The sequence below is a fragment of the Fundulus heteroclitus genome, chromosome 21 (genome assembly GCF_011125445.2).
Source record: "Fundulus heteroclitus isolate FHET01 chromosome 21, MU-UCD_Fhet_4.1, whole genome shotgun sequence".
Classification (NCBI taxonomy): domain Eukaryota; kingdom Metazoa; phylum Chordata; class Actinopteri; order Cyprinodontiformes; family Fundulidae; genus Fundulus; species Fundulus heteroclitus.
The window spans coordinates 36,764,615-36,989,925 of NC_046381.1; the positions used below are offsets into that span (position 1 = coordinate 36,764,615).

General features: G+C 43.4%; 13 protein-coding genes and 1 pseudogene across 19 annotated transcripts; 6 read left to right on the plus strand and 8 right to left on the minus strand.

The window, feature by feature from the left end:
• The first annotated feature begins 15,781 nt into the window (after positions 1 to 15,781).
• LOC118556835 (myelin-associated glycoprotein-like) lies at positions 15,782 to 23,682 on the plus strand. Its single transcript, XM_036125254.1, has 9 exons — positions 15,782 to 16,546; positions 16,699 to 17,064; positions 17,704 to 18,003; positions 18,080 to 18,337; positions 18,586 to 18,885; positions 18,962 to 19,219; positions 19,455 to 19,530; positions 19,631 to 19,661; positions 22,565 to 23,682. Exons 1-9 carry the CDS (start codon positions 16,438 to 16,440, stop codon positions 22,565 to 22,567), a joined length of 1,701 nt encoding a protein of 566 aa, XP_035981147.1. The 5' UTR covers positions 15,782 to 16,437; the 3' UTR covers positions 22,568 to 23,682.
• A 13,285-nt stretch (positions 23,683 to 36,967) lies between these two features.
• On the minus strand, positions 36,968 to 49,253 carry LOC105918325 (myosin-6). Its single transcript, XM_036125247.1, has 38 exons — positions 49,107 to 49,253; positions 48,078 to 48,289; positions 47,823 to 47,966; positions 47,578 to 47,734; positions 47,461 to 47,488; positions 47,245 to 47,350; positions 47,079 to 47,171; positions 46,442 to 46,505; positions 46,110 to 46,208; positions 45,921 to 46,024; positions 45,698 to 45,836; positions 45,465 to 45,583; positions 45,218 to 45,367; positions 44,968 to 45,138; positions 44,494 to 44,803; positions 44,322 to 44,401; positions 44,029 to 44,234; positions 43,638 to 43,761; positions 43,417 to 43,553; positions 43,061 to 43,316; positions 42,734 to 42,976; positions 42,469 to 42,645; positions 42,237 to 42,382; positions 42,057 to 42,147; positions 41,584 to 41,973; positions 40,792 to 40,918; positions 40,562 to 40,680; positions 40,277 to 40,473; positions 39,990 to 40,173; positions 39,737 to 39,902; positions 39,521 to 39,645; positions 39,121 to 39,429; positions 38,817 to 39,020; positions 37,806 to 38,102; positions 37,596 to 37,700; positions 37,416 to 37,511; positions 37,193 to 37,327; positions 36,968 to 37,104 (listed from the first exon to the last, which is right to left on the minus strand). Exons 2-38 carry the CDS (start codon positions 48,279 to 48,281, stop codon positions 37,084 to 37,086), a joined length of 5,823 nt encoding a protein of 1,940 aa, XP_035981140.1. The 5' UTR covers positions 48,282 to 48,289; positions 49,107 to 49,253; the 3' UTR covers positions 36,968 to 37,083.
• A 7,427-nt stretch (positions 49,254 to 56,680) lies between these two features.
• On the minus strand, positions 56,681 to 74,574 carry slc22a17 (solute carrier family 22 member 17). The gene is made up of 10 exons (XM_036125253.1): positions 74,049 to 74,574; positions 71,819 to 72,353; positions 65,499 to 65,602; positions 64,251 to 64,405; positions 62,024 to 62,189; positions 61,494 to 61,618; positions 60,083 to 60,188; positions 59,734 to 59,957; positions 59,007 to 59,118; positions 56,681 to 57,208 (listed from the first exon to the last, which is right to left on the minus strand). Exons 2-10 carry the CDS (start codon positions 72,290 to 72,292, stop codon positions 56,932 to 56,934), a joined length of 1,743 nt encoding a protein of 580 aa, XP_035981146.1. The 5' UTR covers positions 72,293 to 72,353; positions 74,049 to 74,574; the 3' UTR covers positions 56,681 to 56,931.
• Positions 74,575 to 83,211: 8,637 nt separating this feature from the next.
• cebp1 (CCAAT/enhancer binding protein (C/EBP) 1) lies at positions 83,212 to 85,778 on the minus strand. Its single transcript, XM_012853376.3, has 3 exons — positions 85,387 to 85,778; positions 83,827 to 84,123; positions 83,212 to 83,710 (listed from the first exon to the last, which is right to left on the minus strand). Exons 1-3 carry the CDS (start codon positions 85,387 to 85,389, stop codon positions 83,405 to 83,407), a joined length of 606 nt encoding a protein of 201 aa, XP_012708830.2. The 5' UTR covers positions 85,390 to 85,778; the 3' UTR covers positions 83,212 to 83,404.
• Positions 85,779 to 88,013: 2,235 nt separating this feature from the next.
• Positions 88,014 to 105,357, plus strand: ngdn (neuroguidin, EIF4E binding protein). Of its 2 annotated transcripts, none has more exons than XM_012853386.3 (11): positions 88,014 to 88,089; positions 88,364 to 88,423; positions 89,202 to 89,273; positions 103,722 to 103,859; positions 103,953 to 104,037; positions 104,153 to 104,205; positions 104,335 to 104,449; positions 104,541 to 104,715; positions 104,801 to 104,954; positions 105,071 to 105,134; positions 105,231 to 105,357. In XM_012853386.3, exons 1-11 carry the CDS (start codon positions 88,069 to 88,071, stop codon positions 105,248 to 105,250), a joined length of 957 nt encoding a protein of 318 aa, XP_012708840.2. In that variant the 5' UTR covers positions 88,014 to 88,068; the 3' UTR covers positions 105,251 to 105,357. The 2 variants fall into 2 exon arrangements, with proteins under 2 accessions (XP_012708840.2, XP_035981150.1); XM_036125257.1 differs by lacking the exons at positions 103,722 to 103,859; positions 103,953 to 104,037; positions 104,153 to 104,205; ... (3 more) ...; positions 105,071 to 105,134; positions 105,231 to 105,357 and adding exons at positions 90,626 to 90,763; positions 90,849 to 90,933; positions 91,050 to 91,102; ... (3 more) ...; positions 91,972 to 92,035; positions 92,126 to 92,167 and having other exon boundaries at positions 88,069 to 88,089.
• On the minus strand, positions 94,418 to 102,226 carry LOC118556846 (polyadenylate-binding protein 2-like). The gene is made up of 6 exons (XM_036125304.1): positions 102,212 to 102,226; positions 100,439 to 100,558; positions 99,947 to 100,053; positions 99,568 to 99,655; positions 99,253 to 99,401; positions 94,418 to 94,750 (listed from the first exon to the last, which is right to left on the minus strand). The coding sequence occupies exons 1-6, from the start codon at positions 102,224 to 102,226 to the stop codon at positions 94,555 to 94,557; spliced, it is 675 nt and encodes a 224-aa protein (XP_035981197.1). The 3' UTR covers positions 94,418 to 94,554.
• Positions 105,358 to 107,599: 2,242 nt separating the features above from the next.
• Positions 107,600 to 120,144, minus strand: pabpn1 (poly(A) binding protein, nuclear 1). 4 transcript variants are annotated; one of them, XM_012853383.3, is made up of 7 exons: positions 119,658 to 120,144; positions 116,542 to 116,650; positions 113,519 to 113,586; positions 113,031 to 113,137; positions 112,653 to 112,740; positions 112,338 to 112,486; positions 107,600 to 107,875 (listed from the first exon to the last, which is right to left on the minus strand). In XM_012853383.3, the coding sequence occupies exons 1-7, from the start codon at positions 119,790 to 119,792 to the stop codon at positions 107,680 to 107,682; spliced, it is 852 nt and encodes a 283-aa protein (XP_012708837.1). In that variant the 5' UTR covers positions 119,793 to 120,144; the 3' UTR covers positions 107,600 to 107,679. The 4 variants fall into 4 exon arrangements, with proteins under 4 accessions (XP_012708837.1, XP_012708839.1, XP_035981151.1 ...); XM_012853385.3 differs by lacking the exon at positions 119,658 to 120,144 and adding an exon at positions 119,208 to 119,341; XM_036125258.1 differs by lacking the exon at positions 119,658 to 120,144 and adding an exon at positions 118,728 to 118,837.
• A 5,300-nt stretch (positions 120,145 to 125,444) lies between these two features.
• Positions 125,445 to 143,579, minus strand: zfhx2 (zinc finger homeobox 2). 2 transcript variants are annotated; one of them, XM_012853380.3, is made up of 5 exons: positions 143,442 to 143,579; positions 139,633 to 139,791; positions 137,405 to 137,465; positions 129,722 to 133,848; positions 125,445 to 128,518 (listed from the first exon to the last, which is right to left on the minus strand). In XM_012853380.3, exons 1-5 carry the CDS (start codon positions 143,445 to 143,447, stop codon positions 128,117 to 128,119), a joined length of 4,755 nt encoding a protein of 1,584 aa, XP_012708834.2. In that variant the 5' UTR covers positions 143,448 to 143,579; the 3' UTR covers positions 125,445 to 128,116. The 2 variants fall into 2 exon arrangements, with proteins under 2 accessions (XP_012708834.2, XP_012708833.2); XM_012853379.3 differs by having other exon boundaries at positions 139,624 to 139,791.
• Positions 143,580 to 145,477: 1,898 nt separating this feature from the next.
• On the plus strand, positions 145,478 to 152,022 carry thtpa (thiamine triphosphatase). The gene is made up of 4 exons (XM_012853375.3): positions 145,478 to 145,618; positions 148,937 to 149,006; positions 149,130 to 149,618; positions 149,723 to 152,022. Exons 2-4 carry the CDS (start codon positions 148,937 to 148,939, stop codon positions 149,821 to 149,823), a joined length of 660 nt encoding a protein of 219 aa, XP_012708829.2. The 5' UTR covers positions 145,478 to 145,618; the 3' UTR covers positions 149,824 to 152,022.
• Positions 152,023 to 158,453: 6,431 nt separating this feature from the next.
• On the plus strand, positions 158,454 to 171,513 carry dcaf11 (ddb1 and cul4 associated factor 11). Its single transcript, XM_012853378.3, has 15 exons — positions 158,454 to 158,671; positions 158,972 to 159,229; positions 160,937 to 161,064; positions 161,294 to 161,412; positions 161,522 to 161,586; positions 161,742 to 161,842; positions 162,664 to 162,810; positions 163,264 to 163,318; positions 163,665 to 163,733; positions 163,924 to 163,981; positions 166,753 to 166,938; positions 167,089 to 167,242; positions 168,369 to 168,521; positions 168,624 to 168,730; positions 170,416 to 171,513. Exons 2-15 carry the CDS (start codon positions 158,985 to 158,987, stop codon positions 170,596 to 170,598), a joined length of 1,770 nt encoding a protein of 589 aa, XP_012708832.2. The 5' UTR covers positions 158,454 to 158,671; positions 158,972 to 158,984; the 3' UTR covers positions 170,599 to 171,513.
• Positions 171,514 to 174,596: 3,083 nt separating this feature from the next.
• Positions 174,597 to 177,538, plus strand: LOC118556838 (fat storage-inducing transmembrane protein 1-like). Its single transcript, XM_036125256.1, has 2 exons — positions 174,597 to 174,964; positions 176,683 to 177,538. Exons 1-2 carry the CDS (start codon positions 174,678 to 174,680, stop codon positions 177,353 to 177,355), a joined length of 960 nt encoding a protein of 319 aa, XP_035981149.1. The 5' UTR covers positions 174,597 to 174,677; the 3' UTR covers positions 177,356 to 177,538.
• Positions 177,393 to 184,421, minus strand: LOC105918318 (proteasome activator complex subunit 1). The gene is made up of 11 exons (XM_012853377.3): positions 184,128 to 184,421; positions 183,826 to 183,858; positions 183,669 to 183,731; positions 183,419 to 183,520; positions 182,836 to 182,902; positions 179,963 to 180,060; positions 179,800 to 179,868; positions 179,647 to 179,714; positions 178,551 to 178,605; positions 178,073 to 178,159; positions 177,393 to 177,649 (listed from the first exon to the last, which is right to left on the minus strand). Exons 1-11 carry the CDS (start codon positions 184,164 to 184,166, stop codon positions 177,569 to 177,571), a joined length of 762 nt encoding a protein of 253 aa, XP_012708831.1. The 5' UTR covers positions 184,167 to 184,421; the 3' UTR covers positions 177,393 to 177,568.
• Positions 184,422 to 193,342: 8,921 nt separating this feature from the next.
• LOC105918313 (phosphoenolpyruvate carboxykinase 2 (mitochondrial)) lies at positions 193,343 to 204,305 on the plus strand. Of its 2 annotated transcripts, none has more exons than XM_036125251.1 (11): positions 193,343 to 193,712; positions 197,967 to 198,179; positions 198,266 to 198,450; positions 200,288 to 200,358; positions 200,557 to 200,692; positions 200,779 to 200,966; positions 201,051 to 201,213; positions 201,300 to 201,515; positions 201,807 to 201,944; positions 202,849 to 202,944; positions 203,045 to 204,305. In XM_036125251.1, exons 1-11 carry the CDS (start codon positions 193,681 to 193,683, stop codon positions 203,512 to 203,514), a joined length of 1,908 nt encoding a protein of 635 aa, XP_035981144.1. In that variant the 5' UTR covers positions 193,343 to 193,680; the 3' UTR covers positions 203,515 to 204,305. The 2 variants fall into 2 exon arrangements, with proteins under 2 accessions (XP_035981144.1, XP_035981143.1); XM_036125250.1 differs by lacking the exon at positions 193,343 to 193,712 and adding an exon at positions 194,044 to 194,086.
• A 13,104-nt stretch (positions 204,306 to 217,409) lies between these two features.
• Positions 217,410 to 219,526, minus strand: LOC118556837 (annotated as a pseudogene).
• Positions 219,527 to 225,311: the final 5,785 nt, after the last annotated feature.

Consider the following 225,311-nt stretch of genomic DNA (forward strand, 5'->3'; position numbering starts at 1 on the left):
TTGGTGCTTCATGCCACCATTAGTTTTGGCAGCCAGTCCTCTGCTGTGGGGATGGTTGGAGAAAACGTCCTTTGACCTGCACGGTTATAAACACTCCACATTTGCTGGTAGCAAACCTTGTGCCTTGACTTTCCAAGACACTTTGACACCTAGGCAACACATTCTGCTTCATATTATCAAGCCATGACATCATCTGGGAAGGGCACTGCTGCCTTTTAGGGTATGTCATCATCCTGAATGCACGGCCTTCACATCTGCTTTTCCATTGTGGAAAACATTCTTCTCTTTAGATAGCTCCTAATAGGCCGGATTATCTTTTGTACCAGTCAAGATCAGATTTTCAAAAGACTGTAAAGCTTTTCCTTTGGACATTGGAAGCTTAATTTAGTAAGTCCTTTCTCAAGATCACTTTCACAGAGGCTTATTTTGTTGCTCAAAACACTTTGTAATGCATTTCAAAGCATGGAAACATACAGAAACTAAAGGAATAAATCAGCGTCATTTCTCCTTTTTTCTTTGTTTAGCAGCCTCCAACAAAGATTTTCCATTGAAAGGCCAGAAAAAGGAAATTAATGTGGAGGGTGATTTTAGGGAGGATGAATCTCTGAAGTCCTTTTGTCGGATCCCTGCTGACTTTTCTAAATGGTTATTTTTTGTACAAGTGCTGCCACATCCTTTATGATCCTTTGGGGAATCATCATTAGGCTATACTTTGTTTTTCATTTTCCACTTCTGTAGTGTCTAACTGTGCTATCGCTGACATTTTAATGTTGATCAAAAGACGCTCATGCTGCATGAGATTTGCGGTGTCAACCATTCTCTCCGTCATAATGATGTCCCCTCTGCTCTCGCTGAGTTTAGGATCTTGATCACAAAGACCTAGATCCTCTGTGGGGTGAACTACAGCAAAAGTCTGTCCAAGTGGTATGATCTTAGTAAACACATATTTGTGGTATTGACATACGTTTAGATGCCTTTTCTTATGCTTACCTATTTTTTCCCCAGAAAAAAACTTCTAAAGCAAATATTCAAAATAAAAACGCTTGTAAGCAGATTGTGTGTGTGATTCTGGACTTTAGCGCAGCTCGTTATGTTTAAAAAAAAAAAAAAACTGGTTATACACAGAGCGGTTCCAGTCATTAGCCCTCTCTACAGCTTTTTCTAACACAGTGAGGGAACTGCTCATGTTAAAAAGCAAGGCTGGCTCAGAAAAAGGCTGACAGAGGCCTGTCTTTCATTATGTAACGTGATTAAAGGTTGAAGGTGTTAAACACACTGACACTGTTTATTTTATTGGGAATGTTCCTATAGCGTCAGAGGCAAGCTTGGACTTTGAAATGTCACCCTGACTGAACCGTAAGATCTCTGTTGCCACAATAAATGAACGCCCTAAACATGCACCATTGTTTGTACTTAACAAAATAAAATACAAGGAGATTGCTTTTCTGTAAAGTAGGAACTTTGGCTTAGAATAGATAATGTAAAGATCTGCTTGGAGCAATTCACAACATTGCTCCAAGCAATTCACAACTCGATCAAATGGAAACAGAACAGCTTAACTAACAAAATGGACTAGAAAATCATTTAATCCTTCTCAATGTATTATCATTACTGTTTGACATGATACATTACTGACCAAGTGAACATTTATTTTGAGAGGAAAAACATTAACCGTTGTCATGGAGGCATAGAAACACATGAGGGAAGCTGTGTTTTATTTCATGTTTCAGGATTAGTGCCTCTATGCTGCCCTCTAAGGGACTCATATGTTACATTCAGCCTCAGTTCAGAATCTATTGTGTTCTGCACTGTTTTGTCATCGTGATATTCAAGCAGCAGCTGCGTTGTTCATACATTCACTGCAGTTGCAGTTAAAGTCAAAGGTTTGCATACATTCTTCCTGTGTTATTTAAATGGGTTGATCTGGCTCTTAGACAGAAGACCCAAATTTTCAGCCGGAGACACAGAAGTAGAATTTAAACAGTTTATTCCGATTTTCAGGAGCACATCTGCCGAGGACCAGGGATCACTATCAATGGAGATGTAGGTTAGTGGCTTGAAGGAGTTCAGTAATGAAATGCACGAAACCAACAAAAGCCACTAACCTTTTCAGAGTCATTCCTTTGGCAGGAACTGGCAGCTTAAACAGAGCGTACTGCTCCTTTAACAGATGGGTTATCGACAGCAGAGGCAGGATCGAGGTCCGGGAAGCCAGACTCAGGCTAATGATCAGGGGGCTTGGCTGGAGCCAGAAGTCAAGGGGCAGAAACAGGGTCGTGCCAAATCACTACGGTTCGTTTAAACATAAGATTTCTTTTTGTTTCACTCTGCTATCATTCGATAGTGCTATGAGCATATTGCCATATTAATATAGGAGATTAATATCGATTTAATGTTGTTTTGCATAACTTTAGGATTAACCAATTTAGCCACCAATTGTTACAGCCTCAACATGCTGCTGCTGTAAATAGATCGTCCACTGAAACATCTGGGTCATTCAGAAACATCTGCACTTTGTCCATCAGTCAGAGCAGGAGCAGCATCAACATCTCAGCCTCTGAATGGATGGAGACAAATCTTGTTAGAGGCTCCAGTTGTGTTTATAGAGTTTGAATGATGCTTCATGTTTTCCATGTTTACAGCAGATTAGAGGAAAGATCAACGTGATGAAATCAGGATCAAAGCAGCTGCTGTTTAAAGTTGTAAACGTATCTTTCAAAGGATTGATTCAGAAGAAATCCAGTCAGACTAAAACAGAAACTCAATAATTTATTAGGGAGCTCAATAGTCAGAAACGTGGCACTAGAGACACCAGAGACCATAGTCAAATGCCTGTTTTGGGTGACATCAAATCCAACCTGAAAGTGCTGTCTATGGATAAGCGTAAATACAGTAAGATTGTTATTCACGCTGGCGGTAATGACACCCGGTTACGGCAATCGGAGGTCTCTAAAGTTAGTTCCTTGGGTGTGTAAGTTTGCTAAAACAATGTAAGACTTCGTAATTTTCACTGGTCCACTGCCTGAATGTTATTATTCAACCGCTGGTTGTCTAGGTGGTGTCCTGAAAACGATTTGGGCTACATTGATAACTACCTAACTTTGTGGGGAGAACCTGGTCTGATCCGGAGAGACGGCATCCATCCCACTTTGGATGGTGAAGCTCTTCTGCTAGGAATCTGGCCAGATTTATTAGTTCTCCTAAATGCTGACAACCCAGGGTCCAGACCAGGAAGCAGAGCCGTAGTTTAACACACCTCTCTGCAGCTTCTATTACCCACCCATTACCCTATTGAGACAGTGTCTTTCCCACACCCAAAACTAAATAGATCAAAAACGGATCTAAAAGGACCAAATCATAAAAATCTAATAAAAATCAATACGGCTCACCTTGAACCAAAGAATAAAACAATTAAATGTGGTCTATTAAATATAAGGTCTCTCCCTCCAAAGACTCTTAGTGAATAATTGATTTCTGATAATCAGATTGATTTATTATGTCTCACAGAAACCTGGCTACAAGAGGACTATGTTAGTATAAGTGAGTCAACTCCCTCCAATTATTTTAATTTCCACATTAATTAAAATAATTGGAAATTATTTTTCCACATTAATTATAATTGGAAATTATTTTAATCAATATGGAAGGAGGAGGATTAGCAACCATGTTTCAGTCTGATTTATTAATTAAGCCCCAGGTCAATTAATAACTACAATTCTTTTGAATATTTAACCCTCAGTTTCCCTCATCCAAACTGCAAAGCAATAAAACCTCTTCTCTTAGTTGTTTTGTACAGTCTACCAGGCCCTTACTCTCAGTTTTTGGATCAGTTGTCACACTTCTTATCTGATTTGATGTTAAATACTGACAAGGTTATTATAGTGAGGGATTTTAACATTCATGTTGACACAGAATGTGATAAGCTTAGTGTAGCCTTTAGAACTATCCTATATTCAATTGGTTTTGCTCGAAATGTGCATAAACCGACACACTCTTGGCTTCATACTTTAGACCTTGAGCTGACATATGGCATTGATTGTGAAGAATTAACAGTATTTCCTCACAACCCTGTCCTATCTGACCATTTTAAAGAATATTTGAGTTTAATTTAACTGCGTTCTCTACCCCAAAAAGAGGGTTTCACTATAGTAGATCTTCATCAGATAATGCTGTATCAAACTTTAAAGAATCTGTCCCCCTTTTAATATCCTCAGTATTGCAGAAATGCCCTGCAGATGGCAGTAATGTTGTTTCTTCCCATTCACAAATGGATGCCTTGGTTAACGTTGTGACTTCCTCATTGAGTTCTGCATTAGACAATGTAGCTCCCTTGAAAACGAAGGTGATTATTCACAGGAAGCTGGCTCCCTGGTTTAGTTTAGAGCTGCATTCTTTGAAGAACAATGTTGTTGATTTAATATATTTTTCATCATTGAGGAGAATAAAAATAATCCTAGATTTCTCTTTATTACAGTTGCCAAACTTACCCAGAGTCACAGCTTCATTGATCTATCCATTCCCTTAGCTCTTAGCAGTAATGACTTTATTTATTTATTTATTTTTTTTTTTTCTTTTTAAAGTGTGCCCCCCTAAAAAAATGGAATGCCCCCCCTGTAATTTGTTTCTGCAGCCGGGTCTGGTTGCAGATAGCCTGTGTTGGCCCCTCCTGGGCACCCTGCTTTAGGGACCCCTTTGGGAGTCCGGGATTATGGGTCCCCTGACTCCTGCCTCTGTGCTCGGGGAAGGCGGGCCTTTGGTTCTCCACAATCACTATCAAGCTATTTCCTTCTGGATAATTTTCACCTAAACTAATGCACTCTCACAAACTCCCACAGGTGCTGGGTCCCAGGTATTAAATGTTCACTTATATACAGTAAGCTTATAATTTATTTATTTATGTTCTTTCACTTTCTTTTTTCAGGTATCACATTACACATGTCAGCTTACATAATACTGTATGTGATTTAGCAATGGCATCTAGGTGTTATTCGATTGTATCTGTTGCTTTATGTCTGTTGGTTGTGCTGTTCTTTTTGCATCTCTCTTTCCAGGTGATGGAGCAGACAGAGAAGGTTTTATCATTCTCTCCCTTTTATCTCTTCTTTCTTTCACCTCTACTATTTTTTTTCTCTCTCACTTCTTGTTCTTCCTTTACTCTCCCATTGTAATGTCCATATAATTTGAAATTCTCCCTGCAGGAATCACAATAAAGCTATTTACAAGCATAAATCAAGTGGAGCACTATGGCGAAAGCTGTTCGCTCCACTTGTAAAAGCAAAATCTGTCGAGCTCTATCTGGCATTGAGACATCAATTCCTATTGCCACATTGCTAGACAGTACACTGGGAAGGAAAAAAAAAAGAAATCTTGTTTAGTACAATTAGAAGGTTTTTTTTCAGTTACTCCTAATTTGTGGTCATTTTACCTGAGGTTTAATATTCAAGACATGATTTTAAAGGATTTTGTTGACCTAGATAAAAATAAAATTATATATAAAACATTCCCCTAAAACATTGAATTAAACTGGAAGAACTTGGAGTTATGAAAATTAAAACACTTTTGATGTAGAAATGGGCAACACCATTTATCTATTTATTGCTACATGAAACCAAATTTAACACCAGCTCCAAGTTATTCCAGCTGTAGTCCATGTTCCTGTGGTGTTCCTCGGGGTAAAGCTCCTGAATGTTAAGAGCTCCAGTCTTCATCAGGTCAACATGGTGCCTTAAATCACGTTTTTCACATTTTAAACAAAGTTTACTGAAATAAAGCTTACAGAGAGACACCTTTCCTGTTTATCAGCCTTGGCCTATTTTAATGTTGACTTAGCTTCTGTTGTCACATCATGACTCTGTCCTATCAGGTATTGCTCCTGTTTCTGAAACTCATTTCCTTTTTCTCCTGTCTCTCTCCTGTTGTTGCCTGAAATGTTTCAGTCTCTGTATGCAAATTAAACCTCTAGAGCATTCAGACTCTAGAGATCCTGCCATGTTTGCTTAAGATCTGTCCGTCTGTCCATCCGTCCGTCGTCTTCGGCTTATCCGGGGTCGGGTCGCGGGGGCAGCAGCTTCAGTAGGGAGGCCCAGACGTCCCTCTCCTCAGCCACTTGGGCCAGCTCCTCCAGGGGAATCCCAAGGCGTTCCCAGACCCGTCGAGAGACATAGTCCCTCCAGTCCCTCCAATCGTCTTTCTCAAAGAAAAAAGAAAGAAAGATTGTTAAATGTCTGTTTATTTTGATGTTGGACAAAACCTTTTTAAATGGGAAAAATATTTTTAAAAGAAGAGTACAAACTTAATTCACCAGTGAATGAAAATGATACAAGATTATGACAGAAGTTCATCTGCAGGTGCATGAGTGCATCTTAAAGTATGCTACTGTTATGTTCAAGGAGCTGGACCCCAAATGCAGATAACCAGGAGTGAGGGGATGGAGCAATCAACAGTTTATTTAGTTCTTAGGGGAGCAGGGAGAGGTGGCGTCTCCGGTATCAGGGGCAGGTTGAGGAGGAAAGCAAGCTCATGAGAGTAGGGAGGTGGGTGGTGTGGCTCGGTTGCAGGAGACTGGTGTGAAGCAGGGTCCTAGGAAGACAGAGCACAGGTTAGGTCGTTGAAGAAAATTGCTAAAGTCTGATAAGATTGCTTTCTCTAGAGAAGAGTGCTGGCCAATCTACCAACTAAGTTTGATTACTTTGTCTCTGCTCTGGTTCTTATTAAAGTGCTGGAACTCAATAAGTAACTAAGGAATCAGTTATTTATTTCCCACAACAGCAATCTGGACCAGAACAGGAATCCCTGAACCTAGCGTAGCAGTAACCAGTTGTATGGGTCGGAGTTCTGTCAGCCTGGTTCATTATAACCCATCTGTGCAGCTGAATAGACCAACATTACAGCTCTATGTGAAGCAATAGTCAGTTGTTCTGGTAAAAATGGAGCTTTCAGCTGCTAAAATATGTAGATTGAACATCTCAGGATGCTTTTGTTGACAGAAAGCATTTTTATTCACGCTACGACCATGACTGTATGTGATACTCAAATGATCTTAACTAATAGTACGGTGAGGTAAACAGGCACGATTCATTCAAATGAACAACTCCATTGGTCAAAGACCGTCCTAATATTAATGCGACTGAAAAGAGGAGTATTGGGACCTCACATGCTCAAAGCCCATCAACCGGTGCCGTGAAGATGTCATCTCATCTTTGTTTGTATCCTTTATTTAACCAGGGGGGAAAAAAACTCAATGAGATTTAAACTTCTTTTCCAAGAGTGTCCTGGCCAAGGCAGCAGCATAAGACATAGAACTGTCACGATTTGTTCTGATGAACCCGAACACAACCACACACACAGAGCTTCGTTTAAAAAGTTTATTGAGGACTATGAGTTGTGGAGGAGGTGGCCAGAAGCTGTACAGGACTTGAGCAGACGACTGATGGTGAAGATGGGCTAAGGCTGTAGTTGTGGCGGAGCTGGAGCAGGCAGACGTAGGAAACTCTGTCAGGCAGACGTGGGAATCATTGGTAGGACGAGGTTTGAGTGAAGAAGATCCGGCGGGGAAGGGCAGACTGGGGGAGGTTTAAGTAGGAGTGTTGACAGGTGAACCGAGTCCGGGCTTGATTAGGAACGGCAGGTGGAACTGATCAGAAGGTGGGGTGGAGAATGAAGTAACTGAGCTGGGTGAGAGGTGGAAAGTGCTGGAAAGTGCTAAAGAGAGGCAGGCCAAAAACTGCACCATGACAAGAACAAGGCCAAAAAACAAGAGCAAACAAACAGACACATAAACATCAGCTTCACATTTCAAGAGAAAAACAATAACCTGGAATTATCACATGGCACTAAACATTTGGACACTTTAAAGAACCAAATGAGCTAATGTCTCTGTCCTTTGAAATGGACTTAGATCCCCTCAAAGATATAAAAAAAAAATAAGTTTTAATTCCTTTTGATTTTTATTCCAGGCAGCAGGAGCAAAAAAACGTAAAAGCCCTTTTGCAGCAATAGTCAGTTTTCAGATGCAAATGAGGCTTTCGGGAGGATTTTGTGAACAGAAAGTATTTTTACTCAATCTACGTCCATGACTACATGTGATGCCCAAATGGTTCTACCCAAAATATGGAAAGGTAGCTTGCATGAATAATTCAGTTAAACAACACGGTTGGGTAGGATCGTCCTGATAATAATAATCCAACCGATGTGAGCACATTTGGGAGCTCACCGACTCAAAGCGCATCAAGGGGTGCCTTCAACATGTTATTCTGTCTTTGTGAACTGATTGCTAAACAAAGTGCTTGAGGAAAATTAAGAAGTTGCAGTAAAATAAAAAGCGGGTTTATCAGTTCTGCATTAAACTCACAGCAACAAGTTTTTAAAATAAAACACAACCACATACGATAAATGACAGCTGTGTGTATTTTCAATTGTTTGTTTGGTATGTTCCTCTTTTGTGATGAAGCTGAATAACTATCAAAGCTAAATGTAACTGAGAAATAAGAAAAAATCTGTGATAATTATATTCAGTAAATGGCTCTGAGCTATATGTTACCATACCTCATATGATAACGTGTTAAAATTAAGATAAGGAGCTGACTTCCTCTTTCACAGAGCAGGAAGGGTGGAGACTTCTGTAATTAACACGTCTGTTCACAGAGAAGGTGGCTGTTTATTCTGCTGCTGATCAACTCATCTTAACACATCAACTGGTTTTAAGACTAAAGTGTTTTAGTTTCAGTTGCAGAAATCCTGGCACGTTTACATTGTTGATCAATAAACCAAATATTTCAGCATGCTTATTCATCTGTACAATTTGTCAAAAAGATTCAATATAATTTAAATGTTTTTGATTTCTATTATTAACAAATATTCATCAGGACGTTTTGAAGTTTCTCATGATTTCAGTGCAGGGAAAACTTTTGAAGAGCAACCTTGGAGTTATTCCTTATTTCTCCTTCTTAAACTTATCAATTCTTGCTCTGCATGTTAAGCTTATGGGTGAAATGTGTAGACTGCATTTAAAGCTGCTTTGCAATGAGCTAAACCTCTAATTTCAGACCTACTTTAATAAATCACTGAAATGTTTGGTTTCCAGTCTGAGATGAATAAGGACCGCCTGGATCTGATGGCAGCTCTGTCTGAGAGCGTGTTGGCAGTCAACATGTTACTGAGTGTCTTCTTTCTTCCAGGTGAGCTGTATGTTCACTTCCTTTCATTTAGAGACGTCCCATGAATCATTTCTAGTCTGAAACATTAGATCCTGATATTGTTTAAAGACTCCATGTGTAACATGCTGCAGCTGATTTTGCTGCAAATTATGTTCATTGGTCTGTTTTTACAGGTGCTTTGGCTGATTGTCCCAATCCAGTCCTCTTTGCTGACACACCTGGGCAGATTGAAGCACTGAGTGGAACTTGTTTGCTACTGCCATGCAGCTTTATTTCAGCGGATTCCACATATGACAAGACCAGAAATATTTATGGAATTTGGTTCAGAAGCAGCACACATATAGATTCTGTCATTTTTAACAGCAGTGGCTCAGTTAACACCTACTCACTGAAAATGATCGGAAACCTGACAGAGGAAAACTGCACCACTCTGTTTCCTAACTTAAAAACAAGTCATACAGGCAAATTCCTCCTCCGAATTCAGAACTGGCCATTTAGGGCAACAGCTGTTTGTGAGCCTGTTCAGATAAAAGTAAGAGGTAAGAAAGTTTTAGCTCCCTCCACAGATTCTCTGTTAGATTAAAGTCAGGACTCTGGCTAAACCACGCTAAATCTGTAATACTACTTCCAGTCAGAAAAAGCCTTTTGGCAAAATGAAAAGATTACTAAAAGTACCAAAGGTCATGGAAGAACTTTAGGTTTGGGGTTGATTTTTTTATGATTTTTTTAAAAATATAAACTAAATGTTGGCTCATATTTTCAAACATTACAGTAATTCACAAATGCAGTCTCTTAGCACTTAGTGCTTTTTTATCTACAGCAAAACATGATGTCTATAATTTAAAAATGATACATGATTTGGTATTGTGAAATCAACACGGATTCATAAGAATGAGACATTTATTTCGGGATTATCACAATACTGGGGATAAAATCCCTTTCTGAATTTTTTTTCAGATGTTCTTTTTTTATCTTCATGGCCTAAAAAACACATCAGAAAACAACTACAAAGATTGTTTGAAAAAAAAAAATTTTAACCAAATGGACAACAATTGAGCCTTTATTGTAAATATTTTGCACATGTTTAACTTTGTAAACTGTCTGTATAATGTGAAACTCCCAGATTCTCCTTGGAGTCCCAGCATTAACATCCCTGCTGATCTGAAGGAGGATCAGTCTGTCACTATCAGCTGCTCAGCTTTGACTCCCTGTCCACACTCACCTCCTGAACTCACCTGGAATCTCCAACAAGACTCTCACAGACAAACAGAGAAAAACACAGAGGGAACCTTTACAACTAAAATCCAGGAGACCATCACTCTGTCAGACACACATGATGGATACAACATCAGCTGTTCTGCCACATATCCTGTGAATGGAGGAAGCAAGACAGCAGAGACAGAAGTGACTCTCAGTGTTTCATGTAAGTGATCCTGTCAGCACGTCATGGTTCAGCTGTTTCTGATCAGTAAACTTAATGTGTGTCCCATTTTCCTCAGATGCTCCTAAAGACACCTCAGCATCCATCAGTCCATCAGGTTTGGTGTCAGCAGGTAGCTGGGTGGAGCTGAGCTGCTCCAGCAGAGCCAAGCCTCCTGCCAGCTTCACCTGGTTCAGGAACAGCAAACATGGAGCCATTAAAGTATCTGTGGGGCAGGTTTACAGCTTCAATGCTACTGAGGGAGGAGAGTAATGGAGAGGAACGGAAATTCAGACTGAAGAAACTCATTGCTTACCTCCATCAATCAGGGACTCATTCGCCTCCGACGCAAGCCAATCAGCTTTGAACTGCTCCTCCTCGAAGCCAATCAGCGTCCTGGATCCGTCTTAAAAGAACTTTAAATCCAGCTCAGCTTCTACCCAGCAGGCAAGCAGTCGCTGTGCGATGTCTGATCTGGACTCTCATGACTGGATTCAAGACAATAACAACTTATCCTCAAATCCTCCTGCTCCTAGGAACGCATCTAGCTGCGCATCCATCATCTCCGACCTCTGTATTCGCTCCAGCATATCTTAACCAGCGCTGACCTGGACTCGCTCTCTTAGCTGGCCTTCTTCCGCCTGTGGCATCTCATTCTGTCACCCAACCTCTGTTTTCCATCATCTCCGATTCCTGGCGCAAACGCCGTCTCAACTCTGCCTAAGGTCGGTCCCGCTCCGCTTCGTAGTGCGCTGGGGTCTTTCTCCAGCTGATTCATGGCGCTGGCTCTCAGTCAAGGGCTCCGCGTCACCGTGGGACCTTCTCTGGTTTCGATCGGCTTTGCGAGGCCCACCTTCCTGTATCGTCCCTGCCGCAACTTTCAGCCAGATCTCCTCTCTCATCCCCGCTCCGAACAGCTCAGGGTAACATGTATCCACTCATGTTTTCATTCATATTGCACGCGTTTTGCTCATCACGCTTCTGAATGTCCGTCTGTTAAGGCAGAACGTATCCCATCCATTCTAATGTTTGTTGTCGGTTTTTCTTCTTCTTCTGGTTTTGCCGGTTGGCAACAGGCTTGTAGTAGCATTACTGCCACCTACTGGTTGGAGTATGGTTCGTGATGGACTCCATATATCTTCTCTTATTTCATAATGATATCATTCTAATTTAACTCATTGTTCATATTTTCTACAGTAATTACTTGCCCATAGTATGCTTTGATTTTAAGTGTAAATTAAGTTTTGTAAGCTTAAATCTTAACCTTGTTATCACTCTTCCTCTTTTCTATTTTATTTCCCATTCTGTGTTCTCTTACTACCTTTGATATGGTAACATTCTTCACGTCTCCCCTTTATCATCAACCTGCAGGCTGTATTAGCAAATGTCTCAAACCTCTGATTTGTCATTTAAAGACTAATTATTGGCAATCCTTCCGCAAGCACCTTCAATGTCATTTATGTTCTGTTTAACCGGACAGTAGGGTTGAGTTGATACTTACCCCATTTATTTCATAAGTGCATTTTAAATCAAGCAATTAATACCAATTGTTAAAACCGCTACAACTCTGGTGCAATTTGGCGTCTGTTTGGACCGGCCGGTACTGGATTCAAACCTTTTATTTATGCTGACCAGCCTACTTTTGTCACTCTTGTTATTTCAGTGGTCATTTCAATGTTTCGCCAATCAATTACTTCAGGTGTTGTGAAATTATACATGCGAGAAACAGACTTCTAGTCTGGTCTGCTTCTCGCCTGGATCAGAAATATATTTCTATAATGTGTTCTATCGTAGATATGTTTAAAGATTTTACGGATGCTGCGATCCGTAGGTTTTGGGGGAGTTCTTTATAATTGTTGGTTCTCAGATTCCTGATCACTCCAACAAATGGGCCATGGTCAACATCATGCCTCGCATATCGTTCTGAGCATCCATTTATTTTAGCTGCTCAATGCCCTCTAATTTTAAGTAATTCAACTACAAATACTGATGATGGTTCAAAACTCATTCATATTATTTGTAGACCTGTGTTTTTCCTATCATGCATTCTGTCACATACCCTGTCATGCATTCTTTTCGTATTTGTAATGCATTCTGTCATGGATTTCTTGTGCGTCTGGTCGTTTCTGGTCTTGCGTCATGTCATGCGTCCTTTCATGCATTCTGTCATGCATCCTGTCATGCATCCCGTCACCTGTCTTGCATCTCGTCATGATCACTCATCTTGTCGCGTCTGGTCCTGCGTCATGTCATGCGTCCCTTCATGCATTCGTCATGCATTCTCTCATGCATCCTATCATGCATCTTGTCATGTGTCCTGTCACCTGTCTTGCATCTCGTCATGATAACTCGTTTATCTATGTGCATCATCTGCAAGAAAGCATCCGCAAGAAAGCATCCTCATCCTCAAGAATCATTTGCATCCGCAAGAAAGCATCTGCATCCGCAAGAATCATTTGCATCAGCAAGAAATCATCATAAACATTCCATTCACGTTGGTGTCAAACGTTTGTGCTACATTTGTGCTGGTTTGTGCAGCAAAAATTTTCGTTTGTGCCACTATCATTTTAAAGATATAAACAAATGTTTCTAGAGGTCATCAAAGGTCAACCAGCCCCCCACCTTCAAATCAGACGAAATGGGTGTCAATTAACTCGACTCCGTTTGTGCAGCAAAAATTTTTGTTTGTGCTGCTTTGGTTTTGAATATATTAATGAAAAGGTAAAGGTCAAAAGGTCAACAAACCCCCCCACCTTCATCAAATCAAACAAAATTGGTGTCAAACGTTTGTGCTACATTTGTGCTGGTTTGTGCAGCAAAAATTTTCGTCTGTGCCGCTATCCCTTTAAAGATATAAACAAATGTTTCTAGAGGTCAAAAGGTCAACCAGCCCCCCCACTTTCTTCAAATCAGACGAAATAGGTGTCAAACATTTGTGCTATGTTTGTGCTGGTTTGTGCAGCAAAAATTTTCATTTGTGCTGCTTTGGCTTAGAAAATATTTGTCACAGTTTATCATGATGAACCCAAACACAGCCACATACTGAGCTTTGTTTTTAGAGCTTTATTGTCAAAGGTGAGTTGTAGAGAAGGAGACCAGAGAGGCTGTACTGAACTGGAGCAGGAGGATGATGATGGCAGGAGCTGGAGAGCTGCGGGTGCTGTGCTGTGGAGTCAGAAGTACGCTGGGAGCCAGGAATAGCCAGCAACACGGCAGAGAGAGAATTTTTAGAGTCCTGGGGTAGCAGGAAATCCAGCAGCACAGGAGAGAGATTACTTGGAGTGCTGGGGTAACAGGCGTCGACAAAAGGAGCCCTGTTTCAGGCAGGCGTGGGAAGCTCTGACTGGCAGATGTGAGAAGCACGAGGCAGGACGAGGTTTGGATGAAGAATGATGAAGACAATCCGGCGGGGAAAAGCAGACTGAGGGAGGTTTAAGTAGAGGTGTTGGCAGGTGTACTGAGTCCGGGATAATTAGGAACGGCAGGTGGAACTAACGAAGAGGTGGAGTGAGAGCTGGGCTGCATAAGAGATGAAAGTGCTGAAAACTTCATGGGGAGACAGGGAGGTCAAAAACTGCCTCATGTCAAGTACTCAGTACAGCTATCATTTAATGATATTAACAATCGTTTGTAGGTCATCAAAGGTCAGTGAACATCTGTTCATGCTGAAACTGTGAATTTCATACAAATTATAAGTTGCTAACCTGAGAATATGAATAATTTAATTTTAACCTGGAAAAAAAATGATAGTGGCACAAACAAAAAATTTTGCTGCACAAACGTTTGACACCAATTTTGTTTGATTTGAAGAAAGTGGAGGGGGCTGGTTGACCTTTTGACCTTTACCTTTTCATTAATATCTTCAAAACCAAAGCAGCACAAACGAAAATTTTTGCTGCACAAACCAGCACAAACTGAGTCGAGTTAATTGACAACCATTTCGTCTGATTTGAAGAAGGCGGGGGGGGGGGGCTGGTTGACCTTTGATGACCTCGAGAAACATTTGTTTATATCTTTAAAATGATAGCGGCACAAACAAAAAATTTTTGCTGCACAAACCAGCACAAATGTAGCACAAACGTTTGACACCAATTTTGTCTGATTTGAAGAGGGTGGGGGGGGGGCAACTTTACTCAGGTGGCCAGAAGCTGTACCGGATTGGAGCAGACGATTGATGGTGAAGATGGGCTGAGGCTGTAGACGTGGCGGAGCTGGAGCAGGCAGACTGAGGTAGGGATCTCAGGCAGACGTAGGAAACTCTGTCAGGCAGACATGGGACTCTCTGACTGGCAGACGTAGGTATCATTGGTAGGACGAGGTTTGAGTGAAGAAGATCCGGCGGGGAAGAGCAGACTGAGGGAGGCTTAAGTAGGAGTGTTGACAGGTGAACCGAGTCCGGGCTTGATTAGGAACGGCAGGTGGAACTGATCAGAAGGTGGGGTGGAGAATGAAGTAACTGGGCTGGGTGAGAGGTGGAAAGTGCTGGAAAGTTCACGGGGAGACAGGCAGGCCAAAAACTGCACCATGACAAGAACAAGACCAAAAAACAAGAGCAAACACACAGACACATAAACATCAGCTTCACATTTCAAGAGAAAAACAATAACCTGGAATTATCACATGGCACTAAACATTTGGACAGTTTAAAGAACCAAATGAGCTAATGTCTCTGTCCTTTGAAATGGACTTAGATTCACTCAAAGATATAAAAAAATTAAGTTTTAATTCCTTTTGATTTTTATTCCAGGCAGCAGGAGCAAAAAATGTAAAAGCCCTTTTGCAGCAATAGTCAATTTTCAGATGCAAATGGGGCTTTCAGGAGGACTTTGTGAACAGAAAGTATTTTTACTCAATCTACGTCCATGACTACACGTGATGCCCAAATGGTTCTACCCAAAACTATGGAAAGGTAGCTTGCATGAATAATTCAATTAAACAACACGGTTGGGTAGGATCGTCCTGATAATAATAATCCAACCGATGTGAGCACATTTGGGAGCTCACCGACTCAAAGCGCATCAAGGGGTGCCTTCAACATGTTATTCTGTCTTTGTGAACTGATTGCTAAACAAAGTGCTTGAGGAAAATTAAGAAGTTGCAGTAAAATAAAAAGCGGGTTTATCAGTTCTATATTAAACTCACAGCAACAAGTTTTTAAAATAAAACACGACCACATACGATAAATGACAGCTGTGTGTATTTTCAATTGTTTGTTTGGTATGTTCCTCTTTTGTGATGAAGCTGAATAACTATCAAAGCTAAATTTAACTGAGAAATTCGAAAAAATCTGTGATAATTATATTCAGTAAATGGCCCTGAGCTGTATGTTTCCATACCTCATATGATAACGTGTTAAAATTAAGATAAGTAGCGGACCTCCTCTATCACAGAGCAGGAAGGGTGGAGACATCTGTAATTAACACGTCTGTTCACAGAGAAAGTGGCTGTTAATTCTGCTGCTGATCAACTCATCTTAACACATCAACTGGTTTTAAGACTAAAGTGTTTTAGTTTCAGTTGCAGAAATCCTGGTAAGTTTACATTGTTGATCAATTAACCAAATATTTCAGCATGCTTCTTTATTTGTACAATTTGTCAAAAAGATTCAATATAATTTAAGTGTTTTTGCTTTCTATTATTAACAAATATTCATGAGGAGTTTATGAAGTTTCTCATGATTTCAGTGCAGGGAAAACTTTTGAAGAGCAACCTTGGAGTTATTCCTCATTTCTCCTTCTTAAACTTATCAATTGAAACTTATCTGTGAGTTAAGCTTATGGGTGAAATGTGTAGAGTGCATTTAAAGCTGCTTTGCTATGAGCTAAACCTCTAATTTCAGACCTACTTTAATAAATCACTGAAATGTTTGGTTTCCAGTCTGAGATGAATAAGGACCGCCTGAATCTGATGGCAGCTCTGTGCGAGAGAGTGTTGGTAGTCAACATGTTACTGAGTGTCTTCTTTCTTCCAGGTGAGCTGTTTGTTCACTTCCTTTTATTCAGAGACGTCCCATGAATAATTTCTAGTCTGAAACATTAGATCCTGATATTTTTTAAAGACTCCATGTGTAACTTGCTGCAGCTGATTTTGCTACAAATTATGTTCATTGGTCTGTTTTTACAGGCGCTTTGGCTGATTGTACTGATCCAGTCCTCATTGCTGACACACCTGGGCAGATTGAAGCACTGAGTGGATCTTGTTTGCTACTACCATGCAGCTTTAATTCAACGGATTCCACATATGACAAGACCAGAGATATTTATGGAATTTGGTTGAGAAACAGCACACGTATAGATTCTGCTATTTTTAACAGCAGTGGCTCAGTTAACATCTACTCACTGAAAATGATCGGAAACCTGACAGAAGAAAACTGCACCACTCTGTTTCCTGACTTAAAAACAAGTCATACAGGCAAATACTTCCTCCGAATTCAGAACTGGCCATTTAGGGCAACAGCTGTTTGTGAGCCTGTTCAGATAAAAGTAAGAGGTAAGAAAGTTTTAGCTCCCTCCACAGATTCTCTGTTAGATTAAAGTCAGGACTCTGGCTAAACCACGCTAAATCTGTAATACTACTTCCAGTCAGAAAAAGCCTTTTGGCAAAATGAAAAGATTACTAAAAGTACCACAGATATGAAAACATTTGGACTAAACTGACTTGCCATGGAAGAACTTTAGGTTTGGGCTTGATTTGTGTTTTTCTGATTTTTTAAATATAAACTAAAAGTTGGCTCATATTTTCAAACATTACAGTAATTCACAAATGCAGTCTCTTAGCACTTAGTGCTTTTTTATCTACAGCAAAACATGATAATTCTATAATTTAAAAATGATACACGATTTAGTATTGTGAAATCAACACGGATTCAAAAGTATTAGACATTTATTCCGGGGTTATCACAATACTGGTAATAAAATCCCTGTCTGAAACTTTTTTTCAGATGTTCTTTTTTTATCTTCATGGCCTAAAAAACACATCAGAAAACAACTACAAAGATTGTTTGCATATTTCTCATGTTTGGAACAAGTAAATGATATTTTAACCAAATGGACAACAATTGAGCCTTTATTGTAAATATTTTGCACATGTTTAACTTTGTAAACTGTCTGTATAATGTGAAACTCCCAGATTCTCCTTGGAGTCCCAGCATTAACATCCCTGCTGATCTGAAGGAGCATCAGTCTGTCACTATCAGCTGCTCAGCTTTGACTCCCTGTCCACACTCACCTCCTGAACTCACCTGGAGTCTCCAACAAGACTCTCACAGACAAACAGAGAAAAACACAGAGGGAACCTTTACAACTAAAATCCAGGAGACCATCACTCTGTCAGACACACATGATGGATACAACATCAGCTGTTCTGCCACATATCCTGTGAATGGAGGAAACAAGATAGCAGAGACAGAAGTGACTCTCAGTGTTTCATGTAAGTGATCCTGTCAGCACGTCATGGTTCAGCTGTTTCTGATCAGTAAAGTTAATGTGTGTCCCATTTTCCTCAGATGCTCCTAGAAACACCTCAGCATCCATCAGTCCATCAGGTTTGGTGTCAGCAGGTAGCTGGGTGGAGCTGAGCTGCTCCAGCAGAGCCAAGCCTCCTGCCAGCTTCACCTGGTTCAGGAACAGCAAACATGGAGCCATTGATGTCTCTGTGGGGCAGGTTTACAGCTTCTATGCTACTGAGGGAGGAGAATATTACTGTGTGGCTACAAATGATCTGGGTGATGATGCATCATCAACAGTCTGTATCAGTATCAAAGGTACTTTTCTGCCCGTTTCTTGCCTTCAGTTCCTCAATTCATGTTCTTCGAGACTTGTGAGGTTCTTAGGATCACATGATCCTCTTTACAGGATAAAATGTAGAATAGTAGTTTAAGAATTTTATCCATTCAATATCAATATTGAAATTGTCTCAAACGCGCCTCATGCTTTTTTGTAAATGCACAAAATGTTACCTACGCAAGCCTTATAATTCCCTTTGTGAAATATCTTTCATGTGAACTCCCAGATTCTCCTTGGAGTCCCAGCATTAACATCCCTGCTGATCTGAAGGAGCATCAGTCTGTCACTATCAGCTGCTCAGCTTTGACTCCCTGTCCACACTCACCTCCTGGACTCACCTGGAATCTCCAACAAGACTCTCACAGACAAACAGAGAAAAACACAGAGGGAACCTTTACAACTAAAATCCAGGAGACCATCACTCTGTCAGACACACATGATGGATACAACATCAGCTGTTCTGCCACATATCCTGTGAATGGAGGAAGCAAGACAGCAGAGACAGAAGTGACTCTCAGTGTTTCATGTAAGTGATCCTGTCAGCACGTCATGGTTCAGCTGTTTCTGATCAGTAAAGTTAATGTGTGTCCCATTTTCCTCAGATGCTCCTAAAGACACCTCAGCATCCATCAGTCCATCAGGTTTGGTGTCAGCAGGTAGCTGGGTGGAGCTGAGCTGCTCCAGCAGAGCCAAGCCTCCTGCCAGCTTCACCTGGTTCAGGAACAGCAAACATGGAGCCATTAATGTATCTGTGGGGCAGGTTTACAGCTTCAATGCTACTGAGGGAGGAGAGTATTACTGTGAGGCTACAAATGATCTGGGTGATCAGAGATCACCAGTGATCCTTCTTAGTAGTGGAGGTAATTTTATACAGTTGTTTCTTAATGTATCCTTCAAACTTCTATATCGGAAATAAAAAAAATGTGATTTAAGGTGTTTTTTTGCTAACAAACTATGAAAACATTTCAAATATTGAACAATGGTGCCATAAGATTATTGCTGTTTAGACCCAAATTGAGCCTCAATTGGACTCTAAATATTTCTTTGTTTTCTGAAAACTCCTTCATCTGACAAACATTTATCTTCATCAATTAGCAGGACTCAGTGTCTATGTTACACTGAAGATCCTGGGAATAATAATGCTCTGCAGTGCAGTCTGCCTCTTTGAGTGGTGAGATGAGCTTTTCTATGAGTTGATGCTTTCAGATGTAAACCTGCTGCTCTCTGTTACCTGTTGGGGTTTGTTAATATTCTGTTTCTTTTTCTTTCAGCTGGTTTAGGTTCTACAACATACTGGGGAAGGTAAGAAAAATAATTATGAATTTAGTTAACAGAAATTATAGACTTTTGAGAAGCAATTTATAGACACTAGACTTACACACAATATTAATTAACAGGAAAAAAATACATTTAAAGTTAAGCTGTACAGCAAAACATAACTATTTATCGGAAGGGGAACAATGCCCACTAAAATATATATTAATAATTGCATTATGACAGATAAAATACACCTACAATTACTTCCAGCAGCTATCTTAAGTTGTGGTAGTGACACTTGATATTTGACCTGAAGACAACCCCAACATGCTGCTGCTGAAAATAGACCGTCCACTGAAACATCTGGGTCATTCAGAAACATCTGCACTTTGTCCATCAGTCAGAGCAGGAGCAGCATCCAGTGGCGGATACAGGCGGGGGCGCGGGGGGCGCGCGCACCCCCTTTTGGAGACCAAAATAATTTTTTTAGAGCGGGCGGGCATTGGGCGAAAGCTGTACTTTTGAAGTCAACACTGGAGTAAACATTCACGCTGGGAGGGTTAGCTAGACAGCTAGGAGCACAAGGAGCTAAACTAAGCAGTAAAACTCTGCCAAACTGAAGAAACTTGGGTTACTTGCAGGCAGAAGGGAACTCTGCTTTGTTCTGATCCGTGTGCTCCTAGCTGCTGTAATTACAGAACCTCTTCTAGTATGAATTTTTACTTCAGTGTCCAGCCTGACACCAGTGTTAATGTTTATGAATGCTAATGCTAGACTTTTGAGTCAAGACACAGCTCTACAGGTTGTTGTATCTCACTGTTAGTTTCCATCTCAAACCCAGCATAAAACCTGCCCAACTAAAAAGAAAAAAAACAAGCCCAAATCTCAAGCTCTCTTATGTTAAAAGCGCAGAAGTATGAAACACATGAGAACATGCCACAATGTACACAAAATGTACAATCAGTCAACCAAATAACACACAAGATCACTTTAACAATCATGATATATCAACCTGAAAAAAAAATTATCAATAGCTTCCCAACATGAGTAATAAATCTACCTTAATATAAATGTAATTTCTCTTACAGAATATAGCTCAATCAAACATTTCTCTTTCAAACAGCCATAAAATACTTTTAAGTTGATCAGTAGAACTCAACGCCTCTTGGGGCGTTTACATTGACCAATACAATTTCATAGTGACACTTGATTAACCATTATTTTTTTCTTGTTTTATTATAACAATCAATATTATTCATTATAACTATTATTCATTGATTATGTCAGATTTGATTCATTTAAAAAAATAAATTGACCAGTAAAATTAGTTCAATGAGATGGCATTTTATTAAAAGGGTTTTAGTTTTCTTCCAGCTCATTGTGTTCAAAAGAAGCCTAATTAGGTGGAAACCTGCCTAATTTGGTAACACTGAATACACTGTTTGTTTTTGTTAGATTTTTTTAGATTTTGGGATTTTATTGAGAGTTTGTTTCTTAGCATTGTAAGAATAGTCACAGAGCCACTGTTCAGCCTGAAGCATGTAAAATGCCTTTTTTTTAAGTGTGCCCCCCTGAAAAATGTAATGCCCCCCTGTAATTTGTTTCTGCAGCCAGGTCTGTCCAAGCATGAATTTGAATTGCTCACAGCTCAGATCTTGCGTTATTACAACGCGATTAAAACTATTTCCAAGCAACTTGGATATGATGAATGATGAGAGTGAGAAAGAGATCTTTACATCATATAAAGATGATCTACCATCAGGATCAACATTCAAGCAGGAAATGAAGTTGTGGCACACAAAGTGGTGCCACAACCACTCCCTGAAATTCTAAGGATAACAAATCTGAAGTGCTACCCAAACATTTATATGATTCTTCACCTTCTGTCAGGTCTACCTGTTATGAGTGCTTCTGTGGAACGTAACTCGGGCCTTAAAGCAGTGAAAACTTTGCTAAGGTTGACTATGGGACAAGAAAGGTTTGTGGCTTTGCTACCTATGTATGTCCACAAGGACATTCATTTAGACAACAACAAAATTATCGACATATTTGCCCAGAAGCATCCTAGAGGGTTGACATTTGTAAACCCATTATCATCGTCATCATAAAGTTGAAGGTGTTGTAGAAGAGAACAATATTCTTTGTCAAGTCTTACTGTTCTATTATAGGCTTATGGCTTAACTTCACCATACATGTTCATTGGTTTAACTTTACTTATTTCTCTCAACATAGTTTATCTCGTTAAAATATATTCAAAACTCCTTTATCACTTGAACCATAACAAACTGTTCTAAGTCCTTGGATCTTTTTAAGTAATTTTTTCTTAATATAGTTTATCTGGATGAAATATATTATTAAAATACATGTATATTAAAAAATCCTTTATCACTTGAACCATACCAAACTATTCTTAAGTCATTAGGTCTTTTTATTTCATTTTACTAAATAGATATAATTTCTGGAAATAAAGAAAATCTTTGTTTGATTAATTGTTGATAAGGATAAGTCTTTTTCAATTACAATAATGTAATCATGCTAATTCCACTTATGTTCATCCATTAAAATGATTATCAATTAAAAAACCCTTAGATGAATATTTACGGTAGTGTGAAAGAGTAAAGATGGCATTCTTAGGTCATTTAGCCTCACATTGTCTTGACATGACTCTTAGGTGCGCACCCCCTTTTGAAAAATCCTGGATCCGCCCCTGGCATCAACATCTCAGCCTCTGAATGGTGGGAGACAAATCTTCTGTTAGAGGCTCCAGTTGTGTTTATAGAGTTTGAAAGATGCTTCATGTTTTCCACGTTTACAGCAGATTAGAGGAAAGATCGACGTGATGAAATCAGCAGCAAAGCAGCAATCGGACTAAAACAGAAACTATTTCACTATATTCTTTTTAATGTTTTTTTAAACCTTATTTCCACTCAAAACTGTTTTATTTGCAGTAAAATCCCTGAAGAGGAGTCCAGCCTGGACAGCTCACCGGTCCATCACAGGCCCAACCAACGTGTCATGGAAGGGATTTCTGATGTCTTCACTGTCACCTTTGACTGTACATGTGTTTGATTTTGATCATTTGGTTTATCATGCAAAGGAGGATTCCTCTAAGTAAGAAAAGGAAATCCTGTTTAGTACAACTAGAATGTTTTTTTTTCAAGTGTTACTTTTAATTTATGGTCATTTTACCTGATGTTTAATATTCAAGACAAGATTTTAAAGGATTTTGTTGACCTAGATAAAATTAAATTTGTTATATATTTTTTTCCTAAAACAAGAACTTGGAGTCATTATATTAAAAATAGTTTTTGATGTATAAAAGGGCAACATCATTTATATATTTATTGCTACATGAAACCAAATTTAACACCAGCTCCAAGTTTCTCCAGCTGTGGTCCGTGTTCCTCTGGTGTTCCTCAGGGTAAAGCTCCTGAATGTTCAGAGCTCCAGTCTTCATCAGGTCAACATGATGCCTTAAATCACGTTTTTCACATTTTAAACAAAGTTTACTGAAACAAAGCTTACAGAGAGTCACTATTCCTGTTTATCAGCCTTGGTCTATTTTAAAGTTTCCTTTGCTTCAGTCACATCGTGACTCTGTCCTATCAGGTATTGCTCCTGTTTATGAAACTCGTTTCCTTTTCTCCTGTCTCTCTCCTCTTGTTGCCTGAAATGTTTCAGTCTCTGCCTGCAAACTAAACTCCATCAGCTGCATTCAGACTCTAGAGGTCCTGCCATGTTTGCTTACGGTCTGATTAAAAGCTTTGAAATAAATGGAGTAAGTTGGTTTGTTGTGTCATTCAGGTTTCTTATAGAGACTGAAACCAGCCCGTTTACTGGATGTGAAGTTTCTTAGTTATGCAGACTAGAAACATGTTTATTATTCATGCTTTTCTGATTTTCTGTTTATATGAAAGACTTCTGTTTATTAGTCAAAGGTAACTAAGAAAAGAGAAATTATCACTGAGGTGCAAAAAGTTCTTTTCTTTTCCCAATAATATCCATCAGAAATATCACATAGAGTTAACTAATATTGTTGGTAAAACAATTTCTACACAAAGAGAAGCCTGATAGTTTAGGTGCAATTTTTCCTTCTGCTCTTTATAGTTGGTAGTTGCTGATCCTGGAACAATGTTTTTGACGTTTGATAAAACTTCATTTAGACTTAGACACTTAGACTTAGACAACTTTATTTGTCATTTTGTATGCACAGGGTGTGTACAGAACGAAATTTTGTTGCATACGGCTAATAAATTTCAGTAAATTACAGTATAAAGTGCAGCAGTGATTAAAAGTAAACAATTGAAATGTAAACAATTGCAACGTAAACAATGCAGGAGAAAGAGACAGTGTGCGATCACAGTGTACATGTGTAGTTTAAAACCATTTGTATGTGCAGAATGATTGTGCAAAGGGCATTTGTGCAAGAGTGCATTTAGAAACTAAGTTCGGCAGCATTTGTAATGCTAGATAGAGATGCAATGATGCAAATGTGGTGCAGAGTCCCGTTTATAGTTCAGCAGTTTAACAGTCTGATGGCGACAGGGAAAAAGGTTTTGCAGAACCTGGTGGACCTGCAGCGAATGCTGCGGAACCTCTTCCCAGAAGGCAGCAGGGAGAACAGTCCATGGTGGGGGTGTGAGGGGTCAATGATGATGTTATGGGCTCGGGACACACAGCGCTGTGATGAGATGTCCTTAATGGATGGAAGAGGAGCCCCGATGATCCCTTCTGCTGTCCTCACCACTCTCCTCACGGTCTTCCAGTCTGAGGCCACCACACCACACAGAGAGGCAGCTGGTCAGAATTCTCTCTATGGTGCTTCTGTAGAAGTTCGTGAGGATGGGCGGGAGCAGGTGGGCTCTCCTCATCCTCTGCAGGAAGTACAAGCGCTTCTGTGCCCTTTTTTACCAGTGACGTGGTGTTCACAGACCAGGTGAGGTTGTCCGTGATGTGCACCCCCAGGAATATGGTGCTGCTGACCACCTCTACAGCTGAGCTGTTGATGAGCAGTGGAGCGTGGCAAGGCCGGTTCTTCCTGAAGTCGACGATGATCTCCTTCGTCTTCTCCACGTTCAGGATCAGGCTGTTGTCTCTGCACTAGCCCACCAGCTGCTCCACCTTCTCTCTGTAGTCCTGGTCGTTGTCGTCTCTGATCAGGCCCACCACCGTTGTGTCTTCTGCAAACTTCACGATGTGATTTTGTGGCCTATGTGGTTCTGGTGGCTTCTTTTGGTGTTGTAAAAATGACAGGGAGCTCAAGCTGGCATCAGCTGGTTTTCTTTAATTCTCCATTTTGTCAATGATCCTCATGACTCTGCATTACACATCAACAGCATCAAGGTAAGGTCAATCTCTAGCATGAAACAAGTTCCTTGTCGGTGATCACCATGGCTCTGAGGATTACCCATAATACAGTAACCACAATAAAATTATTGAAATTTTATGATCATATAGAGGATTTTTGTTTACAGTACAGGAACACCCAGTGAGTGTCCTTTCCAAAGAAAGTAAAATAATTAATTGGAATGCTCTTAAAAATAAAATAAAATGCTGACATTTTATTTACTGGATGCCATTTTTATATTTTAGTGCATATAAACCTGCACCTTCGAACAACAATGCAAAAACATAAAAGGACCATATCTTTATATAAAACCATTCATATAAAACTCATCATTTTGTTAACCATCTGCTACAAGAGAGTTGGTAAAACATACCTGCATTACACATAAACAGCATCAAGGTAAGGTCAATCTCTAGCATGAAAGAAGTTCCTGCAAAGAGGAGCCATAATGTTACTTTGAGAAACCCCCGCCACACTTTCCCACAAACTAAACGTTTCTAAAACACAACAAAAACGATATAATAGCAAATGTAGCCTAACCTGGATTAAACAGATTTCCATAGTAAGCAAAAAGAAGACCCATGAACATATTTTATAAAGTGCATAAATAATATTTCTTCACCACATAGCAGAGACACGTTACCTTGTCGGTGATCCTCCTCTCTGCTCTGAGGATTACCCATAATACCCCGCTCTTCCTAGGGTGAATGCAGTACCCTGTTTTACCAGCAGATGGTACATTTTAGCAGGATTTAACCTGAACCAATTTAACTATGTTACAATTGGTGGTGAACCTGGGGACGCAGTCATGAGTCATCAGGGTGAACAGCAGGGGGCTCAGGACGCAGCCCTGAGGGGAGCCTGTGCTGAGGGTGATGACATCAGAGGTGTTCTGCCTGACCCGGACTGACTGAGGTCTGTTGGTGAGGAAGTCTAGCAGCCAGTTGCGAAGGGGTGTGCTGAAGCCCAGTTGTTCTAGTTTTCCCACCAGATGCTGAGGGATGATGGTGTTGAACGCTGAACTGAAGTCTAGGAACAGCATCCGCACGTGCGTGTTCTTCTCCTCCAGGATGTGTCAGGCTAAGGTGAAGAGCGGAGGAGATGGCGTCCTCAGTGGAGTGGTTCTGTCGGTAGGCAAACTGGAACGGGTCGAGTGTTGGGGGGAGACTGGAGATGATGTGTTCCTTTACCAGCCTTTCAAAGCACTTCATCATGATGGGAGTCAGTGCAACAGGCCGGTAGTCGTTGAAACAGGTGACTTGAGGTTTCTTCGGCACCGGAATGATGGAGGCAGACCTAAAGCATGCCGGCACTGTGGCTTGGTCCAGTGAGGTGTTAAAAATGTCTGTGTGGACACCAGCCAGCTGACCTGCACACTCCTTGAGGACCCGCCCAGGTATGTTGTCGGGACCTGGGGCCTTCCGCGAGTTGACTCTCCTCAGAGTCTTCCACACGTCGGCTGTGTCAAGGCAGAGGACCTCCTTTTCCTGATGGGGAGCAGCTTTCACTGCTGGAGTGTTGTTCAGTGCTTCAAACCTCCCAAAGAAGTTATTTAGTCCGTTAAGGAAGTCCGCATCAACTTCACCCACCGGGGGGAGGGCGTGTTGTAGTCAGTGATCGCCTGTATGCCTTTCCACATGTTCCTGGTGTTGCTGGCGTCGTGGAAAAGATCCTGCATTTTCTTAGTGTGGTTCCGCTTCGCTAGCCTGATGGCACGGTTTAAGTTGGCTCTCGTTGTCCTCAGTGCCTCCTTGTCACCAGACCTGAAGGCTGCCGGCCTGCTCCCGTCAGGGCCTCTGCGGGACTTGACGGTGGTCGTGGGGGGCTGCTCTGAATGCGCCTTTTATGTTTGTGTAAACTAAGTCTAGAGTGTTCTCTCCCCGAGTTGCAAAATCCATGTGTTGGTAGAAATGAGGGAGAACAGTTTTCATATTTGCTTGGTTAAAATCCCCAGCAATGATGAAAACACCCTCTGTGTGTGCAGATTGCAGCTCAGAGATAGTCCGGTATAGAACACTCATAGCCTCTTTTGTGTTTGCGCTGGGAGGCACGTAAACCGCAGTGATAATAACAACAGTGAACTCTCTAGGCAGATAAAAAGGTCCGCAGCTAATAATCATAAGCTCGATGTCCGGAGAGCAAAAGCTTGTGACTATTCTAGCATTTTTACACCAGGTGTTATTGATGTAAATGCAGAGTCCTCCTCCCCAGGTTTTACAGCTGAGTTGTTTACTTCTGTCGGCGCGGAAAGTAGCTACCCCCTCAAGGCTCTCCTCCGGCGTGAGCTGCTTGTCGAGTCCTCCGGCGTGAGCTGCTTGTCGAGTCCGCCGCCTCGCAGGCCCCCGGGACTGGCACCTGGAGTACTCTGAAGCCGCGTAAACAATCGAGCGTAGTAGTGGTTACAAGTCCAAAAACACTACACGACCGTAACTCCAGCAGGCGCCGGTGGTCATGTACTGGTTGGCTGGGTAGATGAGTAGTTTCTAGCGAGTTTGGCGGCATTTTTTATGAAAATGTCCGTGAGCTGGTCGTAGCTGTATGCCCAAGCCGCTGCCAGGAGGCGCCGCCGGAAATTATAAATTTAATTGTATTCTTTAATTTAAATATATTCTTAGATAAAAATGTTAAAACAGGAAACTCACCTTGTTTGCTGTGATTTACCAATGAATGAAAATGTTACTAGATGATTGCAGAAGTTCACCTGTAGAAGTAATGGACTGACAGCCCCGAGGAATCTCTAATACTGGCGGATGAATGTTTCTACACTTATTAAAATCTTTGGCGCCATCTAGAGGACACGCTGTGAAACTTTTCATGTAAAATCATTGTATAAATCAGAGACACGTGATGAACAATTAATGCATCTGCAGGTACATGAGTGCATCTTAAAATATGCTGCAATGATGTAAAACCCACCTTTAACAGTTATAAGAACAACAATAATAATACATACAATATAATAACAATAATAACAATAACGCACACACCGATGTGATAAACTCACTTCTGCCACACTGATCGTCAACACATTGGGAAGATGGCACAACGTGCTCACTTCTGCTCCTTACAATATTACCCAGATTTTTAAAATAAAAAAATGATGGTTATTCATCCTTTAATAGTAATCCACCAACTCTGACCTTTTTTAATTAATCTTCAGAATAGAGTCGTAACACACATAGACTATAAGTGTCAGAAGTCGTCTAAATGTCATTTCCACCTTCAACTCCTGTTTGATACTGGGGATAAAGCCTCAATGTCTTCACCGGGATAGAGATTGAAGACAATCTGCTGCGTCGGCTGCTATGTTACTATCATCGTCGTTAGTGATCTTGACACACTGATCAAATAATGACACAAAGATGTTGAATTTTATTTGATAAATTACACAAAAACATACATGTAAGATAGTTTACAAAATTAAACAATAGCTCTCTGAGACTGAGTAGAGATGTCTCAGACGATACACTTCCCTGTTGTTTGATGCATGAATTTTATCTCAATAACTTGGTTTATACAAGAGCGTCTCTGTTATTGTCTTGACACGATGATCCTGAGCCTGTAGGTTGCGTTGGGTCAGCAGACTCTGACTAGAGGGGATGAGTTGTGGCGCATGGAGTCGACACATGAAGGGCTTAAAGTGTTGCTGATAATAATCCTCGTTCACAAGATCCAGGCATTGATGTTGCTGTCTACTCAGATGCTTTACGTCACACCCATAGCAGGTGTCTTTGAGGAATTTAAGACAGGTAATGTTGAGCAGATGAAGTAATGCCATTTTCACCGTAACAATGAGCATGGAGGACATCCATCCATCGACTTCATCCTACTATGCCATCCTTCTGGGGGTTGCGAGTTGTTGGAGGCCTCCGCACCAACCCTAAATTATAGGATTCGGTTGAATCCGGATAGAAGAGATTAATTCAATTCAATTCAATTCAATTTTATTTATATAGCGCCAAATCATGAAACATGTCATCTCAAGGCACTTTACAAAGTCAAGTTCAATCATATTATACAGATTGGGTCAGATTATACAGATTGGTCAAAAATTTCCTATATAAGGAAACCAGTTGATTGCATCAAAGTCCCGACAAGCAGCATTCACTCCTGGGGAACCGTAGAGCCACAGGAAGAGTCATCTGCATTGTACATGGCTTTGCTGCAATCCCTCATACTGAGCAAGCATGAAGCGACAGTGGGAAGAAAAACCACCCATTAACGGGAAAAAAAACCTCCGGCAGAACCGGGCTCAGTATGAACGGTCATCTGCCTCGACCGACTGGGGTTACAGAAGACAGAACAGAGACACAACAAGAGAAACAAAAAAAGCACAGAAGCACACATTGATCTAGTAATCTGTTCTACATTAGATGGTAGTAGCAGGTGAGTCGTCTTCTCTGGATGATGTCAAAGTTAACAGAACGCCAGACCAGGTGTACCTACTATGAAGAGAAAAGAGAGAGAACAGAAAGTTAAAGCAGAAATGACAACACATAATGCATAATTGAAGAACAGTAGAACTCAATATAGTGAGAAAATTAGATCCTGATATACTCCAGTAACCTAAGCCTATAGCAGTAAAACTATAAAGGTAGCTGAGAGTAACATGAGTCACTAGTTATAATTTTTGTCAAAAAGAAAAGTTTTAAGCCTAGTCTTAAAAGTAGACAGGGTGTCTGCCTCACGGACCAAAACTGGGAGTTGGTTCCACAGGAGAGGAGCCTGATAGCTAAAGGATCTGCCTCCCATTCTACTTTTAGAGACTCTAGGAACCACCAGCAGACCTGCAGTCTGAGAGCGAAGTGCTCTGTTAGGAACATACGGGGTAATCAGAGCTCTGATATATGATGGAGCTTGATTATTAAGGGCTTTATACGTTAGAAGAAGAATTTTAAATTCTATTCTTGATTTAACAGGAAGCCAATGAAGGGAAGCTAAAATTGGAGAAATATGATCCCTCTTGTTGATTTTCATCAGAACTCTTGCTGCAGCATTTTGGATCAGCTGAAGGCTTTGAACTGCATTTTGTGGACTTCCTGATAGTAAAGAATTACAATAGTCCAGCCTTGAAGTAACAAATGCATGGACCAGTTTTTCAGCATCACTCCTGGACAGAATGTTTCTAATTTTGGCGATATTCCGGAGGTGAAAAAAAGAAACTCTGGAAACCTGTTTAATATGGGATTTAAATGACATGTCTTGGTCAAAAATAACACCAAGATTTTTTACTTTATTACCAGAGGCCAGGTTAATGCCACCCAGATTAAGTGATTGGTTAAGAAGTTTATTTTTTGAGGACTCTGGCCCAAAGATTAAAACTTCGGTCTTGTCAGAATTTAGATGCAGGAAATTTAAAGTCATCCAGCTTTTGATGTCATCAAGACATGACTGCAGTCGAAGTAATTGATTGGATTCATCAGGATTTATGGATAAATATAGCTGAGTATCATCAGCATAACAGTGGAAATTAATCCCATGCTGTCTGATAATTTTGCCAATCGGAAGCATATATATAGTAAAGAGAATTGGTCCAAGGACTGAACCCTGTGGTACTCCACAGGTGACCCTAGAGTTTGAGGAAGATTTATTATTAACATGAACAAATTGGAATCTGTCTGACAGATAAGATTTAAACCAGCCTAATGCTTTCCCCTTAATCCCTACAGTATGTTCAAGTCTTTGTAGGAGAATATTGTGATCAACTGTATCAAACGCAGCACTGAGATCTAACAGGACAAGTATAGACACAAGTCCATTATCTGAGGCCATGAGAATATCATTAGTGACCTTCACCAGAGCTGTTTCAGTGCTATGATGAGCTCTGAAGCCTGACTGAAACTCCTCAAGTAGGTCATTACTTTGTAAATGTTCACAAAGTTGATTAGCAACTACTTTCTCAAGAATTTTAGATAAGAAAAGAAGATTAGATATAGGTCTGTAATTTACTAACTCATCTTGATCAAGAGAAGGTTTCTTAAGTAAAGGTTTAATAACAGCTACTTTCAAAACCTGTGGTACATATCCATTTACTAAGGATAGATTAATCATGTCTAAAATAGTGCCACTGATCAAAGGGAATATCTCCTTAAACAACTTGGTTGGGATTGGGTCTAACATACAGGTAGAAGGTTTAGATGAAGCTAAAATTTTAGATAGCTCAGAAAGCTCTACTGCTTCTAAACAGTTCAAACACTGCGCAGATTCTAAAGATTCCTCCAATGCTGCCTCACTTACTGAGGACGAGGTAATCATGTTTGGGAGGATGCCAATTATTTTATTTTTAATGGCATCAATTTTATTTATGAAGAATCCCATAAAATCATTACTACTAAGAGCTAAGGGAATGGATGGATCAACAGAGCTGTGGCTCTGGGTAAGTTTGGCAACTGTACTAAAGAGAAATCTAGGATTATTTTTATTCTCTTCAATTAATGATGAAAAATATGCTACTCTAACTCTGCGGAGGGTCTTGTTATACAACAATAGTCTGTCCCTCCAGATTAAGTAGGATTCCTCTTGGTGTGTAGAGCGCCATTTTCTCTCCAATTTCCTAACATTGTGCTTCAAGGAACGCAGCTCTGAATTAAACCAAGGAGCCAGCTTCCTGTGAATAATCACCTTCTTTTTCAAGGGAGCTACATTGTCTAATGCAGAACGCAATGAGGAAGTCACATTGTTAGCAAAGGTATCGATTTGTGAATGGGAAGAAACAGCAATGCTGCCATCTACAGGGCATTTCTGCAATACTGAGGATATTAAGAAGGGGACAGACTCTTTAAGTTTTGATACAGCATTATCCGATAAAGATCTACTATAATGGAACCCTCTTTTGGGGGTGGAGAATTCAGTTAGATTAAACTCAAATGTTATTAAAAAATGATCAGACAGGACAGGGTTGTGAGAGAATACTGTTAATTCTTCACAATCAATGCCATATGTCAGAACAAGGTCTAAAGTATGGAGCCGAGAGTGCGTCGGTTTATGCACATTTTGAACAAAACCAATTGAATCTAGGATAGTTTTAAAGGCTACACTAAGGTTATCACATTCAGTGTCAACATGGATGTTAAAATCACCCACTATAATAACCTTATCAGTATTTAACACCAAATCAGATAAGAAATCTGACAACTCATCCAAAAACTGAGTGTAAGGGCCTGGTGGACGATACAAAACAACAAACAGAAGAGGTTTTATTGCTTTGCAGTTTGGATGAGGGAAACTGAGGGTTAAATGTTCAAAAGAACTGTAATTATTAGTTGGCCTGGGACTAATTAATAAATCAGACTGAAAGATAGTTGCCACTCCTCCTCCTCTTCCCACAGATCTGGGAATGTGGAAATTTGAATAACTGGAGGGGGTTGACTCATTTATACTAACGTAGTCCTCTTGTAGCCAGGTTTCTGTGAGACAAAACAAATCAATCTGATTATCAGAAATCAATTCATTAACTAACAAAGTCTTTGGAGGGAGAGACCTTATATTTAATAGACCACATTTTATTATTTTATTTTTAGGTTCAAGGTGAACCATATTGATTTTTATTAGGTTTTTATGATTTGTTCCTTTTAGATCAGTTTTTGATCTGTTAAGTTTTGGCCGTGGGAAAGACACCGTCTCAATAGGATAATGGGTGGGTAACAGTACAGAAGCTGCAGAGAGGTGTGTTAAACTACGGCTCTGCTTCCTGGTCTGGACCCTGGGTTGTCAGCATTTAGGAGAACTAATAAATCCGGCCAGATTCCTAGAAAGAAGAGCTGCACCATCCAAAGTAGGATGGATGCCGTCTCTCCGGATCAGACCAGGTTTTCCCCAGAAAGTTCTCCAGTTATCAATGTAGCCCACGTCGTTTTCAGGACACCACCTAGACAACCAGCGGTTGAATGATGACATGCGGCTAAACATGTCATCACTGGTCAGATCAGGCAGGGGACCAGAGAAAATTACAGAGTCCGACATAGTTTTAGCAAACTCACAAACCGAAGCAACACCAACTTTGGTGACCTCTGATCGGCGTGACCGGGTGTCATTACCGCCAGCGTGAATAACAATTTTGCAGTATTTACGCTTATCCTTAGCCAGTAGTTTTAGGTAGGATTCTATGTCGCCTGTTCTGGCCCCTGGTAGGCATTTAACTATGGTCCCTGGTTTCTTTAGTGCCACATTCCTCATTATGGAGCTGCCAATGATTAAGGTCGGCTCCTCGGCGAGATTGTCGCTCAGAGGGGAAAATTTATTAGAAACGCAGATGGGTTGGTGGTGATCTGGGGTCTGTAATCTAGAGCTATGCTTCCTACGAACTGTCACCCAGCCAGCTTGGTTACCAGGCTGCTCGGGTGCTACTGCTTTAGGTTCGCTACGTGAAGTTACTCTATGCGGCTCCGCGCTAGCAAAAGAGCGGCTATCAGCTGGTTTTTCAACAGCACGGAGCCGGGTCTCCAATTCTGACACCCTCGCCTCCAAAGCTACAAAAACACTACATTTATTACATGTACCATCATCACTAAAGGAGGCAGAGGAATAACTGAACATCTGACACAGAGAGCAGCAGATAGGAGACTTAGTCAGAGCCGGAGAAGCCATTATGAGGCTAAGGCTTGGCTAGCGCTAGGCTAACGCTAGGCTAAAGCTAGGCTAACGCCCTATTACCACGCCAAAGAACAAACCGTGTGAAACACGAGGAGTTCCCAAACGTGATGAGCAGCCACAGACAATGTTTTAAAAGTGCTTATGTTTGGAAACAGATGTTACAGCAAAGAGGTTTAAAGATAAAAAGCGAGAGAGCCTGGAGCAAAGCTCCGTCGTTCACACAGCAACAACAGGAAGTGACGCAATACGCCTTACCGCAAACAGGAAGTCCGCCAACTCTAAACAAATGACATGTCTTGGTCAAAAATAAGATTATATAGATAAGATTAACTTTATTGTCCTAAAGGAAATTTGTCTTGGGTACAGACGAGGGGCGATTCTAGGATCTGACCTTTGGGGTGCTCCGCCCCCAGTGTTGACTGTGACTCCTGGCAGGAACAACAGGCTTTCCATTTTTAGTCCAGATGTAAGATTGTTAGAGTTGACTCATTTTTAGCTAAAGCTCGTCAAACAAACTACAATATAGGCCCATCCAAAAGCAGTGACAAACAGATTGAAATGTTTTCACGCGATAAAACCTTGTGCATTTGTAGTTTGTATATATACCCAGTTGTGGAGAAGCATTTATTTTTATATCCGCTTAATCCCTCATGGGGTCGCGGGGGTTGCTGGTGCCTATCTCCAGCGTTCATTGGGCGAGAGGCGGGGTTAAAAAAGCAAATTGCTAATAAGGTAATAAATCCCTACACATATCTTTATGAATCTACATACTGAACTTTGATTTTTTTAAAACTCAGATTAAGAAAAACAGTTTCCTTATTAGGAAAAAAAAACATAGTTCAGATTTAACTTTTCAGACAGGCATTCTGAATCCACGACTGCATCTACTGAGCTCATGTTTAAGAAATAATTCATTAGAACAGCTTAAAGGGCTTTGGACAAGGATGCCACATGTGCAGAAAATAATATATCTTAAATTAATTTTGAGACCACATCAACAGATTAAATCATTTCTTACTTTAAGGTGTACCAGATTACCCTTGTAATGATATAATATTTTATGGGTTAAGACCCTGATGATGAGAATGTCTCGCTTCGCCTCTGGTTTGTACTAATTTACTAATGGACAGTGTGGAAATCTATGTACAATAAAACTAATGTTAATAGTGTTCCTCTGTTATATTTGTCTTTATCCTAATTCCAGAAGTACAAATAGTCAAATAAATTGTCACAATTCGGTTCTGGTAGATGTTGTTATTTTGGTTTTGTTGGCTTTCCTGCCTTAGGGTTTATTTCTGTTTCTTGTTTTGTATTGTGTTGGATTCATGTTTAGCCTGTTTACTGTTTTAGTTATCTGGTTTCCTTTATTAGTTTTTATTATAGCTTGTGTTCTGTTCAGTCTTAGCTTTGTTTTCTATCTTGGGTTTGATCTTTATGGTTATTTTGGCTCTGTAGTTGTCCATCTTAGTTTCTGGCCCATCAGCCTCTCAGTCACTACTCTGTCACTTCCCTTTCCCTGATTAGCTCCACCCATTCCAGTAATTAGTTTCACTCCATTCACCTGATCACTCCCTTACTTATACCTGCCTCTGCCCCCTGCAATCTGCCACATCATTGTTTGTTTTTTCTGTGCCCAGTTGGTGAGTCAAAATCAGCTTTCAATGCTCTCTGTTTCCCCTGTTTTTGCTTATAGTTTTGTCTGTGACTGCCTTTTTGTTATTTTTGGTTATTGGATGCAGTCTTCCCATTTTTGTCTTGATCCCCATTGGCTTTGCTTTTTGTAAATAAATGTTCTTTCACCTAACCTCTGCTTGTCTGGTTGAATACTGGGTCCACCTGTCTCTGGTTCCTGGCATTATTTTGTGGAACCCTAATCATACTATTATAACTAAGCAAAAGTCTAAACAAAAAATAGTTGTTTAGGCGGCATCTAGTGTTCTTATATTGCATATTATGTAAAATAAATAACACCTGCTATTTATGCCTGAACTGCCTCAAATGGTCGACAAAAAATTAAAGGAATAATAACAACGAAATATTGGTAAAAGTGACACACCTTTTTTGTGGCTGTGGCTAAGAATCTGACTTTTTATTGGTCTACAGTCTTTGTTTTTCCATCTTTCCAGCAGTCTTCAGAACTTCTGCCTGGCACAGAATGTTTAGTTTAATAAAGGAGCTTAGGTTTTTGTTGATAAAGTGTATTATACTTCAGAGTTAAATGCTATTTTGAGATGCTAATCTTGAGATGCAAATCAAAACTCTCTCCTGCTTCTGTTCAGAACTGCACTCAGCAGCTTTCACCTATTTTAGTGCAGATAATATTTAGTTTCTTAACTGGGACAAGTTTCGTAGTCTAGTATTAATTGTGGTAATGGCAGTATCCCAGTATGAATCAAAACTTAAATCTCGCGCTCCAAGCACGCACGAACAAACACGCACACACACGCAATAGAAAACAGCCAATCAGGAAGAGGGAATGTGGAATTTCAAACGGAGGCACTCCGGGCAAACCTGTGCATGTACGCATGTCTGGCAGAGCCGAACCGACACGCAGGAATACTCTGAATCAGTAATTTTTCAGGGGTGCTTGAGCACCCCTAAAAATGGCCTAAATACGCCACTGCTCGTAAGCATTATCCCTACGTTTTAGGGTTGTTAAAGTTGGGACAGAGTCCTGCTGAAACAGCCAGCTGTGTCCAAGTTTCAAACATCTAGTGAAGCAGGAGAAATTTAAGGGGTCCTCCACACCTTGATCATCCTGCCTACTTTGTGTAATTTATCAGTTCCTATATGGAAGCAAACCGGCCCCATAGCATGATGCCACCACCGCCACCCTTTACAGTTGATACAGCGTCCCTAGCCTCACCAAACCACCTCTAAACATTCTTCTTGTCAATGTTGTCAAACAGCTCAATTTCTGCTCCATCTTATTATCTGTTATCTCCAGAAGTCATTTGGTTTGTCCATGAGGCAAGCATCAAGTTTAGGTCCTAGTTTCAGAGATGATGCTTCTATCTTTGTCGGCACCCCCAGGCTGATGTTAAACTTTCCTCGCTGTGGACAGTGACACTGGTGTCTCAGCAATTTCCAGTTTCTGGAAGTTTTGAGACAACGACCCCAAACACACATCAACACTGGTTTTGGAGCGGATAAAGAAGATTCTGATTCATTTGTTCTCCCGTCTTAATCAAGCCGCCGGCAGTCCTCTTACAGCTCATCTCCAGCTGCTCGGTCAGCTGCTTTTGTCAGCAGCTCATCAGTAGTAGTAGCCACATTCTCCAAACCGATGCCAAGACTGTTTTTCTCCATCTAGAAACATTATACAGCGGTTCTGTAGTGCTATAAAAGACATGTTGATCCTTTTAATGGCTGCTGTGATCAGCTGATGAACAAAAACCACACAACAGAGATCGGCGGTGCATGCATGATTCCTTTATTCTTTATTCTGCTCATGTTGCATGGAGAATGGAGAACAGCTACGACGCTACAACTAAAGTACATGTAGGCCTGGGGACCCAGTCAGCGGCCTCACTCCTCATCGTGTGATTTCTGGGAAATAGAAAGAAGACATGACTTTTTGCAATATGACTCAAAGCAGCGAATCATTTGCGCGTGTAACTCCGACACGCTTCCACACCTTGGCTCCTGTGTCTCGGCTCCTCATTCTCAGCTTGTTGACCTGAGACTCCGAGATGTCGGCCCTCTCCTCCGCCTCCTCCAGCTCGTGCTGTAACTTGCGCAGCTTGCTCAGGTTTGCGTTGGACTGTTCCTCCTGAAAAAAAATCCACATCCGTACGGTTTCAATCGGCACCATTAACATATGAAAACAAAAAGGACGAGGCTGAGGGGCTTTAGCTTACAGCCTCCTCCGCCACCCTCTTGTAGGATTTCACTTTCATCTGCAGTTTATCCACCAGATCCTGCAGACGGCTCAGATTCTTTTTGTCCTCCTCGCCCTGTTTCATATAAAGATCGTGTTACGAATCGGGCATGAACGTTACCGTTTAATGATGCAGAGATGGTGTGACGGCAGAGTTGACCTGGTAGGTGAGCTCCTTGATGCGTCTCTCATACTTGCGGAGACCTTTGGTGGAGTCGCTGCTTTTTCTTTGTTCCATGTCTACCTCACTTTCAAGCTCTCTGACCTTAAAAAAAAGATAGGAAAAGGATTTCACAATTGTAAAAATGTAAAAAAATCAAATTCAACATCCTGTATTTTGCTGCAGCAATGTGAAGGTTTGTGTATTCACCCTGGCCTCCAGCTTCTGGATCTGCTTCTTGCCGCCCTTCATTGCTATTTGCTCCGCCTCATCCAGGCGATGCTGCAGGTCTTTGATGGTTTGCTCCATGTTTTTCTTCATGCGCTCCAAGTGGGCACACGTGTCCTGCTCCTTCTTCAGCTCCTCCGCCATCATGGCTGCATCAGTGATGGCCTTCTTGGCCTTCTCTTCGGCGTTTCTGCACTCCTGCAAGGCGTCCTCCACTTCATGCTGAAGCTGGGGGATGTCTCCCTCCAGCTTCTTCTTCTGGTTCAGCAGGCTGGTGTTCTGGGAGATCAGGGCAGAACGTTAGCATGAGTAACCGGTGAGTGGTGCCTCTCGGATGAATGCCACTCTGGGCAAACAAGTTCTTCTACACCGCTTAAACCCTAGCTTAGCGTTGGTGCGCGGCTACAGAACTACACAAACCGCACACTACAGGAAGGGGACCAGCTCCCTGTTGACTGGACATGCAAGTAAGCAACAGGAAAGTTGTTCGCTGTCCAACCGACCAAAAAAAAGTGTTTCCTGATCCCTCCTGACCCCTCATATGCTGTGCCCAATCATCCGCTATAAACATATAACATAGAAAGGATTCCTGGCTTTTTTGTGTCTCTGCTCTGTCTTCTCTAACCCCCAGTGGGTCGAGGCAGATGACCGTTCACACTGAGCCTGGTTCAGCTGGAGGTTTTTCCTTCCTGTTAAAGGGAAGTTTTCCTTTCCACTGTCGCTTCATGCTTGCTCAGTATGAAAGATTGCTGCAAATCCATCAACAATGCAGATCACTGTCCACTGTGGCTCTTCTCTCTTTCAGGAGGCGTGAATGCTGCTTTTCAAGACTTGATGCAATCTGCTGGGTTTCCTTAGATAGGAAACTTTTTGACCAATCTGTATCATTTGATTAAATTTGACTTTGTAAAGTGCCTTGAGATGACATGTATCATGAATCGGTGCTATATGAATAAAACTGAATTGAATCGTAAACTGTCCCTGATGCTATACCTGTGAGTGCAGCAGCTGAACTCTCTCGCTGACATCCAGCAGTTCCTGCTCTGCCAGCTTGCGGCCTCTCTCGCTTTGCTCCACCAGAGACCTCAGCTCGTCAAGCTCCGCCTGCATCAAATTGTTGCGTCTCTCCACGATAGCGATGTTCTCCTTCAGGTCGTCGTTGGAACGGAGAGCATCATCCAGCTGCAGCTGGGAGTCCTGTCATGACAAAAATCATAATAATAGATTCTCTTTCGTTTTCACGGACAAGTAATGAGCCCAAAGTGAAAATGGAAGTCTTTGTGCTCTTAGGATTCACCTTTAGGTGGCTCTGAACTCCTTTGAGCTGCTTCTGAGCCTCTGTCGCCTGCCTGTTGGCCTGGCTCAGTTGGATCTCCATCTCGTTGAGATCTCCTTCCATCTTCTTCTTCAGCCTGAGAGCCTCGTTCCTGCTGCGAGTCTCCGCCTCCAGGGAGCTCTGCAGGGTGTCCACCACCCTCAGCTGGTTCCTCTTGGCCTGCTCCATCTCCTCGTCTTTCTCGGCCAGCTTGCGCTCAATTTCCGCTTTCACCTGGTTGAACTCCAACTGGGTTCGAAGGATCTTGCCCTCCTCGTGCTCAAGGGAAGCCTGCCCCGAAACAGAAAATGAGTGAGTCGCCGTCACAGCATCAAAGCCGTGTCAAGCTAAATACATGTAACATCGGACTTTTTTTTCTCACCTCTGCTTCCTCCAGAGCAGTCTGTATCTCGGTTTTCTCCTGCTCCAGCTGTTTGCGCATCTTCTCCAACTCATGGATGCTTTTTCCTCCCTCGCCAATTTGCTCGGTGAGGTCCGAAATTTCCTCTGTTTTAGGCAAAGTCATTCAGTTTCCTATCCTCCGACCACGGTGGCCGTGTCATAAAAGCTCGATCATGATAGCAAGAGGCATCCTTACCTTGAAGATTCTTGTTCTCACGTTTCATGGTCTCCAGGTGATCCAGAGATTCTTCGTAGGAGTTCTTTAGCTTGAACAGCTCGGTGCTGAGAGAGCGGGCCTCTTTCTGAGCACTTTCCAGCTCCGTCTGGGACTCCTCATACTTCTGCTTCCACTCGGCAAGGACCTGCAGGCATCCCATGCAACAATATTTTTACCGTGTGTCCTTTTTTTCCAACAGGACACGTCCAGCGTTCCTGTGACGTGTCGTCACCTTGTCGAAGTTCCTTTGCTTCTTGTCCAAAGCCGCAGCAGCCGCATTGGACCTTTCCACATCCACCATGAGATCCTCAATTTCCCCCTGAAGCCTGTGTTTGGTTTTCTCCAGGGAGGAGCATTTAGCGTTCACAGCTTCAACAGCCTCCTCGGCGTCCTGCAAGCGTTGCGCCAGCTTTTTCCTAAAAGCAAAGACACAGCGAAAGCAATCAAATCATTCACACCGATAAAAAGAAAGGAAAACTGTTTGCAAAGATGAAAAGGATCATTTTGTGAAGTCCTTACTTGGCTTCTTCCAGCTCCTCGGTCCTCTGGATGGCATCAGTTTCGTACTTGGTTCTCCACTGAGCCACCTCGGAGTTGGCCTTGGATAAGCTGCGCTGGAACTCCGCTTTAGCCTCCTGCTCCTCCTCATACTGCTCCCTCAACAGGTCGCAGTCATGGCGAGCAGACTGCACCGCATGGGCAAGGGCATTCTTGGCCTTTAAGAAAGCAACATAAAATATTTGTTGTTTTTGTTTTTTGGCTGTTGGATATTTTTGCTGTATAAGCAGCACTCATTGTACTTACCTTGACCTCCTCCTCCAGCTGCCTCTTGAGGTCTTCCACCTGCTGGGTGTAGGACAGCTTCCCTCGGGTTAGCTGGGACACCAACGAGTCCTTTTCCTCCATCTGCCGGATGAGCTCCCCTGTTCAGACAAAGGTTCAGTCTGCAGATTGTCCTAGCTGTAGATGCGCTGTGGATTTAAAATGTAAATAAAAGCTAAGGATCTTCTTCCAGCATGAGTATGTCTCGTTACCATTTTCAGTTTGTAGCTTTGCTTTTTGCATGCTGAGGTCACTGATGGTACGTTGGCCCTCCTCTGATTTCGTCCTGTATTCAGACACCTGATCCTCCAGGGTACGGCACATTTTCTCCAGGTTGGTCTGGAGGGGAAACACATTTATAAGGTGTCAAATACACCACATGTGAGGTCAAAAGTGCCCAGGCAACACGTTAAATGTTAAGTTTACAGTTTTATGTTTTGGTTTTTTGTTGTTGCCATAAATACCTAACATAAAGTGGTGTTAATGGCTAATGACTTATCATAAAACTGCTAGACTAGACATTATTTACACTAGTAATGCAAAAAAAATGCTAACTGTTTTATATCTAATTTTCAGCGCTTGACTCGGTCAGTTTTGCATGACAGGACAGTTTTCAAATGCAAATTAGCACAACCATGCAAAACAGTGCAGCTACGGTGTTGTGCAGGTAGAAGCCACAGCATGTGGACGTGGGCCCAGTGCAGTTCAGGCAGCATGGGAGCTAGGCGGGTCTGGGCTCTCAACAGCCTTCCTGCATGGAGCCCCGTTGGGTTGACTTAATGCAACATATGTGGGAAGCCACCGGGGTACAAAGACAAGGTCCATTTCCTCTACATGTAGGCCCCACAGTGTTACATGGAACAATGTCTCACTGAGTTCTTAAAGCACCACGTCAGAAATTGCTAAGCTATCCAAGCACTGTCACACACATTTATTTGGTTTTCCATTTCTCAAACTAAACCACTGAATTCAACTTCCATCCTATCTCTGTTAGGACAACTTACCTTAACTTTGGCGATTTGCTCCATGTTGGAGATCACGTCGTCCAGCTCCAGCCTGAGCTCGCTCTTCTCCTTCTCCAGCTTCTGCTTGACCCTCTGCAGGTTGTCGATCTGCTCTCCCAGGTCGGCCACAGTGTCTGCGTTCTTCTTCCTCAGCGTCGCGGTGGTGGCTTCGTGCTGCAGGGTGGCCTCTTCGAGCTCCCTGCGCATCTTCTGAAACTCAGCCTCCCTCTTCTTGTTCATCTCGATCTGGGCTGTGGTGGCTCCTCCGGCCTCCTCCAGCCTCTCGCTGATTTCCTCCAGCTCCCTGGCCAGGTCGGCTCTTTGTTTCTCCACCTTGGCCCGGGAAGCTCGTTCAGCCTCCAGCTCCTCCTCAAGCTCTTCGATTCGGGCCTTGATGAAGATCACCAGATTTTTAGGAGTATAGTTCATAGAGAGAGAGCTAAACTACAGATGAGACCTGCTGAGGAACTCACCTGTAACTCCTTCAGCTTTTTCTGAAGCTGGGCGCCCATAGCCTGCTCATCTTCAATTTTACTGATCTGCTGGCTAATTTCAAAATCTTTCCTGCATTCAAAGACAAAATGAAAGCTTTACTTTGGAGACCTGCCATGAAATCAAATCTGCTGCTCTGTGAGTATGGAAGTAATTTTCACTTTTTAAGCTTCTCCTCCAGCTGCTGTTTGTCGTTCTCCAGGTCCATCACATTTTCATGGGTCAACTTTAAGTCCCCCTCCAACTTTCTCTTGGCTCTTTCCAGATCCATTCTTATCTTCTTCTCTTGCTCCAGTGATCCTTCAAGCTAAAAAACAAAAAAACATTAACAATTACTTCGCCAACTTGTTTCCAGCCCACTGTTTGAACCCAGTGATCCCTGCGAGCGCTCACGTCATCGACTTGCTGTTCCAGCTTGACTTTGGCCTTGGTCAGAGTGTTGACTTTGTCCTCCTCGCTCTGCAGGTCGTCCAGCGTTTGCTGATGAGCCTCCTGAAGAGCTTTCTTCTCTTTGGTCAGCTTGGCAATGATTTCATCCAGCGCTGCCATCTCCTCTGTCATGTTTTTCACCTTAGGAAACAGAAAACAGAGCGGTGTGTTGAAAGGAAGGACCCGTTCCTGAGGCAGTCACTGATCAGCGGGTTAAAATGAGCGATACCTTGTTCTCAGTGGCGTGCTTTTCCTTTTCCACTTTAGCCAGAGTTAGCTCCAGATCGTCAATGTCTTTCTTGAGCTCCGAACATTCGTCCTCAAGCTTCCTCTTCTTGGCTGTCAGCTCAGCATTCATTTCCTCCTCATCCTCCAGTCTCTCCGTCAGCTCCTTCGTTTTGGCCTCCAGCTGGATCTTGCTCTTGATCAGACCTTCACAACGCTCCTCAGCATCGGAGAGATTGTCTTGCTCCTACAGACAGGACAGGAAACCAGCGCTGGATTCGTTAGTACCTCTGTGCGCCGGCTAGAAATGAAGACAAGAGATTGATCTTACGGATTGGAATTGGAGCTGTAAGTCATTCTTCTCTTGGAGAAGGGTGACCATCTTTTCCTCCAGCTCTTTCTTGCGGGCTTCGGATTTGGCGTAGGCCTCCTTGAGCTTGGTGAACTCCTCTTTCATGTTCGCCATCTCCTTTTCAGTCTCAGCTGATTTCAGCAGAGGCTTGATCTTGAAGAACATCTTCATCCAGGGCCAGTTCTTGACACCCATGAAGGCCCGGATGTTCCACTGGATCACCAGCAAGGAGTCCCTGTGGAGACCACCAGGTCGTTTTCAGTTTACTTTGCCATGATTACCTTTTGAGGTAAAAACATTATAATAATTTTGAAAAATAAGCAGTGAACTCCAACCTGCGTTCGACAATTTTCTGGAACTCAATCCTGGCAATCAGTCCTCTGGACCTCGCCTGAATTCCTGTAATGATGAGAGCTAGACGGTCGTCTCTCATCTCTTCCAGCCCGCCCAGCAGGCCAGCTTTGAAGAACACCTGAGTGCAACGCATTTTATGTCAAAGCACAGAAAACGTGTTTCTCAAGCTGATAGTAAGGCCTTTCTGTTCAACAGAACCAACCTTTGTGTGTCCCAATCTGTACTGCTCATGATCGATATCCAAAGACCCCAAAAGTTTCTCCGCTGCTTTTTTATTGTCGATGAACTGCCCTTCAGGTATGGCACTCGGGTTCAAAATGCGATATCTGATACAATGAGATGACCGTCATAATCATTGCAAGTAAAGATGATGGAAAGCAGATCATTTCTAAATACTAAATTTAAGCTGTTTCTTAGGGTTAGGCCCACCAAATTGTTTTTGTCTTCTTTTCTCAAAGTAAGCATCAGCTGGAGGTTCAATCCTATATACACAATTTCTGAGTGTCCCCTATCGGTCAACTAATTACTGCTGTAGAGAAAATGTCTACAATACCCAGTCAAAGGATTTTCCGAAAGACCAAGTATTTTCTTGCCTTTGCTTGAAATCTCCATACTGAATCCTGTTGGGGAATCCCTTTCTGCAGATCCTGATCCCTTCCAGCACGCCATTACAGCGCAGCTGGTGCATGACCAGCGGGTTCTCCATGGCCCCGGGAGTCTTGGTCTCGTTGGGGATGATGCAGCGAACGAAGTGAGGGTGAGTTGACCGGAGGTTGGTCATTAGTTTGTTCAGATTTTCCTGTTGGTGTAAGTAGTGCACAGCTATAATATTGGATACAGTGAACCCAAGCTTGAAAATGCCTGAAACTTGATATGTGTGACCTACCCTGTGCAAAGCAGACACAGTCTGGAAGGAAGAACCTTTCTTCTTTCCTCCCTTCCCTCCTTTGCCTCCTGCATCCTGAGCTGTATGGGGATTGAAGATGTCCAAGTGTGTTAATAAACTGAATACTTTAATTCAGTGAAAGTAATAATCAGCCTGGTGATATAGACCTCACCTGAATCAGCACTAGAATACCCAGCAAATAACAAAGCCAGTAGCTTCAGGTTGGATTTCTGATAGAGTCCGACCACCGTCTCATTCAGTGGATCTTTGTTCTTCACCAGCCAGTTGCCTATGTTGTAATCAACAGTACCGGCGTAGTGAACCAAAGAGAAATGGGCTTCTGGTTTCCCTTTGATGACTCTGGGCTTTTGGAAGTTGGGGCTTTTACCCAGATGGTTGTCATACAGCTTGGCCTTAAATGTTGCATCACTTGCTTTGGGGAACATGCACTCCTCTTCAAGGATAGACATGATGCCCATAGGCTGCCGGGGTAGAAGCAAGAAAGATTAAACATTAAACACTCAACGCAAGTTTAATTCACGGCATGTCTGTGCACAGAAAAGAGACGGAGGGGTGAGCAGAAGATCAGAGGCTTTTCACAATAGCAGAAGGCTACATCTGAAAACCCCATTCACCATATACCGACCTTTTCAATGAGTTCAATGCAGGCTGCCAAGTCCATGCCGAAGTCAATGAACTCCCACACGATGCCTTCTTTCTTGTACTCCTCTTGCTCCAGCACAAACATGTGGTGGTTGAAAAACTGCTGCAGCTTCTCATTGGTGTAGTTAATGCACAGCTGCTCAAAGGTGTTGTACTAAAAAGCCAAAAGCAAATGCAGAGTGAGATCTCTTGCTATGCAGCTTTCATCAGAATATATTGCCCATGAAGCTCACATCAAAGATCTCAAATCCAGCTATGTCCAAAACACCGATGAAGTACTGCCGAGGTTGTTTGGTCTCCAGGGATTGGTTGATTCTTATTACCATCCACAGGAACATTTTCTCGTACACTGACTTTGCCAGAGCACCGATGGAGTAGTACACCTAAAGATGACGTGGACACAAATGGGTTTAAATTTGATTGTCAGTAATGTTGTTGAAATACGCAACATTCAAGATACTTGGTGCTACTTTTGCTCACCTGCTGCACACTTTGGCCTTTGGTGACCCACTCGTTGCCTACTTTAACCCTTGGGTGACACAGCCCCTTGATGAGGTCCGCAGAGTTCAGGCCCGTAAGATATGCCACTTTGTCCGTATCTACAGGTGGTTATTGCACGGTGCTACTTTTATTATTACAGTCTTTTGAATCAAAAAGTGTTTCTGTAGTTACTGTAACAGCAGGGTGCTTAAACAGACGGTTTCATTTCTTACCCTCTGTGCCATCGGGCTCTGCTTGCTCTTCCCTCTGCTTATTCTTGAACTTCATGTTTCCAAAATGCATGATGGCTCCTGTCAGCTTGTAAATGCCATTCTTTTCCTCTTGGGTGAAGCCCAGGACATCAAAAGCTTCCTTTAAACAGCCAAAAGTTCACACAAGTTAGTTTGCAAACAATGTGCATGGACGGTTTCCGGCAACAGTCTGCGTCCTCCTTACATCAGTGGCAATTAGCTCGTCTCTGTCGTCGATGGAAGCTACGGTTGTTTCTCCTTGAGAGATGTACGCGTAGTCATAGGGGTTGTTGGTGATCAACAGCATCTCTGTGAAAGGGAAAGAAGAGGCTCGGTTAAAAGGATCGAGGTCTTTTTTTGGGATTTGTGAACTCTTTGATTGCTGCACTCTCACCCAACAGCTCTGGCTTCCTTTGGGACAGAATCTGATAGAAGATGTGATAGTCTCTCTCAGCCTTGAGCTGGTAAGTGACACGAGATTTTTCCAACAGATCTAAAAAAAAAATGGAATGAAAATATTTAAGGTGAACACAAGACTTTAAAATAGAATAAAGAAATAATAGCTTTGTGTTAACGCCGTAGATAGACTGAAAAGTCATGAAAAACACTGCAGGTCATAGGAAGTAATTACTGCTGGATCTCTTACAGAAGTAACATGTCGTTTTAGTACAAACTCATTCAGGAAATGATGGACAAATTGTTCAGCTTTAATCAAAGCAAACTCACATGTCTCAATGTCTGCTGAGGCCAGTTTCCCACTGACTCCAAAGTGAATTCGAATGAATTTACCCTGTAAAATGCAGGTCAATGAATCATATCAGTGCAGACACAACACATAATGCCCTTTGTCCTTTCTTCAACTCAGTGTTGGCCTTCTAAAACTTAAAGCAGCACTAAGTAATTTTCGAGTGGTGCTCCCCCTACAGGACCTTTGGAAAATGGCATTAACATAGCAGTGAGAGTGGGTCTATTTATAGCTCTTGTTCATAACTGCTTATTTTGTAGCCCAAATAAGCAAATTCACAGTTAAATACAGGCCCAATAAAATACAACCCGCGACTCATGAAATTTAGACTCATGTAAAGCTGTTTGTTTTACCACGACAACCAGAACAGAGACACGAGACTGCCACCGGGTCGGCGCACAGAAAGTTGCAAGTTTTGTTTTTCAGCCAGAGAACGTAGGGGGAGATAACAGACTCCTCCCATCGTCTCATAAACACTTAGATTACCATCACAGGGACTTAGAAGAGGATGTATTAAGGTAAACATTTTACTTAGTGCTGCTTCAATTCTCTACACTCTTCAGATACCAAAAAAAAGCTTTTCTAGTTAGAATAATGAGATGTGGTAATAATCCGTACAAATCTGGAGGAGTTGTCATTTCGGATGGTCTTGGCATTTCCAAAAGCCTCCAGAGCAGGATTGGCCTGGATGATTTGATCTTCCAGGGTTCCCTGTGTGGAAGCAAAACTTTTCATCACTCAAGCTGCAGATTATTGCATCTAACATTTATGGATTAAGATGAACCTTTTTCTCCTGGCTTGGATCTTTCTTGCCGGAGACAGCCGCAATGCTGGCAAAGTACTGGATGACCCTCTTGGTGTTCACAGTTTTTCCTGCACCAGATTCTCCACTGGAAGAAAAAAAAACATTTATAATTGATGTCATGTATAAGACCTGAACATATAAGAGATCAGTTTCAAAGCATAATCAAAGCAGTAGTGAGGATCGTGTCTGACTTACGTGATGAGGATGGACTGATTTTCTCTGTCTACAACATGAAACATGAAGCTCCATGTTAGGTCCACTAACCCCATTACTGACTTTAGTCACAAGCTGCTTCTGCAGACGGGAACTCACCAGACAACATGTACTGATAGGCATTGTCAGAGATGGAGTAGATGTGAGGAGGAGCTTCACTCCTCTTCTTTCCCCTGTAGGCGTTGACCACCGACTTATCGTACACCGGGAGCCACTTGTAGGGGTTGACGGTCACACAGAAAAGCCCCGAGTAGGTCTGAGGCCAGAGACAAGACCAAAATCAAAGCTATTACCTAGGTAAAGTGGGGGAGTGGTCCCTTCTGGACATTGTGGTCATCACTCACATAGATCATCCATGCTGCATAACGCTCTTTGAGGTTAAACAGCACGGCGGGCTCATGGAGGTAGGTGAACATGGCCATGTCCTCGATTTTATCGAACTTTGGCGGATTCTGGGGGTGGACATCCACCTCCTTGACTGTAACAGTCTGTGAAGAAATCATCATAGAGAACATCTCTAAAATAAGCTGCTAAAAGGTGAAGTGTTATTTCTACGTCCACTTCTTCAGCGCTTAAATGTACATTTGTGGCCTACTTGCCTTCCCTTTTTCAGTTTCAGCGGTGACTTTGTCCCCATCTCTGGTGGTAACTGTAGCTTTAACGTACTCCTCTTCGGCGTCGGGCACAAAGCAGTTCCTCTTCATGTCAAAGGGTCGCGTTTGGGCCTCCAGGCGCTCCATGTCGGATTTTCTCAGGAAGGGCGCCGCGGGGCCAAACTCCGCCATTAGGGCGTCACAAGACATCTTGAGAGCTGTGAGGTTAGGTTTAGGCAGTAGATTACTTAGAATCGCTAAACAGTCCAAACAAACTCTAAACTTCAACGAGAAATTAGTTAAATTAGTTAAAATAGATTTAATTTTTTTTCTCATTTCAAACAATTAGGACACAAAGGCATGAAGCCCATTTACCAGGACAGTTACTGCAACACAAAACAGCAAAGATATAACTAGCATGAATACATGTTTACATTTAAACAAATACGTATATTTATTTCAAAGGGGAACAGTTAAAGGTGTGGTGAGAAATTATGAATAATGACAATCAGCATGCTTGAAGAACTGTCTGAAAAAGCTGCATTTCTTTTAAACCCATTTTAGGAGCTGGAGGAAAAAAGGGGTTTGTTTGAAAAGGTTTAGCAAAAAACATACCAAGAAATCAATAAATATATACTGCAGTGTGAAATAAGTACAAGTTTAGAATACAATCCTTCCCTACAGTGTCAATTACTTGGTAGACTGATGTATTGATAATTTAACTGGTTGGTTAATTAATTGGTTATATTACAAATAGTGTTGGTGTCTGTTAGTATCAATAACATTGTTATTACTTTTATCGGCTGCTTCATGTTATATTATATTATATATATATTATATATTATATATTATAAAACATCGTATTGTGTGAAAACAAGTGGGATCTTTTTTTAATACAGTCTATAAGCCTTCATATCCATAGTTACACCAAAATCTAGAAGAGTAGCAGAGGGTAAATTACTCTAAATCCATTTATTTTCTTTGTAATCTTTGAGGGACCTTTATTCTATTTTGTAACACCATCAAACTCTTTACCTGTTTGTTCCTCCTCTTCTCCTTAGCTGACTTGTTCTGATGGGTCTTAAAAGATGATAAGTTAGATGCTGCTACTGCTGCTGCTGATGATGATGATGATGATGGAGGGATGGTTCACTGACCTGCAGGTGTGCTGTTCCTGTCCCTGCTGCTGCCTCGGATCGCCTCTTTTTATACATCCTGTGGGTAGAGCTTTGGTGAAGCAGCCCCCCTAAAAGGACTGAGCAAGAACACAATGGATCACATCTGCATTTAGAAATAAAGGTGTGGACAATGGTAGATGTCATGTAACTATTGGCTGTTGCACAGAAAGCCTATTAGACGCTCCTGAATCAGGCTCTATTTTAGTCCTGACCTTCTTGCGACGGATGACAAAGAAACAATAAAAACACAGGAAAGATTCTAGCTGATAACTAGAGGCCGATCGGAGCTTTTAGCAAGAACTGATGTTTCTGCACGTGTGTCTGATATGTGAAAGAGTTATTTTTATAACCGCTTCATTTGGTAAAATGAACTTGATAAACGTTTGTTTGTATGAGGAGACAGGATCAGGAAAAAGGTCCTGAGGAGATTCCCCAGCAAGTTTCTTCAGAGGTTTTTCTGAGCTAAAAAAAGGAACCTTTCACCCACATTGATGCAATCATGCTGTCCATCACCCTGTCAGAGTCCCTATTGTCTGGATTGAACTGTCCCTGAGGACAAAGATAACCTTGTGAATATTTGGGCTTGGGTTCTCTCTCTGAGACCTTCCTTGCCTCCCGCTGGAGCTCTCTTTCCCCTCCTCTGTCTGCGGTAAAAGGCTGGATGAGACAGCTGCCCGCTGACAAAGCTCTCGCTGGAAATAGGCTCGATGCGTTCACCTCAGAGGGAAGATTTCCCCCATCCCCGCTGACCTCCTTCTTATTTACAATAGGATCGACCCCGATAACAAGCGACACGTTAACAGCAGACCTCTCTAAGTCATGTGTTCATCAAAGCGACCACCTGAAGGAGCACACGCTGAGGGGTTCCCTCCTTCAGCAACCCCGTGGGTCTCCACAACTGGCTGCCTGCTCCTGCTGTCGCACGTCTAAAGCACTTTGAGGCTTTCCTCCTCAGCTGTCTTTTGTCACTTTCACAAATTACGACAACTAGGCCCAAGCCTCCTCAGCCTTCCCATCAGCCGGAGTCAGCGCTCAGGCTTAACAACTACAGGCCAGTTAGCGTTGTTTTGGTCTATACCTGTACTGTCTCTCTCAACCAGCTAGGTCCGTTCTGAGTTTGGCATTTTTAAAGCGTACATCTTAGACGGGCTTCTGTTTGAAGGTAAGAATCAATAAGGACTTAAAAGTGGAGCAGAGAGATTCTAAGGGCAAAGCACGGTTGCTCCGGTACACAATTAAATATTTAGCTGACCATGTGACTGAGCATCTCTCGATGCTGATGCCGCAGACTAGAAAGAGGAAAGAAAGCATCGCTGCAGCAGAAGCTTAGAAAGAAATTTGTCGTTGTATTTTATTGGGATGTTATGCCTAAGACCAACACTGAGTGGAGCATTATCGTAAAATGGAAAGAAATATGTGATTTTCAGTGTTTCGCAAAGATCGAAAAAGTGTTGCATTCATTAGTTTGTGGTCATTGTAAGTCAGAAGTTAGCTGTCCAGATCGGATCTGTAAGCCCCGTTCATGCATCTGGGTGCAAGGATTAAAGAATTTCTACCTCATCAAAGTCTATAAAAGTAAATTATTTCATTTTGGGGGGTGGGAAAGCCTCTTAGAACATCCTATTACGTTTTCGGATTTAATGGGCCGGATGTGTCTGCCAAAGGTTATCCTCATTACTACTTCAAGAATCCTACTTCAAACTACATTCTGGGATGTTTAACGAGGACTTCTGTCTTTCCTGTGCCGGCGTTGGTTGTTATTGTTCACTCTCTCCAACCAGAGCCGCCATCGCCGGCGCAGCTGTCACCGGGTCAGCACCGTGCGCCCCGGCTCTGTCCGCTACTTCACACTGTAACTCCACACTGCCACACACATCTTGTTGGACCCGCATTGTTTACTTGCATTTAGCTTTGAGGACAAAGATAACCCTGTGAAATAGTTTCAGGATTCCTTCTGCCCGGCTTGAGGGAAAGGAGGCTCCCTGTAGGGACATTTGTCCTCCTCAGCTGTGACCTCTGCGGCCGTGGGTGCGTGCGCGCGCTTTCAAATAAAAATAACACCTCATTGTTTGTGGGTCGCATGGTGGACCCCTGACTTTGGAGGCATAATTTGTCATTTAATATGTTTGATTGAGTTAACTAGGTCGTCTCAGTCCGGGTTCTGTTGGCCCCCTGTACAGAGGAGACGGTGTGATTGTTCTCAAGGAAAATCTTTAAAATCCAGAACTGTTGACAGTCATCTCAAGGATCAAGAGAGTTATTTCTTCACCATGCAGAGTGTCAGCCTGCCTGCAGGGCGATAACTTGTCTCAGACGTGTCTGGAGAATGAATCTCCTAACTCCAAGACCTCTGCACTGTGTAACTAGACTCTTTCAACACTTGACAGCTCTGAGCTCGGACTGGTCTTCAGGTCACTTTTTGTCTGTCTGTCACCTCTGCTGTAGAAAGCGTCACTCTTTTAAACACGTGGTTCCTGAAGTGTCCCTCATAGCAGCAGAGATGAGGCGTTCATCAGCAGAACAGTTTCTAATTTCATGAAAAACAGATCAAATAGGATATTTAACATGATTCGGTAAAGTGTGGTGATTAAACATATTAAACTTTGTAGCAATTCACCCAGTGCTTCCTACAATACCTCAGTTTGGACTAAAGGGGTTCATGGGGTTTTTATTTATTTTATTTTTTACGTCTTATGTGATAGGCTAGCATAAAGATGTGTGCAAATGTAAAACAGAAGGAATGTGATGCATTGGTTTCAGGGTTTTTTTATGTGTGTAACATTAAAAAAAACATCTAAAATCTCTGGTGTTTGCTTAGATCCAGCCCCATGATTCAACATTTAAAAAAACCGCCTTTCCCTGCCATCACAGCTGCAGATATTCTGGGGGTGGGCTTCCAGCTTCATACATAAACTGTAATTATTGCCCATCCTTCACCACAAAAAGAGCTAAAGTTAATTCAGACTGGATGGAGAACATCAGTTTCAAGCCTTGTCACAGATTAATTAATGTCATTTAGGTCTGGTTTTTAACTAGGTCAATCTAATGCATATGTTGAGTAAACCAGTTCACTGCAGCTCTGGGTTTATGTATAGTGTTGTACTGCAGGGAGGTGAACCTCCACCCCAGTCTCAGCCTGTCACAGTGTCTAACAGGTGTTTGGCTTTCATCATCTGCACAGCTTCCCTGTCCCTGTTAATAAAAAGCATTCCCACAGCATGATGCTGCCACTGCCACCATCTTTAATGTGGAGGATGCTGTGTTCAGGGTGATCTACAGTCTTCTCTGACCTGAACCACTTCTTTCACACGTCTGTGTTTCCTACATGGCCTGTAGAACAGTTCGCTTTGGACTTGTACGCCTCGTTTGTCTTTGTGGGCCTTATTCATGCATCTCCTCCATAAACCCCTGCTTTTTGGACTGCAGGCCTCACAGTTGTCCCGTCAATGGATTCTCCCACCCGAGCCGTGGATCCTTGCAGCTCCTCCAGAGTTACGCCCCTGGTTAATGCTGTCCTCGTCCGACCTGCCATGTCTGGGTAGGTTTGCAATGATCACACTGTTTCTGTATGTAATATTTTATTTTATTTGCAAAATATCTTCAAACCTATGTATCATTTTCAGCGTTATGCATCATTTTCTACCACTCTATTACATGAAATACACTGAAGTTAGTGGCTGCAATGGGAGAAATGGTGTAAAATGGTGGGACTACTTTCCCAGGGCACTGAAGCCATAGTACTAAGTACTGCCCCAGCCCATAATACTTAAGATAAAGAGTGCGGTCTGTCCGAGGGGCGATAATGTGGTTGTTTACAGCAGACGACAGCATGGCCACCCGTGTCAACCACCTTGACCTTGTCCAGCTCTTCGGCACGTCTCAGATTTCAGGCCCCCTGTTCGGAGGGGCCGCGCTAACCTTCAGGGTGCTGTTGTGCTGCCAGGGTGGAACATACCAGCGTGCGCTCACTGATTCTCAGCTGTCGTCATGCCGTCTCCAGGGCTGATGTCCTTTGTCTTCACAGACAGGCTGAGTCAGAGGACATGAACGGTGTCTGGCCACCTGTTGCTGCCTTAAGGGGGGCAGGATCCCAGAAGGCAAAGCCGCCGCCGAGAGGAAGGAGACTTGTAGAGAAGTGGTCGAAAAAAATCTCTGCTGGTTTTCTTTGTTTGTGTGTAAAATAAATAAATAAATAAATAAAATAAAAATAATTGGCTTTTTTAGTTTCTATTTCTGCTACGTATGATGACTTTCCACTCACAGCTAATGAAAACACCACAATGCATTTCTTAGATGAGAAAAATACATCTGACCGATAATTAAAACCATTTTGAATCCAGAAACATGGAATTAATTAATTAATTAAACAGAATGTTTAATACCTTCTTAAAAGTTGAAAAGGGACTTTAAGTCTGACAAATGAGCTCCGTTGTTCTTTTACTGACAATGGCTGTACATATAAAATAGTTTTATTCGAAAATTAATAACCATCCGTCATATGGGCTTAATTAAGCCAAATGAAATCAAATTACTTTAAAGGTCTGTAACATCTCCATCTGGTGGCGCTAACAGGTACGGTCCAGGCCTAATGTTTAAGAACCGCCCAATGAGCCGCACCTAAAAACGTTGCTCTGGTCGACAAATACGACAAGGAGCAATAAAATGTAACGATTTATTGAGAATGGCTGCATCGGCCGTGTGAGAGGCGAACATATCTGTCAGCCTGGTGCTGCTCAAGGAGGAGAGGTGCAAAGTGGCATCTATGTAGGAGGATTCCTGCGGAGGGTCTTCACATGCCTCTTGAGGAGCTTCTTGAAAGTCAGACATTCACACCTCGGGTGTAGCTCTGACCTCACTAAACGCCTTGGCCTCAGAAATGTCTGCAGTCCAGGCCTTCATGGCCACAGCTCCTAACAGCGGGGTTAAGGGAAGCTGTGTTGATTGACTGAGAGACAACATCAAAATTAACTGATGGATGATGGTTTCTTTTTTTTTATCCAGCTTGTATTGGTCAAATTAATGTTTCTGTGATTTAAAACTTGGTGAGGAGAGAATTTATTATTTGCTTTGAAGTTGAATGATTTGTTGTGAATTTGGCCAGCTGCTACGAGCAAGGGGAAAAACGCTGAATTAGCAGAACTAAGCGTGACAAAAAGTGATGTTTTGGGTGGAAGCAGGTTTTTGACTGAGACTGAATGGGAAATAGTAGAATATGGGTGTGTTTTGTGAAGGTTGGTTAGGGAAATGTCCGCTCAATGTTCCAGGAAAGGCAACTGGAAGCTATAGCTAGTGCTCCCTGAATATTGGCTAATGTTCATTAAAGGTTTCTTCTAGCATTCCAGTAACTTTCAGTCGCTTAAAAGACTTTAGTAAACTAAAGTAAACTATGTTGAATGTTTGTTAGTAGGATGTTGCCCAGCTAATACCTCATGAATGCTCATTTTCCCCTAAAGTGAGCGTTGGAGAAACGTTAATTACTCTCAATAAAGACGGTTAGAAAGCATTCGTTCAACAAACCTTTGTCCTCCAAGTTGTCGCTGGAACAGACTAAAAAACGAGCGAGCTCAGCTATGTCCTGACACGGTCTGCTGAAACCCCCTCCCACAATCCCCTGCGCTGATTATTTATTCCCAAAGGAAAGTCTGAAGCAGCCTTTGGTGAATGCTCTTCAGAAAATCTTTTTACAATATATTTGCTCAAGATCACTGGCTCATCTACAACTCTCTGAGCGTTGCCTAGTGTGCTAGAACTACAGGAAGCTCCCCCAATGTCTGAATTTACAAATAATAATCCCAGAAGTTTGAATGGTAATTATTTGCTTATCTGGAGTCTCTTCACTACTGCCTTGTGTAATAGTTTTAAGATTGAGTTCTATATGAGTCCATGTCCATGTGATGAGGGAAGGTCAGCTTTGTTTAGTGGCTTCTTCTAATGATTCAGTCAAAATCCACCTTGTTTTTTTTAAACCAGTTTTATTTTACATGAAATCAGGATTAACTGCATCACACTCATCATTGAACCGTTCGCCAGCGCTGTCAGACATAATTATATTCAAGCCAGATTAGTGGTAGGAACTAGAGCATAAAGGTTAGACTCGTTGAGTGCAAAAAAAAACATCCACCAAAAGGTGAAGAAGCCATTGACAAAGGTAGCTTTCTTCATCTTCAGAGTCCAAATTAGAGCCCCCGCTTCCTTCCCTCTGCTACACACCGCAGATTTCACCGAGCCCTTAAACACTGGCATGTCTGTTAAACAGCTGGAGTAACATCTGTCCCTATGATCGATTCAGCAAAGCTGGAGTCAAGAGTTCCTGCACATTTTTCTCATGGAAACAGTCAAATGATGGATGGATGGATGAAGAAAATCTGAGGGGGAAATGTTTTCATGATCTTTTTTTCTTTTTCCATGTTCTAAAATCAAACTCCAGGCCTTTCCTGACTTTGCTGCGGTGTGTAGCTGAGAATGAAAGAGGGGTGGTCTTGGAGCTCGGGGGCCCTCTTCAGCTCCCCATCACGGAGCTCGCTCATTGGACCCGTCTCTCCAGCATCAACAGACATTCAGGCAAAGACGAAACAGCTTCTCCGTCTTTTTTCTACTTCCATTAAAGACCCACTCCCTATAAACACGAGTTACACCTCTACGGCTGTATGCTGGTGTCCGTCGAGCGCCTTCCAGCTGACGCTACGAATCTGCAGACGTATTAAGAGTGAGAGTCGGAGGACATACAGAGAAAACGAGCCCTTCAGCGCCTTCCAGCGTGCAGACAGGAGGGATGTGACAGAATATTGAACCGCTGAAGATGGTTGAGATCTGAGGTCTCAGGATAAATGACTGATTCAACTTGATGACAACATAAATAGTATAAATATTTCTGGCTCCAGGCCAGAGGCTGTAGCTGCTTCATCGAGCTGGAGCGTGGCGCTTTAGATCAGAATAAGTGATTTGTGTTCACAGGACTGTCCCCCCCTTACCGCGAGGACTTTGGTCAAATGAACGCTTCTATTAAAAAATATTCAAAGTGCTCTTCTTCCCCACGCTGCATAGCACACTGGAAGCTTCCAGCCACAGGGTCCACGTTATGAACACAACTCAGACGCCCCATAAAGTCAAAGAAACTAAAATCTAGAGTATTCACGAGGCGTGTTGGCTCCCGCTGCTGGTCTCCCCTGGCTCCGGTGGCGGATCGGAGAGTTGGCCGACAAGTTATAAAACAAACGTAACCTGGATTCTCTGCACCTCTGAGGCGTTATCACCCCCAGGAAACGCATAAAAACAAAAAAAAAAATGCTGTGTGTGGGTGAGGACCAACAGCAGGAACAGCTAGAAATGCCGGCCGTCGTCCCTGAAACAGACACGCTGAGGGAGGAGAGAGGCGTGTCTGGATGCTGGTAGCTCACGGCAGAAGAAGGTGAAGAGCTTCCTGGGTACTGGTAATGTTCAGAAGCCCCCCCCCCCCAGACTTAAATCTAATGGTTAGGAAACAAACACAGACGAGTGGAGAACGGGGCGCCCCGACCAGTCCGTCTGCGTTGGGAACGACAGGAGTGTGATATGTTAGGAAGCATAAGGTCTGCTGCAGCCCTTTTCTCTCCGTTCATCCCTCTGTTCGTCTCTCCTGCTCTGCGTGAACAAACGGATGGAGGCGAGCCAGCGGTCCGTCCCGCCGCCGCAGCCGCCCGGCTTTAGGTCTCTGGGTTGGGCGTGGCCAGCAGCGGCACGTTGTCCCTCCTCCTCCTGCCCAGCGGGGGCCGCCTGTACTGCTCGCCGTCGGCCAGCGTCTGGGGCAGCGGCTTCCTCTTGCTCTCGGGCAGCAGCAGGATGGAGAGCACGGCCAGGAGCGCCAGAGACGAGTAGATGACGTGGTGCAGGAAGTAGCCGTAGTGGTTGCGCAGGTCCATGATGGGCGAGCTGAGGCGGCCCACGCAGCCCAGGGCGAGCACGGCGCCGACGCTGCAGCCCCTGGAAACACACATCGTCCTGTTCAGCTCACATCAGCAACACCGTTAACGTCCTGTTCACGTTAGGCTTAGCTGTGGAGCTATAGAGATTTGATCAGCTGTCCTATCACTGGTGGTAGAGTTAACTCAATCTGGATGCTTTCCTGGTAAAACTTTACGTTTTTAACAGTAGGTCATACATTTCTATAAGTAAAGATCAGAGACGTCCAGAAACTTTAATGTGTGTTTGGGATCAGTCCTGCTGGAACCCCCAATGATTCCTCTCGCTGTAGATTTGAGGCGACGTTAAATATTTATCTTGTTCGCTGCTCCATCTACTTTGTGAAAATGCAAAGTCAACCATGGGAAGCCAAACACCCCCCACCGTGTTTGTCAGCTGCTACATCGACTTCTCCTAGACGGCTACAGAAACCTCCGTCTCCTTCTAGACATCGTAGGCCTAGTTTTGTCTGACCGTTACATTTTCTCAGACTTTTACTGGATTTTTTTCATATGGGCAGCTTCAAATCTGTCAAATATTAATTCTGAAACTGGGCCTTAATTTTTCATCGGCACTTTACAGGTTCATGGCAATGTTAGATGTTTTTAGGAGAGGCCAGCCGTTGGTGGTTTCTGGGCTGCTTGTACTTGTTCTAAATATTTAGTTTGAATGATCAGAAGCTGTATTTACTGCCGTTTAGGTCAGGTGGTTGACAAGACAAGAAATGAATCCTAAATACACATTAAAAGTGGTTTATGAACGGAAAAACTGTCAATTTTGGCCTTAACGAAAACCTAAAATGTGTGGATCTAAAATCCACTCTTTCTCATCCTTCCTGTTTTATCAGACATTAACCCAGTTATAAGTGAGGAGTCTATCTTTATGTTTGAGCCTGTACGTCTAATTTTTTGAGCCCCTTTGCAGATCAATGTAAATCCATAATAGGTTCAAAGTGGTGCATTTAGTTCTTTTTGTCTAAAATCTGTTGTATGAATGTCCCTCCCAGAGAAAAATGGCTCAAATAAATCATTTAACGGCCAAAAGCAACATGAAATAGCAACCCAGATTAAACATTCAGTTCTGTTGTAATTGACATTCAGTTCAAATTGTAATTGAATTTAATCAAATTAGTTAACCAACTGGAAACTGATAAAGGGATCTAAAGTGAAGGACACAGATGCATTTAGAAAGAAATGTCTTTAAATCTTCTAAAAGCTCTTTGTTAACACGTGTTTTACAGGAACTTCCCATGAATTATTCTGGCCGTGTTAAAACAAGAAATATGGAGCAGATTCTAAAACTAAACGCACAATGGAGCACAGGTTCTCAGGTTTCAGTCTAACCAGTTTCTAAACGATTAAAAGAAAGAAAACGTGATCAGCCAACAAACTACTTTTGATTTTCAAGTAATTATTTCTTGAGATAAGGATCAACAAAGAGAGCAGCCGACCTTATCAGAGTCCAGCGTAGGTTATCCACACAGTTCACTGTGTTTTTGTATTTTCAGACTCATTCCTACATGAATGACGGACACAATTCCCTAAATGTTGTGTAGACACAGTAGTGTGTTATGAACACAAGCTGCAGTCTGGGCTCCATGAACCACAGCGTCATTATTTTTAACAGCGTTTTAACCCTTAATGGCTGAAAACCCATCTAGACTCACACACACAGTGGTACGTCCTGACGAGACGTGTCCTCTCCTGCCTCATGATGCATTTCATTGCAACGTTTTGATCCATTTCTGGGGTCTTTAGAGAGATAATCTGTACCTGTCAGAGCTCATGTTTCCTCTGTTAGGAGCTGCTGTGTTTATTACCTGATGACGGTGGGCATGATCTCTGCGGTGAAAAGGATGCAGAGGGAAGCGGTGGCTTGGGAGGAGAAGAGACCCAGCACAGAGAAAACCGTGATGGCCGTCTCACTCAGATCTGTCGGGGGGGACAAGAGAGACATCAGTGCTGATGGGCTCCGTTGACAACACGGAGGTGATGTGTTTCATATTAATAAGTACACTGCTGGAGCTCAACTTCCTGCTGCTTTAGGAGAAACAAGACCCCCCCCCCAGCAGTCCTATCAGTACCTAGTTAGTTGTTGACGTGAGATTAAAGCACGGCACCTGACACAGCTTTGACTTTGCTCTCACTGCAGTGTCCTACATAACCCGAGAGTCGTGTTTCTGGTCAGCCACAAGGGGGCGACAGAGACTCCAGAACGTGGAGACACACAGAGCGATGGAAAAGCAAAGAGCGCAGGTCGAACTTTTCCATGAGGCAAGCGAGACCCGCGCTCTTTTAATCCATTTCATAACGTATGAAGCTCAGTGTGACCCGGCGGGTAAATGAGTGACCAGATCTGGAGTTGGGACTTTAATCCCGACAAAAGCCTCCTTTAATCAGTCCACAAACAGCAGGAGGAGACGTGCAGGGAGATGAAAAGATGCTGTGTCCACCTAGTGGGACTATTAATAGCGTCCCCTGTTGGGGTGGGGGTTTATGCAGAAAAGCGAAGGCGAGGCTCCGCGCCGCCCTCTGAAGCCAGCTTACACTCCACGAGTCCAAGGAGGATCAAAGAGGCCAGGCCCGTCATCGTCATGAACAGCAGCAGGATGCCACGGCGACCGCACCTGTCCGCTGTGGCCCAGAGCAGCAGCCAGGCGCCGCCTCCCGCGCTCACGGACAGCAGGTAGGTCCAGTAGAAGCTGGGGGCGGTGCCTCTGACGTCGCCGCGGAACGAGCTGTAGCAGTGACTGATGCCGTGGGAGATGAATCTGAGGGGGAGAGAGCGTCAGCGTGAGCAGGTTTGGAGTCGGTCAGAGCGCCGGAGGGATGAAATATGAGACTGTGACAGGCACAAAGGACTGCGTCGGGGCTAAATGAATGCGGGATGACTTACGAGGTGAAGCCGAGGACGAACATGTTCTTCCAGATGTTCTTGCTGTGGAACAGCTCGGGGAAGGACAGCCGGGGACGGGAGGAGGGGGCCGGCTCTGACTCCAGCTCTGCAGGAGGCAAACAACACCGCTTCCATCGTTAACAGTGGAAAGGCCTTATTTTAACCACCGTAGTTTGTCTCCAAATACGAAGTCTGAAGAAAAGGAAATCATATTTTGAACCCAACAAACTGCCGTTTTAACTTAACTGTAGTTAAGAGATGCAAAATAAAGAGATTGATCTTTTTTCATTTTAAACCAGGGCTCCCACACATTACTTCTCTGAGATGCCGGTTCATCATGAAAAACACTTCCCACATAATCACTGTCACACATTCTGGGGTTGAATGAGGCACAAAGACAAGAAAAATAAAGTTTGTTTCCATAACTAATAAGGCAATGCAGCAGAGAGGTTTGTGCAAGATAAGAACGATGAAGTCGAAGCAAAGTTGACAAAACAGAGGCGACAGTGGAGAGAGCTGCAGCGGCAGTAAACTTATTTCCATGTAAATAAAGCCTGACCTAAGTTGTCTCCCACAGCAGCAGCAGCCTGTCATTACGTCTCATTATAGCTGCGTTACAATGCAGTTATAATGCTTTAAAAACAGTAAAACTTACCACAGCATCTCAGTTTCAGCATGTGTTTAACAAACAACGATTAAAATGGTTTGTGTCACACAGGAAATGAACAACTACTGTAATCCTGTTGCTGCTAATGTAATATAACATGATTGCTAAAGTTATGTCATGCGTAACATGTATTTATTAACAGGATTTTATTGCTTAAGTGGATACATACAATACATATCTATACATTTAAAAGTGTTTTCCGAGGGATTTTGGTGCAGAATATTAAAAACAATTAACAAAAATATTATAAACTAGATTTATTCCTGACAGTCGGCTCTTTACACAACAGCATGCTGACATTAGTCGGACCGTCTGCTCGGACAGCTCGCCTGCAGCCCGCTGCTTAACGCTCCCAAACATCGCTTTTTGTCTAAATGAGGGAAACGTGCAGAAGCTTTCCCTCCGCCAGCTAAAAGCTAGTTCACAGAAACAAGCAACACTGCACATCTCTGGAGAAAACCCCCGTTAATCTGACGCTAACCTGGCATCTCATAAACACTTCAAACCGTACGAACAGCAGCATTTACAGTCAGAGCTTCTTAAACCAGAGGAAAAACCAGACCACTGTAATGGATGTATGTCCCTGTAAAGGTGGGCAACATAACTGGAACATAGGCATGTGACACGTTACACCACCTTGGTGAACATACTGGGAAACAGTGCAGGCTTCATAAACCGGACGTCTGCTCGTGTCACCGGGTGTTGCGGAGCTAAACGAGCGGTAATGGACGTGTGTAAACCGACCTGTGAAGCTCTCGTCGTCCCTCAGCTCTCTGCTGGAGTTCCTCCTCTCGCCGAACGCGTTCATGTCGGCGGAGCGCTCCGACAGGAGGAGCCAGCGAGGGGACTCGGGGAACACGCCAGGAACGCTGCGGCAGAGGAGACCCAGATGAAAAAAAACAAACTTTAGCCGCCGCTGTAATCATCTGAACGCGGCCTCCATTCATTCCATCAAGCGTAAGAAATAAACAATGCGGCTCAGCGAGTGGTGCAATCCTTTAATCCTGTCTTATTAAAACTTGCAGATTAATTACCACAAATCTGCTGATAATCATTTTTAATTTGGCTGGAAGGAGCGGTGAAGGCGTGCCGTTCAGACGGGATCTGGCAGCAGCCGTTGAGTAACGCGGCCCTGATGTGTCCTGACATGAGCAAAGACTAGATCGGCACCACCTGACAAAGCCTTCTGAGAGCCAGCTGGCTGGCTGGAGGACACGCGCTCTTTTAATATCGAGGCCACGGTTCTGAGCAATAAAACAGATGGATGGTCGTACCCATAGCTGAGGAAGAGCGTCAGAGGGGCCGCTCCGGCTCCCAGCAGGCCCCTCCAGGACTGGCAGCCGAGGGCCACAGCCAGCAGCAGCAGCTCCCCTGCCACGGTCACGAGGCCGGCCAGCATGGTGGCCACCAGCCGCAGAGACGGCTCACAGAGCTCCAGACCTGCCGTGTGAGAAGACGTCATTATCCACGACTGACTAACAAACACATCCTCCTCTTTTTGCTGGAGCAGCTGAGTAATTACACGCGGATGTTTATAAGTTGACTCTTTAGACTCTGCTTCAAAGGGCCAATTAAAAGCTAATTGGGGATCTTTAACTAGGCGAGGCTGAACGGATGCGTCAGTCGGAGCTGCGTGAAAACACTTACTTCCACAAACAAGCAGACCTCAGGACGTGTGTGCGCCAACCAGATGGCCTGTTCATTGTGGAAATAAATTAGAATAAAGTACCTGGTCAAGGTATTTTGAAGCCTGGAACTTTATCCTGTTGTCACTTTGCAACCCTAAACTTTAACCCTTAAACGTTAACACAAAGCAGCAGATATAGTTGGGAAATCTAAGGAAAGCGATCCATTGCTTTTAAAAAATCGCAAAAATAGAAATCTGAAAAGTGTGCAGTGCATTTACATCTATCCTCGCTGAATCAATACCTTGTAGACGCTCCTTTTTGCTGCAGCAGCAAGTCATTTAAGGTGGAGTATGTTTCTACCGGCTTTACACATCTAGACACAGATTTTTCCCTCCCATCGTTTTCCACAATACCTCAAGCTCAATCAGACTGGATCAGTTTTAAAGTTTTGCCACATTTCTCTATTGCATTTAGACCTGGACTTTGACTAGGCCATTCTAATTCCCAAGTACACGTTAATCTAAGCAACATCTTGGTAGACCTGACTATTGAAGTGTTACCCTCCACCTCAGTCTAGGCCTGGACAATTAATGACATTTGCAATATAATCCCAACTTTAAAAAACTCAATTTCCAAAGCGCAGAGGTGTGCAATTTTCGGCTACGTAACAAAATAAATGGATCAGACGCGTCCTTCAGGTGTCAGTAATATGTTTAAAGTAGGTTTGCCTCCACATGGAAGGGAAGAGAGCTGCAGCAGTGAGATAATGTAATTTTATTACTTGTTTTAGAGTTTATATGATCAAACTTTATTACCTGAAACTTTCAGGAATCTCACTGTAGCATTAAGTACCTGTCAAACTCCTTAATACATAGACTTTGTACTGTATGTTGAACAAGCTATTCTCTTGAATAACAATATTTAGATTAATATTTAGACAGTTAAATTGTTTTAAATAGTTCTTGTTTATCTACAGGCCATTTTTTGATTCTTGTGGTTAATGCAGAGAATAGACAAAATTGTATCGCAATTATGGTGGAAATTTATGCAAATTTTCATTTTTGGCTAAATTGTACAGGCCTAGCTCAGTCTCAGTCTTTTTGCAGCCTTTAACAGGTTGTTGTTTTTTTTAAGAATCATTCTATATTTGTTTCCATCCATCTTCCTATCATCTCTGACCAGCTTCTCTGTCCTTACTGAAGAAGCATCCCCACAGCATGATGCTGCCACCACCATGATCCGTAGTTAGAACAGTGTGTAGACTGCCGTGTCTTGCTACGTTTCTAGTTGTGTCATTTGATGTAGGGCTATGAAATCAAAAGAGGCTTAGTAGAAATGCATGCCGCACTTTTCAGATTTTATTCGTTTCAAATGATGTCTGTGGTTTACAATCTCAATCATGTTGGCCTATCACCTGAAATCCTAATCAAATTCCAGGTTTAGGTTGTCATGTAACAAAATGTGTTAAAGTCTCTGTGGTCTGAATAGGTTTAAAAAGCACTGCATCAATTGTTGGTGTCAGGAAACGCTGTAAAGCAGCACAAATCCTAAATGAAACCCCAAACTTTCTAAAGCCATCCCATCACTTTAGTCATCACTTTAGTTCCCTTTTAATTACGCTCTAGTTAGTAATTCCTTGCATGTCCTGGGCCTCCGGAGCTTATTAGGCCTCATAAATATGTGACAGAGAAATTGTTACGGCCAGTTCTCACCAGCACTGCCTAAAACATTACAGCTAGTCCCTGAATTACAGAAAAAGACCAACGTGTTGCTGCAGCTACGGTCAACAAATAAAAAATAAATAAACAGTGAGACCAACTGGAATATTTTTCTTAAGGGCGTCTTATCGGGCTCATTAAGAAGGAATACTTACGGGTGATATACAGAGTCAGATAGACGCCTGCACTGGCAGCGGCCAGGCAGAAACGCATGACGATGAAGATGGACGGGTACGGAGAGACGCACACCAGCACCCCAAACACCACCGACAGGGTCAGAGAGATCAGCAGGGTCCTGGACCTGCCCAGCCTGCAGGGACACGGACATACAGAGGTGCAGCTCAGACACATTTCAGCTAAAACCAGGATAAAACAAGAGATGGAAGACACAGATATAGCAAGGAGCCATCCTGTGGCATGTACACGTGTATATACCATGAGTTAATACTGCTTAATTGTGTCCTTCAGCTTTAAAAGAGCTGATTTCAGAAAAAAAAAAAGTTCAAATTTCACTTATCGCTTCTTCAAACCAAGGAAGCTCAACTAATCAATAATAACCGTAAGTCAAGGTGATAATTTGCCAATATTTATCTGAATTACGGTTTGGGAGTCAGCTGTTTCCTGCAGCGGGCTCGTCTTTGGGTACCCCGAGGAGGCGGCATTAAATTACTGCCTTAGCAAACACACGCCGTGCTCAGCTGGTCAGGAAATGAATGAGAGCTATTAGCTGATTGAAACCTGCACCTCTCTCTCTCTCTCTCTCTCTCTCTCTCTCTCTCCCAGCTAGCTGGAAGCTGCAGGGCGTGGAGACGGGGACTAAGCCACGGCCGGCGACTTGTTGACGTAGGTAAAGAGCCAAGCTTCAGAAAAACAGCCTCACCCCACAGTCCTTTCTGCTCTAAGCTCTATACTTGATACACTGCAGCAAAGAAAGCGCTTTTCTCCAGAAAACTGTCAAACATAGACTTATTCGTTGGACTTCCGGTCAGAGAGGCATGATTTGAGGCCTCTGCTGCTCTACAGTCCACCGACTCTATGACTCCCTGTTGGTGAAGCAAGGCTGGGATGCAGCTGCTCAGGCGCTAAAGCCCGCTCTTTGAGGTGCTTCGTTCTCTTCCTCAGCTAATCTCAAGGCCACGCCACGTTTGGAAGCGTGAAGCTACTGACTCTGCAGAAAGGCGCCGACCTCAGCATAGAAACGGAGGATCAGCGGTTTATGGCTGTCCATCTCAGTCACTACGACTTTACCGTACCGCTAACAGCTGCCCCTGACATACTTAGCAGACATTAAATTTAAAGTTTCATACATTTCCGCATTTTCAACGGGATTGTTTTCAGTCCGTCTAGGAACTTGTGTTAGTTTCTCTTCGTTCCGCGGTCTCTGTCCGCTGCGACGTAATTACCTGTCGGCCGCGTACCCCAGGCCGAGGCAGCCAGTCAGGACGCCCAGGATGAAACACACCTCCTCCACGGGAACCAGCCAGTACTGGCCGCACACCAGATCCCACTGCACAGACACAGAGAGACTGTCAGAGATGGCCATTTCCGTTTATTACTGTCTTTTGGTTTTTCACAAAGGTCACAGTCAATGAGCCTGGGGAGCATCAGGAGATTGTTAGAGCGAACAGAAAGCTGTAGTGAAACCACTGAACGGCCCCTGATATCAGACTAATACAGGGCCTAGGAGAGAAGAGAAGAAGGATTAGAACAGGAAAGCTGCCTTTAACTCTCGTTCATCAGACCCAGGAAGCTGCGTTACGGACGGCGTGCTACTATAACCGTGGATGACTGTGAGGAAAACGCCGCATCGTCACACACGTCCGTTTGCTGCATCACTGTGAGACGAACGCCGGCGGCGACAAAAGGTCGACGCGCTTTTGTTTGAACACAACAGATTTCTGCTCCCAGTTCAGAGTTTCAATCTGTTTGTATTGATCCACTGATTTGCATTTTCAGCCGAGCTCTGCTGAGGCAGAAAAAAAAAAAGGGAAAACGGTTTTAATGGTCCGGGCTAAGGGGAGTCAGCGCAGAGGCCTGAACATTAAGAGGCCTCGCACGATTGGAGACAGAACACACACAGAGGGGCCCCGCCGCCACGTAACATCGGCCGCCCTGTTGCCGGGGCGACGGGATCACAACAAGCGCACGGCGGGCTGGAATGCCCCGCGCGACAGGAGCGGAGCGGGAATGAGAGCAGACGGGTTCCTAGAGTCCCCCGACCGGTCCGGTGAGAGCAGAGAAAACAAAGCGTCGCGCTACAAGGCTTCCTTTGTTTTCTGCTCTGATCTCTTGGTAAATACAAGCCTGGTCACTTTTAGAGCCGCTCAAAAGTCTTTATGCTGGTCCGCGCTGAGTCGCAGTACAAGCACGGTGTCTGCAGTACTCTGCTGGGATTACATGTGACGAAGCAGTGCATGATGGGGAGGTAGAAGATGCTGTTCTACATGATCTTTACCAATAAGCTATTCAGCCACCGTCTATCCACGTAAATAAAACCCAGAGCAACCAGCCGCCTTCAGGGCTCCCCTTGTTAGTGAATGGGTTCGTCTTTGTGTCATTTCAGTTTTCAGGACGAGTCCAGCTGTTCTGAGGAGGCCTGAGACGTTTGTATGAGAGAACATTTAGAGAACAGGCAGCGGCGTGAAGACCCAGGAACCCAGCAGGCAGGTCAGGGAGAGAAGCTGTGGAGGAGATTTAAGCAGGGTTAGGTCTTACAACAACAACAAAAACCATGAGATCTGGACATTTAGCGGTGAACCGGTTAATCCGTCGTCTGAAAACATGGCAGGCTAGGGAATGGAGAGAATGAATTCATTAGAGTGACTGGAGGAGCTGCAGAGATCGGCAGCTCAGGTGGGAGAGCATGTTGAGGTACAGAACAAACTGGCTGGTTGTAGACTCTTCAAAATTTAGCTTAAAAAAAAAAACTTTGTTGCCAAAAAAAAACAACCAAACAAACCATGAGTGGATCAGTTTGCCACAAGCCTCCATGCAAACCACTGTGTGTGGAGGAAAACACTGCCAATCACCCTGAACACACCATCTTCCCTGCCATGAAACACGGTGGTGGCAGCAGCATCCTGCGGGGATGCTTGCCTTTAAGCAGGGAGAGAGGAGTGGATGGGAAGATGAAAAATCGGTCAGAGGCTGGCAAAAACAAACAACTCAAAGCATATCCACCTGCTAAAAATCACCCAACGCTCTAAATGGAGGTGGAAACCTGTGGCAAAACCTGAAAAACTGCAGGTCAGACGCTCTTCCTGCTAATCTGACTGACATTAACATTTTCCTGCAGCTGTTCTGTAACAATGTAGTGCTGTCAGCCTCTATCACTACTAACGGTAACAGACTTAAAAGGTGGTTCTGCAAAAGGTGGGGCTCAGAGGAGACGGATACCGACGCAAAGCCCACTTTTCCGTAGCTCCATCTGCGCCACCAGCCTATTAGGAGGGGTTACACTGCGTGGAGGTGGCCGATACTCATGGAGCAGTGTTGGGGATAAAGAGGACCAGGAGCCTGTCCCCTCTCTCTCTCTCTCTCTTGTTAACCACACTGCCGCCTCGGGCCAGTGAAGCTGCACAAGGAGGAAAAGATCGCACACAGACAGCAGAGCGTCCTGTCTGTAACCCCGCTGCTCAACGCTTTTACAACACGGACGCTTTTGCATCCAAGTGCCTCCCTTGGCAGCGTTTGAGCGTCCTCCGTTTGCTGCAGTGGTGTGGGTGGATTACCGGCACGCTGCCCTAACACCGTGGACTGGAGCACTGGGTGTGGTTCTTACAGCAGCGCGGTCAGAAATGGCAGAGGACACTGAGAGTTTTCAGGGTATTATTCACGCTGCAGAGGCAGAAGCATGTAGAGAGGAAGGCGGAGCACAGATATTAGCAGCTTCTGCTTTAATTACAGGAGAGAAGTCGGCTGAATGGCTGCACAGGCAGAGTTGCGCCCTTGAGCCTGAGGTGCCCAAGGCTGTGGAAGCAAATGATTAATGCTGCCCCGAACCAGTCATGTAAACACGAACGGAGAGCAACGAGGGGAAAGAGGAACCCTTTTTACTGCGTGCCACATCGCGCCTAATAAAGATTTCATGGATTTCTCACAGAAGGCCTTAGCGGCCCGCGCAGCGATCCTAAAAAATGTGTTCTGAGTCCGCCGCTTCCTCGACTTGAGCTGACACGTCAGATCGGGTTTGCAGAGGTCATGACCTGAGCGCGCACCCCCTCAGCGTTAGCAGGCGCTCGGTAGCATGAAGAGCATGAAGCTCCTCAGAGGGAAGCTCTCTGATGACCTCACCTGGCCAGAAAGCACTGCTAGGGTCGAGAAGCCGGCCCAGCAGAGAGCCAGCCGGCAGCATCACAGCATCCAGCAGAGCCCTGAAGGGGAGCGTGTCAATGGACCGCCCTGCAGAGGAGAGCGAGGGGAGCTCTAAGGGTCACTGGAGCATCCTTGTCCTTTCCATTAGATCTGCTTCACGTTTGCTGCAGAAACACGGCTTTGGGCGTGGCCAGACCCCTCAGACCCGATCGGGACCAAAAGGTCAGAGCAGAACCGCCAGAGTCCTGCATGGTTTCTGCCTTAAGCTGCTAAAAGGCTGAACTGCTGTTAGGACTGGGCTCATTATGTCTTCCCCAGTTTGTTTGTTGTAAAAATACAAAGAAAAGCAGAAGCACCACTACTGACTTGCACTGTGTGCTTTGGTGAAGTGTGTGGTTTAGTACGAAAATAAGCAGAATAGCCCCTGAAGTCTGACTCCAAAGATGCAAAGTTGGAGGTTCCTCACCAATCCGGACCTCAAAATCCAATATGGCTGCCAGGTGTCTGAAACATAGTGGAAGCTGAAGCATTACCCTGTTAGTTTGTGCTTCTGCTGTTTGATCCAGAGCGCTGTTCAACTTCTGGAGGTGACCATGGTTAAAACAGTGTTTCAAGTATAAAAGGTAAAGAAAAAGATTGATAATGACATATTAGCAGCTAGCAGCATTTAGCAGCTAGCAGCATTTAGCAGCTAGCAGCATTTAGCAGCTAGCCAGGTCGAGGAGCACAAGTACTAGCCAAGATGTCAAGTCAGATTCAAGTTCTGCCACCAGCACTTGTTCCTGGTTAATCGTCCTCCACTTGAGTCTTGATTCTGAGTTCTTCTAATATAAGGCGACCAGATTTATCAAATGACAACCTGGGACACATCCAGCTACATGGGGTTGTTGATGGTGTGCCTGGCTCACTGGGCAGGCACCCAGCTCCTTACACTTCAGTGATCTGGTTGACCGCAGCCAGGTCACTTAAAGGTATAGTCCGTGATTTTTCCGGAATTGTAAGTAAGAAGCACAAGTCCCTTTCTGAAAAACTGTACACGCACAAAACATCGCTAAAACTTTTCCAAATCCCCTTTGGTCTTATTTCTTTCTACTGAGACCTTCCTCTTCTTCTCATGAACTTGTATGCGGTTTGCTTCTTGTGACTCTCAGCCATTTTCAAAGTATACAGTGAAAGTAGCAGAGCTACAATGAACTGCTAACGCCCAAGCTAAGCAGATACATAAACACTAGAAGTGCGCATGAGCAGCCAGTAAGCAGAAACTGGCGTTACATGAGCACCTCAGAATGACTGGCATGTGGGACAACCAATAGATAACGCGATAGGAACTCAAGGGACAGAGGGGGCGTGGCCAGGACCAGACATGAAGGCATCTGATTGGTCCCTTCTGTTCAGAGAGATGTAATTTTTTAACCTCCTTTTCCTGAATTCATAATGTCTTGACTACCCAGGATGGAAGGACGAGTTTACCCAGAATAACAAAAAGTGTTTCTGGACAGGATTACTAACACGCAACATTTTTTTTCATTCATAAGACGTAACCGGGGACTTTTCTGGCCTCTCTTGAGCAGTTTATTGTCTTGCAGCAGAGGGCAATAAGCCTGAACAATTCATCCTTTTGGCTGGTTAACGCTACACTTGAGCTACCGTTGGTGAATTTGCTTCATATTTACTTCAGAAGTCCCTGAGGGTGAGGCGAGGAAACAGAAGCTCGCCCCGATGGTTTCACACTAATCTGCTTTGCAGCCAAGAGAAAAGCCCCTCTGTTTGGTTGTATGCTTTTACAAGCGTACAATGAAATGCCAAAAATTAGATTTGCTTCTCATGAAACCTCTGAACTGAGCCAGGCAGCACTTCTAATCTTGAGAGTGAAAGGAGGAACAGTTTCCCCGACTATTACATTACTGCCCCCCCCCCCCCCCCCTCACCACCACCACCACCCTTATGGTGCCATAACAGAATGGTTAAAGGCTACATGTCTTTTACAACATGTCTAAACTTCTTCTTTTATTAAATAAACTCAGCAGCCCAGTGGGGCTTATCCTGTTTACACAATGATATGACATACAGTCCTTTTCAGCCTATATGGTAAATCTTTTTAACATTTAATAGCCAAAAATGTTTGCATACTAAAAATCCAGTATTTAGAGCTTTTCAGAAATATGTACCCATGATTTTGAGATATTGTGCACTTATTTATAACAAGCAATATTTAATTCAAAAGTCAAATTACATTTTTGTTCTAATAATGCCATTGTTATCTTTATTTTTAATTTCATTTCTAAAGATGCTATTTCCAGCTGAACGCCGGGGTTGTTACTTCCTGTGTTGCTTTCCAATCTTCTTAAAACAGACCCTGACTCTAAGTTTAACTCAATAAGTGAGTCTGAATTAGATTCTTAATCCTTGATTTTTCTTAATTTGGCATTTTTTAGCTGAAGGAAACTGAGCTGCGTAGAACCGGCGGCTTTAAAGATGGTGACTGTCTACGCAGTCATCCGTGTTCCCTCGGCCAATCTGAACCGAAACAACGCCAAATGTCATCGATAACATTATTTTAGCTTCTGCGACTTAATAGTCGTTGTTTTCAACTTTTTCATCTCTATCGTTGTATTCTTGGTTTTGTTTATACCAACCACCATGGCTCAATTTACCTGGTGGTTGTTAGAAACTCCTGTCGAAGCACCAGAAACCAGTAATACCCGACAGAACCAGTAACACCGTCCTCTGAATGGCTGAGAAAATGCCCGGTTAGCATTAGTACATTATTTATCTTTTACATGGTCAATGAGATCAGAAACAGAGCTGTGAGGACTACAGTCTCCAGCATCCTCTAATTAACACGTTACTATGGTACTCTAACCCACCTGGCCGCCCAGCCTTTCACAGACCAGCCAAAAGAGGGGGTTTGGAAAATTGTGTAAAAAACAAACAAAAAAACATTTACTACAAACCATAGAGGGAGAGAAAGGATAGAATCTCCCTGATTGGTGACGCCTAATCAACGCAGACACGGAGCAAGGCGGCACATTTTCACAGCAACTCCTGATCCAGCGAATCTTGAGTTAAACAAAGTGCAGGAAGCGGCACGTCGCCAATTAGGAGGAGCCGGGGCTCGGCATATTTTCCCTCATCATATTTAAAACCAACGAAAGCCAAGGCCCGCATGGAGCGTTCTGCGTGTGATCCTGTTTAACGCTCACGTTCCTAAGGCGGGACTCTCTCGGTCGTCCCTTGAGTCCAAACACAACTTTGTGAGGCTGAACCCACGTTTAGCACAACGCTGCAGAAACGGAAGCTGCGCGCTCAGCAAGACTCTGCTGTGGAGGCAAGGTGGGGGGGGAGAAGGTTTTCTGCATTTAAAGCTGCATTTAAAGGCAGATTGGGCCCGCCGAGGCTGACGCTTTACCTCAGTCACGATGTTGCTCTTCAGCCCCTCGGTGACGTTGTAGTCCCACCCGGCCTCGCAGTCCACCGTGGCCGACTGGCTGCTGTTGACGTACTGCTTGCACTGGGACGGGCTGCCGGTCTCCCCGGGCCTCGCCCCCTTCTCCCAGGGCAGGGAGGCGTTCAGCGCCTCCGGCGACGGCGTCGGGCCCGGCAGGCGGCAGCGGTGGGGGGGGGAGAGGGTGAGCAGGGGGTCGGAGGAGAGCAGGAAGGCCAGGAAGAGGTTGGGCAGGATGGAGAGCGCGATCAGCACGCGCTGCTTCTTCCGGCCCAGGGCCAGCACCATCACCTCACCTGTGGGAGGCAGCGAGGGCGGGGCCGGCATGGAGGAGGAGGACGGGGCCGGGGACGACGGAACCGGGGACGAGGGCAGGGAAGGGGGAGGCGGCGGGCATGGGGAAGGGGAGACGAGGGGAGGGGAGTCTGGGGAGGTCATTGTTTGTGGGGCGGACGTTGGAGAAGGCTGGAGGTCCAGAGGCGGAATGGGAGGCAGAGGCCTGTGAGCAAACAGATCACACAGCAATGTTTACAAAGCAAAGCTGAAAAAGAGACGCCGTGTCGTCGGCTCTCAGGGTCAGCAAGAGTATATTGTTAGATTCAAACACTTAACAGCAACATTTATAGCCCCTATAGGTACATCACTCCTACTCCTACGTCTCCTCACGGTAACACGCAGGAAACTCACTTTGGTTAAATGGGCTTTCCACATAAAATCCCAATAAAATAAGGTAGCTACTGTAAAACGGAGGAAAAAAAGGTTTCCCAAGGCCATGCATGTTACTCAACAGAGCATTGATTAAACACAGACAGCGGTGGATCCTACGTTTCCCATAATGCAACCTATTCCAGAGGCAATCAGACCCCCTTAACTGAGTTACTATTCCCCACCCAAAAAAAGAGAGAGATTCACATCTAAACCATGACCTTCAAACTCACCTGCTTACCCGTTGGAGCAATTTGCAGGTGAAACCGGCGCTAATCTGTTGGAAAGACTTTTACGTGACGCGGCTCACGTGTCAGACCTGGACGCCGTGCTTTAGGCCTTATGGGAAGCTAAGAGGGACACGTTGGATGAGGTTTAACTATTCTAACAGCCTGTAACAAATAACTACAACAGTTTTTATAAGAACCTTTCTTATTACTGTTCTAATACAGTCTATACCATGGTCTGGGCGAATACTCGATTCTGATTGGCTGCAGGGTGTCCGTTAGAAAGTGCACCTGTAAAAAAGTTCCGGTCAAACAGCCTGATTGCTCTAAATTATTGCGCTAGCTCAAGCGTAAGCGTCCGGGGCCAGAGCTGCTGGTTCTGGTCACAACCAGAGACGTCAAATCTCTTCTTGTGAAAAATTTACAATGTTAACAGTGGAAAAACAACTTTCAAGTAATAATAATTGATTTAATATTTACTGCTTTCGTAAGCGACCGTGGCGTAAGCGGGATGATGCCCTGCGAGGCGTCAATTTATCAGAAATGTAATGGACTTGGCGTCGGACGGTTCAGGCCTCCGCGTCGCCCATTAATCTCTGATAATGGACGCCTCGTCGGGCATTATCCCGTTTATGCCGATGTGCCTGAAACTGCAGGGAGTCACGCCTCAGGCGGGACATGGTAGCGGCAGCATCATGGTGTGGGGGGGTGGGGGTGGGGGGGGAGCTGGTGAGACATGCGTGGTATGAAGTCTGATGCTGCTTGGTGCCAAAAGTGCATCACCGGCTGAACCGCACAATCCCGTCCTGCTGCATAGCATGCTGGCAGCGGGACATACCGCTGCAGAGCCACCGCTGAGACCTGACACAGGAGAGGCCATTACGGCTCTAAAGGAGACAGAGAGCATGGCAGGGGGCCCCTGACCTGGCACCGGGACAGCGTGTCTGTCCACACGGGGCTCCTTCAGGAGTTACCGTGTTTTCCTTCCACAGGAAGTCTAACAGAGCAGGAATCCCACGGGGTTACATAAGAGCTCCCTTTTCTGTTTTTTTTTTTTTTTTTTTTTTTTTTACAGGGGTTGGAGGGGGAAGGACGTGGAAGGAATGTAAGACACGGGGCCAAGCTGGCTGGCCCCTGGGAAGAGGGAGCAGCGCTGTGGAGACACCTGCCCCGCGACGCCAAACAGCTGCAAACAGATGTTTGCCTCACAACCTCTGCGTGGATAAACACAGACCCCCCCCCCCCCCCTTACCCCCACTCACCGTTCACTAAAAGGCTGTTAAATGAGAGCCAGCGAGAGCCCGTTGTTTCCTCCAGACGTCCATAACATCGCGGTGTCACACGGGACTTTCAGCACATCCGCCGTTTCTCGGCTGCGCCTCGGTGCCAGCCTGCGTCCTCCGACATCCGAGCGGACATGTCTGTCCTGGAGCCGCGCCGCTTCGGCTTCTGATGTCACTGGACGGCTGTCAGTCCGGAGCTCCGCCGCTCGGACATGTGACGTTCCCCGCCACCGAGGGATGCTGCACTCCCCGCTCCTTGTTCCAGCCGTCACCGCTCTCTCTCTCTCTCTCTCTCTCTCCCTCTCCCTCCCCGGTGTAAGCGTTGCTGTGTTAGTCCAAGTTTCCGAGCGACGACATTACGGCGTGAGACGAGATGAATGGCTCCGGAAGTGCGCGCGACATCACGTTAGAGCGGAACGCGTCGACAGGCGGACAAAGAGCGGGTGGGAAACTGCGGAGAGCCGCCTGTTTAGAGGGAGCAGCTCCACCGGCGGCGCGGAGCTCTTCGTGTAGAATCGGCTAAAACCGTGAAGACACGCGTCTCCTAGCAACCCTGCTGCCGAAGATCGTGTTGAAGGACTGATGATTTACTCGGTGACAAAAAGGGACTAGTGGGAGGCTACCCTCAAATAAATGGGGGGGAAAAAGAATAAACGCTCAATATCCCAAAAAGACAAAAGGCTAAACGTAATAATCGTAACAATACACGTGACTTTTTAGATTTCAGCGGGGTTTATTCATTCAAAAATATGTTTTTGGAGACCAGTTTCTGCTGTTTTCCTTTCCATTGTCCAGTGATGTTATTTCGAATATTCAAATATTCATTTGCAGACAAAGTGTATCTTAATGAAACATACCTATTTAATTTATATTTGCCTAAACTCTATCCAGTTCCTTGTAAAAGCCTTCCCGTATGTTTACCATTTAGGCATTTTGTCACCTCACAATCATCATACAATAATTACTTGGATGTTAAACTGTGGATGTGACTATGAAATTATTGTACAGTTTTCAACTTTTCACAAATAAAAATCTGAATTAGGTGGTGTGCAGGCATTTGTAATCAGCCCCGTTGAATATTCAATACTTTGTAGAACCACCTTGATCTGCAACTACAGCTACTACGTGGAAAATCTTAAAACTCAAGAGTCCACTGTTTCTGTTTGTTCAACTTAATAATAATTTGGACTGTCATGGTTATGCCACGAGACATGCAGCTGAAGGGCGATTTGTAATTACTAGGGCAAAAACAAATTTTCTCAAATGCACCTTTACTTACAGAGCAATGAAAGAATGGAACTCATTGCCATTAATTCTCATAAAAATTGTACATAAGTCTGCTTTCAAAATGTAACTTAAGGAGTTTTTAGGAGCAACTTATCTATAAATGAAATTGTTTCACATTCCAATTTATTGTAACTTATTCATAAAATGTACAATTTTAAAATTGTAACTCGCCCCTTTTCTATGAATGTTCAGTTTTATTGATATGTATATGATATTTGTCATCTGTCAAACATGTTCATGAATTTACATTGTATACTGTATTTTTAATTATGTGAACCCCAGGAAGAGTAGCTGGGTGTAAAGCACAGCTAATGGGGATCCTAATAATAAATAAACAAATAAACAGCTCAAATTATTTAGGGGTATGAATCAATGTAGCAGCGTTGCACATCTAGAGAAGAGAAAGAAGAGGACAAATCAGCAAAATAGCTCAAACTCAGATCAGATTGGCTGGAGAACAGTGAACAGCAACTAACAAGTCTTGCCACAGATTTGCGATTTAGTCCTAATTTAGGTCTCGATTTTCAATGAACCACCGTAATATAAAACCATCCTTTGATCTAAGCCATCGTATTCTATCTGTATGTTTTATTGTTAATGTTAGTCTTCTTCCACATGTTCCTCGTGTTTAATACAGCCCGAAAAGTTTAGTATTGACCAGAGCGTTATTGCTGTAGCCTATTCCTTATATGGCTCGTGAAAACTTCAAACCAGACTTCTTATGGCTTGCTTTCAGCATTCACTTTCGTTTTGTCACTCTCCCATGAAGGCCAGACCTGACCAGTCACTCTGTTAATTAGTGAGCAGATTCTGCGGGCTCTCTCCTGATTACCTCCACCAGTTATCCTTTCTACAAAGAGCCGCCTCTCACGGCCAGGAACCGCCAGATAGTCGTCAACCCTTAGTGTGAGTTGCTGTCCAGCGTTTAGCGTTCATCGCTGTTTCTGACCAGTTTTTCGTGTGTTTGGATTCCCTGTTTACCTTGCCCTCACTGGACACGTCATTTTGCCAAAACTAATGGACAAAAATGAACGTTTACAGGTGTTTGAATAGGGCAGAGACCTACCAGAGAGACCTGCGGCTGCGATCGCAGCAAAAGGTGTTCCTTCACATTATTCACTCAGAGGGGCTAAATACTAATGCATGCTACACTTTTACAATGTTTTTATTTCGCTACAAAATTGTGCAGTGGTTTGGGTTTATCTGTCACATAAGTCAAAATAAAAGGTTCAAGGCCTAAAAACATTTATGCAAAGGACTGTGACCACAGATAAAGACTCCTGGATTGTAGTATCTCGTTTCTGTGAGGACAAAAGCAAAAAAATTAAATATCTTCAAACAGCTTCACATGTTGACTTAATATCCAAAGTTTCAGTAACTTAAGTTCATCGATGATAAAGGTCTTCTTGTGTCGTTATTCCACCTTTTTCTAAGCCTATGTCAGTAAATGGAGGAGAACAGAAAACCCCATAATGGCTTTCTAATGGTACAGTGTACTACTTTGGAACATTTGGGTTTCCAGAGTTATCAAATGCGCCACTTTAAAAAAAACAAAAAAAAACGTTGCAAACTTGTGTCAGATTGAAACAGTTGTGACAAAACTTAGCACTCCCTAACAGGGGCGCATTTACCATTAGGCGAAACTAGGCAGTTGCCTAGGGCCCCCAGGCAGATCCAGCCAGACTTTGAGAATGATGTTGTTCCACCAGACTGAGAGAGTCCAGCATCATCCAGTCTTCTGGTAAGCAGTCAGCACAGTTTACTTCCTAAACATGACCCAGCTCTGGCCAATCAGCTGTCTGATCGTCCACGCTGCTCAATAGTACTGAGAGGACCGCTCCGGGTGAAGGACAGGATCTTTCTAAGAAATGGAGTAGGGCGCAGATTTACTTCCAGCTATTATTTCATTCAAATAAAAAAATGGAGAACAGATAAGTAGATCATGGCTTGTCTTCTAGAAAAAAGGACAAAAGGGAACATAGAGGAAAACAACAAGAAAAGGGATAAGAGAGGGACAAAAGGATAAAAAATAATATAAATCTATTCTATTAAAATTTCTGTATCTGTATAATGGGTCTGTTTTATGTGTTGTCTTTACAATTCAGAGGGCCCCATCCCTTTCTTTACCTATAGGGCCCCAAATTTCATAAATCCGCCCCTGCTCCCTAAGCATGTCGACTCAATGAGAACGTGTTCATTTGTTTCATGGCGAAAAGCAGCAGAATGTCGTTCTTGTGTCAGAGTGAGACGTCCTTTCTGTCTGTGATCTTTGCCGTTTCTCTTGTTCGCCGCGGGGTGGCGCCATAAAGGCCCAACAAAACGAGACGTCAAAACGCACCACGCCTCCTCCATACTTTGACCCCTGTCAGGGTGTGTGGAGGGAATGGAGGTCCTTTCTTTTAGCTTGTGCCTGATCCCCAGGTCCGATAACAACTAGTGTCTCCGCCATTCCTGCGGTGCGTCACCTCCGCTTTGGCCCTAAACGTGGCACCTGCTCTTCAGTCTCCCTATAAGACTCCTTCAGCTGGTTGTTCCACCAGTGGACACGCACCACATGACCATCAGAGCAGGATGCTGCTGCTTCTGCTGCTGCTGCGAAGGAAGTTCTAAGAAAATTAAATATTCATAGCAGTGGAAGCATGCACAACGAATGCACGTTCCTCATTCGAGCTTCGTATTTCACATTAAGTGTATGACATGGTTGCATTTGCTTTAGGGCACTTTTCCCTTTTTACAATCTAAGATAATGCATGCATAATATAGTTAGCTGTCTTTTTTTTTTTACTATTTGAATCTAGAGCCACCACACAGGCCAGTACGTTACTTGTAAACCTGCTTCTCGTTTCCTTCTACAATCAAATTAAAACAGACCTGTTTTATTTTTTTTTATGTATTTTAGATCTAGGAGTGCAGCTCCGTCGGTGGGGTTGTGGTGGGGTCCACATGGTGTGCTGCAGTTGGGTAACTTGGTAGGGATTAGGTGAAATACAGGCTTTCTTCACTCTGTGGAGATGTTGCAGTCCTGGGACCACAGATTGCCCCACATGACGCTGCGGGACATTTCGACAGACACGGTCACACAGAAGTTTTTATTTGCCTGAGGACTTTGTCAGAGTGAAAAAGAGAGAGAGAAAGAAAAAAAAAGGGTTCTTTGTTGCACTTTCACTCTGCTTTGTAAATTTTCACAAGCAAGTGTTTGTATTTCATTTAGTCGTTGTAAAATCTCTGGAAATGGTCCACGTTTTAGTTTGTTCTCTGGCGGCGCATGCAGGAAGTGTCAGAGCATTTCTTACTATCTGTGTGCCGGTGGCGTTCTTTTAGCTTTGATGCTCTGTAATCCTGAGCATTGAAAGGAACTGTCCAAAAGCCTACTTGGGCATAAAAATGAAATAGATGGATAATGTCCATGCTAATTTTTATCGTTTTGTTTTTGTTTGCTACTTCATGTTTTTTTTTAAATTGCAAATTAAAATCTCTCTTCAACTTTAACATGCGTGAAAATGTGAGCTGTCATCCATGTTACCCTTCTCCTCTCAGGGCAGACCTGTTGTCAAAAGCTTTCACTGGAAATTGATACAAAAAGTAACACAGCTAGACTGTGGTCCCATGCAGCAACAGGCAATCACACGAAACCGATGCATTTCATATTTGCAAACCCGTGAAAAAGCCCCCTTTACAGACCTGTTCTGTTTTTTTTTTTGTTCGTTTGTTTCTGTTTTTTGTTTTCCTTGTCAGTTAAATGTTTTAGACAATGAAACACGTTTTCACATGAAACGATGACAACCTGTGTTAGCACAAAAGTTTCTGTTATAACACCTTTCATCCACAGTATATCTTTACAAAATTCTTGACTATTCAAGATGGGGTTTTTTTGGGGGTTTTTTTCTACTTATTTGGAAATATGAGATGGGTCTTTGTGTTCTTTTTGTCTTTGTGTTCAGTGGTATTTACGGCCTTAAAACTCTCCCATAGATGCTGTTTTAGCCCAGTCTCTTTCTCATATTTGAGGCCTAAATGCTCACTCTAGGAAGAGGTTCTCCACTTTTCCATGTTTGTTGTAATGACTCTCATCATGTTTCTCTGGAGTCCCAAAACCTTGGAAACGGCCAGACTAATAGATGTTGATGCAAGTGACTGTTTTTTTTTATTATTATTTGTTGCTGCATTTATTTTGATCAGGGTATGCTGTTTTTTCAGCCTACTTCATGTTGTGAGACAGGTTCCATTAAAGTGATTTTCTGATTGTCTAATAGACCTAGCAGCTGTTGCTTATGAAATGTAACTCTTTAAATGTTCTAGTAAATGTGGCTAATTACAGTTAATTCTTGATTTACACACAGGGCTGGTTTTGACTGTTTTTTTTCGTAAACAAATTGCATCATTGTTTGCTAAGTGACTTTAACATTTGCTCTGGTTATCTTTGTCCGCTTTTAAAATGAGTTTGATGATCTGAGACCTTTAAGTGTGACATACATATGCAACAAACTGAAGAAATCTGTAAGGGGCCTACTTCTTTTTCAGAGCCCTCTACTTACTATTAAAACTGAACTTGAAATTACTATACTTTAATCAGAAATCGAAGAGATTACAATAAATAGATAATAAGTCAAATATCTGGGTTGACGCCCCAGACCCCCTCCGCTCGGTCTCCTATCTCTGTGTCCCTTCATTACCATCATAGCCACAGGAAGACCCTGGCAGCCCGAAACACTGATATTATCTCTGTGCTCCTCATCTCTGTCCTCCACTGTGTCGAAATCTCGCCCATCCCACAAAGGGAAACCGCTGGGGCACAACGGTCCACGGCATGACGTCCGTTTCTGTGGGTAGAAGAGTTACGGGAAATAGCGTGGCTGGTGTGCACCGTGTACCTTGATGAAAGATGCTGTGGACAGCGACAACACAAAGTTGTTGATTCTATCCTATGTTTCTGCCGTTGTTTAGGCTATAAATCCTAAAGCTCTCCATTAAATAAGTGTCAACTAACCATACCTCCATGTGTCTCAAGAAAACAACACAAAAACCTCATATAGAGAGAAAAAGTTCTCCCCATATGAGAATTACTATCATTTACAAAGAACTACTAGAAAATTGTAAACCAGACTTCACAAGAATATTCTGAAATAATTATTTCAAATAAGAACCCATCACTATAAAATCACAAATCAAATATGTTTGGTCGGAGGCTCTTAGATTTTCTGATTTCATTGCCTCCACTACAAACCACAGGTTGTTGTGTAACTCTTGGGCAACAACACTTCACAATCAGGCTGACAAAGACAACAAATGGCAGGTAAAAATGATTAGGCAATGGTTATAAAGTAGAAATCGTATAACAAATCAGCCTGGGAAAAAGCGTGGACAACTTTTCGACGGCTCTGATAATGTATCGTCTTCTTGTTTGCATCCACACAGTTACTTCCTAAATATACATTCTATAAGCATTTGTCAATTAAAGTTGCTGTCTTCAATGCAGTCCTGGTTCTGAACAGCTGGACTTCTCCACGCCTGATTTTAACCCTTTAAAACACTTACCAAACATATTTGTTATGTATCAGAAGAAATACATAACATATCTTCATTGGAGATTTTTTTTCCCATCTGTTTTGCATCTTCTTTATTTTATTTAATCAACATAACACTGCTAGGTTTTCAACAAAAAAAGGCAGTCTTCGTTTACTGAACTTGAACCATGAGTTTTGAATAGTCACTGTGAGAAACTTGTAAATTTAAAGGTTAGCAATTCTCCTTAGCGAACATGTGTCTAAAAGAGACAGTATGCTGTTAGATATTTTCCAGGTAAGATGTTTACACGGTTGGTAATAACTTCAAATTAAATGCAAAAGTGTAAGCAATTAAACAAAAGCAGTGTGTTTAATTTTGAGTACGAACAATACAAACTATAACGTATACAGCACAGGACGGCATGTCTCTGTGAATGGGCTGTAATTTATCAGTTTCCTTGTTAAATATAGGACATAGAGTTGTTTATGACTGGGATATCTCATATTGCTCTAAAAACAAAACTATATTTTAATCATCAGCCTTGTTGACCATCAGTTTAGCCATGGTTAGTTTCCCATTAACTTGTTGGCAAAAGCAGATTAAATTGCCATTTCAGTTGATAATTTAAATTATTTGGGTACAATTTGTTACAGCTTGGCCATGATTTATCCTGGCTTATCAGTATACTTCTTAAACACACTAGCAAGCACAATCTAGTAAAATTGTTATTTACAGGATAAATGTTCTCCACTGGGCACTAACATACCATCGTTTGTCAAATAAATTCTTAAATTCAACTTACAGAAAGATTCATATTAGTGAATTAGTGAATATTCACTCGTTCAAGAAGCTTTTAACTCAACAAACCTAAAATCAGTAGCCTTGGTTAGCTAGTTAGCTACGTGGGAAGAAAACTACAAAATTATTTTATTTTATTTTATTTGCATAGTTAAAACACAGATCAGTAATCTCCAAGAAAAATAAAACAATAACACTTATGGAAGAGGAAAAAAAACAGAAAAAAAAACCCACTGGGCTAACAAAAAGTCTCCAGTCCACCCAGTTATAAGATGGAAGCAATAAAATACTAAAACAATACTAAAACAATTCATTCATATGAACAAAATTAAAATTCATATTTTTTATTACCAGACTTATCAAGTTACCTCTTAAACGCAATTTTCAAAAAAGCTAAAAATTCAAGTTGTCTGTGTTTACCTTTATTTCAAATAATATGCTTAATTGCCACTTGCAGGTAAGTGAAAGCTCAGGAATTGTCATTTCAATCGACAAACTGACACAAAATGCTATAATTAGTTTCAATTTGGGCAATAATTTATCCGTTTACTTTTTAAATTAGATTTAAATAACTCTTAGGGGCAGGAATGTTCACATGTTCAACAAGCAAAAAAAAAAAAAAACTCCAACAAAAGTCAACAAACCTTTACATTCATCGAGAGCTAAAGCTAAGGTAAAGCTTTTAGAAGAGTATAGAAATACTCTTCATCGTCCCACAGCGAGGAGGTTCAGGTGTACCAGCAGCAAAGTGAAAGGCAAATGAAGCATACAGGTACACACAAAGGTAAAGAAAAAAAATACATATATAAAAGCAAAACAAAAACAACCAAAATACAATGTAAACTGCAATTCCATGATTTGTTAGAGCTAAAAGATTCTCTTGTAGTCTGTGTTTACCCATTTTACAATTATTAACCTTGAGTTGAAGTAAGCTGGTTAACAAAAGAAAAAAAAAACAACGTAATTTCAGCTGTTAAAGTTCATTGAGGTGAGATCGGAGGGCAGGCCTACCTGCTTGCAAATGTAAAAAACTTCTATTTGATCATTTGTTTCAATGAAACCTTTATTTCAGTCAACAGTCCTAGCTGACTATTAGCTAGTGAGAGAACGCTGATAAAGTTTGCAAACTAAACCAATCAGTCATAAGGGGCATTAAGGCATCAACACTTAAGTGTTAAGCGTAACTTCTTATCAGTTTTGGACCACTTACAAAAGAACTAAAGTCTGTTTTCAAAAAGCCTCTCCGTAAAACACTAACCTCTTCTTTAGTTATCCAAGGATGATCCAATCTATGGGTATTTAATTTAGTCGATAAAGTATATGGTTTCCAGTAATTAAAGCTTTTGTTCTCGTTTGTCTGCGAGACATGTTACAGCACATTAAAGCAGTTTGTTTTTTCTTCATTCGTCGAACACAGATAGAAAACCTGACAGATATGGACAGAATTTCAAGAGAACCCGAGCCGGCTGTACTGTTTAAGATGCATTAAAATGAAAAGGGTGGTGGACAGAAGCTCTCTGTGGTTGCCAGGACACTTTTGAGTTAGTTCTGCTTTTTGTTTTTTTTTTTGCGTTATGCAACTTCGAGAAGCACACATTTTAAACCTATGCTAAAGTCAATCTTTCCACTTCCCAAATCACCAACGTTAGTGTAAATGAGACTTTTTTAGTCCTCCGATGCTCATGCCTATCCTAACAGTAACTCGGACGCATGCGAGGCCCACTGCAGAGTTCGTCCTGAGCCGCTCAGATGCTGGACTCGTGCGCCGCTCCCTCCTCGGCTCCCTGCAGGTGCCGCTGTGACAGGATGTGTTTCAGAGTGTCCAGCTCCTGGGTGAGCTGTCCTATCTTCATCTGCAGCTTCTGGTTTTCCTCCTGCAGCTGCAGGGCCCTCTGCTGGGTCAGCAGGATCCTCCGGCGGGCCTTGTCCCGGCTCTTCCTCACTGCGATGTTGTTCCTCTCGCGCCTCATGCGGTACTCGGCACTATCCTTGCTGATGCTTCTCTTGGTCACCGGGGCCCGCACGGTGGGCAGCAGGAACGGGGAGAAATCCTGGATGGAGAGGCATGAACGGGTTTGAGGAGAACGGAAACAAGATGACAGCAGGAACGTCTATAGTAAACGTTTTTTTTTTTTTTTTTCCTCTACTAGTGCATCACTAGACTCACCTGCTGGGTGCTGGCGTGGCTCTGGTGGTGGTTTGCGCTCCCCGAGTTAGAATTGTTGAGACAAGATGTGTTGTAGGACAGGTACGGCAGTCCCATCATCTGTTCGGCCACTCTGTCATCAGCGCCGCCCCTTATGATCCCCTGAGACTGGTTGTAAATGATCATGTCCATCTGAGACATCTGACCGGAGGGGGCAGCTGGGTTGGAGGAGACGGGATTCAGGCTTTGGCTGTGAGGCTGGCCTGGATAGGAGCTCACCCACTCCTGGATGACAGAGGACACTCTGGAATCTGACATCTGCAAGAGGCCGTTCCAATAGGATTAGGTCCATGCTTTTGTTTTTTAAATTAAATTAAATTAAAACAGTGGAGACACAGACATGTTTCAGACATATTTATCATTTCTTTATTTCTTTTTTATATATATATATATATATATATATATATATATATATATATATATATATATATATATATATATATATATATATATATATATATATATATATATATATATATATATATATATATATTAACGTACACAGGCTATGTTGATGTAACAGTAACCTGTGTGTGTATGACCTTCAGTCGTTCGGGTTATTTGTGTGTCTGAGTGACGGGTTTATTTCCTTGACCGTTACATTTTTTTCCCCGACTCTAACTATCAAGCCACAAATGCAACGATTTTTAAGTAAGCTGTAAAAATACAATCGATGGGTGAAAATGCAGTTAATCAGCTCAGAAATAAATGTACTGCTTTCATGTGCACAAAAAAAGCAGTGATAGAAATGCGTCTTCGCCGTGCGGAAGAAACCAGAAACGAAAAATTATTTAGGCTTTTTTTTTTTTTTTTTTTTGTCCGTGTTGATACACTTTTACATCATATTTCTTTTGCAGGGGGGAAAAAACATCTGGAAATTCTAACTTTTTAAAAAAAGAGAAAAAACAATAAAGCAATAAAACTGGCCACATGGGGAATGGATTTAGTTCATATAAATGTGTTTATTAAGGTATTAATAAAGTTACCATTGAGATATGAACTTTTGCGTGTTGGGTTGCACTTTAAATTAATATCTGATAAACAACATAAAAGGGAACCGTAAGTGATCTCTTAAAGCTCATCTGGGAGCACCTTTAATTCTTCTTCACATAAAATCTCATTAAAAAGATTGTATTTTTTTCAAATATAAAAGTGCTTTTCACTAGTAATCAAATTTGAAATTCAATGCTCAATATATTTAATATGCAAAACATTTACCCGTTTTTCCACTACTTTGACATTGTGGCGCAAAAGAACAAAAGTGATCAACAAAAGTTAAGTAATTTTTTTTCTCAGCATCAAATGAGCCTCGTAACAGAAATCCATAGATGTCACATTCAAACAGCAACTTTCTGAGTGAGTTTTGTTGAATTCACCATCAACTCTAATGACGATTCCACCAAAAGACCCTGAGCGCTTTTAAAGTTTGGATTCATTTGCGTCCACTCGCTCCCGTTTGTCTAATCCCTGAAATTCCACCTCGATCCTGTGACTCTTTAAAGAAGTTAGGTTGGGACTCACCATGACTCTCCGCAAAGCTCCGCGGCTCTCCTCAGGCTGTGTGAGTGGTAATGACTTTAAGACAGGACACTGAGCGGCAGGTACCCCTCTGATGATCACATCAGCACTTCCTCTCTCTCACACACAGACACTAACTGTTGCACATTTATCCTTTTTAGGAAGACGCATCGACTTCCATCCACAGCTTCCTGTGTCATCCCAAAAACTTAACACTGAGTCATCCCTAAACCCCAAACCGCAAGCAGGACCCCACAATTACCATTCTGCCTCATTAACATCCCTGAAGGACAGGTGGTTATCAAGTTCAGCAGTTATCCCAGAGGCCTGAACTGTTGGGCAACACATCCAGGATGTCTTTATCTGATCAGCCCCAATTAACCATGACAATGGAGACACTGAAACTAACTTGGTAAGTCGCCCCCAGGGTGTCTGACTTCAGATATGAGCTCCTTTATGATTAACAACTTACACATAAAGACTCTATGGTATGTGCATAGCTCTATTTTGTAATCCAATATAACCCCAAAAATCAATTTTAGCATGCAAAAAAGATTTTTGAAGGAGTTTGTGTCTTTGCAGGTCAGAGAGGCCCCTTCTCTGTCCACTTTTAAAGCTCGTCTTAAAACCCATCTATTTAACTTGGCTTTCAACACCAGCGAGATCTAGTTTAAAGTGTATGTCTTTGTTTTTAAACTACTTTTAATTATAATTATTTTTATTTTGTTGTGTTTTTGGATTGTACAGCACTTTGTATCAACTGTGGTTGTTTTAAAGTGCTTTATAAATAAAGCTGGTATGGTATGGTATGGTATGTGAACAGGTTAGAAAAAGCATAGTTTGCCAATCGCAGAGCTTTGACCGAGGAAACAGCAGCACATGCTTTAAAAATATGAGATCATTTTGAAGGGCACGTCTGCTAATGTTACAGAACTGATATTTGATAACCGTGGATAAGAGTAGGGTAGATCAAACCCCAGTAAAAAAAAGTTTCTTTCAAATAAAAATCCTTTACAGCACACCAGCCACAGTTCTGGAGTGGTTCAGTGACCATTTAGACCACAACTAGAGATGAGGTCATGTAAGAAGAGAAACACAACACCATGCTGTTCTGTGTGGATGGGTTCATATGAAGCTGCTGTTTTATTGGCAAACATTTTTAGACATTTGGTAGATTTTCGTGTCCAGTACATTTGAATATTATTGAAAACCCATTAGCTTCAGTGAGAGAAAGAAGTTATATAGATTAGTTACACACTGATGTTCTCAAGCCTTTTTTTTCTGTTAATTATGATGACCTTAGACTTACGGCTTATGGAAATATGACATTTAAGATAAGGAAATTCCATCAGGGCAATAATAACAACTTTATTTAAAACACAAACATGAGCTTAATGTTTGATACCTTCTGAATGTTTGTTGTTTTCAAAAGGCACTTTTAATCTGATAGTCGAACCTCCATGGACTGCATGTTCTAACTCACTACCTCTGGTAGACCTTACATCACATGACCATTATAAAATTAAATGAAATAAAATAGAGCAAGATCCGGTTTTTAAGGGTTCACTCTCAGCTTGGCCTCCCGCTAATTTTACTGCAAGAGTAATATTTGGACAATAAGAAATATCGCAGAGTGTAAACTAGTTTCCTGACTTCCTGAGTCCTTTAGTTCTCCTGAAAGGGTGATGACGTGTTTGCAGACCGTCCCACTCAGTGCATGCACAAGTTCCTACGTTGAGGAACAAGTTCGGTGTGAGCGCCTTACCAGTGAATATTGCACTAATTTAACTCAAACTGACCTTCAGAGGAAGCCGCAGGCAGAAACTCACTGCAGCATTTAACGAATCAATAAAGCTGCTGCTTAACTTGCCAAGATGGAGAAATGCAAATTAAATGTTCGTCAGTAAAGTAGCTGCACATACTTGCTCTAGTATACAATCTGACCTATAGAACTAAACCTATAGAACTGACAGACCACGCATCAAGCACAGCCAGTCCTAGTAAAATATGGGCACTCAGCCTGGCTGTAAACAGGGGACATTATGGATATTCTTCCTCTCTTGTTTTATTCTTTTGGACACAGATGTGAAGGAGGAAATACAATAAAACAGCGAATAGGCAAATGAACACACAGGCATGTCATCATAGAACAAGTGGCTCCGACATACTGTACATATTGGGCAAAATTGCCTGTTATTGAGACACAGAAAGAAAAGAGAGTTTCACCATCATTTTTCTGGATACGGTCCAGCTGTCTTAAAGAGCCTCTCGTCAATGGATTTTGAAAAAAAAATTCAGTTTAACAGGATGTGGGCGCGCTGGAAGTGAATACGTTATTTACCTTGATGCAGCCTTTGAAATGTTTGAGAGGAAAAACAAAAATACACTTCTTTTTCTTTTCTTAGAGAATGGATGGTTGGGAAGTTGTGTTGTAGTTAATATACTATTATGGGGGTGGGGGGGGGGGGTGGGATACCCCTTAAAATGCATCATGGTGATATACGGCCGAAAACCCCCAAATAAGTAAACTAAAGTGACCTAAAATGACACAGACCTGCTTTATTTTACAGCCAAAACATTTTTAAGTGAGAACTTTCCAACATTTCATTTGCTCCCCTCATTACAGCGAACGCGGCTCCAGTTCTTCTGTCTCCCCGCGGCTTCCGTAGATCGAGCGAAGTTAAAATGGCTGCTCCTGTTGACAACGTGAGTAAAAACAGCTCTGCTGCTTATCTAGTTATTTTTCTTTCCTTACAACGCGTCGAATTACATCATTGAACGCTGTTTATACCGACGGTGTCTGTAATGTTGGAGACTTGATTTGATTTGAAAAGATCTGACTACGCAGTTTACGGAGAAGAACCCTGTTGGTCTCCTGCTACCATTCAGCGTTACCATGTTTTTTTTTTCTTTTTTTCTAGTTGTTTTCTCTGACATGTATAGGATGTATTTATTTATTTATTTATTTATTGTCTTACAGGATCTGATCGAGAGCGATTTGCCTAAAGCTGTGCAGCTGCTGAATAATCTCACAGAGCAGGTGAGGCACCGGGTTGGTTTAATGATGCAGACCCACATGAATGGAGATTATTCTGCGGCCTCAGCTTTAGTGGTCCCTTCAGCAGAACCACATAATGCATCACATGCGGCTCTATTCTGTGATCTAATAATACTACATTTACTGTAAGGGTGGGCCTGAATGCACATTAATACTGTGCGTTTGTGAAAGCTGCAATCCAACAAAACCCGCCCAGAGTCCTTTTTCTGAAGACCACACAACACAGCAACAAATCCAATGCACACATGAACACGGCAAAGCTTACACAACATTTAAAAGAATAATGTAATTTACTATGGTCGGTCTGATTTCTTACTTTTATTACAAAATCCACTGTTGGCTGCAGGGCTGAACATCTGAACGCTGAACTTACTCCTCTGAACTATAATACAGTCCACTGTGATTTGTGGTTGAGTCAAATTTCCCCAATAGTTGCTATGAACCAATGAGTAATGATAAAAATTATGGCGTTAATAAGTTGACTCTAAATCCACCCAAATTTTGTCCTCCCGCCCCAAGCAAATTATACCCTCAAAATAAAAATGAAAACCGGCCAGTTAGGGTGGAAACCGCCCAATCTGGCAACACTGTTCTCAGGATGCCCTCTAAAATAGCATTTATAGTGTGTGAGCAAATAGAAGTGGCCGCTTTCCAGTGGATCAGAGCTCTTAGCTGTTGCTGCTCCTGTTGCTATGGTGATTTGTCACAGATGATGAATTGTCCTTTCTTTTTTTCTTTTTTCTTTTTTTTTTTACTTTAGGTAGCATCGGTAACCAGCCATGTCCGTGAGCTGTTGACTAAAGTCAAGGATGGAGCGTTCAAGACTTCAAAGGTAATAAAACATTAGTGGGGTCCTCAAAAAAAGCATGCATTACTGTAGGACCGACGTCTGTCAGCATGAATAACATATTTCAGTTAAACATCTCTTGAACTTTTTTATTTTTACATTTTGTCACATTACAACCAAAACATTTGGAAGGAAAAGGGAAACATCTTTGTCATAAACTAAAATCTTAAGGTTGATGCACAGATGTCTTCAGTCCCTTTCGGGATAACCATGGTAGATGGCCTCACGCTGCAGGGATGCTTTTCTACAGGCTGCTTAGTGTGGGGTGTGGGGTGGGGTGGGGGGGCTGATGGAGCTTAATACAGAGTAGCACTGCAAGAAAACCTGTCGGAGGCCGCTAAGGACATGAGACTGAGGCGGAGGTTCGCCTTCCAGCAGCACATCAACCCGAAACACCTGGTCGGCACTACAGTGGAAGGGTTTAGATCAGTGGTGTCCAAATATTTTGTCACGTGGACCAAAATCCTCCAGTCAAAGATTTCTCCAAGTGTGCCTCATAAAATGAAGGCTTTGAGTTTGCAAATTTGCAAAAATGAGAGAACATTCAGTCTGCTCTCTGCAGTAGGAGTCAAAGTTTCTGGATAGATGTGGTCCTATCAACTATTGGACTAAGGAGAATGCTAAAAGCCTGGTTATTAATAGACAAATACTTTGCTTTAAACATAGCATTTTACATTGTAAGAAGATTTTAATGTCAGAAATAATTTTTCATGAATTAAAACTATGTAAAGGAGGGGAAAAAAGAAAGTCTCCATCTGCACCAACCGCCCGTGCTGTGGGGCAAAGTTTGTTTCATTTCAGAACTTCTGTTAGGGGCCACACTTTGGACACGCCCGGTTTAGATCAATTAAAGTCCAGACCTAAAGCCAGTTAAGTATGTTTGGAAATACAATTCCTAGTGGGACCAGTACTGCAAAGAAGAATGGATAAGGTCTGAGTCTCCTGGTGTGACCGAAGGCTGTAGAGGCAGGACCAGGTCTGACTACAACGTTCTGGATACAAATGCACAACACATGTTTAAATACCATTTCTGAATAACAAACACCCACAGCATGATGCTGCCACCACCGGTGCCAGGATCTGAACACCAACACCTTACTGTTTGGATTTTTATGTTAAAGAAGAAAACGGTGGATTGTTTTTCTCCCATAAGGAAGTTACACTCAGCCTTGTGTTGGGCTTTGGAGGAGAATCCAATAAAGATTGTGGTTTCAGTGTGGCAAAATGTGGAAGAAGTAACAAGACCTACGCATAAATGCTTCTGCGAGGCGCTGTAAATACTTGGTGTGTTTTTCTTTCAAAATGCTGTGATTCTTAAAACAAATCGTCCCTTGCAGGGTCTGTCCTTCTTGGACCTTCGCTACAACCTCCTGCTCTTCTACCTTCAGGACCTCACCCATCTGATCACCATCAAAACTGAAGGAGGCAAGATAAAAGACAGCGACGCCTTGAGCCGAGTGGTCGCGATCAGAACCGTAAGAACATCCTCGAAGGGGCACCGGTCCGCACTTCCTGTGTCTGCCTGGAGTAGACTTTTTATTTATTATTGTTTTTATGAAGGTACTGGAGAAAATGCGACCGCTAGACCACAAGCTGAAGTACCAGATTGATAAACTGGTCCGCACAGCTGTTACTGGAAGCTTAAGTAAAAACATATGTTTTTTTTGTTCCTTCCCCTTTAATGAAAGTTCGCATGTTAAGGCTTATTACTGCTTCAGCTGCGTGGTTTTAATAGTTTTCTCCTTTTTTTGATGAGCTCAGCTGAAAATGACCCGCTGCAGCTGCGTCCCAATCCTGAAAATCTCATCAGCAAGGTAGGTTGTTCAACTTTTGACTCATTAAATAGTTTAATTTATGAAGAAATATGCGCATTTCTCTATTTATTGGAGTGTAACTGATTTAGTTTTTGTTTTTTTAAACTGCTACCTGTGTGTTTTATCGTCTAGCTGAGTGAATCGGAGGACTCTGGAGACGAAGCGAACGAGGCAGCCTCCGACAAGAGGGCAGCTCACTCTAGTGGCAAGAAATATGTACCGCCAAAGATTGCGCCGGTGCACTACGGTAACGTCCTTCGTCTCGCTTAGCAGAGAGGGCCAGCTTCAGGATCATTTCCCACACTCAGACGCTGAACTGGCCCTTTTTTCCCTCTCAGACGGTGACATGACAGAAGCAGACAGGAAGAAGGCTCAGGCGGAGCGGCAGCGGCGAGCCGCCCTCCGAAGCTCCGTGATCCAGGAGCTGAGGCAGCAGTACAGCGACGCTCCCGAGGAGATCCGGGACAGGCGGGACTTCCAGAGCGAGAGGGAGAGCCGAGAGGAGCTCCACAGGTTGACACTTGCTGCCTTTATCCCCTTATCGTTAACACTGAGATCCGTGTTAAGTTCGTTAGGCCTGACAAACCCTTCCTCGCAGGAAAAACTACGAGGAGTCCATGATGGTGCGTCTGAATATGCCGAAGCATGAGAGGACCGCCAGGAAGAGGAGCACGATGGCCATGTCCGGCCAGCTGAGCGGCATCACGCACTTCAGTGACATCACAGCCCTGACCGGCGGTGAAGGAGGACAGGTGCGTTCTCACGGTAGCAGATGAACAGCGCGGACAGAGTGGCTCATGGCGTACAGGTTTGCTCTCTTTTATTTAGCCGCCAGCTCTAACGCGTTCCTGTTTTCTTTATTGCCCCAGGACGGGGAAACCGCTCGACCGAAGAAAAAGAAGAAAATCATGAAAAAGAAAACCAAAAGGAGAGGTGAGTGTATTGAAAATGTAGGCTCCAATGGTTTGGTTTCTGGGCTAAGATTACTCACTTTAATTTTTTTTTTTTTTTGTTTTTTTTCAGCCTTCAAGAAGCACAAATAAGCCAAGCTGTGGTGTTCAATATAAGAATATGAAAAAAAAATCTTCCTTTTTTATGCAATTTCTTACATCTGCTGTTGTGTTGAAGTAATAAACTCTAAATCACTGCTTTTCCGTGTGTTTTTCTACTTGGTTGGGAAATTATTGCTGTCCAATCGCATTGCCACTAGAGGGCAGCCATGTTTCCTTTATCCACCAAACAAGAGGCAAGCACATTAGCGTTAATTTTATTTCAGGCACAATCTAAGTTATCATTTCTATGAGGTGCGTGAACTAAAGCTTTCACCAGAGAAGCCTTTTCTATTGTGACCGCGTGCAGACCTCTATGAACAGCTGCTGGACACCCATCCAGATGTTGGCGAGGATTAATGACGGCCTCCGCTGCCTGCTCCACTTAACAGTGCCAACAGCAGCGATTTGGCCCACATCGCTGGGTTACAGCCAGTGTGGGGAGGCTTACTGGCATTTTAGATGCAATGCACTTCATATTTGTGGCATTATCATATCAAACTTAAAGTATGCTTTCTAGAAGTAAAACAATACTGCTTCCTGAGATTAAAGGAACAAAACACGTTTAAATGCAATTATTGAATTAACATTAGAAACAGGCGAAGGTGAAATGGTAGCCAGATGTGGTGTCTGACAAAGTGAATCTTTGCTAAAAAATCTTTATAGCTTTAAATTACATTGAAATTGAATCTGAAAAGGTGTTAGGATTTCCTATAACTCACTTTTAGTATTTTAACCAGTTTCTGCTTCACATCTGCGTTGCAAGCTAGCTGACCAACATCTGACCCCTGTGAGGTGCTCATTGCACATTATGGGATGCCTGGGGTCGTTGCCGTCTCAATATCAGTTTCACTTCAGCAAAATGCATCATTATCTTTTATTAGTATTAAAATGAAACCTAAAACCGATCCATGATCACTGGTATGCTATAAGGCCATTAGTACTGCACATAAGTGTGAGCCACCCTGCTTCTCTGTACCCAGGCTAGAATTCAGCGTTTAAGGGCTGCCCCACCAACTGCCTGACTCAAAATTAACTTTTTGCTCACATCTATTTCCGGAGGGGGGAAAGATCGTATTTTTCTTTAAGACAGTTAATTCTTTGGCAAGAATTGATCCTATGAATCATTATTTAATACTACCGGACCTTGGGGGAGCGGTAAATCGTCGGCTTATATATTGGTTTTGCTCAGGCATCTTCTAGTAGTCGCAGTACTCACAGGCTAATTACTCTCTGGCTGAAGCTCATTAGCTTCTTTCTGGTGTGTGTATTAATTTTTAAACATGATTGTCTCATCTATAGCCCCCTAATCAAAGTAACTTAAAGGCGGTTCTTTAAAATGTCTGGAACATCTGACTTGTTTTGCTTGCTGGTTCTGGTAAATTTCTTTAAAGATCTATTGCCTTTGTCCTTAGATAACAGCCACCAGGTTGTTGTTTTGCAGAATGAGGACTACCGACTCAACAAAACCCCCACAAAACACATTTCTGGTAACAGATTCAGCCACATTCATGCCATGAATTCTCTTGGCCATTACTCTAAATTACTTGCATGAAGAAATAATTCTTGGAAGTGATTGACCGAACCTTGGGAGTTAAAATGTTAATACAAATGTAATTAAAGAATCTAAAATACATGGGTAAATGCAGTTAAAACTTGCTCTTTATAACACTGAGCCTATGATAAATAATGAATTGTCTGATTATGTAGAAAATGTTTTGGCTTCATCAGGTCTGAGCTGATCAACAGAGTCACGCCAAGTCATTTCTTCCCTCAAGTTTCCAACGAGGAACTACAGGAAGGCATAAAATCCATGACTAAACATCTCAAAACATAACAGAAAAACCAAGGCAGTTTCATTTTTACACAATGTCTTTATTTTTTTTTTCCTCCTAATTACAGACTCATGGGTTAAAAATAAAAATAAAAAAAGCAAAACATTTGTTCAAACCCCATTCCCCCCTCTTTTTTTTTTTTCTCTTCGGAAGAATTAAAAAGGAAAAGAAACAAAAAAGGTCTCCAGACAAACCCCACCCCCTGACTTTCCCCACCCTAAAACAGCTCCAGCCCACTCTTCAATTGAAATCAATGCTGTTAGCTCAGCAGCCTCTCTCTCAAACAAGCCGTGACTGCACTGCGCCGAGTCAGAGAAAGGGGGCGCCCTCCAGACACACGCCCTGATAATGAACCATCCCTCATCTCTCCCCTCTGGCACAGACTAGCCTGTCTGCCACTCTGCTATCGTTGGCTTCAGCTCTGTGTAGAAATCATGTGTTGGCTTGGCTGGCCGTCAGTACTGCCGTGTGTTTGGTTAGGTGTGTATGTCTGTTTGTGGACGATGTGTGACGGGGTATTTTTTTTTTTACGTTTTTTTCTCTCGAAAGTGTTAGTTAAAAAGCATCGTCAGCGTTTGCTGTTGTAGTAAATGCCCCCCGCGGTGGGCCTGTGGTCGCCCTGCCCCCCTCCCCCGCCCCCCCACACCGACAGGATGGGGTGAGTGTGCATAGCGGGAGCGGAGAGAGACAGAGATGCTGCGGAGACGGTGGGGGGGGCCGGCGCCACCTGGGGAGGGGATGTCAGCCTCCACTGGTCTTGAAACCTGAAACGACAAGAAGTGGTCTAATATACAGAGAGAGGAGGGGGGGGGGGACAGGAGGAGGTGGGGGTGTGGAGCGATGGACAAGGTGCTCAGAGGGAGGAGGGGGGAGGAAACTGAAGGAGGGTGGGTTTAAAAATAAAAATACACGGGGAAGACTGTAGCAAAACAAAATTACCTCATCTACAAAAAAGTAGGATGGGGGAAAAAAAAGTCAACCCATCACTATCCAGGGATTAGGAATTAAACCATAAATAAAAACTAAAATGCAGGAAACGTGCATTATATATATAAAAAACAAAAACAAAGAGGGAGGGGAGCAGGTGTGAGAGGCAGAAAACGGACACAAAAGGGGTTCAGAGGGTAAAGGGGGGGGGGGGGGGGGGGGGGGGGTGACAAACTCCAAACGACAGAATTGCAACAACAAACACGTTTTACGCTGATGCGCTACCAACACATTGAACAGTAACTTTTCTTCTTCTTTCCCTCCCTCCCTTTTTTTCCCCTCTGTTTTCCCCTCCCATTATTTTGGATGGCGGTGGAAGGTGAGTGGGTGGGCTGTACTGGTGATGGTGTGAAAGCAGTAGGTCACAGCCAGACCAAAGGAGACACATCTGCAGCCTGAGATTCCATCTTTTTAACCCCCCCTCTTCAAAAACAAACAAAAACCAACAGGCGACTGCCCCTGTACCCCCCCCCCCCCACCCCACCAATGGCCAACCAAGCTTTACCTTACCAGGTGTGACCGCATCAAGCTCTGCACACGCACGCTCTCACACAATCTCACACTGCGGCCAGCCAGTCTCTCTGTCCAGGAGAGGGTTTGTTTTTTTTTTGTTTTTTTTCTCCATTTTTTGTCTTTTTTTATCCTCTCCTCTGTGGTTTCTTCTTTTTTTGTGGGGAGGGAAGGGGAGGACTTTTGTTGTGTGTGCATGTGTGCGTGCATGTTTTAAAAATGGTACAGAGATGGGAGGGGAGGACTGATAATAAGGGAGTACTGGGGGGGAGGGGGGGGTGTTTAGTAAGGGGAATACCACGATGATGTTCGCCCTCGGGCCCTGGAAAAGAGAGAGAAAAAGAGGGTGAGATTTTTTTCTGTTTGGACACCAATTTCCTGGTGTGATAATATAGAAATGTGAGAGTGTGTGAGGGCAGGAAAAAAGATCTGAATTCAGTCCTAGACGTAAACTGTAAATGACTAAAAATCGACAGGCTTCGCTTTAAATCAGTGTGGAAGGATAGGCTAGTGTTGAAATCAGCTGGAAGCAGCTTTTACAAAAAAAACAAAAAGAAAAAAAAGGGAGGAAAATTGTTTTTGCAGATATGGAGTGAGAACGTTAAGTGTTGGGCTGTGAGGGGAAAGCAATGGCACTCTCCCTCTTTCTCTCTCTCTGTGTCTCTCTGTGCGAGAGTCTCCTCTGGGGGGGGGGTCACTGTGGGGAAAGACCGTGAGGACAAACAGCACCACACATAAACCCCCTGACATCCACTTCCACAGACAACTGGTGGGCAGGACTCACAACTGCAGCAGCATCCCACACTCACAAACACACAACGTGACACACACACACACACACACACTGATGCCAGGCAGAGCGCTGCACACATCAGCTCTGCTCTCTCAGTCACACAGACGGCACAAACGGGTCACACTGGGACTGCAGGTCCACTGGTTGACAGGCCAGATGCTGCGGTCAGGCTGCAGTAATGAACCCTGGTTTCTGGGAGTGAGCGCTGTGCAGCTGAGACTGAACTGATGAGTGTGTGTGGTGTGAGTGGAGGAGGGAGGAGGGAGGGAGGGGGGGGGTCATGTTCATGCAGAAAAACCAGACAAGAAGAGACAACAAGCACGCAAACTACATCATCAATACTGTTGGGCATCAAAATCTTGGCTTTTCACTGCAGATACTCGGGAAGACAATCATGAGAATGTGGAAGTGATCCTCGCTCTGCTCTGGTTCTGGTATCAAGGTGTGCCAAAGTTTTAAATCCTTTTTATAAAGACGGCAGAAAGAAACATGCTGGAACGACTATTCTAACTGTACAAAGCATGGAGTAATGCAACGCTGCCCCGCCCCCACCTGTTGCTGCTACACCATTTCCCCACAAGAGCGATCTCTGCCCTGCTCACACTAAAGAGAAACCCTCCAGAATACGGAGTTTAACCAGCAACTAAAAGCGGCCAAATCTGCATCAGTCAGCGTTTACGTCATTTAGCATGCAGAGAAGCGCCGCGTTGTCGTGGACACACACCGCCCCGCTGGACCCAGCATCCCGTCCCAGACGGCGGCCATCACTTTTAGTCCAAAGTAACGCTGAGCAGAACCACTCAGCACTGATTTTACTGAAAACAGATTGGTTTGTGGAGAACAGGCGGCTGCTCTCAGGGATGATATCTGACGTTACCAGACTAAAGTTGAACTAAGACAAGACGAACTTTAACAGTTTGTTTCCCAAAGGTCATAATTTACAGTGAAATATAAAGCTGTCAGAATGGCACATCTGCATTTTACTGTTCAGCCACTCTTACTCTCCGCCATAAAGACTTAAACAAGTTGCAGGCCCACCGCTGCAGGACAACAGGAAAGCCTCCCGCTGAGACGCGGCAGCACTGATGAGATCAGCGGCAGAAATATTCCAGACAACTGCATCCAAGCACTTCTGCCACTGCAATATTACACAGTGAAATACAGCCACTGCAATTACAAACCTTCTGTTGCCAACATTATTGGGACCGATGATCAATATGTAGTATTGTTTTAGTAGCAGTGTGGCGGACCACTAGGAGGCGCCACCCACGCCCAGACTTCAAGTTTCCAGACTAACCCACACCTCCTGTGGATGGAAACCTCCACAGCAGTAGTATTACAGTCTTTTCTGTTCTGCACCATGGTTTTAAATCTGGATATGCTGCCATCTCAGGGTCATTAGCCACGCCTGGTTACCGTCAGGTTGGAACGATACCAATGCCATCATTTAGCTCCATAATCCTTTAACACCATCACCACGCAGCAGATGAGGCGTTAGCTGGGAACAAAGCATAGAATCCACAGTCCTGGTAAATCTAGAAAACAAAGCCAATCAGAGCGGTCAGTCGTCACGATCACGGCTACAAACCGAACAGCTTCCCAAGCTTCCAGCAGCTCCATGCAAAGATTTTGATGCAGATATTTAAGCACAACAAGACACAGCACTGGTGAAATGCTCCATGTGGCTCAGGCGGCCAGCAGCAGCGGTGAGAAAGAGCTAATGGAGCTAGCAGACGGGCTCCGGGTCGACTGGAGCAACGCTGTCTGCCGTTCTCTGGGGAGATTACGACACTGGCCAAGCTGCTGATTTAGGAGGAAGGGGTTCTGTGCAGCTCTTTTTTTTACCTCACACTAAATCAGTAATTTAATGAAAGCTGAGGTCCTATCCGTTAGTGTCAGTGTTCCTGCTCTTATCCAAGGCCTCTGAGCCTTTCAGCGGCGCGGCCAAATCCCTGCGAGGAGCTGGCAGGGTTAGGGTTTCATGGTATGTGTGGGAGTGGCTGATTAGAGTCTGACCTTGAGGAGCAGACATTTTCTCTTACAAACCTAAGATAGAAGCCAGACTGGCTGCCACTGAATGAATGTATGCAGTGAATTAACACGGCCCTGAGACTGCAGCCGTGTGAGGAGGTTTATTAGCACGTCTGAAAGCATGGCTGCACCATGAGGGGCTTCTCAGCTAGTCGCCATCAGACCTCTACTACAACTTTCTATCTGCAGCTGTTTTACTCGCAGGATTTGTTTTTCAAATATACGTAGAGCATTAAAACTGTTTTCTGCCAAATCTTCTAAGCCAGGGGTCTGCAACCTGCGGCTCTTTGGCCCCCCCAAAAAACTTTATCTAAATATGATAAATATACTAATGTTTTTAAATACTGATCTAATAAGTGCAGCGTTTAGCTGTTTAATGGAATAATTGCAGTGAACTTCTACCACAGAAGGACACAAACAGAATCAGTATAATATTCTCTGCTCTATTTTTCTAACCACTAGGATGGAAACTATAAGCTTTTTTTTAACATATTTTCCCACATACATACTATAGGAAAAAAAAAAATGTAGTAACTTCTGTTAACGGTTTTATGTTTGCCTTTATTGTGAAACCTAAAAAATAGAAATAAAATGGCAGCTCTATAATTTTTGATCGATATCTACTTTAGGAAATATCAGGTCATTTTTAACTTGTCTTTCTTCATCAGGCGGTAATTTTTGGGGCTGTAAATGATTTTTATTCAGCTGGAGCGAGGGCCACCACGGCTCTGGGCTGCAGACCCCTGATCTGATAAACTCATAATGAATGAGTCGTCTGTCAGCTAAATGGATATTTTACAGTCTCTGTTCTTACACTTTAAGTAAAGTCCTTTGAACTGAGGCCTGACGCTGTGCGCTGACTGGCTGTGGTTCTGTACTGACGGGTCAAACCATGAGGCTAAGGCTCCCCTGGACCACATACTAGGGGCCCCGACAGCAGCTCACCTGAAGGCCCGTCCTCTGCCTCTGGGCGGCTGGTAACCAGTGTAGTATCGTGCACGCGAGGAGAAGTTTCCCCGTGATCGGAACCGGCCCCGTGGAAAACCGCGGTCTGTGGTGCTGATGCCCGGTCTGTTCGTTCTCTTGGCTCCCACCTGCAGACAGTTTGGGTTTAAGTCACTGGTTTCAGATCGTTTAAGAACGGCCCAGCAGCAGCTTAAGGTGTTTCACCACAATAATGCAGGTAGTTTTGGTCACATGGGTGACGATGGATTTAAGGTGAATTTCTGCGCTACCCTGATCAAAGTGAAAGTGTCTTACCCTTATCTGTCTTCCTCTGAAAAGGGATTCATCCAGAGCCATCGCTGTCCTGACAGACTCTTTGTCTGCAAACTCGATATAAGCAAACCTACGAGGAGAGAAACCGCGGCTTAGCTGCAACAACAACAACCCAAATGCAAGAAGTCAAAGAAACTTAAATGATGTTATAATAAACTGGTTCTATTTTCACCAGACCTCTGGCTTTAAACAAACAGGAACTGAAACCTCTATAAGAGGCTTCTGTTGAAGAAAAGAAAATTACCCATCTGGCTCCAGACAAACTCTAAACTTGAGCGTTTACATTTCTCGCTAAAGTAATTTGTCCATGCATCATTTCAAACATTGCAACCTGCATTGCAACGATGAGACGGCTTCTTACCCCTTGGGATGCCCTGTGTATTTGTCACATAGAATGGTGACTCTGTTTACTGAACCACAGCCATGAAAGTGAGCCTCCAGCTCCTCTGCCGTGGCGCCATAATCCACCTGGTGAGAGAAAATGGAGAGATTTACCAAATACGTAGGAGGTAGACAGGAGTACGTCATACGCCGTGAGCAGCTGTGTTACCAACAAGTAAAGATATGAAAGCGTTACACGCCGCCCTTTGGACCCAATCACAAGCTCCAATTCACCAGCAGTCCAAAGGGCCCAACTTAAAGTTTTCAGCTTTATCACAGAAAAAACTTCATGGCGTTGAAGTTACTGGTCTACTTAAAGATGAACAACAATTACACTGAAAACATTAAGGAAGTGGACTTTTAGTTGGCGCAATAGGAACTGACGTTTCCTCTTGATTGGAGTTTTTTTTGGAGCTCACCTCTAACTAGAACAGAAGTAGAACAGAGAAACGGGGCGGCGACTGTTACTCACATTGCCAACATAAATAGATCTGCCATCTGCTTCCATCTTCTCCTCGATGGACATGATGACAGGAACAACTGGAGACAGGAGGGAGAACAAGTCAGCAGGAGAGATAACAGACGAGCTCCACTAGATGGGACAGAAACAGAACCGTAAGAGTTGATCTGCAGGCTGAACTACAGGTGATCAGAACCTGTCTCAACAGGACGTTACCCAAACTAAACTCTGCACCAGTTTTCTTTCATGATCTAAAAGAAACAACTCCTTCTGCAGGAAGGGGATTAAATGACGGGTTTTTTCAGAGAGTACATCTGAAATGTAGTTACTGATGCTTTCACACAGTCCAAGTCTGATTTATTAGAACATTGAACACAACAGAGATGTGCAAGTAATATTAGGGTTCAGTAAACTACTGCACACAGATTTGTCTCCTGGGTTTCTTTCATACCTTCTCTGGTGTAGCAGTGATCTAACAGGAGACCGTTTAGTATCAGAGTCATTAAATCCCTGGAGCCACAGGAAAACTTTCATTATCGGAGCCGATAACCACGGGAAATGTGATCTCCCCCCCCCCCCCCCCCCCCGCTTATTGATCCAAACTATGTGTTGGGCGTTCCCTGAGCTCTGACCATAATGGTCTCAGTTACCAAGTGAGCCTCTGGTAGGGACAGACACTTCATCAGATCAACCCAAAGACACATGGCTGTGCTCCTGACCAAGACTTCAGGACCGCTAAAAAGGACATCTCCGTAGAAACGCATTCTCCCCCGCATCAGTTACGTCTTTGTCTTCTTTACCGTGGCAACCACACCAAGCACGCCTCCAGTTCAGCGAGGCAGCACTGTAAATACGTCACAAGTGAAGCAACAGCAGCGTTTCACGGAGTTTCCATTCAATCACCTCGATTTAAGGCAACATTGACCAAACACAGGCTGGACAATAATGGGTCTGGTTTCTGTTTTTGCCGTTCCACAGGCAGCGCTACAGAAGATGTGGAACACGGACAAAGCCTAAAGGTTTTTGTTGCATTTGTATTGTGTTTTTGTAAAACTTGCCCAGTATGGACCAGACCGCTCTAGTACACCACCAACCAAGAACGTTAGTTTCATAAGTGAGTTCATTAAATCAGCATTTAACAATAAGACTTGAAAAAAAAAAGGCTTTTGTAACAAAGTAACAGTTTCAACTATTAATTCTGTTTTGGTTTGTGAAATAAAGAGTTTATTATTGTCCAGATAAAATCTGATTATTAAATTATTATCCATCCCTACTACAACATTTAATTTGGTGGCATACATTAAATTCAGCGTTCATTTTTAATCACGTTCATCCTTCCTTTATCTGCCTCTAATAACTTAACATAAAACTTTGTTTGCAATCATGGCTGAACCGACGTTTGTCTTGGATCTTTGTGACATGGTTATGGTCTTAAAAAAAAAAAAAGAAGAGCCACGCGTTCTCCCTCACCGGGGTCAAACCTGAGTTTAGCGCGTTCCAGTTGGCTGCTTGTCATTGTGGTAACTACCAACACCACAAGGCGATAACGTCTTTGTCTTCTTTCTACCTTCCACTGAAACACTAAAAGAAGCAGGGTTGTCTAAATGGTCGACATCTCATTAAGTCTAAGATATTCATCGGCATCAAAAATTGACAAAGTAGTCACACGCTGCAGAAACCAGGGCTGAGCCGCCACGCTCCCATCAGCTTCACCTGACCAACACAATGAGCTGCTGCTGGAAGCTTTAAACCACGTGTGACCTGACAACCAAAAGCGCTGCTCACAGGAGCTTCCCCCATGAGGCAGACAGGAAAACTAAATCAGCTATGCTAATGCTACATGCTAAGGCATTTGACAGTGTAAAGCTCCTGTATCTGCAACAGCGAAGGCATTACACGCCACCACAAGAGTACCAGCTCTAATGAGATCTAAACAGAGCAGAAGTGCCAACAGCTCAACTTCCACTGCATTTTGTTAGAGAAAAATCATCTGGTGAACGTATTCACTCCACCTCCTGTCAGCATGAATAACATATTTCAGTTAAACATCTCTTGAACTTTTTTATTTTTACATTTTGTCACATTACAACCAAAACATTTGGAAGGAAAAGGGAAACATCTTTGTCATAAACTAAAATCTTAAGGTTGATGCACAGATGTCTTCAGTCCCTTTCGGGATAACCATGGTAGATGGCCTCACGCTGCAGGGATGCTTTTCTACAGGCTGCTTAGTGTGGGGTGTGGGGTGGGGTGGGGGGGCTGATGGAGCTTAATACAGAGTAGCACTGCAAGAAAACCTGTCGGAGGCCGCTAAGGACATGAGACTGAGGCGGAGGTTCGCCTTCCAGCAGCACATCAACCCGAAACACCTGGTCGGCACTACGATGGAAGGGTTTAGATCAGTGGTGTCCAAATATTTTGTCACGTGGTCCAAAATCCTCCAGTCAAAGATTTCTCCAAGTGTGCCTCATAAAATGAAGGCTTTGAGTTTGCAAATTTGCAAAAATGAGAGAACATTCAGTCCGTTCTCTGCAACAGGAGTCAAAGTTTCTGGATAGATGTGGTCCTATCAACTATTGGACTAAGGAGAATGCTAAAAGCCTGGTTATTAATAGACAAATACTTTGCTTTATACATAAAATTTTACATTGTAAGAAGATTTTAATGTCAGGAATTAATTTTGCATGAATTAAAAATATGTAAAGGAAAAGAAGAGTCTCCATCTGCACCAACTGCCTGTGCTGTGGGGCAAAGTTTGTTTCATTTCAGAACTTCTGTTAGGGGATACGCCCGGTTTAGATCAATTAAAGTCCAGACCTAAAGCCAGTTAAGTATGTTTGGAAATACAATTCCTAGTGAGACCGGTACTGCAAAGAAGAATGGATAAGGTCTGAGTCTCCTGGTGTGACAGACGGCTGTAGAGGCAGGACGAGGTCGGACTGCAACGTTCTGGATACAAATGCACAACACATGTTTAAATACCATTTCTGAATAAGAAACACCCACAGCATGATGCTGCCACCACCGGTGCCAGGATCTGAACACCAACACCATACTGTTTGGATTTTTATGTTAAAGTAGAAAACAGTGGATTGTTTTTTCTCCCATAAGGAAGTTACACTCAGCCTTGTGTTGGGCTTCGGAGGAGAATCCAATAAAGATTGTGGTTTCAGTGTGGCAAAATGTGGAAGAAGTTACAAGACCTACGCATAAATGCTTCTGCGAGGCGCTGTAAATACTTGGTGTGATTTTCTTTGAAAATGGTGCGATTCTTAAAACAAATCGTCCCTCGCAGGGTCTGTCCTTCTTGGACCTTCGCTACAACCTCCTGCTCTTCTACCTTCAGGACCTCACCCATCTGATCGGCATCAAGACCGAAGGAGGCAAGATAAAAGACAGCGACGCGTTGAGCCGAGTGGTCGCGATCAGAACCGTAAGAACATCCTCGAAGGGGCACCGGTCCGCACTTCCTGTGTCTGCCTGGAGTAGACTTTTTATTATTATTATTATTTATTTTTTTATGAAGGTACTGGAGAAAATGCGACCCCTAGACCACAAGCTGAAGTACCAGATTGATAAACTGGTCCGCACAGCTGTTACTGGAAGCTTAAGTAAAAACATATGTTTTTTTGTTCCTTCCCCTTTAATGAAAGTTCGCATGTTAAGGCTTATTACTGCTTCAGCTGCGTGGTTTTAATAGTTTTCTCCTTTTTTTGATGAGCTCAGCTGAAAATGACCCGCTGCAGCTGCGTCCCAATCCTGAAAATCTCATCAGCAAGGTAGGTTGTTCAACTTTTGACTCATTAAATAGTTTAATTTATGAAGAAATATGCGCATTTCTCTATTTATTGGAGTGTAACTGATTTAGTTTCTGTTTTTTAAACTGATACCTGTGTTTTATCGTCTAGCTGAGTGAATCGGAGGACTCTGGAGACGAAGCGAACGAGGCAGCCTCCGACAAGAGGGCAGCTCACTCTAGTGGCAGGAAATATATACCGCCAAAGATTGCGCCGGTGCACTACGGTAACGTCCTTCGTCTCGCTTAGCAGAGAGGGCCAGCTTCAGGATCATTTCCCACACTCAGACGCTGAACTGGCCCTTTTTTCCCTCTCAGACGGTGACATGACAGAAGCAGACAGGAAGAAGGCTCAGGCGGAGCGGCAGCGGCGAGCCGCCCTCCGAAGCTCCGTGATCCAGGAGCTGAGGCAGCAGTACAGCGACGCTCCCGAGGAGATCCGGGACAGGCGGGACTTCCAGAGCGAGAGGGAGAGCCGAGAGGAGCTCCACAGGTTGACACTTGCTGCCTTTATCCCCTTATCGTTAACACTGAGATCCGTGTTAAGTTCGTTAGGCCTGACAAACCCTTCCTCGCAGGAAAAACTACGAGGAGTCCATGATGGTGCGTCTGAATATGCCGAAGCATGAGAGGACCGCCAGGAAGAGGAGCACGATGGCCATGTCCGGCCAGCTGAGCGGCATCACGCACTTCAGTGACATCACAGCCCTGACCGGCGGTGAAGGAGGACAGGTGCGTTCTCACGGTAGCAGATGAACAGCGCGGACAGAGTGGCTCATGGCGTACGGGTTTGCTCTCTTTATTTAGCTGCCTGCTCTAACGCGTTCCTGTTTTCTTTATTGCCCCAGGACGGGGAAACCGCTCGACCGAAGAAAAAGAAGAAAATCATGAAAAAGAAAACCAAAAGGAGAGGTGAGTGTATTGAAAATGTAGGCTCCAATGGTTTGGTTTCTGGGCTAAGATTACTCACTTTAAGTTGTTTTGTTTTTTTTGTTTTTTGTTTTTCAGCCTTCAAGAAGCACAAATAAGCCAAGCTGTGGTGTTCAATATCAGAATATGAAAAAAAAATCTTCCTTTTTTATGCAATTTCTTACATCTGCTGTTGTGTTGAAGTAATAAACTCTAAATCACTGCTTTTCCGTGTGTTTTTCTATTTGGTTGGGAAATGATTGCTGTCCAATCGCATTACCACTAGAGGGCAGCCATGTTTCCTTTATCCACCAAACAAGAGGCAAGCACATTAGCGTTAATTTTATTTCAGGCACAATCTAAGTTATCGTTTCTATGAGGTGCGTGAACTAAAGCTTTCACCAGAGAAGCCTTTTCTATTGTGACCGCGTGCAGACCTCTATGAACAGCTGCTGGACACCCATCCAGATGTTGGCGAGGATTAATGACGGCCTCTGCTGCCTGCTCCACTTAACAGTGCCAACAGCAGCGATTTGGCACACATCGCTGGGTTACAGCCAGTGAGGGGAGGCTTACTGGCATTTTAGATGCAATGCACTTCATATTTGTGGCATTATCCAATCAAACTTAAAGTATGCTTTCTAGAAGTAAAACACAAAACTGCTTCCTCAGCTTAAAGGAACAAAACACGTTTAAATGCAATTATTTAACATTAGAAACAGGCGAAGGTGAAATGGTAGCCAGATATTGGTGTCTGACAAAGTGAATATTTGCTAAAAAAAAATCTTTATAGCTTTAAATTACATTGAAATTGAATCTGAAAAGGTGTTAGTTCCTATTACTCACTTTTAGTATTTTAACCAGTTTCTGCTTCACATCTGTGTTGCAAGCTAGCTGACCAACATCTGACCTCTGTGAGGTGCTCATTATGGGATGCTTGGAGGTCGTTGCCGTCTCAATATCAGTTTCACTTCAGCAAATTGTATCATTAACTTTTATTGGTATTCTTATTAAAATGCAACCTAAAACCGATCCATGATCACTGGTATGCTATAAGGCCATTAGTACTGCACATAAGTGTGAGCCACCCTGCTTCTCTGTACCCAGGCTAGAATTTAGCGTTTAAGGGCTGCCCCACCAACTGCCTGACTCAAAATTAACTTTTTGCTCACATCTATTCCCAGAGGGGGGAAAGATCGTATTTTTCTTTAAGGCAGTTAATTCTTTGGCAAGAATAATTGATCCTATGAATCATAATTTAATACTACCGGACCTTGGGGGAGCGGTAAATCGTCGGCTTATATATTTGTTTTGCTCAGGCATGTTCTAGTAGTCGCAGTACTCACAGGCTAATTACTCTCTGGCTGAAGCTCAGTTTAATTCTGGTGTGGGTATTAATTTTTAAACATGATTGTCTGATCTATAGCCCCCTAATCAAAGTAACTTAAAGGCGGTTCTTTAAAATGTCTGGAACAGCTGACTTGTTTTGCTTGCTAGTTCTGGTAAATTTCTTTAAAGATCTATTGCCTTTGTCCTTAGATAACAGCCACCAGGTTGTTGTTTTTGCAGAATGATGACTACTGACTCAACTCCACAAAACCCCCGCAAAACACACATTTCTGGTAACAGATTCAGCCACATTCATGCTATGAATTCTCTTGGCCATTACTCTAAATTACTTGCATGAAGAAATAATTCTTGGAAGTGATTGACCGAACCTTGGGAGTTAAAATGTTAATACAAATGTAATTAAAGAATCTAAAATACATGGGTAAATGCAGTTAAAACTTGCTCTTTATAACACTGAGCCTATGATAAATAATGAATTGTCTGATTATGTAGAAAATGTTTTGGCTTCATCAGGTCTGAGCTGATCAACAGAGTCACGCCAAGTCATTTCTTCCCTCAAGTTTCCAACGAGGAACTACAGGAAGGCATAAAATCCATGACTAAACATCTCAAAACATAACAGAAAAACCAAGGCAGTTTCATTTTTACACAATGTCTTTATTTTTTTTTTCCTCCTAATTACAGACTCATGGGTTAAAAATAAAAATAAAAAAAGCAAAACATTTGTTCAAACCCCATTCCCCCCTCTTTTTTTTTTTTCTCTTCGGAAGAATTAAAAAGGAAAAGAAACAAAAAAGGTCTCCAGACAAACCCCACCCCCTGACTTTCCCCCACCCTAAAACAGCTCCAGCCCACTCTTCAATTGAAATCAATGCTGTTAGCTCAGCAGCCTCTCTCTCAAACAAGCCGTGACTGCACTGCGCCGAGTCAGAGAAAGGGGGCGCCCTCCAGACACACGCCCTGATAATGAACCATCCCTCATCTCTCTCTCTCCCCTCTGGCACAGACTAGCCCGTCTGCCACTCTGCTATCGTTGGCTTCAGCTCTGTGTAGAAATCATGTGTTGGCTTGGCTGGCCGTCAGTACTGCCGTGTGTTTGGTTAGGTGTGTATGTCTGTTTGTGGACGATGTGTGACGGGGTATTTTTTTTTTTTAAACGTTTTTTTTTCCTCTCGAAAGTGTTAGTTAAAAAGCATCGTCAGCGTTTGCTGTTGTAGTAAATGCCCCCCGCGGTGGGCCTGTGGTCGCCCTGCCCCCCTCCCCCGCCCCCCCACACCGACAGGATGGGGTGAGTGTGCATAGCGGGAGCGGAGAGAGACAGAGATGCTGCGGAGACGGTGGGGGGGGCCGGCGCCACCTGGGGAGGGGATGTCAGCCTCCACTGGTCTTGAAACCTGAAACGACAAGAAGTGGTCTAATATACAGAGAGAGGAGGGGGGGGGGACAGGAGGAGGTGGGGGTGTGGAGCGATGGACAAGGTGCTCAGAGGGAGGAGGAAACTGAAGGAGGGTGGGTTTAAAAATAAAAATACACGGGGAAGACTGTAGCAAAACAAAATTACCTCATCTACAAAAAAGTAGGATGGGGGAAAAAAAAGTCAACCCATCACTATCCAGGGATTAGGAATTAAACCATAAATAAAAACTAAAATGCAGGAAACGTGCATTATATATATAAAAAACAAAAACAAAGAGGGAGGGGAGCAGGTGTGAGAGGCAGAAAACGGACACAAAAGGGGTTCAGAGGGTAAAGGGGGGGGGGGGGGGGGGGGTGACAAACTCCAAACGACAGAATTGCAACAACAAACACGTTTTACGCTGATGCGCTACCAACACATTGAACAGTAACTTTTCTTCTTCTTTCCCTCCCTCCCTTTTTTTCCCCTCTGTTTTCCCCTCCCATTATTTTGGATGGCGGTGGAAGGTGAGTGGGTGGGCTGTACTGGTGATGGTGTGAAAGCAGTAGGTCACAGCCAGACCAAAGGAGACACATCTGCAGCCTGAGATTCCATCTTTTTAACCCCCCCTCTTCAAAAACAAACAAAAACCAACAGGCGACTGCCCCTGTACCCCCCCCCCCCCACCCCACCAATGGCCAACCAAGCTTTACCTTACCAGGTGTGACCGCATCAAGCTCTGCACACGCACGCTCTCACACAATCTCACACTGCGGCCAGCCAGTCTCTCTGTCCAGGAGAGGGTTTGTTTTTTTTTTTGTTTTTTTTCTCCATTTTTTGTCTTTTTTTATCCTCTCCTCTGTGGTTTCTTCTTTTTTGTGGGGAGGGAAGGGGAGGACTTTTGTTGTGTGTGTGCATGTGTGCGTGCATGTTTTAAAAATGGTACAGAGATGGGAGGGGAGGACTGATAATAAGGGAGTACTGGGGGGAGGGGGGGGGGTGTTTAGTAAGGGGAATACCACGATGATGTTCGCCCTCGGGCCCTGGAAAAGAGAGAGAAAAAGAGGGTGAGATTTTTTTCTGTTTGGACACCAATTTCCTGGTGTGATAATATAGAAATGTGAGAGTGTGTGAGGGCAGGAAAAAAGATCTGAATTCAGTCCTAGACGTAAACTGTAAATGACTAAAAATCGACAGGCTTCGCTTTAAATCAGTGTGGAAGGATAGGCTAGTGTTGAAATCAGCTGGAAGCAGCTTTTACAAAAAAAACAAAAAAAGGAAAAAAAAGGGAGGAAAATTGTTTTTGCAGATATGGAGTGAGAACGTTAAGTGTTGGGCTGTGAGGGGAAAGCAATGGCACTCTCCCTCTTTCTCTCTCTCTGTGTCTCTCTGTGAGAGTCTCCTCTGGGGGGGGGTCACTGTGGGGAAAGACCGTGAGGACAAACAGCACCACACATAAACCCCCCTCACATCCACTTCCACAGACAACTGGTGGGCAGGACTCACAACTGCAGCAGCATCCCACACTCAAACACACAACGTGACACACACACACACACACACACACACTGATGCCAGGCAGAGCGCTGCACACATCAGCTCTGCTCTCAGTCACACAGACGGCACAAACGGGTCACACTGGGACTGCAGGTCCACTGGTTGACAGGCCAGATGCTGCGGTCAGGCTGCAGTAATGAACCCTGGTTTCTGGGAGTGAGCGCTGTGCAGCTGAGACTGAACTGATGAGTGTGTGCGGTGTGAGTGGAGGAGGGAGGGAGGGGGGGGGGGGGGGCATGTTCATGCAGAGAAACCAGACAAGAAGAGACAACAAGCACGCAAACTACATCATCAATACTGTTGGGCATCAAAATCTTGGCTTTTCACTGCAGATACTCGGGAAGACAATCATGAGAATGTGGAAGTGATCCTCGCTCCGCTCTGGTTCTGGTATCAAGGTGTGCCAAGGCTTTAAATCCTTTTTATAAAGACAGCAGAACTGTATGAAGCATGGAGTAATGCAGCGCTGCCCCGCCCCCACCCGTTGCTGCACACTGCTGCTACACCATTTCCCCACAAGAGCGATCTCTGCCCTGCTCACACTAAAGAGAAACCCTCCAGAACAGAGTTTAACCAGCAACTAAAAGCGGCCCAATCTGCATCAGTCAGCGTTTACGTCACTTAGCACGCAGAGAAGCGGTTGTTGTGAACACACACCGCCCCGCTGGACCCAGCACCACTTTTAGTCCAAAGTAACGCTGAGCAGAACCACTCAGCACTGATTTTACTGAAAACAGATTGGTTTGTGGAGAACAGGCAGCTCCTCTCAGGGATGATAGCTGACGTTACCAGACTAAAGTTGAACTAAGAAGAGACGAACTTTAACAGTTTGTTTCCCAAAGGTTATAATTTACAGTGAAATATAAAGCTGTCAGAATGGCACATCTGCATTTTACTGTTCAGCCGCTCTTACTCTCCGCCATAAAGACTTAAACAAGTTGCAGGCCCACCGCTGCAGGACAACAGGAAAGCCTCCCGCTGAGACGCAGCAGCACTGATGAGATCAGCGGCAGAAATATTCCAGACAACTGCATCCAAGCACTTCTGCCACTGCAATATTACACAGTGAAATACAGCCACTGCAATTACAAACCTTCTGTTGCCAACATTATTGGGACCGATGATCAATATGTAGTATTGTTTTAGTAGCAGTGTGGCGGACCACTAGGAGGCGCCACCCACGCCCAGACTTCAAGTTTCCAGACTAACCCACACCTCCTGTGGATGGAAACCTCCACAGCAGTAGTATTACAGCCTTTTCTGTTCTGCACCATGGTTTTAAATCTGGATATGCTGCCATCTCAGGGTCATTAGCCACGCCTGGTTACCGTTAGGTTGGAACGATACCAATGCCATTATTTAGCTCCATAATCCTTTAACACCATCACCACGCAGCAGATGAGGCGTTAGCTGGGAACAAAGCATAGAATCCACAGTCCTGGTAAATCTAGAAAACAAAGCCAATCAGAGCGGTCAGTCGTCACGATCACGGCTACAAACCGAAAAGCTTCCCAAGCTTCCAGCAGCTCCATGCAAAGATTTTGATGCAGATATTTAAGCACAACAAGACAAAGCACTGGTGAAATGCTCCATGTGGCTCAGGCGGCCAGCAGCAGCGGTGAGAAAGAGCTAATGGAGCTAGCAGACGGGCTCCGGGTCGACTGGAACAACGCTGTCTGCCGTTCTCTGGGGAGATTACGACACTGGCCAAGCTGCTGATTTAGGAGGAAGGGGTTCTGTGCAGCTCTTTTTTTTACCTCACACTAAATCAGTAATTTAATGAAAGCTGAGGTCCTATCCGTTAGTGTCAGTGTTCCTGCTCTTATCCAAGGCCTCTGAGCCTTTCAGCGGCACGGCCAAATCCCTGCGAGGAGCTGGCAGGGTTAGGGTTTCATGGTATGTGTGGGAGTGGCTGATTAGAGTCTGACCTTGAGGAGCAGACATTTTCTCCAACAAACCTAAGATAGAAGCCAGACTGGCTGCCACTGAATGAACGTATGCAGTGAATTAACACGGCCCTGAGACTGCAGCCGTGTGAGGAGGTTTATTAGCACGTCTGAAAGCGTGGCTGCACCATGAGGGGCTCCTCAGATAGCCGCCATCAGACCTCTACTACAACTTTCCATCTGCAGCTGTTTTACTCACACAACTTTCAGGATTTGTTTTTCAAATATATACGTAGAGCATTAAAACTGTTTTCTGCCAAATCTTCTAAGCCAGGGGTCTGCAACCTGCGGCTTCTTTGGCCCCCCAAAAAAACTTTAGCTAAATATGATAAAGAATATACTAATGTTTTTAAATACTGATCTAATAAATGCAGCGTTTAGCTGTTTAATGGAATAATTGCAGTGAACTACTACAGAAGGACACAAACAGAATCAGTATAAGTATTCTCTGCTCTTCTTTTCTAACCACTAGGATGGAAACTATAAGCTTTTTTTCCCACATACATACTATAGGAAAAAAAATTTAGTAACTTCTATTAATGGTTTTATGTTTGCCTTTATTGTGAAACCTAAAAAATAGAAATAAAATGGCAGCTCTATCATTTTTGATCGATATCTACTTTAGGAAATATCAGGTCATTTTTAACTTGTCTTTCTTCATCAGATGGTAATTTTTGGGGCTGTAAATGATTTTTATTCAGCTGGAGCGAGGGCCACCACGGCTCTGGGCTGCAGACCCCTGGTCTGGACAATGTGAACAACCTTCAAGCTGATAAACTCATAATGAAACTAATTATGAGTCGTATTTTACAGCCTCTGTTCTTACTCTTTAAGTAAAGTCCTTTGAACTGAGGCCTGACGCTGTGCGCTGACTGGCTGTGGTTCTGTACTGACGGGTCAAACCATGAGGCTAAGGCTCCCCTGGACCACATACTAGGGGCCCCGACAGCAGCTCACCTGAAGGCCCGTCCTCTGCCTCTGGGCGGCTGGTAACCAGTGTAGTATCGTGCACGCGAGGAGAAGTTTCCCCGTGATCGGAACCGGCCCCGTGGAAAACCGCGGTCTGTGGTGCTGATGCCCGGTCTGTTCGTTCTCTTGGCTCCCACCTGTAGACAGTTTGGGTTTAAGTCACTGGTTTCAGATCATTTAAGAACAGCCCAGCAGCAGCTTAAGGCGTTTCACCACAATAATGCAGGTAGTTTTGGTCACATGGGTGATGATGGATTTAAGGTGAATTTCTGCGCTACCCTGATCAAAGTGAAAGTGTCTTACCCTTATCTGTCTTCCTCTGAAAAGGGATTCATCCAGAGCCATCGCTGTCCTGACAGACTCTTTGTCTGCAAACTCGATATAAGCAAACCTACGAGGAGACAAACCGTGGCTTAGTTGCAACAACAACAACCCAAATGCAAGAAGTCAAAGAAACTTAAATGATGTTATAATAAACTGGTTCTATTTTCACCAGACCTCTGGCTTTAAACAAACAGGAACTGAAACCTCTATAAGAGGCTTCTGTTGAAGAAAAGAAAATTACCCATCTGGCTCCAGAGAAGCTCTAAACTTGAGCGTTTACATTCTTGCTAAAGTCATTTGTCCATGCATCATTTCAAACATTGCAACCTGCGGGGCAACGATGAGACGGCTTCTTACCCCTTGGGATGCCCTGTGTATTTGTCACATAGAATGGTGACTCTGTTTACTGAACCACAGCCATGAAAGTGAGCCTCCAGCTCCTCTGCCGTGGCGCCATAATCCACCTGGTGAGAGAAAATGGAGAGATTTACCAAATACGTTGGAGGGAGACAGGAGTACGTCGTGAGCAGCTGTGTTACCAACCAGTACAGATATGAAAGCGTTACACGCCGCCCTTTGGACCCAATCACAAGCTCCGATTCACCAGCAGTCCAAAGGGCCTAACTTAAAGTTTTCAGTTTTATCACAGAAAAAAAACTTCATGGCGTTGAAGTTACTGGTCTTCTTAAAGATGAACAACAATTACACTGAAAACATTAAGGAAGTGGACCTTTAGTTGGCGCAATAGGAACTGACGTTTCCTCTTGATTGGAGGGTTTTTTTGGAGCTCACCTCTAACTAGAACAGAAGTAGAACAGAGAAACAGGGCGGCGACTGTTACTCACATTGCCAACATAAATAGATCTGCCATCTGCTTCCATCTTCTCCTCGATGGACATGATGACAGGAACAACTGGAGACAGGAGAGAGAACAAGTCAGCAGGAGAGATAACAGACCAGCTCCACTAGATGGGACAGAAACAGAACCGTAAGAGTTGATCTGCAGGCTGAACTACAGGTGATCAGAACCTGTCTCAACAGGACGTTACCCAAACTAAGCTCTGCACCAGTTTCCTTTCATGAACTAAAAGAAACAACTCCTTTGGTGGGAAGGGGATTAAATGACGGGTTTTTTCAGAGAGTACATCTGAAATGTAGTTACTGACGCTTTCACACAGTCCAAGTCTGATTTATTAGAACATTGAACACAACAGAGAGGTGCAGGTAATATTAAGGTTCAGTCCACTACTGCACACAGATTTTTCTCCTGAGTTTCTTTCATACTTTCTCTGGTGTAGCAGCAAGCTAACAGGAGACTGTTTAGTATCAGAGTCATTAAATCCCTGGAGCCACAGGAAAACTTTCATTATCGGAGCCGATAACCACGGGAAATGTGATCCCCCCCCCCCCCTCGCTTATTGATCCAAACTATGTGTTGGGCGTTCCCTGAGCTCTGACCGTAATGGTCTCAGTTACTAAGTGAGCCTCTGGTAGGGACAGACACTCCGTCAGGTCAACCCAAAGACACATGGCTGTGCTCCTGACCAAGACTTCAGGACCGCTAAAAGGACATCTCCGTAGAAACGCATTCTCCCCCGCATCAGTTACGTCTTTGTCTTCTTTACCGTGGCAACCACACCAAGCACGCCTCCAGTTCAGCGAGGCAGCACTGTAAATACGTCACAAGTGAAGCAACAGCAGCGTTTCACGGAGTTTCCATTCAATCACCTCGATTTAAGGCAACATTGACCAAACACAGGCTGGACAATAATGGGTCTGGTTTCTGTTTTTGCCGTTCCACAGGCAGCACTACAGAAGATGTGGAACACGGACAAAGCCTAAAGGTTTTTGTTGCATTTGTATTGTGTTTTTGTAAAACTTGCCCAGTATGGACCAGGCCACCAACCAAGAACATTAGATTCATAAGTGCGTTCATTTAATCAGCATTTAACAATATGACTTGGAAAAAAAAAAAAAGGCTTTTGTAACAAAGTAACAGTTTCAACCATTAATTCCGTTTTGGTTTGTGAAATAAAGAGTTTATTATTGTCCTGTTAAAATCTGATCATTCAAATATTATCCATCCCTGCTACAACATTTAATTTGGTGGCATACATTAAATTCAGCGTTCATTTTTAATCACGTTCATCCTTCCTTTATCTGCCTCCAATATTAACTTAACATAAAACTTTGTTTGCAATCATGGCTGAACCAACGTTTGTCTTGGATCTTTGTGACGTGGTTGTGGTCTAAAAAAAAGAAGAGCCACGCGTTCTCCCTCACCGGGGTCAAACCTGAGTTTAGTGCGTTCCAGTTGGCTGCTTGTCATTGTGGTAACTACTAACAGCACAAGGCGATAACGTCTTTGTCTTCTTTCTGCCTTCCACTGAAACACCAAAGGAAGCAGGGTCGTCTAAATGGTCGACATCTCATTAAGTCTAAGATATTCATCGGCATCAAAAATTGACAAACTGGTCACACGTTGCAGAAACCAGGGCTGAGCCGCCGCGCTCACATCAGCTTCACCTGACTGACACAATGAGCTGCTGCTGGAAGCTTTAAACCACGTGTGACCCAACAACCAAAAGCGCTGCTCACAGGAGCTTCCCCCATGAGGCAGACAGGAAAACGAAATCAGCTATGCTAATGCTACATGCTAAGACATTTGACAGTGTAAAGCTCCTGTATCTGCAACAGCGAAGGCATTACACACCACCACAAGAGTCCCAGTTCTAATGAGATCTAAACAGAGCAGAAGTGCCAACAGCTCAACTTCCACTGCATTTTGTTAGAGAAAAATCATCTGGTGAACGTATTCACTCCACCTCCTGCAGCTAGTCACGCCCAAGCTCATTGTTTTCATTCATCTGGACCCTAAAGAGGCACCAGACAGATAAGGGTGAAGGTCTCTGCCAGGTTCAAGGTTTCAGCCTGATGTCAACAATCCTTAGAGCTACAACCAGGCTCATCTCCAAGGCCTCCGTATGAGATACTCTGGTGATAGGACTGGTATAACGCTACCCATCCCCGCTTGGAAAAAAAACACAACTACCACTGCAACTATTATTTTGCTAATTGTTTAACCTGTGTGCTATTTTTTGTGACTAACAGACTAATAAACAGCAAAAAGTGTTTTGTTTTAGAGAACTTGTACCAGGATAAGGAGTTCTGATACAGCACATTTACAGACAAAGGGTTTGGATTTATTTTTGTACTATCCTGGCTTACTTACTGCTGAGTGGATGGTTCTTCAGCAAATTATATTTTAGAATCTATAGACTCCAGAGAACAAGTCGATTACTAAATTAATTGACATTTAGTTAAATAATTGACTCATCACGCTTGATTGCTTCATTTCTACTGTTTGGAACGTCTGACTTTCCATGTCTGAGTTCCACCTTAAATAATTATTCCTGTATTATCAACTGGGAATTTAGAAAATTCAAGTTTAGAGCTCCCCGATATTGGCAGCACTGTCTCCATCAGGTGCATATCTGGCTTCCAGACCAGGCGCTATTGGCAGACCGAGCTGACCTGACATCTTAGAATGAAGGATATCGGCTGCAGAGAGCAAGCAGACCAACATACAACTCTAAACTTCTGACGAAATACCTCCAAGATGAGAGTAAAGGTGAACAGGCGTAGGACAGAGCACCATGAAATACTTCTGACAGTCTAAACAAAAGCAATTCTATTTATTTAAATGAACTTGTGTTTCAGCCTACTTTAAAAAAATATATATATATAGTAGCATAGGGTCACAATGAAAGAAGACATTGGTGCAAGATTGTTGCAGTGAAGGATGCTGTAATGGTGTCAGAATACAAAGAGGATCTATAGAGTCTGATCAGGTAAAAAGCAAACATACCTGGTGGGGGGCTGAGATTCATCTGTTTCTCCACCTCGTTCTGTAGCTCCTTCAGCTTTTCTGCCTCTTCCTCCATTTCCCGGACCCGAGCTTTAATTGCCTCCAGTTCCTGTGAAACAGGCGTGTTGTAATAAGTCTGTTGAACTAATAACTCCACAGATAAACTCTAAGCAGATGCATACTGATGTTGATGCTCGGCGCTCAGAACACCTGTTCACTGAGCAGCATCAGCATATAGGCGCCGAGGCTGAGTCCTCACTACAGCAGAGCCAGTTTACGGCCTGCTGCTGCAGGTCATTTTCTCTCCCTCTACTGTATACCTCAACACCGTTTTCAGAATCAGAAATACTTTAATAATCCCAGAGGGAAATTACTTCTTTCCTTTCTTATTTCTTGGGAGTCTGACCTGACACCCCCCCCCCCCCCTCAAAAAACTGATAGGGGGTGGGTTACTGCAGACGCCATGACTAATCTAATAGTTTATAGTAGCCCATGGCACAAAAAAAAGGCATTTACAAGGCTATGGCAATGTTCCCATCAATTTACGCATCCATAACCTTCATGGCATTTTTATTAAACTCAAAAGTGCATCACAATACAACTTTTTGAAGAGAATGCTACAATTTATGACCTGCTAACTGCAGTGGGGCCGGACAATGATTCCGGCCGACAGACATGTAGTGCAATATGGACAAAATAGTTAATAAAAAGTTCAATAGAATAACACTTTTCCTTCCTTTAGCACTCTAGCCTATCATGTAGGTTAATACTACAGTCATTATATCCTTCCAACCAATCACAAAGACAGACCCAGGAACAAGCCCCGCCCCTTCAAAAAATTCAGAGAGCACATGTTTTTTCCCCCTCTCTTAAAAACTTGCAGCTCTGGTAAAAAGTTGGCTGAATAAAGGACTCAGTTTGAATTTAGTGCTTGTGTGTTGGTCTAAAAACAGGTTGCTAAGCAACAGCATAAAAACAGCCAAGGCTGCACTTAAAATATATGTTTTGATCATTATCGACACGATTTCTATTTTATCTAAATTATTTTTTCCCCCTCATGTTGTCCAGCCTTACTTCCATGTCAAAGAAAAATGGCCACCCAACAAACAAAACATATTTAAAGGGGTTAGAAGTTTACCGGACCCATGTTTGCAGTTTTGATAGCAAATTTCAACCTATTCCATCTTAAGTTTAACCAGCCAACGATTTATTAGGGCATGCCCTAAACTAAAAGTAAATGGCGATGTCATCTGCAAACAAAACTATACGGTACCTCATACTACAAGAACCCCGTGTTTGCAGCCCGACGCTTCATTAAAAACACCACAAACCATTTCATTCTTAAATAAACTACCCAGTCTCCTACTACACACCACCTCTTATGAGCCACATATACACTTAAACACGTTTGGCCAGAACACCATCCAGTTTGAATGAACTCTGCCATCACTGATAAGGAGAACAGTCAATTATCCTGCTAGAAGCCATTTGGGCGCCTCTAAAATGACGTGGTTCAGCCCGCCTCATCCTCATATAGCCATCTATATCCACAGATCTATAAACATAAATTTAAAAATAAAAAAAGGTTGGTTTGCTCTACACCGCCTCTCATTGATACTACTTTTCCATAAAGCCGTCACATCACCGCCATGGAGCCCTGCCTTGACCGTGCCCTGGTGTGTGTGCAGCCTCTCCTGTCTGACATTGGTGCACTGCAGCACAGCGGGAGCCGCTCCACCATCATCCACAGACACTGCCTATAATTTAAAACATGCTCCCTTTGCTCATGGGCGACATTCGGGCACCACATCACAACTGGATCCTACCCATCGACACAGCATTAAAAAAAAAAGAAGGGAGGCACGGCAGCAGCAGACATGATGGCGATCAAACCACTGTTCTTTATCGAGGAATTCAACCAACCCCCGAGACCAGGGGAGATCGATTCAAAAGCAGGACGGTGGACTAAACCCGCATCTGACACGTTCTCGCTCCCATTTTCTTTGTCGCATATCAAGAACAGGTCTAACACTTCCCCTCCCATCGTTCTCCTTTTGCTCCGGCAAGAAAGAAAAAAAAAGCGAAGGATGCAAACCCAGCCCCTTAAATACCGCAGCCCCCTTTTTTTCCCCCCTCTTCAGCGTTCCCGGCCACGATCTCCCTGCACGAAAACCTCCGCCACTCACCTGAGCACGCCATCCGGCAGCTACCGGGAAACACGCACTAACGTGACAATGATGGGGCGCGCGTGTGTCCGTCTATCGAAATTGTGCAGCCGGCGTTCATTTTGAACGCGCCGTGATGCGCGTTACTAACCCACCGTCGGCCAAAATCCATTGAAAAAAAAAAAAAAAAAAAAAGATGGTGAACTGCACGTCGGCCTCGTCCACCTACCGCTTCACAGCAATATTATCCCACAAATAGCGTTTATAGCACCATGTCCCCCCCCCACCGCCATCACCCCGAAAAGAGCCACCGGGTTACTGCAGCTTTGTCCCGTGACTCGCCGATAACGGCGGACGGTTCGCTGGTCGCTCGGGCTGCAGCATCTGGTGCTAACGCTAGCCTCCTGCCGCTGGGTCATTGGCGTGTGTGCGCGCACAGCAGCAGCCTCAGCCAAGAGAAAAAAAAAGAAAAAAGGAAAGGAGATAAAAGATTCAATTTACCGTCAGCCGGTCGCCTTCTTAAAAGGGAGGTGGGCTTTTAAAACAGCAGCTAACGACGGCGACGGCCTGTCCAGTGCTCGCCCCAACAGTGTCCCGCATCCCCGTCCTGCATTTTTTTCTCTTTTTTTTTTTTTTTTTTGCGACGAGGATTTTCCCCCCACCCCCAACCGGCTAAGGGCTGCTCTCTCTAGCGCAGAGAAACTGGTGTCGCTCTTGCGCCAAGATGGCCGCGGACACCGCGCATGTCGCCACCCAAGTCTGCTGCACTGCGTGAACCACAATGGCGGCTGATACCGAAGTGGCGTTATCAGACGGCATGTGACCCATGATTTGTAGAGGGGGGGATAAGAAAAACTGCACGTTAAGCTTGACTAACGGTTCCGACCTGGTACCAACGCGTCTTGGTGGTTCCCATGGTTCTAACCCGCTGGAACAATACCCTTTACTCACCGGGTCTTCAATTGCGGCCTCTCCCTCTTCTAACCCCGGCTCTTCGTCACCGACACCCGGGTCTTCCAGTTCGGGATGTCCGGGATCTGAATCTAGTAGAGATTCATCCGCTAGTCCGTTGCCGAACTCCGCCATCGCTCTTTTCCGACACTACCGACGCGCCTCGTGGCTAAACCGACGTTGCAGGCCCCCACTCACACACAAGGGGGTAGAGTGTGCGGGGCGGCGTAAAGAAAAAAAAAACGGCGGAAAACGCCGCTCTGTAAAGTTAAAATGGGAAATAAAATGCTAGCTTCAGCAGTAGCTACAACTCAAACAGCGTACCACGACCCACAAGAAGTGCTGTTTCACTCACTATTTTTAGGGTATGGCCCAAATATGCGACAGCCCAACCGAGTTTATTTACTTAAACGTGTATATTAAAAAAAACGCGAGTGCTATACGCGAGCGCGGCGGCGTCTCCTCCGTTCAGAAATGGAAGCCGGGGGCGGAGTCTTTTAGCACTGCGGGCGTAAAGCTCTCAATTCTATTGGTCCACAGAGAAGCCTTGACAAGCCTTTTCAGTATCTGCCGTGTGCTCATTGGCTAATCGCTCAGGGCATTCCGGTTCGCGAGCGGCGTCGTACGTGTTTGATTGGCTTACGTTTCCGTCAATCGTGCTGCTGTCGGCTCGCAAATAAACTTACAAAGCCAGTTGCTCTCCCAGTAAATTCTAATGTCTGAGCGAGTCATCTCAACTGCCTCACCCCATGTGACCTCATTGAGAAAAGTCACTATTATAATTCATGCTGGAAAAGCTTTTTAAAGCCAGTTTAGTTTAAACCCGTGACAAAAAACTTGTTTTCCCATATAGTTGTTGCTTCTACATTTTTGATTTTTGCTCCTAAACGTTTTTTTCTGTCATTAAACAATATAACTAAAAAAAACATATTAGATTAAAATATTTTTATTATTTGTTTGAAATTATGGCCCCATGGTGGCACAGGTGTTATTGCAGCAAGAATGTCCTGGGAATGATTTAAAGTAAACATGGAGTTTACCTGTTCTCCCTCTGCATGGGTGGGTCCTCTTCGGGTATTCTGGCTTCCTCCCACAGTCCAGAAAACATGACATGAGGTTGATTGGCTTCTCCAAATTGCTCTGGTGTGTGTGTGTGTGTCTGTGTGTGTGTTGATGGACTGTGGGCGACCTGTCCAAGGTGTACCCTGCCTCTTGCCCAATGACCGCTGGAGGTATACACCCCTAGATAAGCAGGGATAGACAATTGATGGATGATTAAAATCAATCAAACACAGTCTGTCCTGAATAACCGCATAAATTACGCAATGTTTATTCAACCAAACCAAACTAGTTACGGTGCCTAGCTAAAGTACATGAACCTTTTCCCCATTACGTTACAGCCACACGTTTTAGTGTGATCTTACCTGTTCTTTATGCGACGGGCCAACAGAAAGTAGTGCTTCATTAGAACAGAACAGCAACAAAAGAATAGAAATGTCCATTAAATTGTGTCATACTGGTGCAAGTCAGCCATATCAGCAGCAAGGTGACCGGCTTGACGGCTGAACATATATATATATAATGATAAGCAAGACTTAACAAAAAATGTAATGTAAGATTTACAGTAAGGTCAAATATACAACAAAAGAAAAAAACTGTGCAGATCTGAAAAAAAAAAACACTCAGATTCTAAGAAATGTGCAACTATGTAGGATAATAAAAAAAAGAACTGTATGTAGCAGAAACAATATTTACAGGAATATGGAAAACTGTGTAAAAATTAAAGCAGAGATGTAACCAACTTTGTGAGTTTGTCAGGAGCAGTGACTGTTATAAACCCTACAAGGTGCAGAGAGGAAGAACCGGCGATAACGTTCTTTAATTGGGAAGAGGAAGGAAAATGATACAGGCTTTTATATTTTTTATCCCATTTACAAATACAGTGTCTTTGCGAAAGTATTCAGCCCCCTTGAACTTTTCGACCTTTTGCCACATTTCAGGCTTCAGAATCAACAAGTCGGACACAATCATGAAGTGAAAAGATATTTATTGGATATTTCAAACTTTTTTAACAAAAAAAAAAAAAATTGGGCATGCAAAATTATTCAGCCCTCTTGAGTTAATACTTTGTAGCGCCACCTTTTGCTGTGATTACAGCTGCAAGTCGCCTGGGGAATGTCTCTATCAGTTTTGCACATCGAGAGACTGAAGGTTTCGCCCATTCCTCCTCGCAGAACAGCTCGAGCTCAGTGAGGTTGGATGGAGAGCGTTTGTGAAAAGCAACTTTCAGTTCTTTCCACAGATTCTGGATTGGATTCAGGTCTGGACTTTGACTTCGGCCATTCTAACACCTGGATATGTTAATTTGTGAACCATTCCACTGTAGATTTTGCTTTCTGTTTTGGATCATTGTCTTTTTGGAGGATAAATCTCCATCCCAGTCTCAGGTCTTTTGCAGACTCCAACAGGTTTTCTCCCAGAATGCTCCTGTATTTGGCTCCACCCATCTTCCCTGTCCCTGCTGAAGAAAAGCAGGCCCAAACCATGATGCTGCCACCACCACGTTTGATAGCGGGGATGCTGTGCTCAGGGTGATGAACTGTGTTGCTTTTACGCCACACATAACGTTTTGCATTGTTGGTTTCATCTGACCAGAGCACCTTCTTCCACATGTTTGGTGTGTCTCCCAGGTGGCTTGTGGCAAACTTTAAACAAGACTTTTCATGGATATCTTTAAGAAATGTCTTTCTTCTTACCACTCCTCCATAGATTTGCCAGATTTGAGCAGTATACGACTGATTGTTGTCCTATGGACAGAGTCTCCCATCTCTGCTGTAGATCTCTGCAGTTCATTCAGAGTGATCATGGGCCTCTTGGCTGCATCTCTCATCAGTCTTCTCCTTGTATGAGCTGAAAGTCTATAGGGACGTCCGGGTCTTTGTAGATTTGCAGTGGTCTGATACTCCTTCCGTTTCAATATTATCACTTGCACAGTGTTCCTTGGGATGTTTAAAGCTTGGAAATCTTTTGTTTCCAAATCCGGCTTTAAACTTCTCCGTAACAGTATCTCGGACCTGCCTGGTGCGTTCTTTGTTCTTCGTGACGCTCTCTGCGCTTTAAACGGAGCTCTGAGACTATCACAGAGCAGGTGCATTTATACGGAGACTTGATTACACACAGGTGGATTCTATTTATCGTCATCAGTCATTTAGGTCAACGCTGGATCATTCAGAGATCCTCACTGAACCTCTGGAGAGAGTTTGCTTCACTGGAAGTAAAGGGGCCGCTTCATTTCGCAGACCCCCGCTTTTCAGTTTTTCCGTCTATGAAAAAGTTTAAAATGTCACATAAATTTCGTTCCACTTCATGATTGTGTCCCACTCGTTGATTCTCCACAAAAAAAATTACAGTTTTACATCTTTATGTTTGAAGCCTGAAATGTGGCAAAAGGTCGAAAGGTTCAAGGGGGCCGAATACCTTCGCAAAGGCACTGTACAAATATGAAAGGTGTGGCATGCATTTGTATTCAGCCCTGGAAATTATAATTTTGTAGCAATCACACACTTTTGCGTTGAGTCTCCGAAAGGTGTGCACATCCAGAGACCGAAATGCGGATTGTTTTTTTGCAAAGCGACTCAAACACAGTCGGTTTGGATAATGTCTATGAAGATCGATTTTCGCCTGTATTGCGCCTGTATTAAGCTTCTGTTTATTTTCCATTCAACTCCGGAGAAAAAAGCATCCCCATATCATGATACTGCCATATTCATGCTTGGTTGTTCAGGTTGACAAGCTGTATTGTTTTTGTCACAGCTGAGCTTTTGCACGTAGCCCTAAACGTTTAACTGTAGTCTCGTTTGTCCAGAGCACCTTCTTCCACATGGAGGTAAGGTCTCCTACTCGGTTTATGACCATTTTTCAACTTTGACTTTTCGATTGATGATTTTTTGCTGATAGCGCTCTGTTGCACCAACATGAAGGTAAAAAGCATAAACAGTTTGTGTGCAGGATGTGTGCAGGATGTGTGCGGTCTGCGTTGATTTTAATTGCCCTTTTACGGATCCTAGAGCCAATGATCCTCTCTGCGGACCTAACTTGGTTGTAGTTTGGACCCGTCCTATTTTTTTGGATGAGCCTAAACCCCACAGTTATGGAAACAGGGCAGACTGAATAATGGTAGTGAAGAAGACGACCAGCAGCTGCTGTGAGAGATTGCATTTCTTGAGTTGCTGCAGGAGCTAGCGTCTGTGCTGGGTCCTCTTCTGAACCGTGTCAGCCTATGAGGACCAGCTCAGGTCCCGAGAAACAGTTGTTCCTGGGAACTGCAAGAAATCTGCTGTAGACCCAGCCTTGTTGAGGATGGAGAGGGGAGGCAGGGGTGCTGGATGGGGTTCTCCAGAAGCCCACCGTCATCTCCCCTATTTTGAGCAGGTTAAGCTCCAGGTGGTTCTGACCTCACAGTGGACCAGCCAATCCACTTCCTGTCTATATTCAGACTCGTCACTGTCACAGATCAGAGATCAGAGCTCTGACCAATGGCAGTGGTGTAATAGGCATAGATCTGCTGAGGCTCAGATTTTTGTGTAGAGAACACATCCGTGGGGGGTGCTGGTGATTGTTCCCCCAGCCTCACCCGCTCCTGTTTGCCGGTCAGGAAGCTGGTGATCTACCGACTGGTGGAAGCAGGCATTGTGAACTGGGTGAGCGTCTGGTGAAGCACAACTCTGCTGATGAAGACCGAGCTGATGTCCAGAAACAGGATCCTGGAAACCGTCACCATGGTTGAGGTGGTGCAGGATGAAGTGTGGTCCCAAGTTGATTGCATCATCTATCGACCTATTTAACCAATGAGCAAACTGCAGGGGGTCCAGCAGGTGGCCCTTGATGTCCTTTAGGTGATTCAACACTAGTCGCTCAAAGGACTTCATGACCAGGGTGGTCAGGGGTTCACAGGCTGTAAGTCATTTAACCCTGTGGCACTAAGTTTCTTGGGAACTGGAATGATGGTGGAGTGTTTGAAGCAGAAGGGAAAGCTTACACAACTCCAGAGACTTGTTGAAGATCTGAGTGAAGATGGGTGCCAGCTCACCCCAGCAGGCTGTCAGGTAAGAGGAGGAAATACCATCAGGTCCTGGAGCTTTCCTTGTACTCCAACGTACCCAAAAAGGCCTCTTTAGCCTCATTGATCTATTCTCAATGTGCAGCCTGGCCTCAGCGTGATTTTTAAAAGTGCCCTTAATGCTTCAATAGGCAAAACAATCGCTTACCCTTGGATCATTGCTGATGCCTTCCCTTCCTGGCATTGTGTAAACACACACCTGGATGCTGGACCAGGAGAAGTTCTGCTCTTATGACGGCGCTCACAGTGTTGATCGATCTAATCAGCCCAGGGTCCTTTCTTCTGGGAATTATGGTCCCCATGTTCTCAATAATCTTAAATATGCTTTTTAAACCTTACCCTATGTCTGCTCGGGTGGACATGTGTTTAGACTTGGAAATAAAACGTATAAAAAATATTGTCTGTAAACTAACGTGGCCACATATTTAGCCTTTTTCTAGTAGCTTTCAGTGAAAAATAATCAATCTGACTTCTTAGACTACAAAGTCACATTTATATTCGTCATATTGCACAATCAGCTGTTTGCTCAACTACACAGACGATCCAAACTTACCCCTGTATTATTTCCCGTCTCAAAGAGCGTTTATGTGAGTAAAAGGCTACTTCTGCTCTGATAAGTCCTCTTCCCACCAGGAGGCCCGAATGCAATCAGACCAACTTCGCTCGCCTTGCTGTTGAACTGGTTTTATTTGTTTTTCTGTATAACAAAGAAAGCATAATGGAGACCAAACACAAAGGCAGGTACAAGTGAGGAGAAAAATTAAGCTTAATCATAGATCTAACAATTCATACCAACACTGCCACTATTATTGTTCAATATTCATAGGAATACCATACTCTCTCCGCAGAGCGGTGGCATTAAAACCCATTATGAATCAAGAAGAATCAAAAAACAGTGATGAGTAGTAATAATAAATTGTATAAGTAGTAGTACAGTTATAACAATAGTGATAATCAAAAGTGACAATGAAACATAAGGGAATATAAAGCAGATCTCCATAAAAACGGTATCTAGTTTGGACAGTGCAACACTGTGTCTGTGTGTGCGTGTTGTGTCATCCCAGCTTCGAGCACACTAGTCCTTGCTTTACACACAAGATACAGTTTCCAACAGATGTACAAATTATTACTCGTGGTTAAAAGGACATCGTTCCCCTCTCTGCTTCGCCGCCGCCGCTCCTAGTGACTTTAAACATGGCGGTGACGGCTGTGTTCGTCTCGGAGGTCTGTAGCTTGTGCAAAAAATGGTGGACTAGTGCAAGTGTCAAGCCATGGGACGTCTTTTTTTTTTTTATCATTTTATCTTTTATATATATAGTTTGCATTAGGACCTCTCCCGCTCTCTGTCGACCTAAAGATTGCTTTTTGGTTTCTTAATGACAGAAAGCAAAGTGAGGAGTACTTTGGAATATCAGTTATTTCTTTTAATATATTTCTTTACAAAAAAAAAGTTCTTGTTTTTAGTTTTGCATTTTGTTAAAACTATTAATAGTAACATTAATATACAGCTTAAACCGAAGGAAAACCTCTTTAGTTTGTGTCCTTCAACACAGCACCATCTCATTAGCTCTCGGCGAACACGTTTTTTTTTTGTGTGTTTCCTAATTTACTTCCTAGATCTGAGTACCCATTAACCACTAGATGATACTAAGAATACCCAACCGTCTCCCTTGTTGTGGTGTCAAGAGTTTAAACATCCCATTTCACAGCACATACATGACCAGGATCACTCACTGCTTCGAAACCGAACAAAACAACAAAAAAAAAGGGAGGGGAGGGGAAAAAAAACACGGGGCCTGCTTTCTCAATCTGTCTGGATTTGGCTTTTGACCTACATAAAAACGTTATGCCAGTTGTAATTGCTTCCCGTTGTTGTACAAACACTCAAGTGAATAAAAGGAGTAGAAAAAAAAGCAACTATTGCAGTATTAAAAACCAAAAAACAAAAAAAAAACAAAAAAAAATAAAACAGAAAATTAGGAAATCAGTCTGAGTCCTGCCAAACAGAAATAATTTTTTACAAAAACGCCCCCGCTTGGGATTTCCTCTCCAGGCGGCCGCGTCGTTAACGCACCGACATGAGGTGTAAAATATTTAGATTTCCCAAAGAAGAGACGCGCAAACGTCGGGGAGGACGCACAATTTACAGAACCAGGAGAACCTTGCGTGATAAAAAAAAAAAAAAAGTAAAGTCGACAGATTTACAGGAAGGATTTGTTAAGGTGTAGAATATCTGTTAGGACATTCAAAGAGGCGGCTCCCCATGGAGGGGCGTAAAAGTTATGGAGAAAAACAAAATAAGCTCCTCGTTGATATGCTCCGAGTCAAACTTTGTATATTATGCTCACACCCACAGCATGTTACAGTTGATTAGCCAAAAAAAACAAAACAAAAACAAAACAAAACAAAAATCTGTTTCATGTGATTTATATTAAGGCATCCAACATGCATCTTTTCATAAAAAGACACCTGCATCAGAATGCTTAAAAACATCTCAAACTATGTAAAACGTCAAAGTGCGGTATGCCACAGATTCTGCTTTCTTAAAACCCTTTTAGCTCAGTCTCTCTTTCATTTCATTAAGATTGTCAAAAACCTATGAACATGTAATTGTGGACAACTTTGCCGCCCTGCTCTTTCGATAGTACCTCTTTTATATCCCAAATGAAAAGACAAAACCACTCTTGCATTGCTGCTAGCATCTCTCTTTTTTCTTCTTCTTCTTCCTTTCCCCGACAGCTCAGTCCGGTCGTGTGATATCGGCACGCTTTGCTCGACAGGGGATGCAAGTCGGCATGAGGAGGAGGAGGTTAACAGAAAATAAAAAACACCAAAGAAAACCCCAAAAACAAAACAGGCAGTTATTTATGTGAGTATTTTGCGTTATTATCCCAAAAAAAAAAAAAAAAAAAGTGTTTCCGGGCTCACTGTTGCCGCTGCCGAAAAAGCAGAAACACTCGCTTCAGTCTTTAGGAGAGAAGAGCTCGAGCATTCCCAGTTGAGTGTCTTTTACAAATTATAGGAAGTTAGTCAATACATAATAAGCACACGGCCAGGAAGGTGTTGCTGTAGGGGGTGATGGGGGTCCAGGAGAACTTTAGAGGGTCACCACTCTCATCAGGAATCAGCTGATAAAGTGACAAGCAGCATGGGAAGAGTCTGCTCCAGTTAATGAGCTCAGGTCAAGTGACGGTGGAGCAGAGGATGGGGTTGGGGGGGGCGCCGTAGCGAAAGGTTACCTTTTAGAGGATTAGTGCTCAAACGTGTCTATTAAAATCTTGGGAGCCCCAAATGGCTCCGACAATTGTCAATGTGCAGACCGTTCCCGATCCGAGTCTCTTTAACTTTTGCTGGTGGCTGTCGAGGGCGCCAACTCGATGACGATCTCCCCTTCGGCGCCGGCTGCCGGGCTGGTCACGGCGGCGGGGAGGGAAACCTGCGAGCTGTTCTTGCTGACCAGGCCCGGCGGCTGGCCGAAGTTAGTGGTTCTCAACGTGGCCAGGTGACGCGGCGAGAAGACGTGGGCCCTGGCGGCGGCCCGCGACTCGAAGGACACGCTGCAGGCGTCGCAGTGGCCCGTCAGGGTTTCCTTCGGCGCCGGCTGGCCCGGCACCGGAGAGGCGGCGGGTTCGGTGATGGTCAGCTGAACGGGCTTGGGGAGGATGGGCCGGTTGGCTTTCAGGGCGCTGTACTGAAGATAGCTTCCTGAGCTGGTGTCCACCTTCTCGTCCGACAGCGGGTACTGCGGTCGGAGACAAAGAGACGGGGAACACTCGTTAAGTTAAGTTTACTCGTTAGGGTAAAAAGGGAACAGACCTTTCTCCTCCTGGACGCTAAGAAACATCTGGATGATCCTCACGACTTACTGACAGACAAAAGCTGAACTTTATGGCACAGAACCAGCTAAAGGAACATCAAATATGGCGTTGCTTTTCCTGATTCAGCTGGAACCCTGCAAGAAAACCCTGAAGGTGAACGTCCGGCTGTCCCTTCAGGACCATGAGGGTCCGTGTACTTGGATTACACAGCCTGTCACAGCGAGTCTACCCCTAAGCGGCTGAAAAACAACCCAAAAACACCTCAAAATACATCTTCTGGAGTTAAAATCTGGAGTTAAATCTTAGAAATGCCGTGGCGTGACCTTCACCGGGCCGTCCGCGCTTGAACGCCCTCTAATGTAGCCGAATTAAAACAATTCTGCAATGTTTCCTCCACGTCGATGTGAAAAACTAATAATAGTTACTCCCAAACACTTGATGGTAGCTGTTGGAGCCAAAGGTGGCACGACCAGTTCTTAGGTTGTTTTTTTACCTTTATAAAATGTTCATTTGAAAACGCCCCCCTGTGTTTACTCTGCTTATCTTTGTCCAATATTAAAATTAGTTTCATGATCTCAAAGTGTCACAAAATGCAAAAACAAACTCGAAATGGGGCAAAATGTGACATTCAAAGCAATTTACAAAACTGACCCGATATGAATTAGAGAAAATCTACACTGCAAGAAAAACACCTAAAAATAAGATTTTTTTTCCTGAAATTAAAGTATTTTTCCTTGATTTGAGCAGATAAATAGGCCTATTTGCCAATGGAATAAGATTTTTGCACATAAAATAGGAACAATTCTTCTCCATCATCTTATTTCAAGTGAAGGATATCTAATTATCTTATTTTAGGGGTAAAAATACTCATACCATTGGCAAATAATCTTATTAACCTGCTCAAATCAAGGGCAAATACATTAATTTCAAGAAAATTTTACTTATTTTTAGTTCTCTTTTTGCAGTGTAAGTGTAAAGAGTGGTTGATATGCATCGTAAAAAGGCCCAGAGTGTGTTTTAAACTCGAATGTTCAGACCAGAATGCTGCAGTTCAACATCAAAAACTCTTTGCCTTTTCAGACCAGTCCTGCAGGAGCAGCAACACTTTATTAGTTTCACCAACGTACCATTTTCTCCTGCTGCAGCCTCCAGCGCTTCTCCTTGGCCCGCGTGTTCTGGAACCAGATCTGCACCACCTTGAGCGGCAGGTTGAGCTCGGCGCCGATGGCCTCGCACTCCATGGCGTTGGGGTGGGCGCAGGTTTCGTAACACGACTGCAAGATGGACAGCTGCAGGCAGGACAGGTGGGTGCGCGGCCTGCGGCTGGCCGAGTGGGACAGGAAGCTGCTTTCCGTCGGGCTGGGCTTGGGCACGATCGGCGTGGACGGGCTGGCCGCCTTGGCCGAGCCGGACGTGTTGGGGCTGACCGGCGCGATGCTCGGGGTGGGGGGAGGCGGGATGGTGCGGGGGGGCGTGTGTGTGGGAAGCGCCAGTTGTTCTCTGGACAGAGTGTTGATCTTTATGGGGACTTTGGGGGTCCAGTAGTTGAGGCCGTTCTGTTTCTGCGGCACCATTGCGGCGGCGGCGGCGGGGGGCCTGTTGTTGATGGGCGTGGTGGCCAGCTTGGGCACCATGCGATTAGCCATCCCCGGTCTGATCCCCGCGTCGCTTTCGTCCACCATCTCCTCGTCCGTTTTCTCCTCCTCGCTCTCCTCTTCCAGCCGTTTCTGGGTGGGGCGCGGGGCGATGGGAACCGGGTCCTTGGGCGGGGCCAGGAGCACGGGGGTGGGGACTTTGGGTGGGACTTTCACCATGCTGACATTGCTGCTGGCTTCAGGCTTGGTCTTTGGCACCGCGGCGACGACGCCGCTGCTCACAGGGGAGCCCGCGGCGGGGGACACCGCCTCCTTGGGCTTGATGGGAACCGGGATCACCTTCTTGACCACGACGGGCTTCGCCAGCTCTTTCTCCGGCTCCTTTTCTGTCTTTATGAGAGTTCGCACGATTGGGGCCGCCGTGATGCCCCCGGTGTTGTTTGGCGCCGTCTTGTTGGAGAATATGGGTTTGGAGAGAGGCCACGTGAATTTGATGAGAGGCTTCCCAACGGCAGCCAACGTGCCGTCGCTGATGAACCGCACCTCGCCTTTCCTCTCCCTCGCCCTCATGTTCTGGAACCAGATCTGAACGACCTTCTTTGGAAGGTGGACCCACTCGGAGATCTGCTCGAACTCGTGCTTCCCGGGGTTGGGGTCTTTGAAGTAGCAGCCGTACAGAATGTCCAGCTGCTCCGCCTGAATGATGGTCCTGGAGCGCCGCATGTCCCGGTACCGCTTCCCTTTGGACTTCCTCTCCTGCAGCTCCGACTCCTCCCGGTCCCTGTCCACCTTCAGCAGCGAGGCCTTTGTCTTGTCATCCGGCCTCATGTAGATGTTAGACTTTGAAATGTTGCTGCAGTTCACCAGATTTATGGGGCTGTTGGCGGTGCCGGGCTCCGGTTTGACCTGGACGACCACCAGGCCCTTGGCGGTGGGCCGGAGGCCGAGTCCGTCCAGCAGCTGCCCCTTCTGCACAGATATTCTGTCAGCGAGAGAAGAAGAGGGGGAGGGAGCGTGTTTGGAGTTGGTTTTGCCGATGCTGAGGTCCAGCGCCGCCTCACAGTCGTCCCCGTTGGACAGGTAGCGGGAGGCCGGGTTGTGGGAGGAGAGCGTCTGCGAGAGCAGAGAGCCGGGGAAGCGGGTGATGGTCGGGGCGTTGGGAAAGAGCGATATTTTGCTTCCGTCGCCTGCCACCGAGGGAGCGAGAGAGAGAACGTAGGGGCTGAGGAACTGAGTGGAAAAAGGAGCGATGGACAGAGGAAGCGAGTGTAGAGCGCCGGCTGGAATCTCAGTGAGGTCCATCGCTGCAGGATGTGAACCCGGAGGATCTCCCTGAGCTTCCAACTCTAGATCCACGTCCGGGTCGGGTCTTTCCTTCTTCGGCTCCACCTCATCCCGCTCAAAGTCCCCTTTGCGCTTCTTCTTCCTGGCCCTCTGAGCTCCTCCGCCCTCGTCGTCTTCGTACTCGTCCTCGGCGTCAGAGAGAAACACCGTTGTGGAGCGCAGCACCTTCCCTCCGGCGGGGCCCTTGTCGCCGTGCGTCTCCCGCTGCGCTTCATCTCTAGGGCTCTCCGGACCCTCTCTGAGCGACTCACTCTGGCTCTCCTCGTCAGAGACCACCACAGAAGTGTACGCCTCGATTTCAGAGTCCGACGTCAGGGCGGCGTCTCCGTGGCCCTCCCTTCCTGCATCCCTTCTCTTGCGCTTCTCTCTGGCGCCAGACAAATCCATCACCTGACTACTGGAAGCGTCGCCGTCGTCTTCTGCGATAATCAGGGAGTTTTCCTCGTCGTCGTAGTCGTCGTCAGAGCCCGGACTGCGCCTCGTGAATCCACCCGCATGCTTCAGCTCTGCTCGCCGCCTCTGCTTTGTGTGCCGGGCGTGGCTCAGCCACCTGCGGACCGCCTCCTCTGACAGCCCGACCTCCCTGCCCAGTGCCTCACAGTCTTCATGGGGAGGGCTGGCGGCGTCCGCCTCGGTGCGCGACTCAAAGAACGCCCAAAGTACCTCAGACTGGAACTCCGACAGCACAGGAAGGTCTAAATGATTGCTTTCTACGGCGGTACAGGGAACACGTGTTCGGCTGGTGGTTAAGGCGTTACTTTTTGGGCTGGGCTTTGACGAGCCGCCGGGGGTGGAGCTGGACTGGGACTCGCGGGGGGCGGGGTCGGGGCTGAGCGTAAGGTTCAAGTTTACCGGACTGAGGCTGGAGCTGCTGGCCACGGATGCAGAGGGCGAGAGGTTGTCATGGCGGAGGCTCTTGCCTGTGCCCGCCGGGGAGTGATTCAGGCAAGCTTCTGTGTCGCCTTTCGTGTTCGACTGATTTGTGGAGCGCTCTCCATCTGTTGTGCTATCTTGATGCTCTTTTACCTTCTCGTCGCTGTCGACCTTCTCTTGGCCTTCTGCGTCGGCACGCTGTGCAGATCCCTCAACGTTTTCTCCTTTAGGTCCCTCTCCCGTCGCGTGATCGGAAGTGCCGTCGTCCGCGCTCTTGATCTGATCCGAGGCCTTTTGGTCACCGCTCTGCCGCTCCTGCTCTTCCTGAGAGGCCTGCATTTGAGCTGGGACCACCGCCGAAGACCACTGGTTCTGTAAGCTGTTTAGTCTTTGGGTTAGGAGGGCTTGCTGGGCTGGGTTGAGGCCTACGAATGGCACGCACTGAGTGAGGAGCTGGCCCTGCTGGTTCTCTGGATGCTGCTGGGTTTGGGCTTGGAGCCCATTCAGGATGAGGGGCATGACCATGTGAGGCTGAGGCATGAGCTGAGGTGCGGCGGCGCCGGGAGCGGCGCCCGCCGCGAACAGAGACGGGAGGATGGAATGCGACAGGGTGCTGGGAGTCGACGTGAGCAGGGTGAGGAAGGCGGAGACTGCCTGAGCTGAGGCCACCGGGGAGGCGAGGAGGGAGGGAGCCACCTGCGCACCTGCGATCTGCTCTCCATCTTTTGCCCCGCTCCCCATCACTGATCCAGGAGCAGCACAGCTGCTGGCGGTACCCAGAGAACCGGCTCTGCTTTCAGAGGTTGTGACTCCGGGGTTCGGAGCGCTGGCGTTGCTTCCTCTCGAACCCGCAGCGCTTACCGCACCGTTGGAAGCCATGCCAGCGTTTCTGCTGCGGGTCTGGTGCAGAACAGACTTCATATGGCTCTCGAGGGTGATGGCGTGATTGTAGGAGACTCGACACACGGCACACTGGTAGGGCTTGTTTGATATATACGGCCGAGACAGGCCCGCGGCCGAGGGAGTCTGGCCGCAGCTTTCTGCGCCTTGCTTCGCTGCGCCCGACGTCATCCTCTGAATGTGGGATGCAGATGTATAATGAACACTCAAGGCAGTCCTGTTGGAGAAGCTTTCCATGCAGGCATTGCATTTGAATGCCCTGCTGCTACTTTCAGCCGGCGTGCCGTTTTTAGCCGCCGACTTTTCGCCTGCGCCGGGTATTTCTGAGTTTTCAGTTGCACTTTGTAGTTTGGCTTCTGGCAGCAGGTTTCCCTCCTCTATTAAAACCGCTGCTGCTGCTGCTTCACCTCCCTCCTGCTCCATTATTCTTTCCTCCTCCATCTCTTTGTCTCCTAGCGTCTGGCTAGCGTCTGAACACTCCGCTGATTGGCAGGGGTCTGAATGGCTCTCCGCAGTGGACATCAGCTGTGAAAACTCAGCATCTGGAGAAAGAAAAAAAACACATTGTTAATTCAGATTTATCAACATCAGTTCTTAGATTTCATGTTTCTAAACCTAAAAAATATTAATAATAATGCAGTGTTGTGACCCCTTACAGATTCCTTCTGTTTATGCTTTTTTTGTGACCTGACGTTTCAGATCATGAAACAAATGTGATTCTCAGATAAAGATAACAGGTAAATAAAAATTTGATTTTCTAATAAAGATGTCATTTATTGAGAAAAAAATAAAAATATCTTCAAACCGACCTAAACCTATGTGAAAAAGTACCGCCAGACCTCTAGAATGAGGAAATAAATTACGCTGAACCTGCCCGACAACATGAAGTAGGCTGAAAGGTCTCAAAAGGAGCTAGTCGGGAATATACCTCTTATCTATGTGTAATAAATGTCTGTATGCGATGAGGGCTGCAACTGAAGTCAAATTCCTCGACTGTGCATAAAAATGGCCGAATAAAGAGGATTCTGACGGAAAAGCAGGGAACCTTCCCAGGAGTGGCCAGCCAACCAAAACTACTTCAAGAGCGCACATACAGCTCATCTGGAGGGTCACTAAAGAACCCAGAACAACATCTAAAGCACTGAACAACATGGCATCCAGTGAAAGGCCAAAACCAACGCAAAGGTTTGTCTCACATTTACCAAAAAAAAATACAGATAAAAACATCTTTATGAGCCCCAAAACGTCTGGGAAAATGTTCTGTAGACTGATAAGACAAAAGTAGAACTTCGTGCCTCCTGTTGCCGGTGTGAGATTAACAGCATTTAAAGATGAACTTAGTCAAACGTTGCAGTGATGAAAGTTCTGGTCTGCGTCTGCTTTTGTGGCTTCAGGAAGTGAACGACCTTGATGATGGAACCATGAATCTGTCTCCCTAACATTAAATTCGGTAGGGTTAGGGTCAGATTGCCAGCTTAAGCCAAACTGCACTAAAGGTATCCAGGATAGAACGTTGTGGAGTGGTCTAGTCAAAGTCTTGACCTAGATTTGACTCGTATGGAGTGGTGTGACCTTAAATAGTCATGCCTAAAACCCCCCCAATGTGACTGAAATGTATGAATTATATGAAGAAGAGGAAAAGGCTCCCTCCTAGCTTTCACAAATGCCTGAAGGGCCCAGAGTGGAACAACCAGTTTTTAATTCAGAAGAATTACTTTTTCACATGGGCCCTGGTTGGTTTGAATAGTTTTCTTTTCCTCTGTCAGATAAAATTATTTGAAAGCTTTGCATAAACCAGAGTTCTCAACAGGATTTTCGACAGCGTAGCGGTAAATATGTTTTGTAGTTTCAGTATTTATTTATTAAACCATGCAGCGGAGGTTCAGCTCAAAGGGGGAACATGACCGACAAAAGCTCGTTACTGGGCTGTCAAGCTAACAACAGCTAGCGTTAGCTTGTGTCGCCCGGAGAAGGTTTACTTCTTTACTGACGCCGTACCACTCCACGGTGTCCTGCTAGCTTAGCACGTAGCACCGTTTAGCATTGTGTTTTTCTAGTCTGCCTGCCTGGGAAAGTTTCTCTGAACACCACTTTTGGGTTTATCGTCTCTAAAACGAGGGCCGCATGTTTTCTTCTGGCTGCTCTCCACATGTTAGCAGAGTTTAAGGCTTCCAGCTCTTCGTTTGGGTCAGGTGTGCAGCTGCAGGGAGGAGACGGGAGCGTCTGTGCGCCGCCGCCGGAAAAAGTGCGACAGTTTGAGCAACGTGAATAAGTCAGTGGGAGAAACCCTGCGGTAAGGGAGCCCGAATGTCCGCCAAAGCCGTTAACGCTGATTGAAAGTCGACATAACGGCCTAATATCAGCGTCATTTTGACAACTGACAGGGTAATGACCCGTTACGCTGAAATGCGCTGACGAGAACCCTTTATGCTCAGGTTATCTTTGTCAGACTTTAAAATGATAGTCGGAAACATGTAACTGTGACCAAAAGTGCACAAGTAGAAATCTTGTGGCAAATACATTTTCATAGCACCATGATGATGTACGAGAGGATCCTCCTGAATTACACTTAAAGGACGCCATCACCGCTGGCCTGGACAGCCTGCAGTTCACCTACAGGGAGAATCTCTCTACAGAGGATGCTGTCTCACCGGCACTTCACAGGACTCTGCATCACCTGCAGCATCCAAACACCTATGATGGGATGCTATTCATGGAGTTCAGCTCAGCATTCAACACCGTGCGACCAGACATGCTGGTTCTGAAGCTCCACAACCTGAGATTATCTCCACCCCTCTGCTCCTGGATCAGTGACTTCCTCACCAACAGGCCCCAGGTGGTGAGGAAAGGGAAACGCACATCTGTCCCACTGATCCTCCACACTCTCTTCACCCACGACTGCTCTGCTAATCCCCCCCAAACACCGTTGAGAACCTTGTGGACGAAATCCCTGTGGTGGTGGAGCGTGTGGACAGCATAAAGTTCCTGGACATTCACATGTCCTCCGGCTCTTCTCTAATAGAAAACTGAAACTGACTGGACTTTCTACTCAGCTGCTCATAAACTTCTAAAGAGCTACAATGGAAAACATTTTGTGTCTCAGCGAGACGGTGTGGGATGGGAGATGCACGGCACAAGAGTGGAAGCATTTAGCACGGCTGGTGAGTAGAGCACAGGAAATTGTGGGATGCCGTCTACAAGGTCTAGACATGGTCCATGCTGCGCGGGTCCAGGAAAGGGCCAGATCTACTGCCACAGACCCACCAGGGCAATGCACTGTTTGAGCCACTTCCATCAGGTAAACCATTCAGGAACATTAAATCAAAAGACAGCTTTTCTCCCAAAGCTGTGAGGGCCGTCGCCCCCTGCTGAGACTCATTAAGCCACCAGCCCTGTTCATGATCTGTTACACGTTTACAAACACGCTGCTGGTTCCACAGGTTCTTGATCCAGTTGAGAACTATTTACACTCTCTCTCAAATGCTAATGTATATTTGCACACTTAGTTTCTCGGGGAATGTTCGGACATCCATGCAAATGGCTCAGTTCTTTAACTTGAATATTTAAATTTTTGCTAACACTTTAAACTTTTTTGAGAAAGTCAGGTCCATTCGTGCTTTACAAAGTGTTTTACATCATCCCGTAAACTGACTGCTACCCGTCTTTTTGACTTTAGCATCAATTCACCTTTACATTTAAATTTTTGCTAATGCCCATTTACACACTTTTTAAAACGTCTCCAGAAGTATTTGATACATTCATGGAACTGCACTAAAAGCGCTAATTCTGTAAAGTGACTGCTGTCATTTTTGACAGGAATGTTTAATTCAGATACTAAAGACTTTATGCTTTTTAGCTCCTCAGGAGGAGTCGTCAGTGCATTCAACTTGAACGTCTTTATTTGCGTCTGTGTGTTATGTGTGAATTCTGAGCCGGTGCCTCACCACAATTTCATTATGGTTACATCATGACAATAAAGACTAAATTGATTATTAGTTTGTGGGAATCCATCCAGTTAGTTTATTGTGAACGTATTTATCAGGTCAGTGAATTATGCCCTCTATGATTTAACTAAGTGTACGTGCCATTAAAGCTCACCTGTGGGCCGCTGAACACCTTTGCAGTCCTCTCCTCCGCCGGCAGCCTGATTTAAAACGGCCTGTAAGAAGAGAGCAGGAGTCATTCAGCTGAATCCTCGTCACAAACTTGAATCTGCAACAGCTCCTGCTAGATGAGCCGAATGTCATTATGTAGCACATTTGGGCGTGACACAAGCAAGTGTGGTTATATTACACATAGCAAGCCTGGCTAGTCTTTAATTTGCAAATTACCCTGAGAGCATAAGCCATCTTTAATAGAGCCACCAATACGAACTCACTCCGGCTCCTAACTCTATGCAATGAGTGTGTTCTTTAAAGTTCTTAAGATCAGTGAGGTGACTGACTTCTCCAACACTTTAAAGCCTAGACACTTAGGCTATTGCTGTTTCAATGTTAAACATCCAGAACGCACCTAAAACTGCCCATCCTGTTAGTTTATTAAAGGTATCGTGGACTATATTTTTCAGCTTCGAGTTTCAAGGGGATCATCTGATCCATTGGCTGTCCCACTGGCCAATCACATTGGCTCACCTAACGTCAGTGTATGCGCGCACGGTTCTTGCTAGTTTCCTCTTGCTGGCTGCGCATGCACATCTTCCAGTGTTTATGCATCAAGTTAGCTCAGGTGTTAGCCGTCCATGGCAGCTCTGCTGCTCCGTATACTTTAAAAATGGCTGAGAGTCGCAAAAAACAAACTGACAGGTTAAGAAGTAGAAGAGGAAGGCCTCAGTAAAAAGAAATGGGTGTATTTGGGAGATTTTTTTTTTTTCATGAGATCCCCCTAAAGAGCAAGGTAAGATGGTCTTGCACATGCGCAGTTGTTCAAAAAGGGACTTTATTTTTCTCACTTATAAAAAATAAAATATCATCCACTATACCGTTAACAGATTTTGAATTAACTCATTTACTGCTCCTTATAGTATTTAAGACTGTTTTAACTAGTATTGTGTTGCTAAGAAGCAGATCTAAGCCTCAACCCAAAAGTAAACTTGAGTTACAAAACAAAAAAAAACTCATCACTTCCGTCAATGAAATAAAAACGTAGAAAATGTTTACATAGTAAAGATTAACGTTTTAAATAAAAGTCCTTACATTTTTTACTTTTTCTCCCAATTATTTGCAGTGGTGTGCTGCGTTTAAAAGGAACCCAACCCTGGATTATATAACTCTACAATATGAACCAGTTTAACTGATTATTCGTGTCCTTCCCCATTGGCTGAAGCAGCTCTGCTGACGTACAACAGGGTGTTAAAAAACATCCCTTTGCCCGCTTCTTGGCAAAAAGGTTTAAATTAAACTCTAGTGATTCAGGTTTTTCGGTACAAATGCGGTTTAAAATAGCCCCAAAAATTGCATCAAACTTCAGATCAGCCCTCCACCCCCATGCCCAACAGATGGTATGAGGTGTTTGTGTGAATATGACTTTTTCTCCAGACATGGCACGGTGCTTTATGGCTCTACTTAAGTGTAATTTTCCCAGAGGTCTCGTGGGTCATTCTCGTGTAACTTTGCAAATCCATGGCTCCCGTCCATATCACTTTAGTGCGAAGAAGCTTTCGCCTCCCAAACAGATTGCACTTGCTCACGCTGTTCCTAACGGCATTGCCGTGAACTTTACCATGCTGAGCCCTGTAGGGGCTGGGATGGAGCTTTTGGGCTTTTTCCCCCATTTCTCTTATAACACTGCCTGAGCTTGGGGGGAAATTTTCAGGAACTTTCAACCCAGAGAAGATAAGCAATCTCTTTAAAGTTTCTATCGCTTGTTAATCATCCCTCACAGCTGAATGATGAAGTTAAAATAGTTTGGAAACGGCCTAATGGCTTCTTCTCGGATTAACTGGCAGCTTTAACGCCGTTGCCGACGTCTTTCCACCTTGGCGCACACCTTTGCGCCCAGGACAGGACAACAGCCAAAGCTCCTGCTGTTCCGGACATGGTTGTGTGCGCCCATGATTAGTTAAGTGCTTTAACTCGCTGCACCCGACTGCAACCTTTCTGCTTTAACTCCCTAGAAGCAGCAAAGAGACGCAGATCTTTTGTTTTTACGTTCCAATATTTACAACTCTAAAGCTGAACGACGGTCAGCTTTCCTAATCCTCCCACTGTGAGTTCTGGTTAAGCAAGGCAATCAGAAAAAGAGTGATTAAATATAAATATGTAGAACCCAGGCTTCACTTGTGACATTTATGACGAAAGATATGGGGAGTAGTTACGTACCAAACTTACAATGTCCAGCAGTCTGTCCACACACGATGGAAGTACGCTGTGCTGCTCGGTGAGATGTAGAGACAGGGAAGATCTGTCAGGCTGCCCTTGTTGGCACAGGGGGCACAGCCACTTTGCAACTCCATTCCTTTCACTGCGCACCGTCTCTACAGACTCCTCCTGACAGATACAGACCAATGTCAGTGACTCACGCTCATCCTACTAAAAATATGTTATTGGGAAGTCGGCGCTTGCTGGTTAAGCATTACAGCGGGCTGTTAATAGCGCGGGTTGGCTGATAATGGGAACATTTCAACAAAGACTCGGAGAATGCATTTTGTTCATGTCACACACAGCTGATCTCCTAGATCCTCTCTTTTAAACGCAACACGTTTGAATTAAAACAGTAAAAGAGAAACAAACCCAACACCAGGAAGGACAAAAACTCAAATCTAAACCTTAAATGCAAAAAAAGAAAGGAAAAAAAGAAACCATTATTGTTCATTAATCAAACTTTTAAACAATGTTTTTTTTTTTTTTTACTGTCGGGAACTTGCGCACCTGAGCCAATTGTTGTGTAACGTCGATCAGCATATGGCAGCAACAGCGCCGTTTCATTTGGTGAAAACACAAAAGTGATCTCAGATCAGCGTTATATTTAGACAGGTTATTCCGTCCGCATCTCGGACGTCTCTAACCACGGGAGCGGGCCTTCTGGTGCGAGGTTTTAGAGTTCCTGCTTTAAATCTAGCGCTCTCTACGGGCGTTCCCGTGGTTTAAACTTCTTTCACTGGGGAATTTACGGTGCTCCCCCCTGCCCCACCTGTTGCTGCACATTGCCAGACAGGTGGCTGATAGAAAATTAGACTCATAAGCCTCCTATTAAAGAAAAAGTCAACAGATGGAAGACGTTTGTGGTCACGAGGAACATGGATAATCACTATAAGGAAACTAAAGGAGTGCCACCCGTCTAATTGAGTCGTTTTCTGATTGGACAAGCAGATGACTGCAGTCTGGCTTGTTATTAGCTTGTTATACACGAGTTTCAACACACACAGCAACAAAAACATTTTACACAAGCACTTAATTGTTACTAAACGTAGTTTTTTTTGCTTAGATCCACGCATTAAAAATGAAAAATAGATTACAGTGGGCATTGCACTTCAGTAAGTTTGTGCCTTGCTGCTCCGCCCCCTTCCAAAATCGCTTTTTAATTGGCTGTTAGCGGTTCAGTCTGGAACATTTTCAGTGACGTAAACATACCCAGATGATCATTCGTTATCCGTTTCCTTCATTACTGTCACCAACATGGCAGGAAGCATGAAGATTTGGTCAGCAAAGTTTGCCTAAATAGGAGTCGCTTTTTATTCTTTGCTCCAACCGAATAGCGTTCATGTTTCCAACTATGTAAGCAGCAAAATAAGTAAATAACCCGCACAACTTCTGGTTTCTACCAAATTTCTTTCCATAGGGTTAATTTTAGGAGCCGCCGACAATGTTTACTTTGAAAAAAAATAACACACCCTATCTTTCTTTTGCAAATGCCAATTAATTGACCTGTGAAACACAGGCCGTTAGCGTGGTTAGAACAAATGTCACTTTGTTCTGACCACCTAAATATTGTTTGTTGATAGTTTCCTAGCAACATATTAAAAAGAGGAAATTAAACACTTTTTTTTTACGTGTTCAAGTGGAAAAAAAAAAAATCAACGGACAAATCTCCCGCTGGTTTTCAGCTTTTGAAAGCACCCCGTCTCCGTTTCGTCTCGAAAACAACTCTTACAAAAACTATTTCTAGCCATAATTATAGCAACACTGTGATGATCATAGTCGCTGTAGAAATAATTTGCGCTTGTCCGTTTTTCTAAGTAACATCCATTATTGCGTTAGGCAATTTAGATTTAAATTTGTGAGCATGTGGTATTTCAGGTCAAAGTTATCAACACCGTGGGAACCTCATAATGGCCCCTGCGGTACACGGGAGGTTCCTCATTTAGTTGTTCGCCATGACCTGCTCAAATGTCACATTGTAGTGCAAGAACCCATCTATGATAATGAGAAGAGCTAATGTTTTATTCCTCTTTTAATTCAGACTAAAAATCCAGACTCGTCTCACAGCTGTACAAACCTGTACTACAGAGAGGGGGTGGGAAGGAGAACAAACAGAGCATTAAAAAAATGCAAATGATGCCATGCAGCACTACTTCTGACAGATGCAACAAAAAAAACACTGTGCCGTTTATTTTGAGATCGCGTTGCCTCATCTCAATAGCATGCATGTTTTATTCATCTGGAAAAAAAAAAAAAAACAGGACATCTAGTAGTGTGAACTTAAAGGAAATCATCGAAGCATTTTTTTTTTATAGCTATATCTTCCTGCGAGCATTAATAATCACAGATGCAGCCAAACAAGAATGCAGCCCTTGCCCAGGAGGTAAAAATACCAACACAGCAACCACCTTACTTCCTACTCACGCCAATTAGCAAGCTAGCGGGGACAGGCGACCAGATCCCGTTCCGATGAGTCTACGTCTGCACCGCATATATATCACAGTTACCACTTAACGACACATGCAGCGATAAACGCCACAACGCAACAGATTTCGGGCCCCTCGCCTTAACGAGGCTAATTAACGATCAGCCTAATTAGCTCTGCCGACCGAATCAATTAGCTAGCAAGCTAGGCTGTGGAGCCCCCCCACCCTCGCTCCCTCCCTCCCTCCTCCCCCCGCCTGCAACGTCGCATTACAACGCTGTTTGGAAATGCTCGTTAGCCGTTAGTTTACCGAAAAAAAGAAAACACAACCCGAAAAAACACACTTCTCCCGGGAACCGCGAGAGGCGAGGACGCGGAAAGCGTCGGGGCGGTGTGCCGGCCCCGGGCCGGGCCGTGGTTAAATGAATAAACAAAAGAGCCGGAGCTGTTACCAGCCGTGTCACTTGGCTAGCTAGCCTGTTAGCAGGCGGCGATAATTAACCGTTGCTCAAACTGCCTCCGACTGGGCGCTCCCCGCTCCCCGCCGAGCGAGCTCGTCCTGCCCGGGTGGGAGCTGGGGAGGGTGCGGGGGGGGGGGGGGCGCTCGGTCCCCCGTTAACATAAAGAAATCCACTCGCGAAACTTCTGATTAGAGAGAGGAAAAAACACACACACACGACAACAACAACCTCGGCCTCTAGTTATTTCCTTCCCCCTCTGATTGTGGGCTGCCAATCGGGCATCTAGGGTTGCACCGCCCGCCGCCTGCTGCTCAGCAGCGTAAATGGAGGCCTAGCCGGACTAAAGCCATTTAATTAATGAACGTGGGCTCCGCTTACAGATGTGTTGGAAACCACTCGCACCCCCTCCTCCCTCGCCGACTAGTTAGACCCTCTATTTGACGGCGTCCTAGCGCTCGGATCCACACCTTAAAAACAGTTTCCGTGCAACACATGGGCATTTTTAAAACTCTTGTTTAAACAGCTCCCAGCACGTAATTGGCGAGAGAATTAAACGATACACACTCTGTGGCACACGGACACACACACACACAAAAAAAACGCTACTTGAAAGCGGAGTACGTGCTTCGCGTTCGCCTCGACGATCCGGGGGGGTGGGGGGTGGTGGTGCAGGGGAGAGCAGGCGAAAGAGAGACGGAGGGGGCAGGAAAAAAAAGTTTGGGATTTAATGTAGGATTTCTAATATGGATCGGATTAGTATCGGGGCACGATCCGTCGCTCTGCTCGCTCGTCTAAACAGTTGCAGGCCACTCTCCGCGCTCGATCGGGCGCAATTAACCGATCGCGAAATCTCGTTTAATTAAGTTGGGAGCAATTAGCTAATGCGTTTTTACCTGCATGGTCGCCGCTCCAACACGCACACACGCTTCCTCTGTGGCTCCTCACAAGTGAAAAGTTTTCTTGACTGCCCTCCCTCTCTCGCTTGCTCGCTCTCTCTCTGCTCTGTTCTCCCCCTCCCTTCATTCGCCCTCTCTCCTTCCCCTCTTCCCTCTAGTAAACAGACCACAGCTCCCCCCAAGGCTGATTGCTGACATTCAGAGGGCACATCAAGTATGGAGGCCCAAAAGTGCCACAATCCGGTAGATAAACAAGTCATAAAAGACAATGCTTCTATGTAGACATTAAAGAAGAGAATACGTGAATTGATAATAATTTACACACACAAATGAGAAAAAATAAAATAAAATAAAAGAATAGGAAAAAAAACACGACTATTAATAGACAATACAACAATACTTATATATATATATATATATATATATATATATATATATATATATATATATATATATATATATATATATATATAATGTGTTGAAATGTGTTGTGTTTGGGTGTTATATGTTATCTGTGTACATCCTGAACTGGTGTCTGTCTTAAAAAAAAGTTCACCATGGTGATCACATGGTGTAACATGACAATAAAGATTCTAAATGATAACCAATTAGACCAAAATGAACAGTATATATAAAAACACAAGTACAACCGGGGTGCCGATATAAAGTATAGATACATACAATGCACCAAATGTGTGTAAATTAATTGAGATCTAAAACATAACCAAATTAAATTTTATGTAATCATATTTATAATAACCAAACTGTGTCCATGTGAGCTTTTTTTGTGACGTCACAGATTATTAATTAGGGTATGGTTGTGAAACTCATTTAAACTTGTATTAAATGCAGATTAAGTTTAGTTTAGCACAGCTTTTTGCGCACAAACTTTTTCTATGGTGGTGAGGATCAGTTTTGATCTTTGATGCTAATGCAACATCTATTCTTCAGTGTCTTTAAGACATTAATAGTATGAAATAAAACGTCTGTAAAATTATCATGCCTGCATATTGACCCTAATCAAGTTAGGAAATTAAAGAAATGCATCAGTCAAGTCTGAAATATATAGTAATGGTGTAGGTAGGCTAACCATTCTGATGTTAGAGTCTATTTAATAAATTGTTTCACTGTGCATTTCTTCACAGTACAAAAATAATTAAATACTGAAATAATTAAATATGCCTTTAACACAATGTGAATCCTAAAAGTCTAATGAACAAGTTCTATAATTCATTATTTTACTATGAGCTATTTCTATTAATGTTTTTATTTAATACAAAAGATTAAATATGTTTAAAATTGTAGTTTGTTCTAAGTATTTTATGCTACTACTACTACTACTACTACTACTACTACTACTACTACTAATAATAATAATAATAATAATAATAATGATAATAATAATAACAATAATAATAACAATAATATTATTTGGCACATTTCTTATAATTACAGGTACGTTTATGCCATGTGCACCTTTTGAATTTATAGTATTTTCTTATTTGTAAAGAATTATTTTAGGATTCATTTATTTGTCTAAGGCATCTTTGGCCTTCCATATTGAGTTTAAAATCTCTTATGTAACTCCACAGATACCACCAATTAGTTATATATCAGGAAGTGTTTTAATGGCCAATTCAATTACCATAAGAACAAATAGTCCGATAGATTCATGTCCCTGTTAACAGCTATCAAAGAAATAAAAACATGTTGATGATTAAAATAGACGGAATGCCCTTTAATATGAAACCCTTCCCCGTTCTCACTTTAAAGGTGAATTATAAATGAGCCCCCATTCTGCCAACTTGGATCGTCACACACACATTCAGACGAGTTAATTAAAGCTGAATAATGGAGCTAAGGCTGCAGAGACACTGCTCAGCGCCGCCCGCGTGAATTATGACATGTTTTCAATCAAATGATAGGTGTGGCGCACATCAGCCAGTCGAGTGTGCGGAATAAATATTTATGAAGCGGTGGGGATTAAAGCTGCACCATCTGTGCGCCCCTGCGCTGCCAAAGCGGCCGCTGACCAGCCTGAACACCCGCATAGGTGTCCCTCTATGCGCCTGTTCAAAAATAGATTTCACCGACTGGTCTGCGCTTCCTAATTGGACGTGACGCTCGGGTTTTTAGAAGAACAACCCGAATTGAAGGGCCCTCACCTGTAAAAGGTATGTGAGAGTGAACATTTACAGCTCTCTTGTGTTTTGCACCGTCTTTCTAGCAGCATTGCGGTCGGTTCGTGAGACAGGTGTTTTCTTTTACACTAATTACTACCTCAACAGAATGACTGCATTCCTAAAGGGGGTGGGCTATAAACACAGGTTTTTCTGCTGACCAGCCAAGTTAAATACTATGTATGCTTGGTTCAAATTATGCTTTTTCTTAAACATTCGTAAAGTAAAATACTTGGTATGTTATCATGAACTCAGGTTATACAAAATGGTGCTTAGATATATATATATATATATATATATATTTTTATAAAATGTAGTTTTAGTCCAGATTTACTCGGTTCGCCACAAAATGAATCCTGTTTTCCAAAACTATCCATACCCCTGGAAATATTTTACATTTGGCCATGTTAAAGCCACCAAAGTCAAAGTATCTTATTGGGGTTTTATGTGACCCAACATGTAGCGGTGCAGAGTTCTGGAAGAAAAATGAGACACGGTTTTCAAAATGTTTGCAAATGAAAATCTGGAAAGTGCGGCATGCATTTGTACTCATGATTCCTAGGGTACTCATTTGTGGAGGCACCTGTCTTTTAGGGTGGCTTTTTTTTACCGGCTTTGCACATACAGAGACTGAGATTTAGGCCCAATTTTCTTTTCAAAGTTAGTTCAGGCTCAGTAAGGTCTAGTGACGTGCGGTAGGGTTCATAGCTGGTGAGGCACTGACGTCATCAGAGTCAGATTTACAAATATATACACTCTACAGAGTAGACTCATTGCAAAGTGCTGAAGGAGACTGATTCAGCCGAATCAATTCGCCAAGAGACATGGAAAAAATATTGATTCTTTGATGAAAAAAAAAACTAAATTATTTGTCATTTGATTGGTAACAGTTTATGAGTTATGATGGATTTCTGCATTTGTAACACATTCTAAAACTGTAACACACATTCTGCACATTTCATTACAAAAACAAAACATGAATAATTATCGCTGTCTTACCTCTACTTATAAATGAAGTTCATGCAGCGCTCTTTCTGAACAAAAAACTTCCGGTAAAAGTTCTTTTTATCTTCTTCAGTTTTAAAAGTCTCTCAGTCTCAATGGAGCTCACTGCCAGGGAGGAAAGCCTTCCTTTATCAGTCCTGTTCCGCTGTATGTTTAGAGTCTTTTTAGTGCTTTACTTGTTTAGCATAACTCGCTAATAATACATCCATAACTTGCTGTCACTCTACAGTTTTAGGATCAGGAGCGGTGCTCCTTGAGCGCCCCCTGCCGAGAGGCCAAGGAACTGCCGGCCTCACCTACAACCAGTTCTTTGCCATTTATGTTTGCGCAGCAGCACGAAAACATGTTACCTGCACACAGTTTGATGACCAAAACACAATTTGTTATCCACATATATTAAATTGTGGAAAATCAGTTCATAACTGTTTGAACAATTGAATTTATGATCTAGAGACAGGAAGATGCATTCACAGAATAGAAGCCAGCGCAGTTAACATGGGATTGCGCAATCCCAGGGGAGGCCAAGCTCGCTGCGGCCTCACCGGCTTCGCTATCAAGCGCCACCAAGAATTTACATGGAAAATTGAGAAAAGTCTGCGATTTTAAAGAGAATATGATAAAAAATGAGGAAATTAGATAAAAAAGAACTTTTATTACAAATGACCGAGTGAATCATAATTTATATTATGTTATCATTATTATATATTTTCTTTTTTTTCATGATGACAAGTGAGGCCTGGCCTCACTTTCCTCCCCTGACTGCACGTCACTGGTAAGGTTGTATCAAAAGTGTCTTTCAATGTCAGTTTCCAAGTCCTCCCACAGATTTTGTTGAAATGGCCATTCTAACCCATGATCAAAAATGCTTTGCCTGTAGGCAAAAAGGTAACATTTAGCCTTCATCTGACCAGAGCACCGTCTTCCACATGTACCCTGTGAACCTTACACGGCCTGTGACACATTGCAATTTAGACCTATTAGGAATTTCTTTTACCGTTTACTACCTTCTACCCACACATTAATAAAGGCCAGATTTTTCTTGTCCTGTCACCAGATTATATCATCTCAGCTGCAGATCTCTGCAGCTGCTCCAAGGTTACCATGGGCTTCTTGGTTGCTCTACTTATTACTGCTACCCTTGCCCGAACACAACGACTATCTTAGGATAGTCGTTGTGCGATACGCTTACCTTTTGCTTGACAATGACTTAGGCTCTATGAAATGTTTAAAACCTGGGTTCTAGTTCTGTAATCCAACCCTGATTTAAACAGATTCACAATTATCTCCGTGAAATGTCTGTTGTGACATTTAATTTTAATTATGCTGTTTTTCACTGTCTGAAGCTTTTACACAATAGATATATTTACCTTTGAAGGAAATTGATGTTGAATTATCTTTATTTATGTTTCAGAATAAAGGGTCTCAAATCCAAAGGCATGACACATTTTTCAGGTTTTTATCCGTTAAAGATGTTGAACATTATGTATCGTTTTCCTTTTTTATTCATAATTACGCCTTGCTTTGTGTCGGTGCGTCATAACATCCTGGCCAAATATATTTTAGTTGGTGATTGTAACATGAAGGGTATAGATACTTTTGCAAGGTACTGTACATGTTGCCTGATCTCCATCATGACACATAAGACGTTGGATATTCAGTTAAAAAAGGAGCATTATTAAATTTGAGGTATACAGATGTCTTTGTTTTGGTGGTATTTAACCAAAGCACGTTTCTTCAAAGGATTGAAAATTTGAGGATGGATACAGGAGCAGAAATGCTGTGAAGAAGAGTTTAAAAGAAGAGCATACCCAGAACAAAAAAAAAAAAGGTTCAGAATGACCTTTTTTATGAAGTACAACTTGTGCCTAGATTTCCAGTGTAACGTTTTCACCGTGTTAGAGATAAATGCTTGGACAGCTGCCAGGCCTTCTTGCATGTGGCATCAGCCATTGAATTGATTCCATTGTGAAATGTCATCTGGTAATGTGACATCAAGTTTCTGAAAGGGCACACCTACTGCCCCTGTATTGTTGCAAAGTTAAAAGCAGACGCATGTTTTGCTAAAAGGGGAACTGCCGCTCGAAGGTAGTCAGATCAACGTTTCTGCAGGAATAACATGCGGATTCCGTGGAAAAAAAAAACATGCATAGATGACATTTATATGTTCCCCAAGACAAGAATGTTGTAGCAAAAACAAAACAAAAAACATTTTCCTATTATTACTGCGTTGTTGTTCGGTGTTAAAGTCTACAGGCATTTGAGATTATTAGTAACCGTCTTTAGGCTGACGTTGCTGTGTTATTTCAGATGAGTGTGGAAGTGGAACAAAAGTTTTTATTCGACTCTGACACCCTGAAAGCAATCGAGGACATTGGTGGTAAGTATTCAAAATGCTTTGTCTATATGAGCATATTGTGATCAGCTCACAGCAGATTTCCCAACTAACTCGCACCTACAGTGATTCCAGGCACAGTTTTAACTTTTATATTTGTTTCTGCAGTCTGTGTCGGCCAGAAACAATTTCAGGATCAGTACTTTGACACAGCAGATTTTAAACTGACTTTACAAGACACGTGGCTGCGCCGCCGGAAACAATCCTGGGAGCTCAAGTGTCCGACGGCGACATTCAGTGGGACTGCGGAGCCAGGAGGAGAGCGGTCTCTGTGTACTCAGTATAAGGAGATCACCAATCTGCCCGAAATCTACCAGAGGGTGAAGGCGCTAATAAAAGACAGTGGCGAGGAAGGGGAGAAGGAGACGACCCCCTCTGCCGAAGACGACTCCTGGCTAAGCGAGTTGGGTCTGTGCTGCTTCGCAGAGTTTACTACAACACGGAGGTCATTCACTTTGAAAGGAGAGGAGGGGGTGCAGATAGATCTGGACCAAGCTGACTTTGGCTACCATGTGGGGGAGATAGAGGTCCTCGTACCAGAGGGGGGAAACATGCAGTCTGCAAAAGAGAAGATCAGACACACCGCTCAGAGGCTGGGTGAGCCCAAAGCTATCCGACTACCCGCTGTGTGCCCTGCTCGGCTTCTGTAACACCACTTTTCTCTGATGCAATGAAGTTTCTCTCTTCTGTTTTTCACTCAGGTCTGAATGAAGAGAGGCGAGTTGCAGGAAAAATGACCGTTTACCTTGAAAGATATCGTCCAGAGCAATATGCAATACTGCTGAGTGCACATGTCTTGTAGAAACACTGTACAGTACCACCGATCCTAAGAGTTCTTCCCTGTTCTTAATCTTATCTTACAGTCGTGTCATTTTTAGATAAAAAGGGAATTGTATCAAAATGCTACATTTTTGTTATAGTCTCACAATGACAATAAAGTCTCTTGATTCTTGTAGTTGCAGAAATGCTGTAAATGAAGCTGATTCTCAGCTTTCATAAAACAGGAGTAGCTCCAGATGTAAGTTATTGTAAATGTCATAGCCAGTGACAGCACTGTGTGAACTACTTGTAGCTCTACAAAGGCTAATTTATTTTTGTCTGTCAATTGGAGATAACATGCCTACTACTGTGGATGGTTAGTTACTACTGACTACTAATGAGTGAATCTTGATGTAGAGCTGGTTACTATGATCATTCTCTCCAAAACACTCCTGTAACAATAGCACAGTACATATTAAATAACAAATTCTTATCTCTTTATTGCTGTTTAACTTATTTTTTCTTTAAATCTGTCCATTTCATTGCCGTCTGCAGCAACCTGCTTCTCTACAGTCCATGCAAGTGATGTTTCTACATCTGGACTAATAAAAACTGGGTAATTTTCTGATAATCAAGTTCATGTTAATGCCACTCAGTTGCTTTTTATTTTTCTGCTGCTCCCTCTTCAATTATTTGCACCCTTGGTAAATATGTGTATGAAAGCTTTAATATGGTAATGGCCTGTTCTGGACGCTGATGACCCCAAAGATATAACCTTAAAGCTCTCATTCTCCTGATTCCTCAAAAAGTGTTCATGATGCTGAAGGCACAGCTTCCCTGAGCCTTTGGAAGAGAAACAGGCCCACAGCATCCCAGAGCTTCTATTAGGGTTAACGCTGCCTGCATGCGTTTTTGCAAATATTCATCCTTTGTTTCACACCGTGTCTACCTGGGGGGAGGGTTCGTTGCCAAAAAGTTTGTCATAAGCCTGATACCATAGTAGGACTTTTCCGGACATGCTCCCTAAACAGTCACTTCTTAAGTAGATGGTGGTTGCTATGGAGATGATGCTTAATTCTTGTCTGCTAAAACTTAAATTACCCCCTTCACTGTGGATATGGGCAAATTTAGGTGAGGACCTACCGTCTAACACCAATTTGTTGATTTTTGGAGATTGACACATCTGCTTGACGTGAATGGGATGTTTCTTTGTCTTTGCCCATTTTGTAGAGTTGCATAGACAACCTGGGCTCTGTCTTTTATTTATACTTCAGAGAAACAGAGTTAACTTTAGCCTAGCCAGGCCAACTATAAAAATAGCGGGCATTGACAAAAGTGCTGAACAAAAGGAATGAATCATTTAAAATAAATAAACATTGAAAGAGAATAATATAATTGTTCAAAGTAGAAATAAAATAAATAAAAATAAGGCGGTCATAACTGTTTTATAAGAATTTTTTGGCATGCAATGCAGTATCCCCTCTGATTTTGCTGAGATAATTAATTTCTTAAAAGGGACATATCATGCAAAGAATCCACTTTAGTCTTTAAATACATTTTGTTGTGTATTTGGAGTCTCTAGGTGTGCAGAAGAATTGCATTTAGTCTGCCCAGGTGCTGCGTAGATAGCTATATTCTTTTTGTCATATTATATTGATATATTTTTATCAGTAGATAAAAATATATCAATCGTGAATCTACCACTTCAATCTCTGAGTGATTTTGTAGTTGTAATGCAGCCCACCCTCAGCATACTGCGGGTGGGGTGTGAAGTGCTTCTTTCAAAGATTTAAAGAGACAGCACCAAGACAAGTTGCTCTCAGACGCTACTCAGAAAAAGGGTAAAAAGGGGGAATGTGGGGGTAAACTAACGAGCAATTCAGACCAAAGCATTGCAGTTCCACTTTGTATAGACAAAAACTGAATGACTTCAATGTGAAAAAGAACTGAAAAATATGTACCCTTTACATATGGGATCCTGCCCACCCCACTGCATACACATATTCAAATTAAACTGCTGCATTTTAGTGGGCAATATATATTTGCCCACTAAATATATATTTTATTGTTACACATCAAATATCGAAACAAAAATGTCTGCCCTAAATATAAACAGGAGTTTTAAAAAAAATACAGTATACAATGTATCAAATTATAAAGGATTACATATGCAACTCTGCAAAATGAATTTCAGTTTGCATCCCTGAAAGTATTTTCCTGGTAAATAAACAGTCCCTGAAAACTGTTTGCTTTATATTTAGATGAAATGCATCTACATACATGATACATGCATCAAGTATGCAGTGAGAATGAGAACAGAAACTACAATGATAGTTGTACATCATATGGGGAACAGTAATGATGTGTGATGGTTATTTTTGGTTAACCAAAGCAACAATTTAAAAAGGAGGAAGTCTCTCTTGATGATGCAGTTTAAAAAGGCAATGTCCTTTGTGGTGTCAAATCACACACCCATGTCTGTTAACAAGGGTTGCAGATCTTTTTATACACTCCACTGCTGTAAAAGAAAAACTTTAAACAATTCACAATTAGTTTTACAGTTAGTGTTACTTGTTAGTCAGAAAAATCATGTTTTGAGGGGGGAATATTTCAGTCAAGATCTGTCTTCAACTACAAGACTAAGCTTCTTGTATAATAAAAAAAGTCATGCCTTGTCATGCCTGTCAATGCCTTCGTATGTGATTAAAAAGCTGCTGTATACTGTAACAAAAATTGCATTTCCCTTATCTGGGGGAATTGAAGAAGCAGAGCAGGGTTGTTCAAAGTGTGGCCTGGGCTCCATTTGAAGCCCACTGAATGACTTTGTGTGACCCGCGACCACAACTATAATTTATTTTTTTCAAAGTTTTACCCCCAGAACAGGCAGTTGATACTGTATACAATTTAAAGGTTTTCACTGATATGAGGCCTTTCAGAAAAAGAAGACTTTCAGAAAAGAATTATTCTGTTCTATCTTCTAAATATATAAAATGCTAATTGCAACACAAAGTATTCATCTTTTACTCACAATGTTTGTCTGTTTTTTTATTTCTAGAGACACCCAGTGTAAAAACTGGACATTTATTAAACTGGGCAAAAAGTAAAGCAACTTTTTTTTTTTTTTTCAAAGAAAGGCTGACCCAGATCCAGTAGTGACTCATATAGCTCCTTACTTTTTTCTTTAACAAAATCTGACTCATTTGTTAATTTGTCTTTGTTTTTATTTAAAAAAAAAAATATATATATATATATATATATATATATATATATATATATATATATATATATATATATATATATATATATATATATTGTTGCTTGTGAGTAATTTAAACAATTCAATGTGCACATATGTACAAAAAACATGTCAGCAATGCATCTCCATCAGCCTGCGATCAAAGTTGCCATGGTAACCGACTGCAGTACTTGCTAATATGTGGCAGTGCCCAACACATCACTTTTTACAGTTTTAGCTTAGAAAAGCAACTCAGCATCACAGTTTTCCTACAGACCCAGCACGTTTTCACTTGAATGTTAGCTGTTAGTCCAGTTGGATTCAGAAACAAAACACAGCCTTCTTTTGTTGTGTGTGTACTTATAGCTGTAAATAATCCATTCTTTAATCCAGTAGGTAAACAATAGAAGGAAAAAACACTGTTGTAGGAGTTTCATGCAGGATCCAGACCACGCTGGTAACATCTCTGTTGTCTGTAGCCTCAATGTACAAGCACACTGTAAATTGTGTGTCCAGACTCAAGCAGCTCGATGAGCTCGCCTTCTCCTCAGCAGTTGACCATACAGCTTCTCCTCAATAACAAGCCATCTATTATCCTTCATACATCCTTATTTCCATTGAACATGCATGCGAAACCAACTCAACTTATAGGGTTTGCTTTTTTTATATGTTCATCTGGATACATACATTCATACAGATGTCCAATTTTTGGTATAAACATTGAAAATTTTGACATCACACTGATCTAACTTTCTGGGTACAATTCTTACATATAAAATATGAATTTCAGTATGGTACCTGTGTTAAAATGTTATGTTATTGAGTAACTGTATATAACAAAAAACCCTGATGCTCAAAGTTTCCCAGACAAGGTTTAAATCGGGCCAAGAGGAAAACTAAAGCCAGCATAGATACCAATGGATAAAAATATCTTTTTGAAACACAAACTAAATAAGGATTAATTAATAAAGACTCCTAGATAAAAGGGTATTGCACTAAATAAACAAAATGAGTTAAACCCATTTCTACAAGTCTAAACTAGTTGCCCAAGGGATTATTATAAAACCTGGCATGGATCTGAAAAAATCTCAGTCTAAGTCTATAATTTCTGTATATTTAGGATTAGAATTGCAGCCATAAAGAGTGTGAAAAATAAAAACAATAGCCTTACGAGATCCTAGTCACTGAAGAAGAAAACGCACACCTCTGGGGAAAGAAAAGAAAAAAAAACACATGAAAACCTACTTATCCATTATTGGAGCCTATGTTGACAGCCATTGAGCAAGAGGCAGGCCACACCCTGAAATGTTTACCTGAACAGGAGAGTTGAAGTTGTAGATGCAATAATCACTGACATGGACTAAACCCCTGATATTTCTGTGATAAATTCATCCTCCCTAAACCTGTCAACTTCTGAGCCCTTGCAGCTTGAGCACTCAAGTGTGGTTGATGAAACTTTCTCCGTAGCTTTTAGGTTACCCATTAACAAAACAATTATGCAGTCATTTCTTCCAAATTTCAGACTTAAGGCAAAAACCCATTCAGGTGATGTTTTCTGATCTTTAACAAACCCCTGGTAACCAAATGTGTTTGTTAATCACACAAAACCCTCTTTAAAGGTTTACCATAACCCTCTGTTTATCCCTGGTGTAGCGGCAGTCTTCCCCCAGGAATTCAGTAGTTTGTTCAGTCTGGTCTAGATTTCGTTGTGGATTAGTTTATGTTGTGATCAAGTAAGCAATATTTGGTTTCTATGTATTAAATGGTTAATTTGATCTAAATCTAACCTCTACATTTACCTATAAAACCAGCTCATATGCTATTATACCCCTTACCATTTAATTTTCAGCTCTAATCTATATATTCTTGACTACTGTTCTCACCTTACCAGATTAAACTATTTTTGTGATTTTAAAGGTCAATGTTGTTCAACTTTCATATAATAATTTAAGTGGTGGCATGCAAAGGATACATACAGTCAGTAAAAGACTTACACTGACAAGAATGTATAGCTTATATTTGATATTTGATATTTAATGGTCAAAAAGCCTTCCACATGACTTGTGTATGGTAAGCGCATGCATCAGATATATAAATATAAGTCCTGCTACTAGGCAGCAATTAATCAAAAATTTTATCCCATAAAACTGTGATAACTCACATAAACTCACTACAGAACTTTAATATATTTGTTAATTTATGGAGACTTTGCTAACCAAATATTGTTATGAACAGTCAACCTTCCTCAGTTTGTAAGAAGCATTGTAGACAGTTTGGCTCGAGCTATATCTTATTTATGTTGAAAATCTCAATTAAAATTGCATATTAAATTGATGAGATATAAATATTAGCTGTATCTTTTAGAGCATTTACTTATTTTCCTTATCTTTCTTAAATTCCAAGGATTTATTTTGTGTATAAGCAGAGCCAGCCTGAGGCACAAGCAAATCAAGGTGATGTTTAGGAGCCCAGCAGCAGCAGCAGCACGGTGCTTCAAAGTAGGACGTATAGAATGTAGATCTCAGACCTTCACATTTATTTGTCAAAAATATACCTTTGGTTTGGAAATGGCACGTTTTGAATGATATAAACTTGTTTGTATTTGCATAAACTCAAAAATGTACAAGAGAAAATGCAGAGGAAATCATCATTGTTTGACTTTATATGATCAATCAATATATATTGATACAAGATGTTGCGGGACACATTTAACAAACATCAGCTAAACTGTTCACAAAAATGACAAAAAAATCAATCAATTTATCACTGTAAACGTCACAGAGGCAACGTCATAAGTTGATAATTTCATAATTACAGGAACTAGCAGATTTGTTAATGGCAGTGCAGTGCGCCAAGGAGGATGGCTACCTCCAAGCTCTCTCCTAAATGGTGCCGCACGCGGCATCAAACCCATAGTTGCAAAACTGCCCTATGGGCTTCAAGAAAAATGGATTTCGGCTGGTTCAAAACACAAAGAAGATTTCCACCATTTGAGTTCTTCAGCAAGTTTGTGTGCAACGAAGCTCGTAAAAGGAATGATCCTAGCTTTGCTATCCTAGGTACTAGTGGCTCGCCTGCAAAGTCTGAAAAACCTTTCTTTTAAAGCACAAAGTACCCAATTTCAGTCCACAAGACGGATGTAGCCCCAACAAGTATAAACAACGGAGTCAGTGACCCGAACAAAAGTTGTTCAATACATGGCAAGCCACATCCTCTCAAACGCTGCAAAGCCTTCAGAGACAAGAAGTTGGAGGAAAGGAAGGCCTTTCTCAAAGAAAAAGGAATCTGCTTTAGATGTTGTGGCTCAACTACTCACTTAACTGCATCCTGTACGAATGCGGTAAAGTGTTTGGAGTGTGATAGTACCTATCAGGACTGCGCCATGCACCCTGGACCTGCACCTCAAGTCAAGGCTCCCTCAACTCCACCACATAACGGTGGGGAGGAGGAAGAGAGCAGCACCATTGAAGCTGTTAACTCAAACTGCACTGAGGTCTGTGGCATAGGAAACATTGGCTGGTCATGTCCCAAGATATGTCTTGTGAAGCTATATCCTAAAGGTCACCCAGACGAAGCTATCTGGGCCTACGTCATCCTAGATGACCAAAGTAATCAGTCGCTAGTAAGGTCCAGCCTTTTTGAGCTGTTTAACATCGAGTGCAAAGCATACTCATACTATCCGAAGACATGCTCTGGTATAGTGGAAACATCTGGGCGTAGGGCTGAAGGCGTTGTGGTCGAGTCACTCGACGGAAAGGCCACAATCCCCCTCCCACCACTCATTGAGTGCAATCGACATACTTGACAACTCTGAAATCCCAACCCCAAGTGCAGCTCGTCATCATTCTCATCTTGTCAAGGTAGAAGAGCACATCCCAGATGATCACCCAACTGCTGAAATCCTTCTTTTACTTGGTAGAGGCTTAATAAGAGTGCACAAAGTTAGGGAACAAGTCAGTGGCCCTCACAATGCCCCTTTTGCCCAACGCTTAGACCTAGGATGGGTGCTGGTTGGAGAAGTCTGCTTGGGGAAAGTACATAAGCCAAAAGTCAACACCTTCAAGACAACTGTGCTCGACAATGGCCGGCCCTCTCTACTCGAACCCTGTACAAACTTCTTTGAACATCTAAGAAAAGGTTCACCAAGTAAAAGAGATGAGAGACAGGATTTCACAGACTAGCAAGTCTGTGGAAGAAACGTTGGGCCAAACGGTTTTTAGTCACACTGAACACAGCAAAAACTAGCACCTTCTATAGAAGATGACATCTTTCTGAAACTATTGGACAAAGAGATCTACAGAAATGAATGGAATAGCTGGGTGGCTCCTCTCCCATTCAAGCATCCCAGACAATGCTTGTCTAACAATCGACAACAAGCAGTCAGACGCTTTGCATCACTCCAACAAAGCTTGAAAAAAGAAGCCAGAGGTGCAGCAGCAGTACGTTGCTTTCATGGGGAAAATATTGGAGAATGACCATGCAGAGGTCGCTTCAGCACAAGAAGAGGACGGTGAATGCTGGTACCTGCCAACCTTTAGAGTGTACCACCCTCAAAAACCAGGCCAAATTAGGGTAGTGTTAGACTCCACTGCCAAAGACTTGGGTGTTTCACTCAATGATGTACCGCTTACAGGCCCTGACCTCAACAATTCTCTGCTCAGAGTCCTGATGCAGTTCTGTAAGGAAAAGGGAAAAGGTTGCCGTCTTGGCAGACATACAGCAGATATTCCACTGCTTTTTGGTGCGAGAGGACCACAGAAATTATCTGAGATTCCTGTGGTACCAGGACAATGATGTGACAAATGAAAAAATAGACTAAAGAATGAAAGTGCATGTTTTCAGCAAGAGTCTGTCCCCAACTTACAAATTACATTTGTAAGTTGATGTTAAAAACTACTATTTACATGACAAAGCTTTTGATAAATTTGTGGCTAGAAACGTTATATTTAGATTTATTTACACAAGGAAAGCTGCCGTTACAGAGTTAAACGGTCATTCTTGTATTTGTCTTGTTACAGTTTTCACTCTGACCTTGTACTACGAAGAAAAGAGCCACAGTAAAGAGCAACTAGAGCTTTCTACGACTCACGTCTTCATTTATAAGGAATAGTTTAGCTAGTTGTATACTGCATTGAGGACAACACAGTATGTCAAGTAGAAGCTCAATACAATTCAGAAATGTGGGAGGTTGTAAAGTGACATAATCTGACAAATTCATGTGGCTTGAATACTTAGGCGCTCTAAATGCATTTTTTTATATTTCAGAACAAATATAATTTGTAAGAAATTCCCCATGTGGCAGCAATGAAGTCTGCACGACGTGAATCAGTCTGGTTTGACAGCAAATATTTGGACTTTTCCCATGAAGCACCGCGGAGACGTGAAGGTTAGTCGCGCTCGCTCTCAGGACAGGTGACGACAGCGGCGCGGGTCACGTGACGCGCAGTTTTTTTTTTTTTTTCCCCCTTCACACTTTTGTAAACAACATGGCGATCAACCGAGTGGCCCTGCTGGTCCACTGATCAAACACGGGGCTGCTGTCAGAACCAGCGTAGCGCGGGGGTCCGGGCTGGAAGTCCCGACCCAGATAGCCGACGAGTCCTCGCGGAGAGCAGCAGGAGTTGGGCCGACGAGCTGTCAGCAGGACTGTCCATCGGTAGCTAATGTTGTCGCTAGCAACTCCGGCTAACTCCTCTAAACAGGAGCGCTTTTATCCACACCTCACGCCCGGTTAAATAGATTTTATTTAGCGGAACGCGTCTTTTGCTCGGCGTGAAGGAGTTAAAGCGATGCAATCGTTTCATCCGCTGTCAGAGGGGCTCCTAGATGTAACCTCGCATTATTACCTAACGCCTCCACCTCGTTTCCTCTAAAACAAACAAACACGGTCTTCTTCGCCCGATCTCTGCTCATTAAACCCGAAACTATACGTCTCCCAACTCTCTGTCTTTGCCAGGCCGTCTCAGTCTATGGGCTCTCAGTCCAGTTCTGGGATGTCTTGTGGAAGGGGCTCTTCCAGCGGCAGCCCGGCAGATCAGTCTGAAGCAGGAGAACCGAACCAGAACCAGAACCAGAACCAGAGCAGCAGCAGCGGGAGCAGCAGCAGCAGCAGCAGCCAGGGCAGGAGGACGGCTGACAGGCAGCAGGGAGACACGCAGTCAGCTTTCGAGGAGGACGTTGACTTAGCTGAAGTTCTGGCTTACCTACTGAGAAGGTAAACTGGTCAGGGATCAGTTCAACATGTTCTATAAAGGCGGTACTAACGCGATCCTGGCAGCTCCCACAGACTTTTAAAAACGTCCCCGTCACACAAAGACGCTGCGATTGTTTGCTTTCTGTTATTATGTTTGTAGGTCAACTGAGTCAGGCTCACAGGGCACAAGAATAATGTGAATAATGTCTACGAATCAAGCTGGCAGGGATGCTAGATGCATCAGACTCTGTTAGTGGAGAACAAAACTAGAAACTTAACATTTGCAGTACCTCCCATGTTTAAAAGCGGCTTGTTTCCCCTCCATTGCTTTGTGCAACACGGTGATGTAAGAAATCAGTTTATCGGTCTGAAATCGTCATCGCATGGTGTTGTCTCCTGGTTGTGAGCTGCAGACATGAGGCAGCAGGTGGCTAAATGTAGAAAAACTGTCCCTTATGACAAGGTAAGTGTGCTTGGAGCGTCAGGGTCTGGCTGGGTTTGTTTGGGCGGCGTTTTTTTTGTTTGTTTGTCCTCTTTTCCATTAGGAACAAAACAAAGTTGAAATGTGATTTCAAGAATGTGGTTGAAACGTTCTGGAAAGAGCCTGAACTTTGAGAAGAAAGTCAAAGTTCTGTTTTGCGAATGCGGTGGACATGTTGGCACTGCCGTGTTCTCTCACTGGTGGTTTACATGGTGTAGGAGAAAAAAAATGATTAAATCTTGTTCTAGAAATTAAAACTACTGGCATAATTACACGTGGCATGGCTTTGTGTCTGTGATGACTTGGTTTAATCGCTGCACTTTAATCACGACAGAGTAGCTATATTCTAAAAGTTCTGACACAAATGTTAATATGCTTTTTCAAAATTTTTCCATCAAAAGGATATTATTTAATTTTTCTTCTACTCCTGAAAAATAAATGAACATAAAAGTTTGAATACTAGTGTTGCACCGATACCAGTATCGGACGGGGCTCCGATCCAGAACTAAAATGGTATCGGTATCGGCAAGTACAAACAAATAGGGCCAATACCATTTTGATGTTTGTATGTCACTTGAACGCAGCCTTCTCTCTCCCGACTAGTATTATACATGTTATATAAGTTCATGAAAGTTGCACTAATTCGGCATTTGAGAGCCAAAACTCAGGGTTTAAAATAGATTATTCAATTATTAATGTCATTTTACTGTCTTACTGTTGCACTACTATTATACATGTTATAATTTCACGAATGTTGCACTATTTTGGCCTTTTGAGAGCCAAAAGTTTATTTAACTATTGTCACCCATTCCAGGTAGGCAATAAAATGTTCTACTACCCTAAGTAGTATGCAGTTCTTCATATATACACACACACACACACACATCAATTTCAAACCAATGGTATCAGTATCGGCCAATACTGCACAGCCAGGTATCGGGGCCAAAAAATGTCATCGGCACAACACTATTGAATACTGCTCTGACTAAATCGAGGTTAAAAGTTTGTGGCCTGGAAAGTAGAGTTTTGCTGCGATGTGGGAGAAAAACCAAACGTGGTTTTGAGCGGCGGGAAGTCGTGACGGGGGTGACGTGCTCACATCTGGAGGCTTAAAAGACGACCATCTAAAGCCTGTTCCACATGTAGTTCCTATTTATTAAAAAAATAAAAAAAAGTCATTTTTGGTGCATCAGCTCGGACTTCATCATCTCCCGTGGATGTTGACGATGTGGCGTTTGTTTGTGCAGGGGCCAGGTCAGAGTGGTCCACGGCCATGAAGATAGTGGGCTGCAGCTGGTCCAGTCCTACTCTGACTCTGATGAGGAGGGTGACGGCGCCTGGGAGGGGCGGCTGGGCAACCGCTACACCCCGCCAGGTAATTTTGGCCCCTCTGTGTGGGACGCACAGAATTCCTGCTCTGGTTGTCTCTGTTCGCTGAAAAGGTCGCCCTGGACTCCAAAGCTGTGAATTACCTCAGTGTAAAAGAGTTGAAAAACACACGACTCGGTGCTAAAAGCAGCAGCGTTTCCTTCCAAGTACACAGTTGCAGGAAAACCAGAAAGCGTCGTACTTACTTTCTACGCTTTCTACCCACTTCTTTCTAGTGGACACCCAGCCCGACACACAAGAAGTGGACCGCAGTGAGATCCGAACGCAGGTCCTCCTGGCCACTGCCTCGTCCTCCTTGAAAGGCCGACACAGCTTCACCCACATGCTCACCGAGGTCAGACCCCACGGCATCCGCCTGCTCTAGTCCGACGCGTTCCAGCGTGATCATACAGCCGGGCTGCGTTTAAGAGCCGTCTAACCGTTTTAAACCGATTTCTGCCCAGAGAGAGCAAGGCAGGTGCAGAGGCTCCAGCTTTTCCCACGGAGAGTGCAGTCGTATCCGCACGCAGTGAGTACCTCTCCCTTTCTTTCTGTTTCCAAAGTCGCCGTGAAGGAACGCCACCGAGAATCGGTTTGAAAAATATTCTGGATTATTGGATTTCTATGCGCTGCGCACCAAGAGGACTTCTCTGACCCTGCTCTGACCCCTCTGGTTCCTTGCAGTTTCCTGCCAAACTACGTGTCCCACAGTTATACATACCTGCAGAAAGCCTTCTGTGGCGTCTACAGCGACGAGGGCAACATGTTCCTCTCCGCCTGCCAAGGTAAATAATGCGACGTCCAACCCTGAGGATATGAATCAGATCCTACAATCATTTGCAGCGCTTGCTTTAAAGCCACTTTTGCGATGTTTCACATCTCCTCATATGGTGCGTAGTTCTGTTTTATTGGGTTACGGCTCTGGAAACGAACAATAGAGCCGCCACCTTCCTCCCTGCTCATTTGATTTGATTTGTTTTCCTCATTAAAAAAAAAACCCTCACTGTTGACGTGCTGCTGCAGGCGCTGAAAAAGAAGCCTGACGCAGACGTCAGAGTTAAACCGGGTCCTGAGTCTTTCGTCTTTCACAAATAATTGGAGCCTAATGTTTGCGGCGTGCAGAAGGAAGCATTGTCTGCCTGTTTTCGTGTTAATGAGCTTGACAAGAAGGAAACTAGAATAAACACGTCTTCCCAAAACAGAAGGAGCGGCGCCATGTGGCGATACTAAAGCGACACCTCCAGAGCTTGGGAGGGTCTCTCAAATGGACAGTGACCCTAAGCGTGCCGCCACATTGCTTCCAAAGTGGCTAAAGAACAACAAAGTCCTTTTTTTGAAATGTCACGCCGTCCCTATCTCAGTCCCGTAGAACATCTGCAGGCAAACCTGACCCGGTTGCCCCGGTTCTGTCAGGAAGAACGAACAAAAAATGTACCGGCAAACTGTCGTGAGGCCAAAATTTTCGACCCAAATCACACCGGTTCAGGAACTATGCCACCGTGTGCTGGGGAAACGTGTGCAAACTGCTGCCTCTGAAGAAAGTGACGCGTCTCCTTACACAGCGAAGCCTGGAAATGTTTGGGTCTGACCTGTTTCTTCCTTGTAGACCAGAACATCCGGCTGTACGACACCACCAGGGGGCGTTTCCACCTGCTGCAGAAGGTGAAGGCCCGCGACGTGGGCTGGAGCGTGCTGGACGTCTGCTTCACCCCCGACGCCCGCCATGTGCTCTACTCCAGCTGGTCTGACTACAGTAAGGACAGTTTTAACAGTCATCTACCATCAAATTCAGCGAGACAGTTTTCAGGGTATTAATTATAACTGGACTAATGTAATACGGCAGTGAATGCATTTCCTGATTTTTAGTCATCATGCGCCTCTTGTTTTTGTGGGTGGTTCCACCAGGGATGCACTGATCCCAGTTTGGCAGCCAATTTTTGTAAAGATACATAAACATAAATGTATTAGTATTTTGATTTTGATACCCAAAGTTAAGGAAACATCTTGGTATAAAAGTTAACTAAGTAGAACAAGCTGATATTTGTTAGCCAGGCTGTCTGCTCAGCTAGCTAGCTTGTCCAGTTTGTAAGCTCCTGGCTGTATTTTCCTTTTTTTAAACCTCGCTGGGCCTTGCATGTTGAGGAATCTGTCATAACGATGTGAAGGACTCATGTGTTCTCTCTGTCTGTGTCTCCCCCCCTCACAGTTCATTTGTACAGTATAGACGGAGACTCTGACAACCACAACGCCCTGAACCTCAAGTTAGTGTTTCCCCTCATAGTAACTTAAAACATTACGGAGCAGGTAATCTATCATTCCTCGCCGGCCGGCCCGCTCAACTCCTCCTTCATTGCCACCCGGATGAATGATGCTGTCAGAACTGGTCCTCCCTCCGCATCCATCCTCTTCTTCCTCTGTGTGTGTGTGTGTCTTTGTCCCTCTGTGGAACGTGGAGCTCATTCATTCCAGCTCGTAGCAGCAACACCGTCTGGGAGGGGATGAGTGCCGTCATAAAGCTGTTTTTGGCTCTGGGTTGTTGTGCAGTGGTGGCTGGGATTCGGTTGCTGTGCTTTGTGATAATGGTGTGTGTGTGTGTGTGCTTTGTAGTCCAGATGAGCGGAGGTTCTGCGTGTTCTCGCTGGCGGCGTCAACAGATGGCAAAGAGGTTCTGGGCGGGTGAGTACCACTGGCCGCTGCGTCCCAAAGCGGAGACTGACGGGCCGCTCTGGGAGCTCTTTTCTCCAGACAAACGGAGCCATTGTTCCGTTTGTCTGGACGGACAGACGGCCTGTCGTGCGTTTCAGCCGTTGATGAGTGGGGAAACCTAAATCGCGCGTAACGCTTCCACGCCTGTCTGTGTTCGCAGAGCAAACGACGGCTGCCTTTACGTTTTCGATCTTGAGCAGCAGAAACGAACGTTGAAGGTGAGTGAAGCTCGTCTTAGTCAGACCTAATAAGGGGGGGGGGGGGGGGGCAAAAGTGTCGGCTCAGAGGTTTTGAGCCATGTAGGGGACGCGGCAAACGTTCAGCAGAAGGTGCTCTGGTAATGGAGAAAGACACGAACGTACATGCAAACTGGTATAGAAGTGAAACCGGCGGCTGAAATGCATCCGCCTCTTAGTGCAGTGGTCCCCAAAGCGGGGGCCGCAGGGATGAAAAAGCTTGGGCGCTGCTAGCATAAAGGTTTCTGACGGCGCTCCCGCATAAGCGTAAAGCAGAAGACGACCTGAGCCACAGAGTAGAAAGGGTCACCTTTGGCTTCACCTGCACAACGCTGGGTAAGGTGGAGGGACAACAGCGTGTCTCAGTTTGAAGCCTAACAAGCTGAGACACCGCTTAGAAGAAAAAAAAAAAACACCCAGAGCACAAAGACAAGCCACTTGACTTCTTTTCCCAGATAAAAACGGGTAAACTTCCGTGCTCAAAGGTGTCTCTTTAGTAAGGTTGCATCAGTGCCGACAGCCGCTCAACTCTCCATGTAAAGTTTCCTTCCTACAAGTGCCGAGGAATGAACACTTCGCTGTGCTCTCGGTTTCCGCCATGATTGACGACGCAGCCGCCAGTAAACTACGGGCTGCTCCTCTGTCCGATAAAAGCATTGGCAGGCGTATTTACGACATGTCAGAGGACACAGAGGAGCCGCCTTCCCTGCAGATGGATGACGCCGCTGATGGTGACAAAGGCTGCTCACGGATCATTTATGTGCAGCTCACCGATGGGGATGAGAGGATGGAGGGATTGCTTCTCTGCAGACCAGTTCTTGGCAGAGCCGGCACAGAAGAGAATCACACACTCTGACCTGAAAGAGGCCAATCCCAAGGGGGGGGGACTGTGTGGGGGCAGGATATAGGAGTCGAGGAGGGCTGCAAGCGCGTCTTCCCAAAGTAGGCAGACAGATGCTTCCCCCGGGACTTTGAACTAGATTAGATGTGCAGCTTTTGGAAGGAAGATGACATTTAGGATACTGACACCCCCTTCATTTAGCAGATAAAGCTTTCTTACAGACCAAAGGGGGGCCCAGCAGAAGCATGGCGGTGGCAGCATCATCCTGTGGGGATGTTTTCTTAAGCAGGGACAGGGAAGGTGGCCAGAGTTGATGGGAAGGTGGGTGGAGCTAAATGCATGAGAATCCTGAAAGAAGACCTGTTAGAGGCTGCAGAAGGCCTGAGACACAACCCTGAATATAAAGAGCAGCACCCGTATTCACAAAGGTTAACAGAGTGTCTCAGAGAGCTCCTGTCTTTATCCTAGGGAGGAGGTGTGGTTGACCCCGTTGCTAGGTGTGGCGCTGTCTTGCAGAGCTGTGATTGGTTGAAACAAGAAACAAACAAAAACAAACATCCAAATGCGCTCCATGTAATCAGTGAAGAGACTGGATTGAGAAATGTGTGACATGATGATGGAGCTTAGCTGAATTAGATAATTGTCACAGCATTAAAATGTTTGAACGCACCTTATTTACATCCTGATCATCGTTTTGATTTGTTACGTTTACTCACCATACTGGTCATTGTACGTCATCTATTTGATATCAATGCGCACTCAGCTGTCAGCATTATATTGTGATCGCCTGCTTGTGTGAAGCGGCTGGATTTGACAAAACGACCGACATACGATGGATTAAAAAAAGGTTGAGAAAACGTAACTGGACAGAGGAGCAGCGCCTCAGTCCGCACAGCTCTGGGAGGAGAATAGAGGAGTGTTGGAAGGTAAATTGGTCCCGATCACGGTGCCAAGAGTAGGACTTTAAAGCGCATTGCCGTGGATCGATGCGCCTCTTTCTCTGCTTTTACGCACCCAGCCTGGAAAGGGAGAAACGCAAAAGCCAGAGAGGAGAAGGCATCGCACAGGCAAACATCTAGATGAACATTTACGATACTGACACCATCATGTCCAATACAGCAAAGACTTCCTCACCTCTTTAACGTCTAACCTCTATGTATGTAGATTGTATATCATTGGACTTTATCTTGTCCAATGATATAGTCTGTATATGTTTGTTTGCGACTTTTTCTAATTCTGTTAAAATGTTTATTATTGAGAGCGTTTTACGGCCTGTAAATAATATTGAAGTCTCTCTGTACTATATTGTGGTGGATCAGCCAATCAGCTCGCTCTGTTTCCACCATCGTCCCTGCTTCAGTCCTCCTCACATGTTTTCACTTTAGCAGCTCTCTGAAGGCCTTGGGCGCTTAGTCAATAACTTTTATCTTTCTGAGGTGAAATTCTGAGAAAAAGATTTCTCCTAAAATGACGTCACCCAGAGCTACTTTTAGTCTTAGGAATATAACAGATAGGTTTATATCAAGGCACAGTCCTGCACTAGTTAGTCTGGAGTTAAATCCAATAGAGACTTAAACATTGCTGCTCTTCACGCATTCTGATTGAGTTTAAATGAAAAAGTCAGGAGGAATGAAGACTTTAGTAAGCCGCTTTAGTCCTGCTGTCCAGTTCAGCTCCATAGAGTCCAGCTCAGGGCAAGAGCCAGGCTCCCTCCTCCTCCTCCAGCTTCCCTCTGGAGCAGACAGTAGCTGTCCTCCCCATCTGCCCCATCGCTGTCTTTCTACCTTTCTCTCTCTCGTAATCCGTCCCCGCTTGTAGCTCAGCGTTGATCTAGGGCGTCTGCGCTTCGTGTTCGCCCACACTCGGCTCAGAAACACTGACTCTTTCTGTTGGCGTGGCCCCCTTCCCTCAGATCGAAGCCCACGAGGACGACGTGAACGCGGTGGCGTTCGCCGACAGCTCGTCCCAGCTGCTCTTCTCTGGCAGCGACGACGCTCTGTGCAAGGTGTGGGACAGACGGACGCTGCGAGAGGACAAGCCGCAGCCCGTCGGACAGCTGGCCGGCCACAGAGACGGCATCACCTTCATCCACAGCAAGGTGGGAGTGGGGTGGGGGGGGGGGGGTGCAGCTGTTCCACCCTCCTGTCATCAGAAAGCTCTCCAGATCATTTAAGCTGCTCAGGCGGTTTGTTTTTTTTTCGTACGGTTGCTTTTCTGCTGTGACTCTTTGGTCTGCTTTGTGTGGCAGGGCGACGCCCGCTATCTCATCAGCAACTCTAAGGACCAGACCATCAAGCTGTGGGACATCAGGAAATTCTCATCCAACGAGGGCTTGGCCGCCTCCCGCGTGGTGGTCAGCCAGCAGAACTGGGACTACCGCTGGCAGCAGGTTCCCCAGAGAGGTGAGGAGGGGACGGGCAGCGGCGGGAGGAGTCAGTGCAGGGAGTCAGAACGTCTTCTCAGAGTAAATTAAATTCAGGAATTTGGTTAAAAATGGGAAACTTTATCTAGATTCATTACACTCAGTGATATGTTTGATTTTGGGTGGATTGCAGTTTATGATAACTCAGACTTCAGTTAATCAGGAAATTACATATAAAGCAATAAAAACAGATGGTCAACACAGAACTGTGACGTCGTGGCCTACATGAATAACGTGTCGGTGACACCCCCCACAAGGAAGGTAGGCAACAAAGCCAAGCCAATAACGACCCTAACGACTCCTCGTTACAGAGGAGTGGACCAGTTTTGGTCCAATCTGCTGGCTTTATGGCTTTAACGACCGCCCATTACTAAGGGGTGGACCTGTTTCTGTTGAATTTGCATGTTATCTAAGCCATTACAAGGCCTTTGTTAGGCAGTAATATAAAGCTTGTTACTTCACATTACTCCAGACTTTTTGCTTCCTGGAGAAGAAGCGAAACGTCTTCAACTACGGAAAAAAAGTCCAGTTTTGTTTTTTACCTTTTTTTGGAATGACCATGACCTGGATGACTGAGAATCTTCACCAGCATAGGCAACAAAAACGCATTGCTGGCTGTGCACAGTGGGCTATATCCAAGCAAAGGAAAGTGGAGTGGAAGGAAAAACAAAAAGGCTGGCAGAAAAATGTGCGCGATCAACAAGAGAGAACAGCATCACTGAGAGGATTTTTAGCTGGAGGCAGAGCTTCAAGAACCACCAGACCCCATGTGTTGAGCCATCAGAAACCTTTTACCTGTGCTAAAAGAGAAAAAGGACTGGATGGTTGCCAGGTGCTGATCTAGAAAAGTATTTATGGGGTGGAAAGATGGGTGGCGTGGCACCACATGGCAAAGGTGCCTGCAGGTGTAATGAATCCTTTTTTATATGATTTGAAGTCAATTACCGAAATAAATTACATTTTTAATGACATAATATATATCATATTATTTTAAGAGTGTACTATGTTAAGTTTAAATGGAAAAACACTTCCTGATTGAGGTTTGGAAACCTTCGTCCTGTTTTTGAACTGTTTCTTCTGTATTCGACGTTTTCTCCGTCCCGCAGCCCTGAAGAGGCACAAACTGACGGGCGACACCTCGGTGATGACCTACCGCGGCCACGGCGTGCTGCACACGCTCATCCGCTGCCGGTTCTCTCCGGAGTTCAGCACCGGGCAGAGGTTCATCTACTCCGGCTGCTCCACGGGCAAAATCGTCAGTAAGTGTGGTTCCGTGCGGCGCCGCAGCAAAACGTCGCCTGTTTGAAGGCAGACAGAGCGGCCAGGCTGACGTGTCGCTCGAATGTGCTGTGTGTGTCCAGTCTACGACGTGCTGAGCGGGAAGGTGGTGTCCAGACTGTCGGGTCATGACGCGTGTGTGAGGGACGTCAGCTGGCACCCGTACGACGACAAGATCATCAGCAGCTCTGTGAGTCCTGAGGCAGGCAGGCATGGCTCTGGCATCCTGCACATCAAGTCCTAAACCTTTGCAAAAACTGCCTTAACTTGGATACTTTACAGTTTGGAAGACGGGCAAACTTGCCATTTCTCAGTAGGTTAAAGCTCTTTTCCGTCTAAACTAAGACTAAAACTAAGGAAGCAAGCGTATCTGAATGATGGCACCCCAGACAGGAGGATTTATGTTGCATAACAGTATTAAAAGGATATTACAGCCACTCACCTAAAGCTAAAATTTCAGACTTATCATCTGGATATTTGTGGGTTTTTTTCTGGATATAATCATGGAGTTTACACAGCTGTTAATAGTTTACAAGTTTTCTTAATAGGTAAAAAGTAGGCAATAAAGTTGGTACCTTCATTAAAAAATCTGCCATATTCAGCTCCTGTTTCAACAGTTTTTCATAAATAGGTTTAAAATACATTTTAAGAAGTCAGGCCACCTCTCATCTAGCTATGAGGTAAAGATGGACTTTTTTATACCCAGCCTTTGATAAGCGGCTGATTTCATGAATAAAAGCAAATCTTTGAAAGAACTTTGTTTTCATTCAGCACACTGGCGACGCACCGACCTGTGGCCGGCTCTCCAGCTCAAGCTTTTGGAAAGCTTTGACCGGCTGGTGCTAATTAAAGCTGCTTCACATTTTTCCTGTAGAGCCAAAATTATTAGCCATATTGTTGTTTCTTTAGCTGTCCTTCCACAGTCATTAATGTTTTATATTGGAAACGCCGGCAAAGTCACACATTGGGGTTTGCTATTATTTAGAAAGAGAGACAACATTTAAGATGCCTGTGGTCAATTTTTCATACAACTAAATGTAACAAAGTGCTTTTACTGGAATTAAATAAAGAAAGCATCCATACAATCATAAAAACACGCAAATGTAATAACTATTAGAGATATCCAGAGTTTGAATATAAAAGACATACAAACTCTGGATATCTTTATTTAATTTGGTGATTACTGCGGTTAGCATCAGTAGATATAGACATACATTTCTGGGTGTCTCACCTAGAGAATGCTGACTATTTCATTAACTCTCCAAATATCTCCAATGTCTCCAAAAGCCTGCAGACTTTAACAAAACAGCAGTTTGGCTTGACTCGTTTAGCCCCCCTGTTATCTGCTGATGTCAGACTTCCTGTTTGCAATGCCTCCACAGAAATGACGGTTTCCCTTTAAGCAGCTTCTCACAGCTTGTTATCTTCATCTGATTTCATTTTTAAGCACGCCGCTGGGTGCTTTGAGTTTCCTTCAGTCAAAACGTCCACACCGAAGGCTGTTGTTGGTTCTTAGACGTGCTGCGTTCACTGGCCTGCCCTGAGTCGGCTTTGTGCATTTCTGACCGGCTAGTCACCCGTCACTGTAGATTTCATTTAGTGAAGGGGGCTGAACAGAAATACACGCTGCACTTTTCAGATTTTTATTAGCAGTGTAATTCTCTTTCCAGCGGATACTTCTGTGGTGCTTTGACCTGGTCCTTCACTAAAAAGCTCAGTGAGATACATCAAAGTTTGTGGCTGTAAATTAATTAAATGGGAACAAGTTGAAGGCTTGTTAATCCAACAGCAAGGATGTTGATGACATACATTTGTAAAAAATGTAAAAAAAAATGATGAATGATGTTGTTGATGTTGTTGATGCTGTGTTCACAGTGGGACGGAGGGGTGCGGCTGTGGGAGCACAGACAAACCCATCCTCTGGACGAAGAACGGGAGAGGAAGGAGATTGACACGTGGAAGAAGACGAGAGATGAAGGCAGAGACTGCCCCTGGAACAGGGACTGCAAGGAGCTCGGCAGCTCAGACGGGCCGGGACAATCTTCAGGACCCTTTTAAGTCGATGCTGGATATTAACGATCACTCGTGTAAAATGGCTGGGAAGTATTGTCTTGGAATGACTAAATGACCCCCCACCCCCACCTGTTTCTCTTTGGATCTTTGTTCCCTCTGTCTCGTGCTGAATGAACAGGCCGGCGCGTTCGGACTCGGCCTGAACTCCAGATGTGCTGCAGAAACGCTGCCGTTTAGAGAAGCATTAAGATGTAATGATAAGTTAGGTCCAACAGAGGTAGACGTGTTGGATGTCGAAGGGAGAAAAAAACGATGATGATGATCACGATGATGATTCTGTATACATGTATAGTATTTTAATGAAACGTGCATCGGAGGGAGCTCGGATAGATACCCGTGTGCTGACGTTTGCATCGGTTTTCAATTTGCTGTCACGAGTAACGCAGGTTATGCCCTCATGTTTATTCTCTAGACGCCCAAAGCCCTGCTAGTAGACTTTTCTCTTCACCGCTCTGCAACGTGACCAGCTAGTCCCAGACGGCTTCTTAGGTGTCGCCCACAGCTGGAAAGCGGATCAGTAAATGCTTCATCAGGATTTCTTTTTCAAGAGTGATTTATTTTTTTTCGTTAGGCGGTATAAACCTGTGAAATGTCTCGAAGATTTGATGGTGTGTGATCTTGTGGTAAAAACCTGAACAGGGGATGTTAAATATCTTTACGCTCTGATCTGTGTGTGCGACCTTCGGGTGGTTATAAAACTCATTCAGTTCTCACTTTCAAGCAGTTCTCTTACAGTGACAATAAAAGGAGATTTTTCTTTAATTGTATCACAAAAGCCGCCTGGTTTCCTGGTAAACGGGTTTCTCCACGGTTCTGCGCAGGAGCGAGGAGCTTAAAGCTGTAAAGGTGATGTCCCGCATAATTAGTTTTCTCCACAAAAACAAAACAAAACAAAAAAAATAATCGACAAAAGCATATAAAGTGAATACAGTAATGTTTCAAAATATGAGAAGATTGATTGAAAGAGTTGAATAAACTGTTGAATGCTGTGGGGAAAAAGTATGTGCCCCACTTAAGTTGTTTTTTTTTTTATTTGAGCTCTGGAACAAGATTAACATGAGTAAATGGAAAAACAATGTATTTTTTATGATTTCATCTATTTCTGGGAAGAAGAACATCTCAAACCAATCAAACTTTATGTGAAAAAAATATATTTTTTTTAATTATCTGAAACGTGATGTGTTTTTGAATGAAATAACAGAAATTAATTAAACCTTTGAGGATTTCAAAAATTAACTTGATACATGTCCACATGTCAAATGTTAATAAAACAGAAAAACAAAAGCCTTTTCATCACGTGGGACGCATGTCGTCTGAGAGATGTCTGCTGTGGAGACAAACTAAAAACACAGGACTCGAATGCTGCAGGTCTGTTTGCAGGTGGAAATGGTCCATCTTTGTTTCTATAAGCAGAAGTTGGCCGCAGTAGAGTAGACGCTATCAGATGCATCTTAAAACAAGACAACACGTAGGCTTTTATTGTAAAGAGTGACGTGGCCTGCAGCTGCACCTTCAGATGGGGGATTGTACGCTCGTTTGATGTATATGGATGCATCTTGTCTTGGATCCTAACCACTGTGGAAGTGTTCCTCACAGCACTATACCCGTCAGCTCTGTCTATACATTCTTAACTATTCTTACTACAGGACTTCTCCTTATTCTATTGCAGGAAAAGCAGTTTAGCAATGTTTTTTTTAATTAAAAGGCTAATAAGATGGCTCCCAGCCCAGGACGCCTTTGCACCAGGGGGCGGCATGAGGCTTGAAAAAAGAAAACGTTTAGTTATTTCAGCCCAGAATGAGTCTCCTGTTGCTTATTTACATTTCCAGTCAATAACTAGGGGAACCTTTGACCTGCGCAGGAGGAGTCTATTGTTTTCAAAAACACGTAAACGGGTCAAACCTGGACTGAACTATTATAAAGACTGCACAGCGAGCAGAGGCAGGGGCTCACACATCAAAGCTGCAAGAAGCGTCACTACCTCTGGGCATCCTCGAAGCGAGGTCATTGGTCTCTCAAAAGGTTCTCTAATCGCTTTGTGTTTGGCTTTCCCCCCATGTTCTTTTAGTTTTGGTTTTCTTTGAACAAAACCAGCACGCTACCCGGTCAAAAAATGTTAAAATCATACTCTGTGGTGCAGGGGTAGAAAACTCGACTCATGGATGCAGTCCTCAACACGGTTGTCACGGAGTCCCAAGACAGAGACCTTTTCCTTTCTCTGTTAATGCATTTCCTGTCTAGCATCTGTCGAATAAAGGCAACTAGAGCCACAAAATAAATAAATAAAATAATAAAATTGTAATTATGAGCCAAAATACACCATACATTCAGGGGCGGTTCTAGACAGGGGCCAAACGGGGCCTGTACCCCTGTAGAACTGTTCCTGGCCCCTGTACTAAAAACATGATATTAAATTTCTTTGGATGATAAATGCGGACAAATATACAGTGACTGACTGGTCATTTGGATCAGTTGTATTTTTTTCGTTTATGTTTTTACCAAATAATAAAATAAATAAAATAAGAAAAATAAATAATTGAACTTTATTGATCTCACAATGGAGAAATTCACTTCTGCATCTTAACCCATCCCATGGGGGAGCAGTGGGCTGCCACTGTGCGGCGCCTGGGGAGCAATCTGGGGTTAACCCTAACCCTACAACAAAATAATAAAAAAATATATATAACAAAAAAAATAACAATAATTAAAAATTAAGCTGTTTCATGTTAAGCTCCCGCTGTATTGAGAAAAGATCAGGGGTCCGCAACCTGCAGTTCCAGAGCCACAATTGGCTCTTTGGCTTACTTAATAAATTAAATGATGAAATGTTGACCTGTTAAGTTTTTTCCCCACCAATCTTTTGTTCTGTGCCCCTGTGAAAAAACACTGGCCCCACCCAGGCCCCCCCTGCTAAATTTGGTCTAGAACCCCCACTGCATACATTGCACAGGGGTGCATAATGCTTGGATCTAGGCTTTAGGTTCGAAGAGTAAAATCTGATTACACTTTAAACCCGGTTAAAAAGTCACAGGACGTGAACCTTTATTCTTACTTTTTTTTTTGCTGTCCTAAAAATCTAATTTGTCCAATTTTAGGTCATTCAGCTAATTACTTATTATACACTTAGCCAGAGCTGCTAGGAACACACCGGTGGAGGAACAGACAACCAGCCGCTGCCGTAACCACAGCAAAATGGCCTGAAGGGCATTGTAGTGACAGCAGTGCTGCGGGCGCTCTAAAATTAGACTGGGATTCTTTGGCGGGCCTGATTCACTTCCACCCACTGTTCCAGCACAATAAATTTGATTCGTGCAAAAACCCACCAACTTCAGTTCGACTTTAAAAGGTCTGAAACGTGTCCCGCCGTCAAAGAATGCATCTCTGAGCTCTTTGTGGGCGTAGCTGCTCCAGCTGACCCTTTTTTTAGCACGAGTTTCTGAGTGGAGGAATGAAAGTGGTCAGATTGTTGCTCGGAATTAAAAAAAGGCTTAAACGGGCTTTGGCCTGATGACCGGCCTTGGAAATAAAAAAAGGCTGATAACGTTGTGAGAGAGGCTACCGTTTGTTGGACCAAACGCAGGCGCCGTGGCAGTTTCTGACTCAAAATAGCTTTCCCTCCAACAGCTGATTCTATTGGTGGAAAGAAATGAGATGAGAGTCAGAAAATGAAGCCAGATCATCTTTGTCAGTGGACCTCCTTTATGTTTGATGGCAGAAATAAAATAAAAAAACAAGAGTTTGACTGGAAGCCAAGGAATCTGCTTAGCATTCTAGACTGCTAACACGCTAAAAATGACCAGTATTGAAAATAAAGGGGTCATTTGCAGGAGCAAGCATTGACACGTCTCTTCTTACAGTCTGTGTTTAGAGGGGGGTGGGGGGATTCTAGGGGTAAAGGGGGCAGAGGTGTTGTATTTTTATATACCATGTGGTCTGCTGCGTGCCTCACAGCCGAAAAGTGGGACTGGTGTGCTTTTCGTAGACAAAAGAGAGAGAGAGAGACACACCGACAGGACTCCTGTGTGTCAAACAACACCCAAGTTAGACCAGCCGCGTTGACTTATATGGATCCAAAGGCGGATAACTCCTCCAAAAGCTTCACAGCAGAAATCAACTTAGAGAAGCTCCAAAAGATAGCCGCAGAGCTGATTCTCCCTGGCAGGTTCATCCTCAGACCTCTGAATGCTGCTCTGGAGTTTGTTACCGGCCTCCTGGCCTGGGTCTTAGGATGCAGCCTGGTCCGAAGGCATTTTCACCTCATGCTGTCCGGGCTGGTCCTCTTTGGGCCTGTGCTGAGTTTCTGGGTTTCCAAGTACAGCATCTTCGCTAACGGCAACCACTACCTGTACAGGTGAGTGCTTTGAACAACAACGGGATTAGCTTTTAGGTTCCACAGCGAGTACTTTACGTATGGAGACCGCCGTGTACCAACTATAAAGTCATAATCAATAAATTAGATTACACATTGTGATGATGCTTACTGTAAGAGAAAAGATACCTTTTGAAAATAGCACACTATTAAACATACTTTTCATTGAGCCCATTTCATTTCCTGTATTAAAGGTTCTATATATCATGCTTCCTAAGTCAGCTAGAGGCTACCTGAAAGAAAGATGCCTTCCCCCACGTGGAGTGGTCCAAGAGTCACATGGTATCAAAAAATAACAATTGCTTGCAGATCAGGTGCTAAAAGAGCCACTTTGTCACAACTTGAGGCAGAAATTCCCTCTAGTTTGCAATCCTGCACAAGAGCTTTTCACGAGGATTACTCCGACATGCGTGAATCTAGCAAAATACCACTTTGGCCATGATTTAGTTGAAGTAGTAGCATTATAACGTAGTTAAAAGCTCAGAAAGTTAAAATGTTTTGTTTTTTTTGGTCTAGTGTTCTAATCCAAAATGCCGTGTTTTCATTAGCTGTAAGCGGAAAAATCATCCTGGTAAGCAGAAATAAAGGCTTGAAAAGGTCAGTCTGTGTAATCGATCAATGTGTATCTTGTTGAATTGAGTTCCTGAAATGAAATAAAGGGACTTTTCCATAACATTCCAATGAACTGTAAATTAGTTCAGTGGTTGACAGGAAAGCTAAATCTTCCAACATATTTTTTTTCTCACAGATTTGGCGTGCACATTTTTCACAATGCGAGTTCGCGTATGGAAATAGACGCTGTATTCCCCTGATTCTGAGCTTCTGGTCAGTGTTAACAAACAGCTCCGTTTATTTCCTCATCAGACTAATACACGTCCTCCAGATGGTACCACTGTCCACGTGGGCAGCTGTAAATTTCAGTCCGGCTCAAAGGCTTGGATTTGGGTTCAGGTGGTTCTTCCTTGCTATGTTGATTGGCCTGGGTGAGTTTAATAGTTTGCTCCTCAACACCCAAAACCATTTCCTTGAATCTGAGGGTTTGGATCAGAAGGTTGGGAACGGAGTTCCAGCTGCACAATGATCCCAAACACATCAGTCATCATACGTACTGTATATATTTGAGCCTAATTTCGAACAAGCGAGGACTACAGAAAATCTCTGAACCATTAATACCGGAGTGACCAAATATTGTTTTTAAAAATCCTTGCTCTGTTGCTACAGGCCTTGCTGTCATCAATACTCATGATTTTCAGAAAATACTTCCCACCGCTTACACAACGGCCTCCTTATGCTCTTATTCATGTATTTATTTCATCGAATAACAAGAGCAGGTATCAGTATTGAGGAAAGGTTTCCTTGAGATGCCTCTGACTGAGTGAAGTTAAAACTGCATCTAGACGGAGTAAGACGGCTTGTTCTGCAGAGCAGCCTTTTATAATCATGCAGTCAAAATAGAAACGGCATCATCAACCATTAGTGCTTCTTCCAGATCAGATGGTATCGAGTACGGCCTCTGCTCCTCACAGACCCACTCAGCTGTTTAATAACCTTATTCTCGCTCCAGATCAATATTTTTAGATTTAATCAAGACATTTTTGCAGTTGTCTGCCTTTTTGTTTGTTGCATCCATTTATATTTTTATGCTTCAGACGTCAGTCCATGTTTACCTAACAGAAAGCTTCTGCCCCCCCTCCTCACAGGAAGTTCCTCAGGTCTACTTGGGGCTGGACCTGCCTCCTCGCGGGCTCCTTCGTCGTCGTCCTCTCCTTCTCGGCCCGCCGCTCCGTCCCCCTTACCCTGCGCCACCTCTCTCGGGTCGGCCTCGCGGGCCTGCTGTGGTGGGGCTGCCGGCGCCTTCTGACCCTGCTGGAGGACGCGGCGGGCGCCTGCTACGAACCCCTGGCCCCCGCCGGGGACGCCCAGAGCTCGGCCGCCCCGGCGCAGCCTCTGCTGCTCCTGCACCAGGACCAGACCAAGGCGTCCTGCCTCAGAGCCAACATGATGTGGAGGGGCTATGAAGTCTCGCAGGAAACCCTCATCCTCTGCCTGTGCTGCCTGCTGCTGGTGGAGGAGCTGTCCGTCTTCGGCCGTCACCTGGCGCAGGAGAGGCGTTCTCATAGGTCCCCCGGCGCCCCGCTGAGGGCCCTGTTCCTCCTGTGCGTGGTTCTGCTCTTCCTGTGGATGGCCCTGCTCCTGTGCCTGCTGGCGTACTTCCCTGCATGGCCCGCTCAGCAGCTGGGAGGAGCTCTGGGCTACCTGGGCTGGAGGGGCCTGTATCAGGGATGGTACCGGCTAACGCCCGCTCAGGGCTCCCCTGGTTTGCCGGGAGAGGGCCTTTTCACCGGGACAGACTCTGCTAAACACAGCCACTAGCTTAACCTTTGTTTTGAAGTAAGTAGCAGGAGACTCGTAAGAATCCAGTTGCTTTATTTTTGCAATCTGAGACAAAATGCATGCAGCACTGCGAGAGAAAAGGAGATCATTTCTGTCAGGACAGCGGTTTGGGAACTTAATCAGTGTTACACAACAGTAGCAGTAATTTGCTTTAAAAAAAAACAAAAACGACAAAAGAGCCTGTCGGCGGTCTCAGTAGATGAGAGCTTTCCCGTCTCCTCTGGGCTTTTTAATCTTGTCATAGTTCTTGTTAATGATGTCAAACAGCACCGCCTGGAGAGACAGGGAGAGAGAAGACGGCAGGATGAAACCGTCACGAGGACGACGTGAGCCACAGGGAGCTCTGGTCAAGTCCGACAGTCCCTTTCATCACACGCCTCCCCGCCACCGGCATCACACACAGGAGGACAATGACCGAAGGGACGAGAGGCGCGGCTTAATGGACAGGATGTGGAGCAGTAATCAGTTTAACACAAGCTAAGCAATTAGTTTAATTGCCTTCCTATTAACTATGAATGGATCCCACTCATTCATCGTCCTGCTGCTCGGACGCAGGCGGAACCGCTTCACTAAACATGTGGTTTATAAACCTGCAGATGGGGCGTCCTGCTTAAAACATGAGATTTAAAACATCCACTCAGCTTTTTTCTTAAAAAACAAAAAAAAAAAAAAACAACGGGAGGAAGGTTGTCTTACGTATGTGTTGCGGATGTCCAGGACCACCAGACGCAGCTCGTTGTACTGGTACAGGTCCAGTTCGTGAACCAGCTGTCTGTAGTCTCCCTGCGGCAGAAAGGAGGAGCGAGTTTACCGTCTACACACGACACACGGCGCAGCCACCAGCTTCCTGGGCTGCTATGACCGCAGTTTCTATTTAAAAGAAATATCTGAAAAGTGTGGCATGCATTTATATTCAGTGTTGTAGAGGTCTAAACTTTGAAGAACCCTCCACCCTGCTCACGTCTCCTGCAGTAGCAGCCTCCGCAGAGCATGATGGCGCTACCGACACGTTTCGGGGTGGAATATTTATTTCTTTTATCATTTTTTTTTAACACATTGCTTTTTGCGTCTGACCAGAGAGCCCTCTTCCTCACGTTTGCCGCATCTCCTACGTGGCTTTTGTCAAACTGCAAACATATTAATCACAATTCAGATAAAGGTGACGGCTACTGACCACGTGGGGTTGTTTGGAGGCCTTGGCCACAGCGTCGCCTCTCTCGCTGTAATACCTGCCGCAGCAAAGGAGAAAAGAGTCACTCACAAACCTCACCGGCGTTAACGCGGCATCGTTTCTCTGCAGAACCAAGCAGCAAAGTGGTTTTAAAAGTTGCTCTGGTTAAAATCTGTTCCGTCTTTGCATCCACGCTGATTGTGTAACAAAGAATAAACCTTCACTTGAAAACAAAAGTCTCCAATCTTTGTTTTTTTTTTGACTGTGACAGATCCGTTTGTCCACTAAAGACTAACAGCAGGTTCCCACAGACGCCTCGTTGTTTTATCACCAGCTGCTCCAAGTTGCTGTTTTAGCTGCAGTGTTTCATGTCGAGGGTAATGAGCACCAAGCAAGGGGCGGTTACCGTTAGAACAAGTTAAAGGTTCAAAACCACTGACATGATCCATCAGACCGTTCCTGCGCTTTAAACACCTTTTAATGAGAAACCAAAAAAAAAAAAACTGTTGGAGTGACGACCACTGGCGCCCCTCCCCCACCTGCTGCTGTGCATCTGCATTAACCAAAGCCATAAAAGCAGAATGCTCTAATATTCGGCACAGTAAGCAGCTGAAAACTAGCATTAATAGTGAACGGATCAGGCGCTTAGTTTAGTACAGCTCTATAGTGATACTGTAGTTACACCAGCTGGTATATTTACTATAGCTTTAGTGGTAGAATGTCAGGTATTATGCTATCATTTCGTGTTGCAAAAGAGTATCTATCAAAATAAAAATAGATTGAATTTAATGAAATACCTATAAGAATAAATGCCTTATTTTAACAGCAGGGGTAATTTTTGCTTCTCTGCACGTCTTTGCTTTAAATATTTGGGCAAAGACCACAAAACTGTGGCAGTAATATTTCATGCAGACCCATACCAGGAATGCTGCTCCACAGACAGGAGCCGAGAGCTGTTGTTGGAGCAAAATGCGTGTTTTTTGCAATTCCATACAGAACCGAAGAGCAGGAATGAAAACAATCTGAGACAAAAAAATGGATAAACCGGCTACTTTTCATCAGCCGCCAAACCTCCCGCTACACATCAGCCGGCGCTTACTTTGAAATCTGAGTCTGGAATGCTTCGATCTTGGTGCGCGTGTTGGTCAGCAGCTCAAACACCTTCTCCTGTTAGACCAGAGCCAAAGTTTGACAAATTCAGCAGCAGATCATTTGAACCCGCTTTACTCCAGGCCAAAACGTAGTTACCAACCTGTACAGCCACTCCAAAGTTGTTACCATCTTCGATCCTAGGAATCTGCAGCTGCACCCACATGGACACCTGACAGCAAAACGTTGAGCAACGTGTTAATTGGGCCGACAGAACACATTAATAAACTAAAATAATAATAATAAAAAAAAAAGAGCAGACTGACTGTGTTGAGCTTCTCCTTCAGAGTCTGGATCTCAGGTTTGACCTCGTTCAAAAGACTCTCCACTCTCTCGTTGCTGCAGATGGGACCACAAGGAGGCCCTGGGGAGCAGCATCACACAGGGGCAGGATTAAAGCCACTCTTGACGTTTATTTTTCACTTCTCATAGCTTTTTGATCATAATCAGCAGCTTGCAGTGCCTTGGAAAAAGTACCCATCCCCCCCACCGCTAATGCCTTTCCAGTGCAACCAAATGAAGTGAGGAGTCCTGAGGCCTGTTCTTCATTTATAGATAAAGATTTTTTTGTTAAAATTCCCAGTTTGCACGCGTCCTTTACTTCCAGTGTCTAAGGAATGACACCGATATTTGGATCTTTTGACATAAGTGCCTTTTTAAAATAAAGTATAATAATTAAAGGCTACCATTTTGTAGAATATTCTTGTATTTCACTTTTTCCCCCCCATGTTCTAGTGGCTCCCGTGGAGGCTCTGATATAAAAGAACAAAGTCCGTCCGTCCGTCTTCTTCCGCTTATCAGGGGTCGGGTTGGGGGGGTAGCAGCTTCAGTAGGGAGGCCCAGACGTCCCTCTCCCCAGCCACTTGGGCCAGCTCCTCAGGAGGAATCCCAAGGCGTTCCCAGGCCAGCCGGGAGACATAGTCCCTCCAGCGTGTCCTGGGTCTTCCCCTGGGTCTCCTCCTGGTGGGACGTGCCCGGAACACCTCACCAGGGAGGCGTCCAGGAGGCATCCTGACCAGATGCCCGAGCCACCTCAACTGGCTCCTCTCGACGTGGAGGAGCAGCGGCTCTACTCTGAGTCCTCCCCGGATGACTGAGCTCCTCACCCTATCTCTAAGGGAGAGCCCAGACACACTACGGAGAAAACTCATTTCAGCCGCTTGTATCTAGGATCTCGTTCTTTCGGTCACGACCCAAAGCTCGTGACCATAGATGAGGGTAGGAACGTAGATCGACCGGTAAATCGAGAGCTTCGCCTTTTGGCTCAGCTCTCTCTTCACCACAACGGATCGGTACAGCGCCCGCTTCACAGCAGACGCTGCACCAATCCGCCTGTCGATCTCCCGCTCCATCTTCCCCTCATTCGTGAACAAGTCCCCAAGATACTTAAACTCCTCCACTAGGGGCAGGACATCCTCCCCAACCCGGAGAAGGCACTCTACCCTTTTCCGGTTCAAGACCATGGTCTCGGATTTGGAGGCACTGATTTTCATCCCGGCCGCTTCGCACTCGGCTGCGAACCGCTCCAGTGAGAGCTGTAGATCACGTCCTGATGAAGCCAATAGGACCACGTCATCCGCGAATAGCAGAGACGCGATCCTAAGGCCACCAAAACGGATCCCCTCAACACCTTGGCTGCGCCTAGAAATTCTGTCCATAAAAGTTATGAACAGAATCTGTGACAAAGGGCAGCCTTGGCGGAGTCCAACTCTCACCGGAAACGAGTCCGACTTACTGCCGGCAATGCGGACCAGACTCTGACACCGCCGTACAGAGACCTGACAGCCCTTATTAAAGGGTCCGGTACTCCATACTCCCGGAGTACCCCCCACAGGATCCCCCGGGGGACACGGTCGAATGCCTTCTCCAGATCCACAAAACACATGTAGACTGGTTGGGCAAACTCCCATGCCCCCTCAAGAATCCTGCTGAGGGTATAGAGCTGGTCCAGTGTTCCACGGCCAGGACGAAAACCACACTGCTCTTCCTGAATCCGAGATTCGACTATCCGACGGACCCTCCTTTCCAGAACCCCTGAATAGACCTTACCAGGGAGGCTTAAGAGTGTGATTCCTCTGTAGTTGGAACACACCCTCCGGGTGTGTTCCAACTACAGAGGAAAGAACAAAGTAAATATCAAATTATTAAAAAGAAAAAATTAATACTGTAGAAAGTGATAGAAACATCTACCATGGACAGTATTTACGCATTAATTTGTCTGCTGTTTTTTGCCAGCCCTCTCTCCTGGCTTTAACAGATTTTTAGGTGTTTTAATTAATGACTCAAATTCGGCATAACCTTCCATTAAAAGCTCTTGTTCTGCTTGGGAGAAAAACTGTGGGCATTCTTTGCTGAGCAGCCAATAGCAGCACTGCTGATCAATGTTTCTACTATCGATACATTTCCCATTTTAAACAAACGCATAAAACGCGCAGTTATCTCAGATAACTCAATCCAGTGATACTAATCGTAAACAACAGGTGTGTTCGAAGAACCCAATTAGCCGGATCATGATTAGCCGGATGAAGTCATCTTGGATGTGTCATTTGATCTTGGATGTTTTAAGCAACGCACGAAGAACGGACCCCTGATGTGTGTGATGATAATAATAATAATAATAAAAAATAAAAAAAAATAATAATAATAATACTTGGCCATCCCCCTAAATTCACGTGGAAAGCAACAATCAATCATGCCCCTGAACACATCATAAAGATTGTAAGACATGGCGGTGGCAGCGTCATGCTGAGGGAACGCTTTTCCTCACCACGGATGAAGAAACTGTTAGGAGTTCAATGCGGCCAAACAAACGGTTTGTCAGCAGCTGAGCTTGAGACACTCTTCAAAGAAAGGTGGTAGAAATGTTATAGGCATGAATATATCGGTTAGCGGCACTTTTCAGGTTTGCATCTGCAGAAAGTTTTGAGAACCACGCCTCCCTTTTTCCTCTCTCTCCCTGATTGTGCGCGGCGTTGCGATGGCCGACGGCGTGACGCCCCCCCACGGAACACGGTCACCTCCGTATTTGCCACGTGAGAAAATCTAAAAACAGGTTGGTGGGTTACGGATACTTTTCCAAGGCGCTGGGAAACGACGTCGGGAAAGCAGCTTCTCTTTGTTCTCTGGTGCTCCCGTTTACCTGAATCCTCCTCCTCTTTATCGCCGTCTTTGTCCTTCTTCCCTTCCTTCCCCTCCTTCGCCTCCTTCTGCAGCACAAGAACAAAAAGCCTCTAGTCGCACGGTTCTCCAGGACACAATATTCCTGTTCATTTTCATACAATTTTGAAAATAAATATATCAAAAGTATTCCTGGCTAAGAGTATGTTATATTTACTTCTTTTTTTTTTTTTTGTATTTGGACTGTTTAAATATTGTGAGAGCTTCTGCCAAGACTTAGATAATAAAAAAGACATTTTTCATTCTTTCTTATTCTGCATCATCTGGAATAAAAGGCCCACACAATCCTGGAGAGATTTCACACTGATTAGTTACCATGGCAGTCAAGGACTCCTTTTTTTAGTGCCTCGCTTAAATCCAAAAATAAAAACATGAGCTGAAGAGCTGAATAAAGGAGCTGCATTGTAAAGAAATGTGAAGGTTCGAGACATTTGATAAAGAAAGCCGAGCATTTAAGCCATTTTATCCAGATTATTTCAACAGTTTGGAGCATATTTTGACAGATCCCTAATCTGGTGCACACCCTCCTGCGTGGCGGGACTGACCTCCTCCTTCTTCTTGCGTTTGGCCTCCTCTTTGGCAGGATCCGGTATGGGGATGTCCAGCGGGGCCTTCAGGGACGCCAGGTCGTCGCAGCTGAAAGATGTCTGCCGCACCAAACAGAAACCAGTGGTGATTTTTTCACAAAACGGGCCATAACAGATTTTGGTTTCACTTTAAAGAGCTTGTGACAAGCAAAGAAAAAAAACAATGTGGGGTTTATTTGCTGGAGACGCCTGGAGGTCTTCTTCATACCTTCAGGAGCATCTGCAGCTGTTCAATCTTCTCAGGGAAAAACTTAGACAGCAGCTGCTCTGCCTGTGGAGACAACGTCACATCAGTACAAAAACGCCTAAAAAAAAAATCACTGAGAAAGTCCAACTTTGTTGTGACGCCACAAAGAAGACATCACCTCCTTGGAGAGCTTTTGGCAGAAGTCATCCACCTGCAACAGAAACGAGACGTTTGAGCGTCAACAGTGGCGATCCGCCCGGATCACGTTTCCCAACGCACCGCCACAGGCCGCCGTGAAGCTAACCTGAGCCGTCACCTCACCTGACCCCGACCCCAATGTCCGCCCGCTGATCCCGGCCTCACACCCCACCCGCCAGCAGCTCACCTGTTGGCGTCGCCCGCACGCCGTCCAGGTGTTTTAAAGGGCCAGCGGGCTTCAATTGGCCCTGTTTGACATGTTATGCTAGCTGAGGGGCTCACCTGTTTCTTCGACTCGAGCTGAATACCCGGAGAAGACATGTCCGCTCTTTAGACGACAACTTTTTTTAATTATTATTATTAACAGGCGTCTGGAAAGATTTGAGCTTCGGCAGAAGCGGCTGAGAAAAGGGGGAAATACGCGTTTTTCACCGTGTAACTCGACGCCTTGCAGAACACGGAAAGCGCTCGGAGTTACTCAGCATAAAAAGCGAAAACGAAAGTAGAGCGCATTTTGGGACAGCAACGTACTTTCCTCGCTTCGCTGCGGGCTGTCGCGGTGCATTGTGGGGATTGTGGTTTGGAGCGATGCCTCCGCCACTCCACCCAGAACGAGCGACCCTGATGGGAAAATGTTCAAAAGTAAATGCAGAAAAACGAGAAATGTTTATCATGAACAGACAATATAAGTAGAAACGAGGAGGCGTGGCTTTGTATATGTATACGAATATGGACTGCGATATAATAGAAGATACCGGCAGTCAGGCCCGTATTAAGACAATGTACTATTTACTAACTTACACAATTACATGTAGGCATATGAGCAGTGAGCAATATTCAAATATCTCATTTTAAAATGTTGAAATAAAAAAAATCTTGATTTATTTATCATTTAGTATTATTGTGACATCAGTGTTTACCAAACGAATAATGCATGGTCTTTCAACAATTTCAAGTAGATAATATAACAATTTATGAAAAATATATTTTTAAAGCATTTGCCTGTGGTGATGTGAAGTTTAATTTGATTAAGGAGAATAATATATTTATTTACTGAAGAACCTAAAGTGAAAAATCAATAAATGGTCTAAAAAGTGATTTATTTATTGTGGATAGATTTAATAGACTTTTTTAGTAAATGACCTTGACTAGTGAGTAAAATTGAAAATGGTGATGAATAAATGTGTGGTTTAATTGAGAATAATCAAAATTCCATGTTTCTTATTTCTAGAGATGAGAATGAGGTTTGGAAACCATAATGAAATGTAACAACAAACATCACAGGATATACATATTAATTCCCATCCAATAAGAAAATGGCTGAAGTAATCCCATTATTCCTGTGTCTCTCTTATCCCGGTCTTATCCCAGTTTTCAAAAATATTAGAAATAGTATTCAGTCCAAGACTATTCCAATTTATTAACAAAAGTAACTTGCTTTCCAGCAGTCAATATTGTTTTAGACAAGACCGATCTACACAAGCACCTATTGAATTTATAGAAGAGGTTACTGATTGTATTGAACAGAATAAATATATTATTGGATATTTCATTGATTTGCAAAAGGCTTTTGATACTATTTATCGCCACATTTTAATAAAGAAATTAAAAATGTACTGTATTAGAGGAATTCCAAAGCTGGTTTGAGAGCGACTTGCACGGCAGACGACAGTTTGTACAAATTGAACAATCTAAATCTACAGTACATACAGAAATATCCCATGTGGGGTTCCTCAAGGTTCAATCCCTAATGCCTTTTGAAAAATTTCTAAAATCATCATACTTCTTTCAGGTGATTACTAATATTTTATGTTCAGGTGATGATTTAGAGAAACTTTTGTATGAAATAACTCAAATTTACTAGATAGGGAACAAGTTTAATATAAATAAATTATCATTGAACTTGGAAAAATAACTAAACTTGTGATGTTTGGAAACTGAAAAACTAATATGATTGTTCAAATAAACATTATTAATATATTTATTAAAAGAGTAAAATAAATTGTGTTTTTGGGTGTAGTTATTGATGAGAAGCCATTCTGGAAACGGTATGTTAGTTATTTACATTCAAAAGGGTCCAAGTGTGTCTATGTGATGAAACAATGTAGTTTTGTTCTTAATCAAAGTGCATTATTCTTTCTGTATCACTCCTTCATAATGTCCTTTTTAAGTTATTGTTTAGAAGTTTTAGGAAATTGTTACAAGACAAATTTGTTACCTTTAATCACTCTCCAAAAACGAGGCATCAGAATAGCATGAAGTTAAATACTACAATGATCACTATAATCCACTTTTTCTCAAGACATTCAGTTTAAAATTGCAAAGCTTGGTAAATTATAAGGTGGCCCAAATTAAGTATAGGGCATAAAAAACTCCCTGACAGACAATATCCTAAATATATTTCACGCTAGAGATGCTCATCGTAAATATAATCTGAGAGGAACTAATTAATTATATTAGTCAAAAGTAAGGAAAGGAGTTCTGTTATGGAACAGACTTGCAGAAGAGAAAAAAGCTTCTAAAACCTTGCTCAGTTTAAACTAAGGGTTAAAAGATATGCAATGAATAGGTACGTGAAGAAAAGTGTCTGATTTTACATTGGATTAATGATATACACACACAATATATATCATTAATATTGAAATTGGTAATGTCTGTTTGATATGAACTTTAAAGGCAGTAGCTGCAGAGCAGTTTTTTTCTGGCTGACTCGCTTTTGGTATTGGTATATATATATGTTCTGGGGTGGGGGGGGGGGTGTAGGATCAGAGAAGGAGATGGAGGATCTGCATTTAGAGGGAGGTGGTGGAGCGTGTGGACAGCTATAGATTCCTGGGCCTCCACATCTCTTCTGACCTCTCCTGGACTGTGAACTCCTCCCACCTGGTGAAGAAGGCCCAACAACAACTCTTCTTCCTCAGGAAACTGAAAAGATCTGGACTTTCCACTAAACTGCTAAAGAACTTCTATAGAGCTACCATAGAGAGTGTGTTATGTCTCAGCATAACTGCATGGTATGGGAGCTGCACAGTACAGGAGAGGAAGGACTTAGCACGGTTGGTGAGAACAGTGCAGAGGATTGTGGGATGTCGTCTGCAGGATATGGACTCAATTTATGCAGCACGAGTCCAAAGAAGGGCCAGACACATCTCCACTGATCCCACCCACCCAGGCAATGTGCGGTTTGCCCCTCTCCCATCAGGTAAACGCTTCAGAAGACTCAAAGCTAAACTGAGAAACAGCTTCTTCCCAAGAGCTGTGAGGGCTATCGCTCCTGACAGGAGAGTGCAGTCCAACGCTTTAAAATCACCTCCACTGTTACTAGCCCATCATCTCGTTAATTTTATTGCCTATTTGTACACTATTATCTCAGAATATCTATGCACATTTCTGTAAATGAAGCCTCAAATCATTGCACAAAAGCACATTATTACCTCATTAATTGTTATCTGTGACTCATGAAGGACAATTAGTTCATACAAACCTTTAAATCCTCATCCTTTTAAAAATTTAAAATCTTTTGAACACTATAATGGGAAAAAAAACACTGTAACCTTGTTCATCGCCTGTTTGTTTGTTGGTCTCTTATGTGTACTCCTAGCCGGAAAGACCAAAAAGAAATTTCACCATGGTAATACGCGGTGACAATAAAGAATCTTTGAGTGTGTTTGGGGATGTTTTTGTTTTTGTCTGTCTTTGTTTGTGTTGATTGTCAGTGTGATTACTTCTAGTGTGCTGTGTTTTGCACTTCGAAGCAGAAGGTCTGCAGCATCAGAAGACCACGATGGTTGCGACTCCTGTCCTTCTATAGGAAACTTAGTCTGCAGTTCACACAGACTCACTTAAAATAGATAAATAATAGATTGGAATAATGTTGCCTAGTCCAGCTGCGACAATGAACAATATTTAAGTATGGGTCCATCCTACCTTGTGTCAACGGTTCAGGCTGGTGCTGGTGTTATTGTTTGGTTTCGTGCCAACTGAGTAAAGAACATCACAGTCTACCTTGTTGCTGACCATGGTCTTCCCATTATAACCACATTGTAACCATCTTTTCAATACCACTCCTAGCAGGAGAATGGACCATGTCACAAACCTCAAACCATCTCAAACGGCTTTCTAGAACATGACAACAAAGTCCATGTAGCTACACCAATGGCCTCCATTGTCACCAGATCTCAATCCAACAGAGGTCCTTTGGTATGTGGTAGAATCCATTCCACCACATCCAAAAGACGATGACCCACTAGTCAAGCAACTGCAATATCGATTAGAGAACGTGAAACAATCTACAATTCCAAAAATAAGAAAGCGACAGCGCTGCTCAGAGAACTTTGACTCCGATGAAAATCCTCCAGAACAGACTGTGTGTATAAAATGGGATGGAAAATTCCTGCCTCTTGGAGAAACTGCAGAAAGCCAGCTGCAGAAGGTAAAGCTAAAGATAATGTTACAGCAAAAGGAGGCAAATCCGGAGCAAATGAAACTAATAACGAAGGCAATAATTTACACACAGCGCAAAGATGTTAGAAAGGGAAAAAGTGGTAGCGGCTAGTTGTGATTACCTAGACTTCAATGAACTGTTATAATGTGTCATGAAGTTAGTATGGAACAAAGTCTATAAAGAAATAATATATTATAATGGAATTTTAAGCTCAAAAAGACAAAAAGAGGGAAAATGAATAATTATTATCAGTAGTAAATCTTATTTTATATTTTAATCTATGTTAAAAAAATAGTGCATTGTGTTATTATTATTTCTATGTAGAGATTTTCTACTGTTTGAACATTTTTTCCTTTTTTTTGATTGTCTTTTCCTTTGATCCAACTGGTTTTAGTTTTTAAATATAGTCAGCATGATTGTATAGTCAGTAAGTCGTGCCTGGTTCCACTGGGTGGCGCTGTTGCTTTCTCTGACGTTTATAGGAGATCTGTGACAAACAACAGAACATGTGGTGTAAATATTAACAGCCATTGAGCAAACATGAAAATCATTGTTTGCTTTGTAGCTGGCTGCCATCCAAAGCACATCTGCTCCCAGTATCTATTTGAACCGGTTTGTCTTGATGTTTCTGCATTATTATTAACACAACAATGAAACTAATAGGACATACCGCGTTCTTAGGGAGGGCAAATCTCACCTGATGTCAGATTTACGCAGTGGCAGCAATAGGACGGCACGGCCTCCTGCTGAATGCAGAGTTCGAGGTTGAACCCAGAATTGATTGGATCTGCTGTCGTACATCTGCTGTCACAACGTCTCTTTCATCAGAACTTTTGTGGACACAGTTTGTGGTTTAACCTGCTCAGGTCAAAGGGTAAAACAAATAAACGCTCCAGAGAGGACAGAAAGGACAGAACCCCCTCCATCTTTACAGGATTCTGCTTGTCTGCAGTGATCCATTTTATACCACACAACGATGTTTCAACAGGTAAATCCATCTGGAGACTAGATAAATCACCCCCGGCTAGACGCTCGGTCTGTGTGACAGACAGGCTGCAGTTTGACTGCTTTTGTTTCCTGCTGATCAACTTTAGCGATCAAGGAATCATGTAATTCAGGGCTGGCTCCAAAGAGCAAAGGCTGGACTTGTTTGCACTGAAAACACTGCTTCCTATTGACTTATTTTGACTGGGTGAGTGATTAAAAGCTCATATAGTTCTGTTCAGTTCAGAGACGAAGTTGAGAAATGGTCCGGACAAAGTTCGTGTATCTTGGAAAAAGTGGGGCATAGCGAGAGGAGGCACACGGGGAACCTTTGGACTTGTTTCTTTGTTTGGAAAGGGTCCTATTGCGTTATGTTTGACCCATTGCAGCCATCAGCAGTGAAATTTAAAATCTAAACGCCTTTGTAGTCTTGTTCCTTCACATGCCGTTATCTTAAAGTCATCGAGCCACATGTCACTGGCACAAACACCTGTAGTTCTGACATAGAGACAGAAACAGAAAGGGAACATGCTTGTCTGCAGTAAAAGAGTATAGGTAATACTTTAGTTTTCTCCGTATAGTCTTCTCTTCAAGCAACGTAACTTGACTTCATTTAACTTGACTTTCAAACATGTTAAGTGCCCTCAAATCTTTACATATTCATTACAATCCATTCTATATATTTAATTGGATGGAATTTCAATTTGGATGGACTAGATAAATTGTCATATTTTACCACATAATCTCAATTGGATTTAGCTCTGGACTTTGACTGGGCCATTCTAACACATTAATATGCTTTGCTATAAACCATTAACTGTAACTCTGTCCGAATGCTTACGGCCATTGTTCTGAAAGAACGCATACATCCACCCCAGTCTCAACTCCTTTTCAGTTTCTAACATGGTTTCTCCCAGAATTGCCCAGTACTTAGCCTGATCCATCTTCCCGCCAACTCTGACCAGCATCAGTGTCCATGATAATGAAAATGATCCCCTCAGTATTATGCTGCCATCACTGTATTTCACTATGGGGATAGTGAGCTCAGGGTGATGCGCTGTTCTAGTTTTCTGCTTCCCTTTGCTTTTTGGAAAAGGTGACTGAAAATGCATGCCACACTTTTTAGAGTTTTTGGGGAAAAACAGTGTTCTTTTCTTTCCTCTTCACAGTTTTGCAGCTTTCGTGTTGGTCTTTCAGCTAAAACACATTGAAGTCTGAGTCTGTACCATAGCAAACTGAAGACGTTTTGTGAGGCACTGCAAATGAACCCATCATTGTGATGTTGTTAAAGCTTATCTACTTGTAAAAACTCTCCCTTATCTAAATCATCCACTCGCACAGTCACTGAAATAACAAATGCTGCACGTTTCTTTCCCCCCGTTCTTTCAATTGTTTTGGTAGAAACCGGACTTTGTCAATGGAAGTGTCTCCATACCGCAAGTTAAGTGTCAGTGCATGTTGGGGTGTGTGTGTTTTTGTGAGCTAGCCCGCCAAGCATTGTACTTCTCCGCAAAGTGTTCTTGTTTTGAAAAATGGTTGCGCAACGTTGCCTGAAATGTTTGTTTCAAATCAACTGCTGCCCCACAATTATAGTTTCAGCAAGATCTTTTCCCACACAGGAACATTGGACAATGAGTTGTAGAAAAACTCTGCCTGGACTTTTCTGCAGCTATATTTCGTAGGATCTGCTGGTGTTGTTTGTTCACAGCTGGAAACAGTTTGGACTGCTTTTGTTGTCAGAGCACAAAACGCTCAGGTTTGTAGACTATTTCTGTTTACACGGGAAACACACATTTCCATATAGGAAAAAGTGAAAAGCAACATATATTAAGTATCAGCACAAATTTGATTGCTATAAAATTTCAAGCCTATTTACCAGTGTACATTGTTGTCTGGTGTCGTTTTATTGACTTCTTACTTAGGTTTGTGGGTGCTATTCAGAAGCCCTGCTATTAATAGGACCCACAACATGTCATCATAGTCGTATCATAAGTTGAGACGAAGCTGTTAAAGAGGAGGTTTGAAAACACACAGGTCTAGAAAGCAGGTAGATTGCAATAACAGAGAGGTAGATGGGGTTGCAATGATTTTCTTAGGCTTTTACTTATGTTACCTCAAATTAAAAGCAATCAGCTATCATAGTCTTTCGTAAAGTTGGGCTTGTATGTATAAAAGTTTTTGCCTAGATGTAAAATAAAACATTTCCAAAACATCTGAAAGCTTATAAAAATGTTCATTTGAATGAAGAAGATCCAGGATGTCCAAGAACGTGCAGCAGCCCCAAGGGGTTGTCTCCCTCACAGGAGAGGTACAGAATTGTGTCACCACCACAGCAGCTCTCGCTCAACCTTGGAGGTATGTGTAAATCCATCTGTATGTATAGTCAAGCAATGGTTTTTGATCGATGGCCCTTTGACAAGATAGACAGCAAACAAGTGATTTTTGTCAAAAAAAAAAAAAAAAAACGAGACAGACTCTGATGGAAGCAAAATAATGGAATTGATTTCTCCACAGTCATTTCATACTTTCATTTATTTGGGAAAAAGTAGTTGTCTGACACAGAAACGGTGATCCATGTGTGGGTTTTGTTCTGACCCAGGGAGTGGACATACTCTTAATTCTGCCCAAAGACCACTGTCTTGAATAAAGACATAGGTCCTCCCAGAGTAACTTATTCCAACAATCAAACCACAAAACGAGGAAGACATTTGTATTATCCAGCATAGTGGAGCACCATGCCACAACTGATTACCTAAAAGAATTACTGTAAAATCAATGACTTGATACATTTAGTTCAGAAAAATCTTTCTTTCTTCACATATGACTGTTTTGTATTATAAGTTTGATCAAATTAGACATTATTTAACCAAAACAAAATTTGTCCATGTGATTATATTACTTATATTGAAGCGATTATACATTTTTACGCAATGTATTTTTTGGACTCATTTATAAACTAATCATCTGTGTAGTGCCTTTACATCACATTTCTAGAAAAGAGAATTTGGACCTGTGGCAAGGAAAATTGCCAGATCTTCACCTTATTGAGAACCTTTAAAAAGAGGAAAACAGAAACCAACACATTTTATTTAACTTTGAGCCTTAATAACTCAAGAGTGGGTCACCATTGGCTGGGTTTTAGTCCAGAATAGATCAACACAACAAACAGGTGGAAGAAACTGCTCTGGTTAGATGAGAATAATACTGAACATTTAGGTCTGCGTAACAATGGAAATCTCCCTGAACACAACAGCCTAGTGTTGAAACATGGTGCTTAAAGAATAATTGAAATTGAGGAGCTAAAACAGGACAATTTCCCCAGGGAAAAAGTTACACCTTCCAACATTTCAATATATGGCCAGAGTTGTGAGCCTACAAAAATGTCATGGAAGTATTGACTCAGGAGGACTGAATCCAAAACACACAACAATTTTCAGGCTTGTATTTGTAACGCTACTAATACTACCACTACGAATAATAATAATAATAATGAATAAATACAAATCCAAAACTATTGAAAACTACAATCTTTATTCAGAATCATTAACTATTTTGTGTTGGTTATTTTGGGGTTATAGCCCAAAATAATCTGAAGCTTGTGGTCTTACAACATATGTATAATGTATTTGGGTTCAGAAAGCCATTTAGTGACTGTGAAGAATTACAGCAATAGTAGTTTCAGTCACATGTTTTTTACACAGTTATTTTGAATATGTAACAACATATACAGGATGTTAAAAAAAGAAGCAGAAGAAGGAAAAAGGTACGAAAAACACGTCGACGTTATAAAATTATGTACAAATTCTGCTTTTTACCAGACAGAAATAATCTAAACTGTAATATTTTGACAAAAAAACAACCTGTGTGTGTTTATCACGCTGTAACAGCAGCACGGTAATGGCCCGAGTTTTCGCGCGCGGACTCGAACTTCCGGGTTGTTTCGGAGCGTCTCTGCGTCACTTTCTACGTCCTGTCGTGCAGGAACTATCTGGCCTTGCATCATCCGGGAGGGGTTCGGGACATGTGCATCATCAGTATGGACGCGATCTGTGGAGGAGCCAGCAAACAGCAGCAGCAGCAGCGTATGTAAATTCACCGCCAGAAGCGCCTCCCTCCTGCTGCAGCTCCGATCCCAGCGTCTGGAGTTGATAAAGCAGCGTGGGGACTCCGTGGAGCCGTCAGTCCGCTGTGATCGTGGACAGCAGGGGCAGGAAAGCGTCCACTGAACCCGCTTCCAAGGTGTTTCCCTCGGAGCAAAGTGCAAGGTCCTCAGTCAGAGCCCAGATATGAGCTGTGAGGAACTTTAGCTGCCGTCGATCGCCTTTTTCCCCTTACCGCAGTTAACTTACATGTGCCTTTTTTTTAAAAAGTATTTTTTAAGTTATTAATTTAAGTTAGGCATCAACGATGTCGTGCCTTTTCTTAGGAGTCATACGAAGGTGAGTGTATCAGTGCCTTTCATATCTTCTGATGCATGTCATTTTATGTAATCAATCGAGTGAGAAATCTGTCCATTGTTTAAGTTTATTTATGACTTAAAACCTTTTTTTTTTTAAACTAGAAACAGAACTTGAACTTGTTATTCTCCATTGTTTGCCAGCTGCAGTCAGAAACTTGTCAGACTAGATCTGGCTGCACGTCAACCGACATTCAGGAAAAGAACATCACTGTGTTTGTATCCAAGCAGTACGAGTTCATTTATATCTTAACTGCATTCCTTCTCTTTACCTTTTGCAACCCCCCCCCCCCCCCCCCCCCGCTGGCCTGCAGGCTTTGTGATGGGGCCTCATCACACGGGGAGCCTGGAGTCAAAGTGAGCAGTCGGTTCAAATAGTGTGTGCTTTTATTTCATCTCTAAACGGTGCATGCCAGAGAGACACTGATAGGTTTGCACGGCGTGTGTGAGCAGGGACTGTCGCTGAGTGCAGTTGTCGCTGGAAGTGCAGTGTAATTCAGCATGGTGTGCATGTTGTCTGACTTCAACCAGGATGTGTCCGGCAGGGGCGGTGGGTTGGGAGTGTAGGTGTGTAGGCCCGTGGTCTGTGAGGATTGGCTTATTCAATCAGAGGTGTGTTTTCAAGGAAGAAAAAAAAAAATCTTTCAGCTGAAAGCAAATGAATGAGGATTTCGTGTACTCCCTGCTAAATAGTCACGCTTCTGGCTTCTCCTGAGAGATTGCGTCCTCGTTAATCGTGCAAAATGTGCCAACGAGGCAACATTCTCGCACTCTTCTGGTCCAGGACGGGAATGGGGTGGAGAACGGGAAGCGGAAAGAAGAACACGAGGAGATGGATGGTTCTTGGGGGGGGGAAACTAGGGCAAAGGTCAGCAGGGTTTGGTCTAAAAGAGAAGCAAATTCTCTAAAGACCAGAAAGAGCAATAAGGCTACTCCTGCTCTACTAGTTTTACCACATATGTCTCAAATTTTTTTTACACGCTTCACTTCAAGAAATTGATGTAACAAGCCAATCCAGGTCGTCTTCCGCCCTTTTTTTTTTAAATCCCGGTCACACTCAGGATAATGCTTAGCTTTACCTCAGCAGTTAGTTTAATTAACAGCATGACAAGATTAATGCGCGGTGAAAATACTGACTGGCTGCAGAGCTGACTGAAGAGACTGTTTCCTCAAATATTTGAAAAAAAGCAAACAGAGGGTCTTTATCCTTAAGCTTTCTGGGTCTCGGGTCGATGTGCGGGTTAAAATACAGTGAGGGGGTTATTTGTTTAGTTTCCACTCCACTGATCTATCATTGATCTGCTCAGTTCAATGAATAATTCAATCTGAAATCTGCAGGTCAATGATGTGAAATCTAAGGCTAGAACGATGCATCCACCTCAGGAGACATGACTAGACGGGACAAAACATGATATCAGGGCGAGAGTTGGGCAATATCTTTGGGAAAAGGAAGAATTCCCTTTCTTTTTTTTTTTTTTTTGGTTTTCACTAACAGAGTAAAGGTTTGATCAAAAGGATTATCAAATGCAGTCGGGATGAGAAAAGTGAACAAGTCCGTTTAGAAATGGGCAGAGTTGGCGCTAACTTTAGCGGCTAGCGATACGCTACGTTCTCACAGTGATTTCAGATAAGTTGGTTTCTCTCTGCCACTGTTTCGTTTTTTCCCCCTAATGACCGCCCAAAATGTTCCCGCACAAAAGTTGAAAGCTTCTGCTGTGCTTTTCTTTTTATAGGCCCGACTACAGGTGTAGTATATGGGGTCTAAGAGAACAGTATTTGCAATATTTTGGGGGCAAACTAAGAATACCCCATTTCTTTTGTTGTTTTCACAATTAGAATAAAGGTTTCACAAATCACAAGCTGTGTTGTAAAGACTCTTTAGTCAACAGGGGATATTTCACCTGTGGCTTGATTAGCCTAAGTATCTTAAGCTAGAAATAACGAAGCTCAGTCCAGACTCATTAAAAACGGTGAAATTGTCCTTTAGTTCAGGAAGTTTCACAGCAGATGCTAACTTTAGCACGTTAGCAACTAGCGGTGTACCTGCTGTGGTGTTCACACAGTGCTTACAACCTGCTCGTGTTTTGTGGTGGTTCTAGACCCAATTTACCTGGAGGACCAAGGTGGGGCCAGTGTTTTTATTTTTTCATGTTTTTATTTTTTCATGGGGACATAGAACACAAGAATGGTAAAAAAAAAAAGACAAAAACAACACAGGCCAATGTTTCATTGTTTGATACGTTAAGCCAGCTGCATCTGATACTGCAGATTGCAGACCCCGGATCTAGCGGGTGAAAACTGATTCTATCGCGATACGGTTGAAGCTGAAAGTGCAACACCTTAATTTTTAAATAACTTTTAACGTTAAACTGTAAAGCTAAAAAAAAATAAGTTGATCTATCAGCTACAGTTCCTGTGCCAGCGCGTATCATCATAAGAAACTGATTTAGTGTGATGTCTGTAGTACAGGGGCCATAACGGGCCAAGACCAGTGGTACTGGGCCCTGTCTAGAACCGGCCATTCCCACAAGGTTGTTACCGAAGACTAAGAGAAGGTGGACGATTCTTTTAGTCCACTCCATGACATCGGATTATAGCAAAATCTTTCTTTCTTATTTCAAAATAAAACATGCCATCAATGACATCTACATCTATTGGTAAAGATGTTAAAAAGTTATCACGGTTTCTCAGATGGCCTAGCCAAGCCAGACTGCTAATGTCGCGCACAGGACGAAGAGGTTAAAGTAATTCTCAGAACGTATGCAATTTGTTTTTCTGATGAATGGCTGAGCTATAAACCAGAAATCAGCGGAGGTCCTGTGTTTGGAGACGGACCTTAGCAGCTGTCTCAGAGATTTAGTTTATGGCCAAATATCAGCAAACCTGATCGTCTATCAGCTCCACCTATCTGAGGTCCAAAGGTAAGCCTCCTGGGAACACGCTCACACGTCGAAGTCGAACGGTTGGACACAACAGAATATGGTACATGCGGAACATCCGTAGTCAGCGTTTTCATTGTGGGCATCCATTGTCCAGCTGCCGGCCGCATACAGCTATGAAGCCCACGACGGTCCATAACTGGTCTTCTGAAACCAACCAGACCTTCTGCCTGCTCTGAGCCCCAGCTGCCTGATGCAACTCCCAGTTTATCTCCATGATAACAACATCAAAGATGGCCACTTCCACTCTGTGTCTTGCGGCACGTCAGCTTGCGCTCTCAGCACAAACTTTACTTTGTTGATGATTAATTGCTCTCATGCCAATGGCTAAACGAATCCCAAAGTACAAGTTCAAAAGAATGTTTGCCCCCCCCCCCCCCCGCTTCATTAACTGGTTCTGCCTGCTGCACGTACCCATTCTATATTCAGACCGGCTTTACGTGTTTATCTGCATGCATCCATTAGAAGTTTTTGTGCATACGTGGTATTGGTTAGACAGTCAAAGACGCCGCCTGGGTGTCACACGCCTGTGTCTGACAAAGCAGTGGTTCCAGCCTTCAAAGCATCCTGGCCAGGTAAAAGAGTAAAAGTATGGGACTCGCATTGCTTGTCAAACCAGCCCAACCTTTACTTTTGCTCAGCTATCTGTAATTCCTAATGGCTGCTGAACATACAGCGTCCATGTGGGGTCGGCCACAGCAGAGCAGATAACACTGTGTGCTCTGTGGTCAGGCACACACACACACACACACACACACACACACACACACACACACACACACACACACACACACACACACACACACACACACACACACACACACACACACACACACACACAGGTTTGTGTTTTACCAGTAAACATGGCAACCGGTGCTCAGCGGCTCATCTACGTGAATATTGTGCTGCCGACAGACAATAGCCTGGCTCCCCCACAGGCCTCTCTTTGTCCACAGGTGTCATTATGAGGTCTTCAGCCCAAACTGAAAACCAGAAAAGACTAATTCACCCCTTTTTTTCCCCTTTTTTAAAAAAAAGGTCAAAACACAGCTATCCCTGCAGATACATGAAGACATTAGATTACACTTGGCAGCCTGGGAAACACAATTTATCAAATCTCTGAACCAAAGTAGGAGAAATCTGTGTCCACCATAGGACACAGACTGTCTCACGAGAGATGTGATGTGCCTTTTGGGAAAGTGTCTCTGTGTAGAAATGAATAAATAATCAGGACTAGTTAATCACGACTCCATTCCAGTTCACCCTGAGTCCAAACCCCTCGTGTTCCTCTCTTACAGGCAGGGAGGTGTTGGGGTCAGTGTCGGGGTCCGGTCCCTGACCTCCATCCCTTCGCTACCACCGGCCGTGGCCGATTTTGTGAAGGGGGCGGTGGACGAGTGCAAGCCCGCCAACGTCCACGTGGTGACTGGTACCCCCGAGGAAACAGCCAACATCCTGGCCGGCCTGGAAAGGGACGGCATGGTCAAGAAGCTTCCCAAATATGAGAACTGGTAAGAGTTGGGCAGACGACCGGCCAGCCGTCCGCTCGTTTGTTACGAAGTCGACTTTCTGCAGCTATACATGTTCTGTTTGGCAGCTGGCTGGCCCGCACAGACCCAAAGGATGTGGCCCGGGTGGAGAGCAAGACTGTCATTGTAACCAAGAACCAGAGAGACACCATCCCCATCCCCGCTGGAGGGGTGAAGAGCCAGCTGGGTAGCTGGATGAGCGAGTCGGACTGGCAGAAAGCCAGACAAGACCGTTTCCCCGGCTGCATGACGGGTAGGTCCACGGTTTCGTTTCACCCGATTTGTCTGGGCCGCTTTCAACTTTTGAAGTTTTTAGTTTTGAGAATTTTGAGATTCGAGCAGGAACAACCAACTGTTTGGTATTTTAAAACTTGACCACAGACTGTTTTGAAAAGTGGGCTTTTACTGCCTTGTTTAAACTCTGTTTTTATCCTTCGCCCTCCGTATCTCTGGTGTACGTTTAACCAGATGGGTACTTCACTCTGATCACACCTGCCAGTGTTGCCGTTAGCTACGTTTACATGGACAAAAGTAATAGGAATGAACGGCCGATCGGAATAAAAATGCGTCATGTAAACAAGCCAATGAAAATATTGTGATCCGATTAAACTCAATCATCTGAATGAGAGGCGTGGTTTATGCCGATTGATAATCCGATCAACGCGCATGTAAACAAACCTTTTTTTAGGTTTAAGCTATTACGAATGAGCGCTTGTGCGCCCAATTTAAACGTGATGTATTTCTGCGTTGGCGACTGGAGGAAATACATCAGGAAGAAAAACTGTCAGGGCTCCTGATACAACCTTTCTGTTCGAAAAAACACCTCAAAATTGTTGCTTGCTCAGTAATGTTTCAACCGTAATTAGAACATTGTGCAAGTCCAGCCAGGACAAACAAACCCGTACAATACGGCTTTGTTTACCATTTTTTGTCTTTTAGCAAAGACGGAAGAACTTCTGTGTTTTTTTAGGGGAATTTGATAACTGCTCATGTCAGAGTGGTTCTATTCTGAATAAAGCCAGGTGCATATACACGCACACTGGGATTGGATTAATTCATTATGTGCCCATATAAGCGCTGCAATCTGATTATTTAATCTGAATACATTTTAATCTGATCGGGAAATTTTGTGCATGTAAACGTAGCTATTCAGTCTTATTGCTGCAAAAGGGCTAAAAATGTTAAAGATCATCCTTCAGGCCTGTTCTGGGATGTTTAAGAGTAAGAACCAAGTCTCTTTCCCAAGGCAATGCAAGCCTTCCTTTTTACTCCTTTGTTTTGTACTTCTGTGGCGTAGGCCTAGCAGTTTGCTGCTGTAGCCAAAGGATGCAGCATTTTCCTGTACTGAAGTTGTTCCATTTATGACAGATTCTACCTCAGATGTGTTTGACTGTGACTTTAACTTTTATATAGTTTGATCTAGAGATGATGAAAAGTAGACCAGATTCCCTGAGAATGGTCATTTAGTTTATGAACAATACAGAATCTTTAAATCAGATAGCAAAGTCAGCGTCCTCATCCATGTAGTCTGAAAGTATAAATAAGCAAATTAACTAAATTAATTGAGGGTGGCACAACTCACGCCACCCTCAGTGGAACAGCACCCCTGGTGGTGAGCCCCGTCGCCCTCATGAAGAATTGCCGCTGGATGAGGGTGATTAACTTTCTTTAATCAAACACCTTGTAGTTTTTTTTCCACCCCTTCTCTTTATAGTGTCAACATGACCCTGAGTAACAAACCATCAAACACCAACTTAGTAGAAGAAACTCTGACCTGTGGGTCAGCCTCCTTGATTTTGAACAAACTGAAGTCAAATAAAGTAATTATTACTACCTTATAGAACTTAAAAGACTAACCCACTCATTTATCCAGCACACGTTGCTTCTTTGCTTCCTTCTTTTAGCATATTTGCTACGTACTGGTTGCTGTGGTAAACATGTCTTGTAGAGTCAAGGCAGATCTGAAGGCAAAACGGCTTTCATACCCCTAATATTAGAAGTACAAGCATTATTGCCAGTGTCTATCAGAAAGGAAACAGAAATAAAACAGTCCTATTGTGTTTTTTTTTATCTCTGGGTTATCCCTGTAGGTCGGACCATGTACGTGATCCCCTTCAGCATGGGACCGGTCGGCTCAACGCTAAGTAAATATGGCGTCCAGGTACTATCAGTTCTCCAAATGCCTTGTACTCAGCAGAAAAAGGCTGCAATAAAGCAATAAGCCCTTTGGGCGTTTTAGTGGTTAAAGTTTGTAACGTTACCATTTATTGTTTTGGTTTATCGCGCCGTCTAATTAGTCTCTGTGCAGTTTTATGGTTATTACCCGTGGGTCTCGTAAGCAACGCTGTGCCTCCTCCAGGTGACAGACTCGCCGTACGTCGTGGCCAGCATGGGGATCATGACACGCATGGGCACTCCTGTTCTGCAGAAACTGTCCGAAGGAGCGGAGTTCGTCCGCTGTCAGCACTCTCTAGGACGACCTTTCCCACTCAAAGGTACTCGGGTGTTGCCAACGGCTGAATCGCTGCAGGTGGGATGTGTTCGTGTTAATATTCGCTCTTCTAAATCTCTCCTCTTCCAGCTCCCCTGGTCAATTCCTGGCCCTGCAACCCAGAAAAAGTCCTAATATCTCACCTGCCAGACACGAGGCAGATTTTGTCCTTCGGCAGCGGTTATGGAGGAAACTCTCTCCTTGGGAAGAAGTGCTTTGCCCTCCGCATCGCCTCCCGCATCGCCAAGGACGAGGGCTGGCTGGCGGAGCACATGTTGGTGAGAGCAAAACCCACTTCTTAACGGTTTCCACGCTCCGCAGAGCCTCGTCCATCTTTGTCCACAACTCCTCTCTGTCCTCAGATCCTTGGCATCACCAGCCCTCAGGGGGTGAAGCGTTACGTGGCAGCGGCCTTCCCCAGTGCCTGCGGTAAAACCAACCTGGCCATGATGAAGCCCGCTATCCCAGGCTGGAAGGTGGAGTGCGTAGGGGACGACATTGCATGGATGAAGTTCGACAGTCAGGGTGAGTGCAAGCGTATCATTAAACCTCTCGCCGACTCTGTCGCTCAGCCTCTGACGCGCTGAATCAAGCCTGTCGCGCCTCCCCAGGCAAACTCAGGGCCATCAACCCAGAGAACGGCTTCTTCGGAGTCGCCCCGGGCACTTCGGACAAGACCAACCCTTACGCCATGGCCACCATCTCCAAAAACACGGTGTTCACCAACGTCGGCGAGACGAGCGACGGAGGAGTGTGGTGGGAGGGGCTCGACCCCCCCGCAGCCGGAGTTACCCTCACCGACTGGCACGGAAAAACGTGGAAGCCAGGTACCTTCAGCCTGAGACGTTCAAACGCTCTAGCTTCAGAAAGGCCGTTGCTAGTTTTAGTTGCTAGTTTTAATTTAGACGTAAATTTTTCCCTAAAATACGTTTTTCTGCACATTTATATCATTATTACTAGTTTTGTCAGAAAGTTGCGTGTAACAGTTGTTGCGTGTATAGCACCATCTTGTGGTTTACCAAAGTAATGTCATTACTTTATAATGTTTTTTTGTTTAATATAATATAATTTGCTTTAAACATGGCGTGTAAAACCAAATGTTTCTGGTTTGCACACAGGAAGCTCCACACCGTGTGCCCACCCTAACTCACGCTTCTGTGCCCCGGCGGCTCAGTGCCCCATCATTGACCCCCAGTGGGAGAGCGAGGAAGGGGTTCCCATCGATGCCATCATCTTTGGAGGCAGAAGGCCTGAAGGTTTGTACCACTCGTATAGAAGACACACAAGCAGAGCCTCACAGTGACATTTAGAAGAATCAAACATTTAGTCTGAGTGCGTCTAGTCAGTGGAGAGGAGAATCTCATGTTAGGAGCTTTTAAAGCAGAATTACTGCTACACTTACAGGCACCTCTGCTTTTTATTCTTTAAACAGCCTCTTTTGACAGCTGGACAGGATTTAGTCCTCTCCTATAATATTCTACGAGCTGTCCTGGATCTTCTCACCCCCCCCCCCTCCCCAAGGCTTTAGATCTGGTGATGGAGATGAGGCATTAAAAAATTAGCTGTGACAATGATCCCACCCTTTGCGGTGGTTCTCTGACTGTGACCGTCCTTCCCATCCCTCCCACCGTGTTAGTTAGCCAGAAAATCTTGAGTTGTTGATCTCAGTTCTAGTTGTTTTTAGCATTTTAAAAACGATTTCTCTGACTGTACTATTTTGCTGTTAACATTTCCTGAGATCAACAGCTATATGCCCATTTGTGTGGCATGTTCTCTTGTCTTTCTGATGTTGAAGAATCTGCTAAGCAGTATGCATCATCAGATTTGTACACTATGGAACTAGCCATAACTGATTAGAAATCAGTAATAAGAAGATCCTAGAAACTCCGGTCAATTCTAAAGGGTAAAGAGGTAAATAAATAAAAAAAATGCAACAGTAACATTTACGTGTTATAAAGTTGTGTCAGCAGTTATTTAAACCAGTGATAAAAAAGTAAGAATAGGATTATTTTCCCCAAGGAGTGATTGAACTCACATTAAATGGTATTCTATTCTATTGCCATCTGGATGAAGAAGACATTTCTGGGCAGACATGTTGTATTTCAGTACCTTAAAAATATTTTACCCCCGGCACATCAGTAACCATGATGATGTTTGCAGGAGTCCCTCTGGTCTACGAGTCTTTCAACTGGCAACATGGAGTGTTTGTTGGAGCTGCCATGAGATCGGAGGCCACAGCAGCTGCAGAACATAAAGGTACTCGCCTTTACACATCTGGCTGGTAAACCGGCCATTTACAGCACATATAACCAAACCTTTTACCGCGCTCTCATAATGCCTTTTACTTTTCCTCCAGGAAAGGTGATCATGCACGACCCCTTCGCCATGCGTCCGTTCTTTGGCTACAACTTTGGCGACTACCTCGCTCACTGGCTGAGCATGCAGAGCAGGAAGGCGCCCACCAAGCTGCCAAAGATCTTCCACGTCAACTGGTTCCGGAAGGACCCCGCGAGCGGCGCCTTCCTCTGGCCCGGCTTCGGAGAAAACGCCCGCGTGCTGGAGTGGATCTTCAAGCGCTGCGGCAGAGAGAGGGAGGACGAGGCGGCCAAGAAGAGCTACATCGGCTGGCTGCCGGAGGCCGGCGCCATCGACACCAAAGGTTTGGGCGGTAAGGTGGATATGGGCGCCCTGTTCGACGTGCCCAAACCTTTCTGGCAGCAGGAGACCAAGGAGCTGAGGGCGTACTTCACCCAGCAGGTCGGAGCTGACCTGCCCGCGCAGGTGGAGGCCGAGCTGAAGGCGCTGGAGGACAGGGTCCACAGTTAGACGCTTTTAAAGAGCCAGGGACAGGAAGCTAATCCAGGAGAAGGGAGGCATTCAGGGAACACGACACATCAGGGTCAGTCGGAGCCACCGGCTGGGTTTACGTACACAGAGAAGTCTGGACCGTGCTAACAGGAAAAATCAAAAAAAGTGTTTTCCTGTGTGGCATGAAGACATGTCTCTGTGGGTCTGTGAACACAGCCAGTGGGTTTTACTGTGCTCATAAATACAATATCTACGTTAGACACTATTAACGCTGCGACACTACAGGAACCGGAGCTCAGTTATTGCTAACAACGAGGTTTGACTCTGACCATGAAGGGTCATTTCTGAGAGGGACTCTACTATCACTGCCTCCATCCACACACACAGTGACTGCACGCATGTTGCTGATCATGAAGTGCCTTATAGAGTTTACAGGCTTTTTGTAAGAAGGTCTTTACTCATTTGAAGCTTTAAAATAAAGGAGACGCTAATATCAGTGTCACGGAATGCCTTACATTAGATTAAGCTCAACGTGATAAAAGAGGTCCGTTAACTCGTTACTACAGCTGTATTTTCAGGGCTCAGGATTTCCAGACATTATTCACTCAGCCACTTGTGTAATAATCGTGATTAAACAGTAGGATTTCAGCTGATGTTTACACTCAGATCATGAAAAGTTGGACCAATAAATGCCTCGGAGATTATCAGGTGTTTTTGAACAGACAGTGCAATGAATAAAAAAAAACTTCATATGTGACTTGTTCATTTTTACAATGACTTGAGAAATAAATGGTGCCTTGTGAAATGATTGACCTTGTTTGACCCATTTTGTTGCACCGTTTTCTTTAAAACACTAAATGGAAAGTCCTTTTAGTGATATGGGTGCTAGTTGTGTTCCTGCCATCCAGCTGTTCGTTTGTCTCCAGAACTGTGCGCTCACAGTCCCAGGCCCACCGTGAAAGAACAGCTACACTGTGTAAACGTTATTTCGTACAATTAAGTGAAGTGATTATTTACTGAGAGATGGAGGCCAGCAGTGTGAGCTCCTGGTGGAGGATGTCTGGTTGGTGGGGTTGAAAACTGAATTGAAGTCCACAAAAGAAAAGCATGAAAGATTAATGACAAAAAGTTGAGTATATAGGACTTGATTGTACACTTAAAAAAAAAAAAAGAAAAAAAAAAGTATAATACAGGGAGTTGTGACCCCGATGGGGTGGGTGAAACAATAGAACATGTTATATATAAGCATGAAAGAGGATTTCAGATAGAATTTGAAAAGATTAAAGAAAAACATAACATAAGGCATTACAAATTAGCTTATGGAGCAAACATATAGATATTAATCTAAAAAGGAGTGACAGAATTTGATTTTATAGCAGTTTTTTGCCAACCCCCAAAAACCAGGGAATGAACAAGATGAGAGAATGGAGTTTGAAGGTAATATTAAGAATAAAATGAGGATAGGGAGAAAATCAGGATTATAAATAAAACATACCACATACAAAACTAAAACAGAATATAATAGGTCAGGCATGCCCTGAGGCATGGACTGATTTTGTGCACCCCCAAACTGGATTTCAAGAAAGACTTAGTCCACCCGCACAGATGTCTGATGCAGATAGAAACTTTTTTATTTTTAATTAGGGCAAAACTATTTAGAGACAGGTTGAGGTCTTACAATTGGAAATGTTAGGTATAACACAAGGTATTCATCTTTTAATAATCACAGTTTTTCTCTTTATTCAATTTTCTCTTCATACTAAATAGGACCACAGCCCTTTGTGCATTACATTCTGTTTTGAATTCATTTATTAAAATTACCTGATTACAGCGAGTGTTGTGAAAAGAAATACTGACCCAAATCCTGTTCTTAGACTGTGAGACAAAAAATAATTAATTTTTTTCAACCGAGCCTAAATCATTTGCAAAACTGTGTCCCCATCTTTTAATAAAGCAAATGAGCAAAACCTGCTTTTAGCTTTGGATCTACAGAGATTTACGTGTGCCTTTCCTACAGAGAATCAGACTATTTTGTCTAATTAAAATAATCATATTTTGTAAAGTAGGAAAAAAATCGCACTATATTTTTGTTGGTAAATATTTAATTTTTTTTACATTTTATTATACATTTTTTGGCCCTCCAGTACTTTTGACTTGACAAAAGAACCGGAGGTACTTGTGCAGAAACGTTTGGACACTCCTGCACCAGGTGGAGGCCATAGTTACACAGTCATGTCCAGTAGGTGGCGGTATACACCTCTAAAAGGTGCGATCCGCCAACAAGGAAAAGAATCAGAAGAATAATGATTGCCGCGCTTCTACAATTTAAAACAGTTGGTTCTACAGGACTGGATCAAAACTGGGAGTTTGAATTTCCCCGTTAAGGCATATATTCCCCAACCACTACCATGCTTCAAGAGTCAAAGATAAAGGAAACATTGCTCTAGTTGTCATGTGTTGGTTTGAGGTTTGTGGACTGGAGTGCAGGCAAGAAGTTGGGAGTCACGTATTAAAGTAAGGATGTGGGCAGGATGTGTTTATTAAATAATAAATCCAAGATTTACAGGCCAGCAGGCTAAAAGAGGAACAGGAACATGATGAGGAGACAAGAACTGTGGTAGATTAACAGAGAACCTGATAATGAATGTGACTGAACTGGCAGATTAAATAGGGGAGGAGACAGAAGGAACAGGTAATTAACACAGGTGAGTAGAGTGACCCTAACTATAACAGAGAATGGCAGGCAGGAAATTAGGAATAAAACACAAATATGAACATACTACTAACAATAAAATAAAAGGGCAGTAGAAATTCAACAAGTTAAAACAATCAATCAGGTTATTTATGCAGAGACAGTAAAAGGGTTAAAAAAAACAATGAACGTTTGAGAACATTTGAGAGGAGACAGACAGAAGAAAATGATAGAGAACAATGATCAAACAGGTTTTGTTTATTGCTGATGTGCTCAGTTGCACTAATCAGGGTAATAAGACAGAGAAAATAAAAAAATAATTGTGAGAGGAACAGAGAAAATCTTGGGAATTAAAGATCTATCAAGGGAACATGCTATTGTAAAAACCTGAAGGAGATGGGAATTAAATTATACAAATTTATTTATATAGCGCCAATTCATGAAACATGAACTGTCTATTGTATAAGGGCACACCTAACACATCTAAAATAATGCAGTTTCTGTAATTTCAGCTTGGATAATTATTTGATTTTGAAACATGTTTGCAGCGTTTTGTTAGACATGGTGTGTTGTGTTAGTGTGTTATTGTGTTTTGAAAATTAGTTTTGGAGTTTAGTTTACAATGTGTTTGAACATGAAATTAACCGTTTCGCCAATTGTGTGTTTTAGGTGTGTTGGTGCGTTAAGAGCAGGGCTTTGAACCGATTTTTTTCCCCAATCGGAATTATAAGGTTTCCGGTTATGAGTTCCACCAATAAATTGACGTTCCCGAACCGGTTAGAACAAAAAAATACTGTTCCCGATCGGTTAATTTCGTTCCTTTCGTTTGACAAATATAGCTATTGATATTGTGTTTGGAATGAGCGTTTTACTTAACGATGGATCGTAATTTACCTCTTATTTAAGATGTGTAGCTCTAGTGGAGACACCTCTCTCTCTCCATTCAGTCAGCGAATGTGTGATGTGATGTCACACAGGAAGTGAACCTCAGCCGTCATGGTAACGTGCGCTAACCTGACTCCGCCAGCTGTATGTCGCTCCGCCTAGCTTCACTCACATCCATCTGGGCCTTATCAAAAATCCTTGCATTTGATTGGATAAGCCACTTGTCTGTCATCTTTATCGACGTGCTATTTCAACCACTCACACCGAAGCTAACCCGTGCCGTTATGTGTTTGCGGCTCTAGAGGCACGCGTTTTATTGACAGTGAGCTGACAGGAAGAGGGGGGAAGACAGGCGGCAAAGCGCCGCGGGTCGGAGTCGATCCCGGGCCGACCGCGTTGAGGACTAATGGCCTCCTAATAAGTTAGTTTGCGCTAACCGCTAACCGCTAACCGACAGGATGCCCACTGCGGACGCGCCCCGGAAAACAAAACTTGCCAAATCCGGTCGGGAGAAGGGTGAAAACATTGTTTCCACCAACAAAAGCCTTCAGAGGCGTTCTCTGATGTTCTTTTAATGAAACAATATCACTTCAAAATCACTTTCTATGGGCGATGTCCCAGATGTATGTGAGTGAAGCTAGGCGGAGCGAGATACAGCTGGCGGAGTCAGGTTAAACGTGCGCAGAAAAATAATTACTTTTTTTTTTAGTTAATTAGGCAACGAAAACTTTGAGGAACGAAATAAAACCGGTATTAACCGTGTAAGTGACAGTGAAATGATTTATTTCTTGGAAAAATGTATGTTTATTTCAGATTATGTATTTTAAGTTGTTTAGTTCAAATTTTGAGGTTTATGTAAAATTATTGTATTTTATTTCTTTTGAAACTATTTGTTGAAAAGTTATCGCGAGATTTGCGTATATAAGAAAGGTAGCGAGATTTGCATGAGAGAAGGAGCAGAAATCTGGGAAAGAGTAGCAGTCTCGTATTTGCTGTAGCTGAAAAGAGTGGACAAAGAAGAATTAGTCTATTAAAGACCTCCGAAGTGGCAGGCGGTCACGAGGTAACTTTGTTACAGTATGTGTCACCTGACTGTCTGTAAATGTATCCATTTCTAAAGCTTGTCTTTATTTTTGTAGTTTTCACGGCATTTATTAAAGAGCCCGTTTTGAAGGAAGCCGTGCCAGTGTTGTCACTTTGGAGCAACAGTGAAAACTCCTCCAGCCAGCGCCGGTTACAAACCGTTAAGACGACAGCAGCCGCAGTGAGTGACAGTGCAACTCTCCAGCCAGCGCCGGTTACAAACCGTTAAGAAAACGGCAGCCGCACCAACGCCGGTTAGGACCGTTAAAGAGGACTGCCGCTGCAGTGAGTGACGGTGCCATGGTGTAACACAAGAGGGCGCCATTTGTCAAGCTCACCGTTTTCAAGAAACCAAGCGCAGCAGCAACGTACATCAGAAGTTCGGTGGAAATGAATTAAGGACAGTGTAAAAGTAGAATAAGAGTGGATTAGGTGAAGTTTAAAGCCACATAAGTTTCTACAACACATTTGTCAAAAGGTTACTTATTCTCTACTGAACTTCAAAGTGATGTGTTGTTGTTAAGGAAAGAGTGTTGTGTATGTATCTTGAGGTCAAACTAAGTGGGAAGTTAACAAATTTCTTTAAGTTGAAATACATCTGTATTAAGAATGAATCTCATTACAGCTACAGTATAAAGTAATATTCAAGTCACATAAGTTAGAAATTTAAAGGAGTATTTTGCAATTTAAAAAGAGCATTTAGTGACGTTTAACCAGACTTATAAAATGACTGACAAAGATCATAAAGAACTCTATGCTCTATCAAGTACTGAAGTGGAGGAAAATGATACTGAGCAAATCTCAGAACCACAGACTGTTCGAAGAAGTGAAAGAGTTAGAACGTTAACCGAAAAGGGTAAAGAGCTTCAAGAGGAGAAACTTAAAATGCTTCAACACAGATATGCAGTCGGTTTTGAAAAATGGAGATATGAAGCAAGACTGAGCAAAGTCATATTAAGAAAGGAAGCTTCAGACAGTGAATTAAAGGAGCTGATTAACAATGTAAACGTCACCTGCATATATATGCAAACTATTTATGAAGAAATACGGCAAATACACACTCCTGGTGCAGACGCAAGGCGCAAAGTAGATGCATGTACATCACTTTCTGCATTTATTGTCAGAAGAGCTGAGAAACAACTGCAAGGAGACTCTGCAGAAGACGACGAAGAGCCATGGCCAGATTTTGGGTCATGCTTAGGATCTGAAAGTATGACATCAAGGTCAAAATCCAGAAGCTCTAAAGGTAGTTCAGGTAGTTCACAAACAACCAAGAGATTGGAAGCAGAGGCGGAGGCAGCTGCATCTCAAGAAATATTAGCAGTTATGGAAGAGCAAGAAAAGGAAACGATTGAGTTACAAAAATTAGAACGCGAGAATTTGGAAAGGCAGCAAGCAATGGAAGAGCAGCGAAGAAAGATTAAACGCTTGGAAGAAGTTAAAAAATTGAATGCCGCAAAGGCACGAGTAAAGGTTTATGATGAAGCTGAAAGTATTTCTGAAAGTCAGAGTTCATCACAGAGCATTAAAGCAGAAAGTGAAATCCAAGCAATCCCTGTCACAGCGCACAGTTCTTCTCCAGCTCTAAATATTACCCATTTCCATAATGCTAAAATTGTTGAATCTATGCCGCATAATCCTACAGTAATAAACCAAGCCCAACAAAGTCCTGCTGAACAACCTAAGGCCACCATAAGCCAAACACTTAATGCATCAAGTCCACCATTCATCCCTCAAGCCACACAGGTTTCCTCTGCTGCAGCTCAACAACAGTCAAATTATGAGCTAGTTGGCATACTAGCAGAAGCAATAAGCGCTAATCGTCTTCCAACTCCAGAACCTGCATTGTTCACTGGTGACCCCTTAAAGTTCAAAGATTGGCAGTTGTCCTTTGAAACCCTGATAGAAAGTAAAAACATTCCAAAGAATGAGAGACTCTATTATCTCAGAAAGTATCTTGGTGGACCCGCGAAGAAAGCAGTTGAAGGTTTTCTTCTAGTGGGGACAGATGAAGCATATGACTCAGCTTGGAAAGTGCTGGAAAAACGTTTTGGAGATCTATTCACCATAGGAAAATGCTTCAGAGACAAGCTTCACAGTTGGCCTAAAATAAACTCCAAGGATGGAAGTGAGTTGAGAGAATTTGCTGACTTCCTGAAGAATTGTGAAGCTGCAATGTTACACATAAGGTCACTGGAGATTCTCAATGATTGTATGGAAATCCAGAAACTCTTGCTAAAACTTCCAGATTGGTTGACCACAAGATGGAACCGGACAGCCATGAAAATAAGAAGGGCTAGTGATGGAGAATATCCATCTTTTCATGTGTTTGCTGATTTTGTATCCACTGAAGCAGACTTAGCATGCGATCCTATAGCATCAGTGCAAGCTCTTAGAAGTTTGGAAATAAGTAAACCCAAACAATTACGCAACCAAGTCATCCAAGCAAAAACGCTAACAACAAACTCAAACAACACAAATACTGTGACCTGTCCTTTCTGCAAAAGAAATGGTCACATCCTTGATAAATGTTTCAAATTCACAGAAACCCCACTCCAAGACCGTATCAAGTTTGCACAAGCAGAAAGGCTGTGTTTTGGATGTTTAGAGAGAGGACATCATTCCAAGAAGTGTGACAAAAAGAGCACATGCGAAAAATGTCAAAGAAGACATCCAACATGTCTGCACAATGACGCGTTCATTGAGCGTAACAGGGTAATACCTGCAGTGAGTGAAAAGTCTCCAGACAATGACGAAGCTGACGCTGAAGAAGGAGACAAACCATCGGTGGCGATCTCTAACAGGGTAACTCAAGCAACTTCAAGCACGTTGACATCCTCTATTCTACCTGTATGGGTTTCATCAAAGAACGACCCAGACAGAGAGGTTTTAGTTTATGCACTACTTGATTCACAAAGTGATACATCCTTCATCTTGGATGAAGTAGCCCAAGGTCTTGACACAAATAAAAGTAAAGTCAATCTGTGCTTGTCAACTATGTCCACCAAGTCAACAGTTATACCATGTGACAAGCTGGTAAACCTTCAAGTTAGAGGATATAAAGATGAAAAAAGAATTACACTGCCACCAGTATATACAAGAGAGTTTATCCCTGTCAACAGATCACATATCCCAACGTCTGAAACCGCCTTAAAGTGGCCTCATCTAGAAAAGCTGGCAGATAAGCTACCTCCACTGCTCGAATGCGAAGTTGGTCTACTTATTGGCTATAATTGTCAACAAGCCCTCCTACCACGCAAAGTTCTTGCAGGCAAAGAGAACCAACCTTACGCACAGTTAACTGATCTTGGCTGGAGCATAGTTGGTTGCTCATCTCAATCTCAAAATCACAACGATGTCATCGGTACAAGTCACAGAATAATTGTTCGTGAAGTATTCCCTGTTTCACAACCAGCAGTTGAACTCAAGAAACAAGTACATTTTGTATGCAGAACTCAAGTAAAGAAAGCCAGTCCAACTGATGTGATTAAGGCTTTGGAATCCGATTTTTCTGAACATGCAACAGATGACAATCCAGTTTCACAGGAAGACATTTTGTTCATGTCAAAGGTGACCAAAGGTATAAAACAGAAGAACGATGGTCATTACGAACTCCCGTTACCATTCAAAACAGACAATCCGAATCTCCCAAACAACAAGCAAAGTGCTGAACACAGATTGTCTTCATTGGAACGTCGACTAAGAAGGGATGAGAAATACTATAAAGATTATTTCAAGTTCATGAACGATATTATAACTCGCGGAGATGCAGAAAAGGTGCCAGAACATGAGCTGAACAACAAGACAGCATGGTACATCCCGCATCACGGGGTTTACCACCCCCACAAACCAGAGAAAATACGTGTGGTTTTTGACTGTTCTGCACACTTCCAAGGAACATCTCTCAACGATCATCTATTGACTGGACCGGATCTCACCAACACATTGGTTGGAGTGTTATGCCGATTTAGAAAGGGCCTCGTCGCCATTATGTGTGATGTGGAAAGAATGTTCCACCAATTCCATGTCATTAAGGAACATCAAGATTATTTAAGATTTCTTTGGTGGGACAAAGGCAATTTAAACTCCGAACCTTCAGTTTACAGGATGAAAGTACATCTTTTTGGAGCAGCATCATCTCCTGGATGTTGTAATTTTGGACTCAAACACATTGCATTACAGGGTAGAAACAAGTTCAGCAAAGAGACTGTTGAATTCATCCAAAGAGGTTTTTACGTTGACGATGGACTTACTAGTGTAACATCAACAGCCAAAGCTATACAGCTGGTCAAAGAGTCAAGGGAACTTTGCAAAACAGGAAACCTACATCTGCATAAGTTTGTGTCAAACAATAAAGAGGTGCTTGCAACAATTCCCCAGGAAGAACAAGCTCAGTCCAAAGATCAGAACATGGCTTTTGGAGAACTCCACATTGAACGTGCACTTGGAGTACAATGGTGTGTAGAAGCAGACCAATTCCAGTTCAGAGTTCAAGTTAAAGAAAACCCATTGACCAGAAGAGGGGTGCTTTCGACTGTTGCTTCCATCTATGACCCTCTTGGGTTCGTCGCCCCTTTCACATTGATTGGAAAGCAAATACTCCAAACATTATGCAAAGACAAGGTCAACTGGGATGATGATCTTCCAGACCACATTCTACCACGATGGGAAGCATGGTTGAGAGACCTGCCTAAGCTGGCAGCTCTGAAGATCCCACGAAGCTACTCACAAGACATCAACATCATACAGTATGAATTGCATAACTTCTCGGATGCGAGCCTTCGACGGTTATGGTGCATGTTCATACCTTAGAGCAATAAGCAAGGAAGGACAGATAAGCTGTTCACTCGTCATGGGAAAAGCGAGAGTTACACCCATCAAACAAATGACCATCCCAAGACTCGAACTGTCGTCGGCTGTAACTTCAGTCCGAAACGAGGATGTAATTAAACAAGAACTGGAAATCAAAAATCTACTAGAATATTATTGGACGGATTCACAAGTCGTACTGGCATATATAAGCAATGACGCTAAAAGATTTCACACATTCGTTGCCAATCGGATTCAACGAATAAGACAAAGTACGAGTCCTGAAAAATGGCAGCATGTCAGCTCAGCGGAAAATCCGGCTGATCACGCCTCAAGGGGGTTAAATGCTGCACAACTGAAAGAATCAAACTGGTTGAAGGGTCCAGATTTCCTTTGGAAAAAAGATCTTCCAATAAAAAAGGAAATGGTGGGAGAAGTTGAAGGGACAGATCCTGAACTCCGTACAGGTCATGCACACACTGTGCAGTCAAAACAAGTGAGCCCTGTTCTAGAGCGTCTAAAGAAGTTCTCTGAATGGTCGAGAGCTGTAAAGGCTATTGCCAGACTCAAACGATGCATAAAAGAGTTTAAAGGTGTTCAAGAAAGAACAAACAAAACAACAGATCTTGAAGAGAGAAGAGACACAGAAGTTTTCATTATCAAGCTAGTGCAGAAGGAAGCTTTTACTGAGGAAATACAGAAAATCAGATCTCAGAAGGAAAATTCTCTGCACAAGCATGACAGACTAAAGCAACTAAATGCTTTCTTGGACAAGTCCGATGTTCTCAGGGTGGGAGGAAGATTGTCCCAATCAGCCTTGCATCATCATGTCAAACATCCCGCAATTCTTACCAAGGAGTCCCACGTATCAGCTCTCCTCGTTAAACACTACCATGAACGTGTACATCATCAAGGAAGAGGCATGACCATAAATGAATTACGTGCAAATGGCATATGGATTTTAGGATGTGGAAGTATGGTTTCTTCGCACATTTACCACTGTGTTAAATGTAGGCGATATAGAAAGACCACAAATGTCCAACAGATGGCAGAGTTACCAGAAGTAAGAACAAAAACAGCACCTCCTTTTACATATTGTGGTGTTGACTGTTTTGGCCCATTCATGGTAAAGGAAGGAAGAAAGGAAGTCAAAAGATATGGATTATTGTTCACCTGCTTATGTTCACGAGCTGTGCATATTGAAACACTTGATGACTTATCAACTGATGCTTTCATGAACGCTCTTCGGGTTCTGATTGCCATAAGAGGTCCTGTTCGACAACTAAGATGTGACCAAGGGACAAATTTTATGGGAGCCAGAAGAGAGTTTTTGGAGCTAATGAAGGATATGGACCAAGAACCACAAAGAGCTATTGGTTGTGAGTTTGTGATGAACGTTCCATCAGCTAGCCACATGGGAGGCATCTGGGAACGGCAAATTCGAACAGTACGAAGCATACTAACAGCAATGTTAGATAAATTCTCAAACAGACTTGATACAACTAGTCTAAGAACGCTCTTTTACGAGACAATGGCCATCATTAACAGCAGACCCTTAAGTGTGGAGTATCTTAATGATCCCTTGGGTCCAGAGCCTTTAACTCCCAATCACCTATTAACGATGAAGTCTTCAGTTATTCTTCCCCCTCCAGGACAGTTTTGCAGAGAGGATTTGTACTTGAACAAAAGATGGAGAAGAGTACAATTTCTAGCAAACGAGTTTTGGCAAAGATGGAAACGAGAATATCTGCTAAATCTCCAACAGCGACAGAAATGGCAGAAAGTTTCACGGAACCTCCACATTAATGACATTGTGATCCTACAAGATGATAATGCTCCAAGATGTAAATGGAAGCTAGCTCTAGTAGTAGAGACTCTAGAGAGCCCAGACGGCAAGGTTCGAAAGGTGAAACTAAAGACAAGTGAAACGACATTTGACAAAGGAAAACCACTGACGAGGTTGATATATTTAGAAAGACCTATTCATAGGGTAGTGACGTTACTTGAGACTAATACAGAGTAAAACAGACTTTAATTCTGACATTCATTGAAAAATCACATTGAAACAAATTAGTGATTTTGGTGGGAGTGTAAGTGACAGTGAAATGATTTATTTCTTGGAAAAATGTATGTTTATTTCAGATTATGTATTTTAAGTTGTTTAGTTCAAATTTTGAGGTTTATGTAAAATTATTGTATTTTATTTCTTTTGAAACTATTTGTTGAAAAGTTATCGCGAGATTTGCGTATATAAGAAAGGTAGCGAGATTTGCATGAGAGAAGGAGCAGAAATCTGGGAAAGAGTAGCAGTCTCGTATTTGCTGTAGCTGTAAAGAGTGGACAAAGAAGAATTAGTCTATTAAAGACCTCCGAAGTGGCAGGCGGTCACGAGGTAACTTTGTTACAGTATGTGTCACCTGACTGTCTGTAAATGTATCCATTTCTAAAGCTTGTCTTTATTTTTGTAGTTTTCACGGCATTTATTAAAGAGCCCGTTTTGAAGGAAGCCGTGCCAGTGTTGTCACTTTGGAGCAACAAACCGGTTACCAATATTTTTAAATAAGTGTTCCAGTTCCAGATCATAAAAAATAATAACGTTTCCGGTTTCGTTTCTGTTCCTTGAACCGGTTCAAAGCCCTGGTTAAGAGTTTAGGCAACCTGTTAAATGTATTAAAACTCTGTCATAGCGATTTTAAAAAACTGTAATTTTGTTGAAAAAAAGTAGATCAAACTTGACAGAAAACTTCTCATTTAAAGTGGTATCTCTCTGGCTTTAAGAAACACTAAAACAAAATATTGTGGTAACAGTCACTTTTTAGCTGAAGCAGAGGGAAAAAAATTATAGAATCACTCAATTCTGGGAAAATATTATGGAATCATGAAAAAAGAAACAGAACGCTTCAACAGACCAATAGTACTTTGTTGCTCCTCCTCTGGCTTTTAGAACAGCTTGCAGTCTCTGAGGTGAGGATCTAATGAGTAACAAATGGTAGTCTTCATCAATCTGACTCCAACTTTCTCTCATTGCTGTTGCCAGACCAGCTTTATGGGTTGGAGACCTAGTCATGGATCAGTTTCAGGATTACCACCATGCCCAATGCAGATTTGTGATTCATCACTGAATATAACCTTCATCCAATCATCCACAATCACTTTTCTTTCGCCCTTTGTAACCTTTTCTTCTGTTTAGTTGTTAATGATGGTGTACATTTAGCTTCTCTGTATGTAAATCCTATTTCCTTTGGGCGGTTTCTAACAGTTCAGTCACAAACGGTGACTAAAGTTTCCTCCTATTTGTTCCTATTTGTTTTTTCTGTTTTCAAGACTTATTGTGTTAAGTTTTTTTTGTCTTCTTGGTCTACCAGCATGCTTTCCTTTAACCTTTTTTTTCCTTTTACCCTCTCCTGTTGTTTGTACACAATAGTCAGCAACCAACGTCTTTTGTAACATTGGGTGATGATTTACCTTCTTTAAGAAGTTTCATAATCCTCTCCTGTGGTTCAGTTGACATCTCTAGTGTTGATGCCATAATTCATGTCAGTCCATTTGGTGCAACAGCTCTCCAAGGTGTGATCACTCCTTTTTATCAGCAGACTAATGAGCGGATCTAATCTGATGCTGGTGTTTACGGAGAGGAACATATCTAGAGTGATTCCATCATTTTTTCCTTCGCTTGAGCTGAAAAAGTGACGGTTACTGACCACCACATTGTTTTTTTTTTATCCCAATTTATTTTTGTGCTTCTTAATGCCAGAGAGTTTTAAAAGTATTCAGAATATAATATACATTTAATTTAATCATTCATGAGATTTGAGAATATGGCTGCTTGTCTCCACATTTGATCAACAATACTCAACCACCAAGAGAATGAATTTAAATGCGTTAGTCAAATACATGGATGGGAATTGCCATTAAATGGTTATGAAATGAGGGTGACAAATATTGAAGGTAAAAATGGAACTCAGAGCTGGAAAGAAGGCCAAATTTTTAATCAATGACCTTAAAAGCAGCTTTTAAAGAGAAACTGGATTAGACTAAAATTGCAGCAAGCAGTTAAAAGCTTTTACAAAAATCAATAAATCTGAAGCATACAGTCTTGATCAGTGCATCTCTACCACCAACCACAATAAAATACAACTTTATCATCCAATGTGACGTCATAGTTTTAAGTTTGGTTTAAATCTATATAATGCATCAAGCATGTAAATGAAATAACGTGTTATATACTGTTTTAGAACATATTAAGGAGTTTTAAGATGAGAATAAGATGGAAATTAATATCTGAATAGAGATTAACGATTGTTTCTATTACAATGATAAAACCATATTTATGTGAGACTTGTAGGAAAAAGAGCTTTTAAGCTTCCTGTCATTAAACTGGGGAAAAAAACTACACAGATTCAAGAAATAACATCTCTGTGAATTTTTTTTTAATGTTCTCATGTTTTCAAACAACAGTGACAGAAGTTATGTCTTCTTCACTCGTGCATAGAGATCCTCTGGACTGTCAGCAGACACTTTGACCTGAGCGTACACCGACTCCTGCTGTCCTCCATCCTGCACTGAGACGGAGGAAGCTTCAGGTCGCCTCTGGAGGAAAGTCATGTCCCCATAATGAAGTTCTTCCTCTGTTTCACTGGCTGCCATCTGAACAGCATCCTCCTCACATGTTTGACTCTGTGTGGAAATGAAATTGTTCCTGTTTAGCAAATGTCGTCACAACCTGCAGATGAAAACTTACTGCAGTGCTGAACACAGAAGATGGAAAATTCCTCACCTGGATCTGTTGTGGAGTTGAACGTCTGGACTTAAAGCACCTGGAAGAGATCAGAGATCTGTCAGAAAAAATTCAATGTTGGAGAGGAAATCACAAAGACTGACTGAGGGAATCAATAATGATCTGAAACAGACATGAGAGGGTCAGATGTACAAAAAAAAATGTAGGACTAAGGACTAGTTCAGATATTAATCTGAAGGTTTAAATGAAAGCTCAATTATTAAATTTAGGTTATCATTGTAATTGTTGATACCTACCAGACAGAAAGAACCAGGGAGGTTAACAAAATGACTCCAATTACAATTGAGACCCAGTAGGGAAATCCTTTTGCAAAGTAGGAGAAAAAAAGTTACCAATGACAAAAAAAAAAAACTGTGGAAAACATGTGTCCATTAAAAATGTGATTGAATAGACTCTAGTTACCTCCACCAAGAAGGATCACTGATGATCTCTGATCACCCAGATCATTTGTAGCCTCACAGTAATACTCTCCTCCCTCAGTAGCATTGAAGCTGTAAACCTGCCCCACAGATACATTAATGGCTCCATGTTTGCTGTTCCTGAACCAGGTGAAGCTGGCAGGAGGCTTGGCTCTGCTGGAGCAGCTCAGCTCCACCCAGCTACCTGCTGACACCAACCTGATGGACTGATGGATGCTGAGGTGTCTTTAGGAGCATCTGAGGAAAATGGGACACACATTAACTTTACTGATCAGAAACAGCTGAAACCATGACGTGCTGACAGGATCACTTACATGAAACACTGAGAGTCACTTCTGTCTCTGCTGTCTTGCTTCCTCCATTCACAGGATATGTGGCAGAACAGCTGATGTTGTATCCATCATGTGTGTCTGACAGAGTGATGTTCTCCTGGATTTTAGTTGTAAAGGTTCCCCTCTGTGTTTTTCTCTGTTTGTCTGTGAGAGTCTTGTTGGAGACTCCAGGTGAGTTCAGGAGGTGAGTCTGGACAGGGAGTCAAAGCTGAGCAGCTGATAGTGACAGACTGATGCTCCTTCAGATCAGCAGGGATGTTAATGCTGGGACTCCAAGGAGAATCTGGGAGTTTAAATAAAACACAATTTAATAACAGAAATATTTTGTGCAGATTAATATATAAAGAATAGATTTCAGATAAAATTGAAGCTCTTTTACCTTTAACTGTTATGTGAAGAGGATCAGCACATGCTGTTGCTTTGTAGTTCCCGTTCTGAACTCTGAAGAAGTATCTGTCTGTAAAACTTGTGTTTAAATCAGGAAACAGAGTGGTGCAGTTTCTCTCTGTCAGGTTTCCAATATTCAGTGAAAAGGTGCTTACTGACCCACTGCTGTTGAAAATAACAACGTTTGGATTGGCAGAAAAATCCTTGTTTTTTTTCATCCAGATTCCATAGACAGTTGTGCTGCTGTTAAATGTTTTGTCCTCTGTATTAAAGCTACATGGGATTTGCAGACAAGATCCATTCAGAGCTTCAATCTTCTTTGGTGCAGTGATTCTGAGGCCTGGTTTTTTGCAATCAGCCAAAGCACCTGTTAAAACAAACAAATGATGAACATAATGTGGAGCAAAATCTGCCTGCAGAGAAACTTCATGATCCACAAACTCCAGTTCAGCTGCAGCATGTTACACGTGGAGCCTTTAAACAATATCAGAAATTAATGTTTCAGACCAGAAATGATTTATGGGACGTCTCTAAATGAAAGGAAGTGAACAAACAGCTCACCTGGAAGAAAGAAGACACTCAGTAACATGTTGACTGCCAACACGCTCTCACACAGAGCTGCCATCAGATTCAGGTGGTCCTTCTTTATCTCAGACTGGAAACAAAACATTTAGGTGATTTATTAAAGTAGGTCTGAAATTAGAGGTTTAGCTCATAGCAAAGCAGCTTTAAATACACTCTACACATTTCACCCATAAGCTTAACACACAGAGCAAGAATTGATAAGTTTAACTCCAAGGTTTCTCTTTAAAAGTTTTCCCAGCACTCAAATCATGAGAAACTTCATAAACTCCTCATGAATATTTGTTAATAATAGAAAGCAAAAACGTACAAATTGTACAGATGAATAAACATGCTGAAATATTTGGTTAATTGTTCAGAATCAACAATGTAAACTTACCAGGATTTCTGCAGCTGAAACTAAAAACACTTAAACCCAGTTGATGTGTTAAGATGAGTTGATCAGCAGCAGAATAAACAACCACCTTCTCTGTGAACAGACGTGTGAATTAAAGAAGTCTCCATCCTTCCTGCTCTGTGAAAGAGGAAGTCAGCTCTTTATCTTAATTTTAACACGTTATCATATGAGGTATGGTAACATATAGCTCAGAGCCATTTACTGAATATAATTATCACAGATTCTTTCTCATTTCTCAGTTAAATTTGGCTATGATAGTTACTGAGCTTCATCACAGAAGAGGAACATATCAAACAAAACATTGAAAATACACGCAGCTTTCATTTATCGTATGTGGTTGTTGTTTTATTTTAAAAACTTGTCGCTGTGAGTTTAATGCAGAACTGATAAACCCGCTTCTTATTTTACTGCAACTTCTCAATTTTCCTTCAGCACTTTGTTTAGCTATCAGTTCACAAAGACAGAATAACACATTAAGGCACCCCTTGATGCACTTTGAGTCGGTGAGCTCCCAAATGTGCTCACATCGGTTGGATTATTATTATCAGGACGATCCTACCCAACCGTGTTGTTTAACTGAATTATTAATGCAAGCTACCTTTCCATAGTTTGGGTAGAACCATTTGGGGATCACATGTAGTCATGGTTGTAGATTGAATAAAAATACTTTCTGTTCACAAAATCCTCCTGAAAGCCCCATTTGCATCTGAAAAACTGACTATTGCTGCAAAAGGGACTTTAATGTTGGTCCGTTCAGCTGCATAGTTTGATTAATATTGAACTTGGCTGACAGTACTCAGACCTTCTTAGCTGGTTACTGGTAGGCTTGGTTCAGGGTTGCTGGTCTGGTCAGGATTTCTCTGTGAGCCCTCTCAGAAAAGTCTCCGCTGTCAGGGACCCCAGTTTGGTCCAGTGTGGTCCAGTGTGGTCCAGCAGCAGCATGGATACGTGAAGGGCCCGGTTTCCTCATGGTGGCGCTCTCCAAGGCAACAGAGACTCTGCGTCCAGTTCTGGTAGGATTGTCCTTAAAGCAGCTGATGGGACTGCCTTCATCTGAGTCAAGAAAGATACATGCACTATTCCTCGCTAATAACAATAATAATAATAATAAAAGTATTATTATTAATATTATTGCTGTTCTTAATAACTGTTAGAAGTACATTTTACAGACAGAGCTGCCATTAGATTCAGGCGGTCCTTCTTCATCCCAGCAAAGCAGCTTTAAATGCACTCTACACATTTCACCCTTAAGCTTAACTCACAGAGCAAGAATTCATAAATTTAACTCCAAGGTTTCTCTTCAAAAGTTTTCCCGGCACTCAAATCAGGACAGACTTAAAAATGTCTTTATGAATATTTGTTGATAACAGAAAGCCAAAACACTTGAGTATATAATGTATCTTTTTGACAAAATGTATACATGAATAAACATGCTGAGATATTGGTTAATTGATCAACAATGTAAACTTCCCAGGATTTCTGCAGCTGAAACTAAAACACTTTAGTCTTAAAACCAGTTGATGTGTTAAGATGAGTTGATCAGCAGCAGAATAAACAGCCACCTTCTCTGTGAACAGACGTGTTCATTAAAGAAGTCTCCGTCATTCCTGCTCTGTGAAAGAGGAAGTCAGCTTTTTCTCTTAATTTTAACATCATGTTGTCATCATATGAGGTATGGTTTAACACACAGCTCAGAGCCATTTACTGAACATAATTACCACAGATTCTTTCTAATTTCTCTGTTAAATTTAGCTATGATAGTTGTTCAGCTTCATCACAGAAGAGGAACATACCAAACAAAATATTGAAAATACACAAAGCTGTCATTTATCGTATCTGGTCGTGATTTATTTTAAAAACTTGTCATTGTGAGTTTTAATGCAGAACTGATAAACCCACTTTTGCTTTTACTGCACCTTCTCAATTAAGAGAAAGTCAGCTCTTTCTCTTAATTTTAACATCATGTTGTCATCATATGAGTTAGGGTTTAACACACAGCCTAATATAAATATAACTAGTTGATTTTTCATTTCACAGTTATATTTATCTATAATAGTTACAGTTTTTATTGATTGCTTTGACACATTTTCAAAACAGTTAACGCAGAGGTCTAAACAGTGGCACCAATGGTCAAAATGAAACATTTTGTTTGCAAAAGGCTCCAACTCTGCCAAAACATTTAACATATGATCCAAAAGCACATTTTGCCCTCAAACAACACAACCTGCACACAAATGTTTGAGCCCTTCCAATCATTCGTTACACAAGGGGCAACAAATACAGAAATACCCGCACTCAATGTGAATCAGTGCCGCATTGCTGGTTCATTGTAGCCAAAGATTGTACGCAGCTAACATGTCAGTGCCATTTGTAATCAAATATTTGCCTTTTTGCAAAAAATGGATCCAGAAGCAGGTATGCTGTGATCCAAATTTTTTTGATTATTCATTATTTTTTTTCCAGATAAACAAATGAAATATTCCAAAAAATGAAAGATTCCAACAGAAGATACTAGGGCTGTTTGTTCCTTCTAGTCCATTCTCTCTTGACGAATAGGCCACATGGCCTCATCTACGTCACATTCAATATTTTCACTTGCGATGCACCTAGGAAAAATCTTCTTGCATGCCTGATCCATCCTTGACAAGCCTCTGCATCTATATCTTGTCATTGCATTGAGCAAGGGCATCTGCTCATGGGGCGGTGATCATATACTTCCATCTCCATGCACTGAAGAATTCCTCTATAGGAATAGATAGAGATGTATATACTGTATAGCAGCAATACCTGCTCTCCTGTTGAAAAACTCTTACAATGGATGCAACCGTGTTTCTATTGAGAAAAGGTTGGACTCTTTGTCCCGCCCCTCTAAGTGAAAGGCCATGATTTACCACATGATCAATCATAGTTGCCCAAATTTCATCTGTAACTTCAGCCCTTCCAGCTACACTGCCACCTCGCACATGGACTCCTCTTCCTCATAATCTTCTTCCCTGACCCATCTACCTCTTACTCTGACTCTCATCTGCCTTAGACCATCCATGCTTGCAAAGAACAACACTCAACATGGCCCTTTTACGTAAAGCCTGAAAACTGACAGCAAATTGAAAAATTGTGTAAAGAAGTGTCAATCAGGTGCTTCAGTGATTTCATTCTGATCAAGAAGTTTCTAAGAGCTTGGAACATATGGTTTCTGTTTTGCTACCACAGCTAAAGCAATGGAGTTTGGACTGCTTGAATGATATCTGCGTTAACTGTTTTGCAAAAGGGTGGGGAAAAAGTGTCAAACCAATGAGAATGGGTTAACTCATTTGCAAGAGGTGTCTTTTGCTCTGCAGAGATGGTGATGATGAAAACTTAGAGGTTGCCAGCTTCTTCAAACAGGTCAAAGCAATCAACAAAAACTGTAAATTCCCTGCCGCTGCTAAAAATACTTGATAAAATGTAGTCAGTGAAGTAATCACACATTACTGGTCACTAATTGTGAGGAGAAAAGAGAAAGTTGTTTTTTGCCGTCTGCCTCATCAGCAGCCGCTAAAACTGACTGACGGTGCGGAGATGTTTGCTGAGGGCTCCATGAACCACATGACCCGGGGTCACATGGGGGTGGGGTCTCCGGAGAAGTCTTTTCCCATCAGATAATGATTTCTTGAAAAACCATAGCTGTTTTTACATAATTGAGACGTTGTGGCATGGCATGGTCAGCCGTCAACAGTAAGTACCACGGCGTGCTACACACAATGGAAGAAGAGCAACTGATTGATCTGTCAATCGAGATGCAACTCTTCTGTGTCCATTAAGTTTTTCTTCCATGACTGAAGTTGAACTTGCAGTGCTTCCTGCGCAGATGGAACGTCCACCACATCAGATCTGAAGGAAACCTTTCTCCAGCACAGCGGTGACACATTGGGGTGTTCCAAACACCTGTTGAATAGCCACGTGTAAGAATAAGGATAAGAATGCCTTTATTGTCCCGCAATGGGGAAATTCGGGTGTGTGACAGTGTGTTACGGCCCCTGGCCTCTTGAGACTGTCTAAGCTTGTGTTAGTTATGCAGGTCCATCCGTGACAGAACACCTTCCTGATTGGCTGAATGAAGCTGCAGAGGAGCAGCGACCTCATTGGACCAGCAGAGGATTGTCAAGCCAATCAGATGCTGATGAGGCCCACCTGCATTACATGAAAGACTCCTGAACTCATTCCTTCAGTGGGGCAGCTAGTAGAAAGTAATTTTGTTAAGCTGTTCACCCACCTTTGGTGCTTACAACTGCTTTGGGCAATTTGAACCAGTGTGTTAGCTTGTTTTGTTAAGCAGCTTATATCTGCTTTTTAGATTGACTTTGTACAAGCTAGAAGCTCGTGTTTGGGAAGCTTGGTGCTTCCTTTGCATGTGTGTTTTTTCCCCCCTTTCCCTTTTGGGCTGTTTTGGGTTTACCTTAGACCAGTGTTGTAGTCAAGTCACTATGCCTCGAGTCCGAGTCCAGGTTCAAGTCACCAGTGTTCAAGTCCGAGTCAAGTCCAAGTCATTAAAAAAAAAATCCGAGTCGAGTCCGAGTCGAGTCCACTACTCATCCGAGTCGAGTCCGAGTCGAGTCACTATTGATCCAAGTTCGTTGTAGGAACATGCCGTGACGTGTGATGAATGACATGAAGCAGTAACATTCCATTGCACTAATAACTCTTTCGCTGTAGTTACCCTTGGTTTTACTCGGTAAAACGACTGCTTTTTCCAAGTCTAAGACGTCTCCTAACCATGGTTTTTAAACATTGTTGTTATGGAACGTGCAACAGCGACCGAGGTACGCTGATAGGCCGCATATGAAGGATGTTAAAGCCGCAAGCGGCGTCGATCGGCCCTCGCAGCCAAACGCACTCCAGCCTATTGGCCACCGCCGCGGCTCCGGCCGGTGTTCTGTCAGGTCGCATACCGCGTCAGACCAGCATACCCATAGTGTTAAGCATGCGCGAACATGGTTGCGCATGCGTATAACTGCACAAAGTTGCGAAAACTTGAAGAAGCAGTCAGATTGCAATACCACTCAAAAAAAGCCCAAAAACTAAGTAATTAATTATGCGGCAAGCACCGATAGCGAGCAGTTGGAGAGGGGAGAACCGTTAGCGGTGCTCGGCTAAAGCGACGGTTAGCTGCAAAAAATAGTCCCAGCGATACGGTTACCAGCAATCATCTGATGCCGGCAGCGGGTGGGTGATAATTTTTAGCCGGTTAAGAACCAGTTTGCGCGATGCGTAAGACTATGGGTATGCTGGTCTGACAGAACACCGGCCGGCGGGTTCGCGCAGATGCTGTCACGCATTTACCTCGCCCGTCCACCGGGGGCGATTCCTACAAAGCGGTTCGTCAGCGTTCCCCCATTACTCACAACAAATCTGTGGTTGCAGATCGGTCGATGCAGCGAGGAGATACAGCCGT

What these genes read in the sequence shown, in the direction of transcription:
- LOC118556835 (XM_036125254.1), top strand. Translation starts at nt 16,438, where the DNA reads ATGTTTGGTTTCCAGTCTGAGATGAATAAGGACCGCCTGAATCTGATG. An exon ending in AGTCTGTATCAGTATCAAAG is followed by an intron (nt 18,338 to 18,585) that starts GTACTTTTCTGC and finishes GTGAACTCCCAG; the next exon opens with ATTCTCCTTGGAGTCCCAGC. An exon ending in GATCCTTCTTAGTAGTGGAG is followed by an intron (nt 19,220 to 19,454) that starts GTAATTTTATAC and finishes TTCATCAATTAG; the next exon opens with CAGGACTCAGTGTCTATGTT.
- LOC105918325 (XM_036125247.1), bottom strand. Translation starts at nt 48,281, where the DNA reads ATGTCTTGTGACGCCCTAATGGCGGAGTTTGGCCCCGCGGCGCCCTTC. An exon ending in ATCCAAGCCAGGAGAAAAAG is followed by an intron (nt 47,172 to 47,244) that starts GTTCATCTTAAT and finishes GCTTCCACACAG; the next exon opens with GGAACCCTGGAAGATCAAAT. An exon ending in TGGAACAGCAAGTCGATGAC is followed by an intron (nt 42,383 to 42,468) that starts GTGAGCGCTCGC and finishes TTTGTTTTTTAG; the next exon opens with CTTGAAGGATCACTGGAGCA.
- slc22a17 (XM_036125253.1), bottom strand. Translation starts at nt 72,292, where the DNA reads ATGACCTCCCCAGACTCCCCTCCCCTCGTCTCCCCTTCCCCATGCCCG. An exon ending in AGAGCAACATCGTGACTGAG is followed by an intron (nt 65,603 to 71,818) that starts GTAAAGCGTCAG and finishes GTGTCTGTGCAG; the next exon opens with TGGGATCTGGTGTGCGGCCA. An exon ending in ACGCTCTTCCTCAGCTATGG is followed by an intron (nt 61,619 to 62,023) that starts GTACGACCATCC and finishes CCTCTGCCGCAG; the next exon opens with CGTTCCTGGCGTGTTCCCCG.
- cebp1 (XM_012853376.3), bottom strand. An exon ending in GCCACGCCAGCACCCAGCAG is followed by an intron (nt 83,711 to 83,826) that starts GTGAGTCTAGTG and finishes CTCTCCATCCAG; the next exon opens with GATTTCTCCCCGTTCCTGCT.
- ngdn (XM_012853386.3), top strand. Translation starts at nt 88,069, where the DNA reads ATGGCTGCTCCTGTTGACAAC. An exon ending in GAGCGTTCAAGACTTCAAAG is followed by an intron (nt 89,274 to 103,721) that starts GTAATAAAACAT and finishes CGTCCCTCGCAG; the next exon opens with GGTCTGTCCTTCTTGGACCT. An exon ending in CTGAAAATCTCATCAGCAAG is followed by an intron (nt 104,206 to 104,334) that starts GTAGGTTGTTCA and finishes TTTATCGTCTAG; the next exon opens with CTGAGTGAATCGGAGGACTC.
- LOC118556846 (XM_036125304.1), bottom strand. An exon ending in GATCTATTTATGTTGGCAAT is followed by an intron (nt 100,054 to 100,438) that starts GTGAGTAACAGT and finishes TTCTCTCACCAG; the next exon opens with GTGGATTATGGCGCCACGGC. An exon ending in TCAGAGGAAGACAGATAAGG is followed by an intron (nt 99,402 to 99,567) that starts GTAAGACACTTT and finishes AACTGTCTGCAG; the next exon opens with GTGGGAGCCAAGAGAACGAA.
- pabpn1 (XM_012853383.3), bottom strand. Translation starts at nt 119,792, where the DNA reads ATGGCGGAGTTCGGCAACGGACTAGCGGATGAATCTCTACTAGATTCA. An exon ending in AGGCCGCAATTGAAGACCCG is followed by an intron (nt 116,651 to 119,657) that starts GTGAGTAAAGGG and finishes CCTGTTTCACAG; the next exon opens with GAACTGGAGGCAATTAAAGC. An exon ending in TACACAGGGCATCCCAAGGG is followed by an intron (nt 112,741 to 113,030) that starts GTAAGAAGCCGT and finishes GTCTCCTCGTAG; the next exon opens with GTTTGCTTATATCGAGTTTG.
- zfhx2 (XM_012853379.3), bottom strand. An exon ending in TGCTGGACATTGTAAGTTTG is followed by an intron (nt 137,466 to 139,623) that starts GTACGTAACTAC and finishes CTCTTCTTACAG; the next exon opens with GCCGTTTTAAATCAGGCTGC. An exon ending in GGCTGCAGCAGGAGAAAATG is followed by an intron (nt 128,519 to 129,721) that starts GTACGTTGGTGA and finishes CTCCGACCGCAG; the next exon opens with TACCCGCTGTCGGACGAGAA.
- thtpa (XM_012853375.3), top strand. Translation starts at nt 148,937, where the DNA reads ATGAGTGTGGAAGTGGAACAAAAGTTTTTATTCGACTCTGACACCCTG. An exon ending in AGCAATCGAGGACATTGGTG is followed by an intron (nt 149,007 to 149,129) that starts GTAAGTATTCAA and finishes TTGTTTCTGCAG; the next exon opens with TCTGTGTCGGCCAGAAACAA. An exon ending in ACACACCGCTCAGAGGCTGG is followed by an intron (nt 149,619 to 149,722) that starts GTGAGCCCAAAG and finishes TTTTTCACTCAG; the next exon opens with GTCTGAATGAAGAGAGGCGA.
- dcaf11 (XM_012853378.3), top strand. Translation starts at nt 158,985, where the DNA reads ATGGGCTCTCAGTCCAGTTCTGGGATGTCTTGTGGAAGGGGCTCTTCC. An exon ending in CTGGCTTACCTACTGAGAAG is followed by an intron (nt 159,230 to 160,936) that starts GTAAACTGGTCA and finishes TTGTTTGTGCAG; the next exon opens with GGGCCAGGTCAGAGTGGTCC. An exon ending in CACAACGCCCTGAACCTCAA is followed by an intron (nt 163,319 to 163,664) that starts GTTAGTGTTTCC and finishes TGTGCTTTGTAG; the next exon opens with TCCAGATGAGCGGAGGTTCT.
- LOC118556838 (XM_036125256.1), top strand. Translation starts at nt 174,678, where the DNA reads ATGGATCCAAAGGCGGATAACTCCTCCAAAAGCTTCACAGCAGAAATC. An exon ending in GGCAACCACTACCTGTACAG is followed by an intron (nt 174,965 to 176,682) that starts GTGAGTGCTTTG and finishes CCCTCCTCACAG; the next exon opens with GAAGTTCCTCAGGTCTACTT.
- LOC105918318 (XM_012853377.3), bottom strand. Translation starts at nt 184,166, where the DNA reads ATGTCTTCTCCGGGTATTCAGCTCGAGTCGAAGAAACAG. An exon ending in AGCTGCAGATGCTCCTGAAG is followed by an intron (nt 183,521 to 183,668) that starts GTATGAAGAAGA and finishes TTGGTGCGGCAG; the next exon opens with ACATCTTTCAGCTGCGACGA. An exon ending in ACTTTGGAGTGGCTGTACAG is followed by an intron (nt 179,715 to 179,799) that starts GTTGGTAACTAC and finishes CTGGTCTAACAG; the next exon opens with GAGAAGGTGTTTGAGCTGCT.
- LOC105918313 (XM_036125250.1), top strand. Translation starts at nt 194,052, where the DNA reads ATGGGGCCTCATCACACGGGGAGCCTGGAGTCAAA. An exon ending in TAAGTAAATATGGCGTCCAG is followed by an intron (nt 200,359 to 200,556) that starts GTACTATCAGTT and finishes TGCCTCCTCCAG; the next exon opens with GTGACAGACTCGCCGTACGT. An exon ending in GATGAAGTTCGACAGTCAGG is followed by an intron (nt 201,214 to 201,299) that starts GTGAGTGCAAGC and finishes GCGCCTCCCCAG; the next exon opens with GCAAACTCAGGGCCATCAAC.